The sequence below is a fragment of the Heterocephalus glaber genome, unplaced genomic scaffold, assembly GCF_053883595.1.
Source record: "Heterocephalus glaber isolate CG9 unplaced genomic scaffold, H.glaber_assembly_v1.0 deba00001504, whole genome shotgun sequence".
NCBI classification, from domain to species: domain Eukaryota; kingdom Metazoa; phylum Chordata; class Mammalia; order Rodentia; family Bathyergidae; genus Heterocephalus; species Heterocephalus glaber.
Window position 1 is genome coordinate 94,064 of NW_028258324.1, and position 288,358 is coordinate 382,421.

Genomic DNA, 288,358 nt, shown 5'->3' on the forward strand with positions numbered 1-288,358 from the left:
GCCTAACTCAAAAAGAAATTCATATGCTGAAAGTAAAAGGATGGAAAACAGTTCTCCATGAGACAGGAACCCAGAAAAAATTAAGGGTAGCTATCTTAATTGCAAAGTAGATTTTAAACCAAAACTAATTATGATGGCCACTACATCCTTGTGAAGGGAAAAATCAAGAGGAAGAGATGACAATCATAAATATATATGCACCAAATAAGAATACCCTGAGCTATACAAAATAAATGTTAATGGAACCTCAAGCTCCTAGAAAAAGAAGAGCATGACAAACCCAAAGTTCATACAAGGGAGGAAATTATAAAGATCAGAGCAGAAATCAGTGCAATGGAGACTGAGAATGATACAAAAAAAAAATCAATGAATCAAAGTTTGTTTTTTGAAAGAATAAATAAAATTGATAAACCTTTAGCCAACCTTATCAAAAAAAGGAAAGAAAAGGCTCAAATCCATGCAATTAAGAACAAAAAAGTTGAAATCACAACACATCCAGTAGAAATCCAGAGGATAATCAATACCTACTTCAAGAACCTGTACTCTAACAAAATGTAAAACACAGAAGAAATTGACAGATTATTAGATACATACAATTTCCAAAGTTATTTGAAGATAAAAAATTCTAAACACCCCAATTACAATAAGTGAAATAAAAAACATAATTAAAACTTTACCAACAAAGAAATGCCCAGGTCCTGATGGCTTCACTGCTGAATTCTACAAGATATTTAGAGAAGAACTATTCCCACTACTCATTAAACTTTTTGATGAAATTGAAAGGGAAGCAATACTTCCAAATTTATTCCTGGAAGCAACTGTTACTTTGACTCGAAAACCAGGGAAAGACCCAACCAAAAAAGAGAACTACAGGCCAATCTCCCTAATGAACATAGATGCAAAAATCCTCAACAAGATACTGGCAAACAGAATACAAAGGGTCATCAAGAAGATCATACACCCTGACCAAGTCAGATTTATCCCAGCGATGCAAGGATGGTTCAATATACATAAATCAATAAATGTAATACACTATATTAACAGAGTCAAGGACAAAAGCCATATGATCATCTCAATAGATGCAGAAAAAGCATTCACAATTCAACACCTATTCATGATAAAAAAAAAAAAAAAACCTACAGAAAATTGGCATAGAAGGTCTTTATCTCAACCTTGACTAAGGCTATCTATGAACACCCAACAGCCAACATCATACTAAATGGTCAAAAACTGAAAACTTTCATGCTAAATTCAGGAAGAAGACAAGGATGCCCACTATCATTGCTTCTATTCAATATAGTTCTGGAAACATTAGCCACACCAATTAGACAAGAGAAAGAACTAAAAGGAATAAAGATAGCAAAGGAAGAAGTTAAACTGTCATTATTTGCTAATGATATGATACTTTACATAGAAGACATAAAAAACTCTGCCAAAAGACTTCTAGACTTAATTGACAGATTCGGTAGAGTAGCTGGATACAAGGTCAACACTCAAAAAACAGTAGCCTTCTTGTACACAAATAACAAACTCACTGAGAGAGAAATTAGGGAAATAATGCCTTTCACAATAGCATCCAAAAAAATGAAGTATCTAGGAATCAGTATAACAAAGGAAGCAAAAGACCTCTACACTGAAAATTACAGCACACTGAAAAAAGAGATTGAAGAAGATATAAGAAAATGGAAAGACATCCCTTGTTCCTGGATAGGAAGAACCAATATAGTGAAAATGGCCATACTTCCAAAACCACTATATAGATTTAATGCAATGCCAATTGAAATTCCAACAATATATTTCACAGAACTAGAGAAAACAATCCAAAAATTCATTTGGAACCAGAAGAGACCTAGAATAGCAAAAGCAATTCTAGACAACAGAGACATGGCAGTGGGTATCACAATCCCCAACTTGAAACTATACTACAAAGCTACTGTGATAAAAATAGCATGGTACTGGCAAAGAAACAGACCTGAGGACCAGTGGAACAGATTAGAAGACGCAGAAACAACTCCAGAAATACTCAGCCACCTCATCTTTGACAAAGAAGCCAACCACCTTCAGTGGAGGAAAGACAGTCTATTTAATAAATTGTGTTGGAAAAACTGGATTTCAACCTAACAAAGATTAAAACTAGACCCACGCACTAAACTAAGATCAAAGTGGATTAAAGATCTAAATATTAAAACAGAAACACTAAACTTGCTGGAAGATAAGTTAGGTAGAACTCTTGAAGACATTGGCATAGGAAAATACTGAGTGGTTCCTCCCACAGACGAACACCCCCTCCCTTTGTCTGTCGCCACATTGTCCAAGAGTGCACCACATAAACACTAAGGCTTTTCTCTATTTCCAGACATCTTCTCCTTTTATTTGTTCTTGCTGCTCCTATTCTTGGGCATCTCCTGCCTGCCCTAAGTCTCTCTACCATGGGGTCATCATCTTCACAACCTGTTACACCCCTGGTCTTCATGCTTAGAAATTTTTCCTCAGGATTTTCTGATGATGATGAAGTGAAATAGTCAAAGGACAATCTCCACACATTTTGTGAGCTTGAGTGGCCCTCTTTTGGTGTGAGCTGGCCCTCTGAGGGCTCCCTGGACCCTGTCTTGGTTCAGGTGGTTTGAAAGATTGTTACTGAGTCACCAGGACTCCCTGATCAGTTGCCTTACATTGATTCCTAGTTTACTCTAGTTCAGGACCCTCCTCCATGGTTAAAGGCTTGTGCTGCAAAAGCCTATTCAAAGCTGCTTGTTTTGAAAAGCTGTTCTCCTCCTCCTAAGTGAACTCTGGAGAGACAGAAACCAGTTCTGCAGCAGTCAGATGCTGAGGAAGTCCTCCCCCCATTGGCCTCCATATAATCCTGTTCACCCCTCTCCTGTCCGTCCTGACCCATCTGCCCCCGACTCCATTTCTTCCTCTACTTCCCCTGCTACCTCTCCCCCTATATGAGAGTGTCTCCGATCCTGGCAGGAGGTCACCATCTTGGGAACATGCAGTCCAGAGATTCTTTTGCCTTTGAGGGAGGCCCCTTCTCCTGAAGGAGCAGGACTGGGAACCCACCTATTCCTGGTATATGTTACCTTTTCCACTTCTGACCTCTACAACTGGAAAACTCAGAATCCACCATTCTCTGAGAAACCCCAAGTTTTGATTTCCCTGATAGAGTCTATCTATAGGACTCATCTACCGACCTGGAATGATTGTCAGCAATTGTTATTGACCCTGCTCACTGCTAAGGGAAAGATTAGGTTTGAAGCTAGAACACTCTTGTGTGTGGGGTGGGATGCTCAGAAGAGGAGTCCCACAAATTGCTGAAGCAAGGGTTCTCCTGGGAGCGGCCTGAATGGGATTCAAATTCCTCAAGGGGGGAGGCAGGCTTTACTCACCTTTCACCAAAACTTATTAAACAGGATTCAAGAAGCAGCTCAGAAACCCAGAAATCTGTCAAAACCCCCTAAAGTGATACAGGAACCAGAGGGGTCACCCAATGCATTCCTGGAGATACTCAGAGAGACCTTCTGGATTTATACCCCATTCAACCCCTGTACTCCAGAGAACAACAGAGACATAAATTTGGCTTATGTTACTCAGTCTGTACTTGATATTAGGAGAAAATTACAAAAATTGGAGGGATTCCCAGGAATGAATGCATCTCAGCTGTTAAAAGTGGCTTAAAAGGTGTTTGACAATAGGCATTCAGAAAGACAAAAATTGTACACAGCCATGGCTGAGCAGTCAGCAAAGAAACAAGCAAAGATCTTGGCAGCAGCCATCAGAGAGGATTCCATGGGACCCATCCCTGGGAAGCCCAAAGGGCAGATGCCTAGAAAGCCAGGAGGATACCCGCCATTGGGCAGAAATCAGTGTGCTTTTTGCAAGGAGGAAGAGCCCTGGAAAAATGAATGCCCTCACAGGCCCTCTGCCAAGGTACTCTCTCTCCCCACATCCAGGGGAAAGGAAGATTCAGACTGAGGAGGCCAGGGCTCCTTCTCTCTTGCTCCCCAGGAGCTCATGGTAAATGTTGAAGTAGGGGGCCAAAGAGTCTATTTCCTGGTGGACACTGGCTCCAAGAGATCAGTATTAAAAAATCCCATGGGAAAGCTTTCATCACAAACTGTTCCCATCCAGGGGGCCACAGGAGCAGTCCAAAACTGCCCACTCATGAGTGAGCAACTGGTGGGCCTGGGATCAAAACAAGTTACTCACTCTTTTCTGGTGATACAAGGCTCCCCCTTCCCCTTGCTGGGGTGAGACCTCCTTCAGAAGCTAAAGACCACCATTTCCTTTACTCCAACCAAGGCTCAGATGTCACTCCCTTCATACCAACTGTCTTTGACCACTACCCTGTCTGAGGAGTATCTCCTCTCTGGGGAAGACAACCCAGAAGACATAAGCCCTGGGGGCTTATTGGACAGACTCCAGGTGGAGTTCCCAAAGGTGTGGGTGGAAACTAACCCTCCAGGCTTGGCTGCCCACCACGCTTCAGTGACAGTTGAGCTATTGTTGACAGCCATGCCTGTGCGAGTTCAACAATACCCCATCTCCCAAAAGGCCAGACAGGGAATAGCCCCTCACATCAAGAGATTAATGAACTTTGGGATATTAACTCCCTCAAGTCTCCATGGAACACCCTGTTCCTGCCAGTACAGAAACCGGGGACATCAGATTACAGGCCAGTTCAGGACTTGAGAGAAGTTAACAGGCAAATGGTAACTCTGCATCCTACTGTCCCTACCCCATATACCCTCCTGAGTTTGCTGTCTCCTGAGCACCAAGTGTATACTGTGCTAGATTTAAAGGATGCTTTTTTCAGTGTGCCCCTTGCCCCAGCCAGCCAGCCTATCTTCACTTTTGAGTGAACTGATCCAGTTTCCAGTGACTTCTGCCAGCTCACCTGGACCCAGCTGCCTCAAGGATTCAAAAGTGCACCCACCCTGTTCAGTGAAGCCCTCCAGAAGGGCTTTGTGCATTTTCAATCCCACCACCCTAACCTCACCCTGCTTCAATATGTGCATGATTTCATACTAGCTATTCAGAATGCCTGCAGGGGATGTGAGAGCTTCTTCAGCTACTAGAGGAGTTGGGCTACTGCATCTCAGCCAAGAAGGTACAGCTCTGTACCCCTAAAGTATTGTACCTGGGGTATGAAATCTCAGAAGGAAGAAGACCCTTGTCCCAGGCCAGGAAAAGGGCCATCCTCCAGATACCCACACCAACTACCAAGAAACAGGTATGAGAATTCCTAGGTTCAGCTGAATACTGTTGCCTATGGATACCTGGGTCTGCTGAGATAGCGTGGCCCCTCCATTCTGCCATGGGGGGAAATCAACCCCTAGACTAGGGAATAGATGAAGAAGGTTTCCAGAATCTGAAAAGAGCTCTAGTGTCAGCTCTGGCTCTGGCACTACCTGATGTTACTAAGCCTTTTCATCTCTTCATCCATGAGGTAAGAGGGATTGATAAGGGAATTCTAACCCAGTCCTTTGGACCCTCCAAGCACCCTGTGGCCTATGTCTCTAAAACATTAGATCCTGTGGCCTTAGGATGGCCTTCATGTCTTTGGGTGGTAGCTGCCACAGCTTTATTGGTCAAGGAGGCTGATAAGTTGACCCTCACACAGGACCTAGTTCTAACTGCCCCTCATTCAGTAGAGACTCTGTTCAGGGGGGCTACTAACAAATGGATGTCAAATGCCCACCTCACTCAGTATCAAAGTCTCTTGCTCGACCAGCGCAGTCTTCAGCAGAACAAGTTCTCAATCCAGCTACACTGATGCCAGATGATGATCCAGACATCCCAATTCACAACTGTGAGGAGGTGCTGGACCAGACTCAGGGAGGCCAATAGCACTTAACAAACACCCTTTGGCTGAGGCAGATGCCACCCTCTTCATAGATGGAAGCAGCATCGTGGTAAGTACAGGTGTGGAGCACTGGGCTGCAGTAACTACAGTTGATCAAGTCATTTGGGCCCAGCCTCTGCCTGAGGGGACCTCAGCCCAAAAGGCAGAACTGATTGCCTTGGCCAAGCCCTTGAGATGGGGAAAGGAAAAGAAGATAAATGTGTACACTGACAGTAGGTATGCCTTTGCTACTCTACATGTCCATGCGAGCATCTACAAGGACAGAGGGCTTCTGACAGCCACAGGAAAGACTGTCAAAAACAAAGAAGAAATATTGTTTCTACTAAAGGTGGTATGGCTTCCCAAGAATGTGGCCATCATTCATGTTTGGGGTCACCAAAAGGACAATACACCCAAGGCTAAGGGAAATCAACTTGCAGACCATGCAGCCAGAGAGGCAGCCCTGAGCCAAATGAACCGTTAGTCATCCTGCCTACCATGAGTCCTCCTCCTCCTTTGCTCCCAACTAGCCCTACTTACAATGAAGAAGAAGATAAAAAAGCAAGCCAACTGCAAACAAAAGAAAGATCCCCGAGGCTGGTGGAAATGTCCAGAGCATCTACCTCCCCTGGGCATTAGGATGACAGCTCATCCAGCAGTTGCATTCAGTCATGCACCTGGGGGGCTCCAAGATGGCCAAGCTTCTAGCTCCAAGATACTGCCTTTCAAAGCTGCAGGAGCTGGCCCACCAGGCCTCTCTTAGGCACCCAAGCTGTGTGCAAGTAAATCCTCTCCAGGACCCATCTGCACCCCTCGGGGTCAGATTCTGGGGTAGAAGTCCTGGAGAACACTGGGAAGTGGATTTCACAGAGATCAAACCACCAGTGGGTGGCTATTGCTACCTCCTGGTTTTCATATATACTTTCTTAGGACGGGCAGAGGTCTATGCTACTCAGTGGGAGACTGCCACTGTGGTGGCAAACTTCTTCAGGAATTCACAGATTGGGACTACCGGTGTCCATTGGATCTGACAGTGAGCCCCATCTTTGTAGCTTCTATAGCTCAGTTAGTCAGTAGGGCACTGGGTATAAATTGGAAACTCCACTGTGCCTACCAAGCCCAAAGCTTGGGGACAAGTGGAATGGATGAATTGGATCCTAAAATCTACTCTGACTAAATTGATGTTGGAGAAGGGTGGGTCAGCCTGCTGCCTTTGGCTATCCTTAGAATTAGATGCACCCCTTATAAAACAGGTTTTACTCCTTATGAAATTGTTTGGAACACCCCCTCCCCTGCTCCCCAAGGTTAAAACTGAGATACTAGAAGAATTTTCTAACCAGTCCCTGTTAAAGTATCTCCAGTCTCTCCAACAAGTACAGAAAACTGTTTACTCCCAAGTGCAAGCTCCACTCAGCCCCTGCCCAGCTCTACACTGTGCCACCCATTCCAGCCCAGGGATACTGTCTTCATCAAGGCCTTTCAGAATGAAGGACTGACTCCAGCCTGGAATGGACCCTACATGGTCATCCTCATGATGCCCTTGGCTTTCAAGGTTGACAGGATCTTGACATGGGTTCACCATTTGTGCATCAAGCAGGCAAAACAGTGGACTGCTGAGCTGGGACCTTATCCTTTAAAGCTCAGGCTAGTCTGATCATGACTTTGACACTTGTCCTTATTGTCCTTGGGCTGACGAGGCTGAACTCTGGAGAGATGCAACAAGGAGAGTTGTATTCATTTCTGCTCACCTCCTTTAGCTCAGGTGAAATTCTAGGTAATGTCACTTTTGGTGACATCCCCCCCGGCAACCTCTCAGGTTACCTGAGGTCAGTCTCTGTAAATTAGCCAGAAGAGATTGGGGAAGCCACTACTATCAGTTCATAAACCTGGGAAAACATGACTTTTATGCATGTCCAGGTTTCAGTCCATTTGGACAGAGAAGTGTTGTGGGTCCCCTCCTGATTTCTACTGCCCTAACTGGGGCTGTGTAAAGATTGCCTCCTATAGTGGGGAACCAAATGTCACTAATATCATAGTTTGGAAACATGGGTGCTGAGTCACAGTTCTGATACAAAGGTCCCAGAACTCTAAATGGGCCACAGGATGGAATTGGGGCTTCCACTTCTGGCTCCCTTGAGGACTAATTCCTGACCCAGGGGAATCATTACCTTTCAAACCTGGTTGATAAGCCAAGCACTGAGACAGCCAATAGGACCCTTAATGAAGGTAAAGGACCACTTACCTTAGCCTCACCCTGTTGTCCCTCCTTCAAAGTGTCCACTCTTAGTTACCAATAGAGCAGAGCTCCCACATGTACTGCCCCTCCCTCCCTTTTCTCTAGGATGGGAGCCATCTACACTATATTAAACCTGACCCAACCAGACCTGGCTCAGGATTGTTGGCTCTGTCTAAAAGCAAAACCTCCTTATTATGTGGGTGTGGGAGCCGTAGGCCCAATCAAAGCCTCAAGTACTGCCTTAGCATGCACTTCTGCAAAACCCCCTTGACAACTGGTGAAGTTTATGGAACTGAAACCTGTCTGACAACTTCTTCTTGTGATATGAGTAACTCTCCTTTCCATGCTGTGTAGCCAAACTGTGACTCTGGAGACCTTTCAGGCTTATCTTCCCCCTAACAGCACTTGGCTAGCTTGTACCTCGGGACTCACTAGGTGTGCCAAAACTCCCAAGGGAAATACTAGACCTGAAGTCTTGTGCATCCTGGTCTGAGTTCTCCCTCAAGTTTATGTGTAAGGAGGACTGCAAGGATGGGATTTTGTAGCACCTCCAGGACTACCATGCAGACAGAAGTGAGCAGCCCCCATAGTCATTCCAATTTTGTTGGAATTCAGGGTAGCTGGCTCAGTGGCACTTGGAACTGCCATGTTGGCTAGAGGAGAACTTGGACTCTCAGCTTTGGCAGAACAGACAGACACTGACCTAGGAAGCCTGCAATATGCCATTGAGACTCTTCACTCCCAAGTAGAGTCACTAGTTGAGATGGTCCTCCAGAATCAAAGGGGGCTTGATTTAGTGCCCTTGTCACAAGGAGATTATGTGCTGCTCTAGGGGAGGCATGTTGTTTCTATGCCAATAAGTCTGGTGTAATCCACAGTACCCTTCAAAAGGTCAAGGAAGATCTAGATAGACGCCAGAAGGAGAAGGAAAGTAAAAACTCATGGTATCATAACCTGTTCTATTGGAGCCCTTGGGTAACTACCCTTATCACTGGACTGGCTGGTCCCCTCATCCTGCTTTTTGTCAGGCTCTTGATTGGCCCTTGTATTCTTAATTGGATAATCAACTTTGTGAAACAGTGCATAGCCTCTGTTAGACTAATGTATATGAGATACTACTACAATCCCTTGTATAATCCCCTGCCCAATCAAGAGGCTTTCATTGAGTCAACACTTTGACATCATGTTTAGAGGAGTTGAGAATGTGATAGCCAACCCGACTCCATCTTGTGCCTCAATGTCACTTTGTACCTGTGCTTGAACAAAGTGCTTGCATGTGAACAAAGGACCCAAAACCCCCACATCCTGCTTGGCTGTAAACTTGCTGCAGGTGGATGTTTTGTAGCTCACCTACTGTGTGAAACTTCCTTGTACCCCCACTAACCTGGCATGATTCTGCTTCTGTAAGATTCCACTTGCTCTCCCCTGGGCCCTCCCCAACTGAAAGCATAATTTAAAAGGAGAAATCAAACTGCTTCCTATTGCTGAGGAACCTTTCTAGGGTGCTAGCCCCCCTCAGTCTCTGGCTATAATAAATGGGCATGAATCTGGCATGGAGTGTGGTGCATCTCTATTGTCCAAACTCACTTGTCCACAACAAAATCCGGCTTCTAATGGAGTGAAAAACCTTCCGCAGAAGCAGAAGAAGGGCCAAAAGACCCACAGTGGCTGGAGCCTCCATGGCCAAGGCCGCTTGGGCAGTTGTCTCCACCACAGAGTACTGGTCAGAAGGTTGGGTGTTTGGTCCAGAACCTGGCAATGGGAGTGGACCACTTCTGAGCCAGCTTGGAGGGGAAGCTGTTGAGTACGTTGAGTACATTGAGTACATTGGGGCATCCAGGCTCAGCTCCCCAGTGCTGGGGTATCCTCGGGGTCCTTCATCATGCTTTCTATCCTGGTCACACACCTTCCCCATGAGCCTTTGATGAGCCCTCTCCAAGTAACCCCTCCCCTCCCTTTGGTTCTGGCTCACCTGGGAGGGGAGGGGCAAAATTATTTTTCAGAGTTGGGGAAGCAAAGTATCAAAAAAATAAATCTTTCAGAGACACATAGCATGCACTACTATGAGAACAACTATCTCTCTATAGGTCAATGAAATCATCATGACGAAGAAAAGTTGTTTGCTTACAAAATTATTATGTGGTTACTTCTCCCAAAATTAGTGTTTTCATCTGAAAGCTGTAAATATTTATGGCTCTGACTGTCCACGGATCTCTCTAATTTTACTTATACCTTTCAGAATGATTTGTGCCAAAACATGCTCTGGAAAATTGGTAACCCCTGGTTTATCTTACAGTTACTTTGAAACATTTGATGAAATATACTTCAGCTGCATGCCATTAGAAACTATTTGGATAACTGAAAAATAAAACAAGTAAAAGCCATATATCTGTGATAGAAAAATATCAATATTTTTCTATTATATATATAATATATATGATAAAAATATATATGTGATAGAAATTTTAAGGAGAACAGAGGAAAGAATTTTTTATCAGCTGCACCCACCATGCACTCCATCTTCAGACACTGCCAGATGTCAGGAAAGGAGCACCCCAAGTCAAGACCCACCATTTTAACTGCTTTTTCTTTTTTTGAGAATTTTTTTTTTTGGTACCGGGGATCGAACTCAGGTCCTTGCACTTTTGAGACAGGCAGTGTAACCACTGAGCTAAATCCTCAGCCCTTAACTGCTTTCCTTTATTTTATCTAGGGGTCAGGGGAAAGAAACATTGGAAAGGTAACATGAATAGAAACTTCTGATCAGTGACCCTTTTTCACTGAATCCTGCTGCTCCCTCCTGTTTGGTGGCCCTGAGTCTACCCTTGTCCTGCTTTGCCCTTCACCTGACAGACGTCTGTCTTCTGCCAGGAGAGAAGGAATGGTAGCCTGGTGAATAAACTTGGACCAGGGAGCTGATGGTCTGCGGCTTTTAGCCCCATGTTTACCTTTTCTTCTGGAGGTACTCAGTGCTAGTTCCCAGACCTTTGAGTCATTTATAGAGCAGGTACTGGTTTGAAAGTTGTGTAAGGAAAAGGCAATTTGAAGGAAACTTCTGCTGGATAATTAATGCTCTGTTGTAAGTCCACAGAAAACCATGCAAGTACATGACTTTCCTTTGCTTAGGGCTCACACCCAAGGAAGCATCGTCCCTGGGCATAGTGACTGTCGAGGACATCCATGTTGTTAGTTATTAGCTACTAGCAGGGATGCGCCAGGTGAAGTCCATACACTGAACACAGGCATTTATTATCTTCAAAATCTTGGCCTTTAAAGCTAATCTAGTTCTGAAATAACAGGATAGATACTCACAGATTTCTTACTTGTTTTGGAGGGGTCCAGAATACACAACTCCAAAGCACAGATGCTTAACAGACTGGGTATTTTAAGCTGAAGATAAGAACAACAGGAGGCATACATAGACCTGGTGCCAACCTCCCTTGATGTGGTCAGAGTCCTATGGCAGAGGTGCCTGCTGAGGGCTGGAGTCAGGGCCATCCTCACCTCTGATGATGATGGGTACTGAGGAAATCTTGATGAACAGGCCTTGCTGGTGCCTGAGCTCCCTGATCTCAACTCAGCCCTGTCAGTCCCTCATTTTCGCATGGCTGTCTACTCTTATCAAACCTGGTACAACAAAGCCAGAGTTACCCACTGCTCGGGTCTTCATTTCCTTATGGAGGCACCCAAGTCATGACAAATGTATACTAAATAAATCTGCATCCTTTTCTCTTGTCGATCTTTCATCAGTCTCATTTGTTAGGGCACCAGCCATTGAGCTTCTGGTGGGTAGAAAGTAAAGACTGCTTTTTCTCCTCTGCAATTATCAACAAGTGAATGGGTTTTTTTTTTTTAACAGGATCTTGCTTTGTAGGACAGGCTGGCCTTGAACTTGAGCTGATTCCCTTTTCTCTGCTTCCTGAGTGCTGGGATTACAGGTGTGTGCCACCACACCCAGCTTGGAATTCGCTTTTCCAGCCAGTATTTACAGAGTGTTGCCTATATATCAAGCATATATCTAGGATTGGGAATTCAGTGGTGAGCAAGATAATTTTCCTCTCATCCACCAAACTGTGACTGAAGAAATTTTTAGGAAAGGAAAGATAGAATTATGAAGAGAGAGGAAGTCAGAATTCAAAAGAACAGAATTCCAAATTTAAAAACCAAACAAATACAGAATGGAAAGGAACCTCGCAGTTACGATGGTCATTCTGACGGCCATGTTGCTGTGGTGAAGTAGTCCTGATAGGTTCCTAAATTCTTATGAGTGACAAAGAAAGAATTGTACTTCACACGCTGATAAGGGAACAGCAGCAAAGTTAACCAGGTGATGAAACACTCAGAGAGCAGGCTCATGCTGGCAGAAAGGAAAATGGCACAAGCCCTAAAGGCATTGGGTTTAGGGATGTATAATGTTGCAGTGGGTCTAGGGCACCTCCCTTTGCATCTTCCAGTGCATGACTGACCTGTTTGACAGGGTGCTGGATTGCGTCAGCTGTGTGTACTGCGCATGTCTTTCCCCAAAATTCACTCTGTTACAATTGGATACATGAGAGGCAGTCCATATATATGAGCCTTGGGAGAGCTCCAGGTGAAGAGGTTATTGTAGGTCATGCTGGCAGGTCTGGAATGCATTTGACCTGGTTTGGGATTTCAGAGTTTTCCAAGCCCAAGACTGTTTTTCTTACCTTTGTCTCTGGGTAGTGGGTCTTAGGATAGGAGAAAGGGGCTTGGACCTGGGGTGTTGGCCAAGTTCAGAGGAGTGGAGGGGAGTGGCCTGGGCCCCAGCTGTACTGACTTATTAGCCACCTTAGTCTGCTCTCAGTAGGAAATAGCACCTTCCCTGCACAATTATCTTTCTCACAAAGGCACTGGCCCATCTCCAGACACCAGCCTAGCAAAGTCTGGGATAAAGGCCTCTGGATTTACAGGCAACAGTCCAGGTTTCATTTTTGGGGGAGATGTGGTGACTCCCTTCTTCTTGGTTTTATCTGAGGGTCCACCCACAGGTTGTGTGTTCTGAACCTGGTATGGAAAGTGCTCAGTCATCTTGGAAGTAGGATGGCACATCAGCTTTTACATCTAAAGCCATGAGGGACACATATGGCAGCCAAGGCCCATGCCCATGCTGGCAGGCAAGTGAGAGGTCCACCAAAACAATTTCCTGATGCTCCACAGGCTGAGGCTGGATGAACCAGACACACAGCCATAGAAGTCTACCCTGCAGATCCCAAGCCTGCACATTTGACCAGTTCTTTATATGAAGCACTTTCATGCCAATTCTTAAGTCAGTCTAATACAGAAATTTTAAACTTTTAGGCCTTCAAGCCTTAAAATTCCCACAGGCGGGCCGGGGATTTAGCTCAGTGGTTCCACCGCCTGCCTCGCAAGCACAAGGACCCAAGTTTAATCCCCAGTACAAAAAAAAAAATTCCCACAGGCTCTTATTTTGTTCCTATTTACCCAGAAACAAGCAGACCTACAACCCCTCCCAATAGGTGATACTTTATATTTAAATATAATCTCAGTGTAAACCACCACAAAAAAATATATATCCTGTTAGCCTTCGTGTTCACAATATGTATCCTGTTATGTTCTCTGTAAGCCCTGAACATCCCATTATGCTATGTGAATATCTTGTTCCTAATGAAAGCTCCTAACCTCAAGACATTTACATTGTAAAACTGTTTTGCTCAAGCCCACCCCAATTTAAACTACTATATAAAACTCTCCCCATTTCTCACATTCAGGGCCCAGGTCTTTTCAGAGTGTTTAGCTCCTCTGGGCTGGCCAGTCAAATAAAGCCTTGGCTCTCCTCCACCTCTTCGAGTGGCTTTTGGTCTTTCCACAGCTCAGATTTTCTACAAATCCTCAAAATCCTGAGAGCAGGGTGTGGTGGCACACACCTGTAATCCCTGCTCATCAGGAAGCTGAGGTGGGAAGATGGCAAGTTCAAGGCCAGCCGGGGCAGCTTAGTAAAGGCCTGTCTCAAAGTAAAATTAAAAGGTTTGGGAATGTAACTCAGTGGTGGAGTACCCCTGGGTTCAATCCTCAGTACCACAAAAAACAAAACAAGACAATGATTTGTTAGAAACTAACACTCACTACAGTTGTTGCAGTTACTGATTCCAAAACACTTCACCTGCCTGTTATGGACCCTCCACTAAACAGCGGCACTGTTCTGACAGATTTGCACGCATTATTCTTTTACTCCCTAACACTGTGAGTACAGGTTGTGAGCACAGGAGTGTGAGCACAGGATGGTACAAGTAGCCATCTTACAGCTAATGATATTGAGGCACAGGGGGCTTCAGTAATTTGCCAAAGACTCAGCCTCAGAGCATGCAGGGTAGGGTCTGGTCCCCATGGGGCAATGCCTTAGATGATGACTTACTCACTGCCCAGTGTGTCTCTTTCAGAAATGAGCATTCTTCCTACTTTACAGATCAAGATTAAGCTCACTACTGCAATAACAATGCTAGGATTTTGAATTGGGTTTTGTGGCTCCAAACCAAGTTTGCTTCGATGACAGCAAAGCAGCAGTTAACCCTGTAAAGCTGGCTTTGACCCCTGCACTGCCCTAAACACGAGTTATACATGAATTCCTCCAATCTGCAGCTCCAAGGCATAGGAATATGGTGATTCCTGTTTTATAGATAAAGAAATTGGGGCACCGAGAGGTCAAACAGCTTGCCCAGGGCCACATAGCTGGAAGATGGCACTCAGGCTTCAAACTCAGGAAGTGTTCATGGAGTCTACTCTGATCACCCTGACATGGCACTGCCTCTGCCCCGCACAGCCTTTCTCAGCATGACCAGCAGGAAGAGGAGAGGGAGGACACTGATGTGTGCTGGTCATGCCTTTATAGGCTGTGGTAGACTCGGGACTGTCCCAGTGCTCACTGCTCCCCTCTACAGCCTGTCCCTACCCAATCATCACTTACACGGATGTTCATTTGGCCATGACTTTGCCCGTGACTTGAATGGAGGGGACACTGACCCAAGCAGTTCTGATGCTCCCATGAGAGCCTGGCACCTGTACTCTGCAGTGGCCCTGCTTGACCCTGTAGAAGCGACCTCTCTCACTGACCTTGGAGTGAGATTTGCAGCAGAGCCGAAACTGACAGCCAGGCTGGGAAAGTAACCAGGAAGGACCTCTGGTGTTAGAAGCCACTGAGCCATAAGGCTTGTTTTTCCCAGAGCCTGGCAGCCTCCACAGACTGTTATGTCCACATTAGAAATTCAGCTGTTTGTCTTCACAGCAGCCGTTTGAGGTAGAGCTACGCAGATCTGGGGAGAAACTCTGAGTCAGGATTTAGTAATGTGTTCAGGGATGTGAGGTCTGCCACACAGCCCCCGCTGTCTGCCACCTCAAGTGCCATGTGCCACAGTGACAAGCTGGGAATGAACAAAGTTGCCAAGGTGGAAGTGTGCAGGGGGATGGCTCACCAAAAACCAGAGGCAGTGGATAAAAAGTGACTGTGTAGAGAGACATCGATGAAATGGAATTCTCCACTCATCTTCAGACATCTGTCATTTCACATGCTTTATACAAGGTAGACAATCACACAAAAAAAGGTCAGACGAAAAATATTTCATCGATTTGGCATTCAAAAAATCTTAATACCAAAAATGAATTTCACATAAAATTATATTAGAAGATGGGGAGGGCTGGTCTCTTGGGTGCTTGAGTTACGCATCTGGTCTGTGATACATAATTCTTCTCTAAAATACAAGTGCAGCACTCTATGGCACCAGTTCCTGAGTCTCAGCAGAGAAACTTCCAACCTGTAGGTGTCTCTGTGCTGTCCTGCATAGGCCTCCTGCACAGATAGCAGGGATCCTGACTGCCAGCCCAGCCCCTCTCCTCGGGATCTTCCCTTTGTCCCTTCACTGATCGCCCACCCCTTGCAGGGTGAACTGTGGTCACCCAGGTGTCAGGAGCCTGGTTTCCCTGACAGTGGCTACTCCACCAGAAAGTGGCTTTGTGGCTGATTGTGGACACAAGACAGGAAGACAGAAGACAGGAGACAGGAGGACTGAGGCTTCCAGTGCCAACCCTGCTTCCAACATGAACCTGTCCCCTACAGCATGGTCACAGGTTGGGTTAGGAGAGCCAGCCCGAGGCCAGCTCTACCCACAGGGGGATTGTTTGCCGGCCTCAAGGAGAGTTCCAGGCTCTTAATGGGAGATCTAGGGCCCTGTGGGTATAGCTGAGAGACACAGAGACAGAGACAGAGAAGGAGGGAGAGAGAGAAGTCTCAATCTTCTGCAGGTCATTTTTGTGTCTGGAGTTGATGCTTGGAACTATATTTTGGGTCCATTCAACTCCCCATACTCCCCTCCCAGATGTCTATTTTTATGATTTCTCCTTTTCCTCAAACCTCTCCTTCAGTTTTTATTTTCAATTGATACCTTGCTTTTTTAAACTGAAAATAGAAGTAATAGGGAGTAAATTGGACACAAACCAAACAGCAGAGTCCTTTCCATGCCCTTGGCCTGTCCCGTTACCGTGGCCATCTTGCCACGTGCTTTAGATCTCTCAGCACTCACCTATGGAAGGGCATCACTCCAGGGCCACCAGCCCTCCTCTTTCCTGGTCAGTCATTTCCCCAATATAGATCCTACTCTGTCTTTACCCCACCCTGAACCCCAGCTGCAGGGCCAATTCTCTGCTTCCCTTTATGGCAAAATATCTCAAAGGAGTTTTCCGTGCTTTCGTCTCTAGCTCCTTGGAGTCAGGTTTTCTGTCACTTGTAAACCCAAGTGCTCTAGAATATCATAATTGCATCAACTCAAATACTGATTCCATTGCATACTGGTTATTACTATTCAAGATTATTAAATTGAGAGAGAATGTACTTCAGTAAGAGAAGCTCCCACAATGAAAGTAATCATTATGTACTCCAAACATGTACTAATAAAAATTTTAAAAAGGAGAAACCCATCACTGAAACAGCATGCTGAAGACCTTTCAAATGAGACTGAACAGAACAAGGAAATGCTCAGGTCTAAACCTTTACAAGGAAGTTATTGTGACTCTAATAATCTACCTAGTTTTTAAATGATTGATTTACTTAATATTTATTTTCTTTCAATTTTTATTAGTACAAATTGGCACTACATAATGATCACATTCCTCATGGGAATGGATACATATACATAACACAACTTAATTTTTTCATCCCCTCCTCAACCCCCCTCCCCTCCCTGCATCTATCTTTCTACTTCCTATCATCGTTTAGTTTGCTCTTTATTTATAATTTCAGTTTCACGTTTAAGAGAAAGCATGAGATGTTTAAGCTTGTGTGTCTGATTTATTTCATTATGGTCTCAAAGTGCATTCATTTTTCTCCAGATGACTCAAGTTTATCTCTCTTGGTGGCAGGAGTAGTACTACTGCACATAGCTAAATTAGAAATAATTCTAAGGCAATTGGACAAGGCTGGGCCCTCAACATAGAAAACAACTGAATTCCTGGCTCAGCATAGAAAACAATTGAGGCACATTCACTGGTTAGCATTATACAAACAAGCTGGGGATTTAAAACAGTGGTTCTGCTGCTTGCCTCGAAAGTGCAAGGACGCGAGTTTGATCCCTGGTCCTACCTCATGCTCACCTTGTGATCTTATTATACTTTTGTCCCATTTTGTACCTGCCTCGCCTTGTGGCTTTGCCCTATAAAACACCTTTGAAAAGCAGGGTGGGTGGGCAACCCACTTTACGGGAGTCCCCTCCTGTCCCTCTCAGGCAGGAGCTGTCTTTCCATCCATAAATATTCCTTACTCTTAACCTCTATTATTCCAAGAATTTCTTCGATTTTAGAGAACACGAACTCTTGTGTAAATTGTGTATCTTGTATAATTGCATATCTTGTATAATTATATATCACATTTCAGATATCTAGCAGGTTGGGAGTTATACTTCCCTTGTTTAGATTATTTTTGCTTATTTGGATTACTTGCTGCCCTATGTCAGTACTCCATGGTATATAATAATACACATTTTCTTTATGATATTTTGTTTCCAAGATTTAGCTATTATGATTTGTGCAGCTATCAATATGGGTATGCATATATCACTGTAATATGATGTCTTTAACTTTCTCAGGAAGATACCAAAGAGGAATACCTGGGTCGGATGGAATTTCTCATTTTTTGAGGAATCTCCATACTGATTTTCATAGTAGTTGTCCCTTTTCCGCACTGCCTCACCCGCATTTGTTATTTGATTTCTTGATGATTGCCTTATTTTTTTGGTACTGGGGATTGAACTCGGGACCGTGCACTTTCGAGGCAAGCGGCAGAACCTCTGGAGCTAAATCCCTGGCCCTTTACAGGCTTTATTTATGCAACTTCATTGTGGGTCAGGAGAACAAGGGTAAAAAAGAAACAGAAGATCCACCTCCCCCACTGCAGAAACTACCTTCATCTTATCTTTCCTGTAAGGAGGCACGTGCTGTCCCAAAGGGTGTTTGCTAGAGGTGCAGAACATCAGACAGGTGAAAGCGTTTTGCTAAGTGAAATGAGCCATAAGAGTTCAACAAAATGAACCACATGGTTGGTGTGTGCTGCTAATCCTAGCATTCTGGAAGGCTGAGGCAGGAAGATTGCAAGTGTCAGCCCAGCCTGAGCAATTAGCAAGACCTTCTCTTCTCAAATAAAAGCGGATGTAGCTCTGCCGAATGCCTTGGGTTCAGTCCCCAGTTTCTGCCTCTCGCACATAAAGCTTTAGCCGGGCATGGTTGTGCACACCTGTAATCCCAGCACCCGGGAGGCTGAGGCAGGAGGATCACTGGGAGTTCGAGGCCAAACTGGGCTACATAGTGAGTTTAAGGCCATCCTGGACTGCATAGGGAGACCGTCTCAAAAAACCAGCCCCCCGCCCCAAAGCTTTACCACTATACATCTCCTACTAGATGTAAAAATAACAAATTAAACAAAATTTAATAAATTAAATAAATTTAAATAAATTAAGAACCAGAGCTGGAAAAGGACTAGCAAACCAGGTATTAAAAATTTGTTTACATTCTCATAGGTGGAAAAATGTTAATTACAAAGTGGTCTTATGTTTTTGTAATCAATAAAACCAAAAGTAATATATAATTGTAGGAAAGCCAGTATGTAAAATTTTAGTGTTCAAACTAAAATAACTAGTCACAAGTGCTTCATATAGAAATGGAAAAAAACCTATGTCTAGACATACATTTACCTTGCCAGGGAGAGAAACCACATTTTAAGGTACATAATGGTATATGTCACACCTAATATTTCCCCTCTGGCTTAATTTTTGAGAAAGTTATAGAAAAATCCAAGTTTCTGGGTGCAGATACCAAGTAACTGTTAAGAATAACTTCTTTTTAGAGATGTTAGCAGAGGGCCGGGGATTTAGCTCACTGGTTCCACCACCTGCCTCACAAGCGCAAGGACCAGAGTTCGATCCAGGGTACCAAAAAAAAAAAAAAAACCAAACAAACATAAGAGGCCCTTGATGAATGCTTGCTCAATAAATGTAATTCAGTAGAGATGTTAGCAGAGAAGTCACTAATCCATAAGGGGTAAACTGATACAATAATTCATTAAAAAACAAGTGATATCATGTAATTCCAAAAATATTGTCATTTATTTCTTTTATTTGGTTACCAGAATAATTTCTCAAGTGTCTTTAATTAGAATCACTAGTAAATAAATAGTCTGCATCAATAAAAGAATGTTTCTTTACATTAATTTCAGAATGGGTTTCATTTCCCAAAGCTGCAGTAGGAAATCTGTTCAAAGCCAGGTGTTCTGTTTTCTCCCAACTCGTCTTGGATTTACTCGGGAGTAAAATGGCATGCTTGTTCATTTCATATTCTTAAGGATCTCTTTCCACTCTCTAGAGACCGACTGGTGGAGAAGCTTCCTTTTTGGCTGCTTTTTCTCCTCACTCAGTCCCTAAAGGAGAAAACCCCACTGCAGTGATGAATCACCACCTACTCTCTCTTCCCAGGAGCTCCACATGTCCATCTCTGGCTCCTTTCTACACAGGCTGACTGCACGGGTGCCTCCTTGGATCTCAGACCTCCTGGGCCTACAAATACAACCCAAGACTGCACCCACCCTGCTGCTGCTCCTCTGCAACCCAGCACACTGCATCCTGTCCCTGACAGGGGCAACATCAGGTCCTCCAGCTCTGGCTGTAGAACCTATCTTTAATCCCACCTTCAGACATCCCCTCCCCCTCCATGCTGTTGGAACCATGCTTTGCTTGTGCTTCAGCAGTGGCTTCTGACCTCACATTTCTGGAGGCTGGGGAGGCCCAGGTGAAGGCACCACCAGCTGTGAGGTCTGGTGAGGGCTGTGTCCATCACTGGATGCTCTGACAGGAGGGGGTTTCCCTTGGACCTCTTCTCTAGGGCACCGACTCCATTCATGATCCACCCTCGACCTGTCACCTCCCACTGTGACCTGGGGCCGCTGGTTTCTACATCCAGGTGCCCTGGTTCCAGTTCTCACACCAGGCACTGGGAGGGCAGCGGGGCACAGGTGTCTTTGGTCTTGCTGAGGATGCAGACCCATAGGCATAGCAGGGTCTTCTGTGCACATCTGCACTGAGAAAGCCACTGTGCGCAGGTGGAGAATGGGCACATAGAAGCCTCGAGAGGCCTCAGGAGCAACCCAGGCCAAATCCCGGGGTAGCAGGACACCCCTGGGTCCAGGCTGGCTGTGCCCCCCTGGCCTCCTGTGTCTCCTCGGGTGGCCTGAGTGGATGAGATGCTTCTGAGGATCTCCAGTCCTCTGCACTAACAGATTGTCATTTCTAATCCACTCACCCTTGGGGCATCAGCCTGGAACCGGGCATCACCATGGAGGTCAGGATGTGGTCAGCTTTAGGAAGACATCTGGGAAGCCCCACTGGTCCTGTGACCCCAGGCAGCTGGTGGTGATGACAGTGGGGTGCTGGAGGAGGCATGGTGCAGCATTCCTCTCCCTTTTTCAGACAGGTGAAGAACACTTGTCTTCCCAAAGCTGTGCCCCTTCGTGGACCAGGGGCAGATGATATAAACATCTCCCGAGTCTCAGCCACCTTCCCACTAAGTACACATTACAGCCTCCTCCACCCTTGCAGCTGCTGCAAGCAGCTCCTTCCAATCTTAGGGAATCCTGCTTCTCAGCGTAAGTGCTGAGATTGCTTTTACTGTCCAGTTTCAGTAATGTGCTGCTTGTAAGCAGCCTCCTCGCCATTTCCACTTGCTTCATCCTTTATTAATATTCTCAAGCCAAGTGTGGTGGCTTGTAATTCCAGCACTCTGGGAGGCTGAGGCAGAAGGATCACAGTTTGGGTCCAGCTTAGGAAAGTAAGCAAGACTCTGTACCAAAATAAAGAATACAAAAAAAAAGGCTGGGGATATAGCTCAGTGTGAAAGCCTTGGGTTTAAACCAAATACCACAAAAAGAGAAATAACCTTAAAATCTAAAACAAGGGAAACATGACCCAAGATTAAGTGAACATAATCTCTATTTTTATTATGAAAACATTAAATTTTGACACATTGCTTTATTTGCTTTTTAAAAATCTATTATCTGACTTAAACCTATTCAGCAAAAATGCCAATAAATTATATAAATCATAGACTGGGCCTCTTTAAGAACATATGTTTTCTGATAATCTAACAACAATACTAAATCAGAGTTGAATTTGTAATATTTTCCATGTTTAGCTTAAAAAACAAACCAGCCACGCATACATACTGCAGCAAGTCCCTCAGCTGGCCCTCCACATCTCAATGCTGCCGAGGCACAGGCGACAGTTCTCAACCACAATGCCCGGTGTCCTGCTGGCGTGGGTGTCACAGCCCGGAAGGCAGATGATGAACACTATCCCTGACCAACTCAGGACATCCTGCCTGAAGTGACCTCCTTTCTTTAAAAGGAAATCATCACCTAAGAACGCAAATGCTGAATTTGGAAACAGTAATTCCAATCCAATACACATTAAATCAAATGTGTTAGTACTCGAGAGTCACAAAATGTCAAAAGTAAACCACCAGTGAACTAGTAAGGTGAACTGCCACCACATGCCTTAAAATCCTATAGTTTTTGGTGTGTTGGGTTCTTCAAATTATATTTTGGGATAGTTCAGACAAAATTACATAAAATGTGTGTTCCGTATAAAGTTACGAGTTTTAAGGTTTTTAACAAGGGTGGTGATATTTTTAAAAATATATCAACAGTTTTATTAGTGAATGTGTTCCACTTGCTTTCTAAATCTTTATTTTCTGTGGAGGCAAACCGAACACTGGCTGAAAATTCCATCTCCAAAGTCACAACATAAATGTCTGCCATTCCTGAAGACTTTAAAGCTAAATACTGAGGCCGTGGTCTTTGCCATCTTCACTTTCATCATCCTCATCGTCTTGGTCTCCAGACTCAAGTTCATCTTCCTCAACAATCTAAAAGGAAAACAAATTTAACCATAGGAAAATCTGCTCAGTTTTATATCCACATATAATATACGTGGGAAATGTTTACATATAATATGCATGTTGATAAACTGTGTTGTACCTTCTCTCCCTGAAAATAAGACCTAGCTGGATAGTAATTGGCCTTGAAAACTAGAGATCAAAAATACCAGCCCCGATCAGCCTACCCCTGCCTTACCCGCCATCACTATTCTGTTGCCCAGTGGCTAGTCCGTAAGGCAGGTAAGGCATGGGTAGGTTGACTGGGGCTGGCAGTTTTGGTCTCTAGTTTTCAAGGCTATTTACCAGCTAGGTCTTATTTTCAGGGAAATACAGTGGTAATTATAGTTAAATACTGTATAAGCCATCTGATTTCCTCAATATAATGCTCAAGGCTTCCTGACATTTTTCTTTTTTTTGGTACAGGGGATCGAACTCAGGACCTTGCACTTGGCAAGGCAGGTGTGGTGCCACTGAGCTAAATTCCCTGCCCTAACATTTTTAATATAAATGAGATAAATCAGTTTTCCAATGGTTATGCTCTCCATACACAAATCTGAACCAAATATGGCAGACAATGGGCCACTTGGGTGGTGACAGTTGTTTATCACAGAAGCAATCAATTCACTTTCTAGGCTCAAGGTCCAAAAGCAGTTTACAAGTGTTGGAGACAATTTACTCTGTATCTTGAATCAAGTCACTCATCAGTGAAAGAAATGTAGATGTCATATTAACAAACCCAATAACTACACCTGTAATATAGGTTCAACTTTTCCATGGTACATTAACATTTTTAAAAATGCCTTACAAACAAACAGAACATACATTACTTCTGAAAACATTTCAAGCTTACTGGATGACCAAGATCCTTGAGCTTTTTCTTCAGTGACAGTATTTTCTGGTCTTGATCAGCCAACAGCACCAGGAGATCATCTTGCTCTTTTTTAGAATCTGTAATTTCCAACTCCAGCTTGTCTTTTTCATTTTGTAAAATGGCAATGGTGCTGTTAGAGGAATCCAGCTGCTCCTTAAGGGCAGTTCTTTCCTCAGACAAAATTTTAATTTCATTCTAGAAAAAGAAAAGTCAATATGTGACATTAGCCCTCACTTTTTCTAAAGTTTTTAACAAGCTTTTCTTCCATGACAAATGACTGCACTTGTCCGAATCTGAGGTGCTCAGGCACAGGAGCTGCAGGGAGATGAAGCTTACTATGCCAATACACCCAAGAACGAGAGATTTCAGCACACTCTTCCAAGGGTGGTTATGTCAAAAGTTGAGCTCATTCAAAAATCAGTTTCAGCCAAAAAAATCCCAAGAGGTAAAAAAGCAATGCCAATTCAGATTAACAGAGGAATACAAAATTTGGCCAATACATAGGTCACATGTAGGATTCCCACAGTACGTGTCACAGATGGAGCCTGTTTAGCATCAGAATTAGAACTCAAAGCTCAAATTTAAACAAAAAAGTCCCAACTTCATCCATATAATTAAGTGGGAAAAGAATAAATTCAAGGGCTGTAGGAACAGCTTAGTTGTACAGTGAATGCCCAGCATGTTTGAGGCCCTGGGTTTGATCCCCAGCATTGTTGGGGGAAAAGAAAATTTCAAATAAAAATTCACAGTTTAGTAATAAAATAATCTCTAGTTGAGCATGGTGGCACAGCCTATAATCCCAATACTCTGGGAGCTGAAGCAAGAGGATTACAAATCTGAGCCCAGACTAGGCAATTTGGAGAAAATGAAAAATAAAAAAGGGGTTGGGGATGTGGTTCAGTGCAAAAGCCCTGGATTCAATCCCCAGTAGCACAAACAAGCTCACCATGACCCCGAAACATCCTCACATGTTATCTTCCTTTCTCCATTTTTTCTTCATCCCTTTTATTTTTTATTATGTTACCATATTCCGTTCTTCATATTATTTATTCTGAAGTCTCCGTTCCACAAAAGACCAGCAGACTTTAATGTCCCTGTATTATTCAGCCTTATGGAAAACCTACCAAGGTTCATATATTTGGCAAAACTGTATCCCTTGTTTTGTTATTGGGATTAGATATTGATGTTGATAAGAAAAGTTTAAATTTCAATACATTTTACTTTCACAGTATGTAACTATAAGTTCTTATTTTATATATTCAATTCCATTTGAAATACCATAGCATTTTAAAACTTCCTTTGTAAACCAGGTGGGGCAGTGCATATTTAACAATTGTAGCACTTACTTAAGGAGGTTGAGGCAGGATGATAGCTGAGAGTTCAAGGCCAGCCTGAACTACATAGAGACCCTGTCTCAAAAAAACAAAAAAAAAAACTTCCTTTGTGCCATCTTTAAATATCAAAATATAAATCGAAATGCTATAGGATAAAATGACACCCCATCAGAATTCTTCATAAACCTACGATCTAGGAGATGAAATGCAACACAATCAGATTTTCTGGAGCTCATCTCCTGTTATATCTAACAAGTAAAGTTTCGTAGAGAGCCAACCTGCAGCTCCTTCGTCTCCTGCAGTAAGGCTGACAGTCTCCCTTCCACATCAGCAGCACTAGCGGCCCTTAAGCTCTCACTTTCTCCTTGGACAGGAAACGATTTTGCCTGAAAGTAGAAATTGGGAAAAAAAAATGTTAAGTTATAGACAACAGAACTCTCAGAGTGGTGATTTAATCTTCTTGCTGTTTTGAAATTCTATTCCAATAAGAGAAAAGAAAACTCCTGTATCCATGCACAACAAAGTTGCAGCTGGCGGGCGGGGGTCAGGCACGTCAGTGAGGAAGGATGGAACCCTAATCGCAGGCAAGGCAGCCCTGCTGGGCTGGTGACACAGCACCAGGGGGCATGGATACGCTCCCAAAGACTTTCCTCCTCAGGTACCTTTAAGTCCATGATACCACCTCAGACAGCCAGCTAAAGAAATTGAGTCACATGCCACTAACAGGTGCAATGCAAGTGTTTTCTCACGTGCTGCAGAGGTAGGGTGGAAGGGAGGTTTTCAGACTTCCTCAGCCCTCCTCTACACACCACAAAGTGCTGTCAGGGCAGCACAGACCTGCACATGGGGAAGTGGCTCAGAATGGGCAATGAGTAGCAGGCAAAAGAGTCTGAGGAGCATGTGAGAGAAAGCCTAAATCACCTCAAAGAGACTGGGGGCGAGGGGGTGGTGGGATACGGACACCAAAGTGATTCTGGTGAGGACTCAGAAAGAAGGGAGCTGTTGCCAGGCATGGCAGCACACCACACACTTTTAATCCCAGCACTGGGAAGGCTGAGGCCAGAATGAACTACATAGGGAGATCTTGTCTCAAAACACCAAGAAGAAAAAAGAGAGCTACAGAAAGCTTCTGTGGTTCTGGACATCTACACATACCTTCATGAACAAAATATGGGTTCAAGGTGGTTCTGATGAAGTCTCAGAGGGAAATGAGTCATGTCACTGGAAACCAGAGGAGAGACAATCCTCGGTATAAAGTGTCAAGGAGCTTTGCCAATTCCTTTCTAGTGTTTTGTAAAAAGTGAGACTTCTGAGTGATAAACCTGGATAACTAGCTGAGACTGCTAAGCAAAGCACTGAGGTACAGCCTTTCTCACTGCTTATTATAAAATGTAAGGAGAGATAAACTGACCAAGGAATATTTAAACAAAAGTAATTCCAACACAAAGATGTGGAAAATTCCCAATCTCAATATCCTCCAACATGAGAAAACATGTCATGGAGAAAACATGAAGGGTCTGGAGAGCCATTTATAAAGCAATCACATGTGGTTCATGGAACCCATCAACCATCCCAGCAGATGTCAGAAACAGAGGTGAGGTTTTCCAGGAACAGTTGGTGGGGGGCCTTCCTATCTGATGGCTAGTACTACTATGAATTGCATGGCAGGCCAACAAGATCCTTAGAAAAGCTGCCAGCTTAGACTAAGAAAGGGGACAGAGATGGGATGTACTACCAGCAGAGTAGGTGAGCTGACCACCTGGGACCATCTGACTCAAGACGGGTGTCCCACAGCCAGGAGTGTGACTACCGCTGGATGGTGACCGATCTATAGAGGATGTGCTGCCCACTGGGTCTGCCTCTCGTTCACTGCACTGATGGATAATAATCTGCGTTACATTCACTGCCTTCAGAAGGGGCCAAAGTAACAAATGCTTCTATTTTCTGTACTTGCTCATGCTTCCCTGTCTGTAGTCTGGTGATCTCTGCAGACTGGGAGCTTAAATGAGACTAATGTTGCCACTTCCTAAGGGACAAAAAGATTTGAGCTGTAACACTGAATAGTACTGATTTCATCAAGGAAATGTCTGTTTTCAGGAAAATATTTTTAGAACTCTTTTCCTCTTTACATTATATCCTTTTAAAAGCTAACTCTAAAGAATGATTCTTGAACTTTGGGTCCAAGATGGAAAGCTAAACACACTCATTTACCTTTACCCCTTCCTAAGATCCCATGCAAAACAATCCGAAGAGGGGAAGGGAAGAAAGGCAGACAGGCAGGTGAGCAGGTACAAGGGCAGAGAGAGTAAGAGGAAAGATAGTAAAGAGCAGTATAACTCACAGCGTACCCGGAAAAGCTGAAACTTAGGCTGACTACCTAGGAAGCTGAGCAGGGACATGATTTACAACAAGTCCATACTGACCCAAAGGCCTGGGAACTAGCACTGAGTACCTCCAGAAGAGATAAATATGAGGCTAAAAGCCGCAGACCGTCGGCTCCCTGTCCAAGCTTATTCACCAGCTCCTTCTCTCCTGGCAGAAGACAGACGTCTGTCAGGTGGAGGGCGAAGCAGGACATGGGTAGACTCAGGGCCACCAAACAGGAGGGAGCAGCAGGACTGCAGTGGAAGTGGGGTCACTGAGCAGAAGTTTCTATTCATGTTGACCTTTCTAATGTTCTTATAACCCCTACCCCTTACAATAAAGAAAAGGGTGGATCTGGACCAGGGCTGCTTCTTCCCTGACATCTAGTAATGTCTGGAGACTGAGTGGGTGGCAGGGTGCAGTTGATAAAAAGTCCTGTCTTCTGTTCTCTTTAAAATTTCTATCTCATACATATGGCTTTTCTTTGTTTTATTTTTCAGTCATCAAAATGAGTTATATGGACAGTGTTATTGTGGACTGTGATGATTGTGGTTTTCTTTATACAGTATTTTATGATATGCAGTATATTAAAAACAAAAGTCTTACGTTACTAGGGGCTGGGGATTTAGCTCAGTGGTTCTGGCAACTGCCTGGCAAGCGCAAGGTTCCAAGTTCAATCCCCGGTACCAAAAAAAAAAAAAAAAGTCTATGTTACTAAATAAAAACCATCATACACACACACACACAGACACACGTTTTTTCCCCCATACTTGGTACTGGGGATCAAACTCAGGACCTTGGTGCCACTGAGCTAAATCCCTGGACCATAAAATATACTTTTAACAATCTAAAATTTGTAAAAGAAAACTGGAAAATGAAAAACTAGGAGGTAATTTTCTTCTATAAAAATATCACATCAAAAAAATCACAAAACATAATAGTAATCCTTTTTAACTTCAGATTTACAAAGTTTATATATTAATAACTTAATTCCTGTGGTTGTAATAACAGTTCTCGTGTAAGTAGATATAAATACAACCAATATGCAATGGTACCTCGGTTCACAAACTTAATTCTTTCCATGAGTCTAGTGACAAACCAAACCGGATGAGAACCAAATCAAAATGAATGGTTAGGTTCAATGCTGACCTTATGGGGAAATTTGATTCAGTTCTCATTCAATTTGGTTTGCAACCAGAATTGTGGAAAGAATTAAGTTTGTGAACTGAGAGGTGCCACTGTAGCGTATTATCTTCTCCATGCTAATAAAACACTTCAGTCATACTGTAAACCTGAAAATCCTTAATGACAAGTGATCTGAGGGTGGAGGAAGGTCCAACATTAGGATCTAAATGTGGCTTTCCTCAGGATGGCCCACCTTGTGTCCCTCAGGGTATACTTTTATCTTGCTTTTTCCTCTTTTACTTGGCCCAAGTTCACTCTGCACAGCCAGTTTCTCCCTCATTGTTCACTTTTACTTTTTCAAATAAACTTTGCTACCATTTTTTGCTCATTTGATTCAATTATTTGTTTGAGACAACAAGGACCTGGAAACCAAGTCCAGAGATGTGAGCACCACAAAACCTAGTATCATTTAACTGGAGAGTCACCTTTAGAAGAAGCAACCCAGTAACATCATTTGGCGTAGTCAGCCAGGAAGAGACCAGGTAAGACCTAATGGGTGCACTTTTTGTTTGTCTCTAAAATGTTACAAAGGATTTTTTTCTTCTTTCCCCCACTCTCTCCTATGTCAGGAATTCAGGGGTGCATAGAGAGCTGTTGGCTGCTTTTCTAGCTGTCAGGGGTTGGGGTAAAAGAATGTACAGCTTTTTTCTTCCAGCCACTTTGTTTTTGCTTTTTTTCCTTCTTTCTTGTGAGATGTCTTGTTGGCTGCATGTTTGTTTGCAACTCCTTTTTGGAAATTAACCTGGTCTCCTCTTACTCTAGTTTTGTAAATGGCTTTTTTCTTGGTTTGTGTTTTGGTGCAATGCTAGGATTAAGAGTGAGACGCTAGGATTAAGGGTGCCTCATCCTGGGTATGGGTGGCACTGATAAAAAAACTTAGAGCCTGCATGGAATCATGTGGCTAGATGTGGGCTTATGTCAACTGCTGCCATCTTTTTTTTTTTTTTGGTACCGGGGATTGAACTCGGGTCCTTGTGCTTGTGCAGCAGGCGGCGAAACCACTGAGTTAAATCCCTGGCCCGCACCATGTTTTTTTTCCCTTTCCCTCCCTTCCCTTTTTTTTTTTTTAACTAACTGGCCTTATGAGCTAAGCCTCTGATTCTGGAGAACAAGAGGGAGGTACTTTAAACTATGAGACTATTCTCCAGATTTAGCATTTCTGATTAAAACACACTAAGGTGGAATGAAAGGCATTATGTTCAGGCTTTTGGGACTCTATCAAAGGGAATGCTCAGCAACTATGGTGTTTAGAGTGGCCCCTGAGGAGAAAGACATTCTGGATGGCCCTGTCCTAAGACCTCCACTTGACTCTCAGAGGTATGTAGGTCTCTCTGACCTGTTTGATGAAATTGAGGGGTCTCCTCCACCTCTTCCTTACAATCCGCAGGCCAATAAATCAGGCTCCTCTTTCAGTTACAGATGTATAACAGGCAGGAACTATGCAAATGAACAATGTGCTTTAAAAGAGGAAGGAAACCACCATGGAAAGGGTATCCTCCCTTCAACAGAACCAAACTGGGACTGTAATATTAGTGGGGGACCAAGAATGATGTTCAACATGCAAGCTGCTCTTACCAGGGAAATGAAGAGGACTATTGTGTCTTTCGTAAATATACTAATACAGATCCATCTTCCTAGGAGGGAGAAGCACTAGTGGGATGTCATTTCATCTGTCAATCACCCCCAGATATTCAGTGTAAGCCACAAAAACTTCAGATGGACCCACAGACACCTAAGGCCCAATTGCAGGACACAGCCTTTTCTGTGTTCAACAATCGAGACCCAGAGGAAAGACGAAAGAAAAAGACTAAGATTATAGCAGTTGCAGTTGGCAATGGTTTTAGTCCACCCAGGTCATCTTGGAAAAACCCAAGGAAAACTGAGGCTTCTGTTTCAAGTAGAAGACTGCAAACTAGGCACATGACTTCACTAAACCACTGCCTGGGCCCAAACATGGGCAGCTAATGTGCCTGACTCGTGGCACAGGAGGGTGGACTTTCCTCACTCCCAAGAGGGAGGGGCTAGGCCAGCCAGAAGCCTCATTTCCTGCTTTGGCAAATGAAGCAGCCCAGTGAAACCCAATGTCCCTTGTCCATAGACATCACCAACTCCTTTGAGGAACTCTGGATACTTAAACATCATGTGTAAGCCAATTCAATTACTTTATTCTGTTCTGACTTAGTTCTTTAGAAAACCCTCCTCTGGATCTATAGCTATAGTTGGGGTCAAGGAGTTCCCTAATCAGAGATTCTCTGCAGCTGTACTAACAGGAGAAGCTGCAAAGTTAACTTTGGGTCAGAGACTAGAAGTCCTGACTCCCAACGTGTCTGAGCTATTCTGGAGACAAAAGGTTACTTGTGGTTAACAGGGAATGGCTCTTGCTCATGCTCTTAGACACCTCTGAGGTTATTATAAAAACTTGCACTACTATTAACTCTGCTTCTTTGATGGCTACAGGCCCAGAAGTTAGCCACTCTTGTGAACAAGTGATGCAAGCAGACAAGACATCAGTGACCTGCTCTTCCAAAACCCTGAGGTGTGATGGTTCACTGATGTATTAGTTTTGTCAAACAACTCCTAGAAGCAGTCCATCTTCTCTATCAGATCAGTTATACACTGTAAAGGGCACCAAAAAGACATGCCTGTAGTCTCCTTGGGAAAACAAAAGGCTGACAGGGAAGTATAAAGGACAGCCTTATAGCCCCTTAAGACTCTAGCCTTATTCCCAGTCTATACTCCCCAGGAAGACAAATAGGCCTCAGGATAAGGAGGAATTAAAAAAGGACTCGGGTATTTAGAAAACAAATCTGGTCCTTTCTCAAAGGACACAGTGGAAGGCTATACAAACACTTCATGATTCCTTCTGTATGGAAAAAGATGCCACGCTGGAAATGGTCACTCAAGTTTTCACAGGACTAGGACTAGCAACAACCACTCAATAGGCCTGCAAAGCTTGCCCACTCTGTGCCTACAAAAACACAGGCAAGCCCAAACCATCTCCTTTATTAAGACCTGTACAGTGGGGAGGAACATACCCTGAGGAAGACTGGCAATTAGACTTTATCCATATGCCCCTATGTGGAGCATTTAAAAGATGTTGGTTCTGATGAACACCTTTATAGACTGAATTGAAGCCTTTCCTACCCACTCAGAAAAGGCTATGAGGGTAATCAAGGTGCGTCTTAAAAGAAATTATCCCCAAGGGCTGGGGATTTAGCTCAGTGGTTTCGCTGCCTGCTGCGCAAGCCCAAGGACCCGAGTTCGATCTCCCGTACCCAAAAATAAAAACAAAAAAAGAAATTATCCCCAGATTTGGATGACCCTAATCTCTCCAGAATAACAATGGACCTTCTTTTACCTCTCAACTAACTCAAGGTGGCAAATGCTTTAGGAATAACGTACCACCTCCAGCCCTCCTGGAGGCCTCAAGCTTCTGGAAAGGTAGAGAAAGCCAACCAGACCCTAAAGTGGGCTATGGCAAAAGTCTGCCAAGAGACATCTGAGTCCTGGCTCCAAGTGATATAAATAGAACTCATGAGGGTTTGTAACATCCCCCAAACTGGGCTTTGAGCCCATTTAAGATGTTATGTGGGAGGTCATTCTGTCCTCTGATATGACAGTAGGACTCAGAGACCATGAGGATCTTACAGTATCTCTTTAACCTGGGCCAAGAACACCATGCTGTCCAAATGCACGGGGACAGAGTCCTGTCAGCTCCTGGCCTAGGGGGACCACCTACTCTTCATCCTGAAGATCAAGTGCTCGTAAAAACTTGGAGAGGAGATACTCACTGACCAATTAAAGCCAAAAAGGAAAGGCCTCTTTTCAGTGACCCTTGCCACATATACTGCAGTAAAGATGACAGGGATAGATAATTGGATTCATTTTTCTAGAATACAGCCAGTTCCACCTGACCTGTCTGAAGAACAAGATCATCCAAAAGGGAAAAGCAACTTCTGTGGTCTTCTGTGATCCTCTAGAAGACTTGAGATTTCTTTTCAAAAAGCAAAACTCCAGTGCCGCTATAGGAAGCATGGAAATCTGACCTGCTTCTCATATTTGGGCTAATAGGGAAGCTCCTTTCTCCAATCAAATAGGCAGTTCAATGGTCATTAGCTTTTTTCTCATTATTTTTTGACAGATTTTCCTTTGTTCAACACAGCAAGTGAACCACAACACCCCAAGGTGGTTGGAGAACACATAATCCCCTGTAGGTAGGGTCTACAACCCCTTCTAGTTTGAAGAAGCTATAGAAGACAGAAACTTTTACTCCCTCAGCACCTCATCAATAATTGTGTGGATTTATGGGGTACTTTTCGGGGGGAGGGATGAGATAGGAGATTAGGGCATGGTAAAACTGGCTGGGGAAGTAGGCATGACCTATTAATTACAAGATCCCAGAACACATGTATTGAACAGTCCCCAAAGCCCTGCACATGGACTTCTTGCAAGAACTCAAGCAGGTTTTCAATAGGATGGCCTAGTCCTGAATTCACCCTGAGGCATGGGATCCAAGCACTGCCTCTCAGGACCTGTATGTGGAAGTTCTCACAGGTTTCCTTGAGATGGCATAAAAGGACACAGATGCCAGGCAGAGCTTGCTATCATGGCTTTCCTCACAATATCCTGCCCTGTGTCCAGGGTATACTTTTATCTTGCTTTTTCATCTTTTCCTTGGCCCAAGCTTACTCTGCAGAGCCAGTTTCTCTCTCATGCTTCACTTTTACTTTTTCAAATAAATTTTGCTACTATTAAAAAATGAATGAATGAATCAGCAAGGCACAATTTCTCTTCCCAGCCCTGGCATCTCACTGGGGCAGCCAACAAGGAAAGGAAGAAGGAAGTCAGTCCTGGGTGGGTTGCATTCATACTGTTTGGAAAAACTTTTCCCTTTAAATAAATATGCACTGCTTTTATAATAAGGAAATGGGAAGACAGAACAACAAAAAAAGAGAAATTTCAAAAACATAAAATTAGGGATAACATATGTTAAACAACTGGGTACTTTTCTAGGTTTTACTTCCAATTAGTACATTATTTAATTCTACATCAAAACAGTTTCTTTTCTGGTTCTGTTTTTGAATGAATACACTTAATTTTCTTAAGAATAGAGATAAATTTGTACTATCTAGTTTAACAGAAATTTATCAGTATTATAAATAAATTGAGCAGAAAAAGTTTATTTTGCTTTTCAGCTACAGTCATCCAACTGAGACTACTCGTACAAGTTTACCCTTTTCCAATTCTAAAATTTAACAATTTTCTGGATAGAAAAGTTTAAGTATATTTGGTCAAGCAATTATCTTAGTCAAAAGTATATAAAAATTAGGCACAAGATGTTTATCTTCGTATTTGGAGTTTATAAATACAGTAAGTCCCTGACGTATGAATATTTGAGTAGTGAACTTTCACAGATACAAACAGACCTTGCATTACAAACATTCAAAGATGTGAACAAATCATGGAAGTAGCTCACATGTCTGCTGGACACTGTCACAGCTGTGCTGCTGTGGGGTTACTGTACAGTGCAACAATGTACAGCAGTACAGTGCTCAGTCAGACCCCAGGATGTACAGAAGCAGGAGGAAAAGCAGTGGTGATATGGAGGGGACTTCGAGGAAGAGCAAAGCAATATACATTGTATATTTGTGTCAAAGGTAAGATTCACTGTGTCAGACTTACGAATGAATCCAACTTATGACTGTTCTCCTGGAATGGAACTTGTTCATAAGATGGGAACTTACTGTATACAGTATTTAAAATTCTCCTTGATTTTCACAGTAATCTATAATCTCAGTGAGATGCTGGCCAGTTACAAAGAACAGCAATGGTCGGGCACAGTAACACATGCCTGTCATCCCACTACTCAAGAGAGTGAGGGAAGGAGGATCGAAAGTTCAAACCCAGGCTGGGCTGCATAGAGAAACCCTATTTCAAAAGGAAGCAAGCAAGCAAGCAAACAAAAAGAACACCAAAGAAAAAAAAAGGCAAAATATCATCACTCTATAATTAAAAACAGCCTCTGGATTTCCAAATGGCTGTCTTTTTTTTTTGGTACTGGGGATCAAACTTGGGACCTTGCGCTTGCGAGGCAGGCAGCGGCACCACTGAGCTAAATCCCCGGCCCTAAATGCTGTCTTAACTATTAAATTTAGCTCACCCCTGACAAAGCAGTTCCAGATTAATGCAACTGTGGGGCAGCTGCTCTACTGTAATTAATACAAGACTAAACAGAATGCAGATCAAGCTGGAAAATTACCTGCTTTAATTCTGGAACCTGCTCAGGATCTCTAGCTGAAGCTGCTGTTGCAGATGGGTCATGTAAACCAGAAGCTGCCTGGGATGACTTCTTGGAGGTAAGACAGAAATAAACTATGAAATAAGTTCAGTCTACAGAGAAGGAGAGAACACTAAAACATAACTGAACACACGTAATCTGTATTTTAACATCATCATTTTAATTTTTTTTTTTTGGTACCGGGGATCAAACTTGGGACCTTGCACTTATGAGGCAGGTGGCAGCAACACTGAGCTAAATCCCTGGCCCAACTTTTTAATTTTTATATGCAAGATTTCAACATGGCATGTATTATCTATCACTTTTCCAGACTTAATTAATTTACACTTATTCTAAGTAATTTATTAAACTTAAGCAGAAAGTAGGTATTTACTGAGCCATTTCCATGTATGAAAGAGCATCTCAGCTAAGTCTCATGACAATAGGACAGAAATTACCACCAACTCCCAGTACAAGAACAGAGTTTACAGAGGTCTGCTAAGGTGTTTGAATTCAGTTAGCTAGGATGCATTAATGTGTAGGCTAACTCCAAAGCTCCTACTTGAAGATTTAATCTGTGCTTTTCTGGCCTGCATCACCAGCACAACAAATAGAGCTGGAATGTAGCCCAGAGGTGGAGAGCTCACTCAGCATGCACAGGACCCTGGGCTTCATCATCAGCACCCCCAGAACAACAATCCAACAAAAATACAACAGAAAAACAAGACAATGAGAAATACTCTTGATCTCTTATTTTAATTTTTTTTGCATTTACTTACCAAATTTTCAATCAAAGAGTCCTTTTCAGCCAGCTGGCTTTGTAAAAGTTGCTGATTACTTTTTAATTCATCTATCTCTTCTCTCAATCTACTAATTTCTTCTGGCTGAACACCATTCACCTGAACTCCATCACTGGAAGAACCTTGAAGCTGATTGTCTTTTCCTATTAAAGATGCAGAAAATTTGGAAAGCCAGCATCAAATTTAAATTTTTAATTTTTGAACTAGAACACCTGAATATAATATTAATATAAATATAATATTCAAATATATACTTGCTAGCTCAATTACTTTTGTGGCATTTTTGCAATCATGTTTCATCTTTGCAGAACACTGTTTCAATAAAACAGTGAAATGATGCAGTTTCCAGAGTTTCTGAGAGGAAAATCAGCATGGTCTTAGCTAAGTTGGGTGGCTGGTGTTCTACAATTAATTACAGTAGTTTCAATTCCAGTCAACGATTGTAAGAGAAAGTAAAATTCCTTTTATAAAGGAGTAGGCTTGTGCTGAAGTAATTGATAAATTATTGCCATAAAGGAAGAAAGAGAATCTTGTCATGCTCATATAAATAAAACAAACGTAGGACTGGGGATTTAGCTCAGTGGTGCCACTGCCTGCCTTGCAAGCACAAGGTCCTGAGTTCAATGCCTGGTACCAAAAAAACCCCCAACAAAACAAACATACTTCTAAGTTAACCAATATTCCAGTCTTTATTAGCTCTACAAGATGATAGCTTATAAGTATGTGATCTCTTACTATTTGCCAGGGATGGCACTAGAATTTATATATATTACTTCATTTAATTTTTAGATGACACAGATGATACTATCTCCATTGTGCAGATGAGGAAATCGAAAGACTAGATCACTGTCTACTAGTTATATAATATAATCACCAGGAGAGGCTGTAATAGTTATCAGTGCCCACACCAACCCCAGACTAATTAAATCAGGTGGGGTCTTGGCCAGGGCCAACAATCAGTGGATCAGATAATCACACGGGAAACAAGGTACTTCGATTCAAATTTAAAGATCATTAAAATTTTTATTTGTGTTAGTATTGTGTGCAGTGCTAATTCATTGCGGGGAGTTGGTTTGTGTATAGATGAACTGCTTTGGTTTAAACTCTGATTTACGTTTGTTACAATTAGTCCACAAAGACAATCTGTTTGACTTGTCCCAGGAGAGTGACTGGGCACCACAACGCTGGTGACTAGTGAAACTTACCCCGCTGGACTTTCAGAAGATTGTACTGATCCTTCTGCTGCTGAATCTGAGATGCTTGCTGTGTGACTGCTGTCTGCAACTGTTCGTTTTGACATTTTAATGTAGAAATCTGATGCTTTAATTCCTCTAGTTGTAGATCCTGTGAAACAAAACATCATTCAGATATTTTAAGTTCACAGTAATTGGCATTAAATAGCTAAACAATTAAGAATGTCAAAGTTATCAGGGGTCAGTGTGCAGAAGTACTCAAGACTTCCAAACTCATTCAATAATTAGGCAGGAATACATTCATATATGCACCAAAACCAACTGACATGCAGAACTGTGAGATTTCAAGCAGGGCCCCGTTAATAATACCATGGGATATAGCCTATGGCCTCACTGCAGTCACAGGGGAGATCAGAGAAAATCTCCATTTTATGGCCATCAACCATTTAAGAAATTCATACCCAGCTACTTAAGAAACTTAGTGTGGGACCGGGAATTTAGCTCAGTGGTTTCATCGCCTGCTGCACAAGCTCAAGGACCCGAGTTCAATCCCCGGTACCAAAAAAAAAAAAAAGAAACTTAGGGTGCGTGTGTGTGTGTATGTGTGTGTGTGTACATATACATATATATTTTATATATATACATAAAAAATATATAAAAGAACCTTAGTATATGCATCTATATCTATATACTTTTTTTTTTTGGTACCGGGGATCGAACTTGGGACCTCACACTTCCCAAGCATCAATATTATTTTCAACACTAAAAGACAATCACAGGACATTTAAAAGCCTGAAGAAAATGCTTCCAATTTTCACCACTGTGATACAACAATTAAAATTTGATGTCCTTCATTTCCTTCTAATTTTTCCAATCCATGTTTTTTAAACTTGCCATAATCAGTCCATAGATAATTTTGCTCATATTTAATTTAGTTACTATTCTGGCCATACATTTTCCACACTACCAAACAGTAGTTTTTATGATCATGACTTTTAATGCTCACTTACATCTGATCAAGTAGATCGATGTCAACTACGTTAAATGTTTTTAACCTTGAAGTTACTTTCTATTTTTCAAAATGATAAGTATCATTACAATAAATATGCTTTCCTGAATTTTGGAGAGTTTCATTAGGATGAATTCTCAAATGTCATTCAAAGTATACAAACAGTTTATAGCTCTAAATGCTTGTAGCCTAATACCAAGTAGCATTTTAAGTGGTAAGAATATATAAACTCAACATTTTTAAAGATAAGTCATTATAGTAATTATGTCAAATCAAATCACTCTTTTCTCTTAAATCAACTGTACTCATTACACCCTAATGTATGCTACAAATCACATCTCATGTAGTATTTACTTTCCATGGCTCCAAACATATTGCATTTATCCACTGGAAATGACTCCATATTTGTACCAAGATATAAACCAACCAACATGGGTAGTTGGATAATTCAAATTTTGGTGAGTCAAAGATGATTCAAGCTTATTGTTTATAAACTGAAAAGCTAAGACTGAATGCTATATGTACAATGTTTCTATTCTTTCTTCAAATTTAATCTCAATAACACAGATTGCAGGGAAGGAAAAGACACACAGGAATGGGGTGCACCTGCTCCATGTGGATTTGCCACTTGTGCTTTATGATATGGGAATTTTAATGATATCAACAATCTCATTTTCCAGATAATATTATATTTTCTAGAATTCTAATTAAGATATATACCATAAGAAATTAGCCAAGTGTGATGGTGCACACCTGTAATCCCCATCACTCTGGGGCCCCAAGATAGGAGGATCTCAAGTTTGAGCCCAACCAGGGCAACTCAGTGATCTAGTGAAACGATCTCAAAATTTTAAAAAATAAATAGAAGAGCTCTAGGAAAAATAAAAAGAAGTGCAATGTGAAGGCTGTGAGAGTATCAGGAAAAAGAAAAAAATTAAATGAGAGCAAAACCCAAGCAGCACAATTTAGAGGAATGTAATGGAGGGTTTTAAGAGGCTCAATACATTGCCAGTAAGGGAAGTTCACAGGTACTCTGGAAATAATGGTATCAGCTGAGGATTTTGAGCACGTAATTTCAACTTAACTTATTACTCCTCCTAATCAATTCCCTCTCTTGTACAATCTAACTGAATATTATCTATTCAGTCACCCAAGGTGAAAATCTAAGGGTCAGACCTGGCCCTTTCTGCACCTTTACACCTGCATCCCAACATGACCAAGTCCTCCAAGTTTTCTGGGCCTTAGCCTCCACATTTCTCAAGTATGGCCCCTGCACACCACCTGGTGTGGGCTTTCAGCCTCCCCAGCACACAAGGATATGAAATCTGCTTCAATTTCTGAGAGACCCAAGCAAGCTTAAGTTCTAAGTCTCATGTTCCCCATTTATCCTAAACTGAAGGTATTAACTATATTGTAAGGGGTAAAATTAAATGACATAGTGATTAAAATGTGCTGAATAAGCTTTCAGAACACAATGAACTAAAGTGGGGAGCCACAATCATCACCATCCTTGTTCCCATCAGTGCCAAATTTCTGCCTCCTCCCCATCACAATGCCTTGGTGGGGGTTCCATGTTCTAGCCTTGCCCCTCAGGTCCCTCCCTTACCCAGGCAGCAGAGCGTCCCATGTACCTGCCAACAACACCACCGCTGGACTCGCGCTGTTTGCCCTCTTGGCCTCTCGTCCTTAGCACTCTTTTGCATAGCTTATCCCCACTCATCCTTTCAGGACTCAATTTGTATTTTCTATAAGCCCCTGCTCCTAAACAAAGTATCTTCCTCTCAGTGCTGCCACACCTTTGGGTATCACCATCACTAAACCTACTCTGTTATAATATGTACGAGGTGATTGAAATGAATGGTGAGTGCTTAAATTTTTTAAAAATTACAGTAAAAGCCATGCTGCCATTCATCCCCCTCCAAAATCCTGCCCCTTACTTTAAACACACTTATCCCATCATTCCTGCCGCTTTCTGAAGCAATCCTGGAATTCCTCTTTTGTATCTTTACAAGGTTTGATCAAAACTACATACAGTGACTGCTGCTGCTAAATATTATCCAATAGAAAGCCAGGCTCATGAAAACATGACAGTATGTCCTCATCTATCTTATTTACTGGGTCTGATACTATGCAACTTCTGGCTCTTCCTCAAAGTTAAAATGACCAAGAAAGGGAAATGTTTTGAATTGATTCAGGACACTGAAGCAGCTATGACAGCACGACTAAAGACATTAAAGAGGATTTTCAGAACTGCTTCAGAATGTGGCAAGAGTGATGGGATAAGTGTGTTTGAAGTGAGGGGCAGGACTTTGAGATTAATGAAAATGTATCTTTTACTGTAACACACTGTAAAACAAGCATTCACCATCTTTTTCAATCATACCTATTATGCTACAATCATTTATTTATAGGGCTGTCTCTCCTGGGATTGATATGGGAACATGGCTGGTTCATGTTCTTGTCGATGACATCCTGCATGGCACTTGCACATATTATGCACTCAATCTGTTGGATATTCAGATGCTTTTGAAAACAGTTTTACTTTCTGCACCCTCTTTCATTTGAAATGGAAGGAAAAGTTTTTCCTTAAAGTAAAAAGTACCTATCAGTAAGAGTATAATTCATTAGTACTTACTTGCTCTCGAATCATATTTTTGTAGTGAGTCACGATATTATCATGCTGTTCTAATGTTTTCTTGACCTCTTCCTCTTTTTTATCTTCCTCACTGGACTTATAAATAGCCTTAGTTATAACACCTGTAAAAGAAAGCTTATTCAAAATTTGTTTTAAACTTCTGCTTGTTTTTGTGGTGCTGAGGTCGAACCCAATGCACTGAGCCTGCTAAGCACATGCTCTGCCACTGAGCTATCTCCAAGCTGTGTTTGAAACATTTTAAATTCTATCTTATTATTAAGAGTTAATCAGTAAAAACAGCTAGCCTAACTCCATGACAGGTAAGCAATACTCTTTGTAACCTTACAGAAATCCAAAGGTTTTCACTTGGCTACAGATTGAGGGCTAGAGAGGAAAAAAAAAAATCTAAGATTAGGCTTATGAGAGAATCTCTGTGTACCCAGAGCCACAGTTACTTTCTAGTGAGCATCAGCATGAACCTTTTTGCCTTACCTTCAAGTTCTTTCACCAGCTTTGTGAATTCATGATCAAATATCATATATTCTGGACTGGGAAAGTTTGGCTGGGGTTTCTGTGATGCTCGGGAATATAACTCATGTTTGCTAATAAATCCTAGTTTCTCTATGAAATTTTCTTTGCCAATCCTCTTCTCTATTAGTTGCTTTAGTTTCTCTCTAGAGATAAACATATTGAGATGGTTAAAAAGACACCACCACAAAATCCTCATTGTACTGCAGCAGAGAACATGTGCCACCTCCAGATGCCACTAGTCATTCTGCCTTTACTTACTTCAGGTAAGTCTCAAGTGAGTTATCATTGAAGTATATTGAAATGCCCAGCAGAAGGGCACATAAGCCTTGCACCAAATGCTCTTCTTCCCCAAGATTTTCTGCAATCTGTCCCGTAAGCTGAAATCTTTGTTAAGGAAGCAAATGATTCCAAACATCTGGAATACTCCATTTTGCAATTTGAATGTAACATATATTTCGTGTTAAGATTTCCTACAATAAATTCTGTATGAATTCTCTCCCACATGGGGCTTAAGTGAATACCACGATAACTGCAACAGTATAAAAAGCTGCAACACAGAGAAGATGGTAGAGAATTCAAACATTTTGGGCCTAGAAGTACTTCTACTTGAGAAGAAACAGAAAAGGTATAAGACAACACTTACATGTGTGTTACTAAAAGACAAAGGATACAAATGGGACATTGGCTGTATTGTGAAGGAAATGTGTCACTGCAATGGGACAGTTGCTTAACCAGGTACAAAGCAACATTAACAATCCAACTCTTGTCTGTATTTTGCTTCCCTGCAATAGATAAGTTGGCAGAAATTTCCTTCTATTCATTTTATTTTTTTAAAAGTTAAAGTTGCCCTGAGATCCCTTCCCATTTACATGAAAAGAATGTTAACATCATGTAAGAGATGTGTCAAGAAGCCCGATTTTAAAAGTGGAACAAGAGAATACATTCTTATGTCTGCCCCAGGCCACACTTCCCAAAATCAAACACAGTGCAGAGATGAGAACTGATTCATGTTCATTTCATTTGCATAGACATTAGTAGAAACACTATTAGTAGAAAAAGGTTAAAGACTTAATTAGAAATTTTTAATTAGAAAAACATCATGATATGAAGGCTTCAAAAACATCTAGTCCCAAGATACGTTACATAAACTTGTACATCAGAATGTTTAAAGCAAGTTCTTGATAAAAGAAAAAAATGTAAACTTCATAAAAAAAAAATCTCCTGAACCATTTAGTCAAATTCCATGAGAATATATTCTCAAACAAGAAAATTTAAAAAAACATGGTACAAACTCAGTGACAAGCCAGATAATGAGAAGTCACAAACGTAATCAAGGGAAAAAAGATTTATTTAAATTACTAAGTTTCTTGAATCATACTAACTATACTGCTGCCCAGTACAATTAAAAATATTAAAAATTAGCATGTCTAGCAAAATTGCAGTTTTCTAAATTTTCATATAACATATTTATGCCCCCTATTGGAATATTCTCTTAACTCATAACATTGTCACTGCCCACATTTATATTTTTTGTTTTAGAAAAAACATTGTTTGAAATAATACAGTATAATGAAAATCAGCATAGTAATGTGTCTCCTTGGGACAACTTTTCAGGAAATATCTAAAAGATTATTATTTAAAGATCTAGACAACAATGAATTTACAGTTATCGTCACATTTTAAAAGAATTTTACCAGACAAATTTCATGAAACTTGATGTCAGTATCTCGTTCTTTCCATAATCTATTTTCAGGTATATTTAATACTGATTTGAATAAATTCACACTGCATTTCTTCAAATGATTTGCTAAGTAAACTTTAATATGAATTGAATTTTTACATGATACTTTCAATTCTTTTTCTCTGCCTCTATGTTGCTAATATGCTAACAATATGTCTTCATGTTATTTATGCAAATTGCAAAGTAAAAATATTCAGTCATTCTTGTTTGTTTTTTTGCTTTTTTTTGAGACAGGGTCTTGTTATGCAGTTCAGACTGGCCTTGAACTTGCTATGTAGCCCAGGCTGGCCTTAACTCTCGGTAATCCTCCTGCCTCAGCCTCTCAAGTGCCGGAATTATAAGCATGCACCACCATGCCCCGCTATACAGTCATTCTTGACTATGTGCTGTAGAAAACTTACAAATATTCAAATTAAAAACTAATGTTTTATTGATCTCCTACTGATGTAAAAATAGCTCATTGCTTAGAATAACCATTAGTAGTTACCAAATGTATCTACATTGCATAGAGACCCATTTTGTATACACAAAAGTAATCCAGATGAAAATTCCAAAAGTTTTTGTTTGCTTTTTGGGGGGTTTAAACCCAGGGCATTAAACTCAGGGCCTTGAACCTATGAAGCATGCACTTTACCACTAAGGTATACCCTCAACCCCAGAATATTTTTCCTTTTTCCTGGAACCAAATAATATGACTCTCAAAATCAAACAGAAAACCAGAAAATAATTAGGGATACTGTGAAAAAATGGACAGGAGAAAAGAAAGTTCAGAAATGTGACTCATTTATAGAAAAAGAATTTAGTGTGTGAAAAAGATATCATATAAACATCAGACTGTTACAGATAAATGATACTACATAAACATCAGTGTGTTACAGATGGACTTAAAATCAGCTGGGGGGGTGGGGGGGGCAGGCATGGTGTGCATGCCTACAGTCCCAGCTATTCCGGGACTGAGGTAGGAGGACTGCTTACACGCATGAGTTCCAGGCCTGCCTGGGCAATATAGTGAGACCCATTTCAAAAATAAGCAATGAATAAAACTGAAAAATAATAAAACCTTGGATCAACTAGACAGCTACCTAGAAAAGCAATCAGTGGATCCATTATCTGACATGGTGTATTGAAAAAAATGAACAGTTAAACAACAACAAAAACCCAAAAGTCATGGGATAAAAATATCACATATTTCTTAAAATCTTAAAAGTAGGAAAGCCTTTCTAAGTGTGACTTAAAATGCAGAAGCCATAAAAGAAAAAGTCTCACCCATGTTCATAACAGCACTTTCTAACAGCTCAATCTTGGAAATAGTCAAGTGCCCATCAACCACTGAATGGATAATGAAGATGTGGGGTTTTTTTTGTTTTTCTGGTACTGGGGATCAAACTCAGGACCTTGTGCTTTGGAGGCAGGCACGGTGCCACTGAGCTAAATTCCCAGCCCAGATGTGTTTTTTTTCTACAATGGAGTACTACTCAGCCATAAAGAAAGATAAACTTGAGAAACATTTCTTGGTAAAGAATGCACCTTGAGGGCTGGAGATTTAGCTCAATGGTTCTGCTGCCTGCCTTGCAAGTGCAAGGAGCCGAGTTCAATCCCCAGTACCAAAAAACAAAAACAAAAAGAATGCACCTTGAGACTATACTCTTTTTTTTTTTTTTTTAGTACCGGAGATCGAACTCAGGTCCTTGCACTTGCGCAGCAGGTGTCGAAACCACTGAGCTAAATCCCCAGCCGAGACTATACTCTTAAGTGAAATAAATGGACACATATGTGTAAATACCAAATTGTTTCTCTTGTGTGAGAAACTGAAAGTGTAAATAAGGACCAAAATGTATAATAGATATTGTGAAATAGGAAGAAAATGTTCAAATGGAAAGGGAAACTAGGGAGGTTTAAGGGGGAAAGGAAGGAAGGGAAAAGAAAAAAATGAGAAAAGAAAGAAAAATGGAAATAAAGCTTTTCTAAATAGGGAGGGGAAGAGGATTTGAAGGTAAGGGAGGGGAGGGGAATGGGAAAAAAAGAAAAATCAAGATTTATCATGTACAGGTATAAATTCCCTATGATAAATGTGATCATTATGTATATCTAAAATATACCAATAAACTTAATTAATTTTTAAAAAGTCTGAGGGAACTCTCAGCTCAGAAGAAAATAACATACCAGGAAACTCTATCAGTAACTCATCAAAAACAAAGTTTAAAACTCACAACCAGGGCCAGGGATTTAGCTTAGTGGTGCCACACTTGCCTTGCAAGCTCAAGGTCCTGAGTTCAATCCTGGTACCAAACAAACAAACAAAAACCCCCCAAAACTCACAACTATAAAGTTGGCAGAGAACAGGAAGTATACCCCAACTGTGTCTCCAAGGTGTGTAAACCATGAAGATTTGAAAAAAGGGGGAGGTTGAAACTATATTTGAGAGCATTTAAGTTTTACTTATTAGAAACCATAGATTTTATAGGATGAAAGAAAACTACAAATAAAATATTTGAGGTTGAATCATCGAATCTTCAATATAAGCTCTTGTTTCACCCATCATATTTACCTTTTTTTTTTTTTTTTTTTGTTCTGGGGATCGAACTCGGGTCCTTGTGCTTGTGAGGCAAGCGGTGGAACCACTGAGCTAAATCCCCAGCCCACCCATTATATTTTCTAAATAAAATCCCTCTCATTCCTGTCAGGTACATATCAAGTTTAATATTTTGTACTGTTTATAAAAATATAAAAAGCTGACATTTTAAACTTCTAGGGTTTCAAGCATTAAAATGAGATTCTAGCATACTATGATCAGATTCCTTTCCTAATGGTGGCCTCTGGGGATGGAGACTTCCTAAGAAAGGGGGTGGTTAAGTTTTCTTGGTTGATGAAATGTGTGCTCACACATGAAGATACAGGACCTCAGGTACCTCTCCACTAAACAATGAAACATACCTCAACACAATATGGGAATTAGCTCATTTTTGCCAAGCACTTCAAAAAACAACACAACACAAAACAAAACAACAGAAAAACCAAACCAAACACAAATGATACTCTTCCCTAACACATTAAAAATCAAACCCCCACAGGTAACTGTAGCATATGGATTACATCAAGCATAATCCATAATATTTAATTTAAAATTTTTTAAATTACAACACTTATACTTACTAAGGTACATTTAAAATACTTTAATAGAAAAGTCACAGAATCCTTTCTAGACTCATTAACTACAGATAAAATTCTTAATCCTAAATTTTACTTCCTTTGAAATGGTTTCAGGGAAATCAAGAAGCAAGCTGAGGGGAAAACCCACAAAAAACCAAAACCAAGGAATCCAGAGAGTATAAGCAACCCAGGAAGAAGCATAAGTTTATAGGTTCAGATTCTTGTTCCCAAATGCTTAGTTACACCACTGCAAATCCCACGGGAAGACCAGACAGCCACTTAGGACAGAGATACCCTTGCACATGAAAATGTGAGTAGAATATAACTTCAAACAAGCAGTTAAAAAAAACCAATCAGCAAAACCCAAGACAAAGAAAAGGCCTTGCTGTGAGGGAAAAAGGCCTAGGCTTGGTCAAGTGATACATACCCGTCTGTCGATCTTATCACCCTGCAAATTATACATCAACAATTATTCGTAAGTACTACTTAGAAAAATCTAACTTTAGAAAATCCCTCAAACACTTTTTCACAGTCCCACTCTCTACAAATCCAAGCCAGTAAATTTGGGACAGGGCAGTACCAGATCTGATCTTTTATTGTATAAAGACGTGCATCTTAGAGGATACAGGTTAATTCTGCAGCACCATGACTACTAAAAGTGGGGAAGACACCACCATCCCTAAGACTCTGCTAGTGCATCCACTGTCACTATGATATTAAAGCATGTCTGTGTCCATGGTAATGGTGCTCAGAGAGTTAATTACTGTTTGGCTCTAAGAAAGTTGTTTTCAACAGGCCAACATGAGAATGTGGAGAATTAAATAAGTAAAGTATGAAAATTTTGGTGTAGCTTTTTAAATTACTAAGGTAAGTTTTCAGCTGAAGTAAACCAACTTAAGAAATATTCAACTCTCTTTTCAAGGTGCTTAACTTTTAAGCTTTCATCTGTAACTTCTATGGATGGCACTGATGTTTCTTTAAAAGCTCAAAATAAGGACCAGGGGCTAGAGGTGCATTCTTGGTGTACATGAAGGGCTCAGTTCTCAGCACCATAAAAAAAAAGAAGAAGAAAAAAAAAAAAGGCTCAAAATAGGGAAAAATTCAACACATGGCAAAATTACAAACCAAAGAAGGAGACAGTATATTACCATGGGGTAGTGGGTCGGATAATTTCACAGCTAGATCACACAGACATGACTATATTAGACTAACCCACATCTTAACCTCCCAAGTGACTGTGAATGTCTGTGACTTTATAGTTTTGCCAAAGCAGGCACCTGAACTGTTCCATAGTAAGGGTGGTGCATGGGCCACATCACGTAGTAACATTCCCAAATGCCCCAGCAGCCACACCTCAATGACACTTTGTTGTTTTCATTAAAAGGCTAAAGGGGGGCCGGGGATTTAGCTCAGTGGTGCCACTGCCTGCCTCGCAGGCACATGGTCCCGAGTTCAATCCCTGGTACCAAAAAAAAAATGTCTAAAGGAATGCAAAGATGTTTAGTTGTGCTTTTCTACATTTTACCAGGTAAGTTAAACACACTTGGGATTTGGGGACTGAGAATTCACAAAGACAGAACTGTGTAACTACATCTGCAGGGTACTACTGCTCCAGTTTTGCTCCTGGACAATCACCTGCTTGGGGAAGACAGAGGAAGTAGATACAAACAACCTGCATTTTTTTTCCCTTACAAACTGACCTGAGTTTAGTTACTAAGACATGCAAGAAAACCGTAAGTGATTGTTTTGTGTGTGATTTTTAAAAAACCAAAAACTAAAATATAACTTTCTGCTTAGAAGTTTCATCATGTAGCTATCTGTAAAAACTACAGCTATAAAAATATTTATTGCTACCACTCCACAAAAATGGTTGCTAGTTATAATTAAATAACATGCAAAGAAGAGCTTTCTCTTTTGTCTGCACGTTCCTTGTATCCCCGATGCGGAGACCTACAGCTGGAACACCTGCCCTCAGGAAGCTTGGTGCAATACTTACCTGGGAGAGGATGTTGGTGCACTGCTGCAAGAGGGAGACGGGCGGGTTGCCAATGCTCGTCGCAAGTTGAACCCTGAGCAACTGTTCTTTCTGAGTAGCATTTTCTTGCAGAGCATGGGCGAGGGCCACCGCAGCACACCAATTTGAGAGGGAATCAGTAGAAAACAAACCTCCACACAACAACTGACCCGCTGAGACTGAGTTCCCCGTTGCTGCAAAGATGACAGGTAGGTGATAATATGATAGTAATGTTAGGTTTTGACTATGGATATCAGCCAAGATATAACACAAAAAAATTTCAGATTGTTTTCTACACACATACACACAAATATCTTAGTAAATACTACATAAGTATTTGTTTATTAGTATTAAGTAACATTTCAAAACAAAGTCTGCTTTACAAAATGAAATGATGGGAGAGCTGTCTTGGAATTAAAGTAGAAAAGAAGTTTAACACCTTATGTATCAAATTGATGATGGTAATAATAAAAAAATCATCTTAATTGAAAACATTTCTAAAACAAATTCTAAATAAATGCCACATTTTAAAATTTTACTACATCCAGGGTCTTACTTCCATTTATAGAAAATAATCTTTAAGGTAATAATTTTTAAACAATCCATTTAGCTATAAATGCCTGAAGCTCGTCCTTCTTTATGGCAGAGTAGTACTCCATTGTATAAAAAACCACAGTCTTTATCTATTCCTCGGTTGATGGGCATTTGGGCTGTTTCCAAGATTTAGCTATTATAAACTGTGCTGCTATGAACATGGGTGCACATATATCACTGTGGTATGATTCTTTTAATTCTTTGGGAAAGATAAGAGGAGGAGGTGGATCAAATGGAACCTCTAGTTTTAGTTTTTTGAGAAATCTCCACACTGATTTCCACAGTGGATGCACCAGTCTACTTTCCTACCAACAGTGGAGAAGGGTTCCTTTTTCCCCACAGCCCCTCCAGCATTTGTTATTGGTTGATTTCTTGATAGCAGTCATTCTTTCTGGAGGTGGAATCTCAGCATTGTTTTAATTTGCATTTCACGAATGACCAGTGATGTTGAACATTTTTTCATGTATTTATACGCTGTGTCTAATTTTTCATCTGAGAAGTATCTTTTCACTTCTGATGCCCACTTTTGGATTGGGTCTTTAAATTCTGAGGGTCTGATTTTTTTTTAGTTCTTTATGTATTCTAGATAACCATCCTTTGTCTGATGAATAGCTGGTAAAAAATTTTTCCTGTGCTGTGGGTTGTCTCTTTATTCTGCTGGTAGTTTCTCTTGCTGTGCAAAAGCTTTTTAATAAGATGACACCTCATATAATTCTTACACATAAAATAGGTTAAAGAACCTATAAAAAGGACAGTGGCTCTAATCTATAGTAGAGGAACAGACTAAGATATCAAGTCTGATTCCACAAGGTTTGTCTTTAGCATGGTAACTACTACAACTGCAGCTTCTGTCATGTGCATCTATCCTTTACGTGGTACTAAGGCAGGGCTTACATACATTAATTGCTTAATCTTCAAAATATTTCTAGTGACATGAGTATTATCTCTTCATACAGATGAGTCATCGCTTGACAAAGCAAGAACAATGAAATTCCACAAGAAGAACTCTGGTCTGACTCCAAAGCCTGTTCTCTGACTTTATCTTTGTGCCTTGGAATTGAGATTTTTTTTTTTTTCAGTACCAGGGATTGAACTCAAGACAGTGTGCTTGTGAGGTAGGTGCAGCACCACTGAGCTAAATCCCCAGCCCTGAGAGTTTTAAATAAGCATACAAAGTATAAAATTTGGAGAATAGAGACAAATATTTGATTAAAAGCTTGAAAGACGATAATTTACTTTTTAAAATAGAAACCAGAATAAATGACTTACCATCAATAGTGGAAGGTAGAAGCGTTGACACAATTTCTCCCTGTCCTTTTTGATTTTTGTATAAGAAGCACTGGAAACAATAGAGAACAGCGCAGCGCAGCACAAATGGCTGCCTTTCATTCACCATGGACATCAGAAGCACCACGATGGCCGGTCTGCAGCATTCAAAGACAAAGGAGGAAAATGAAGCATCTCGATCCACGGAATCAAACCAATGATTCCCATTACCAGAACACCAGCAGGTCAAGGACTTTGCTCTCCACTGAGAATGCTGTTCACTTAGGGCCCAGGTGGGAAAGTGAAGAGGCCACAACCTGCCTAGCAGGGTCAGTGCAGTGAGAGGTGACATCTGAATCCATGTTTAAACATCAAAGACCACACCCTTCAAATACCAGTATCTTTATCTTGTCAGAAAATTCTCAGCTTCAAATATAAAACTGAAACCAGAGCAAGCTGTGTGCGTATACACAACCCAAACTAAGCTTTCCCCAAGAGGAGTCCCTTGTTCCCTTTTATACCTTGGTGGGTTCGAAGGTGCATTCACCGAGGCAAAGTAGTCTTGGTTTACTTGGCAGCCTCGAATGACTTCTGAGACAGTGTTTATGGTCTGTTAATTAAGGGGAAAGAAAAGAACATTCATTTAGAGAAAGTAAGTCAAGGAAGAAAACCTGTTTTCAAAAGAATATGTTGCATTCTTTTTGTTTTTAAATGTCAAAATTCAGACACCCCCCCAAAAGTTACAACATTATGATCTTACAATATTTTCTCACAAGATAAAGTTTTAAGGTTTAGGATGCAGCTCAGTGATAGAGTGCATGCTTAGCATGTACAAGGCTCAGGGTTCATTTTGCAGTGTTTAAAAAAAAAAAGGGCCAGGGATTTAGCTCAGTGGCACAGTGCTTGCCTGACAAGTGCAAGGTCCCAAGTTTGATACCTCGTACCAAAAATAAATCACGTTTTTGTAAACATTCAGCATGGGTCTCTAATTTAAAAAAAAAAAACTGACAACATGTATTTATAACCTTAAAAAAACCCTAACATTAATAATATCCTCTAAGAGCTGAGAATCTAAGTCTACCAAACTAGAAAAAAATGCTTTAAAATAAAATCATTTAATTTTGTTACATTTAAAATGTAACAAATAAAGCTGGATGTGGTGGTAAATGCCTGTAATCCCTGCACTTTGGAGGCTGAGGCAGATCACCAAAAGTTTGAGGCCAACCTGGGTTACAGAGGGAGTTCAAAGCCAGCCTGGAATACACAGCAAGACTCGGTCTCAAAAACTAAACCAAAAAACCCCCCAAAATAATACTAATAAAATGTAATAAAAATTGAATGTAAGGATGAAGGTGGGAAAAAATCTTCGTGAAAATAGAATAGAAAGACAAAATTTTATTTCAAAACAACACACTATATGGTATATACTATTTTTGTCAACTAAAAATAAATTTTTAAAAAATAGATAAACTAGGTCCAGAAAGCCTAACAATCTATTATTAGAATTATAGAAAGAGAACAGAAAGAGGAAACTGTCAAGAATACCAGAACTAAAAAACATATCTCTAGCTTAAGGGGTCAAGTGAGTGACAAAAATAATTCAGGAACGAGAAAAAGATCCGTAGAAAGTACATCATCAGTAAATTTTAGAAAATCAGAAATAAAAACATATGAGAAGCTTCTAAAGAGAAAAGATTACATTAAAAAAAAAATTAGGGCTGGGGATTTAGCTCAGTGGTTCCACTGCCTGCCTTGCAAGTACGATGTCCCGAGTTCGATCCCCCGTATCAAAAAACAAAACAAACAAACAATAAAAAGAATTAGAAGTCAGAAAATACTTCAATAAGACAAGGAAGGAAGTTGTGTGTGTATGTGTGTGTAGGGGGGTGATACAAGATCCAGATAACCAAGGAGGCCACACTGAGAGAGACAGAAAAGGAACTGAGGATAAAGCTCAGCCTGGGGCAGGAGCACAGGGTTTCCAGAGGTGAGCGGGAAAGGACGTGTAAGGAGACAATTATATCTACAGATACACAAAAGGCTGGCAGAATGAAAGAATACAAGTATAATACATAGAAGAGAAAGAAATACCCACTCCACCCCCATAGACACAGGGCTCTACTTAGCTCAGCAGAAACAGTGTTAGCATGGTGTTAACACAACACACTGTGACTATAACTTAAGTGTAAGTTCTAGCTCGTGATGGGAGTGACAGGAGTGAGGAGAGTGAGACTGTCCTGCACAGGGAGCAGTGTGGCCCAAGACAGCTGTTTTGGCTACAAAACTTTATTATTTGCACTTTTAATGTGCATATGTTGAGACAAAAATGTAAATAAACTTTCCCTCTAACTATGAAAACCTAAGTCATACTGAGCACACCTAGGACATATATACAACAGAATCAACAAGAAATCTTTCTACACGGATCTACTAGCTAGGCTCTGACACTGGCTATTGTACTCTAAAGCCCACAGGAGGACACCTCTTGGAAGCAATACTGTCTCCGTTACATTCAGGGAGATGAGCACATAACCTAACACACAAAATGGCTAGCCATTGTTGCTGTTCCTCACCTCAGTCAGAATGTCAGCAGGAACACCAGTGGCCATCAGAATGGTACACAGCTGCTGCAGCAAGCCACACTGGAACATGGCCTTCTGGCAGCTGCTGGTGGCCCCGGGGGGGTTGGTGGGAGACACCAGAACTCGCACAAGCTGCAAAAGAGAGAAAATACAATTTGTCTTTTAAAGATCCAGAGACAGTGGAGACAAATCTGGTACGGGTGAACAACAGAATCTGTAGGATGCATTCCCCACCTGCTCAGCCAGACCTAGGTGCACTCCCTTCATGCTGCCATGGCAACCATGCTGGACCAGTACACACCACATCAAGCTATTCTCTCCTACAGCACCAACTGCCCTAGTCAGGCTTGCATCCCAACCCACAAGTACAGTATTTATGACACAGCATACATTCAATAATGAAAAATGATTCCTTATAGGGTGGCAGACTTACTGAAGCAAGGATGAACTACCTAATTAGTACAGCAAGTCTAAGAATAGTACAATAAACCTCCCTTAAGCTTGAAATATCCACAGAGACAAAAACTCACATCTGGAGACACAGTAGAAGACTTGTGCATTAGGTGAGGGGCTGGCCTCGTTAATTGCTAGTGCTCATTAAATTCCTAGAATTCTACAATTCCTCTGAACCTCAGCATTAAATTTCAGAAACATAAAAAAGTCAGACCAAGCAATTATTTAGGCAGTTACATATCCAAAATAATTTTCTATGTATTTTGCACTTTAAAATTAGAACTATGAGAGCTGGGGATTTAGCTCAGTGGTTCCGCCGCCTGCCTCACAAGCGCATGGTCCCGAGTTCGATCCCTGGTACCAAAAAAAAAAAAAAAAATTTGAACTCTGTGTATACACATAACAAAATCTTTTATATCAAGACCAAATGAGAGATTTCTGATAATACTGTTACCCGGCATTTTACAGGAGAGATGTCAAAATGAGCAGATTACAACCACTACATTACTACAGAGGGTGCATGCCACAGGGACCAAGTCTTCACTAAGAAGACTTTTTACGGGGGAGGTAAACATTAAAAAATAAAATGGGATGGAATTAATATGAGAAAATGAAAAAATGGAAACAAAGTCTTTGTAAATAGGGAGGGATGGAGGGGTTGAAGGGAGGGCAGGGGAAGGGGGAAAAATAAGAACCAAGGGAGATTATGTAAAGGTGTAAATTTCCAATGATAAATGTCATTATATTGTATGCCTAAAATGTACCAATAAAATTAATTTTAAAAAATAAAATAAAATGGGCCTGAAAAGATTTTAATGTAGGAGAATAAAAGGAGTCAAGGAATTGACAGAATTTGGGAACAACCTCAAACACTGGTTAAATCAGTGAGTAATGAAGAAAGAGATTAGATGTTTATATGCCTGGCTTAACAAATATTCTCAAAGAGAATATTTTGATTAGTTAGACTTTGTTTCTTTTTTTAATTTCCCTCTTCTTAGTAAGCAAATACCAGAGTTGGGTATGGTGGCATATGCCTATAATCCTAGCTAACTGGGAGGCTGAGCCAGGAGGATTTCAAGTTTGAGCCCAGACTGGGCAACTTGGTGACTTAGTGAGATCCTGTCTCAAAATAAAAAAGAAGAAAACCAAAACAAACCAAACCTTAGATCAATTTTCAATGGCTTGGAATTCAGCTGGGATTATAATTAGGACGATGCATAATTCCAAACAGGATGCATGTGACCAGCAGGAAAATGCTGATGCATTTCCTTCAGTGTATCAGAGGCCCTGGAGTTCCAGCCACCCAAACAGAGCCACAAAGACAGAACATTCAAATGGTGTGTTCACAGGACAACCTGGGCCTCTGAAGTCATGAACACATCAGCTACTCAGACTGAGTCCATCTCCACTCCCTGGCTTTGAGGGCTATGATCTCTACTAGTGTAAGAGGAAAGTGGTTTATTGTTGCAGTACTGGGGATTGAACCCAGGGTTTCTGCACTAAGCTACATCCTCTGCTCTTTTTATTTTTTAATTTGAGACAGGACCTTGCTAAGGTGCTCAGGCTGGACTGCAACTTGCTATCCTCCTGCTTGAGCCTCCCAAGTAGTGTGCCACAAAGAGAGGGAAGCTTTAAAACCTTGGCAAAGTTAATGTTATGGTTTATATCTAGATGTCCCCTCAAAAGCCTCATGTACTCATGGGTGGGGCTTTTGGGAGGTGCCTGAATCACAGGTATGTGATATGGCATTCGTCCACTGATGGCTTTATAGCTGGGTATGATGCTGGAAGGTGAGCCTGGTGGGAAGAGGTGGGTCACATGGCCTGCAGGTGTGTGCATGTGTGCGTGTGTGTGTGTGTGTGTGTGTGTGTGTGTGATATCCTTCCTGCTCCCTTGATCCCACTGCTTCCTGCCTGCCATGCCATGAGCTGTCTCTCCTCCACCAGGTCCCTCTCCCATGCCACCCTACCTTGGAGCCAGTCTACTATTAACTGAAATCTCTACAAACTGTGAGCTAGATAGACCTTTCCTCCTCTAAGTTGTGGGTGTTAGGCATTGTGTCTCAGCAGCACTATAGTAACTAAGACAGGTAGTGTGTACACTTTTTTTTGAGACCAGGTCTTACAGTGTTGCCCACGTAGGTCTGGACTCCTAGCTGACGGGCACCTCCATCACTTGGCCTCCTTAATGTAGGCTGGGGTTTCTGGTGGCTACCACCATGGGAAGCACAGGTTATTCACTTTTTCAAAGTAAAAAATAAGGAACCAACTCATTATATAAATAACTGGAATACTGTATTTTCCGGTATATGCTATACTCTATTAATTTTTTTGTAAAATATCTAAGCATTTACCTTTTAAACAATGACACTTTCTTCAAAATACTTCTTTACATCGCACTGCAAACCACAAAACAGGACCAAGTTCCTAATATAGGGAGAATTTAAATTCTCACTGTCTGGCAAGAACCAGACAAATCCTTTTACTCTAAACACATTTTAAAAATTACTTTTCTAGAGAAATGTCCTTTACTAAGAAAGTAGTGTTGAACAGAGATTATCATATTTATCATCTGGTGACACTGGTTCTAAAACAAAAACAATAAATTCTTGAAATGTGTGATACTGAGGTAGAAACAGAAAGGATGAAGTTGGGAGTATAAACAGAACTGACTTTGTGACTCTCTCTGCTAAAATACTTCTACAATAGCCTGCAGGCATATTCCAAATGGAGTAATGACAGGATTCCTAAACCAAGCCAGGAAGCTCTGGAAGGGAAAGAGGACTCCATCTGTTCTCCTGAGAGCAACATGGATACCCTCCTAGCAGCAAGCCCTGTGGGGCAGCTGCAAGACATGGACAACAGCTGTTTGGTACTATTGAGCTCACCATCTAGCCTGAGGGACACAATCCAGAGACACTCGAGATTCAAGAAGTACTAGGGGTTCACATATGAGGAGGCTGGCAGAAATTTAAGGATTTAGAAAAGGAGGTTCACTAAATGAGCCAGTAAAGTAAGTCTAAGAACTTCAAACTTTTCTTATTTGGGCTCCTCTTGCCCTCACTTCCACTATCTATCCTCACCAAGCTTTCTTGTGGAGCTTAAATAAAAGCACAGCTAACTTACTGGTTTAATTTGGATTACTCTTAAAGTTTAGACTATTAATCTTTAGAAAGCAGATTTTAAAAACTCAAACAAACTTGAACTTTTTCTCTAATGTAAAACCCATGAGGAATCTATGTATCTGGATTTGATTTAAAATAACACAGGAGGAGGAGACAGAGGAATAAAAAATGAAACAAAATTGTGAGATATTAATACCAAAGCTGGGGTTGAAGGCAGGGGATCTCTCTCTCTGTGAATATAACTGTAAATTTCCGTACTGATAGGTTTTTTTGTTTCTTTGGTTTTGGTACCAGGGATCAAACTTGGCACATTCCACTTGCGAGGCAGGTGGCAAACCACTGAGCTAAATCTCCAGCCCTATTGATAGGTTTTTTTAAAGCCCGCCTGAAACAGAGTATCTAAGATTTGTCAGTTGCAACCAATTTTCTGTTTGAAAGAATCATCATGGGAAGATTCTTACCATGTTTATGTCTAAGGAGAGTACACGACTTACCTGCAACATTAGATGTAGACTGGTCACTTTCTGCGCAGACCAGCCAGAATTCTCATCTCTAACTTCAAACCAAGGCTTCATGCGTTGAATATATGAGCCTTCTTTAAAAAAATTTTGATTGGAATTGTTGTTTTTTAACAAGTTTTGGAGTAAAATCAAACAATCTTCGACTACTATGCCTGGGGAAGAGAATATAAAATGCAGTGTTAAGTCTGATAAAAGCTGAAGGAAAATTCAACCCCAAACTCTGGAAGAAAACTGTACTGCATTTCCACACTTAGCACCTATTGGGGGACAGGGCAAATGCCAGATCAGACTCCCAAGCATGAAGGCCACCACCTGTCTGCTCTATCTTGACTTCTTAGTATAACCACCCACTCACCACAGCAACTCACATCTTTCATTCAAATGCAAGATTAAAGATCATTTTTCAGGAATAATTATCATGACCCACGATTAAGTTAGGGTCCCCTACTCCATGCTTGTCCTGAAGTTGTTCTTTTCATTAACAGGTAGCGTGTGTCTGCAAAGACTGTAACTCATGAGCATAGGATAATGTGGACACCTACTTCCTCTATCTTATTGGCATAGACAGAATGTCAGATTCATTCACTGAATGAATCTCTCCTATCTTACATGATTTCTAAGAAGCACCAGCCACTGTTGTCTATCTCTTGAGACCTCCTTCCCTTTGTTTCTAAAGCATGGCTCTCTCCTCATTTTTCTTCTATCTCTGGGCTCCTTTTCATGGTTCCCATCCTCCACTGTTGAACCCTTTCTGCTTCTCTGCTGACAACGCTCCTGACTTAAGGGCAGCTCCACCCACACTGCACACTTTCCAGCTGAGCGCTGGACACACCAGGGATTTCCCCTTTCTTCACATAGCAAGCTGAACTGCTAAGCCCCTCCTGTACCCACACTCTGGTCCCTTCTGGTTGGCATGCCTGTCTATAGCAATCAATTACTTTAAAAAATAAACTATTTTTTAGTTGCAGAGAACTGAGTATAAATAAAGTTTCTATATATTCTCCCCCTCCTATTTTCCCTTTTATGAACAGCTTACACTATTAGTGTGGTACATTTGTTTCAACTGGTGAACAAATATCAATACTCTGACTCAAGTCCATAGTTTGCATTAAGGTTTGCCCTTGTGAATCCTCTGCAGTTCTAGTAAGTTCTATGGGTTTTAACAAATATATAATCTTCAGCATCTGTCATTGCAGAATCATACAGAATAGTTTCTCTGCTTTAAAATGTCCTATGTTTCACCTACTCATTCCTCCTCTCCCTACCCCTGAATCCCTGGTCACCAACAATCCTACTGTGTCTATAGTTTTGCCTTTTCCAGAATGTTATATAGTTGGAATTACTTAGTAATATGTGTTAAAGTTTCCTTTATATCTTTTTGTGGTTTGTAACATTTTTTTTTTGGTACCGGGGATCGAACTTAGGACCTTGCACTTGTGAGGCATGTGCAATGCCACTGAGCTAAATCCCCAGCCTCTGTAGCTCTTCTTTTTATTGTGAATATCCCACTGTAAGGATTACTATAGTTTATCCATTCAAATACTGAAGGACATCTTGGTTGCTTCCCAGTTTGGGCAATTAATAAACATTCATGTGCAGGTTTTTGTGTGGATGTAAGTTTTAAACTAATTTGGGTAAATATCAAGGACTACTGGATCAAATGGTAATGGCACATTTAGCTTTGTAAGAAATTGCCATGCTGTGTTCCAAAGTGGGTTTCTTACCATTTCACACCCCACTAGCAATGACTTGAGTTTCTGTTCATCCATATCCTCACCAGCACTTGGTGGCAGCACCTGTATTCTTGATTTTCACCATTATAACAGATAAGTGGTGATGTCTTACTGTTTTAATGAGTTCCCTAAGACATATGGTCTCAAGTGTGTACTTGCCTTCTGTATATCTTCTTTGGTGTGGAATGTGTTCAGACTTTTTGCGTATTTTTAATTGGCTTGTTTTTTTATTGTTAAATTTTAAGAGTTCTTGGTATATTTGATTTAAAGTCTTTTTTCAGACATATGTTTTTGCAAATATTTTCTCCCAGTCTGTGGTCTGTCTTTGTTTTCTTAATAAAGTCTTTGGCAGAGCAAAAGTTTTCAATTTTTATGAATTTTAAGTTTTAATTTAAAGATTTAAAAATTTACCAATTTTTTTTCAAGGATCATGCCTTGGCATTGTATCTGAGTTAGTTGTTTTTGTTCACAAATTCACTGTGCTAGTTCACTGGTTACCAATGAAATGTTACATAAACTGGCGATGTGTAAATGTGAAAACAGAGGTTATTTTCATGAAAACTAAATATAAATCCTTGGCAAAACTCAAGGAAGTAAATCATTAAAAACAAGTGTCTAGTGAAGTACAGATAATACAAGTCTGAAAGACAGGGAAGAATTATAAAAGAGCCCAAAATGAAAATCTTACAGGATAAATACAGGGGTAATGAGTATAGAGAAGATGAGGTCTTGAAGCAGCAGACTTATATACTCAGAAAAAGTCTGGACCCTGACTCAAAATTAGTACATAAAATGCACACTTTTATTTTATTAATTTAACTTAATGTTTAAGGTGCACATTTTCATACTTTTTAGGAGTCTCTGATTTGGCCATTTCTGGTCTCCGGATGAGAGGTCTCATCCAAGACTCTTCACCTCATAGGAGGAGCCACTGTATTTGCCTTGTCTTCATGACATGTGCTCTGCACTAAAGCCCACCCTCCAACTGCAGGCCTTTCCTCCAGTGTACCCAGAGCAATTTCCAAAGCCTTGAAGGTCACCGTCAGTTACAAAGAACCATTGCTATCTGTCATAACTATCCTGAATTCAGCTAATTCCACACTGCTGAAAAACCCATTTTCCTCAATCACCTCCCAAAATGTTCACCCCTCTTACCATCCATGTTTTCCCATTTTCACTGTGTCTGGTCTCCTCCATTTAATCACCTTTCAAAATCTTTCAGGATGCTGCCTGAAAACCTCAAATGCTGGTTAAGAAAATCTGCTGTGCCTTCAATGACTTCCTTTTCTTTATCCACCTGCATCATCCTGTGAGGGTCTCACATAAGGACAGCTCACTCTCAGCTGCTTGAGCCTCAGAGCTGGGATACAGTCTCTGATCTTCCAGCCAGGTGCTTTCCTCTACCTGCTTCTAACAAACTCATTTCCTGGAGGCTCAGAGTTCCTGGCTTTTGTAACCATTGCGGTCACATAACAAATCTGTGGTTACCACCCTGCGTTCACTGAAAACATCATTGCCATCTTGCTCAAAGTCTCCTTTCTCTAAGTTCTGCTATTACTTTTAATGATTTTAATGTCAACTACAACCCAAATGACACCTGGACCTCCTAGTTCTATGGCCTCCCTTCAAGTGACAATTCTGGTCCTTTTACCAAAGCCTCCTATCTTTCTGGCTAAAGCACTCAGCTTATTTGTTCTAAAGCTTACCTGAGACTTTCAACCCATCAAATGCCTTTTTCTCTTTTAAAACAACTCCTTTCTATCTTTACTTCCTTCCCTGCCTAGCTTAGATTATACATTATCTTCATTTCTCCCACTCTACAGACAATCTGCTAAGTTCCTCTGTTTCACTGTCATTTCATAAAACCTTCCTGGAAAAGTGTGAGCCCTGTAAAACACTGACTTTCTCTGCTATCTCTACCGAGGCAGCTAGGGTGCACTGTCCCAGTTGTCCTGACCAGGCAGGAGCACTGCTGTGAATCCTGGTGGACGAGCTCTACAGACTCCCCCTCACTGAAGTCTTCCTCAGTAAGCAGGGAACTCACGTCCATGTTCTCCAAAAGGCAACATCCAACCTTCTCCATTAGTGCTAAGCTGTGTCCTCCTCCATCACACTCACCACATGACTCATCAACTCAACCTCTACCACCAATCTGGAAAGGGACCTGTGCCTTCTCCCACACTTTAGACAGAGAGAAAACGTGGCACAGCAGGACTTGAAGAGGTAGACATAGGGTTTTCCAGAAATGATGAAAGACGCCAACCTACACTACAGAAGCCTAAGGAACATCAAATGGAAGGAGAAAGGAAGATGAAATCCACCGTTAACACACCACAGTGAGACATGGTTTCACCCTTCATGTGTTTGCCCCAGATTCCATAAGCACAAAAGCAGTCTCTTCCCACACTACCTCCATCACTGCTCCCCTCCTCTGTGATAATGTCCAGAAGTCTCTCAAAAGCATTTTCAAAGGCAACAATTTTCTGAATTGCACCATTGCTTCTTGTTAGTGCCTGAAGTAGTAAGACGCCCTAAGGGAGAAGAAAGCCAATGTTCAATGGGGTAAAAAATTTATAAGAGGGCTGGGGATTTAGCTCAGTGGTTTCGCTGCCTGCTGCGCAAGCGCAAGGACCCGAGTTCGATCCCCGGTACCAAAAAAAAAAAAAAAAAATTATAAGACATCTTAAATTAATATAAAAATCACAGAAGTTTAAAACTGGCAGAAATTTCATTAAGTTCAACAAGGAAAACAAGGACAGAGAAGTTAAGCACTTTACCTCCCCAAGGTTATAAATCTCAAAGGCACAGTGCTTTGCCAGTATGTAAACACCCAATTCTCCCATATTCCTCCATCACCACACAGCACTCACTGTGCTGTGAGTGGAGTTGGATTAGATCTTTCCGAGGAATGGTACTGTACATGCTGCTCAACATTAAGAACATGGCCACATTCTGGCAGAAAAAGTCAGGAATTCTTGTAAACATTTGGCCCCCAATTGCAAAACTTGCTTCTAAGTCAAAAGATGAAAGATGGAAATTCACACTTGTTGAATGTGATGTCCAGCACAGAACAGTTCCCAGCAGTCACTACTTCTGACTTTTAAGTTTTCTCAACTTTGGTTAAGCTGAGTTTAGTTTATTCTGTTACTTCTTTATCATTCTAGAAAAATCACTTTTCTGCTTATTACTCATTTCTGCTTATTTCAGTAAAAACAACAGGTACTGATGAGCCATAAGTATCCATAATGGTCAAAGAGACAGCAAGCACTTTATGAAAATAAGCACAAATATTACTTTAGAAGAAGAAGAATGGTGAACAGTCAGTTCAAAGGTCCCATGGAGCAAACCACTGCCAGTGGCTGTACTGAAAGAAGGGGCATTCACATGGGGTACAGATGGCCCAGCCTCGAGGCTGCTCTGCTCACCTTTCTGCCCGTCAGGTCTGCACACTGAGACCAGGGGCAAAGGCAAGTGGGGACCTGCAGAGCCAGACTCCTGCCCTATGCTGCCAGCCTGAGTTAAACTGCTGACAAAGGCAGGCGGAGACAGTGGAGAACAGTGGTGGGGCTCTGAGGTTGGTGAAATGGGTCTGAAGGCTCACTGCCCTTCTTATTTGTTGTGTAACTTCAAGCAAATTGCAGAAATACTGACTCTCAGTACACTTGTGTGTAAAACAGGCAATGACAGTAATTCACGGGGTTCTTAAAGACTAAGAGGTAAAATGAATTCCACAGAACCTACTACATTCTGGATTCTAAATACATGTTAGTTTCTTTCCCCTTTATCCTCTGGAAAGGATTTATTGAAACCATAGAAAGTACGGCTATAAAACATGAAAAACAAAAATCTAGACATTAACAAAACAAAACTCAACTCCTAATTATAAAACTAATGGGAGTCAACATGTATAAACAATCATTTTATTTGTCCCAAAAACTGAGGAAAAAGGGTTATGAACACAAAGAAAAGAGAGGAAAGTCAAATGAAAATAGTAGATAATGCAGTTTTTATACATATATAAGTATATAAATAAGAGGATGGGATTAGAGATGGAACTCAGTGCTAGCAGGCTTGCCTTGCATGTAAGACCCTGAATTTGGCTCCCATCACCATCAAAAAAAAAAAAAAATCTGAAAAGTAAAATAAACAGTAATACTATTAATTAAAGCATGATACTGCAAATTCCTAACAGATGGATGTTCATAATAAGATAATTCTTTCCAAGTGTGGTGGTGCATGCTTATAATCCCAGCACTTAAGAGGCTGACGCAGAAAAACTGCAAATTCAAGGCCAGCCTGGGCTATAGAGCAAGTTCAAGCCCAGCCTGGATTACAAAGTGAGACCCTGTCTCAACATCCTCCCACAAAGGCAATTCTTATAACATTTAAATATGAAAGAATAAAAAATGCCCAGGCTTGGTGGTGCATACAGAGTACTGTATTCCTAGTACTCTGAGAGGCTGAAGTAGAAGGAACACAAGTTTGAGTCTAGCCTGGGCACCTAAGTGAATTAGTGAGAGTGTTATGGTTTGGGTCTGAATGTCTCCCCAAAGCCTCATTAGGTGAGAGGTAGCTGAATCTGGATTGTGTGATGCTAGGATTAAGGGTGTGATTACTAAACCACTACACATGAGTGAGTGATTTAGCACTGCCCTAATTCCAGTTGCAATAAAAAAGGCAGAAAGACTCGGTGAAGGCCCCTTCTTGCCTTTGCTACCTTGTGCACACCATGTTGTCTCTCCTCTGTGATGCCTGTTTGTCATCCCTGCCTTGGAGTTGGCTGATTATGGACTGAAACCTCTACGAACTGTAAGCCAAATAAACCCCTTCCCCTCTAACTTTGGATGTTGGGTATTTTGTCTCAGCAATGCGAGAAAAGTAACTAACACAGAGACCATGTCTCAAAATAAAATATAAAAATGGACTGGGGATACAGATCAGCATGAAGGCCCTGGGCTCAATTCCCAGTATCACCACCACCAAAAGCAAAGTCTTTCTCATGAGCTATATTTACTATATAACCTGAGCATCTATAATATTACATTGATACATACATCATAAAATTTTATATGTTAAAAAATTCTCCACATGAAGCAGAAGTTAATACTTTTGTTTTGCTTTGTTACTAACCAGTTATAAGGCTAAAAGCAACGAAATGACTTTCAATACAACTGCAGAGTGGGGCAGGGCCTGGAAGCACAAGTACATGAAGCACAAGTACAAGAACAAGTCATTCAGGTTCAGTGGCCCTGGGGTTTCACTGTAGACATGGAGACTGAATTGGCTTCACATGACTTTAGCTCAGTGGTGACGAACCTATGGCACATGTGCCACACAGGCTATTTGTATCACTGAAAGCTCTAAAAGGTTCGCCATCACTGCTTTAGCTCCAGCATCAATTGTAAGAAGATTTTCCCACCTGCTATCTAAAGAATACAGAGAGTTTTTGGTTTTTCTCTGGTCCTGGGGATTGAACCCAGGGCTCTGTTCATGCTAGGTCAGGCTGAGCCACACTCTCAGCCTCAGTATGACTGAGTTTTGACCAACTGTAGATAACAACAGAGAAAGCAGGTCAAGCAACAAAGTACGGCATACGACATCAACATGAACTACTCAAACTTCGGGCCAGGTGTTTAGTTCAGTGGTGGAGCACTTGCCTTGCATGTACAAGGACATGGGTTGGATACTCAGCAACCAAAATAGTAATAATAAAAAATATTCAAACCTATATGCAAATACTAAAATACATAAGAATGGAAAATAACTCCAGAGCACATCATGCTCTGTAGTCAAACAGAGATTACTAAAGAAAATTCTTGGAAATCTTTTGTGGCACTGCTTTGTGAAGTTACACAAACATTCAGGGTCTGGGAAGGTATCCTCTGCTCTCTAGAAAGAAAAGGGAATTCTGGAGGTAGAGGTCTGTGTTAATACAACCTTTCAGAAGAGGGGTAAGAAAGCCTAAACTTGCAGGAGGAAGAGTTCTTCTTTATGGTACTGAGGATTGACTCCAGGGCCTTTTCACTGAACTATATCCCTGGCATGTTTTTATATTCTGAGACAGGGTCTTGCTAAATCATTACATTTCCAGGCTGGGCCTGAACTTGTGATGCTCAGAGTACTGAGATTACATGCATGTGTCACTCACCTGACTATGGGTAATAAATTTCAATAGCAAAATGATTTGTCTAACCTAAAATACTGGGTAGACAGAAAACAAAGAAATAGTGTGGCCTTGTATATAACCTAACAAGGTCTAAAAGACTGAGCATTACTCAACTTTCCAAATCTAACTTCTTCTGAGTCATGATAAGGGTCAACAATAATTCTATCTACAAAGAGAGAGAGAAAAAAAAGCTGCATATTTTTGGAGCTTCTAATGTAACTTACATCATTGCGTATAACTTCCCTGGAATCTGCTAGTACGTCCATCAATCTTGAAACACCTAGAATAGACAACCATGAGAAAAATACTGGCAGATCAAAAAATACAGTGATTCAAATTACAGCTTATTAGAACACAAATTCAGTCACTTTTTCTAGCAAACAGCTCTTATTTTTAAATCAAGATTACAAAATGGAGATAAATCACTTACCCATGGGACTGACTAAAATAATCTGTTGCACTTGAGGACCTAGCTGTTTTAAGAGAGAAGTCAGAAGCTTCACACCAGGCCAGCGAACATGGAAATCAAACTCCTACAATATAAGAATTTAAAATATTTAACATTTATAATGCACATTTTCAAGAAAAACATTCTTTCAACTAATAGTGGTACCAGAAAGTAGAAGTAAAAAATGGAAGTTTAGCAAGCTTTTAAAAAGTAATTTAAGAAATAAAAAGCAGTAAAAATAGTAAAATTAAACTAAAATATTAATGATAGGATAAAATAGTATTTTGCAAAATAGAAATAAGATAGCTAATTTTAACAGATTATTTCTTGAAACATGCATATGAGCCTCTTGTGTGTACTTGTAGAAGTTATGATACCACAAATTTCACTACTTCTAAAGGCATATTTAAGTGATAGAAATATACCATATAGTTTTAAATAAAAAATTTATCACAGTAAAAGACAATTGTCATTCATTGTCTCAAAATTCCCCCCTTGCTTTAAAAACACCTCATCATTCTTGCCACTGTCTGAAACAGCTGTAGAAGTCCTCTTTCATGTCTTTGTGATAAAAAATATGGTGAATGCTGCTGCTGGGTGCCATCCAATGGAAAGGAAAGCTCATAAAAACAAGACAGTGTCCTCATTCATCTTATATGCCAGATCAGGTGCCATTTAATTTCTGGCTCTTCCCCCAAATCAAAATGACCATGAAAGGCAAACATTTTGAATCAATTCAGGACATCAAGAGGGCAACCAGGACAGCACAACTAAAGACACAGAAGAGGACTTCCAGAACTGCTTCAGAAAGTGGCAAGATTGATGGAATAAGTGTGCTTGAAGCAAGGGGGAGTATTTAGAGGCAGATTAATTGCAATTTGCTTTTTACTGTAATAAATTTAGAAATTTAAACATTCACCATATTTTTGATCATACCACATATGTGTTGCTCCCCCAAGAACATCCCAGAAGACAACAAAAGAAGCTCATTAAGATAACAAAAATATCAAGCTTCCCTATTTACCTCCAATAAAGACAACAGGAGAGTGACATTTTCTTGCTGCTTAATGAAAATTTCTGTAAACTGGCTTCCCAAATCCTCATTCTGTCTTGTGGAATTTTCTTCTGTAATATTCAAAAATAAAATATTTCAACATGATGCTGTGTTATTTTAAAGTACCCTTTTATTGGAGAGTTAAGCAGAAATGATAATTTTCCTGATATCTGAACAATTCCACACTGGGATAGTGTAGCTGGTAGCACTCTCATAATTATGAATGTTATATTCTTCAAATAACCTTCAAAGCCATTTCAATTATGTTTTTATTCTTTGAATGTTTAAATATGATTTCCAAGGACATGTAAATATTCACATTTTCTTAACAATGCTAGGCTAAGCTTCTATGGGGGAAAGAGAACCATCTGGGTGATAGAAACATTCTACCTTGAAGGTGGCCATGGTTACACCAAACACATCTTTTGTCCAAACTCAGAAGATACACAACTTCAAAGTGCAGAGTTTATTGTACATAAATCACATCTCACACCTTCTGCCCCCTAAACACTGTTAAACATATATAGTTGTTGCTGTTACTGTCAAATAATTTAATTATGAAATTAAACCAATTATTTGAAGATTCTCCAGTATCTCTTCACATATACCCTATAAAACTGGCCACAAAATCATAATCTAACTTTCAATTTCTCATTTATCCTTTAAGATTTTATATATGTGCTTAATCCTTAAAAGTCTTTATTTATTGTTTCAATATAGTTTGTCAAAAACATGAAGGATCACTAAAAATGGAAGAAACAATGACCAGAGTAAATGCTCCCTTAAGACCTGCGCACATTATAGAAGCTGCTCAAAGATGGCAGAGACACACCAGGGGCAGCTGACTGAACCCAGGGCTTCTGGGCCCCAGAACCTAGCATACCCTGCTCTCAGGTGACTGAGCCAGGGACCCAGCAGGGAAGGTCAGACCAGGTCATAGTGCTTCAGATAGCTCTGTTTAAATATGAGGATTTAATATTAAAATAATGTAAAACTGGAGGAAAACCCAGCAGACTCCTGAAAAAGCACATCAATCAACCATGACAGTGATAATCTCATCTAATCACTGGTGGTAGAAAAAGAAAAAAGAAGACATCAAAAACTAAGCACCAAGCACCAGATATGGAAGGTTGATCTTTCAAAAACACTAAGTAATATTTCTCTGAAACATCTCTTGTACCAGTAAATAATTCAGTTTTCAAGCCTTAAACTATACTAACATGTACAAATAAAATTTTTTAAATTAATTTAAAAACTATCCTCATAGGCAGAAAATCGTTTTAAAGAATGATGCTACTTGCTGTGCTAAGCGTGGATTGTCAGAGCAGGGATAGAAACTGGGAGGTGGGTCAGCAGGCAACAAGCAAGGCAAGGTGAAGGTGGCTTAATGGGGTCATGGTTTTTATGAAAACAGTGAGAAAAGGATTTGCTGACATGCTGCACAGTGAGGTGTGGTAAGAAAAGGAACAGTGAGTCCAAGGTTTCAGCTGAATAACTAGAAAGATGGGGTCGCCACTGATGGAGATGGAATACGCTGTCCACCAAACGAGTGGGAAGCTGGGCGCATGGGAAGAACCTCAGGTTTAGTTTTGAACATGTTAAGTCTGTGACATCTCACACAATTCCAAGTGTTGTGCAAGCAGTTGGGTAAATACAGGAATAGACGCCAGTGGAGAAGACTAGATGGGTCAAAAACAGTAGAGTGGTCACCATAGAAAGGATAAAGTCACAGGACATGGTGACAAAGGCCAACTACAAAAGACTCAAAGCTAGCTTTATAATTAATAGTGAAAGACTCAATGTTTTCCCCTTAAGCTGAGGAAGAAGGCAGTTTTAGTCATCAATGTCCTGAAGATCGAAATCAGTGACATAAGGCAGGGAAAATATAGAAAAGTCATGGAGAACAATGAAAAAGAAGTGCAACTGTCTTATCTACATGGGACATATCTGTATATGTGGAATATCTTCCAGCATCTATAGAAAACGACATTAGAATTAATAAGTGAACTAAGGATAAGGGGTAATATACAGAATTAATTATATTTCTATATAAGTTATTAGAACAGCTAAAATTTTAAAAATAAAACTGATCACACCAATCACTGGGAAGTATTTGGAAGAACTGGAACTCACACATTACTGGTGGGAATGAAAATATTACAACTGCTTTAAAAATGGGTTAGCAATTATGATAAACACAAATTTTCTGTATTACTGTATCATCCTATCCCCAGGAATTTACTCAAGAGAAATGAAAGCATATTTTCACACATGAACTGTACACCAATGTCTAACAGGATACCAAAAGCCTAAATTATAAAAAAGAAAATTGATAAAATGAACCTAATCAAAATCTAGTAGCCAAAAACTAGAAATAACTGAAATCCCTACCAATTGAATGGATTTGAAACTTGTTACATATCTACACAAAAGAATACAAAGAGGAATGAACCACTGATAGACAACATGGATAAAACTCAGAGAAATTACAGAGTCAAAGATAGGCCCACCTCCAGAGCACATATATATGATCTCATTTATATAAAATCCTACAAGAATATAAACTAATTCACAGTGACAGAAAGTAAATCTGTGACTGAATGGGACCAAGAAAGAAGAAGAACAGGGACACCTGGATGAGTTCACTGTTGTGGTAGTGGTGGGGATGGCTGCACATGTTTATACACACACCGAAGTTAATCAAATTGTGTATATATGCAGGTTTTCTATATCAATTATACTTCAACAAAGCTGTACATGTGGAGGAAATTATCAAGTAAGATGTGAATATGTGAATATATAAATGTGTACCTCAGTGTAAAGCTCTGGGTTGGCAACATGTGAGAGTGCAGGCAAAGAAATGGTGTTTGAGGTCACCAGCGTGCACAAGATTACTAAAGGAGAGAAGACAGAAGGAAAAACTGTGCTCTGGGCCATGTTTTCTCACGTGTGAAACGCTTTTCTATAGGTAACTGCAAATGGACTAACTTACAGGCATAAGCCTCAGTTAGGACTTTCAAATGAAGGGTGCTGAGGCCTATCTCTGACATCTGGCGAGAGCGAGAGCGAGCCCACAGACACACACCAGATCAAACAGAGCTGGTGTTCACCATCCTCAGGTCAATGCTGTGGGACCCCATGGCAACACTGGTGTTCTGTTCTCTGACTATGGGTCCCTGTGTGCTGCATTTGAAGGGATGCAATTTAATGAAACGTTCTCACTGAACACAAGCTAACCACACAGCAAGCAGTGGAATAGTTTGACTTTGTCGCTATATCGTGTAAAGTACTGTAGCTTACCATGTACAGTTTAGATCTCGGTTTTGAACTGAACTAGGTAGGGAACTACTCCAATGACCAATGGCTCCTTCCGCTTTAATACTGTCAATTTAAAAATAGTGCTAGCGAGACATACTCTAGAGCCATAAAAGTCTGTTACAGCTGGTAGACAGACTTCCAGAAAGCTCCAAAAGTTAGTTAAGCAACTAAGGTAACCAAAGCTTTTGGTGCAGTAGTAAATTAAACCAGAACTTCACAAACTACCATATTAATTATATCTAAAACTTACAAACTAAAACTACATCAACAAGTTTTCACATACGAGCAAAGGTATAAGTTAAACCATTCTTTCTTCCAGAACATTTATTTATATTACAACCCCTAGGGCTAAGTTCATTTTTACATCCTAGAGCTTATATATTATATACTGTACTTATTATAAACTGCAAAAGTAAATGATGCTTTATCATAAGATAAATGAAAAAATAAAAACAAAATGGCCCTTTGTTACCATAGTAAACATAAACCCGAGGTAGAGACGTAAAATGAACAACCACTTATTTTCAAGTCCTTATGTACATCTGGACCCTTTCAGTCCTGTTTCTATTACTGGCTTTTAACTAAAAGACATATAGATTCAGTTATTACAATACATTTATAGTTTTACTTTTCCCAGAGGTGTAAACAATATTTTTAAAGATCTCTGAACTTTTCTTCAGAACTCCATACCAAATTCACAATCCACATTTCAGAGAAAAAAAAAATTGTTTAAAAGAGGATATATTCTAAAAGGAAGTACATGTACCAACTCTTCACATTGAAAGTAATCACTATGTACTGCAACCATGTACTAGTAAACTTTTTTAAAAAATAAAAAGGACATATTCTAATAAAAGTAGTCCTAACTCAGAGGGAATATCCTATAATCTTTTACACTGTGGTCAACTAAACAGATAGATTTTTTTCTTTTTTTTGGGGGGGGTGACAGGGTCCCACTATGTAGTTCAGGCTGGCCTTGAACTCACTATATAGTCCACGCTGGCCTTGCACTCATGGCAATCCTCCTGCCTCAGCCTCCCAAGTACTGAGATTACAGGTGGTACACCTGTATTTTTATTTTTATTTTTATTTTTTGGTACCAGAGATCGAACTCGGGTCCTTGAGCTTGCGTAGCAGGCCGCGAAACCACTGAGCTAAATCCCCGGCCCACACATGTATTTTTCAAATGTTCATCTGTATCTTTTAGAATCCAGTTATGTGACTTACATAACTTAATAAAGAATCAAATTGGGAAAACAAAAATAATGTAAAAGTTAAAAAAAAATAATGTAAAATTGGCCACAATTTATTTACTCAGATATCTATGGAATCCTCAGAAGGTCTTCTGTTACCTGAATAAGCTCTGGGACTTTAAAAGAAAAAAGTAACACCTACCTCCCAGGCTGCTGTCAGGATTAAGTAAGATAACAGACATGAAAGGACCCTACAAATTTTAAATCTCTGCTGAAATATGACAAAGTAGTAATAGAAACAACTATAAATCAGTACTACCCAGAGAAAAAGGGCATGACAAGAGTCAAGGCGCGATGCTCTGGTGTTTTCTGACTTCAAATGAGATCAAAATGCCACAAATGGTAAATCTTTGTTACCTTCTATATTGGTTTTTTTGTTAGGTATAAGCAACTTTGTTACATATAATTTTAAATCTACTTTAGATAACAATATTTACTTCCCCCCCCCCCCCTTTTTTTGAGACAGGGTCCAGGCTGGCCTCAAACATGGGATCCACCCCTACCTCAACACAAATACAACCATGGATACAAACATGTTTAACAAGTTGTGGGTTTTTTTGCATTACTGGGGATTGAACCTAACACCTTCACACTAAGCTATATCCCCAACCCTTTTTAATTTGAGACAGTCTCACTAAACTGCTAGGTCACTCAGGCTGGGCTTGAACTTATGATCCTCTTGCCTCAGACTCCCAGAGTGCTGGGATTACAGGACATGCACCACCAGACCTGGCTCCTTTCTCATTTTAAAGTTAAGTATCTCAAGAAAATTTAGTAAAACAAAATAAAATAAAATATGGTTACTTTAATTAAGAGGAAAAGAAATACTGTTAAAAGGAAACAACTTGACACAGATCACCAGAGAAAAGAAAAAAGTATTAATGAGTTTTATGAATTAATGTAAAAATGTTAGTAACCAGATTATGGTGCATGCATTATTTTAAAGGGACAACATCAATTTACAAGTATTTTCTGAACTGAAATACCTTCCAGTTCTTCTATGCAGGTATATATGGGTACATGCATAGGTATACATATTCAAATATTAATTAAAAATTTAAGTAATAAACTGTATAAAATTTTTTCCAGGAAGTACAAAGTAATTTTGAATAAATTGTCCTACCAGAGAAAAAGCTTTAATTTTATTAAAAGCTACTCTAGAATATTTTTTATGTTCTTGAGAGTAGATTTAGTAACCATAAAAAATAACAACACCGGGGATTTAGCTCAGTGGTTCTGCCGCCTGCCTCGAAAGCGCAAGGACCCAAGTTCAATCCCTGGTACAAAAAGACCCCCCAAAAACCAGCAATAAAATTGTCAAATATTCCTCTTTAAGAAATTTTGATGCAATGAACCAAATCTCAAGAGTTTTTAGCACCCAGAAGAAACATGACTTGACAGTGTCCTTTTATGTTACCAGAAATTATGCCTAAAAGCATCATCCACATGTACACACAATCTTTTACCTTCAACATCACCTGAAAAAGTAGACAAAAATGAATAAATGAGAAGGGATGAAGTAAACAGTTTTATGTTCAAGTAACTGTACACACATAAAAGCTTAAAAAGTCAAATGAGCAATATAATCTTTTAGAAGACATTTATTTTAGTCAAATTGCTGAGATTCTAAAAGAGACATGGATATGCTGTAATTCTGAGACGATGAGACAAACTTATCTCTAAATTAAAGGGCTCCAAATCTTCTGGAGGTAAAGAATTCTAAGAGTGTATGACACATCAGCTAAGAATCACCTTTGATGATAGATACAGTGAAGAGAACCCATCAGTAATGAAACTGAAGGACACATTTCTCAACACCTTTTTAAAAAGTGGACCCAGAATGTATAAATTTTCAGAAGAAAAAGTGATCCTATTACTGTTTACCTAATAATTGTTTTTCCTGTTTTATCCAAAGGACTTCTGGATGCTCACTTCAAAATAGCCAAAAGCCAGGTGTGTGGTGCACGCCTGAATCCTAGCACGGGAGGCTGAGGCAGAAGGATCACCAGTTCAAACACAACTTGGGGCAATTTAGCAACTTAGCAAGACCCTGTCTCAAAATAATTTTTTTTTTTTTAAAGGACCAGAGATATAACTCAGTGGGGACCTGGGTTCAATCCCTAGGAAAAAAAAAATTTTTTTTAATGGAGCTAAGGTCAGAAATGAGTAAAAGAACACAGTCTTTGTATCCATTAGCGGAAGCCCCTCAATCTGAGTCAATGGAGGACTTAGGGGATTTTGCTTACTTGATTATCACAGATGCAAACACTTGCTTAAATAGGAGCAGAAAAAAGCAGGGGTCATTTACCACTTCCACAGTGGGTGTTCGAGATACAATAGGATGTGACTGCTTTGTTGTTCTCTTTACTCTGTCCTTGTAGAGGTGTGAAAAGCTATATTGCTACAGACAATTTATTTAATAATTGGAAGCCACATTGATAATGGATGTGGTAATATTTTTAAAGTTTAATCTACTTTAAGCGGCAGTAACTAATGGATTTTTTTTCCTTGATCGCATATGTAGCACTTTCGTTACTTTTTAAAGATATTTATATTTGAAAAGAAAATTTTTTTTAAAAAAGGCATATTTAAGTTTAAGTAACTGTGACCATTCAACCCAACCTCATTTCAAATGTTTCTGTTAATAGTATTTTGGAGTTAATATCTGCTCATAATAAAATATGTGCCACGTCAATATGCATTTACATCTATGTTTTGTCTATTGTGAATTTCAAAAGAACACAGTATGTAGTCTACATTAGGTTTATGAAATAGATGACTACATCCATTCTTCTTTCTAGAATAATGGAAAAGGCACTGCACTCTACTCGAACAGCCAGTCTTAGTCTAGTACAAGGGATGCACTCTTCAGCAGCACTGTCACATTACTAACCGCACACATTATTAACTGAACTCTTTTTAAAAATATACAGAACAGAACACTGACTTTAACCAAACATTTCACACTAATGACCATAAAATAAATGACATGCTATCCTACTTGAAATAGGCAAGTATTTTCAAACAAAAAGATGACATACAAAAGAAACGTGTGGATTTTAAACTAATTCATATTATTTCACACCAAAGACATTAAATGTACATGGAAAAAATTTATAAATGTAATAAATTGTGTTTACAATTGTCAACCCAACTGTTATATAAAAAGTTGAAATATTTATTAGGAAAAATAATCCTCTACCTCCCATACTACTCACTGGGTAATAACATAAATATATCATCGTTTGATTTCCATCAACAGACAGAAGGGATTCTCAACTCAGAACTAGCTACTGTTCCTGGAGCCTAGTTAAAACCAAGTACAGGGTCTAGGATGTGGCTCAGTGGTACAGTGCTTGCTCGGCACGCATAATGCCCTGGGTTCAATCCCCACCAGCACCAGAAAGACCAAAAAAACCAGCAAAACTAAATACTGTACAACAAGGGAAAAAATGTCATTTAAAAAGGAAGGATCAGCCAGGTATAGTGGCACACACCTTTAATCCCAGCACTCAGGAGGGTGAAGCAGGAGGATCACTGCTACAACTGGGCTACATAGTAAGTTCAAGACCAGCATGAACTACATAGCAAGACCCTATTTAAAAAAATTTTTTTTTAATAAATAAAAGGATCTTATTCTCATCAGAATTTTCCAAATCACAAACAAAGCAATGTTCTAAAGATAATATTCTAGGTCTAGGCCTAAATCTTTATTGATTTAAAACAATAAAAAGAAAAAACCCTAAATTTATAAAACAAACCCAACTTTAAAATCACCAAAATTGGCACGACCTACTTTTTACATATAAAACACAATAAAATAACTGGAAACTTACCAACTTCTTCTTCTTCATCATTAGATATTATATTATACAGTGTGTCCAAAGCATAACCTATTATTTCAGAATCCGAACTGGAAAAAAGAAATTATTATACTTATACACTGCTAGTTAGAGTGTGAACTATTATGACCATTATAGAGTTACTTAGCAGACCATATGAAACATTAATTCCATTTCTAAAAACTTTCTCTAAGACAATATCAGTGTGCAAACTACAAAGAATCTCTAACAATTCATAATTGTAAAACTTTAGAAGTGACCTAAATGTACAATAATAAAAAACAGTAGGGCAAAATTAAAAACTTTATTTTCAAGGAATGTTTAATGGCATGGCAATTAAAAACCTTAGATACAGGCTGGGTGTGGGGGCACAAACCTTTAATGCCTGTGTTACATAGTGAATTCAAGGCCAGTTTGAACTACATAGTGAGATCCTGTCTCAAAAACAAAAAGCCTTGATGTACTGCCAAGAGGGAAAAAAAAATACAATTCAAATATTAATGGACCAAATAATTCCATTTAACAAGATACATGTGTATATATCTGTATCTATGTGTATTTTTAAAAGTATTATAAATTTATAAAATAAACCCAACTTTAAAACCAGAAAAACACACATAACATTAACCAGATTAATATGTGTGTGATACACACACACACACACACACACACACACACAAGTATTATTTATAGTTGGAGTACCCTTTTTTATACGTTGTTTTCTTAAAAAAAAAAAAAAACTTTGAGTAAATATGTACAGTTTATACATCAGGAAATGAAACCTTCTGTAGCTGCTGCAAAACTGACAAATTTTGAAATATATAGGATGATGGTGCCGTTTAGAATGGCAAGAGTAAAACACAGGTCCCAAAGAGTCAATGACCATGAAGAAGTGATCTGCAGCGGTTGCTGATAACAAAGCAGACAGACCAAGGAGGGTTAGAACTACAGGATTAAACATCAAATGAAGTGGGTTTTTACAAAGATTAGTATTATTTGGTTCAAGAAGTTTTGAAAGAAACAACTGAGAAACTAGAAACAGAAGAGTACACCCTTAATACCTATGAAAATGTCACCTTTCAAGGGTGGGATGTAGCTCAGTAGAGAGTGGATGCTTGGTATGTGTGAGGCCCTGGGTCAGATCCCCAGCATCCCCATGCACATGTGCACACACACACAAGATCCCACCATTACACAGCCATACTGAATGACCTCCCTCAAAGGTCAGAATTATGTAGCTATGCCTTCTCTTGCCACCTCTATCCAACACTGAAATGGAAGGTCTAGGCCAAACACATATGAACTAGAAGGCATATACACTGGAAAAGAAAAAGTAAACTACACATATTTACAGATAACATCTTATACACAAAGAATCTTGAAGATCCACTAAACTATTAGACTCAATAATTTCAGGATATAAAAAAATGACTGAGCCAAACACAACCTTCCAGGACCTGGAACTGAGATACCTGAAAAACAACACCTTAATGAAGAAAAAAAGAAGCAAATCTCCAGAAATCAGGAGGGAGCTGACTGAAAAACCAGAAACTACAAAGGAGGTGGAGAAACAGAGCACAGTAGAGCCTGGAACGTGCACCCCAGATCCTGGGAGAGGGACCTGTTTTACTAACACAAGGTGAGCCTGGAGAGGGCCAGCAATGGGAGCCCCAAGAAAAGCCCAGTTATGGGAAACTGTAAAGGCAGCACAGGACTTTACTCTGAAAGTGACTCCTGCTTGGCAGGCTAGAGCTAGAGAAAAACTTCACAGCAGCACCAGCTATATTTAAGAAGTTTTAATAAGGAGCCACTTGGGGAAGGGTCAATTATTTAAGAATGAGCTGCATAACTACAGAATGATGTCGCCTCAGGGTTTCCAGGGTCCCTAACACACACACAGTGACTAGATGGAAGATGGCTAGAAGACACAGTTGCAGACAGAGTATGGGCCAGGTACAGACCTTCTGAGAAGTTTAACCTCAGGAAGGACAAGGGCCCCACTCTCCAGAGTGAGAAGGCAGGTCTAGCACATGTAGCTTTCAGAGGGGCTGGGTCTGAAAGCGCTGGTGTTAAGTCCAGCAGATAGCTTTACTACCTTGTCCCGCTGCCCATGTCCAGCACAGAGCTCAGTGATTTGCTCTCCCCGTGTGCCAATGTGATCATGGATACTGCTTGGCATGGACAGCTGCCACAACCTGGGGTACTTAGAAAGAGGGGCCTCCAAAGCAAGGGACACAGCTCACAAACCCACAGGCCAAAAAGCTAGGCGGAAAAAGCTATGATTTGGGGCGCACAAAAGGACACAGAAAGTGGGAGCAGCTGCAGCGAATAACGCCCAAGAGTGGATACCATTGGGTGACCACGTACAGTGGGAAAGGGGAGCTGGGACCCCGCATTCACACACAAAAGGCGCAAGTGGAAATAAAACAGATCTTAGTAGTGATTCACTATCCCTCCCCCATATCTGGTAGATTCCAATACTGCAGACTGTGGAAAGAAACCACTCATTCAAAACACAAAGGAATTTTTTTGACTCACTTCTTTTTTTCTTCATTGTTTTTTGGGAGGTTGGGGTTTTTTTCCTTCTTTTTATCTTTTTTATGTTTGTTCCTATTATTTTTATCTACTTTTTTTACTCCTTAATAGGACCCTTTATCTCACTTTTCTCTCCTTATCTTCCTTTTCTTTATTTTTCAAATTTTACTTCCTTCAGTTTCCCCTTTCCCACTCCCTCCATCTTTACCAGTATAACCATTAAGCTGTATTAATCTTTAGATATTTAGCTGACTCTATGCTATTATTGTAGAATTCCTAATGGTTTTGTTTGGTTTGGTTTTTTGAGACAGTTTCTTCTCACTGTGGCCTTGAACTCACTATGTAGCCAAGTCTGACCTCACTTGCAGCTATCCTCCTGCCTCAGCCTCCCAAGTACTGGGATTACAGGTGTCTGACACCATTCCTGGCTGTCTTTTCTATCATTAATGGTGGTATAGCTGTTTCATTTAGTATACACTTATTGCACGTCAATATTTGGCTTTTGTGTCTATATTGTAATTACAGATTTCTATTGTAAAGGATAGCACTGTGGTAGCTTTTATTGGTTCTTATGGTATGACACTATCCAATTCATCTTTGACTCTATTACCGTTGCTGATTTTGTTGCTATTATCAGGGTGGGACAGGTGTTGCTATTGGTATGTTCATGACAGGCCATAATTTGTATATTGCTGCCAGGTGGCTCTGATTTGAATTCCACCATCTGATGTTAAATAGTTAACCACCAGTGGCCCAAGATGCCCAATGTGACTGACAGTCATGCATGTATCACAAGTGGGTCAAGCCAGTGAGAAGGTGTTAACTGCTTTCCACTGTATGCCAGTATCTGGTTTGTCTTTGTGTCATCAACAAAACCATGTTTTATTTCTGGAGAACTGGGCCAACTACACTGCACTTTTCCCTCCTGAAACTAATGAAGGAGGTCAGGTACTAAGAGTAAGGCAAACCTGTAGTTAGCTATGCCCAGAGTGCAGACACTAATTAAAGATATTTCCATACTAGCAACACAATCTTTCCACCCTAATCAACCCTCACCACACACACACACACACACAAAAACACAAAACACAATAGAAACACAAGAAAACAAGGCAACAAAATGCTTACAAAAACTCCCAACTCCCCCAAAGATGATCAATGGAGAGAAAATCAAAAGGCAAAAGGCTAAACTGTACAAAGTGATAAAAGAGGAGATAAAAACTGATCCATAATGTGCTTGGCAAGCTCAAAGATGATATAACTAACAAATAATGGACTTAATAAAAAAAGATTGGTGAGCTTACAGAAGACATTAATAAGCCAGGTGAACTTAAAAAAAATGACACAAAGCATGACTGACCAGTTTAGGAAATAATTAAGAGTCTGCAAAAGGGTACCAAACAGAAATTGAGGAAATAAAAAAAAATTCTATTCAAAGTATGGAAGTGATCGATGTGAGGACAGAGTGTCAGAAAGAAGGCAGGGGTGATGCAGGTGACCATATACTCAGAGATACCTTAAAAACAACAAGAGGGCATAGAAAATGGGCTCAAGGTCTGTTAGATGATGCAAAGACTAAAATTAACTGAAATTAGTGAAAAATCAGAAGATATTTGTGAATTGCATTAAAAAAACCTATTTACAGAAATAATAGCAGAAGACTTTCCAAATATAGGAAAATAAATGTGTAGATTAGTCAGGCATATTGAACCCCAAGCACCCATAACCAAAAAAGAACTTCTCAGGGATTTAGCTCAGTGGTGCTGCCACCAGCCTTGCAAGCGCAAGGTCTTGAGTTCGATCCCTGGTACCAAAATAAAAGAAAAGAACTTCTCCACAACACACCATAGGCAAAATCCCAGAAGTCCAACACAAGGACAGAATCTTAAAGCCATAATCATAAATCACAAAGCCCTAATCGAAAATAACTTCCAGGGCCAGGGATTTAGCTCAGTGGTTCCACTGCCTGTCTTGCAAGCACAAGGACCTGGGTTCAATCCTCAGTACCACCAAAAAAAACCCAAAACATATATATATATATGCACTGCTGAAGCGAGCACCAACTCAGACTAATGTATTCTGCAAAACTACCTTTTAAAACACTACTGGACATAAAAGACAAGATAAATATCAACACAATTAGAGTGGGAAACCTCAATACTCCACTGTCATAAACAGATCAACTAGACAAAAAAAAATCAACAAGAAATATCAGGGTTGGGCCACACCTTCAAACAAAAATGGACTTTATAGCTATCTACAACATTCCACCCAACAATCACAGAATACACATTCTTCTCAGCAGCACATGGAATTTTCTCCAAAATAAACCACATGCTAACCCATAAAGCCTGTTTAAATAAAAAGGACTGAAATTATCTCATGAATATTATCAGCTCACACTGCAGTGAAACTGGAAATTAATGGCAAAGAAACCACAGAAATAATGCAAACACAAGAGATTAAACAATAGACTCTTGAATAATCAATGGGAAAGAATTAGCTCCTAGAATCAAACAAAATGTCAGTAAAACATACAAGCTATGGGACACAATGAAAGCAATTCTAAGAGAGAAGTTTACTGCTGTGAATCCTCATATCTGGAAAACAGAGCGAGCCCAAATAACCCAATGATGCGCCTCAAGGTCCTAGAAAAATAAGAACAGTCCAAATCTAAAGCTAGTACAAAGAAGGAAATTATAAAGATCAGAGCAGAAATCAATAAAATTAAAACCAAAAAAGTACAAAGAATCAATGAATTAAAGAGCTAGTTCTTTGAAAGAATAAGGAAAAATGCTTAACCAATCTTATCAAAAAAGGAAAGAAAAGCCCCTTTTTCAGTGCAATTAGAAAGGAAAAAAGTTCAGGAGGCTGAGGCAGGAGGATCTCTGAGGCCAGCCTGGGCTACATAATGAGTTCAAGAACAGCCTGAACTACAAGACCCTGCCTGTCTCTAAAAAAAAAAAAAAAAAAAAGGAGGGCCGGGGATTTAGCTCAGTGGCACTGTGCCTGCCTTGCAAGTGCAAGGTCCTGAGTTGATCCCTGTTACCACACACACACAAAAAAAGGTGAAATTACAATGGACACCTATGAAATCTAGAAGATTATAAGTAACTACTTCAAAAACTTGTACTCCAATAAACTGGAAAATCCAGAAGTGGATAGATTCCTAGATACTTATATATTACCAAATGTGAACCAAGATACAAAAACCCTGAATAATCCAAGAATAGGCAATGAAATTGAGGCAGTAACTTTAAAAAATCTACCAACTAAGAAAAGCCCAGAATCCAATGAATTCACTGCTGAATTTGCTAAACTTCAGGGAAGATGTAAGGTCAATACTCCTCAAACTCTTTAATGAAACTGAAAAGGAAGGAGTACTGTCACACTCATTCCTATAAGATAGCATTACCCTGATTCCAAAACAACACAAAGACTCAATTGAAAAAGAAAATATGGGCCATTCTCTTTAGGGAACACAGATGCAAAGATGCTCAACAAGATACTAGCAAACACAATGCAACAAATCCTAAAAAAACCATACATTATGACCAATTAGGCTTTATCCCAGGGATGTAAGGATTGCTCAACATACACAAATCAATAAATGTAATACATTACAAACAGAATCACAAAAATCACATGATCATCTCAAAAGATGCAGAAAAGCCTTTGGCAAAAACGCAATATCCATGCATGATAAAAACCCTGAGGAAAATAGGTACAGACAGAACTTACCTCAATCTAATAAAAGCCATCTATGACAAACCTACTGCCAATGTCATATTAAACAGGGGAAAATGAAAGCTTCTCCTCTAAAATCAAGAGCAAACCATTCCTATTCAATATAGTACTTGAACCTTACAGCAATCAGACGAGAAAGAAATGAAAGGGAAATGTGTAGGACAAAAAGAAGTCAAACTGTCCTTATTTGCAGATGATATGATTCTTTTCACAAGAGACCCAAAAAATTCCACTAAGACTCCTAGGCAGTCCGGCACGGTGGCACATGCCTATAATCTCAGCACTTAGGAGGCTGAGCCAGGAGTATTACTACAAGTTCAAGCCCACCCTGGGCTACACAGTGAATTCCAGGGCAGCCTGAATTAATAATCAAATTCAGCAATGTAGCAGATACAAAATCAAAACACAAAAATCAGTAGTGTTCCTGTATACCAAATTAAAACAATACTGAGATTCCACCTTACTCCAGAAAGAATGGCTGCGTTGAGAAATCAAGTAATAATAAATGCTGGTGAGGCTTTGGGGGAAAGGGTATCTTCTACGTTGTTGGTAAGAATGTAAACTAGTACAACCACTATGGAAACCAGTATGAAGATTGCTCAAAAACTTAAAAAATTCCATTCAACCCAGCTATTCTCCTTCTATGTATCTTCTTGAAAGAGTTAAAGACATCATATAACACAGCAATACGTGCACACCCATGTGTATAGCAGCACAACTCCATAGTAGCTAAATTTTGGAAGCAACCTTTATGTTCATCAACAGATAAATGCATTTAAAAATGTATTTATACACTGTGGAGTACTACTCTGCTATAAAGAAGGATAAATTTGAGTAATCTGCAGGAAAATGGATATACTTTGAGACTATAATGTTAAGTGAAATAAATCAGATATACAAGTTTAAGTACTCCATGGTTTCTCTTTATGAGAAATCAACGGCATAAATTAATTACAGTAGAATAAAAAATAATAGGAAACAAGGACAGATCTTTGCAAATGGAAGGAGACCAAGAGATGGAGGGAAGGAGGAGAGAAGAAGGGGATATAAAAAATAATTAAGATGTGTTATGTATGTGTACCAAATCCCCACAATGAATATAATTATATAAAGCAAAACTGTACTATATAAAAATACAAATTAAAACAAAAAATATCAAGTGTTGTGGTTTGTATCTAGACATTCTCCCAAAGCCTCATGCGCTCAGGGCTTTGGGAAGGCGATCCGATCATCTGGGTGTGATGCTCATCCGAGGATGAGTCCACTGATGAATTTACAGCTAAATGTGATATTGGGAGGTGAAGCCTGTTTGGAAGAGGTGGGTCACTAGGTCATGGCCTGAAGGGGTGTATGTTCCTCCTTCCTTCTTGACCACTCTGCTTCCTGTCTGCCATGCCACAAGGGAGCTGTCTCTCTTTTGTGATGCCCCTCTGCCACAATATCCTGCCTTGGAGTCAGCCAACTACAGACTGAAACCTCTACAAACTGTGAGCCAAAATAAAGCTCTCCTCCTTTATTTATTTTTCAATAAATTTTATTTTATTTTATCCCATTCCCCCCTCTCAAGCCTCCTCCCCTCCCTATTTGCAGGCATTAGGTATTGTGTCTCACCAATGAGGAAGTAACTAAGACAATATACTTAATCTTATATGACAAACTCAAAGTATAAATAAAGAGCAAAAGCCAGGGATTTAGCTCAGTGGTTCCACTGCCTGCCTCTCGCAAGTGCAAGGTCCCAAGTTCGCTCCCCGGCACCAAAAACAACCAAAACCAAAACCAAAAAAAACAAATGGTAGAGAGATGACTGGCAATTTAAGCAATAAAGAGCAAAATAAAAGACAGATAATAGGAAAGAGGGAGATAAATCTTTTGCAAATGGTAAAAGGACCAAGAGATAGAGGGATAGGGGACAGAGCAGAGAGGGGGACATACTAAGAAATGAGGTGTGTTATGTACATGCACCAACTCCCCACAATGAATGTAATCACTATATACTGCAAACATGTACTAATAAAAATAAAAATTAAGAATAACATTTATCAGTCACAGAATATAAACTCAATTTTAAAAAATCGATTGAGCTATCAGAAAATGAAATAAAGAAAACAATTTCTTTTAAATAACATCAAAAACATTAGAACAAATGAAATACTTTGAAATTTATCTTACTAAAATAAGTTAGACTTCTCCACTGAAAAATACAAACACTGCTGAAAAAAACTAAGACCCAAATACATGGAAAGATGCCCTGTGTTCATGATTGTAACAAGACAATACTGTTAAGACACCCATATCCCCTGACATGATTTACAAATTCAGCACAATCCTTAATAAAATCCTGGATGCTGTTTTGCAGACACTGACAAGATGATCATAAAAAGTCATACAGAAAAAAAAAAGTCATATGGAAAGGCAAGGGATTCAGAATAGGCAAAACCATCTCGGAAAAGAACAATAAAGTTGAAGATCTCACATTTCCTGATTTGAAAACTTGCTACCAAGTGACAGCAATCAAGATTGGGTGGACACGCCGAATCAGCCCACTGCAGACAGGCAGGTCTGCCCACGCCCTACCGAGGTCCTGAGTCCCACAAAACACGCCAAATCAGCCCCCTGCACACATGAAGGTCAGTGCACGCCCTACCGAGGTCCTGAGTCTCCCGGAAGACACCGAATCACCCCGCTGCAGACAGGCAGCCACCTGGTTCCACACTACAAAGACGCAGAGGACACCAGACCACCAGAACAAAGTACTGAGTCCTGTTGTTTCCGGCCCAGAGGTAGGGGCTTCTGAACCATCATCCCACTGCTCCTGGTCCAGAGGAAGGGGCTTTCCGGTCACCATCCCTCCCGCTGCTCCCAGCCCAGAGGAAAGGGCTTTTGGGCCACCTTCTGTCCCACTGCTCCTGGCCCAGTGGAAGAGGCTTCCAGGCCACCATCCCTCCCACCACTCCCAGCCCAGACGGAGGGGCTTCTGAGCCACCATCCCACTGCTCCTGGTCCAGAGGAAGGGGCTTCCCAGCCACCATCCCTCCTGCTGCTCCCAGCCCACAGGAAAGGGCTTTTGGGTCACCATCCCTACTGCTGCTCCAGGCCCCTGTCCCACCTCACCCAGCTCAGAGGAGGTAATCCGTGCAGGCGCTAACAGCCACCCGCCCCCGTTGAAATGAGAAAACACGTCAATAAGTCTCAAAACCAGACTTCCAGATCACCTACAACAATCCCAAAGGGAAATGAGATGGAACACTCTGATACTCAACCACCTGGACCCACTGAACTGGCAACAAAAGGGGATCTGGAAAAAATAAAATCAGAAATAATTTCTCAGATAGCAGGAGAAATTGTGCCCCTAGTGCAAGATATGATTAATAAATCTAGAGAGGAGCTGAGGAACATGATGGAATCCCAACATAAGAAACAAATGGAATTCATAAAACAGATGCAAATAGATTTCCAGGACATGAAAAACTCCACTGAAAGTCTACACAGCAGAATGAGCCAATGTGAGGACAGAATTTCAGATATAGAAGATAAGATTGCAATTAGTGACCAGGAAAAGAAAAATAGCTTCAAAATTATAAGGGAACATGAGAAATCAATCCAGCAGCTGCTAGATGATGCAAAGAAGAATAACATAAGACTGATTGGGCTCAATGAAGAAACAGGAAAGAGTGCAGATGACATAAAAAATCTCTTCACAGAAATAATGGCAGAAAACTTCCCAAGCAGGGGAAAAGAGCTTGACATACAGATAAGTGAGGCATATAGGACTCCAAATAGCCTTGATCAAAAAAAATCTACACATAGGCATATAATTGTGAAGATTCCAGAAACACAACAGAAGAACAAAGTTCTCCAAGCAGTCAGAGAAAAGAAACAAATCACATATAAAGGAAAGCCCATCAGAATCACAGCAGACTTCTCAACACAAACCATCAAGGCAAGAAGAGCTTGCAGTGACATATTCCAAGCCCCAAAAGAAAACAGCCTCCAACCCAGACTGATGTACCCTGCAAAACTACCTTTCAAAATGGATGGAGAAATAAGATACTTTCATGACAAAGAGCACCTTAGGAACTTCATGAATACCAAACCAGCACTCCAAAGAATTTTACACAATAGCCTAGGAACAGACATTGAGGATCACAACCCCAGGAAGCAAAGCAGAATGAACCCATATGGCATGACAAGCAATTAAAGGTAAAGGGGGAGAATCCAACAAAAAGAAAAGGTCATGGCAATGACAAGTCAATATGTTTCAGTTATAACCATCAATGTTAATGGTCTCAATTCACCAATCAAAAGAAATAGACTGGCAGAACGGGTCAAGAAGCAAAATCCAACAACATGCTGCATACAAGAAACACACTTAATTCAAAAGGAAACCCATAGACTGAAAGTTAAAGGGTAGAAAACAATACTCCATGAGACAGGAACCCAAAAAAAAGAAGGAGTAGCTATACTCTTTGCAGATCAAGTAGATTTCAAACCAACACTGATTAAGACAGATGAAGAAGGACACTACATCCTTGTAAAGGGAACAATCCAAGAGGAAGAGATGACAATCATAAATATCTATGCACCAAACACTAGTGCACCCAACCATATAAAACAAATAATAATGGACATGAAAAGTCAAATATGCACTAATATAATTGTAGTGGGGGACCTCAACACTCCACTGTCACAAATAGATAGATCAACTAGACTAAAAATGAGTAATGAACTACTAGAACTCAATTGAACTCTTGAACAAATGAACTTAACAGATGTTTACAGAGTCTTCCACCCCACAGAATCAGAATACACATTCTTCTCAGCTGCACATGGGTCATTCTCAAAAATAGACCACATGCTCACACATAGAACATGTTTAAGTAAGTGCAAAGGAATTGAAGTTATCCCCTGTATATTATCAGACCATAGTGAGATGAAATTGGAGATCCATAGCAAAAGAAACTCAAAAAATTTCATAAACACATGGAAATTGAACAACACACTTCTGAATAACCAATGGGTCACAGGGAAAATTAAAGAAGAAATCAGACATTTCTGTCAATTAAATGACAATGACAATACAGCATATCGGAATCTACGGGACACAATGAAAGCAGTCTTATGAGGGAAATTCATAGCAGTGAATATGCATATTAGGAAAACAGAATGAGCCCAATTAAACAACCTGATGTTGAACCTCAAGCTACTAGAAAAAGAAGAGCAGGACAACCCCAAAGCTCATACAAGGGAGGAAATTATAAAGATCAGAGGAGAAATCAATGCAATGGAGACTAAGAGAATGATACAAAAAATCAATGAAGCCAAGAGTTGGTTCTTCGAAAGAATCAACAAAATTGACAAAACTTTAGCCAACCTTGTCAGAAAAAGGAAAGAAAAAGCCCAAATCCATGCAGTTAGGAATGAAAAGGGTGAAACTACAACAGACCCAGCAGGATTCCAGAGGATCATCAATACCTACTTCCAGAACCTATACTCCAATAAGATGGACAACACAGAAGAAATGGACAGATTCCTAGATACATGTGAATTACCAAAGTTGAACGAAGAAGACCCAAAAACTCTGAACAATCCAATATCAACCAATGAAATTGAAAATGTAATGAAAAACTTATCAACTAAGAAAAGCCCAGGCCCTGATGGCTTCACTGCTGAATTCTACAAGACATTTAGAGAGGAACTACTGCCACTACTGTTTAAACTCTTCAATGAAATTGAAAGGGAAGCAATACTCCCAAAATCATTCCTGGAAGCAAGCATCACCTTGATCCCCAAAGCAGAGAAAGGCCCAACTGAAAAAGAGAACTATAGGCCAATCTCACTAATGAACATAGATGCAAAAATCCTTAATAAGATACTGGCAAATAGAATGCAGAAGATCATCAAGAAGATCATACTCCCTGATCAAGTGGGATTCATCCCAGGGATGCAGGGATGGTTCAATATATGCAAATCAATCAATGTAATACACTATATCAATAGAACCAGGGACAAAAACCATATGATTATTTCCATAGATGGAGAAAAAGCATTTGACAAAATCCAACACGCATTTATGATAAAAACCCTACAAAAAATTGGAATAGATGGTCTCTACCTCAAACTGATAGAAGCCATCTATGAAAAACCAACAGCCAATATCATACTAAATGGTCAAAAACTGAAATCCTTCACACTCAAATCAGGAACAAGACAAGGATGTCCACTATCACCACTCTTGTTCAATATAGTTCTGGAAACATTAGCCACAGCAATTAAACAAGAGAAAGAAATAAAAGGAATAAAGATAGGTAATGAAGAAGTCAAATTGTCATTCTTTGCAGATGACATGATACTCTATATAGAAGACCCCAAGAACTCCACCAAAAGTCTTCTAGACTTAATCACCAAATTCAGTCAAGGAGCTGGTTACAAGGTCAACACACAAAAATCAATAGCTTTCCTCTACACCAATGACAGACTCACTGAGAGAGAAATAGGGCAAAGAATTCCTTTCACAATAGCATCCAAAAAACGGAAATACCTAGGAAGCATCCTAATGAAACAAATCAAAGGCCTCTTCTCTGAAAACTATGGCACTCTGAAAAGAGAGATTGAAGATGATATCAGAAAATGGACAGACATCCCCTGCTCCTGGGTAGGAAGGATTAATAGAGTGAAAATGGCCATACTTCCAAAACTGCTATATAGATTTAATGCAATTCCAATTGAGATCCCAGCAGCATACTTCATAGACCTCAAGAAAACAATCCAAAAATTCATTTGGAACAAGAAGAGACCCAGAATAGCAAAAGCAATTCTAGGTAACAGAGACATGGCAGGGAGTATCACAATCCCCAACCTGCAACTATACTACAAAGCTATTGTGATAAAAACAGCAAGGTACTGGCAAAGAAACAGACTTGAGGACCAGTGGAACAGATTACAAGATGCAGAAACAACGCGAGACACACTCAGCCATCTCATCTTCGACAAAGGAGCCAAACACCCTCACTGGAGGAAAGATAGCCTCTTTAATAAGTGGTGCTGGAAAAATTGGGCTTCAACTTGACAAAGATTAAAACTAGACCTATATCTCTCACCATGCACTAAACTAAAATCAAAATGGATTAAAGATCTAAATATTAAAATAGAAACTCTGAACCAGTTGGCACAGAGGTTACATAGAACCCTTGAAGACATCGGTGTAGGAAAAGATTTTACGAACAAAACCTCAGTTGCCCGTGAACTAGCAGAAACAATCAACAAATGGGATCTCTTCTTATTAAAAAGCTTCTGCACAGCAAGAGAAACCACGAGCAGTGTGAAGAGACAACCCACAATGTGGGGAAAAATCTTCCCCTGCTCTTCCTCAGACAAAGGTCTACTATCTCGAATCTATAAAGAACTTAAAAAGATCAGACCTCCCAAATTTAAAGACCCAACCCAAAAATGGGCATCTGAAATGAACAGACATTTCTCAGACAAAGAAGTAGAAATAGCAAATAAATACATGAAAAAATGTTCAACATCACTGGTCATTTGAGAGATGCAAATGAAACCAATGCTGAGATTCCACTTCACTCCAGAAAGAATGGCTGCTATCATGAAATCAACCAATAACAAATGCTGGCAGGGCTGTGGGGAAAGAGGAACCCTGCTCCACTGCTGGTGGGAGTGTAGACTGGTGCAACCACTGTGGAAATCAGTATGGAGATACCTCCAAGAACTAGGACTGGAAGTCCCATTTGACCCTGCTATTCCACTGCTCGGGATCTTCCCCAAAGAATTAAAAGAATCATACCACAGTAATATATGTGCGCCCATGTTCACAGCAGCACAGTTTGTAATAGCTAAAACTTGGAAACACCCCAACATCAACTGGAGACTGGATAAAGAAAATGTGGTTTTTTAATAAAATGGAGTACTACTCAGCCATAAAAAATGAGAAATTAGAGACATTTATAGCTAAGTGGATGCACACTGAGGCCATACTCTTAAATGAAATAAATAGGACACACGTGTAAATACTGAATAGTTTCTCTGGTGTGAGAAACTGAAAGTGTAAATGAGGACTAAATGTATAATAGGTAATGTGAAATTGGAAGAAAAGGGGCAAAGGGGAAGGAAGTGGGAGGGATAGGGGAAAGGATAGAAGGGAATAGGATTAATATTAGCAAATGGAAAAATAGGAACAAAATCTTTGTAAATAGGGAGGACTGGAGGGGTTGAAGGGAGGGCTGGGCAAGGGTGAAAAATAAGAACCAAGAGATATTATGTAAAGGTGCAAATTTCCACTGATGAATGTCATTATATTGTATACCTAAAATGTCCCAATGATTAGAATGAGTAATCGATAATGTAAAATAGGAAGAAAAGGTCCAAAGGGGTAGGGGCAGTGGGCGGGGCAGGGGAAAGGAAAGAAGGGAAAGGAAAAATGCTGAGAAATGGAAAAAATGGAAATAAAGTCTTTGTAAATAGGGAAGGGTGGAGGGGGTGAAGGGAGGGCTAGGAATGGGGAAAAAATAAGAACCAAGATGCATTATGTAAAGGTACAATTCCCAATGAGAAATGTAATTGTGTTGTATACCTACAATGTACCAATAAAAGAATTTAATACAAAAAAAAATGATTGGGTGGCATTAGAACAAGAACAAACAGATCAACAAACTAGAACTGAAAACCCAAAAACAGTAACATTTCTATCAAACCGCTTATGAAAAAAAAGTCTCTTTAACAGTACAGGGTTAACTAGATATCCACATGCAAAAGAATGAAGCTTGATCCCTACTCACACCTTATATACAAATTAACATGGATAAAAGAGCCAACTGTAAGAGTTAAAGCTATCAAACTATTAGAAGAAAATATAAGCATACCTTTTCAAAATCTGAGATTACACAATGGTTTTTTAGATATGATATCAAAACCACAAGTAACAAAAGATAAAACAGGTAAATTGGATTTTATCAAAATTAAAAATTTTTGTGCTTCAAAAAGCTATCAAAAAAGTAAAAAGATGGCCCACAGAATTAAAGTAAATATTTGCAAATTATATATTTGAAAAGGGTCTTGTATCCCGAATATGTAAAGAAGCACTATAACTCAACAATAAAAGACGAATAAAGTGATTTTTAAAACGGGCAAAGAATTTGAACAGATATTTCAAAAAAAAATATACACAAAGCCATGTGTGGTGGTACACACTGTGATCCTAGTACTCTGAGAAACTAAGGCAGTAGGATCATTAAGTTGAAGCCCAGTTTGGGCAACTTAGTGAGACTTTGTCTCAAAAATAAAGTAAGATAAAGTAAAATAAAATTAAAAAGTAAAAGACTGAGGGTGTAGCTTAGTACAAAGGTCCAGAGTTTTATTCCCAGTTCCAGATTTTCAAAATACACACATACACACACACACACACTCACACACACACACAATGGGCAATATACATATGAAGAGATGTTCAACATCATTAGTGGTTAGGAAAATGCAACTCAAAATCACAGCCAGAAAATGAAATTTTAAAATACTATTTTACACCCACTAGGCTGGCCGTAAAAAGAAAACAAGAAGCATTGGCACAGATGCAGGAAAATTGGACTTTCGTATATTGCTGGTGACAATGTAAAATGCTAAAGACCCTGTGAAAGAGTTTGGTAATTTCTCAAAAAGTTAAAATGCAGTTATATGCACATGATCTAAAAACTCAACTCCCAACTACATACCTAAGAGAACTGAAAATGTGTGTTTTTACAAAAATCAGTGTGCAAATGTTTATAAAAGCATTATTCATAATAGCTCCCAAATGGAAATATTAAAAGCATCATTCGTGCTTTCCATTACATGAGGACACAGTGTCCTCTGTTCCGCTATGAGCAACAGCCTTACTGGACATCAAACTTGCTGTTATCTTGATATTGAACTCCCCAGCCTCCAGAACTATATACAAAACTAGGATATGCTGGAAATACAGAACCACAGTTTATCATCCCTTCCTGAATTGCTATTAAGGAGTCGGTAAAAGTAGATGACCAAGCTCAGAGGAGGGTGATGAAAGGTGTTGATGATCTAGACTTCTTCAATGGCAATGAAGCCATAGAAAAACCTACACATGTTACAAAGTGGCCAATCCACCATGGTATAGTTGAAGATTGGGACTTAATGGAAAGGTTTATGGAACAAGTGATCTTTAAATATTTAAGAGCAGAACCTGAAGACCATTATTTTCTTTTGACCAAACCTCCACTGAATACTCCAGAAAACAGGGAATATACCGCTGAAATAATGTCTGAGTCCTTCAACGTTCCAGGCTTGCACATTGCTATGCAAGCTTTTCTTGCCTTAGCTGCATTCTGGATCTCAAGACAAGTAGGAGAAAGGACACTGACTGGTACAGGAATAGACAGTGGAGATGGTGTTACTCATGTCATTCCTGAGGCTGAAGGATGTGTGATTGGCAGCTGTATTAAACATATTCCAATTGCAGAACAAGATATAACATATTTTATTCAGCAACTGCTGAGAGATGGAGAAGTAGGAATCCCTCCAGAACAATTCCTGGAAACTGCTAAGGCAGTAAAGGAGTGCTATAGTTATGTATGCCCAGATTTGGTGAAAGAATTTACTAAGTACGACACAGATGGATCAAAGTGGATTAAACAGTATACTGGAATCAGTGCCATCTCAAAGAAAGAATTTTCCATTGATGCTGGTTATGAGAGATTCTTGGGACCTGAAATCTTTTTGCACCCAGAGTTTGCTAATCCAGACTTTACACAACCTATTTCAGAAGTTGTAGATGAAGTAATTCAGAATTGTCCTATTGATGTCAGACGTCCTCTCTACAAGAATATTGTCCTCTCTGGAGGTTCAACCGTGTTCAGGGACTTTGGACATCACTTGCAAAGAGATCTGAAAAGAACTGTAGATGCCAGGCTCAAATTAAGTGAGGAATTGAGTGGTGGTAGATTGAAGCCAAAACCAATTATGTACAAGTTATCACACACCATATGCAGCGATATGCAGTTTGGTTTGGAGGATCAATGCTGACTTCCACACCTGAGTTCTAACAAGTATGCCACACCAAAAAAGATTATGAGAAATTGGACCTAGCATTTGTCGTCACAATCCAGTGTCTGGAGTCATGTCGTAAAATTGGGGTTATTGGGGTTAGGGAGGTGGAGAAGAGATAATCTTTCAGATATCCTGTTTTGTCTGGATGGCTGGTTTTGAGGTTTTAAACCTGACTTGAAACAGTAAGACCAAACATGATTATACAGGAATATATATATATATATTTTTTTTTGTTGTTGTTAAATTCTTTTATTGGTACATTTTAGGTATACAACACAATTACATTTCTCATTGGGAATTGGACCTTTACATAATGCATCTTGGTTCTTATTTTCTCCCCATTCCTAGCCCACCCTTCCCTATTTACAAAGACTTTATTTCCATTTCTCAGCATTTTTCCTTTCCCTTCTTTCCTTTCCCCTGCCCCTCCCACTACCCCTACCCCTCTGGACCTTTTCTTCCTATTTTACATTATCGATTATTCATTCTAATCATTGGTACATTTTAGGTATACAATATAATGACATTCATCAGTGGAAATTTGCACCTTTACATAATATCTCTTGGTTCTTATTTTGCACCCTTGCCCAGCCCTCCCTTCAACCCCTCCAGTCCTCCCTATTTACAAAGATTTTGTTCCTATTTTTCCATTTGCTCATATTAATCCCATTCCCTTCTATCCTTTCCCCATCTCTCCCACTTCCTTTCCCTTTGCCCCTTTTCTTCCAATTTCACATTACCTATTATACATTTTAGTCCTTATTTACACTTTAAGCTTCTCACACCAGAGAAACTATTTGGTATTTATACATGTGTACAGGAATATTTTAATAAGCACATCAACATGGAGATGTAAAAGAGAGCCAAAATGATTTTTTTCTTTAGATTGAATATTTGAATCTTACAGTAACAAAAAGTGGGTTTTAGTTCTTTCTGTGCCCTGATATTTTGTATATTATTGAATTATCCAAGATTTGATGGGATTTATCAGTATGTAGATAGCTCTATAATACTTGAATTGTACACTTCTAAGTGTGCAATGCAAGAGCTTGTCTATATTTCATACTTTTATACTTTAAGGAAAAAAGCTAAAGAAAAACTGTAGTATTTGAGGAAAAAAAAAAAGTGACCAAGTAAAGGATAAATTTAAAAAACAGCCTCATCAGACTTGGCGTCCACACTTATGAGATTCCAGTTATTAGGATATGAATTGCTTCCATTTTCCTCTCTTCCTTGTCCCCCACCAATGGTTTTCTTTGCAAGTGCTTCTGGAACTAAGAAGTGAGTATCTTGGATTAACTGGTGGCTGCTAGTGCTTTCTGATTACTCACACCTGTTTCTTGCTTTAAAAGGAAAGTAAAGATAAGACTGTTGGAACAGTATTGCAGTTCTGTAGTGTCATTTCTTATTTAAAAAAAAAATAATTTGATTACCAAAATTGGTATACATAAAGCCTAACACCATTCTAATAAAGGCACCAATTTCTTTAAAAAAAAAAAAGAAAAGCATTATTTGTAATAGCTCCCAAATGGAAATATTAAATGTCTATCAATTAATAAATGGATAAACAAAACCGTATACCCACAGAATCAAGTGTCATTCAGCCAAAAGAACAGAGGGCTGATACATGCTACAACATGGACAAATCTTAAAATAGTATGCTAAGAGAAAGAAACCAGACACAAAGGCTGCATGAGGTGTAATTCCATTGAGCAGCCAAGATAGTCAAATGCACAGAGAGCGAGAGAGCAAAGTGCAGGGCCAGTCCTGGAGAAGAGAAGAGAATGACAACCACTGGAGATGGGTTTCTCTTTGCTCTGATGTGAATGTTCTTTAGACAGTAGCAGAGTGGTGATGGCTATGCAAGTCTGTGAATATACTGAAACTCTTAAAAAGTACATTTTAAAAGGTTGAACATTTTGGTATATAAATATCTCAATTAAAAAGCAAGATCATTGAGGTGTCATGGTTTGGAAACATCAGTGGGCACTGGGTGTGGGAGTCAGGAGAATGAGGGGTTACTCCTCTGGTCTCATCAAGAAAGTGAACAAAATCCAACTTTCTGGGCCACAGCTAAGGATAAAGGGAGCCAAGGAAGAGTTCTGAGTGTGAGTTATATAGGCCAGGAGAAGCAGCAGGATACAGTAGTGAAGATGAGAGTAAGTGGAAAGAGAGATGGCTGCAGAATATAGACCTCTGCATTCAATGGAGTTTTCTTTTTTTGAGAGAGGGTCTTGCTAAGTTGCCCAAGCTGAACTTGAATGTGTGATCCCTACTGCCTCGGCCTCCCAGAGTGCTTGGATTATAGGCATGTGCCACAATGCCCAACTTCAATGAAGTTTAAAAAACCTTCAGTGAGAGCTAGCTAAGAAACAGAGGCAAATGGAAAGGGGAATTTAGCACGACCAAGGGAATGCTCAGAGGAGCTTAGCCTTTTTTACAGTCTAAGAGTCACAATGAAACTCTGAGCAGTACCTAACACGATGTTCACACATTCACAAGACTGTGATCTGCCCTACTTCTAAGTATAGCACCCGGCCCTAAGTATGCAGTAAACAGGTCTTTAAAAAATCTATTACTTAACCTTTATCAGTAACTATACATTTATTCTCTGTTGTGCACTAAAAATAACAGTAACAATCACTTTAAGTGGCAGAGTTTTATTCTCCATGTTGAGATGTCAATAATTTCATCATTAATTTTATAAGACTCACTGAAATACACATATGATTTAACAAACATGGTATAAGAAATATCCTAGTGTGTAGAACTGCAACTCGAATCTGCTTGTCTTTTCCCAGCTCTTCCACAGTGCCCCACCTTCCCTGGCACATGGGCCCCTTCCCACATTTTCAAAGCCAGCAACAGCCGGTCAAGTTGTCCTGTGTTACCGTAATCTGACATCTTGTTTTGTGATTTCAGGAGGTCTGCCTGGGTAACCCACGATAGTCTTCCCCATCTCAAAGTCTTCAACTTCACTATGTCTGCAAAGTCCCATCTGCCATCTAAGGTAGCAGTCACACACCTGGGGAGTAGGATGTGGACATCTCATCGAATCTTCTTGGGCTTCACAAGTGCTGGATGTTGACCTCTGGGGAGTGGGGGGTGGGGCACTATTCCACCTACCACAGTTACTCACTATGATGTTAAGGACACAGCCAGTGCATGTATTCAGATGCATGAGCCTAGGCTACCAGTGAAAAGGCCATCAAGTCTGGGAAGGCAGAAGGTCCCAACTGGTCTGAACACACAGCTGGGCACTGATGAGCTTTAACTGGAAAAGAGACTATGAGGTGAGAAAGAGAGGCAGTACCCAGACCTTTTAAAAGCTTATATTCTTTGCCTCAAGAAACACGGATTTCACCCAACATGGAGCCAGTAAAATGGATTAAGTGATGGAGGATAAAGACAAAAGGTATAGTATAGAGGCTGTGGAAGTTTTAAGCTGTGTCTAAACTCTTCTCTATAGCTCCCTGCAAAGGGCAGAACCTGGTTCTCCCCTGTGAGTACAGGCTGTGTTTAATAACTTCCTTCCAGCAACCAAAGCATGGAGCAAATGGGGGTGTGGAACTCCTGACACCAAACCATGACAGGTACATAGTCTTTCTCTCCAGGATCACTGGCTGTGGAGCAAGTGGTCCCACCCCAGGGCACCCACACAAACTACAGAGGGAGCAACATGCTGAGGACTGCAGCCTCTGCCAACAGCAGCATGAGGGAGCCTCAGCTCAGCTCGGCTTTCAGATCCCAGCAGTCCTGCTAGTGTCTCCCCTGTGACCTAACAATCCCTGAGCCCACGTGGCCATGCCAGTCCTCCTTACCAACAGGCACTGTGAGCCACTACACTTTGAAGCAATGTGTTAACAGCCAGACTGTGGAAAGGATTTAAGTGATGGGTACTAAAAACCAAAACTAAGGCCAGTAAAGTGAAGAGAGAGAACACCAGGATGCCGGTTGCTTTTGGTCTCGATAGCACAGTGGGTTAAAGAGAAGTATGAGCTTAGGATGGATTTTCTAGGTACTACTGCTTGGGCTGAACTCAGGGCAAAGGCAGTGAAAGTGGACAAAGAGGGTTATAAACAGGAGGACCAGGCACAAATTAACTGTGACTATTTTGAATCTGAAGCCATATGGGAGATCTTGGTATGGCAGAAATGTGTGGTAAGCAAAAAAAAAAAAAAAAAAAAAGTGGTCAAAAAAAATTTCGGCTGGGGATTTAGCTCAGTGGTTCCGCCATCTGCCTCACAAGCGCAGGGTCCCAAGTTTGATCCCCGTACCAAAAAAAAAAAAAAAAAGTCAGAAATGTGTGATGAGCAACTAAAGCCTCAACCAGAGGTTAAGAGTTGAAAGTTATCATGCACACTGATTAAAACCAAAGATGCAGATAAAATTCCTTTAGAATGTGGAAGAGCTAAAAGTAGCCTGAGGGATCTTTCTGTGAAGATGCACCAGATTCAACACTTCACTCATTTATTTCTCTAAAAAGGTAAGTCTATAAATAACTGACACACCATAAATATGATACTATAGTATATCTAAGTGAAGTTCAAAACCTCCACTTGCTCAATTCAAACCCAAGCCTTCAGCCTTGAGCATTACTTCACTGCATTTGCAGGTCTCACTGCTTAGAAAACAGTACTTTGCACCTAGTGTCCAACAAATATTTATTGAAATGACAACTGAGAGTAAAAACTTAGTAAATTTAATATGTCAATAACTTCAAGACTGATGATGCTAACTCTAAAACAAATTAATTAAAAGTTCAAAAAATTCAGGGAGGAAAAATCATTAGACTTACCGATCTGTTTGCAGAACACGGATAAGATGTTCCATAGCTTGGATACCCACTTCCAAACGGTATTTCTGCACATTAAAAAAAGTGTTATTAAAGTAACTAACATCCAATGTAAGAAATCTTTTTGTTTTGGTTTGGTTTTTTTATTCTTAAGTTCTTTTATTGGTACATTTTAGGTATACAATATGTTTACATTTATCATTGGGTGCTTGTACCTGTTCATGATGTATCTTGGTTCTTACTTTTTCCCCATTACCTGTGCGCCCTTCACTTTCTCCACCCTTCCTATTTACACAGACTTCATTTCCATTTTTTTTCTTTTCTCATAATTTTTCCTTTCCCTTCTTTCCTTTCCCCTTCCCCTCCCATCACCCCTACCCTTTTGGACTTTTCTTCCTATTTCAAATTATCAATTATTCATTTTAATCATTTTAACCCTTATTTACATTTTCAGTTTCTCATATTAGAGAAACTATTCGGTATTTACACACGTGTGTACTATTTATTTCACTTAAAGAGTACGGCCTCAATATGCATCCATTTAGCTATAAATGACACTAGTTTCTCGATCTTTATGGCTGAGTAGTACTCCATTTTATAAAAAAACCACATCTTCTTTATCTAGTTTCCAGTTGATGGGCACTTGGCTGTTTCCAAGCTTTAGCAATTACACACTGTGCCGCATAAACGTGAGTGCACATATATCGCTGTGGTATGATTCTTTTAATTCTTTTGGGAAGATACCCAGCAGGGAAACCACCAACAGAGCTAAGAGACAACCTACAATGTGGGAAAAAATTTTTAACAGCTGTACCTCAGACAAAGGACTACTATCTAGGATAAATAAAGAACTGAAAAAAATCAGACCCCCCCCAAATTCAAAGACCCAATTCAAAAATGGGCATCTGAAATGAACAGACATTTCTAAGAAAAAGAAGTAAACGCAGGGCCAGGGATTTAGCTCAGTGGTTTCACCGCCTGCTGTGCAAGTGCAAGGACCTGAGTACGATCCCCGGTACCAAAAAAAACAAAAAAAAAGAAGTAAAAGCAGTAAATAAACATATGAAAAAATGTGCAACACCACTGGTCATTCGAGATGCAGATGAAAACAACACTGAGATTCCACCTCACCCCACAAAGAATGGCTGCTATCAAGAAATCAACCAATAACATGCTGGCGGGGGTGTGGAGAGAAAGGAACCTTTTTCCATTGCTGGTGGGAGTGCAGACTGGTGCAACCACTGTGGAAATCAGTATGGAGATACCTCAAAGAACTAGGACTACAGGTCCCATGTGACCCAGCTATTTGTTTTGTTGTTTTGTTTTGCTTTAGACAGTCCTGCTCTGTGGCCCAGGCTGGCCTTGAATTTGCCATCCTCCTGACTCAGCTTCCTGAGTGCTGAGATTATAAGCATGTAGCACTATATCCAGCCAACTTAAGAAACTGAATAATTTATAAAGTAAAAGGAAAAAGATTTATGCAATCTGAGGAGAAACCAGGGTATGAATAATAAAATTTACAAACCTTAGATAATGATTTGAGGGCACGAACAGCATTTCTTCGATCATCTAGTAAAGTAGATGAAGCTACTCGGTCACAAAGCTTTTGAATCTGTCACAGAAAAATAAAATACCATTAAGAGAAGAAAAAGAAGAAAAAAATGAAGCTTTTCCCCCCCAAACTTAAACCATCTAATTTTGTTTTAAAAATCACCAAATGGGACACTGTTGAAGTAGTCTTTCAGAAATCTAAATATCTCAGGGAGGCTGAAGAAGGAGGATCGCAAGTGTGGGAGAGCTTAGCCAAAGGAAATGAGCGAGGCCCTGTCACAAAATTTAAAAAGGGCTGGGGATGGAGCTCAGTCAGAAGAGCCTGAGTTCAACCCCAGTACCCTGAAAACAAAAATTTTTCCTCTACAGACCTGACAAGTGGGCAGGGATGAGGGATAAGTCAAATAAAATAAGTCATACAAATTGAGGAATTAAGAAGATCATTAGAATTAGAGCTTTCTAAACATGTCTATTATAATTGTCTGAACCAAGAAAAGAGAAAATCCAAAAGGGTTGTGCAGGAGATAGTAGTAGGTTATTTAAATTTTTTAAAATAACAATTGTTTATATCATAATTTCCCCTGAACACTACCACTACATATTTGAACAAGAAAAGGGAGAAATGTATATTAAAACTTTAAGTATATCTCAAAATCTACAATGATGAAATAGTTCTATTCTAAAATAATATGTAGGAATTAAAATTCAAACTGAATTTCAAAATAAATCCTGAAAATTATTTACAATAGAGAAAAGTTGAAAACTGTCCATTCAGAAAGAAAAGCTAAATATATTGATACACTCTTCGACGGAATACTATGCAGCTATTCAAAGGAATTACTGTACTGATATAAAAATACCATGATAAACAGTAAGGAGAAAAGGTGTAAAACTCTATATAAATTACGAGCCCAATGAAGCAAAAGTACCAGTCTGTACAGACATATAATACTGCATTAAAAAATATGGAAACCTGGAACTAGAAGAAAGCATAGGAGAAAATCCATGACCTTTGATCCAGCAAAGAATCTACACATGCCCCCAAGAGCACTGCCACCCCCTGTGATGGTGAAAGACACTGGGAAGAGAGGGAAAGGAGAAGCCCCAAGTGAGGCAGACCACAGAGGAACAGCGGTGCAGAGTGCAGCTTACAGCGCTGTGACACTCAGGTCCTCTAGACTCAGGTAGAATTTTATTCTACACCATTATCCACTCCTTAACAACAGCTTTCACAAAGAGTCTGTCAAGCAGTTCTGGCCTGTCACTCAGATGTCAGTGCCCTAGGAATCTATGGTACAGAAATAGATAGTGTCCTCCAACCTCCCGTGTCCTACAGGACATTCACAGCTCACTGCTGATCACAGAACAAGGGGGAAATGTGGATATCTGCACTGAAGCACCGTCAAGAGCATTTTCTAAGCTGATCTATATTTCCTCTATTGCACATACAGTGTGATCACCAAGCCCACCCTTGGCTCCACTCACCTAAGTGCTCACATTTAGAAATCATTTCCATGTTGAACTGCATTTACTTTCTCAATAATTATAGTTTTAAAAATTGAAATAATTTAATAGTCATTTGATACTTTTTTCTACTATAACTTTTGGGGGGGGGTGGTACCAGGGATAGAACTTGGGTCCTTGTGCTTGGGCAGCAGGCAGCGAAACCACTGAGCTAAATCCCCGGCCCTTTTATCTTTTTTTTTTAACTATAACTTTTTTTAACCCTTAGAAAAACTACTTATTTTTCTTTTTTTTTGGTACCAGGGATTGAACTCAGGACCTTGCACTTGCAAGGCAGGCACGGTGCCTGCTGAGCTAAATCCCTGGCTACTTATTTTTCTTTTGAAGACATATACTTACTTCATTGCTCTCAGTTTAAAGAATTTCTTAAGCCAAAAATAGTTTTCCTCAATAGCATTGCAGTGCTTGGGTCCTGTACAGATTTGGTCAGTTTTTAAGGTAGCTTAGAGTTAATTATGAGTGGGACATTTTTTCCTAGGCATTTTCTGCTGCTTCTTGGCCCAAGACCTCAAGCACAGACTTTAGATGTGGGGTTGCTTTTTTGGGGTACCTGATCTACATCCCCAGCCTTTTTATTTTTTATTCTGAGACAGGGTGTCACTAAGTTGCTAAGATGCCCAGACTAGGCTTAAACTTGCAATCCTCCTGCCTCTACCTCCCAGAGTGCTGGGATTATAGGCGTATGCCACTATGCCCAGCTAGATATGGGATTTTTAATGTCTTTTGCAGTACTTGGTCCCAGTACTATGTAGGGCTTTAACACCAGCCTGAGCATCACCTTTGATTGGTGTATAGCGGGACTCGAATTAACATACGGATCTCCGTGCCTAGAAGCTCTTCAACCATTATGTGCTAAGCTTAGAAATATATTACTTAATGTTAATAGAGAAGCTTGGCTTTAGGAATACTGGAGGGCAGGGATCATAATCCTAACTGATCAGGCTGGGGTCAAACTTGAGATCTTTCTGTTTTAGCCTTCCAGAGTGCTGGGATTATAGGCATGAGATTACGTCTGTCCATCAGACTCACAGAAATTAAAAATAACAGTGCCACATATTACGTGATCCCATTTTTATAAAACACAGCAACAGGCAATGGCCTGGGATTCAGGTCAGTGGTGGAGTACTCTCCTAGCCCTATGGAGGCGTGGGTTCAGTCCCTAGCACCACACATGCAGTCTGAAACCTTTTAGCCAGGATTTAAACTTTGGAAACCTATCTTTTTTTCTTTTTGGTATCAGGGATGGAACGTGGGACCTTGCACTCGTGTGGCAGGTGGTGGCACCACTGGGCTAAATCCCTGGCCCAATGGAACCTATCTTTTAATAACACACCCACAACTACATATGATATATACTAAAATGCTCTTTGCAGCAATATTTCTAATAGTTAAAACAGAAACCTAAATGCTCACCCATCAATCAGAACTAAAGAATACACATGCATTATGCAGATGATGAAAGAAGCAGAACTATATGCACAGCCATGAAAAGATATCCAAGATATAAGTAAAAAACTGTAAATGGTATGCTTAGCAGGAGATCATTCTGGATTAAAAGCACACCATTAACACACAGTATAAATCTGTACTGGAAACGTGACTATGTTCTGTACTCTACATTACTTCTCACATGTCTGAATCTGGCTAAGATCAAACATTATTTTTGCTTTTGATGTTGGGGATCCAACCCTCCATATGCTACAGGTTTTTCCATGGAGCTAAACCCCAGCCCCAGGGACTACTTGTGAGAACAGAAAAGATATGTAATGAAATAAAAGAGAAGTGGGTTCTGTTTTCTGGGAGTCTCATGACCGATTTAACTCATTTCTTTAAGGTGCTGTCTTCATTGTCTTACTCAAAATAAAATGAAAGCAGATACTGATAAAAACAAATGGCCACAACAAAAATGTTCAATTAGTTCTCATTGCCTAAAGGATAAAGTCCAAAACTTTTAGACAAGAGAACCAGGGCTTTAGCTCAGTGGTTCCACTGCCTGCCTTGCAAGCGCAAAGTCCCGAGTTTAACCCCTGGTACCAAAAAAACAAAAAAAAATTTTTTTAGACAAGAAAGCAGAGCCATTTATTCAGCTAGTAAACACATACTGTGTATATAGGTATTTCTTGTGCTAACCAAAAAGTATTGTGATATTCCTGCCCCAGCTTCCCCAATTTTTAATATATATATATATATTAAAATATATATATATATTCACAGACATATACATATGCCTGTTCTAGTAACATAACACACTAGAACTGGCCATGGTAGTGCAACCTATAATACAAGCACTGGTGAGGCTGAGGCAGGAGGACTGTAAGAGGCCCATCTGGGCTACATGGGAAGTTCAAGACCAGCCTAGGCTACACGATGAGACCCTGTCTCAACAAAACAAAACAAAAACCTAACACCAAAACCACAAAGGAGTCCTTCTGAAATATGAACTCTGCCTGTTACAAGAATTTTAAATGCCTATTATCTCTGGCAATTATAACTGACCTAACATAATGTGGAAAAATTTATACCCTAGATAAAACTTGAAATAAACACAACATTTGAACGTTGAACTAAAACAACATTTATTTCCTAGTGAATTCAGAGTACCTGCTTCAACAGGCTTTTGTTAATAAGGAAGTCACCAGTATTTTTAGAAAGTTGCAAACTGTTCCTTAAAAGTATAAAATTAATCACTATTTTAAAGTATAGTTTCTCAGTGGTGTTTTAATTTGCATCTCTCCAATGATCAGTCATGTTGAACATTTTTTCATATATCTATTTGCTGTTTCTACTTCTTAATCTGAGAAGTACCTATTCATTTCAGATGCCCATTTTTGGATTGGGTCTTTAAATTTGGGAGATCTGATTTTTTTTGAGTTCTTTATATATTCTAGATATTAGTTCTTCGAGGAACAGCTGGCAAAAAAATTTTTTCTCACATCTTTTTTCAATCTGTTGGCAGTTTTTCTTGCTGTACAAAAGCTTTTTTTTTTTTTCAGTACTAGGGATCAAACTCAGGACCTTGCATTTGCCTGGCAGTCGTGTCACCACTGAGCTACATCCCTGAGCTGCAAAAGCTTTTTAATAAGATGAGATCCCAGTTGTTGATTCTTCGTGATAGTTCCTGTGCAACTGAGTTTTTGTTCATAAAGTCTTTGCCTATTCCAATGTCTTTGAGAGTTCTACCTGCTCTATCTTCCACCAGATTAAGTGTTTCTGTTTTACTATTTAGATCTTTGATCCACTTTGAGTTTAGTTTATTGCATGGTGAAAGATATGGGTCTAGTTTTAATCTTTGGCAAGTCGAAAGCCAGTTTTTCCAGCACCATTTATTAATTAAAGAGGCTAGCTTTCTTCCAGTGAAAGTGTTTGGCTCTTTTGTCAAAGATAAGGTGGCTGAGTACATCCAGAGTTGTTTCTGCATTTTCTAGTCTGTTCCATTGATCTTCAGGTCTGTTTTTCTGCCAGTACCATGCTGTTTTTAATCACAGTCGTTTTGTAGTATAATTTCAAGTCAGGAATTGTAATGCCCCCTGCCTTGCCTTTGTTGCCTTTGTTGTTCCAAACGAATTTTAGGATTGTTTTTTCTAATTCTGTGAGATATGCTACTGGAATTTTGATTGGGATAGCATTAAATCGGTATAACAATTTTGGAAGTATGGCCATTTTCACTATATTAGTTCTTCCTACCCAAGAACAAGGGATTTATCTCACTCCAGAAAGAATGGTTGCTATCAAGAAATAAACCCAGCTAGGGATTTAGCTCAATAGTTCCGCCGCCTGCCTTGAAAGCACAAGGTCCCAAGTTCAGTCCCTGGTACAAAAAAAAAAAGAAAGAAAGAAAGAAATCAACCAATAACAAATGCTGGCAAGGATGTGGGGAAAAGGGAATCCTTGGTGGGAGTGTAGACTGGTACAACCACTGTGGAAATCAGTGCAGAGATTTCTCAAAAAAACTAAAACTAGAGGTTCCATTTGACCAGCTATTCCCCTTCTTGGTATCTTCCTGAAAAAATTAAAAGCATCATACCACAGTGATATATGCACAGCCATGTTTATAGCAGCACAATTCATAATAGCTAAATCCTGGAAACAGCCCAAATGCCCATCAACTAACAAATAAATGGGTAAAGAAGATGTGGGTTTTTATAAAATGGAGTACTACTCAGCCATAAAGGATGAGCTTGAGACATTTATAGCTAAATGGATGGACCTTGAAATCATACTCTTAAGTGAAATAAATCAAACATACATGTTTAAATATCACATTGTTTCTCTGGTGTGAAAAACCAAAAGTGGAAATAAGGACTAAGATGTACAATAGACTTTGGGAAATGGGAAGAAAATGTTCAAATGAGAAAGGGAATAAGGCAGGGGGAAGGGGGAAAGAAAAGAAGGGATAAGAAAAAAAGAAAATTGAAGGAAAAAATAGAAACAAAGCTTTTGTATATAGGGGAAGGATGGGGAAAAAAAGATTTAAGTTCATTATAATGTTCAAATCTTCTCTGAATGTACCAATTTTTGTCTGCTTAACTAGCAATAATCAAGAAAGCTGAGGTAATTGCCCAATACATTTTTATGAAGTAATTGACAAAAAAATAAAGTACACTGTTTATGTATATAAAAACAAAATCTATTCACTCCTGGGTTGAAATATTTATCAATCAAGACTATTTTTAAGAAAATAAAGATGCTTTTTATCTATTAAACTTTTGGAGTGTTTTGTTTTGTTTTGTTTTGTTACCGGGGGTCGAACTCAGGACCTTGCACTTGTGAGGCCTGGTGCCACTGAGCTAAATCCCCAGCTTTTTGTTTTGTTTTTGAGAAGAGTCTGCCATGTTGCCCAGGCTGTCTCAAAGTCTTGAGCTTACATGTTCCTCCTGTCTCAGCCTCCCGAGTAGCTAAGCCTGTAAGCATGCACCTATGAACACGGTGGACGAGTTTTTTCTCAGCATAAAATACACTGGTGTTAGTGGCAAGCACACACTATTACAGTAGAGATCTTAACTAGAGTATTCTTACCAGTGAGTTAAAACTAACCTCAATTCATGAACCATACTCCAAACCAGAGTCAGAAGTAAATGAAGAGCAGCCTACTAGTTCTGCTCAGTGACAAAGACCTTGCCTAGCAGGCATGTGATCCTGGCTACAACTCCCAGCACCGCCAAAAAACCCCAAACAATTTATTTGCACAGCACCATCAGGCAAAGCTATTTCTGATACTTTCAGTATGGCACCAAGATAGCCTTTTCATCTTACTGATGTTTTTGTTTTTTGGTGTATGATACAGGGTCTTGTTATGCAGCCCAGGGTGGCCTTGAACTCATGATCCTCCTGCCTCAGCCTCCTGAGTCCTGGGATTACAGAAGTGCACCATCATCATTCTAGCTCCACTTGAGTGACAACTGTTACTGTACCTCTATCTTCCTAAACAAGGAACATAACTGTAAGCTTTCTTAGTGTAAAAACCTAGTCTATTGTCCATCTAGGAGTGTCTTAAAATGTTAAATGAAGGAATAAATACTAAAGGCTGCAGGGCGTGGTGGCACATGCATGTAATGTCAGCATTCCAGAGGTTAAGCAGGAGGATCACTATGAATTTGAGGCCAGCCTGGGCTACATAGTGAGTTCAAGGCCAGCCTGAACAACACAGTGAGACCTCCTCTGAAAAAACCAGGGAAGTGGGAGGGGTAGGGGAAATGAAAGAAGGGAATGGAATTAATATGAGAAAATGAAAAAATGGAAACAAAGTCTTTGTAAATAGGGAGGTGTGGAGGGGTTGAAGGGAGGTCAGGGAAATGGGGAAAAAAATAAGAACCAAGATTACATAAAGGTACAAACTTCCAGTGATGAATATCATTATATTGTATACCTAAAATGTACCAATAAAATTAATAATAAAAAAACCAAAAGTATACATACATACATACATACCAAAGGCTTCATATAATACCTGACACCTATGAATCCTCAAAAAATGTTAGCAAATTTTACTCTCAAGCTTCTTATGACTTCTTTGCATTATTCTTCTAGCCTATTAGGCTTCCGGCTATCATTTCACTCATCTACCTGGTGTGATCAAAATATAAAGTGAATGCTAAAAATTTTTTTTTTTAATTTGTTACAATAAGACTCACCACCATTAAAGAATACTCCTCAGAATACTCTCCTCCCTTCAAATACACTGATACCATTGTTCTTGCCACCTCCTGAAGCAGTTCTGGAAGTCCTCTTTCATTTAAAAGGTGTGATAAAAAAATTCAGAAAGGCAGATTTATGAAAATATGATGCTGTGTTCTCATCCATCTTATTCACCGGATCAGATACCATGTGACTTCTGGCTCTTTCCCAAGGTCAAAATGACCATGAAAGATAAATGGATTCAGGACATGGAGGCAGCCAGGACAGCACAACTAAAGACATGAAAGAGGACTTCCAGAGCTGCTTCAGAAAGTGGCAAGAACAATGGGATGAATGTGTTTTAAAGAATGGGGAGTATTTTGAGTGGATTAATGGCAATGTCTTTTACTGCAATACATTTTTAAAATTTATGCATTTGCTATATTTTTCAACAAGACATCATATGTCTCTTATTCAAATACTGCAAATTTAATTTGCTCCTGAGTTATTCACTTATGAAATCAGAATGCAGTGTGCCCAATATTCAACACTAACAGGTGGCAGACAGACTGTGCAAGGACAATGGGACTTCAGTTCTGCAGTTTGAAGGCCTCATCACCTCCTACTCATGTTTCAGATGGGCTAACTTCTGAATAAGGATTGCCCCACAAGAAGTGCTATGTGGATACTCTACATAGTATCCAAGTGAGAGACAAGCACAATGAGTATGTCCCAAGCCCTAAGGCTTGGCCATGTTTCAGCAAGCACAGGTCTAATTCTTCAGTTCATTTACCAACCAAAATTTCTATATCACAAGTATGCTTAATTTCTATTCAAAAAATCATCACTCTCAAAGTCTCCATTTACTCCTCACTTAGAATAGCCAACTCAATGTTGTGCAACCATGCTCCATAGTCCCTCCCCTTCATCCTTGTCATTGGGAGCCTCTAAGGTTTGGCTGGCATGTGGCTGTCCACCCAAGCTACTTTCTAAGTCTTCCTGCAGCGTGGCTGCAAGAGTGAGTACATCAGCCAGGAAGCAATACCTTCAAGTCAGGCTCTTAAACTGAAGCTGTCTGTTCTTCATTCCTTTCTTCTCCCCCCACCCTGTAACTTGAACCTGGTGACACAGAGGAATCTTTAATTCAAACAACTGCAGCATCCAAGGGGACAGCAGAGTAGGATTAAGAATGCCCCACTGCATGGACCTCAGGTAAGGCTGGCGGAGAAGACAAACTTCCATCTCAGCTAAACCTGCTTTCTGCCAGTTATAGCAGTGGCACCAATGTCCAAATAAACTCATTTTATGCAAGGAGAAACTGAGCTCAAACTGGGGATGCAGCTCAGTGATAAAGCACAGGCCTGGCATGCATGAAGTCCTGGATTTAAAAAAGAGGGCTGGGATGTAGCTCAATGTTAAAGTGTGTGCCTAACATCCATAACCCTGGGTTTGGTCCCCAGTACTGAAAAAAAAAGCAACAGATACTTGAGGTATTCAGCCTACTTTCATGAAACAGAAATTTATAATTTTTTTTTTTTGCCATGTTTTTTTGAGACAGGGTCTCAATATGTTGCTGGGACTAACCTCAAACTTACAATCCACCTGCCTCAGCCTTCCCAATGCTGGGATTCCAGGCATGCACCTTTATGCCCAGCTATAAATATTTGGTAAAATTCTTGGGGAAAACTACTATGTTCACTGGTAAATAGAAAATTCTCCAACATCTACTGTTAAATTATAAAATATATATATTCCACTCAAAATCTCTTTGTGTAAATATATATATTGGTAAATACAAAAACAAAAAACCCAGCAAAGTAAAACAATCTGTAAGGTTGCATACCAAACTTTATTAGTTTATTTATTATTAGATTACAGCTGGTGATAGGAAATGAGACAGGAAGGAAGAGGCAACTGTAGACTATATACTCATTTGAACTATTTACAGTAAGCGTGTTTTCATTCTCACTTCAATAACCAAAAAAGAAAAAAAAGAAATTTGCAGAATATATCACATCTTGCTCTTGTTTTAATACCTGCTTGACACACTACCTGACTGACTCACTGATTATGTGCTATGTAAATAAAGCCGGTCCTCACTATTTGTGGCAGATATGTCCTACAATGTCACCACAAACACTCATCAATGGACAGCATGTGGGGGCTCCTAGGGGAATATAGGGCTGGTTTCATGGGAGCCTCTCTCTGGTTACATACTCACTGGACCAATCAATACAAATGCTTGTTCTAAGTGTGTTTCTCTTTAAAGACAAGGTATTTAATATTTATCCCTAATCATTAATACTGAACTCAAGGCCAGCAGTCCTGTAATTCAGGCTGGATGAACCCTGGCTGACATATCTCTGGAAGGCACACCACACCTTCTTGTGCTTTTGAGTACTAACTAGTCAGCAGGGCACATGAGGATCACATTAACAAGGAACTCCCCAACCAAAAGTATGAATGTGCAAAACCTGTAAGACCATGAGAAGGACACTGTTTAACAGTGTAAGAGATGAAGCCACAAGGAAGGAGTGGCCCTGTCTGTCCTCTGCTGGGCATGTGCACCCTGGATGACACACTTCTCACTGTTCTGCCCCTGTAAAGTGAGTTGTCAAGTGCTGATTCTGGGAATGCAAACACCCTTCAGTGAGCAGATGAATTTGTAAGGAAGAAACTGATGAACAGCAAGGATGAACTGTAACTTTCATCTTTCATCATCTACAAAATGGGCAGAAACTAGCCTAACTCAAGTTACTTCACACTCAAAATTCAGGATAATCAATATTCAATTTTAATCTAATAAGCAATATTGTATTAACTACCTAAAAAACCTATTTTTCCTTCAGTGTTTAAAACAATTTTTAAACTAACTTTTAAAAATCAAAATACTTCATACAAAAATCCAGATTCTATCTTTTCTTAAAAAGCACTGGCCTGAGCCAGGCATGGGGGCACACACCTGTAATCCCAGCATTTGGGAGGCTGAGGCAGGAGGATCACTGCAAATTTAAGGTCAGTCTGGGGTACAGAGTAAGTTCAAGGCCAGTCTGAACTACAGAGTGAGATCATGTCTCAAAAACAATAAAACAAAGAAACAAAAAAAGACTGGCCTGATAGTTAATATCTGTTAACAATGAATATCATGCAATTTAAAAAGCAACCAGGAGCCACTACTTTTTGATAAATACCAAGAAATTATACCAATTAAAATTATAAGATGTATACTGGCTTCAGAGATGTTTAGATACTAACACGTATCTCAAAATTGGTAAAACGTGGCATATATAGCACTTACTTTGTGCTCACTCTATTTTAAAGTGCTTTTATGTTTTAAAAGTCATTTCCTCTGGGCTGGGCTGGTAGCTCAGAGGTGGAGTACTTGCCTCCCATGCAGGCAGCCTTGGGTTCCATACCCAGTACAAGGATATTTCATTTTATCTTCACAAGAACCACAGAACACAGGCTCTATATGCATCACATTTACACATGAGGAACAGAGGCACAGTGCCAGGCTGGGAGGCAAGACCAGGCTGCTGAGGCCACATTAAGTGTATCCAGGCCTGCGTCACATCAGGATGTGTGGGCTGGGCTGCAGCTCAGACCCTGCTGCCTTTAACTGGAATCTAACAACAAAATCCTGTATTTGAAAATAGTTCTAAAAAGAAAAAGTTACCTATTTGAGTAAAATATAATGCAGAATTACTTTTATTTAGGAGAACCGGGAGATGATGACAATAGGAAAAATGTAAGATATTTACCAATTAATATGCTAACAGGGTGTGACATACTGAGGGAATCGGGATGACACAGACAGGCATTCTATTTAGCACAAAGCTTGCAAGGTCTTTCAGGAGAGTTTGGTGTAATTAAGAAAACTAATGGAAAACCTGCCATTTTTAACAATTTCTAATAAAGTAGCAAGACAGGAGATTAGACTGTGGCAAAGCTGGTGGGGAAATAGTCCTGACCTGTGAAATACAAATCCCAGGACACATGTGCAAAACAGTTCCCAAATCCCTGCACATCGACTTCTCAAAAGAACTTAAGTAGGTTTTCCATAGGACGGCCTGGACCTGACGTCAGCCTGAGGACTGGAGCGTACAAAGAGGATGGTCACCATTGAGTTTTTGCCGCTGTTTTCTCTCCCATGTGGCCTACCCTCACACTCCAAGGTGTATTTCTTTTCATACTTTTATTTTGCCCAAACTCACTCTGTAGAGTCTGTTTCTTTTCCTATCTTTGATAAAACTTTGTTGCTGTTTGGGCTTGTCTTGACCAATTCTTTGCTCAGGACAGAAAGAACCTATAAACCACCTCCAGAAGGAGACTCAAGCACTCCAAAAGCTGGTAAGGTCAGCTGTATATGTTTTAACATAAAACGACCTCCATGCTGGGTGGCAGCACATGCCTATAAGCCCAGCATTCAGGAGGCTGAGACAGGAGGATCATGAGTTTGAGGCAAGCCCAGTCTACACTGCAAGTTCAAGACCAGCCTCAACTACACAGCAAGACCCCACTTGAAAACGAAAACGAAAACAAAAAAGGTCTCCAAGGCATTTTAATTAACAAAATAGTCAGCTGTGGAGCAGTGTTATCATTTAAGTAAAAAAGGATAAATATATAATTCCACATTTGGAAGGATTTATCCCAAATTAATAATACTGTTATCACTGAAAAGAACTAAAACTGGAGATGGTGGTAAAAAATGACTTAAACTTTACTGGTTTCACCTGTCATTTGTATAACAAAACAAGGAAAAGTCTAATGAAATATGTGTACCACCATAGAGCACATGCACAAGATTGTGTGCCAGAATTTCTTGCTTCCAACATAGTAACCCCCAACTTACAAGCATTTCAGTTATGAACTTTCACAGATCTACAGTATAAGACTCACTTTGCCAGACACTAATGAATCCCACTTATGAACGCATCTCCCAGAATAGAACTTATTCATCAGTTGGAGATGTACTGTAATCACTACTTGAGATTCAACTCCACTTGCCAATTACAACACTAAAAAGATAAATAATCCCACTAAGAACTGGGAAATTGGGTAAAATCAGAATAATAATCTAATAACCTATTAATTAAAATTTAAAAATGTTTTGCTCACTAATAATCCTTTATTTATACTCATTGACACACAATGGAGACCAAAGGGAAACAGAGGGAGTAACTAGCAAAGGAAAATATGGATATTATGGCTTGTGTCTAGATATGCCCCCAAAGCCTCAGGCAGTCACAGGTGCGAGTTTTCCAGAAATAGCTGGATCTAGGGTGTATGATGCTGGATTAAGTGTGTAATGCTGGGATTAAGTGTGTAACACTGGAATTAAGGGTGTAACACTGGGATTAAGGGTGTGTGATTACTAAATTAGTCCACTGATTGGTTTGGCACAGTTCTGGGTGTGGATAATGGGAAGGTCCAACATGGGTGTGGGGTGCACCACTGAAGACAGCTTGGAAAGGATAAAAGGGAGAAGCAGCCAAGCATGGTGGCACACTTATAATACCAGCACACAGGAGGATCGCCATGAGTTTGAGGACAACCTGGGCTACACAGTGAGTTCAAAGCCAGGCTGACTTACAGAGTGAGACTGTCTCAAAAAAAAGGAAAAAAGGAGAGGAAGGCTGCTTGCTGCTTCTTTGCTACTTTGCTGCCTTCTGTTCATCATGAACTGTTTCTCCTCTGTGACAGCCCTCTGTCATGCCACCCTCCCTTGGAGCCAACCAACTACGAACTGAAACCTCTGTAACTATGAACTACAATAAACCTTTCCTCCTTTAACTTTGGGTATCGGATATTTTGTCTCAGCAATGAGAAAAGTAACCAAGACAGCAGATGAGAGATATGAGATGAAAAATCACTGAAAGGTAAACGGTGAAATAAGACTGCAGCATAAAAGCAGGGTGGTAAAGGTACATGTAAAACTTCAAGGAGAGCCAGGCGTGGTGGGGCACACATGGAATCCCAGTACCTAGGAGGCTGAGGAAGGAGGATAACTGTGACTTTGAGGCCAGCATGGGCTAGTCAGTTCAAGGTCAGCCCGAATTACATAGCAAGACCCTATTTCAAAAAAACAAGCAAACGAACAAAAAATTCAAGGACACTAGCATAAAACAGCTTGCACTATTTTCTCGCAATTCCTAGTTAAGTCTTTTTTTCTTTAGTGTTTAGTGCTAAACTGGCATGAAAAAAATGAAAGACAAGATCAGCAATCAACTCTAACTATTCAATCATTTATTCAACAAATACTTGCCAAACACCAATTATCAACTTAATTTTATGATATAACATTGCTTTCCATAAGTTTAAAACAACTGTACCTTTCTAGAACAGAACTTTCCCAAGGATGGCTGTTTGCTGTAGGATTAAAATAATTCATGTTAACCAACATTCAACTCATTCATATTTTAATGGAATAAAAAATGATTTTAGAATACAAAAAAGGACCCGAACTCTATGAACTTTATTAAAAAAGCAAAAAAAAAATCAATCTTATCTTCAGATTATCTAAAGTATTATAATAAAAAAAAGACATGAGAACAGTACAAAGTCAAACACAAGTACATTCATAGACTGAGACAATGAATTCAACACAATCTACTTCCACTACAATCGCCTATAAGTTGGCTGAGATAACACACTGCTTCATTTGTTCTCTGTGCTTTCTTCTAGAAATGAACTAGGCTTTCCACAAGAATATCCTCTGGAGCACCGAACCATAATGAACAGCAAATCCCAGGGCTGTGCAGAGGGCTGTCAACATGCGCAGGACCCTGGGCTCCAGCCCACATACTGCCAGAAAAAGAAAAAAAGTACAAATAGCCTATCACAAATGTTAGCATCTCAAAACATAACACTACAAAAGTTTTCAAATTAATGCTGAATTAACTTTCTTATACAAAGAATGTTCACAGCATCTCTGCCTGAGATATAAATATAATAGGTCCACAACAGACAAAAAGCAGAGTACAAAGGATTATAAAAGAAAAAGTAAAGGCCAAAGATTTAGCCCGGGGAATTAGCTCAGTGGCACCACACCTGCCATGCAAGCAAAAGGTTCTGAGTTCAATACCCGGTACCAGAGGAAAAAAAAAAGAAAAAGGAAGTACATACAAATGTACTTACCATCAATAAATGTACGTATGTAAAGAATTTGAATATTCTTCACTAAAAGATAACTCAGGTCAAGAAGGATTATAATTACTTCTCAAATCCAAAGACATCAGGACTTTATCTTTTAGGTATTCAAATGGTTAACACTTTGACCTCTTAAAATTGTAGCATTCCTGGGCTGGGACTTGGCTTAGTGGTCGAAGTTGCCTAGCCTGCACAAGGCCCTTGTTTGATCCTGAGGAGAGCAGGGAGAGGGGCGGGGAGGGGGCGGAGCAGTTCTGAAAAGACATTGATGAATTTGAAAAACAAGTAGAATTCAGACAAAGAGGTTTCCATTGGAAAAGATAAGAAAAGCAAGAAATATGTAAAACCACAATAAAAAAAAATCATTTTACTTTACAGAAAAGGGAGGAAGCCACATAATATTAAATAACCATATAGAAGACAGAGGTTCCAAGCTCTGGTAGGTCAAGTGTCTTGGGTAGATCAAGTCATCAATTAAAACATTTAATCTAATATTATATACTCCACTGATGCACTGTAAATACTTCTAAATTAGTAACCTAGGACTCCTAATTGTACTTCCTAATAAATTGAGACAGCAAAACAAGTTTTCTTCACACTGTGGCTCAGAGCCTTCAGTAGATAAAATTACCTTTCAAGTTTGAGTATACACACTCAAAGGCAGATTAAGCACACAGATCATCACTTTCCTTTCAATTAATATATACACAACTTACACAAGTAATACTCAGGCACCATTCTGAAATCATGATGTAAACATTTTTGTTCCATTCACAGTCAAATGAACAAAGTGTTCTGGTGCCAACTCAGCAATACTATACAAGCTGCTTTACTGATCTGTTCCTATAAAATAAGGAGGCTCAACTTGAGTGACAGCACAGGAGTCTTCCAGCTTCAAAAACCCTATCTATGAATTAATCCTATCTATGAATTGTTTTGTTTTGGAACAAGGTCTTGCTATGTAACCCAGGCTGGCCTGGAACTCACCATCCTCCTGCCTCTGTCTCCAGTGTTGGGATTACAGGCTTGCACCACCACACCCAGCTATACTCTACAAAAGTCTCTTCAACAAAGCCAACTATAAAAAGAGTATTTCTCCTAACCTACCTGTAAAAACTATCCCGTATGAACATTTACCAAGTGACAGGTTCTATTTCTCATTTCTCTTAGTCCTTATTGCACTCTCAAAAGCAAGTGCTTTCTTCATTCTAAGCAGGGTATTATCCATCTCTTACCTGTCCCATTCAAAGTGAAAGGCTGGGATTCAAATCAGAGTCTAACTCCAAAGCAAGCTCTACTAAGGTACACTTCAAAACTTGGTGTCTTGAACCAGGAACACACAAAAGAAACACGATTCTAAACTTGTCTCAAACAAATACTAGAGAAAACAGAAATGGAGGGCCGGGGATTTAGCTAAGTGGCGCTGCGCCTGCCTCACAAGTGCAAGGTCCTGAGTTCAGTCCCCAGTACCAGAAAAAAAAAAAAACCCACACAAACAATAGAAAATAGAGAAAATTGAGAACAAGAGCTGAAGAGGTGAGCTGTGGAGTAGCTTTAGTAGTTTCCTAAGGGAGTAGCTGGCTGTCTTACTGCCACGGCGGAATGAAGAAATGCAGTCACATACCTTGTACCTATATGCCTTTATGTGTGTAGGTGCCTTTGCGCGCGCGTGTGTGTGTGTGTGTGTGTGTGTCTGGGGAGGGGATATCTCCCAGCTGTCAAAGGAAGGACAGAGTCACCAGCTTTCAACTTCTGCTGTAAACAGTTTTAACTTGAGGCTGGAAGTCTAGCTCAATGCCATAGGCCTTTCCTGGTATAAGTTTTAACCCAGACTTGTGCAGTTAATTTTAGTATTATTACATAGATTCCCAGATAAGAACCAAAATATGAGCATCAGCAATTTTTTTTGGCCTTTAAGTCTCCACCTCAGTGGAAAACCAGCTCTAAGACCTTGATCTCACATGGTAGTCACCTCTACACGCCTCATTTCATCTGTCAATATAGGGGATAAACAGATCAGCACAAACTCTTAACAAGAGGTAAGGGCCTGACAAAAGCTCCTACTACTATCCTTCAGGATCTCAGGAACAAAACTATGACCACTATCTAGAGTTTATCTTTTAAATGTCAGTCACTGTTCAGCAGATCTTAAATTATTCTCAACAGAAAGTTTCCTTTAAAAAAATAGTCATACACACTCAGTTCCAACATACACTAACCAAACTTCAAAATAAGTTTGTCTTCAGCTTAAAACCTAAGCAACCGTCAGATACTGTTTTTGTGGCTAACATTTTTTTTAATGACATGTCGTCCCCCCATCCCGTGTAGAGCGTCCGCGCGGGCGGGGGTGACACGGATCGGGGGCACCCGACTGCGGAGTTTGCACTAACAGCACCGGGCGGGGCGACAGTCCCTGCGGTGACGGGACGAGAGCAGGTGGCTCCGGGCCCCACGAAGATGGTTTTATTCTTGGCCACACGCTGTCGCCAACAGCTGGGCTTTAAACCTCCTACACTCTCTCCACGCCCCTACTCCAACCGAGAGGGGGGCGCGGGCCGCAGGCTGTGAGACGCGCGCAGAGAACACGGGCGGCCACGGGCGGTGAGTCGTGTGCTGCCCTCCCGACCCTCCCCATGCCGGGCCGACACTGCCAGCGCCCGCCACTCCCCTCACCGTCTCGGCTTCTGTGTGCTGGGGTCCGGCGTTCTGACCGCCCATGACTCCGCGGAGGAAGTTCATCTTGGTCGTTCAGCTCCCGGCTTCACCGGCCCCTCCGAAAAAGAAAAGACTACGCCCCCCACCGCCCCCCGCCCCCCGCCGTCCGCAGGGCCTGCTCCCCACGCTCGCGCGCAGCGCTCGGCGGCCGCAAGCCCAACCAGCGGCCCCGCTCTCCCCGGAAATAGCCGCTGCCGCTGGCCGCGCTACGCATGCGCGGGGACGTGGCGTTACGTGGCGGCTCGAAAGGGCGAAGGCGAAAGGGGAGTGTCGGGCCCCGCCCCCAGCTCAGGTCCCGCCTCGGATCCGCCCCGCCTCGACCCACCCCTCGCGCGTAACTCCCGCGGGACGCCTGCCGCCCACGTGGTCGAATCCCAGCCCCGAGGGCCGAGCGGATCCTTTCAGACGACACGCTGTGGTTCTCGCGGAGTGTGACTGCCGCCGAGCGGGACCTGCTGCTGGCTGTCGAGTCTGGAGTCTTGAGTGGAGACGGAAGTGACATTCCCTTCGGCCAGCGTGACAGGTAAAGGGCTCTGGCCCTCAGAGGCTCGCGAGCCTTTCCCGGGTTGCAGTTAGAGTGCGGTGGTGTTCGGGTCCGGCGAACCGCTTTCCTTTGCGGGGCTTTGTTCGGTCGCCAGGAGGGCTGGAGACCTTCGCCCCACTACCGCGGGGCGGCGCCAGCCCAGCTCTTCTGTCCACCCGCCAAGAGATCCTTAGACGCCAGCCCCAGTGCGCCCTGCCTTCCCACGGGCTAGCAGGAGCCCGCGAGGTCTGCTTCGGCCAGCTCTGTGAGGCTGGGAGGCCACTTGTTCCGAAGTGTCCGTCAGGCAGCCGGTAGCATCATGTTTTGCTATTAACTCCCAATTCTGTTTTCCAGATTCTCTTTTATGAACGTACAAAATGACATTTTTCCAGATCGGTGCCCCTGTCCGTTTTGCAGTGAGGTTGCCAGGCACACGCTTCTGGAATAGTCCCGAGAATTTCCTAGACTCCACCGTGCAGTCTAGTTAGCCGCCTGACGCCTGCACCTCACCACTCAGATTTCCTGGAGCTCTCAAATGCAGCATTTCAAATTGAACCCATCAACCTTCCTGGCCTCCCTTAAAGACAAATCAGTCAGTACACTTACCGCGTGCCCTGCTGTGCTCGGTAGAGCCCTGTCCAATGACTAGAGCAAATACAGGAAGCCGGGAAGAAAGACTGACTTTCCACTTCCATACGCTAATCAATCAACAGTCCAGTGTATATTTCTATTTATAGAATAATTCTCAAATAAGTCCTCTGTTCTTTCTCCTTTCTCCTGCTGTGGTTTAGATTCTTCTCATCATTTCTCCCTGAGATTAGGGCAGTAGTCTCCAACTAGTTTGTCTGCATTCAGCCCTGGCTTCTCTCCCAGTGCAGTCCCCGGTGCACCCATGGGTGAGCATGCCTCTGTGTCTTTCCTTAAATTCTTCCGGTGGGCCCCTTCTCCACAATAAAACGCAAACTCCTTTGTGGCCTGCAGGTGTGTTGTGTGTTTCCAGCTCCTGCCTCCTCTTCATCTGCAAGCTGGGCCATGCTGTCCTAAAAGCTTACCTTGACCTCCGATGCACAGCTCCATGCTGGCGCTGGCAGCTGCTGACATACAGCACACACTCACTAAAAGCTTCTGATCTGCGCTGTTAATGGTAGGACCGTGCTGCCCACTTTTGTATCTCTTGCTTACCAGTCTCATAAAAGGAGAGACTGATGAATAAATGAATAAATCATTGAAAGAGCAGATGAATCCTATGCTGGGGAGGAAAAGAGCCCTTTTTTCACTCTGGAGGGGAATTATAGAAAACACCTATCATAAGAGCTATTGTGAAAGTTCGATTTTTCAGTGCTGAGGTCTTAAGCCTGGGACACTTGGGGAATGCACAGCCAAAAATACTGTACACTAAGCATTGTGCTCTGCTTTAAAACTAGACACTTGACATTTTCCCTCAGACGCTCTCCATGGGGGTATTTGTGGCAGCCTAAAAAAAGAAACCAATAAGTGCTTAGCATTTTTAATACCAAGTAATGTGTGTGGATAACCTCACTCCACCCTGGAGCCTCACCACTCCCAGAGTTTCACCTCACCTCATGTCACCTCGCCCTATTATCAGGGATGGTGCTCCAAGATGGAAGGGGCACAGGGATGTCAGCTCCTCCCAGTCTTTGGTAGCAAAGCGTAGCACCTTGACATTTTAGCAGAGATGCCCTAAGGCACCAGCCTTGTGAAATATCCTGTTTTGGTTTAAACTTTGGTGAGCAGGTAAGTTGCTATACTTTGGTGACTAGTAACTGCATGTTCTGAATTTCCCTTCATCTGGCCCATTTCTTTGGTAAAAGCATCCAGGCAAGCAGGACTGTGGGTACAGAAGGGGTGCCTCCTGAGCTCCCTCCCTGGTCTCACAGTCTGGCCTCTGTCTTCAAGGCTAGCCTGAGCAACTTAGCAAGACTGTTGCAAATAAAAAGGTCTGGGAATGTAGCTTAGTGCTAGAATACCCCTGGGTTCAGTCTCCAGTACCACAGAAAAAAAATTTTTTTTGGAGACAGGGTCTTACTAAAGTTGCCCAGGCTGACCTCAAACTGTAGATCCTTCTGCCTCATCCTCCCAAGTGGCTGGGATTACAGATACTTGACACTATGCCTGGCTTACATTATTATACTTCTGACTTTCACAAGTCTGAGCATTCAGGATAAAGATACTGTGTGTGATTCATTAAAATACTGTAATTCAAAGTTTTGAGTTTTCCCAAACAAAACCCAACAATGGAGCACCTAAGACAATTCATTGGTTTAAAATCCATTTTTAAATTGCTTCTCGGCCTTTTGGCTAAGATCAGGTATAGTAAAATCCATTTTTTAAAATTGCTTCCTTTAGTGGCTCACTTTCCTCATCATTTTTACTTTCCAGTGGAAACCTTGGCAAAAGCAATGAACTATCACTGCACAAGATTGTTTCTCAGTTCGGAGACGTGGGGTAGAGCATTGTATATCCTTATACTTGCTTAAGAGGATGGGTAGAAAAGACAATTTGTATTTGAAACACATCACACACAGGTTAAGGACTAGTTACACCAGGTGTAATCCCAGCACTGAGGGAAGCTGAGGCAGGAGGGTCTTGCAAGTTCGCACCCAGCCTAGACAACTTCAAGAGATCCTGTCTCAAAATTAAAAATAAAAAAGAGCTGGGCTGTTATCTCAGTGGTAAAGTACCCATGATAAAGACTGGTTACTGGAAAATCAGTGTCTGAAACCAGTGTTGGTGCGAGCATGCATTATTGTCCACCAGTCCAACAGCATCCAACAACATGGTAATAGTGAAGCAGCAGTAGGACTTGATGGGGAATCAGTAACAGCAGTGTCAGCCACACAGGGCTCTTCCTTGGCAGGCTGTTCAAACCACTTTCCATTTAACATTTTCCTTAATCTTCTCAGCCACCCTATGAGATGGGTCATGTCAGGAGCCCCATCTTATAGGTAGGAAACAGGTCAGGAGTCTAATTCAACCCACTCCGTGCCCTGGGGCTGGCAGAATGGGGTGTGGATTGCAGTTGGTCTCCAAGCCTGTGCACCATGAACCATGTCATCCCATTTTTTCCAACTCCAGACGGGCCAGACACTAAGTGAAAAGGTGGCCTGCTGTCCCTATGTGACCTCAGATCCCTCTGCCCTTGAGTGCTTGTTTTTCCTGTGTTTAGGTGCTTGCTGCTCCCCACATTGACACACATAGTGTACTTCTGTGCCTTCTGAAGTCTGCCCCGCAAGTGTATAAGATTGTCCTGACTCTACTCAGTGGTAGCCTTCTGCTGCTGCCTCCACTGTAGCGCTGACTGCCCTGATCCATCTGTCTACACTACTCCTTGTTCCATCAGATCTATGATACCAGCAAGTGTCCCTTAGAGAAAGAAGGGGGGGAAGCCCTGCCCATTCAAAGGTGCAATCTTCCAAAAAATACATTCCAGTTTTGTGTTTTATAAAATGGGGTAAAGGTGCAGTGTAGTATATTTTACATATGTATCATGTTCATTGTCTCTTGCTTTCTACCAGGATTCTGAACCCATTGGAGCAAAGATTTGAGGCATTTTGTAAACACTTTGTCTCCAGTGGTTAGCACAGGGCCTGACACAGGGTTTCATTTGGTCTCTGTGATGGGTGGTGGTGTCCCTGAGGAGGAAATTCCTGATGTGGACTTGTGTGCTGCAGAGCAGACCTCCTCTGTGGAGTCCCAGATGGATAATGGTGTTAACATGCTTATCTTGATTGATGGATATTTTGATGGCCTTTAATGACTGACAACTTTTATCAAATGTGAAGATGAATGTCTGTGGGCTAAAGGACTTTACGCATTTAGGATTAGATCTCAGCCCATTGAAAAAAAATCAAATTCTCCCTGTGGACATAGTCTTGCTTTGAGGTGCACTCCAACAATGCAATGGTTTCCTTCTTATTTTGATAATAAATACATTCATGTAGCTAAACTAAAAAGCGCAAAAAGGTACGTATTCAAACCTCTTTGTATCACTTCTTGGCTAGCAGTGCAACTCATGTAAATTTTGTATATCCTTCCAGATACACAAATATGTATATATAACCCCTCTCTCTTTTTTTAAAATAAGACCAATAAATGTAGCACATTGTATGCAGTGTTCTATACTTGCTTTTTTTTTTTTTGGTACCAGGGCTCGAACTCGGGACCTTGCACTTGTGAGGCAGGTGGCAGAACCACTGAGCCACTGAGCTAAATCCCCGGCCCTGCTTTTTTTTTTTTTCTGGTGCTAGGGATTAAACCCAGGGTCTGGCTGCTTATGGCCCTGTGCTCTATAACCAAGCTGTGCCAAAAAGTGGGCTGTTTTTCTATCTAATGTTTTTGGAGATTGTTCCATATCAACAAATAGAAAGGCCGGGTGTAGTGGTAGATTCCTATAATCCCAGCACTTAGATGGCTGAGGCAGGATGATCTCCACAAGTTTAAGGCCAGCTTGAACTACATAGTGAGACCTTGTCTAAAAAAAACAAACAAAAAGAGCCAGGGATTTAGCTCAGTGGCACCGCACCTGCCTGCCTCCTAAAGCGCAAGGTCCAGAATTCAATCCCTGGGACCAAAACAACAACAACAACAAAATAGAAGGCTTTCTTACCCTTCCTTAATGTGCTCTGTGATGAAGCACTTTGGAAAATATTTTTAAAGCCCCAGGGCAGTGGTGGCAAACCTAGGGCACATGTGCCCCAGTGGGCTGTATCATTGAAAGCTCACTGCCCTAGGGATTTCTTAGGGTTACAGGATATAGTAAAGGAGGTTCTGGGCCCCCATGCTACTACACAGGTCAGGAATCTAACCCGACTTGATCAGTTTCATTTGAACAAAAAGATTCAGAGGGGAAAATGTTGAAAGAGCTGCCCCCTCAGGAGACCTGGAATATGACCATGGCAAGAGCACTGGCTACTTGCTGTACCTGTTCCAAAGGAACAGTAATCATTACTGCTTCATGTAGTTGTTCTTAGACTTTTATTAGGTAATATTGGTACTTGGAACATAGTACTCAGTCAAGACCAGAGTGAAGACTTAGATTGTCTTATGTATGCATTAACTTAACAACTGAGCATTTACAGATACTGTCCTGATAGTACTCAACTGTATTGGAGATGTTACTGAAAAGTCTGCTTCAGCTATGCTCTACTCTGGAATGTCAACATGTGCCTTTCACTCTTTCTGGATTGTCCTCTCCTTGTTGGTTCCCTTCTCTGATTTCACAGTAGGTCATAGTCCTGTCAGGACTGCAGTCTTGCCATCTCCCAGGTCCAGGTTTATCAAGGAAGACTCCAGCTCTTCTCCCAGTCATCACAGTGAAAATCTCCCTGGGTCATGGAGTCTGTAGAGTAGCATGCCCACGTGTTGAGCCAGCTTCTGAAGTCCAGAGTTGGAGGTGTTCTTAGTGGCACTGAGTCAGATGTTTACCACTAAAGCAAGGAGTGGGAACCCTTAGCTTATCGCACAGAATCCAGAAAAAGAACTGGGGAGCAGGGTTGTTCCTCAAAAGAAAGCTGCAGTACTGTGCCAGGATATAGTTTATCAAGATAGGAAAAATCGTAGATATTCACTGTATCCCTAAAAGCTTCCAGCAGTGCCACTAGCATATTGTTAGTGATAATTCTCTTGTTCTGTAAAAGGTTCAAAAAGTCATGTTATATTATTTAATCAAAGTGACATATTGAATTGAATTTATATTTGCAAGCAAATCTATATATTTTTTTTAAAGTATGTGGGGTGGGGATTAAGCTCAGTGGTTCTGCTGCCTGCTTCGAAAGCACAAGGTCCTGAGTTTGATCCCCGGTACCAAAAAAGTATAGTCCAGCTATGGGTAGAGTCTAGTTAATATAATCCAGTTAGGGTGGAGGGTCAGCTTAGTTGGCTTTGAGATCCTCACAGGGGATTGGTGAGCACATTTCTGGGTGTGTCAGTGGGTCATGGAGGTGTGGTCTTGGGTCTGTATCTGGTCCCTGACCCCTTCCTCTCTGGCCCTGGTCCCCTGCCCTGCTTCCTGGCTACCATGAGCTGAGCACCCTTCCTCCCCCATACCCTTCTGCCATGATATTTTGTGTTGGAGCCAGCCAAACATGGACTGAATCCCCTCAAAACATAAGCCACATTACATCTCACCTTTAAGTTGTGGATGTCCAGGACTGGCCTAACAACAGGAAGGTGGACTAATAGAAGGTGTGTTTCCACTTTTATGAAAATATAGCAAATGTATAGCCTTGCCTGTGAAACTCCTAAATCAGAAAGTTTCATTTGCAGTTCCAAAAGACTTATGAAACTGTAGAGGGATGAATTTTATCAGATGTAGGCTGTGACAGTCTTGCTTCCTTCAAAGAACTTGATTGTCATCGCCACCACTGCACCCCCTCCAACTCAACACACACACACACACACACACACAGACTTCTCACATCCTCTCCAGCTCACTGAACAGGCAGGTCCTGAATAGTGGAGACAGGATTGGCATTTTACTGTCCCAGGCCACAGCTAGACCAAGGCTTTAAAGTTCGTGTTACTGGCCGATGCCAGGATTCCACACAGTTTAGGATGATTTATTATGGACTTGTTTGCCTGAGTCTGTGGCCTGAGTGAAGATATGGGGCAGGGACAACCTAGCAGGAGTGTCTGTCTCTTAAAATCAGAAAAGTGTCTGTCGAGGTAGACTGGGACTCTGGGCCCACAGATGGTAGCTGACCCAGACCACAGTCCAGAGCCTTTCAAAGCTCTGTTCCCCTCTCCCCAGTTCGTTTGTTTTGTTTTGGTGGCACTAGGCTAAGCATGTGCTCTCCTGCTGAGCTGAGCTCCCAGCCCCCAACTCCAGCTATTTCTTGGGATGGATTACAAGGTACAAACAGCCTGGGATCAGCATATATGTACAGTACCACAAGGCTGGAGGCAGAGGGTCTAGGCCAGGTGTGGGGAGGTGGCTTAGGAAAGAAGAAGGAATTGGCTGTGGACATTGTTCTCTTCCAGGCACTTAGGAATCCGTGGGCAGTTGGATGGAAGATCATTGGCATAGGCAAAGGAAAGGTCCCATCTTACCTTGGATCTCACAAGTGCTACACTAGCTGTGGTACATAGCTTCCTCCCACACACCTGTGTCCACCCTCAGGGCCTTTCCAGGGCAAGGCCACAAAGCCTGGGAGACCCCAGGCCGGCCGGCCCCGAGTGCTAGAGGTGCTCTCTCTCCCAAGTTTGTGACACCACGGCCTAACTGATGCAGCATCCACAATTTCTCTAGTTTCTGGGTCAGAGCAAAATGATTGTACTGGTGTCACAGTATTTATTTGATGGCCTGATAAATATCAGGACCTTGTTTTTAAGAAGTTCAGAATTCAACTGGGTATGGTGGTGCGAATCTATAATCCCAGCCTGAAGCAGGAGGATCACAAATTCAAGGCCAGCCTAGGCAACTTAATGAGACCCTGTCCCCCACACCACCACCACCCCCAAAAAGAAGAAAAGAAAATCATACTACTTAAAATGAATCTGTGCAATGACTTATTTAATGCACTTTCTTTGAGTGTATATTAGCCATTCCTGTGAACTTCAGAACCACCATAGGCGTGTCTGTTGGGTTGATCTGGCCTGGATTCAGGGCCCTTCTGCAGTCTTAGCTCTTCTGCCCCTGGTGGCTGACCCTGGCCCAGGCTCCTTGCTGCAGTGATTTGGGGTTTTTTCTGCCAGTCTGGAAAGGCTGGTCCTGGTCTCAGCAGGAGCTACTCTACTCTGAGAGTTTCCCAGGGTTCTTCCTCAGTCCCTTCCTCTTTGGGGCACATGGAGCTGTAGGAGCTGATGGATGAAGAGAGGGCAGAGGGCTTCGAAGAAGGAGAGAAGAAGGAGGGACGAAGCGGTAGAGTGACGAGAGCAAGCCAGGAAACTGAATGAAACTGCTGGCTAATATCTACAGCCACAGTGTTACACCCACGAAAATACAGTGAGTTTTTTTTTCAGCTCTGAAAATAGCTCCGGATACCAGAATCCTGAGAGAAGACAGACTTGGTTTCTTCCGTTACTGATTCAGCAAGCATTCAAGGTGCCGTCTCTATGCCAGTCTCTGCCACAGTCCTCTCCCTTGGGTGTACCTCATTCTGGACTCTAGATATTCTCATTCCTATTTTAGGAAGAGAAGGAGGGAGAGAGAGAAAGAGAAATGGTGAGAGAGACAGATTTCCCTTGCAAACCTAGACAGGTGTAGGTTTTAGTTCTATTACTGCCACTTTTGGACATGTGGTCTTGAGCAAATTCCTTTATTTCTGTCTCAGGTGGGACCACTGTGCACTGCCACAGAAGACAGAACTCAGGTTTCTTCCATCAGTTAGGAGGTGGACATGCAGGACCACAGAGGCTCCAGGTCACCATCCAGGCCCAAGTTGGCTCCCTTCTTCCCTGTCAGACTTGGCCTGAGGCTTTCTTTGTGGTCGCAAGCTGGCTGCCCTGTCTCCAGCATTGCATCCTGATTCTGAGCAGGAAGAAGGATTAAGGCGAAGGTCAAAAAGTCTCCACCAACTAAAGGGGTCCTCTCCATTCTTTCATCCTTTTAAACTTTTCTTGTGAACTAATTTCAAGCTATAATACTTGGAATTAAACAAATTATAAATATCAGTACTGTGTTATATCGGGACCGTATTATATGCAGAGAGTTATAAGAATTGGAATTGAACTAATTTCAGGGTTGCAGAGGTTGTAGAAAGTGTGTAAAGCTTCCATGTACCCTTCATCCAGATTGTGAAGGGTTAACAATTTATCAATTACTTTATCATTTCTTTCTCTGTAAACATATTCATTACTCCCTAAATCTAGGAGGAATTTATAGACAGGACCCTCCTCTGTACTTCTTTTCTTAAGCAAGACAGCAAATTGATCAATGTGAGAAAATTAACACTGATACATTATCTAATCTACAGACTTTTAAAAAATTTTGCCAAGAGTCCCCACTATTTTTTTTTTTTTTTTAGGGAAAAATTGTTTTTTATTTTAGTCCATTTTGGGGGGAATTTTTTTTTTTTTTTTTTTGTCCAGGATCTAATTCTGATATCATGTGCATTTAGTCACCCTGTCTCTTTGGTTACCATTTTTTTGTTTTTGTTTTTGTTTTCAGAATAGAGGATTGACCCTGGACCTTCACCCTGAGCCACATCTCCACCCCTTTTTATTTTCTAATTTAATTTTATCTTTTTATTCTTACATGTTTGCAGTACATAATAATTACATTCCTCATTAGAAGTTGGTCAGTGTACATTCACATTTCCATTCTTTTTGCACACACCCGCCCCATTTCTTGGCCCCTTTGCCTTTTGCAGAAGACCAGTCTCCCTAATTCCTGTCTTTTATTTTGCTCTTTATTTATAGTTTAGGTTTCTCACATTTAAGCTTGTGTATCTGACATTTCAATTAATGTTACAGTCTCAAGATATAGCCATTGCCTACAAATGATTCAAGCTTATCTTTTTTATGGCAGAATAGTACTCTATTGTATATAAATGCCATATTTTCTTTTTCCATTCATCTGTTGATGGACATATAGGCTGCTTCCAAGATTTAGTTATGAATTATGCTGCTATAAACATGGGTATGCATGTATCACTGTAAAGATGTCTTTAACTCTTTCAGGAAGATACCTAGAAGGGGAAGAGCTGGGTCAAATGGAATTTCTAGTTTTAGTTTTTTGAGAAATCTCCATACTGATTTCCATAGTGGCTGTACTAATTTACATTCCCACCAATAATGTAGATGGGTTCCTTCCCACCCCCACCCCACCCCAACCTCTCTAGGATTTCTTTTTGATTTGGTTTGGTTTTGGTTTTGGTTTTATGAGACAGGGTCTCGCTTTCAGTGCAGGCTGCTCTTGGACTCACTGTGTAGCCCAGGATGGCCTCAAACTCCAGCGATCCTCCTGCCTCAGCCTGTCAAGTGCTAAGATTACTGGCATGCATCACCACATCTGGCTTCTGTAGCATTTGTTATCTGATGTCTTGATGATGATAGCCATTCTTTCTGGGGTAAGATGGAATCTCAGTGTAGTTTTAATTTGCATTTCTCTAATGGCCAGAGATATTGAAATTTTTTTCATGTATTTATTGGCCATCTGTACTTCTTCTGAGAAGTGTCTATTCATTTTGGTTCCCCATTTTTTATTGAATCTTCTATTTGATGAGAATCTAATTTTTTTTGAGTTCTTTATATATTCTAGATGTTAGTCCTCTGTCTGAAGAGTATCTGGCAAAATATTTTTCCCATTCCATAGATGTCTCTTTACTCTGTGGTTGGTTTCCTTTGCTGTGTAGAAGCTTTTCAGTTTGTTGTAATCCCATTTGTTGATTCTTGCTGTTATTTCTTGTATGATTGGGGTTCTATTCAATGGCTTCAAGAGTTGTACCTATTTTATCTTCCAGTAGATTGTTTCTGTTTTAACATTTGAATCTTTGATCTGTTTTGATTGATTTTAGTTCATTGCACGGTGAGACTATGGATCTAGACTTGGTCTTCTGCATGTTCCCAGCATCTTTTGTTAAAGGGGCTGCCTTTCATCCAGCTACTTGCCTTTAATCTAGTGTGATGCCTCCATCCTCTCTGTCTTCCATGGTCTTGGCATTTGTGAGGGCATGGTGTTACTGGTCAGTCACTGTGTAGGGTGCCTCTCTGTCTAGGTTTCTGCTCTTGTTCCAAGATTATGCTCACGTTGTTCATCTTTGGCAGGAGCAGCCCAGTGTTGCTGTCCCCACAGTACATCTTTTTCAAAGTCATGTGACATCTATTTGTTTCATTATTGATGATATTACTTTAGATCTGTTGTTTAAAGATGCTACCAGTCATCTCCATGTCTTTCTCTTTATGACTGATAAGACTCGCTTGCAGAACATTCTCCAGCACAATAGAAACAATGTGTTCTGTTTGAGACTTGGGTGTAGTTTAGGGTAGAGCACTTGCCCAGCATGCACAAGGCCCTGAGTGGGATCCTCAGTACCAGGAAAGAAATCTTGTTTCTCATCAAATTTTCACCTCTAGTTCTTGCTTCCATCCCTATTCTTTCCTAAATCCAGTTGCCAGTCTGCCTTCTGTGTGAAAAACTCCAGGAAGCTCAATCTTTTTTGTTGAGAATTGTGTCTACCCTTAGCTGTGAGAAACCTGAGAGTCCCATGATTCTGTTGTTTCATTTTGATATGGCCATATTCCCAGGGGAATAAAAACCAAGCAAGCTATGTGCTACCTACCTCCCTAATAGCATTGGTGTAGGGGTTAAATATAGGTTCATATTTAAAATATCTGTCTCCACTCTGTGGAAAGAAGGATTTATTTGTTTTTGGGGGGTGGGTATTATCAGGTAGTTCCTTTCAGAAATGGCTCACCAATTAAATGTATTCCTAGTCCTTCTCACCTCTAATAAAGAATTGAATGAGACAAGCCAAAAATAGTGGCAGGGTTTATTTGAAAAGCGAGGGGTGAGGGAGAAACTGGCTCTGCAGGGCAAACTTGGGCCGAACAAGAGAGGAAAAGAGGACAAAAATAAAAGCACACCCTGGTCTGGAAGACAGAGGGCAGGCTTCCATGAAGAGTCAGGATAGCAGGTTCCTCATGGTGTCCTGTCTCTGTTAGGCCATCCACATCTCAAGGGAACCCTGGAGAAGTTCCACATACGGGGTCCTGAGAAGTGGAGTTGAGTAGATTCTGGAATTCCGCCACTCTCTTCCCAGCCAGCCTGAGCCACCCATTATCACCTATTCAGGGTCACTTGTGGCCACACAGCCAGTAGATGGCAGAACAGGTCTGCACACTTTAGCTGCGGCACTGTAGTTGCCTGTCGCTGGTTTGGGAATTCTGTAGGCTCTAAATTGACTGGGACCCTTCCCACTGTGTAGCTAAAACTGCTTCTGTACTCTGTTAATCTATGGAGCTATTCATAGAATGGTCCTATTTCTTGAAGACAGCATCATATGGATATTAAATAAGAGCCTACCTCAAAGTTCCTTAGATTTGGTTATTTTCACCTCCCTTGCTGTTCATGACAGTTGTTCTCTTTTGGGTCAGGAGTCTTTCCCCAGTGATTATAACCAGGAAAGACCTTGTGGGGAAAACGGAGAATAATGGCATTTGCTCAGCCTTATAAATAAATACCATGTTTATTAATTCTTTGCAGTTTTAAAAATATTTAGCAGAGAGAGGGAACTGTAAAAACCTTTCCTCTTTTGCCAGTTATAAGAATTGAAATTTTAAAATTCCCTTGTCACAGAGTCAGTATAAAAGAGCATGAAAATTTAATACCAACTGGCAGCAAAATGTCCACTTTATTTCACAGAGAATTTTACATCATGAAATAATATCGGTACATGGCAGAAGTAAAGAATGATGCTAGAACAGGCTAGATCAGGACACAGAATTCTGTGTACTAAAAGATTACAGCCCAGTTTAAAATATAGGGAAAAGCTGGGGAGGAAATCCCATAAGATGTGAATTAAGAGCAGTTCTGGAGCTGGGGATTTAGCTCAGTGGTTCTGGCGCCTGCCTTATAAATGCAAAGTCCCAAGTTCAATCCCCAATACCAAAAAAAAAAAAAAAAAAAAGAGCAGTTCTGTTTTGATGGAAGGATCCTGGGTGATATGTATTTTCTTCAAGTTATTCCATAATTTCCAGCTTTTTTAAAAAAATCACAAATAACAAAAGACTTAGAAAACATTGAAATATGAACAGCTGTGGAAGAGAAAATCATCTAGGCCCTTGACGGAGCTCTTAGTTTGTTTGGAAGGAAAAGCCAAGGGGCCTCCACTGCAGGTGTTGCCTCCGCTAGGGTTTCTTCCCATCCACTTGGGTACTGTTCATCTCTCTGACCCATTCCTCCTTTCTCTTCTTTTCTCTTTCTTTTAATATAAGGGAAGTGATGAAATTAATTTTAAAAGAGTTTGAAATAGAATATTACATTTTTTCATATATTTGTTTGCTGCTTTTACTTCCTTGTCTGAGAAATGTCTGTTCATTTCAGATGCCCATTTTTGAACTGGGTCTTTGAATTTGGGGGGGGCTCTGATTTTTTTCAATTTTTTAATATATTCTAGATAGTAGTCCTTTGTCTGAATAAAAATTTTTTCCCTTATTGTAGGCTGTCTGTTAGCTCTGTTGGTGTTTTCTTTAGCAGTGCAGAAGCTTTTTAATAAGATGAGATCCCAGTTGTTGATTCTTTGTGCTAGTTTTTGTGCTACTGAGGTTTTGTTCATAAAGTCTTTTCCTATGCCAATGTCTTCAAGAGTTCTACCTAACTTATCTTCCAGCAAGTTTAGTGTTTCTGTTTTGATATTTAGATCTTTCATCCACTTCGATCTTAGTTTAGTGCATGGTGATAGATATGGGTCTACTTTTAATCTTTGTCAGGTTGAAATCCAGTTTTTCCAACACCATTTATTAAATAGGCTGTCTTTCTTCCAATGAGGGTGATTGGCTCCTTTGTCAAAGATGAGGTGGCTGAGTATGTCTGGAGTTGTTTCTGCATCTTCTAATCTATTCCACTGATCCTGGGGTCTGTTTCTTTGCCAATACCATGCTGTTTTTATCACAATAGCTTTGTAGTATAGTTTCAAGTTGGGGATTGTGATACCCACTGCCATGTCTCTGTTGTCTAGAATTGCTTTTGCTATTCTAGGTCTCTTCTGATTCCAAATGAATTTTTGGATTGTTTTCTCTAGTTCTCTGAAATATATTGTTGGAATTTCAATTGACATTGCATTAAATCTATATAGTGGTTTTGGAAGTATGGCCATTTTCACTATATTGGTTCTTCCTACCCAGGAGCAAGGGATGTCTTTCCATTTTCTTATATCTTCTTCAATCTCTTTTTTCAGAGTGCTGTAGTTTTCAGTGTAGAGGTCTTTTGCGTCCTTTGTTAGATTGATTCCTAGATATTTCATTTTTTAGGATGCTATTGAAAAAGGAATTGTTTCCCTAATTTCTCTCTCAGTGAGTCTGTTATTTGTGTACAAGAAGGCTACTGTTTTTTGAGTGTTGACCTTGTATCCAGCTACTCTACTGAATCTGTCAATTAAGTGTAGAAGTCTTTTGGTGGAGTTTTTTGGGTCTTCTATGTAAAGTATCATATCATCAGCAAATAATGACAATTTAACTTCTTCCTTTCCTATCTTTAGACCTTTTATTGTTAGTGTGATTTTTGATTAATCTTTTCCTCCCTGTTTTTAAGGATCACATTGATAAATCCTAATAATAGATTTTTAACACCATTTTCTTTTTCTCTATTGGTGGCACCAGGGGTTGAAGCAGGGCCTCATGCATGCTAATTCTACTGCTGAGTCACATCTTCAGTCCTTCTTTTTTTTAACAATAAAAATAAATTAATATCATTCAACAAGTATTTATACCAAGTATTTAGTCTATTTGGAAGTTTATTTTAACTTGACTTTGTGATAGGCAAAAGATGGGCAGGAAACTAAGTTTGTGTAAGTTTAGAAGGGCCGGGATCTTGCTACTTAGTTCCCCAAGGGAGAACTGAACAAAAACTAGTGCAATTCCCATCAAAAGAGAAAGAAAAAAAAATAAAACAGAAACATGGGCAGAGCAGCTCTAAATCTTGAAAGAAGAGAACTAGTAAATTACAAGTGAAAAGGAAATGATTTGGGTTCCTGCAAAATGATCTGGCACCAGTCATGTTTGTGGGGGTCACCGAGAGGACTATGTTTCCTCAATGTGTGCTGGTTGACAGAATAACCTCATCTCAGTAGAATGTAGAAACTGAAAGAGAAGGAGACTTCTAGAATAATGCTGCCAGGTTAGAGAGCTTGGAGCTGAGCAGGGTGGGCTGGATTAGAAACTGAAGGATAGAGGTTACTTGCTGGGATTGCTTACACAGTCGTTGGCTGCTTTTGAGGCCAGATGGTGGTCCCCAGGCATCATGTATTTTAATTCTCATAATGATCCAATGAAGTAATAGTGCTGTCTCTACCTTACATAAGAGGAGACAGTGTATAACTCCATTTACTTATTGTTACTGAGTTTTTTTTTAAGATGAGTTTTTGCTGTATGGCCCAGGCTGACCTCCAGGTAGAGTTCCTCCTGGCTCAGCCTCCCAAAAGCTCAGATTACAGGCATGAGGTACCACACCAGGCTATTCCTTCTTTTATTGATGAGCATGTATTTCCTGTTTTTTCCTATACTAAATTAAATATTCTATCATATGTTTGAATATTGGTGCTTTTTTGTATGTTAATTTTTTGCATATTTAGTAGGTAAATGCAAGATTATTTTTCATATTTGATATGATTAGAACTAGAGAAAACACACTATGAAAAACCAGAAGAAATAAAGGGCCGGGGATTTAGCTCAGTGGTTTCACCGCCTGCTGCGCAAGCACAAGGACCCGAGTTCGATCCCCGGTACCAGAAAAAAAAAGTGAGTAGCTAGAAGAAATAAAAGTCCCAGCAGTATTTATATTCAATAGTATAATGATATAATTATGGTAAACATCTTTGTTTTCCATATTGCACATTTTTGTATTGAGCATTTATTACTTAGAATGAAAATAAGAAATTTGTGAGTGAGTAATATGGCACAGATTACAATAACACATCCCCATAGCTAAGGGAGATCCTTAGGATCCCTTCCTAAAAGCAGTAACTATGAGAAAACAGAACCTTGCAAAGCATGACACAGCCCAGGAGGATCTGAAACGTGGTAGGCTCCACATATGTGACACCGTGGTTTATAAGCTGGTGGAGTCCCATTTGCCAGCACTCTGTAGGAAGTGTAAGCAAGGCTGGTGTCACAGGAAGCCGACTGGGCAGTGCATTTGCCAGTGAGGGGCAGCAAGCTCATTTTTGGGCCCAGGCTCCAGAGTCAGTGTGTACTTGTGTGTGGGTTTGAACAAGCTGCCCAGACCTCTGAGACTGTTTCCTCTTTGTACAGTGGAAATAATGATTCTCCTGTGCAGAACTGCTGGAGACAGAAAAACAGCCAGTTGGTATGGGCTCAAGGGTATCAGAGAGCCAGGCACAATGGCACATGCCTATGATCCCAGCACTTTGGGAAGCTGAGACAGGAGGATTACAAGTTCAAGCCCACTGTGGGCAACTTAGTGAGACCGTGTCTCAAATTAAAAAATAAAAAGGACTGTGAATGGAGCTCAGTGCAGAGGCTCTGGATTCAGTCCCCAGTCCTGCCAAAAAAGAAAAAAAAGCATGGGGTAGAAGAGGAATTAGAGACTTCAGGTGTAGATAACTCCTAAGGAGTTTGCTCTGAGGAGAAGCAGAAAAAAGAAGTGGTAGCTAGGGGAGACATTAGGGGAAGTCTTCCTTTGAAGCTGGCCTATTCTGAAGCATGTTGAGGTGATGGTACAGTGGAGTGAAGGCTGACGATGAAGGAGAACTGCAGGAGGATGCTGCCCAGGGGCTCTGCTGTGAGGCAGGGAGGCTGGTGAGTGTCCCCTCCCTCCAGCAAATGGTAGACCCCAAAGGAGACCTCGTGAGGGCCTGGAGAACTGAGGAACTGGGGTACTTCAAGTAGGGGAAAGAATGGGGAGCACTGCACAGTGGGTACTCGGGAGCGTGACCAGGCAGGCAGTGGGCAGGCAGGCATTTACAATGAAGTCGCAATGCTGTCTCCTGCAGCACAGATGCTGGGCCGAGCGAGGGGTAGGTGGGCTGCTTCCTCCAGAAGCCCTAGGGGATTGGTTTCTGCACCTGGCCGGCTTCTGGGGCCACTTGCACTTCTAAGATGAAGCCCCATTCTTGCTTCTTCAGAATCAGGAGCTGAGGTCTCACATCTCCTTTGTCACCCAGTCCCCCATCTCAGGTTCCTGCATTCAGTCCCATCTGCAGTTCCTTCTGCCTGCAGACTGGGACTCAGATGTCTTTGGAGGGGGCTGCTCTTCTGCTTTCCATAATTAGGGAAGTTGAGGGTCTTTTCATGTAACTGATTTTCCTTATCTCCTCCATTGTGAATGACCCATTCCTGACATTTCCTTTTGGCATATTGCATATTTCTTCAGTTTATTGCTTCCCTTTCAGTTGTTTACAAAATGCTAACTCACTTAAGTACGTTCATTTTTTAAATCTTTATATTATAGAAAATGTCAGACAAACATACAGAGAATAATGTACTAAATCTCCATCTGTTCATCCCCAAGCTGAAATAATTACCAACTCCAGGCTACTCTTACTTTGTCCATACCCTCACCCATTCTTCCTTGTATTATTTATTATTTTAAAACAAATCTAGATACATTTTCCCATAAATATTTCAACAAAATACATTAATTTTATGATTTATGTTTTCACAAATAATTTTCTCTAAGGCTGTTTTTTTGTGCAGTGTACCCAGGAAAGGCTGATCCACTTGTCTTTTTTTATCCACTTTTTAAAGGGATAAGAATCAAGTCTGAACAGTTTTGGTGGTTGTGCTGGGTATTGGACCCAGAGCTTCACATGTGCTCCACAGGTGCTCCACAGGTGAGCTAAACCCCAGCCCCTGTACCTTTTTCTGTACTTTTCAAGGAAGCTGTTTCTCTTTCCTTCATCTTGTCTTTATTAGAACAACCATTTTGTAGCTGCTTAAATGAGTGTATTTGAGAACCCACATGTGGAGAGCACTCTGAGTCGCATTGCACATTGCCTGCCCTTCCATGGACATGAACAGGGTCCTGTAAGTGAGGACTGCATCCATAGTCAGCGGGCTGCGCACTGCCATTCATGAGCCAAATTAGTCCTCTGTAGTGACAACACTGCCGCCTGGCACAATGCCTGCTATGTCTGCTTCATTTATCAACTGAAGATTTTCTGCCAAGGCCAGTGGGCATTGGAAGGTGCAGACAGATACAAAGAGGAAGGGAGTGGCCAGCCCTTCTTTTCAGCAGCCTGCTGCTCAGTGCCCTTCCTCGTTCCCAAGCCTGTGGGCTCCATGATCTTTGCTAACCTTAGTGTGGCAGCCCCCAGAGGGGACAAAGCTGCCTGGCTTCCACCTCGGACAGAAGGCCCAGGGCAAGGGCAGTTTGGCTTGGGCCTAGGTCTGAACAGGTGATCCATGATTTCTCTGAGTGCAGACATGAAAGTGGCCAGGGAGCCGTGTCCAGCTTGTGCTGACCAGAGCCTAGCAACGTCCCAGCCAACACAAACACAGCCCCAGGCTCAGGGCCTGAACTCTACTCTCTGACTTCCTTGCCAGCCCCTCAGGTAACCCCTTGATATCCACTGGCCATCGAGTTCTGGGAAGCTCTTCATTTGCAGGTCACCAGCCAGATCCTGGATACTGTTCTTCTGTGTCTCTAGGGGGTAACTGCTAGCCACCCCTTCTTTACCCAGGAGGGCTTTCTTCTTCTTTTTTTTTTTTTTTTTTTGTTTGTTTGTTTTTTGGTACCAGGGATTGAACTCGAGTCCCTGTACTTTCAAGACAGGTGGCTTAACCACTGAGCTAAATCCCCAGTCCAGGAGGGCTTTCTTGGGTTCTCAATGCTAAATGACTATTCTACTCAGATATTTCTCCTGCAGCTTTGTCTTTTTTTTTATTTTTATTTTTGTTAGTAGGTTTGTAGTACCTAATGATCATATTCTTCACAGGGAGTTGGTACAAGTACATGACACATCTTGATTCCTTTTTCCATCCCCTACTTCCCATCCATGCCCCTTCCCTCCATCTCGTGGTCCCCTACTCTTTTGATCTATCTTCTTATTTCCTATTATCTGTCTTTTTTTTTTTTTGGTACCAGGGATCGAACTCAGGGCCTTGCACTTTCGAGGCAGGCGGTGGAACCACTGAGCTAAATCCCCAGCCCTCCTATTATCTGTCTTTTATTTTGCTCTATATTTATTCTTTGAATAACCATGTGCTATTTAAACTTATATGTCTGATTTACTTCACTTAATATTTTAATCTTTGAAAAACCATGTGATATCTAAGCTTATATGTCTGCTTTACTTCACTTAATATTATAACCTTAAGGTATATCCATTTCCTAAAAATGACTTATTTTTCTTTATAGCAGAATAGTACTCCATTGTATGTAAAAATACCACATTCATCCATTAGTGGATATACAGGCCACTTCCAAGATTTACTAAGACAAGTTGTGCTGCTGTAAACGTGAATATGGATGTATCACTGTAATATGATGTCTTTAACTCTTATGAGAAGATAGCTAAAAGGGAAATAGCTAGGTCAAATGGAATTTCTATTTTTAGTATTTTGAAGAATCTCTGTAATGATTTCCATAATAGTTGTACTAGTTCACATTCTCACCACCAATGTAGACTGGTTCCTTCCATGCCCTGCAGCCTCACCAGCATTGGTTGTTATTTGATTTCTTGATGATAGCCATTCTTTCTGGAGTAAGATAGATCTCAGTGTTGTTTTAGTTTGCATTTCTCTAACAGCCAGTGTCGTTGAACACTGCTTCATGTATTTCTTGGTCATTTGCACTTCTTCTGAGAAATGTTTATTCATTTCACTTGCCCACTTTGTGATTTCTCCTGCATCTTTGACTGCATAGTGCTCCCTTCCTCTGTCCATGGGGCTCCTCAGTTGTCCATGCCCCTAGTTCTCTTTCCTCAGCTTCCCTCTCCGCTCCCGGTGTCCATATCCAGCCTGACATTTTTCCTGAGTGCCACACGCACCTGTCTGGCTAATTTGGGAACCATCCCTGCAAGCTGTGCTCACCCAGACTATTTGGCTCAGGGCCGCTGCTTCTCTGTGGCTTCTCTTGGCCCTGTTCCCTTCAGGCTCAGAGCCACAGGTAGGGCTCAGTGACAGCACAATCAGCAGCTGTGGGAAAGACCCCAGTGTGTACATGGAGAATTCACTGCTGGCCATGAAGCACGCAGCCTGAGCTTCCCTTGAGGACCCATTGCTTCTATTTGTCTTCCCAACAGCTCTCTCTCTGGGTCCAATGCCTCTGTGCCCAGGGCCCTGAGGTGCTGATCAGTTCTGCCGCATCCTTTCCCAGTTTGTTTCCTCTCAGCCCAGCTCCCTTGAGCTATGTCCCAGCTGTCCAGTGTCCTGTGGCTAGGCCTGGAACTGAGGCCATTCCCAGGATAGGCACTGGGTCTTGGCCATCATACCATCTCCAGGTTTTGCCCTTCTGTGTCCTATGTACTTAACTTGCTTCATCCCTTAGTTGTGATAAAACTGCTGAAAAGCCTGCAGCTGGTATTTCTAGATGTCATATTTTACCTTCAGCCCATCTGCCTTCTAGTCCCCCACCTCTCACCCCGTAGTACTGGGAATTGAATCTACTGGGCCTTCCCACTGAGCTACATCCCCAGCCCTTTTTTTATTTTGAGACAGTCTTAAGTCACCCAGACTGGGGTCAAACTCTCAATCTTGCTGCATCATTGTCCTAAAATGTTAACAGGCATGTGTTACCATGTGTGGTCCCCTCCCCTTTTCTTTTTAAGAAAGATCTGAGTAGCTGGGATCATAGGCATGTGCTCTTGTGCCTGGCTCCTTCCATTCATTTACTAATTGCTAAACACCTAATACAGGGAGGGCTGGTCCTGTGGCAAGGATCAAACGCTCAGCTGCCTGGGGAGGCTAGGCAGTAAAGAAAGGGCAGCAATGGGGGCTGCAGAACCAGAGCGGGTGCCTCCTCCCTATATTCCCAATTGGAAATGGTTCTGTTATCACCAGGTCAATCTCTCCAGGAGAGGCTGGAGGTTCAGGTCTGGATGTGTAATGTCTAACTTTGGAATGTCCTGTTCTGGAACAGTTTGTTTGTTTGTTGCTTTTGTGCTTGGATCGGAATCAGGATCTTGCACAGCCAGGCAAATGCTGTCCCCCCGAGCTTCACCCCAGCCCCATGCCTTGGAAACAGGCACAGGCTGGGCCACAGACTGCAGCCCCCATGCTCACCTTCAGCTCTGCCTGCTCTCTGAGTCCCATCTTCCACCATTCAGATCCTACCTCCTGCAGGCTGCGTGGTATGCAGGCTCTCAGCAGCCACACAGACAGAGAAGGGAGCGCCAGAGTCCCAAGCCAGGTTTCAGGTGGTGGAGACCCAGATCCTGGGAGGTTAGCCAAGGCCGGGCTCCAATTGCTCGGGTGGTCAGGGTTCAGCAGCTTGAGTGAGGGAGTGAGCAAGGCTGAGCACAGGACAACAGAAAATAGAATGGACTGGAGAGTGGCACAAAGGACTTTTTAAAAAATACAGTTGTCCATGGTAGCACACACCTACAATCCCAGCACTTAGGAGGAGACATAGTGAGTTCAAGACCAGCCTGGACTACATAGTGAGACTCTGCCTCAAAAAACAAAAACAAAACAAAAAACTCTAAATAAATACAATTGTCCAGTTTTTGAAAGGAAAGCAAAAAGGCAGCTAACAGTTTTTTAGTTATTTGCTACACATAGTGCTACTTAAAGCCCAGAGATAATCCAGTAGCTTGCTTAGGGCACACAGCTGATAAATGGCAGAGGAGAATTTAGTTTTCCAGATCTTTGTGGAAGGCACTGCATCAGTGATCCTCAGCCGTCACTGACCTTAGAGTCACTCAGGGACTGTGTGTGTTTAGGTGACATATCAATATGCAAACTGTCTTGGAGTTTGGTTTAAACATTCAGATGCTAGGGTCTGTGACAGAGCGAGTGCTCAGAGTGTGGAAAGCCCTGGGTTCCATCTCTGTCACCATCAAAAGGAAAAGTTGGGCTACCTCAGTTCCAGCACATGGCAGCTGGTGAGACCTGTGGGGTGGCACCCAGGCAGGGGGCAGGAAGCTCCAGAGTCCTCGGGACCTCAGTGTGCAGCCCGTCGGGGGACCCTCTGCAAGGAACATTTGTCCCTCGAACTGATGCCCATAGAATAGTGCTGAGGACAGAGGGAAGCCAGGATCACATCATTGCATTAGCACTTCTACAGCAAGTGTAGCACACCTGTGCTCACTCCACACACAGATACGCAGTTCAGGAATTGGAGGATAGGAAAAAAGAGGAACCAATTGCAGAGACTGAGCAGTTGAGATCAGAAAATAATCATTTTCCACCTGGTAGTATTGGCTTTATTTAGTCTGTTTTGTTTGGCAGTGTGGAGATTGTATTCGGGGCCTTCACTCTGAACTACATCCCTATCCCTTTTTTTATTTTTTGTTTTGAGACAAGGTCTCACTAAATTGCCCATGCTAGGCTCTAACTTGCAGTCCTCCTGCCACAGCCTGCCAGGGCACTGGGATCAGAGACATGTGCCTTTAAGTGCCCAATTCAGTGATTCTATAATATTCACAGAGTTCTACTATTATCAGCAGAGTGCTGCTATTACCAGTGAATTTTAGAACAGTTTATCACCCTAGAAAGATGCTCTATTTCCTGAAGCCATGCCCCTGCTGTCCTTTCCTTCCACCCTAAGCGACTACTAATCTGCTTTTTATCCTATTGATTTCCCTCTTCTCAACCTGAGTGTTGTTTTTATCCTTTTTTGTGGTGCTGAGGATGGAACCCAGGGCCTTGAATATGGTGGCTCACACTGTCCCTGAGCCACACCCCTGCCCTGTGGTGTGGTTTGTAACCTGGACACTTAGTTATTGATACAGGACCCACCTGTCTGAACTCACCTATGTAGTCAGCACTGAGATCAAGAAACCACACCAGATCACAGCCTGCTCCTTCCAGGTGACTGTTTGTGACTTCTGATACACAGCTTAGTTTTGCTCTTTTTGAACCTTGTAACCAGTGGGATTATAGAATATGTCTTCTTCCCAACATCATATCTGTGATGTTCATCCACATCACTGCCTGTGGCCAAGATGATCTTAAGTCCCCTTCAGAACAGATTATTTGAAAAGGTTCATTGAAACTAAAATTCTTCACATGACTTATTGAATAAGCTTCCTCCATTGTCAGTATGAAAACAGTCTGTCCCTGAAGGATTTGCTTGGGAATTGAAATTCTGAAGATGAACAAGGATAGATATAGTGTCTTGGTCTTGCATGGCTGGTTATACAGGTCATTAAACATGAACTTCTCAAAAGGGAATAGGAGTATTAAACTCATCATGATTTACTAAGAATCACAAGTTAGTTTTAAACACTTCCAAATCCAAGCACCAGAAATTCCTCCTGGGTTGTTTTGGCATGCTAGAAAAAAAATTTTTTTGGTGAGACCCTCAAGGTCCTGCATTTTATAAGAAAGGTCATCAGACACCTGCCAGTCCTGCATTTCAGTACCTAAAAACTGTATATTTTCTCACTTTACAAAAAAAAAGTGAGGAAACAAATGTACTTTATTTTTGGAAATTCAGCCTTGCCTTAAAGGACTTATGTCTTATCTTTGCCTACCACAGAAATAGATGTTTTATAATGAAGATGCTTGTTTGCAAAAATTTTTTCTAGATTTGTAGACAGTATGCTTGAAGACAACTTTTCCTTAAATGTCCTTTCCCTCCTTTCTGAACCGCCTGCTGTGAAGATCTCCCCTGCAGCAGTGCTTGAGGCTGCAGCACCCTGTGGTCAGAAAACTGTGCACCTGTGCTCCAGCTCATCTTCTTCCCCTTCAAGATGCAGCTCAGGGGTCCTTGCCAGGAATCCTCCTTTCTGTGACCTCAGTGCATCCTGAGCAGGTCTCTGTCTCACACCTCATTGTGCTATAACTATGTGTACATGTGTGTGCATGCTTCCTGCCCCTTTCCTTCATCTCTCTCCCCTTTATCAACTCCTTTCTGCTCTCTAATTTTTGTTCCTTTTCTTTTTTTTTTGCAATGATCTCCCTATACAATCCAGGCTGGCCTTGAACTTGTGGTGATCCTCCTGCCTCAGTCTCTTGAGAGTGCTGGGAATGACAGGTGTGCACCAGGCTTGTTCTCTCCTTTTCAAAGGCCATGTTTATAATTCCGTTGTTACTTTGTAGATCTAGGTTTCCAGGGCTACCCCAAGGAGACAGTTTACTTCCCCCTAGAAACCACATCTGTCACCCAATGCAGACTGATGTCTGGGTGGTGACCAAGGGGCCTAAAAATAATGTGGTTCACATTTCATGGTGCTTTGTGTGTTAGGCCTGTACTGGGCATTGGGAATAGTACTAGGAGGCAGACTTGAAGAACTTAATAATATACAAATTGTAAATACAGAGCTAAAATTAAGAGCCAAATTTCACCAGATTCCATATCCTATTAATTTTTTGAACTTTTAAAAACTGTTTACTTTGAATCTGAGTGTGGTAGCACACACACTTGTAATCTCAGCACTTGGGAAGCTGAGGTAGGATCATGAGTTTGAGGCCATAGTAAGATCTCATCTCAAAAAAGTTTATTTTGAAATAAATTAAGTATAGATTAATAGGAACTTGGGAAGAATTGCACAGGGGGTGCTCTACAACCTTCTTTTCCTCCCCTGACACAGATATCCTCTGTAACTGTAATGGAAGATCAAAACCAGGAAAGGGGGGCACATTCCATAGTTACGGTCACCTGAGGTCATTGATTAATAAAGCATTTTAGTTAAATATTACTTCTAATGAAAACAGTATTCTTTGTATTATAAAGCTTACATCTCAAGCAGTAACTGGATATATATTGAAAAAGAACATGATTTAGATCATTGGTTCTTAACCTTTTGAGACATAGACTCATTTTAGAAGAGAATGAAATACGGGTATTTTTAGCAAAACAAAGACACACACACTTGTACAGAATGTTCATGGTTCCACACATTATCCCCACCACGGCCAAAATGTGTCGAGACTTCAGGTTGAACCGGCAGCTTAGGGATGGAGCGTGGTGGAGTGGTGGAGTCCTGGTCAGCATTCTGAGGCCCTGGGTTTGATCCTCAGCACTCCGCCCCCATCCTGGTTTAGAGCAACATTTAAAGAAACACATTTTCTAAATAAATCTGGAAATCTTTAAGCATCCCTATTAGTGTTTTGACCTTTTCCTAATTCTGTTTCTAGAAAAGTCCCCTCTCACTCCCCAGGCTTCTTGTTACTTTTTTTTTTTTTTCCTTCCAAGGGAGATTTTATTGACTCCTCACAACAGCATAGTGAGCAGATACTGTTACTTTCCCTATTTTCTACTGCACAAATTTGAGGCTTAGAAGGGTTAGTAGTCTGCCTGCAATCACATAGGTAGGAAGCGGCAGAGCCTCATTTGAGAACAAGTTTGTCTGACTCCTGAACCCATGTTGTCCACTGCCCATTTGGACAAGGGCTGGCATTGACCAAAACTGGGTGAGAGAATTTTACCTACCGACAGAAATGGCACAGATCACTTCATCTGCATGCAGATGCACACACACAAACCTTTAGGTATCTAAAGCAAACAAAACTAGCCAAAAGGAAACTAATTATTGAATGTGATAAAATGCTGAAAGACATTATTTGATAAATAAGATTTGTTTTGATAAGTTGGTGATTTGTCTTCTGGTTTTTGAGGATGATTTGTCACCATTTGCAAATGAGACCAGTTTATCTTAAAATACATGTAATAAGCCGGATGTGGTGGCACGTGCCTGAAATCCCAGCATTCTGGAGGTTTGAGGCAGGAGGGTCACATTTTTGAGCCCAACCTGGGCAACTTAGCAAGACCCTGACTAAAAAAAAAAAAAAAAAGGCCGGGGATCTAGCTCAGTGGTGCTGCCACCTGCCTCACAAGCGCAAAGTCCCAAGTTTGATGCCCAGTACCAAAAAAAAAAAAATAGGCTCTGGGTTCAATTTCCAGTACCTCCCCCCAAGATACATATAATATTTTATTTTCTTTCTTTTTTTTCCCCCATTAAGTTTATTGGTACATTTTCGGTATGCAATACAGTTATATTCATCATTGTGATCTTGTACCATTACATGAGTCTCTTGGTTCTTATTTTTTTTTCCCCTTCCCTTGCCCTCCCTTCACCACCTCCACCCTTCCCTATTTGCAAAGACCTTGTTTCCATTTTTTTCTTCTCATATTTTTTCCTTTCTCTTTTTTCCCTTCCCCTACCTCTCCCAATTCCCCTGCTCTTTTAGACCTTTTCTTCCTGTTACACAATATCAGTTATACATTTTTAAAATTACAATATCAAGATCTAGGAGACATTACCACAGATTTTACAGAATTTAAAAGGATATAGAAAGCATATTACAAAAATCTGTTTTGAAATAAATTTGACAACTTCTAAGAAGTACTTTGGAAGACAAATTAATGAAACTAACTCTGGAGGAAATATAAAATTTGAATAGCACCTATTAAAGAAAGTATATTCCTAGCTTGAAAACCTACCTATATGACAACAGGAGGCTCATAAACATTTTAACTGATAAATTATATCAAACAATTAAAGCAGAAAAAAGAAGGACCACTTCTCCCTTCATTTTAGGAACTCAACATTGTGCTAATCCTAAAACTGGATAAAGATAATAGAAGAAAAATGTATGAACATAGATAGAAATTTGTTTAACAACAAAAACTATTGGAAGTCAGATCTGGTAGGATGTAGAAAGTTTTTTTGTTATAGGGATGGCAGTGTTGGTTCAGCATTGGAAGATCCACCCCCAAAAGTCAGCATTTTAACAGAGGAAAGGAAAAAGCCATATGATCCTGTCACTAGTTGGAGAAAAAGTATCGGACTAAATTCTACAGCTGTTCATGGTAAAAGCTATCAGGAGACTAGAAGTAGAACAGAAACTTCTCAACAGATTAAAGATGTACTCCATACTTCCAGTGAGAATGCCTTATATAAATGGAGAATATACAATGCTTTCTCCTTAAGGTGGGGAACAATGGCAGATTTGCTTACTCTTTATCTGTCCATTATACTTTGAAACCTAGTCCCCACCAAAATAGTCTGGCAATAAAATGACACAACTAGGATAGGATTGGCATGGCAGAAGCAAAATCTTTACATGTAGATGAAATGATCATCTACAGAGAAAATACTAAGAAATCTCTAGGAGCCCCTAGAACTTGTACTTGAATTTAGCAGGATTAGAAAACACAAGGTATATATAAAAATTCAGGCCTGTATATATTTGCTATAAGTAAAGAATTGTATATTGAAATTTAAAAGTTATGTAGGAGTACAAAGGACCTAGAAAAGTTTTTTTTTAAAAAAAAAAAAACAGTGTTGGAAGACATTTAGTACCTAATTTTAAAACTTCTTCTAAAGCTACAGTAATCAAGGCAGTGTTGGTGTAAGGAAAGACATATAAATCATTTGAATAAAACAGAGAATCTAGAAATAGAACCACACATATATGATCCACTGAGTTTTGAAAGATTATTTAACATTAGCATTTTATAGAATATAAACTCAATTCAAGAGCCAAGGAAGAGATAGTGTTTTCCGCAAATGGCACTAGAACACCTGGTATCCGTATATAAAAAATTAACCTCAACTCTTTTTCCATACATGAAAATAACTTGAAGGGATTGATGAACCTAAATAAGAAAGCCTAAAAGTATAAAACTTTAAGAAGAAATTATAAGGGAAAATGTTTATGAATTCAGGGTAGGCAAGAACTACCTAGGATACAAAAGACATGATGTATAAAAGAAAAAAATTGATAAATGAGATTCCATCAAAACTTAGAACTTTAAATGACATCATTAAAATGAAAAGTAGTCCTTAAAGAGACCATATTTACAATGCATATAACCTATGACCAGAATATATAAAGAATTCTTAGAGCTCATTAATAGACAACCCAATTAAAATGTAGACATAAGAAGATGATAAATAGTATAGCACGAGGAATGGTGTGCAACTCTAGAATCAGAAAAATACTAATCAGTACAATAATAAGATTGAATTATACACTCATTAGGGAGATGAAGTCAAAAGTTTTAAAAGCCTTGTCATGACTTTTTTTTTGTTGGATTCTCCCGCTTTGCGTTTAATTTGTCACACCCAATGGATTCATTCTGCTGGGTTTCCTGGGGTTGTGATCCTCATTGTCTTTTCCTAGGGTATTGCCTAAAATTTTTTGGAGTGCCAGTTTGGTATTCATGAAGTTCCTCAGGTGCTCTTTATCATGAAAGTATCTTATTTCTCCATCAATTTTGAAAGATAGTTTTGCAGGGTATATCAATCTGGGTTGGAGGCTGTTTTCCTTTAGAGCTTGAAATACATCACTCCAAGCTCTTCTTACCTTGAGGGTTTGCATTGAGAAGTCTGCTGTGATTCTGATGGGCTTTCCTTTGTATGTGATTTGTTTCTTTTCTCTCACTGCTTGTAGAATTTTGTTCTCCTGTTGGATTTCTGGAATCCTAACTATTATATGCCTATGTATAAATTTTTTTGATCAAGGCTAGCTGGAGTCCTATATGCCTCACTTATCTTTATGTCAAGTTCTTTTCCCCTCCTTGGGAAGTTTTCTGCCATCACTTCTGTGAACAGATTTTTTATGTCATCTGCACTCTCTTTCTTCATTGACTCCAATCAGTCTTATGTTATTCTTCTTAACATCATCTAGCAGCTGCTGGATTGATTTCTCATGTTCCCTTACAATTTTAAAGCAATTTTTCTTTTCCTCCTCACTAATTGCAATCTTATCTTCTGTATGTGAAATTCTATCCTCACATTGGTTCATTCTGCTGCACAGACTTTCGATGCAGTTTTTAATCTCTTGGAAATCTGTTTTATGGATTCCATTTGTTTCCTATGTTGGGATTCCATCATGTTCCTCAGAGCCTCTATTTTTTTTCTGTCCTCTCTAGATTTATTAATCATGTCTTGCACCATGAGCAAAATCTTTGCTGTTATCTGAGTAATTATTTCTGATTTCATTTTTCCCAGATCCTCTTTTGTTGCCAGTTCAGAGAGTCCAGGTGGTTGAGTATCAGATTGTTCCATCTTGTTTCCCTTTGGGGTTGCTGTAGGTGATCTGGAACTCTGTTTTTCAGGCTTCCTTAAGTGTTTTCTCATTTCCATGGGGGGGGGGTGCTTCTGGCGCCCACGTGGCTCACCTTCCCTAGGGAGCTTCCTTCCGGGTTCTGGGACCAGCTGAGCTTCTCTGCCCTCTGGGCCGGGAGCGGCGGGACTCAGTACAGTGGTCTGGTGGTCCACTGTCCTCTGCGTCTTTGTAATGTGGAACCAGGTGGCTGTACAGCAGAGCGGGGGGGGGGGGGGGGGGTTAGTGCATTGTTATGGGCTGATTCAGCGTGTTCCCCGCTACTCGTGACCTCCATACTGCGTGCGCAGACCTGCCTGTCTGCAATGGGCTGATTCAGCATGTTCCCTGCGACTCGCGACCTGGGTAGGGCGTGGGCAGACCTGCCTGTCTGCAGTGGGCTTGTTACTCCTTTACTACAAGGATTGAAAGTCTCTTGGATGCCCTAGAGCTCTTGGTGGCTTAGAGGAGGGGACAAAAAGAAGCAAACAAAATAAAACCTGTGCTCTGATATGGCTGCTTTATGCCCGTCTCTTCCCTGGCCTGCTTTCCTGTGCAGACATTGCCTCTGAACAGGGACTCTCAGCTCCATTCCCTTCACAAGGAACCTCCAAGACCCGGGGCAGTTTAGCATCATGCTCTAGGGTCTGGACCGCATCTTGTTCCCAAGGAGGTTCCCACATCATGCTGACCCTTCAGTATCTGTGGTCACCCAGAAGCAGCCCTGGAACTGTGAGACTGGACACAGGGCTGATGCTGACAGAAATGAGGAGGTTGGCTATACCCTGAAGGGAGAACAAAACCAAAGCTCTCACTGTGCCTGTCAGCTGCCTAATTTCTTTTTTTTTTCTTTTTTTGTCCTGCTGGATGTACTGTGGATTGAACCCAGGATTGCTGTACTACTGAGCCACATCCCCAGCACAGACACACTCCTTTTTGCAGTACTGGGCATTGAACCTAGGGTCTCCACATTGAGCCACACCCCCAGCCAGCCCTTTTTATTTATTTTGAGACTAAAGGCCCAAGTTGGACTGGAATTTGCTATCCTCCGTCCTCAGCCTCCCAGAGTGCTGGAAATACAGGTATGCAGCACCACATTCAGCTTTCAGCTGTGTAATTTCTTAGGGAAATTTCTTTCCAGTCAGAAGTTTCACAATGATTCTCCATCTTTTCTGTCTCCTGATGAGTATCCTTTAGTTGCATAGTTGGTCTTCAACTACTTTAAGTAGTGTTATAATGTGGTTGCTGAAAAAATTAAGGAAACAAATTTGTTTCCAAAGGCACTGTATCCTTTCCCCTCCTTCAGAAGGTGACTGTGATTAAGACAAAGACACAGGCCATGGCTTCTCTACTCTGCCAGACAACCAGTGTTGAATTTGGAAGAGTGACGAGTGGGTGGAGGTAGGCAACTTGGCCAGCTGTCAGTGACTTTGACTTTACTGGGTAGTTGGTCACTCAGTTACAGTCTATGCAAGAGTCATGCTCGTGGGACCTGGGCCAGAAACTATGCTGATGCTGGTCATCTCCCAAGCCACCCTGGGGTGGACTTCTTCCAGGAGAAGATGAGGGTCAGAGAAATGAATGAACCCGACCAGCATCACTGAAGCACTTAGTGAAGGAAGTGGTAATTGGCGCCCTGTTTCATGCTGGGACTTTCCAATGTACTCCCAGCCCAGGGACCCCAACACTGCCTCATCTGTAGGGGAAAAATTGACAGCATCCCATTTCACAGAGACATAGGCCTTCCCAAGAAACAAAATAACCTGCTGCCTGGCTTCTCCATGCTACTGAGGGGAGTCAGGGAGGAGAGGCCTAGATACCCGGACACTTTCCTGTCCTGGCTGAAAATGGAGACTGCTCACCTGCAGCTTAGCAGTGGCCTACAAGGCCTGTCTGCATACACAGTTCACCCTGGGCAGGGTGAGATAACTCTCTACATTGTCTTTTCAGAGTCACTGTCTGGACCCCAGGCAACTCCTCTTTTTGCCTTTAGCTCTTCTACCTCCCTGAGATCATTCAGCCTGACGTGATATTAGCAGCCACAGCTCCATGAGTATCAGGTAGGCCCACCCAATTCATGAGGCCACAGAAGCTGCCCTTGTAACCCTTCAGGCACTTGCAGTGTATGTTGATTTCTGGATGTGATTTTCTCTGAATTCTGAAGAAACAGTGAAATGGGCAGGCGGTGCAGGTAATCTCTGTACTTTTATGGTGCGTAGCACATTCCCAGACTCCCAATTATGAAACAGGGAGGAAAACACTCTTCCAGCCCTCACCTGCTCCACCTCACACAGACAGAAGGAGAAAAGATCAGGGAGAAAACATTCATTCTTTCTCCAGGCATCTCAAGCCCCCTCCTCTAGGCTCTGAAAGGACGTATTATGGCTTATGTCTAGTTGTTCCCCCAAAGCCTCATGCAGTTATAGATGGGGCTTTTCAGAGGTGGCTGGATTTAGAGTGTGTGATGCTAGGATCAAGGGTGTGTGATTACTAAATTAGTTCACTGATTGGTTTGGAGTGGTTCTGGTTAGGACTGAGGGTGCCCCACCCTAAGGATGAGTAACTTGGATGGAATATAAAGGACAGAGAGAAAGTTATTGTTTGCCACTTGTCACTTGCTGCTTGCTGCCTTGCTGCCTGCCATGAATTGTTTCTCCTCTGCCTTGGAGCCAGCCAACTATGAACTGAAATCTCTACAAACTGTGAGCCAAATAAATTTTTCCTCCTTTAACTTTGAGTGTCAAGTATTTTGTCTCAGTAACAAGAAAAGTAACTAAGACAGGACAGATTCATCCTGCTCAGGGACTGGGTTCTCTGTTCACTGACAGGCTTCGTAAGGAGGCCACTGCATCCCAAGGGAGCCCCACCATTCTCCAAGAATGTGTCTTCACCAGGATGTCTGCATAGTTGGGCATGGCACAGTGATGTGAGTCGGGGACCCTGAGCTACTTTCTATATTGGCCACTTTTAGCCTTGTGAAGCTTGCCTATTTTGTCAATTACTTATAAAACAGAAATAAGATAATGTGTTTGAAACTATTCTGAAATTTATAAAGAGCCATCCATGGTGACACTCACATGTCATTCCCACATTCTAGAAGGCTGAGGCAGGAGGATCACAAGTTCATGCCAACCATGGGCAATGTAGCTAGACCTTATCTCAAAAAAAAATAAAAAGGGCTGGAGATGTAGCCCAATGGTAAAGCAAGTTACCTAGTATCTGTAGGACCCTGAGTTCAACCCCCAGTACTGCAAATAAATAAATCTAAAACTCTGTGGTGACTAATGAAATTTTAAAAAGTAAAACATCCTAGCTGAGCATGGTAGTATACATCTGTAATCCCAGCACTCAGAAGACTAGGATTGCCTCGAGTTCAAGCCAGCCTGTACTATGTAGAAAGACCCTGGCTAAAAAGCCTCAGATGTTTTAAAAATTAAAAAATGAATATCCTTTAAGGACTTGGAGTTGCCTATCTTTCCACGGCTAGTCTTCATAAACTTCCTTATCTGAGGAGGTCAACCACTGAACATGCATGTAGTCACGTCTTATCGACTCCATCAGTGTGACCTTGATTCATCCTTTAACTTTCAGTACAGTTGAAAATGGTCCAGTGAGAGGGTATAGAGGAAAAACTTTGTAAATTAAAATGTCAGGTAAGTACTTTATGCTGAAATTTATCATAAAAACCAGCAATCAGATAATTCTAGTAATTTTACTCCTTTACTATTGGTGATTGAATCTGTTTTTCTTTTGTTTGTTTTGTTTTGTTGAGAAAAATGTCATCACTGATCTGTGCTGGGGCCAGATCCCAGGACCTACCTGTATTGTGCCATGGGAGGCCAGGTTCCATGTGAGTAATCATCAGAGGGGGCAGTCCTGAAAAAGAAGGCATTTAGCCTCATGGTATGTTTGCCAACACCCAGCAGAAATCAGTACTGTGAATTGCTGTAGGTCAATATAAGAGGAGTCTAATTGTCTTCTAAAATCAGAGTCCTCTTTGTTTTGGTGAAGGGCTGTTCATGAGTGGATCCTAGGGTTTGTCAGTATCCAACTGACATTTGATGCCACTGTTGTTGCTGAATTTACTACCATAGAAAAGGTCCCACAGTAGTAGTGGGCAGTTGGTTTTCTCTCTATGCCAAAACATGAATTTTCAGCAGCGGGGGTGGGGTCATAAATAACACTGTGGCTCCCTCCCAAAGAACAGGGCACTAGGCCACACACAAAAAAAATCAGAAACATGAAAAAATAAGGCAACGACATGCCTCCCAAAACTCCCAACTCCTTGGGCCAGGGATTCAGCTCAATGGTTCCGCCTTGCAAGCGGAAGGACCCAAGTTCGATCCCCAGTACCAAAAAAAAAAAACAAAACTCCCAACTCCTCCAGAATTGGTACAGGGTGTAGTGAAGGACAGTAAATCATAAACTACATAGCAGATAGGTCTGAAAGGATACTAATGAAGGTAAAACAGTTCTACAAGGTGCTTAGAGAGTTTAAAGAAAATATAACTAATCACATAATTACTGTAGTGAAACAAATGATCCGTAAGTCTAGAAAAGACATTAATAAACAGCTAGTGGAGCTAAAGAAAGATGCAGAACATGAATGCTCAGTATAGAAAAGAATGGAATCCATAAGAAAGTTCCAAATAGAAATCCAAGAGATTAAAAACATGATGGAAAGTAGAGTAGCAGAAGCAACCAATGCATAGACATGTCAGAACTAGAGAACAGGGCTGTGGTCAATGATCAATTAATGAGAGATACCCTAAGAACATCAAGGGAACAGAAAAAAATGGATCCAACAGCTCCTAGATGACTCAAAGAGGACTAATCTATGAGTAACTGGAATTAAGGAAAAATCATTAGACAGCACAAAGGGCATAAAAAACTTCATACAAGTAATAAAAAACTTTCCAGACATGGAAAAGGAATTTAACATACAAATAAATGAAACAGATAGAACCCCAAATAACTATGATCAGAAAACACACACGTTCCACACTACATGATAATTAAAAAGCCAGAAGTATAATACAGAAACAGACTCTTAAAGGCTACTAGAGAAAAGCAGTGAATCACTGACAGAGGAGAAAACATATCAGAGTTATCATAACAGATTTCTCAACACAACCTTAAAGGCAAGGAGAGCCTGGAATGATATGTTTCTAGCTCTTAAAGAAAACAATTTACAACCCAGACTGTTATATCCTGCAAAATTATCTTTCAAAATTGATGGAGAAATAAGATACTACCGTGATAAAGAAAAACCTAAAGAAATTCATGACCACCAACCAACACTCCAAATAATTCTCAGGGATATTCTGGAAGGAGACAGTGAAGCTAACAATACCAGAAGTTTCAATGAAATGAATACATCAGGAAGGAACAATAATTAAATACAAGGGAAAGAAGGCAAACAAAGTTTGGGGATTTAGCTCAGTGGTGTCATGCCTGCCTCGTAAGCACAAGGCCCTAAGTTTGATCCCCGGTACTGCAAAAAAGAAAAGAAAAGAAAGAAAGCAAAACAACAATAGGAAATTAATACAATGACAGGAATAAGTCAGTATCTATCAATTATAACTATTAATGTAAATGAACAACTCACAAATCAAAAGACACAGATTAGAATGGATCAAGAAATAAAATCCAACAATATGTTGTATACAAGAAAAACATTTAACACAAAAAGAAATTTGTAGACTAAAAATTAAAGGATAGAAAATAATATTCCATGTAACAGGAACCTGAAAACAAACAGGAGTATCTATCCTACTTTCAGACAAAGTGAATTTCAAGCCAGAGCTGATCAAAAAAGAAATTCAGGAAGAAATAGGACAGTTCCTAGAATTAAATGATAATGCCAGTACAACATACCAGAATTATGGGACATAATGAAAGCAGTCCTACAGGAGAAATTTATAAGAATGAATGCCCACATCAGAAAAACAAAATGTGCCCCAGTAACCTAATGATACATCTCAAGATCTTAGAAAAACAAGAACAGTCAAAACCCAGAGCTTCTATAAGGAAGGAAATTACAAAGATCAAAGAAAAAATTAATGAAATGGTGACTAAAAAAACAAAGAATCAATGAATGGAAGAACTGATTCTTTGAAAGAATAAATAAAACAGACAAACCCTTAACCAATCTTGCCCAAAAAGGGCAAGATACAAATTAATGCAATTAGAAATGAAAAAGGTGAAATCACGACACTGCTGAAATTCAGAAAACTATTAGCAACTGCTTCACAAACATATATGCCAAACATTTGGAGAAGTCAGAAAAAATGGAGAGATTCTTAGATACACATGTATTGCCAAAACTGAACCAAGATTACTTAAAATTTTTGAACAATCCAATAACAGGCAATGAAATTGAAGCAGTAATAATAATAGAAAAAAAAAAAGCCTACCAACTAGGATGAGCCCAGGACCTGATGGATTCATGGCCAAATTCTATAGGAACTTCAGAGAAAATCTTACCACCAACACTCCTCAGACTTTTTAATGAAATTGAGAGGAAAAGAGTACTTCCAAATCAGTCTCAGAGCTAACATCCTGGTCCCCCAAACAGACAAAGAGCCAACCAAAAAAGAACTGTAGGCCAATTTCTCTAATGAACATAGATGCAAAAATCCTTAAGATACTGAAAACAGAATGCAACAAATCAAAAAGATCATATACTGGGAGGGGATTTAGCTCAGTGGTTCCACTGCCTGCCTCACAAGCGCAAGGACCTGAGTTCTATCCTTGGTACCAAAAAGAAAAGATCATATACTATGACCCAAGTAGGCTTCATCCCAGGGATGCAAGGATGGTTTAACACGTGCAATTTTTTTTTTTTTTTTTTGGTATTGGGGATCGAACTTGGGACCTTGCATTTGCAAGGCAGGTGCCGGAACCACTGAGCTAAATCCCCAGCTAACACATGCAAATCAGTAAATGTAATCCATCACATAAGCAGAAGCAAAGACAAAAATCACATGATCATCTCGATAGATACAGAAAAAGCCTTTGACAAAAATTGAAAAACCCTGAAGAAAATAGGTATAGAATGTCTGTACCTCAACATGATGAAAGTCATTTATGACCAGCCTACTGCCACCATCATATTAATGGGGAAAAGCTGAAAGCCATCCCACTAAAAGCAGGAACAAGACAAGGATGTCCATTATTACCACTCCTGTTCAACATTGTTCTCTAAACCCTAACCAGAGCAATCAGGCCAAATAAAGAAATAAAAGAGATACATATAGGAAAGGACAAAGTCTAAATATCATCATTTGCAAACAACATGATCCTTTACTTAGAAGACTCAACCCCATCGAAAGATTGCTAGAATTGGTAATCAAATTCAGCAGTGTAGTAGGATACAAAATAAGCACACAAAAATCAGTAGCATTCCTATACACTAACAATGAGCTCACTGAAAAAAGAAATTAAGAAAACAGTACCATTCACAATAGCTACAGAAAAAAATCCTAAAATTTATATGGAATCAGAAGAGACCCAGAATAGCAGAAGCATTCCTAGGTAACAAAAGCAAAACAGGTGATATAATACCAGACTTGAAGTAATACTATAAAGCTACAGTGATTAAAACAGCATGGTGGGCTGGGGATTTAGCTCAGTGGTTCCGCTGCCTGCCTCGAAATCTCAAGGTCCTGAGTTCGATCCCTGGTACCAAAAAACAGCATGGTACTGGCACTAAAACAGGTGTGAGGATCAATGGAACAGAATAAAAGGATTTGAAACAACCCTAGGCAAATGTAGCCACAGGTCAGCAAGCAACTGAGATGCACGCTATCAGGTGTGTGATGGTGGGAGACAGAGCTGTGAATAAAACTTGCCTACTGATGAGTTACACAACCAATGCATTTCCCAGAGAATATATCCCCAGTGTCTTTGACAACTATTCTGCTGATGTTATGGTAGATGGAAAAACCAGTGAATCTGGGCTTATGGGATACAGCTGGACAAGAAGATTATGACAGATTACGTCCCCTCTCCTATCTGCAAACAGATGTCTTCTTAATTTGCTCTTCCCTTGTGAGTCCTGCATCATCTGAAAATGTACTTACAAAGTGGTATCCAGAAGTGTGACACCATTGTCTTAACACGCCCATCATCCTATTGGGAACAAAACTTGATTTTAGGGATTATAAAGACACGATCGAGAAACTGAAGGAGACGAAGCTGACTCCCATCACCTATCTGTAGGGCTTGGCCATGGCTAAGGAGATTGGTGCTGTAAAATACCTGGAGTGGGACTGGGGATTTAGCTCAGTGGTTCTGGCGCCTGCCTTGCAAACAGATGGACCCGTGTTCAATCCCCGGTACCAAAAAATAAAATAAAATAAAAATAAAAAATACCTGGAGTGCTCAGCTCTCACCCAATGAGGTCTGAAGACAGTGTGTGATGAAGCTATCCAAGCAGTTCTCTGCCCACCTGCTGTCAAGAAGAGAAAGAGAAAATGCCTGCTGTTGTAAATGTCTGAGTCTTTTTAGTTCTTGGTCCTATCCTTTGGAACCTTTGTACGCTTTGCCAAAAAAGTGGTGGAGCCTTCTCACTCGGTGCCAAGTTTTTGTTACAGGTGAATTTTTCCATAAAACCATTTTGAACCAATCAGTAAATTTAAGGTTTTGTTTTAAATGTAAGAGTTCAAACTCACATCGTATTAAAATTTAGCCCTAAAATGGCAAGTCTTCTTAAAGCCTTATTTTTCAAAAGCCCCTATCCTTGCTCAGATTAAAAGTTGCCAAAATACCTTCCGAACTAAGTTGTGGTGTTGTGCTAAGAACACTAAGCACTAAACTGTTGAAAGACCTTGTAAGAAGACTGCAGCTTCTGAAATCAGGAGGTGCAGACACTATCCAAGTAGCTTTCAGATTGAGTGAAGCAGAACACCTCCTTAAGGACATGTTGCTATGTAACTCATCAGTAACTTCTCAGCCCATGTTCATTCCCTACCTCCGTACTGTATGTCATAATGGGATGGGTGTAACAGCTCACTCTTTGGATCAGTCTTTTTGATTTTATAGGTTTTTAAAAATCAGTTTTACTAGCTTTTGCTGAGACTTGGAACAGAACTCTCATTCCAGTGTTTGCCCTAATGAAGTATTCTGCTCCTAGTCCATGTGCTGGGTAGAGTGTGTGAAACGTGACGAGGTCAAAGGATGAAGACAGTTTTGACAAAACATGAACCAGAGATTAATTTACGCTACATTGTACACGGAATAACTCAACTGAATAAAAACTGTCACAGTTGAAAATTGTAAGGTTAATTTCTGTCAAGTGCAGTAGATGATGAAGAAAGGTTGGTATTATCTGTGTCTTGAGCTTTTTCTTTTTACTACACTTGCCATCCTTCCCAAAATTGAGCATTTAATTCATCTTTGAGCTGGTCATTCCCACAGCTGCTAACTTAGTAAGTGCTTTTTTTTTGGTACCGGGGATCAAACTTAGGACTTTGCACTTGCAAGGCAGGTACCAGAACCACTGAGCTAAATCCCCAGCCCCTAGTGCTTTTTTAATAGAACCCCTTCTTAATGACCAGTATGCCTATTTGTACTATAAAATCTTATAATGCATTAGAAGTTTTTTGTAGATTAGTAAAAGTCCATTCCTGTTTTCATGTTACTTTATTCAAAGCTAATTAAGTGCTTTCCTTAGTCTTCTAGTAACTAGGTGTAAAAATCATGCGTTGCTGCCTTACAAGTTTTAAAATAGTTTAGATATTCTTAAAACTATGAACCGTAACATCACTGTCTTGCCAGATTATCAACAGTTACGTGACTAACACTGATTTGACCGTCTTTACCTCACCCACACCGACACATGCTTCCTGTTGTGGCTTTGCCTAACGATGCTCCTTTAGGTCTGTGAGGTTCTGTAAACTGTGCTAGTGCTAACGATGGTCTGTACAACTTAACTCACTGGTGGGGACACAATGTCAGACCTCTCAACCACTAGAACAAAAATTTTTTAATTGGCAGTTGCAGAATTGTGGAGTATTTTTACATTGATCTTTTGCTAATGCAATTAGTAGTATGTTTTGCATGATGACTTAATAAATCCTTGAATCATAAAAACAAAACAAAAAATATATGAAGATGGCCGTCTTACCCAAGAAAGAATGCCTGTCATGAGAAAATCTAATAATAACAGATGCTGCCAAGGTTGTGGGGAAAAGGGGTCTCTACTATTTTGTTGGTGGGAATGTAAACTAGTACAACCACTATGGAAATCAGTGTAGAGATTCCTTAAAAAACATTTATTATTTTGAAACAGGGTCTCACTAAGTTGCTGAGTTGCCCAGGCTGGTATTATTATTTGTGATCTTCCTTCCTCAGCCTCAGAATGCTGGGATTACAGGTGTGCACCACCATGCCCAGCTATAATATATATATATAATATATATTACATATACATTATATATATATAGTTTTTTAATTGATACATAACAATTACACATTTTTATAATGCACACTATTGTCTGATGCTTTTTTATGGGTAGAAGTCACATGGTAATGCACCAGCTGTCTGGCAGAGTACCTGCTATATTGGTTTCTTTGAAATGTCATGATTCACTGAATCAGTAGTTACAGCACTGTATAGACATCGAATGAGGTCAAAACAGTTGAAACATAGAGTCCTCGGAGCATTTTCATGGTGGGGAGGGATTATTGAGACTGGTAAAGCACACTAGTGAATATTAACATTTGAGGGATGATGGCGAGCAGCATATGAGATTTTAAAAATTATTTTTGCAGGGCCAGGGATTTAGCTCAGTGGTTTCGCCGCCTGCTGCACCAGTGCAAGGAAAAGTTCAATCCCTGGTACCAAAAAAAAAAAAATTATTTTTGCCACTTCAGAATCTGTGAAAGTATTTCCGAAAAAATGTTCAAATGTGTAGTGCAAAAATTAATAGGAATAAAATTAAAAGGTGATTTAATAGACTAAAGTTTTATAGGTACCTTATAAAAGTTGTACCTTTATTGGGCCACAAAGGAAAAATGTAAATAAATTCCCAAAAGCACAAAATTTAGGCTGCATTCACAGGCTATAATGCATCAAAATTAACAAACAAACATGAAAATTTAAATTTAAAAATCAAAACTATTTAGATATTCCCCATCAACTCTCTTTTTTGTTGTTGTTTGTTGAGACAGGGTCTCACTATGTAGTTCAGGCAGACCTTGAACTCACTATGTAGCCCAGGCTGGCCTTCAACTCATGGCAGTCCTCCTGCCTTAGGGTCCCAAGTGCTGGGATTACACCCATGCCCCACCAAACCCAGCTCCCATCAACTCTCTTTAAAGAATAACTGAATGAAAGAAGTCTAAACTATATTTCTAATTTATTTAGAAAATAATGAATAGGGGCTGGAAATTAGTTCAGTGCCACCTGTGCCTGCCTCGCAACCACATGGCCCTGAGTTCGATACCCGGTACTGCCCCCCCCAAAAAAGAAAAGAATGAATAAAACCTATGGTGTATTGCCTAAACTATTAACAATGGAAAACCCACTGCCTAAAAAATATTAAGAATAACAATACTTAACCATACACTGTTCTAGGGATTAAGATTCAAAATAAGGAAATAGTAGGACCCAGGAAAAAGAAATTTGCCTCTGAGCTCCCACAATGGTTGGCCAGCGGAGGGTTGCTCATGGGGCAGAACCGGGTGCTGCATCTGAGAGGCGCTGTGTGTGTGTGTGTGTGTGTGTGTGTGTGGCAAGAAAGGTATGAGATTGACTTCTACCTGTAATCCCAGAACTTGGAAGGCTGAAGCAGGATTGCTGCCAGTTTGAGGCCAGCCTCGGCTACATAGAGTAAGCCCAGCCTACACTACAGAGTGAGACCCTATCTCAAAAAATTAAATTCAGTGTTTCTAGTACCACTGAAAGTGTATTCTTTTCTTTTTTTTTTTTTTTTTTTGGTACCGGGGATCAAACTCAGACCTTGCACTTTCGAGGCAGGTGGCGGAACCACTGAGCTAAATCCTTGGCCCAAATTATGACTTTTTTTTCTTGGTTCTGGGAATTGAACTCAGGTCCTTGAGCAGAACCACTGAGCTAAATCCCCTGCCCACTGAAAGTGTATTCTAATTGTTGCCTTTTTGCCTTTCTCTGACTCTACCTTTTTCTCTCTCATTTCTTTCTGTCCTCCCACACTCCTCTCTCTTCCAATCCTCTGAAGACTATATATTCGTTTTTATTAGTACATGTTTACAATACATAATGAATACATTTTTTGTGGAGAGGTGATTCAAGCACATAACACATCGTAATTTTTGATGTCCCCTTCCTCTCATCCCTCTCCCTTCCCTCCATCTCCTGGTCCCCTTCCCAGTTGTAAAAGATCTCTGTATCCTATCATCCATTCTCTACTTTGCTCCCTAATTTATTCTTTGGGTTTCTCATATAAGAGAAATCATATGATATTTAAGCTTGTATGTCTGATTTCACTTAGTATTGTGGATTTGAGTTATATTCATTTTCTCACAAATGACTCATTTATCTTTCTTTATGATAGATTAATACTCCATTGAATGTAAACACCACATTTTCTTTATCCACTCATCTCCTGATGGACATATAGGCTGCTTCTAATATTTAGTTATTATGAGTTGTGCTGCTATAAACATGGGTATGCATGTATCACTGTAACATGATGTCTTTACCTCTTTGGAGAAGATACCTAGAAGGAGAATAGCTGGGTCGAATGGAATTTCTATTTTTAGTTTTTTGAGCAATCTGTGTACTGATTTCCATAGTGGTTGTACTAGTTTATATTCCCACCAACAATGAAGGAGGGTTCTGCCACGCCCCCCACACCCCCCACCAGCCTCACCAGCATGTTATTTGATCTCTTGATGATAACCATCCTCTCTCAGGTAAGATGGAGTCTCTAGGTTGTTTTAACTTGCATTTCTCTAATGGCCAATGATGTTGAACATTTTTTTCATGTACTTATTGGCCATTTGCACTCACTCCTGAGAAGTGTCTGTTTGTTGCCCTTTTTTTTTTTCTTTGAGGGGGGTCTTTTATTTTGGAGGTCTAATTTTTTTTTTTTTTTAGTTTCTTATGCTTATATATTATGTTAATTCTCTGTCCATGGAATAGCTGGCAAAAATTTTTTTCCAATTTTGTAGGTTGTTTCTTCAGTTTTTTTCCCCATTCTGAGCATTGCACTCTGATTGATAAGGTGTATTTAGTGGTGCCTACTGCATGAATGAATCCAAGAGTTGTAAGGCCTTCTTAAGTTGTTACTAAGTAGATACTGAACCGAGACAGACAACTGGTACACTGCCAATTAACTTTGTATATAAAAAAGGGAACATAGGAACTGTAAGATATAGGGAGAATACAAAATAGCCACAGAGTACAGTTTAGACAAGTTCATAAGGTCAAATCAGTAGACAAGTTAGGTTAAATGAAATTGTAAGACAAATGGTTTGAGTAAGGGGAAAGCATATCTGACTCAGCTTTGGAAAGCATTTAGTATAGGTAAGACAGATATCAGTAGATGGAATTTACTTTTTTGTTTGTTTGATTTTACAGACTTTTGATAAAGGTTCACATCTGAAGCCTTGGTATCCATTCAGTGCCTGGGCCCAAAAAACCTTTGAGTCACCTTTGATCCTTTTTTTGGTAACAGGGATCGAACTTGGGACCTTGTGCTTTTGAGCTGGGTGACGGAACCACTGAGCCAAATCCCTGGCACCTTTGATCCTCTTCAGCCCCACAGCACTGAACGAATACCATCCCTGCTAGCTCTTGTCTGAGGGCAGGAGTTGCTTCTTAGAGGTTATTTTGAGGAAGGGAGATTAGCTAGGAATTGCAGTCATCCTGTAAAGATGTAGGGAGAGACACACTCAGAGGGCAGAGACGTGGAAGACATTTAGGGGACAGAAGTTGCCGCTTAAGAAAACAGGTTAGTTATTTACTAAGATTGGAGATAGCTCCATCTTTCCCCCAGTTACTCCACATGTTGGTATAAATCCTAGAACAGGAGCTGCCTGTACCCTGATTCCGTTTTGGTTTTTTGTTTGTTTCAGACAGACTATGTTGTCTAGGCTGGCCTTGAACTCAGGGTTCTTCTGCCTCCATTTGCAAGCTGGGATTACAGGTGTGTGCCACTGTGTCCTGTTCTTTTTAGTTTTGTTTTTCTCCTAGAACTAAAAATGTTTCTTACATCTTTTAAAGGATTATAAGGAGGGAGTCAGGAATATGAATTAGAGACCATACATGGCCCTCAAAACCTAAAATTTTTACTACCAGGTCCTTTACACACTGTAAAGTTCACCAACCTTTAGAGCAGCAGTGGCAACATGGGAGAACTTGTGAGAAATACCAGTTCTCAGGACCCAGCACAGACCTGCTGAAGCCAACCCAGCTTTGGGAGGCTCCTTTTACTATGCTCTCCAGACAACTCTTGAGGCACAGGAGGTGTGAGAGCCACTGCTCTCCAGAACCGTTCCATCCCAGTGCACCAGGATACCAAGTGATAAATGTTTACAACAGCATTGCACAAGAGAGATTATGTAAATTGTGATTAACACAGTGGGATATTCTAGATACTTGGAGGTAAGGACATGTTTGAAATTTGTAGTCACAGAGTAAGACTTGACCTCTGCCTGTTTCCTAATGTGTAACTCAAACATAAAAACTGCATAGTTTATCAGGTTATTGTGAGGCATAAATAATCGTAAGAATGCCTGGTACATGAGTTTTATATTTAAAAGGCACTCTGCCTGTAACATCGCTTTAAGGAAAACCATCTCGGGTTCATTTAATAAAACTGATGGTTTACAAAATTATTAAGCAATCTATAAAGTGTAGATTTTGGTAGCCCAAATGTTGGCCTTGTCTTTGTAAACCTGTTTTTACATCTTTAAAACCTGTTAAATCGCCCCAATAGGTCTATAAAGAAAACTGATGAAATGTGCCCACATCATGTTGGTACATACAGTTAATAAACCTGTTCACTTTTCTTCTCCACACAATCTTCCATTTATTTCACCATTTCTTCAACCCTTCATTCCAAAATTCTTATGCTATTTTGATACTCCCTGAAAACACTTCTAGGCCTAAAGGACAAAGTGGTATCTTTGCCAAATTGGCTTTTCTCACAAATCAAGGTCAGGAGCTGTTGTTGTCATAGGTGAGTCTTGGACATGGGACAAGGCTATATCCCTGGTATGCAGGGCGCTCAGTGTCTAGCTGGCCAGACGAGATACCTAGGGTTACACGAAGCATCACCAGTCCTCTGTCAGTGGAGCCGTGTCGTAGCTTTCCTGCAGCCCCAGGGCTTAGCTACGGCATCCCCAGGATACACAGTGCTGTGAGCGATTCGCGTGACCTGACCCTCCGTTCCCCAGAATGGATTACTAGCGAGCATAGGTGAGGGCCCGGCTGCCAAAGCGGGGCTGGGCACCTTCATACATCTCGCAGAGCCTTCACAGACCCCGTGCGTACTCACTGAGGCTCGGGAACGCCGCTGCGCAGAGGTGCGGCACCACGCGGGTGGGGCGGGAGCGGCCGCCCCTGTGACGTCAGATCAGCGCACCCGCCAGCTGCAGTCCGGTTGTGGTGCCCGGCTTTCCGGCGCGAGTATCCGCGAGCGCAGTGGTGCACTGCGCATGCTCCGCGCAGCGACGCGAGGAGGTTGGGTCCGGAGCTCAAAGGAGATACGTGATTGGCTGGCGTTGTGCTGGGGGGTTCCCTGGCCCTTTCGGCAGGGGTAAAACAATAAGAGGGGGCGGTGGCCAAGGGGGCGGGACGTCCGTGTTCCTGTTCGGTGGCCGCAGCGCCAGGCGCCTGCGAAGGGTTGTTGTGCGCGAAAGGACCTTACGGCTGTGCTGCTTCCGAGGCTTTCGGCTTGTTCAGAGGAAGAGGGCGAACGAAGAGAATCCGCGGCGGCTGGTCCTTGGCGACTCTCCCGCTGCGTCCCGCACGACGCACCCGCCGCGGTTGTTGGCTGGAGGTGTGTACGGGGGCGGAGGGGAGGCCGATGTGGTGGCCGGGAGGGGACATTTCGTGCGCGCCCGCAGCAACCGTCCGGCGCGCGAGCGCGGAGTCAGAGGGGCTGCGGCGGGAGACATTGTTCTCGCCGGCTGCGTACGCCAGGTGTGCGTGGAAAAGCCGAGCCTGTCCTCCAAGGTGAGGGGCGGGAGGCGGCGGGCGCGTGCGGGGCGAGTAAAGGGCTCAGGGCTCTGGTGGCCCCGGGGCGGAGGGGACGATCGGCCGGAGGAGCGCTCCGAGAAGGCTCTGTGAGGGTCAGGCTTTCCGGGTGCCGGCGCGTTTGCCGCGCGGCTTCCACGGGGACGCGGTCGCCGCCCCGCCCGTGGGGGAGGGGAGCGACGCAGATGCTAAAGTCGCTGCCTCCGGGCACCATTTCTGCGCCGGAAACCAGATCCGGCGTGGAGGCCACGGCGTCCCTGGACGGCGCTCAGGTCCCGGCGTCTTCCTATCTCATCCCCGGCGCAGCGATTCGAGTTAAACGTGTGCCTCCTTAACCTCTTAGGGTAGCGGGTCCCCTGTTGATCCAGGAATGAGGTTTAGGAGCTGTGAGGAATGGTTTCTCTTCCGCTGCTTTCTTGTAGGAGAGGAAAACGAAGAGGAACGTAACCTCACCTGGATTGTATGCATTTTGATAGTCGGATCTGATCGGATTTTCCGAGTTTTTAAAAGCAGATTTCTTAAAGTGGCCCTGTGCTACTTTGGGGCGAATGTAGATTTGCGCCTACCCTTTTCCACGTGGACCCCCTGCCACCGCCCCGGTGTACCTTTGCCCTATTAAAAAACAAAAATAAAACATGCGCACCTGAATTAGAATAGGAAAGTTGTTCCCTTCTTTCTTTCTTTAGGGTTGTCGTGTTACTAATGGGTCAAGGTAGGGTTAATGAATCTTGTGCTATCTTTTAAACGTTAGCATTGCAGATACCTGGATCTAGGAACCATTAACCAGCTGGAGTGGAAGATGATGGTGATTCCTTGTCACCTCCGTATTTGGCAGTTAATATAGCTTCGGGCATGTGGACAAAGTTTGAGTAAATACTTGGTCCCACCAAATCTTATGGTCCTTTGTGATTCTAAACTTGTGTTCTTTAAAAGGGTTTGCTCTAAAAAAAAAAAAAAAAAGGTTTGCTCCGAACCTTAGGGTTGAATTGGGTGTTGTTTCTTTGGTGCTGATACCTCTTTTTTTCAGATTTTTAGGATTAGTCCTGTGTGTTTTTCCTTTATGATTTAATCTCTACACGTTCTTTAGTGCTGAAAAATTAATAATGACCTCACGGGGATTGCTTCCTGTCTTAGAGCTGCTGTAGTTCAGGTTGTTGGATATTCAGGCTTGACGTAGTCAACATGAACAAGCATCAGCAATGGAGTGAATCAGAATGTGTGCGGCATTTGGGATCAGAAGTGGCAAGTGAAAAAGAGTCAGTGGTAACTTAATTGACAACTAGACCTACTGTTCTGAGTGTTCACTTAAGTGCTCAGCAGTTGAATTGTCAGTAGGCAACTCCTGGCTTGAACAAAGTAAGATAGGAGAGACTAAAAGTTTCAGTATTAGTTACTGGAAATTCATATACTCAGTGTTTTTAGACCTTAACAGCTTCTTTATCATGTATTGCTGGTTATCTACCATCAAGTTTGAGAATTATTTCCCAAGTTGCTTCAAAAAGACTTTTTTCCACCTATTTTATGTTGAGTGGGTATGAAGACAGTGAATCACCTCTTTTCAGTGGCACAAACTTAAGGATTGCTTCTGGATTTAAGTAGAATTTAATTGACGAACGTGCTACTTTTTATTGGAATACACTTATTTAATAGCTAATAAATAGATTCTTCCAGAACTCCTGGCAATAGAATCAGTTTTCGTGCTTCAGTTTATTTTTATCTTTAGTAGGTATATTGAGAATGATGTTTATACTTCTGTTGTGTTACTACCCTATTATATTCCTTTGCCTTTTACTACTCCCAATTGTTTCAAATAAGCTAGAAGTTGGATTTTTTAAATTAATTTTTTGTAATCTTCATTCTTTGGCTTTTCTTCTAAAGAGATTCTTAACTAGACATCACTAGAGGCAGGAGGCCCAATTTAAAATTTTTTCTTAAAACTACAACCGAGGGACCTTGATCTCCTTTTCTTTAAGCTCTAAATATTTTTTGTGTAATGATGCTAATACCAAGCTTCAAGGAGATAAAGGAAACATAGGTTATTTGTTAGACATTAAAGCATAATATGAATACATGCTTTTCATTTTCGTGGAGGAGCCCTTCTTTATCTCTCTTTTGAGAGAGAGACTAGGTCTTGCTGTTGTGTTGTCCAGGCTGGTTTCCACCTCCTGGGCTCAAGTAATGCTACTAACAGTCTCCTGAGTAGCTATAGGCACAGGATTTCATTTGTTTATGTTAATGATTGGGCACTTTAATAGTGTCTGAACTCAAACTTGCCCCCTTACCTTTGTGCCCTGAGAAAAGGGCTTAAGTCCTCTTTTATCTATTTCTGTCACCATTGTTCTTCAGTCTTTTTCAACACTTTCACTCAACACATTGGGTGTCACTGCTCCATAATGGTATAGAGAGTACTGTTGTGATTGTTTTTTTGTTTTTGTTTTTTAATTAATTCTTTTATTGATACATTTTAGGTATACAGTACATTTACATTTCTCACTGGGAACTTGTACCTTTACATGATGTGTTGTGATTGTTAAAGGCACTTTAGACAAAGACTATCAGGAGTTTGGGAAAGTTCCAGATTGATGGGGTACTGGCAGTTAAGAATGAATGTGGTCTTTGGCTCAATGAGAATGAGCCTTGGGCTGACTAATGGGAGCCCAGCTGTGAGGAGGGGATCTCCAGAAGGAATGGGAGGAAGCATCCCTAGTGGAAAGAAGCTGGGACCTAGCACAAAGTGTGTTCTTTGATACCATGTTTTCTGGTAAAGAGAACTGCAACCTGTTAAGTGTGGAAATACTAGACATAAGATCTAGAAGTCACTTTGTTTTGGGAGGGGGAACGGTGGTAAGAAAATATGATTTTTTTAATCAATCTTCAACTGTTTTCTTCAAGCATTGAAATAGCCACCAATGAATGACTTATGATGAGTGAATTTCTTACTGTTTGTTTTTATGCCATAAATTTGAATGTCCCTTCTCCAAAGTGCTTGGGACAGAAGTGTTGGGATTTCAGGATTTTTAGATTTTGGACCATTTGCATAGGCTTTACCAGCCAAACATCTTTATTCTGAAAGTTGATATGCTCAGAAATCTGAAACTTGGGTTGTGGTGCTTGTGGCTAGGTATTTGAAGTTACTAGTTAGAATTGAATTTCCTGGGCTGGGGATTTAGTTCAGTGGTTCCGCCATCCACTTTGCAAGCGCAAGGTCCCAAGTTCAACCCACCCCCCCACCCCACCCCCGTACCAAAAAAAATAATTGAATTTCCTGAACACCTAATCATTTTATCATTATATGGTAATGGACAAGTCTTTAATAAGAACATGGAGGTGTTGCTATTTCAGAGATCTCTGAAATTAATGAGAATTGACAGAATCCAAAATTATTTTGTTTGGGTCATTTGTCTTTTCTAAGTAAAATGTTCTGATAGGTATTGTGCTGTGTGTAGAGGATTTAAATTAGTTTTTTTCTTTTACCTACATTGTGTAAATTCCTTTATGTTAGTGAAATCATTTTAATTGTAAACATTACACTTTTTTGGTGTTTTTTTGTATGGTTCTGTAGTCTTTGATAATATTCCAATGACTGTATGAACAATCAAAAATATGTCCCACTTTATTTGGAAACATTGAAGTTGGAGAGTGCTTAGGATTTAGGCAGTTTTTCTTTTATTACTCTTTTTCTACATAGCTGACTTTTGGTTGAGACAGGCTCTTGCTATGCTATTTAGGCTGGTTTTGAACTCATAGCCCAGGCTGTCCTTGCACTCTATAATCCTTCTGCCTCAGCCTCTGAAGTGCTGGGATTATAAGCATGTGCCACCATACTAAGCCCATAGCTATTTCTAATTCCACCACGATTTTAACCAGGGTGTCCCATTTCAGCTTTCTCTATTTTATCTTCATTTGATGCTTTTATTGCACATGCATATTTTAGCCATTAATATTTTGTCAGCACTATGTCATTAATGTAGACATAATGTCAGAGACTTATTTTAGCTGTGCTACCATACTGTAGTGCTAAGTAAATTTGCACAAATTTCTCCCCTAATCAGGATGGAAGCCAGGGCTTCTTGCATGTGCTCTCCCACTGGGTTACATCCAAAGCCCAGACCCTTTATTCTAGAACTATATTTGCTAACCACTAACATGAATCTGGTAATTACCAGAAACTAAATGAAAATTGAAAAATACCTTAAAATGTACAAAGTTAATACATGTTTTTTGTCACGTTCAGACAATACACTAAGAATTTGTGTAGACTCTTACTACTACCTGTAACTCAAATTTTATTTCTGTAACATACCTTTTTTCAAAAGATGAGATTTGTAGCATGGTTCTACAGTTTGTAATTGCTTAACTTTTGTGAATATTCTTGTTGGCATTTATAATTCCAAACTTCTATATTTTTAAGGAATGTGGGTACAATCATGAACAGTAAAAACCACTCTTGTGCCTGGTTGTATTACTTTGGGTAGATGTGTAGTCATGAACACCACCAAAATCAAGCTTGAAGATACTCCCATCACCACCACCCCCAAGTTTCCTCAGGCTCCAGTCCTTAACTTCCCTACCATCTCCAGCTCCTCTTCTGAGTCACCGCTTACACAATGTCTTTATCAGTAGAATTCTATTGGGTTAGCCTTCTGTGTCTGATTTCTTCAGCTTACAATAATGCTTTTGAAGTTAATTCATGTTGTTGCAAGTATCAGGGGTTCCATTGTTTCATAGTGCTCGATTTTACGGATTTACTATAAATTGCTTATTCACCTGATTAATGGACATTTGGATTATTTCCAGTTTGAGAGTGTATACAATGCTTTCATTTTGGGTAAATACATTGGTGTGGGATTACTAGGTATTGTGGGATGTGGTTAATTTTATAAGAGACTACCATACTGTTTTTCAAAGTTTTTTGGTTTTTTGTTTTTTGAGGTTTTTTTTTTTCTTTATAGCAGCTATTCTCTGCCCTTGGCAGTTACGAGTGTTTTTAGATTTGTAAAATTAACCATTATTACAGGTGGTTGTATTATGTCATTGTGGTTTTACTGCCTTTTTTCTAATGATTAGTGAATGTATTCATCTTTTCATGTGTTTATTATCTTGCTGAAGGGTATGAGGTATGATCAAAAAGTACAGTGACCATTTCATTTTTTTAAGTTCATTACAATAAAAGACACATTGCCATTAATCCCTTTCAGAATACTCCCCCTGGCGTTGAACATGCTTATCTCATTTTTGCTACTTTCTGAAGCAGTTCTGGAAGTCCTCTTTCTTGAGTGTCTTTAGTTGCTCTGTCATAGCTGCCTTGATGTCCTGAACGGGTTTCAGAATGTTTACTTTTTACAGTCGTTTTGACTTTGGCATAGAGCCCATCCAGTGAATGAAGCAGATGAGGACACACAATAATGTTTTTACAACCCTGTCTTTTCTGTTGGATGGCACTGGGCAGCACCATTCACCATATGTTTGAGCATACCTCTTAAACACACTCACAAAAGAACAAAAGAGAACTTCTAGAACTGCTTCAGAAAGTGGCAAGAATGATGGGATAAGTGTGTTTCTGTAATACATTTATATTTTCTTGATGAGTTATGAGAGTCCTTTATATATTCTGGGTACAAATTCTTTGAGATCTCTGTTATATTGCACAAATATTTATTTTCAGGTAATACCTTTAAATGAGCAGAAGTTTTAAATTTCGATGAGATCTAAGTCATCAGGATTTTTTTTTCTTTTTTGTATGTGTGCTTTTGTGTCTTGCCTAAAATCTTCACATACAGTCAAAAAGATTTTCTCCTTTGTTTCCTCTACAAGCCTGGAGTTTTGGGTTTTATGACGAAGTCTTGTGGTTCATTTCCAGTTAATTTTGGTACATGGTAGGTCAAACTTCTTTAGTTTTTTGAGGCAGGGTCTCCCTTTGTAGTTCAGGCTGGCCCTAAACTCACTATGTAGCCCAGGCTGGCCTTGAACTCACTGTGATCCTCCTGCCTCAGCCTCCCAAGAGCTGGTATTACAGGCTTGCATTACCACACCCAGCTCTCAAACTTATTTACCTGCTTTTAACTGTGACTGTCATGTGTTCTAGAATGACTTTGTTGATAAAACACTGAATTATTTGGGTATCTTTGGGGACAAATTAACTCTGTGTTCGTGCCTATGTTAATGCCAGATTTCTGAAAATTTGTTATTTCAAAAATCCTTTAAAATTATTTGTACTAACCTGTACTTAGTTTGGACTTGTAGTTAATCTCAAGATTTCAATTCTGACTTAATATTATAGTAATAAAGTTTCTTGTAAATGTGTGCATCTACGTATATTTTACATATAGTTAAGCACAGGAGCATAAGATAAGATGGACTTTAAAAGCATTTTGAAATTGCATGATTAAATTATTTAATCATCACCATTCCTCATGACAACTTTTATTATTTACTCTGGTGTTTTAGGTAGGTTATTTCTGTTTTCAGGGTTGGGGGAGGTCTCGGTTGGTTGATTTTGGTTTTATGATGCTAGTGATCAAACCCAGAGCCTCGCTCACATGCACTAGGAAAGTGCTGCACCAATGCACTACATCCTCAGCCTTATTTCTGTCTTCTGAAGATGTCTTTAGTACTATATTCATAAAATTTTGTCTAATCCCTTTACATGCAAAGTAGTGTAGAAAATGCAAGATAAATGTCTTTTGAGCATCTCCTAGGAGTGTAAGAGTGTATTTGTGTAGGGGGAATGGTCAGACTGGACATTCAGAAGGAGCTAGAGAAGAGGTATAACATCTGTGATACTTGAGAAAAGGAAGGAATGATTGAATCTTACTTTGAGGAGCTAACTAGGAAAGCCAGTAGACTTAGAGTTAGACTCAGAGTAGGTTTTTTAAATGTTCTGAGACAGCTATTTTATAAAAATTATTTTTCTTATTTAGGTATGATTTAGAAGGTTCAGTTCTCATTTCCTACATGTCAGATTTTTATTTCTCTTCCGATTTGAATACTACATTCTTCATGGTGTTCTTATAATAGCTATACCATCAGTAAGATCACCATATTTAGGAATCCTGTCTCATTGGACTTTTACTTTCTTTAGGCAGAGAGCATGTCCTGTTCACCCTTTTTTTTTTTTTTTTTTGGTACCAGGGATCAAACTTGGGGCCTTGCAGTCCATAATTTTTTTCTTGCAGTTTCTGACACATACTTAGTAGGCACTGGAAAATGGAATGAATTTTTGTCTCATTCATTCAGCTTTCGACTTTCTAAATTCTGAGTCATTTAAATTATGGTAAAAGATAAGTGATCTGTAATTACTGTGTAATTAATTAAAGCACCTTTTTCATAGTAACATTTTCATTTGGTTTTATCATCCCCTGTGGGAGTCTCTTCTATGCCTTAAAAAAGTGGACTCTGCATAGCTCATTATATACTTTGTCATTCCTCATGTTTCCTCTGTTGAATGAGTTATGCTAAGTAATACCTTACAAAATAAGGATAAATCAAGTGTTAGTTATCCCTGTACCCTTTCTTTCTTCAGTTGCAATCAGTGCTATCATGACCTATGTGCTTTAGTGATTGTGAATGGCTAGCATTTTGAAGACTCAAACTTTGTTATAATGAATCTTTAATGTATCCAATATTTTTAACTTTTCTTTGGAACAATTTGTGTATTCACTTTTTTATTTTTAGTAGATGAGTGTACTTTACGAATGTGATGGGAAGTTTGGGATAAGTTACAACAGTATTACTGTACAAAAACTGGAAATACAGCTAGGGATTTAGCTCAGTGGTTCCATCACCTACCTTGCAAGCGCAAGGTCCCAAGTTCCATCCTTGGTACCAAAAAAAAAATTGGAAATACAGAGATGAAAAGAAAAAAGTAATCTTAAAATCAGAAATAGTCTCTAATAGCATTTGTCACTGACAGCTTGAGAAAAAGTATTTTGTAGATAATTGTTTTATGCAGAGGATAATTTATATAATCTCATTTCTCAGTACTTTGTTACAGTATTGAAATATGAGTAAAAATTTACTAGGTAAGTCTTCTTCATTTTCTCCCATATTTGAAATGAAAACATTGTTACTTAGCTTTCATACTTTATTTGGTCTTATTTTTGTGGTGCTGGGGGTGAAACCTGGCACATGCTAGGCAAGCCTTTACCACTCAGAGTCCTCTAATGCATTAGGGTTGTTACCTTTATTGGGAGTTTTAGGTTTGGGGAAACCAGAAGGACTCCAAATAGCAGTATCTGGATTTGTTCTGTGTATTAACTATTTTTTTAAAGAAGTTAGGCATTATATAAGTGCATAAGCAGATTGGGAGATGTGTATAGTTTGATTTTGAGTTTTAGGAGAAGGTAAGAGAATCAAGGAACATAATAGACCATGATTTCCAGTTGAATTAGAAGTGACTGGAAGGGTATGGAGCTATGTAGTTTTCTCTGTATGTGTTAATCATAGGTGATACCTGGTGTTTATGAAAACAGCATCATACTGTAATGACTATTGTAGGCTGTGTTTGCCTTTGAAATTTGTTTTTTAAAAGAAATCTACATTGGAATTTGTTAAATAGAAATTTAGCTGCATTCTGATTTGCCCAATAGATATACACTCAGATTTGTGGTAAAATTTCAGTGCTTCTAAATGTAAAACGAAAGGATGCTTGATGTTATGAGAGACAGATGCTTTGTGAGTGCACGCTTATATAGGTGTTGTGGAGGATCCAGGGCCTGTGCCTGCAAAGTACTCATTCTACCTCTGCACTGTGCCCTCGCCCAATTATGTCTGTCTGGGTTTTTGGTATTTTTTTGTATGGGTTTTTTTTTTTTTCCCACTAAAAAACAAGTCATTTAAATTTTCACATTTTTTCCTTCTTTTATCCCAATTCCGACATTATTCTAATTTTGACTGTTCCGAAGGCTATAAACATAAAGTAAGTGATAAGAAGTTTTGTTTATACTTTACTAATTTTTCTTGGGACAAAGGGAGTTGCAAACGTAGGCTGGGAACTTAACTATTCTGCTGTTATTACTTTTTAATAAATGATGTTAATTCTCTTTATATTCTCATTTGTTTGTCTAGGAAAAGTAAAGTTTATATCATGTAGTTAATAAAGATGACTTTTAATAGTTGTTACTCTTGTGCTTCTCCCCCAGCGTTTGACCCTGGGCAGCAAAGAAATGGTTATGGAGAAGCCCAGCCCGCTGCTGGTGGGGCGGGAGTTCGTGAGGCAGTATTATACTTTGCTGAATAAAGCACCAGAATACTTACACAGGTGAGCTTGATGCAAATCATTGAGCATTTTTATTTAGCTTTACTTGATATAACTGGATATTTTACCTTTGCTGTCTCATAACTTGACAGTATGTTTGCAAACATCTCTAAACCATATCTAATATTTTAATCATATTATGGCTAAACCAGTATTTTTTCTGTTTTTTGACTGCTGAGCACAGTAAGAAAAACATCATGTCCCAGTATATAACACATTCATATCTATACACACACATTTTTTATATACACTGATATTTTATGTTTTATTTGAAAAAATAAGCTGGGCATGGTGGTGCATGCATAATTCTAGGATACTGAGGCAGGAGGATTGTAAATTCAAGCTCAGCCTGGAACCTTAGTGAGACCTTGTCTGAAAATAAAGGGTGGGTGCTGGGAATGCAATTCAGGGCAAAAACCCTGGGTTCAGTCTCCAGTACCACAAAAAAAAAGGTTGATAGGTTCCCAATATGCAGTTAGAAACCAGTGGCTTAGAGGCAGGAGTGGTGGAACATGCTTGTAGTCCTAGCTACTTGGGAGGCTAGACTAGGAGAATCACAAGTTCAAGGCTAGCCTGGGCAGGTTAGTAAGACCCTGCATCAAAATTTGAAGGAAAAGAAAAAAGGCTGAGGAAGTAGCTTCACATGTCCCTGGGCTTAATCCCCAGTACCAGGGCAGTGAAAGTAATGGTTCAGATCATCTTCTTAAGTTCTCACAGTGTGGCGCTCACTTTGGCAGTGCATATCCTAAAAGTTCTCACAGTGTTGGAAAGTGAAAGTTATGTATGCTTGTGAAAATTTTTATTTCTTTTAATCTGCAGATACTAACAGAAACAATAGCATTGTTCACTACTTTGGCAAGACTTGTATACCTGTAACCTGTTAAGGTTCCCACACACAAACAAATGCAGAGATTGAAATTAGATTATGTTGTCAGTAGTTCTTGTTAATTTTGTTCTTCTGGGTGTGTCTTAACAAGTAGAAGAAAAATGTGAGTCTTGTAATAAGACTTTTTTTGTTGTTGAACACACTAGCTGTTTGAGTTAAGGAAACTGTATATCATTGCAGCTTTCTCTGGGAAAGGTGGTTTAAAAGACTTCCATTCCTGGGCTGGGGATTTAGCTCAGTGGCATCACACCTGCCTCACAAGCACAAGGTCCTGAGTTCAATCCCCAGTACCAGAAAAAATAAAAAGACATTCCTATGTCTGTTGGTCTTCTAAAAGTTGGGCATTCTGAAAGATTTTGCAGTTTTGTCCTATACTCTTGAACATGTTCTCTACTTTAATCCAGGAAGCATTTTTTTATATTTACAATTTGCTTGGCTCTGTTCATGAATACTCTGCGTACCCATATTATCTCATGAAATTGTTAGGGCAATCTTATAAAGTGTAGATAGTGTAATTATCTCACTTTACCTATTAAACAGCTGCAGCAGGTAACTCAGGAAGATTACAAGATCACTCAGTAAATGAGCTGTTTGTAGCCAGTATACAGGCCTAATTTTGGCTATAGAGCCCAACTGTTCTTGAGTGTAGTGTATCTAAAAAGTATAAGTAACACCCTCTCCTGAAAAATATCTCACAATGAAAAGCTATGTTTTTCTAATTTTAAAAACAGATGTACTTGTTGATATCATATGTGAAAGAGTTGGAAGTGGAATTAATTCAGTGTCTCAGATTAGGTCTTCTTACAATATGAGTACAGTATTAGCATTTTTAAAGTATTGTGATGACAAAAGCTTAAAAGTCTATACAGTACTCTCTTCAGCAACACATATGCTAAAAAAAAACTACACTCTCATATTAAGTGACAGCACAGACTTCTATTTTATACCTAGCTTATTTAACCACTTTCCATCTTAATGAAAATTTAGTTTGTTAGAATCTTCACTAGTATAAACACTATAATGACTTTCCTTAGATAGGCATTTTTGTTTACCTTACTGATCGATTATATTTTTAAGTTCTTGGAAGAATTGATTGTATCAAAGATAGGATCATTTCTAAGGCTTTTCCTATACACACAGTTACTCTGCTAAATTGTCTTTTGGAAAAGTAATGCCAGTTTACAGCCTGCCAGTAGTATAGGAGAGGAAATAAGTACATATAAAAAAAGAGGGCCGGGGATTTAGCTCAGCGGCACCGCACCTGCCTGGAAAGCACAAGGTCCTGAGTTCGATCCCCAGTACCAAAAAAAAAAAATTAGAAGAGAGTGGTTAAAAGCATGGACTCTGGAGCCAAACTGACTGGCATTTTGTCTTAGCTCCCCTCCTTGATAGGTATATGACTATAGAGGAGTTCATTTAACCTCTTCTGTTAACATTTAAAAAATTTTTTTTAGGGCCCAGGGATTTAGCTCTGGCGCCGTGCCTGCCTCGCAAGCACAAGGTCCTGAGTTCGATCCCCAGTACTGGGGAAAAAAAAAAAATTTTAAACAGGGTCTCACCAGGTAGTTTAGGCACCCTTGAATTCACTGTGTAGCCCAGCCTGGCCTTAAACTTGTAATGGTCTTCCTGCCTCAGCTTCCCAAGTGCTGGGATTATAGGCATGCACCATCACATCGTTTGAAAAAGTTTACATTTTTATCTTTGATAACCTTAATTTGGAAAGATATTAATTATTACTGCTTTACATCTTGCCAGAGAAAAGTCTAATTTGTCATGTACTTCAGAGCAGCATAAAAATATTTAACTTGTCTGGATTATTTCAGTTATTTTAGATCTAAACTGTCTTGTTATAAGCCTTTAGAATTAGTAATCTAATTACAGGTGGTGCACACCTGTAATCCCAGCACTCCAGAGACTGAGCGAGGAGGATTACTGTGAGTTCAAGGCCAACCTGGGCTTCATAGTTCAAGATAAGCCTGAACTACATAGCAAGACCCTGTCTCAAAAAAAAAAAAAAAAAAAAAAAAGAATTAGTAAATTGGAACTCTGAGTATTAAACAGAGCATTAGATCCTGAGAGAAATCTAGGTCAGTGAGTTTTTCTATCTAAAGAAAAATATGGTTCAAGTATTACAGCATCTGTTTTTAGAGTGTACTTTATCTCATTCTTCCATTTCACAAAATAAAGATGTGATGTGAATTAGATGAGAGTAGCTAATGATCATCTACTTACTGTGCCAGTCAGACTAAGCATTCTATGTGGTACTCATTGAATCCTTATGAAAACCTATAGAGATAGTTTTATAACCAAGGGAAGTGAATTTACAGGTGACAGTTAAGTAATGTCTAATTAGTGGCAGAGCTATACCTTGACCCTAGTTTCATTTTCAACGGTAGAACTCTATTGCTCCTTAGACTTACTCCTCTTGATAATGCATTGAAAATGTATAGTTATGAATGATTTTGCAGGTTTTATGGCAGGAATTCTTCCTATGTTCATGGAGGAGTGGATGCCAGTGGAAAGCCCCAGGAAGCTGTTTATGGCCAAAATGTAAGTCATTCCATATATTTTAAATGTCTTTTTGTGTTGATAGAAATTTCTTTTTTTTATGAAAAAAAACCATACGAATAACAAGTAAGTAAAACTGTATCCTTTCCAAAGTAGTTATTCAGTATAAGACATAGACAAGAAAGATTCTCACTTACAAGGAAACAAATAATAGCACTGAAGGAGATAGTTCAAAAATAGCCTTCTTGTGCTCATGAATTTCTTCAGTATGATCATTAGAAACTCACCAGAAAGAGTTTCCGTAATTGTTAAATGTGTTTTAAATTCTTAAACATTGATTTTCTATGAAAAATGGTATTATATTGGAGTGGATGGACACAGGAGAAAATGAAATGTTGCATGTCCTTGGTATGAAATCTAGTGTATGAAATTTCTACAAATTTGGACCAAACCTTGTGTCTCAGGAATGCACAGAAATATGTACTCTTTACAACTTCACAGAGAAGGAAGACTTTGTAGAGAATGTGGAACTTCAGGTAGAATCCAGGATTTGGCCTTAGCAAAGAAGTCAGAAGCAGAAAAATGACATCAGCAATCATCACAGTAAAATAAAATTAGGTGTAAAGTCAAGGAGCAGTCAGTATAGTGTATAGTTCATGAGAATGATTCACTTATTACCAAACTATAGGAGAAAGCAGTGTAAAGCCAGATGACTGCACAGTGTCAGAGGTCTATTTCTTGCATAGAATGGACATGCTCAACATAGTTAGGAGCAGCAGTCTACAGAGAGGCACGTGCCATGGTGGAATGGGTCAGATGAAGCAGGAAAATGAAGATGTTAGCATTCCATTGAGGAAGTTGGCAAGGGAGGTAACAGTACTGTGCAGGTAATGCAGAATCACAAGACTTTGCATTTCCTCCTCACCTTTCCAATATAGGACATACACCACAAAGTGTTATCTCTGAACTTCAGTGAATGCCATACAAAGATCCGCCATGTGGATGCACATGCCACCTTGAGTGACGGAGTTGTTGTCCAAGTCATGGGCCTGCTGTCTAATAGTGGGCAGCCAGAAAGGAAATTCATGCAGACTTTTGTTTTGGCTCCAGAAGTAAGTTTACATTTCACTTACCTGATTAAATTTGGTTGCTATTACTGTGTTGAACTAAGAGTTCTTTTAATAGGTTTATATTTGCATACTACTATTTTTGAACCATTTTATTGGACCTATTGATATAACTTATATGAACTTGTGTGCACTGCTTTAACTATTTGGAATTAAAATTTAGATGCTGATAATGTGTGAATAGATTATTAAGATTATAGAAATAATACAAAAATTTCTTTGGTATATTTAAAAGATAATATTTTGAAAAAAAGGTAAAGGTCTGTTTATGAATTGGTCTTGATTCTTTTCTATTGGAAAAGTTTCTTGGGCTCTGATCCTTGTGTGTGTGTGTGTGTGTGTGTGTGTGTGTGTGTGTGTTCCAGTACAAGGGATCGAACTCAGGACCTCGCATTTGCTAGGCAGGCGCAGTGCCTCTGAACTACATCCCCAGCCCTCGGTGATCCTTTTTTTAGTTTTGTTTATATTAACAGCATGTTTAGCTTTGGAAAATTAGGTTTATCCAGATTATTTCTGTGGTATTAAAATTGAAATTGTGTATGCCATATAATTTGTTCTTTTAACATAATACCAATTTTATGGATATTCATGAAATATTTGCATGTTGCTTTCCTGTAGGGGTCTGTTCCAAATAAATTTTATGTTCACAATGATATGTTTCGTTATGAAGATGAAGTATTTGGTGATTCTGAACCAGAACTTGATGAAGGTGAGGTCACTCTGAAGATAGAAGGGTTCTGTCAGTGCTCTTTTAAGGACTATAGTTTTTATAAATATGGAACTTATAGACATTATTTCCTACTTTTTCCTTTATTGCTAATAGATTTTGTTAAAGTAAAGTGGAGTAAAAAAATCAAACTTCATTCTGCTTGTTCTCAGTTTTTTGAGAGAACAGGAAATATTGCAGTTGGATGACTTTGTAAAGAGTTTCCAATTTTTTATATTACCATACCATTTCCTTAAACATACTAAAAATATGTGTTAGAAATTATGGAGACTGTTTTTTAAATAGATGTCATGCACTGTGTATTGTCAGAATCAGAAGATGAAGTGGAAGAGGAGCAAGAAGAAAGACAACCATCTCCTGAACCTGTGCAAGAAAATGCTAATAGTGGTTACTATGAAGCTCACCCTGTGACGTAAGAACAAGACTTCCGGTCACATTCAGTCTGGTCACATACAGTCTACTGTAGCTGAAGGGTCAAATCAGGGTTTCTTATGGGTGCACTGTACTGCTGAGCTCCACCCTTAGCCTCTGGAAGCAAATTTTCTATAAAACTATTTATATGTATATAATCAGTAAATGTGGAAAGAATTGTTTTACTTAATTCAAAATTTAAACATAATTTTCACCAAAGCAGTGGTCACTTACTGATAATGTAGAGTGTATAGGACAACACAAAGTGAGCATTTTATATTTACAAAATTTTACTGTTGAAAAATTCAGGGTTTATAGTGAGCATTAAACATTCCTGGTAATGCAGAGTCCTTGCCTAGCATATGCAAACTTGTCCTGGGTTCCATCCCAGTACCACAAAACACCGATGTAGAACAAGCTATTGGCATATGGCTGCTTGTGCCCATTAGATTGGAGAGAAAGTGAATTTTATCTTATTTGAACTGATCATTTGTAGTAACGGCATAGAAGAGCCTTTGGAAGAATCCTCTCATGAACCTGAACCTGAGCCCGAATCTGAAACAAAGACTGAAGAGTTGAAACCACAAGTGGAGGAGAAGAATTTAGAAGAACTGGAGGAGAAGTCTACTACTCCTCCCCCTGCAGAGCCTGTTTCTCTGCCCCAAGAACCACCAAAGGTTAGATCAGTGGAACTCTTCAGATCTTTGACCTCACACTTTCATATTTGGTTCATATTTGATATTTCATATCAATGCAGTGTGACTTTTGTTCTATTTTGTTAAATTGAGTAATATAGCAAACTATGCTTTTTGATGTATATGAAAGAAGCTGTGGTGTTGTTACCCTGAGGAATGTTTCAGTGGCATTTCAAAAAAAAGCTCCTAAAAGTGGGATTTATAAAAGATTAGCCTTGATCTGATGCAGTTTAGTGACATAGATGAAATCACCCCCACCCCACCTCTCAATCCATCTAAGGTTGTCAGCTGCTCTTCCCTTCTGGGTGAAATCCTCTAAGCCCAGCTGTACCAGTAATCATGCAGTTTCCCTGCTTATGTTGGTCTTTAATTGAGATACTCTGAGATAGGATCAGTTTTCTTATTACTTCACCAATTAAACCATCCTGTAAAGGTGAGTGACACCCACAGTGTTCTATGCAAAACTTCTTTTATCTCTCTGTAAAGTAGGGTAAAGAGTATTTGGATAGCAAGAGGAGAAGATTCCTTGTTCAATTTGTGGATGTCTGTTAGTTTCCAGCTAGTATTCTGTTCTTTCCTATCCTTCCCCCTTCCCTTTAACACCACCACACACCCTATCTTCCTCCAAAAAAGGAGAAAGAACTTGGTTCTATCAGGTTCAGAGTTCTCTAGCATGTTTAGTTGTTAGTGGTTGTATTCACCACTTACTCATCTACCTAGAATATGTAGGAACTTGTTTGTGGTTCTATTTAGTAGCTGAGACAACAATTATAAATAATCTTGCGTAATGAGATTTTGAAAGCTGGCACATAGACTGGCATGTGTGTGTGTGCCTGTTAGGAATCCTCCAATATAGAGCCATAGTTTAGAAATGAAAAGAAAATATGTATTTGGGAGTTTCCCTATAGGAATGTTGGTGGTTTTCCATGATTAGTAGTCTAGGTTTGTTGCATTTCCTGCAGGCTTTCTCCTGGGCTTCAGTGACCAGTAAAAACCTGCCTCCTAGTGGTACTGTTTCTTCCTCTGGAATTCCACCCCATGTTAAAGCACCAGTCTCACAGGTAACCCATCTGTGAACACATTGGATTGTATCCTTGTTACATTGCCAATTGCTTATTATTTTTATTACATTTTTAAATGAGTCAGAAATTATGGATTAAACATACAAAAAAGTGTATGAAATGTCAGTGCACACACTTTAAATGCCAAATCTCCATTCATCTGCATAGGTGGTATTTAGGGTTTGGGTGTATGAAGTATATATTAAGTTGGTTTTACCAGTATGTAGTATTGTCATTTAAAAGGCTTCTTAAAATAACAACAAAAAAAGTTCCTTTTAAAAATTATAAATTTAGTGAAAATATTTTAGGTAAGAAATTTGGAAAGACACAAAATAGTGTGGCATATAAAGAATCACTTTTTTTTTGTTTTGTTTTTTTTAATAGAAAACTTTTTAAAATATATACTGCCTAGGGCCTGGGATTTAACTCAGTGGTTCCACTGCCTGGCTGTCAAGCACAAGGACCCGAGTTCAATCCCCGGTACAAAAAAAAAAAATATATATATATATATATATATATATATACTGCCTAAGCTCTCCGTCTAAAGTGGTTCACACCATTTATTTGAAGCCTGTACCAACTTATGACTGTAGTGTTCATCTTAACGAATCATTCTGGTATTCTGCTTTTTGTTTGTTTGTCATCTTACCCATTTCAGAGCTTTCCAAAAATGTAAAAATAAGACACTGACTACTTACAATGTTTGTTAGATATAGTCTAGATTTAACTAAATTTTTTAGTTCATTGGCATATCTAAAGGCATATTCTTTTTCCCCACATTTTTACTTCAACTTCATTCTGCTAGAAATTTTACATTTAAATGATTACATTTTAAAATGATTAGTGGATTTTTTACATGGTCCAGACAGTAAAGGATGAGGTGTCAAAAGCTGGATGTGATGGTGCTTGCCAGCATTTGCATTGTTCAGAAAAAAGATCTTTGGAGTCCAAGAGTTCAGGATCAGCCTGGGCCACAAAGCAAGTCCCCTGTCACAGAACAAAGCAGCTCTAGTGACTATTACAGACTTTCTGGTGTTGGTGCACATTGCGGTTAGTTACATAGTAGTAGAATACTCTGTTCTGTTCCTGTTTTTCTGCAAGTAGACATCCAGGAAATGAGTGGTTATCTTACATCATAAACCAGAGTTCCATCTTAATGAAAAAAATTAGTCTGCTCAGTATTTGTGCTTTTCATCCCATCCAGGGACTTGATAAGTGACTTGTGGCTTTTCTTTTGAAATCTTGGATTTGGATTTGAAACCTTTGGATTATTATCTAAGAGAGTTGGCTGTGTTTACTTTACATAATTAAAAGTGAAATACTAATGTCTTTCATACTTGCTGACATTGTTGAGTATACTTTGTTTGTTCTCCCTGAACCCTGTGAGTAGTAGATGTGATGAATACTCCCTTCTTAGATCTAGGAGAATACAGGGCTGGAGTTTGCATTCATGCAGCTGGACAGACGGCCTCTGTGTATAACAGGCAGACCTGCACACTCCTTAAGTGGCTCACCTCAGGGACAGGCTGTATCTGTCTGCACTCGCGTCACTACATGCCTCAGCTACATCACATTCTAGCACAGGAAAATAACTTTTCATGTATCTCAAGTAATTTGTCTTAAGGTTTAAGTATTTTTTTTAAGTTATATTTCAAATTCAAGGAAACTTAAGTTATATTTCCCACTCATTTCTCTTAGCAAGTCAAATGTTTAAGTGTTGAGAATATAAATTTTAGAAGAACTTTCTTTGTATTTAACTATATTTAAAGAACTGCAAATTCATGATATTTCACCTGGTTTAATAACCCTTCAGTTTTGTTACTTTTGTAGCATTCATTTCCTTATTCTTTAATATAGATATTGGTGAGAGGAAATTAAGTATAATTCTAGGGCTTTGGTAGGCATTAATTTAGAAGTAGGTAAGTTAATTTCTTGGTAAAATGGTTTTGTCTAGAAAGTGATCAGTTCACCTAAATAGTTTATAATTGAAGGACTTATTTTTTAGTTGTGGTTATAGTGTCTGCTTTTACTGAATTGATTTGATAGTTCCATTTTTATTTCATATGCTGTCTGACATTTACTTGTGGAGTTCATCATGTGATACTTATGTCTACATGAAATTAATTTTAAGACCCTAATAATGGTTTGTGTGGTATCTGTTTGGAATAACTAGTTTTAATCATTGGGCCTGAAGAATTTAAGTGCATGCCTGGCTTAGTGGACATTTGTTCATCTGGTATGGAAGGGAATCTTGTGTGCTTTTTAGTCTCATTTTTCATGCACTGACCTCACCAAATACCACCTCACAAAGTCAGGTTGCTCAGTCATTGCCACAGGTTACTTGGAAGATGTTGGAAAGTATTATATTTATCTGATTTTAATTTTAGAATCTTAACAGAGCTTTCTTTGCTGTTTATAGTTACTTTCTGTTAGGAATCTGTTTTGAAAAGAATTTAAATCTTAAATTCAGGGCCTTGAGGTTTTTTTATAATGTTTGAATGACTCTAAGGCTTTTCCTTAAGTATAGGTATATTTGCCATTTTTTCAGTAACACACTGGCTTCGTTAAACTTTGAGCAGAGTACATCTGTTTCACATTCAAACTGAGATAACGTGTGCTTTTCATAGTCCCTTAGTTGACATTTCCAAATAACTGCCTTTTTCAGGCTTCCCATTTTAGATCAGTTATGTAGAATTAAAGACCAAAAACAGACAACGGGTTTAGCTCTGGTCTTGGGGGATAATCATTAGGTCATCTTGGCAGACATAGACTATTCCTCTACATGTTTAAACTTTAATTTTAAGTGAACCAGTAATTACTGAACATCCATGTCTGACAGCGCTATGCTTGGTTCTTTGGGTGATGTAAAAATAAAGTGTAGTTTTGTAAAAGTAAAGACATATAAATTACAGGGAATTGAAGAGGCTTAAAATTGATTTTTAAGTTAGCAACATTCTAGAACCAGGTGTCGATTTCATCTTGAGCAGTTTAAGACATCTACATGGAGGAAAACAGAATTTGGAAGGAGCAGACAAATCTTAAATACTGCTAGCCTGACAGTTAATGTATCTTTGGGATATAGTGGCTGAAATCACTGACAATAAAATGGTCGTTTTTGAAAGAAGTATATTTTATATCCAGATTTATTTTTATAATGTCTTGGATGATCACCTATATAGACGAGATTGAAATTACCAGCTCTGGTTTTGAGGACATGTCCTCTATATCCTGCTGGGCGGTTTCAGTATCCTTTGAAGATTCTATATATTTTGCTGTTTCCTTGAACCATAAATATTTGGACAATAGAAAGCGTGAAAAGGTTGGGAATGCAGAAAATGCTATTATTATATTGAGAAAAAGATAATAGGTACATATGATAATTTATTAAAAATAGATACTCTAGGGCTGGGGTTTTAACTCAGTGGTGCGGCTGCCTGCCTCGCAAGCGCAAGGTCCCGAGTTCAGTCCCCGGTACCAAAAAAAAAATATGTGCTTTATGAGTGTGATTCAGCAGTTGGCAGAAAATTGTTGGGGTCAATAACTTCAAATAAATGTATACCTTTCTCATCTGCAAAAATAGGGAGAAGGACTTCTCTCACTATTTGAGATGCTACATAGAAACACCCCACACACAACACACACACACACACACACAAACACGCACGTGCTTTTATATGCATTTAAAGCTAGAACTAGTAGTTTTAAGTGCTAGAGTAAGCTAAATTGTATATTTTGAAGTGTTGAAGATGTTGGTTTTAAGAATATGGATTGGGGGTTAGGAGATGTATCTGAGCATTATTAAATCTGGAGGGCAGTAAGTAGATATTTAGAAATATATGTCTTGTGTTCTTGTTTAAGATTAAGATGGCTTTCAATTTTGTTTATGTATTTACATGGAGTGTCTCATCTTGCATTTTTGTGATTTTTTTTTTTTTTTGGTAGCAGTACCTTTTATGCTGTTTCAATGTGGCTATAACTTTAGTGGAAAAAATACAACTGTAAAAAGAACTTTATTGTGAGTTATATAGCCTGAGTCGGAAAACACAACCTACCCTACAGTCGTAGATTGGTACAGAATATCCTTAAAGAATTTGTTTCACGTACATGGGGTGTTAGATTTCAAGCACTGTAAATGTAAAAGTACCATTATTCCTGCTAGTATCTTGCTGATAGTTGCTTTAGTTGGCTTTTCTCCTGTACAGTATGTTTCTTTAAAACATGTCTTTTTTCCTTACATTTTAGCCAAGAGTTGAAGCTAAGCCAGAAGTTCAGTCTCAGCCACCACGTGTGCGTGAACAACGCCCTAGAGAGCGACCTGGTTTCCCTCCTAGAGGACCAAGACCAGGTGAGTCTGCTCCTTTCTAGCCTTTAGTATTTAGCATTTGGAAAACTAGAGAAGACTGAACTGGTAGAAAACCATAGTGGGTTTTATACACCAATCTTTGTAGTATCCAGTTGCTTAAGAGATGTGAGCAGCCTGCTGGAGGAAACTCTGGGGCAGGATTGCACCTTCAGGGGAGGATTGGTTGTCCTGCTGTAGAGACTTGGAAGGTGTAAAAAGCTTGAAACACGTGTTATTTGGTTATTGTCACTGGTTTTAAGAATTCAAAACCGAGCTGCCAATAACCTACTCTTACTTAGCGCTCTTATCTCTTCACAGATAAACACTAAGCACACCCTGATTCTTCTTATTTTGATTGTCTTAGGTATTAAGTAAGTTGCCATGATTTTTGACTTGTTTACATGTTAGCTAATATATGTATTACCTTTATTTGAATTCTATAAGAATGTTTAGATTACTTTTGGGAGGAGGTGGGAGATATTATATATCAAATTTTGAATGTTATTTTTAAAACTTGTGTGTTAACTAAACTAGGAGTCAAAAGAGCAGGGCAGGGGTGGTTGCTGGCTTTGCTGCCAGCTGTATTTATGATCTTGAGTGGGGACTTTAAATGCTGAGCTTTTCTTACACCAATTCTGTTATTACAAAAACTTTTCTTGTGGGGCCTGTCTTATATGACTCACTGTGCTTCCTATGGGAAAGTCAAATAGGATTATATGTGAGAGCACCCTAATATATAGACTATGTAAAATGAGAGATTGGTACTATTAAAATTTACTGATTTGGCTATAATGTCATATAATCAAAGATTGAGGCTGGGCATGGTGGTGTATTCCTGTAATCCTAACTATGTCAGAAGCTGGGTAGGGAGATTTAAAAGTTCCAGAGCCTGGGTAACTTAGTGAAACCCTCTCTCAAAATAAAATATAAAAAGGACCGGTACTGGGGGAAAAAATTCAGAAGACTAAACAAATATTTGGTCGAAATAGACATCTTTGAAGTTGGCTTGGTTCCTGGGTGATGGCAACAGTTTCGATGGTTAAGGAGGAATACATGTACTTCTAGTATCTGACTTATAATCAGACCAGTAGTCTAGAAGATAGAAGGAACTATCCCTCTATCCTCACTTTACAGTTTAATGTCCTGTTGTTTTCTGACTAACCTACTAATATCTAGATACTTCCACCTCTTCAAGGCACTCATAATTTTATTAAACTAAAACAGGAGTCTTAGTATTAAGTGATTTTTCTTTTTACATTCATTGCTTTGAACTGTTTTATATGATGTTGTAAACTTTGTGTCTGTTCTATTCCTGTTCTCAGGCAGGGGAGATATGGAACAGAATGACTCTGACAACCGTAGAATAATTCGCTACCCAGACAGTCATCAGCTTTTTGTTGGTAACTTGCCACATGATATTGATGAAAATGAACTGAAAGAGTTCTTTATGAGTAAGTGGTTTATTCTGCTTTTTTAAATTAAAATTTAAGAATTATGTTACATTAAGCGAGAGGTAGATAGACTTTTTCATAATGTAGCCAGTGTGTCCCTCGATGTAGTGTCCCACTACCAGACTCATCTTGACTGGTCAGAAGGGAATGAAGGTAGTGATGGCTTAGCTTTCACTTGTTCTCATTCAGTAGTGATCAGAAGAAAAGGCTGGACAAATTAGTGTGAAAATGGGAAATACATGTCAAAATGAGAAGATAACATGGTCTTTCCAGAACTTCATAGGTAGCTTTTCTTATGAAAGAACTAGTGAAGGTGATGAAAGATAGCAGAACAAGCAGCCAGGCCAGCTCTGATATTTTGTTTGATGGCCTGCATGAGTACCTTATTGTCATGGGATACAGTGCAACTTTTATTTCCAAGTGGGTCAGGAATGTTAAGGTTATTCATCCTGAATAATTTAAGCCATTAGACTATTGTTAAAGTATTTAATTCTTGGTGTAATGTATATTTTCACAGGTTTTGGAAACGTTGTGGAACTTCGCATCAATACCAAGGGTGTTGGGGGAAAGCTTCCAAATTTTGGTTTTGTGGTTTTTGATGACTCTGAACCAGTTCAGAGAATCTTAATTGCAAAAGTAAGTGATTTAAAGGGCATAATTCAAGACATTTTTATCTTTGTTGTATATAATATGATTAACTTGGTGCTTTTTTTAAAAACCATAGAAAATCATTTTTAATGGTAAAGCTAAAAATAGTTCATTGTGAAATGGTATTTATGCAAAGGTTAAAGATTTCTTTATGGCATTAAAATCTGAGGTGTGGCTCATTTTAAGTTTCATTATTTAATAAGGTTGGAAAGATTGTATAGTAAGATTTTCATGAAAGTTGTCTCTTTTTTTGGTACCGGGGATGAAACTCGAGATCTTGTGCTTGCGAGGCAGGCAGCAGCACCACTGAGCTAAATCCCCAGCCCTCATGAAAATTTTGTTCTGAGGATTTTCTAATTTCTCTGAGCCAAGGTAGTGCATTTCGATTACTATCTAACCCACCTGTGTTGATATTTTTCTCCTCTTTTTAAAGCCAATTATGTTCCGAGGAGAAGTGCGTTTAAATGTAGAAGAGAAAAAAACGAGAGCTGCAAGAGAGCGAGAAACCAGAGGTGGTGGTGATGATCGCAGAGATATCAGGCGCAACGACCGGGGTCCTGGTGGCCCACGTGGCCTCGTGGGCGGTGGGATGATGCGTGACCGAGATGGAAGAGGGCCTCCTCCAAGAGGTGGCATGGCACAGAAACTGGGCTCCGGAAGAGGCGCTGGGCAGATGGAAGGCCGCTTCACAGGACAGCGGCGCTGAAGTCACTGCAGGCCAAGTCTCTGCAGTGGTGCATTCTTCATCGTGTTTGCATTCTGTTAATTTTTTTTTGGCTTTGGAATGTGACACAGCCTTTTTGATCATTTCTTTGATGTGAAAAGCATCTTTGGTTATCAGTTAAATTGAGGTGGACATGATTTCCCCAATTTCACAACAGGAATCACATTGTTAATTTATAAATCTAGACTTGGTGAATTAAGGACTGAGAGATGACCATACCTTAATCTACAACAAAATGAACTTAAAAGGACATGTCCTCTGAATTCAGGTCCTTTGAGTAAAAAAAAAAAAAAAAAAATCCTCTGCTGCACATTTTGTTTTAAGTGTTACTGTTTCTGCCTGTTAATGTTGGAAACACAAATAGTGCAATTTGTGCAATTGGAGAATCTTGCCTTTTTTCTTGGCTCCCCCCAAAAATACAAACCAACCGAAACTTGTGCACTCATCAAAATGCACTATTGGGTACTCTGAACTCATTAACATTGACATCTGCAACAGGAGGCAACAGGGAAAAAAATCTTTTCATCTTTTTTTCCAGTAGAGAATAGCTTGTGAAATGATGAGGGCATTTTATCTGCTTGCTGTGACCAGCGTGTGTACACATAAACCTTAACAAGACTACAGATATATTCCAGAAGGAAATAATTTAGTTATGAACTAAATAACAAAAATCAGAACTTCAAATCTTACGGTCTTAAATATTAGACCAGATTTAGTAGCTTCATATCATAAGAGTTTTCTACCTGCCCCTCTTGAGTACAGGGATGGCTGGCTGCTCAACACACTCCTCCCCTTTTCCTTTCTTTAAGCTGTGTACAGTGGAAATTGTCTTTCCTGTATTTTTGTTCTCTGGTAATGTAATAAGCATGATGGTGCCTTCTCTTAATACATCATTCCAGTCTTGCTGGTAATTTTGTACAGTACAGTTTATGAATTGCCGTGCTGCAAAGCCAAACAGCTGCAAAATGTTGAGGAAATCATTGAAGTGTATAAAAATTGCAGTATCTTTAAAATCAGTAAAACGGACACTTATTTATCTTGTTCTTCAGTTAACAGCTTTTGTATTCTGTGGGAGGGGGTCTTGTGTTCAGAAGGGAGCGGGAAGGAGGAAGGTCGGTTCTTTGAGTCTCTAGTTGACTTTTCTCGGCTTGAATGCTTGGAAAAGTCACTCAACTTGATGTACATTTTTAGTAACATTTCAAAAGCAGTCAGATTCCATAAATGGCAAGTAAACCTAGAGTGAGGATACTGCAATTTTCAGAGGAAAGAACAGCAGCTCTATTAAGTGTTTGCATTTTCTATTTGGGGGGCAGGGAACTGTCATTCATTTTGCACAATTCTTGAACCGATGTTAGCACCTGAGTGAGTGGCTCCTGAATTTAAGTCTGGGATGACATCTTTTTATTTTTACATGGATCTCTGAATAATTCTGTGAGCAGAGTTTGTAGCTGCTGGGTTATTGTATTGTCTTTTTAGCAAGCTCAGTAAAACCCAAGTATGGCAGAGATGATCCAGTTCTGTGCTTGGAGCAATCAGTACCTAGGCAGTTTCTGATGTTTCAGGCAAGAGGTGAGGAGAATAAGTGTGACCACTGAAAGCTGCTTGTTAGCATGGAAGACTTCTCCATTCTGAGTAAAAACAAACAAAACGTGCCCTTGACGTAGTAGCAGATTGGTTCTGAATTATGCAACTATTTGCTGTTTAGTGAACTAGCAAATGATTGCATGTGCTTTGCTTTTTACAAACTGGGCAATAAAAGTAAAGTCAAATCTGTTGTCTTTTTTTCACCCCTTTGAATGCGGTCTTCCATGTTTGAGGAAAAGTTTTGCACTATTGCATATATTTGGGGGACACTGATTTTCAGTTTCCATTTTTTGGGAGCTTAAGGATTTGTATTTGTTTGAGACAGTTTTATGCTTTCTGATGTATAGTACTTGAAGTTCTTACCAGAAAATTACTTTGGAATCTTGAAGCCTTTATCCAAACTACTTTTAAATGAGTGGTTTTATGTCAGTGTTTTTTCCTCCCAAGTGTATTTTTCCTTTATTCCTCTTTTTCCTTTATATATACATAAGTAAATGTATGTGTGTATATACACACACATATACATGTTTCTAATCCAGGATATTGTGCTGTAACCCATGAAAACTATTCTGGCACCAAAAGAAATGACAAGTGTTAAGTGTAACAGAAAATGAGAGCAAAAAGCCGTTCAGCTTCAGTCTCTACATATCGCAAAGGAAACATGGAAACACCGTATGGAGAAATTTACACGGTGGTTGTTCATCTGCAGTACTGTGGACTTTTAACACTTTGTCCCCTCTTCAGTGAAGCAGTAAAAATATTCATCCACCATTACTGTTATTTGCTAATTTTGTTTTATTTTTCGATGGTAATGTTCTATCCTTATGACACTATTGCAACCAAATTGGCTTTACCATCTTGGCTTTAGTAGGTATAGAAGACAATGGATTACCATCTCTGTTGCTGTAATGTGTTAAGCATTATATGCTAGTAGAATCTAGTTTAATTGTTTCAGGTGGAAAGCATTCTTTTGAGTTTCCATTTTTGAATGTGTTTGGACTAAACAATAAACTACTGATGTCTGCAGCATTTATCTGTCTGTAATTTAATCGGTAGTTTGATGTTTGCAACTATTTTCTCCCAGTTCATTTCATACAATAAGTAAAAATAAGTTCTAAAAACAGTTGTTTATTACTTGTGAATAAACTATTTGATGTATAAACTATTGAAACATGTAGGCAACACTTGCATGTTGTTAAGAGTTCTCTACCCAGTTAGGTTGCTGACATACACGTGCAAGAGTGTCAAGCTCAGTAGTAGTAAGGAAGGTTAAAATGATCCATAGCAGACCACTAAATAGTTGTATGGGGGCACCTTGGAGTTCCTAAATGATGGCTGTCTTGGAAAAAACAGGAGGAGAAGTTTGCCTAAAATTATGGGGCCGATACCAGATGAGAATCAGAGCAGGTTTATTGAGTTCTATAAGAATATTAAAGAAGAAATTATCATTTGGTCATATTTAGCCATCCCTCAAATGAAAAATGAGGTTCCAAGGCAAATGTTGCTTCAAAACTCGAAACTTCCTTTGAGGGCATGATACAGATTATTTTTTCTGCTGGTACATTCATGTATCACTGCTAATATATCACTGTTTAAGAGTCCTGCATTGATCTTCGCTAGTTTGTCCTGGAGAGGAACCAGAATAACCAATACTTAAATAATCTGAAAGAATTAAGGTTTTTGGAAACTATAATGGAAAAGCTTATCTAGAAAAGCATTTTTGGGGAGGGAATAAAATGTATATCCCACACTGTACTGTAAATAGACCAAATTTGAAGGAGCAATTCAGGAAATTTTAGTTTTACTTTTTAAGTGACCTATTTATTTTAGGTGAAATCTCACTATATTGCCCAGGTTGGTCTTGAACTGGGCTTGAGGGACCTGCCTCAGCCTCTCAAGTGCTAGAATTACAGGCATGCACCACTACACTCAGCTTGCTCATTTATTTTTTTGGTGCTGGGGATTGAACCAAGGACCTTAAACGTTAGGCAGTGTTTTACCACTGACATACCCCAAACCTAGTCCAGGAAATCTATATGGAGCAAAATATTTGAAAATTTTAGTCATTCAAGATGCTTCATTTCAGGCCAAGTATGTAGCTCAGTGGCACTGCACCTGCCCAGCAAGCACGAAGTCCTGAGTTCGATCTCCAATATTGAAAAAAAAATGTTAATTTTAATTATGTATATAATTTCATCTTTTTTTAATGATATAGTCTGTAGAACATAAATGGAAAATTAGTGGACTAGGTTCATATATTTGAGAGGGGGTATATATTTTAAATTCAAGTTGCTCATTATTTTGTTTTGGTTTTGGTTTTTTTGGTGCCGGGGATCAAACTCGATCTTGTATTTGCAAGGTAGGCACCAAAACCACTGAGCTAAATCCCCTGCCCTCATTTATGTTTTAACAGCAGATGAAGGAAGACCTTTGATTTTTTAAATTTAGTCTCAGAGTGGTAGGTTTTAGTAAGTTAACATAGTTACTTATTAAATAATGAAGTCACTGGCTACTTTAGACAAATAGGGGCTAAAATCTTAAGATCTCTGTAATGTATGTACACTGTTTAACATTTCAGAATTGTAAGTCTGTATTTGGCATTACCAAATACTGGGGGGAAAATGCTATAAATGCAGGTGCAGAGTTATTTACAAAGATTACTAGCCACCTATGAATTACTGCATGAATTGATCCCTTTGTCCTTGATTCTTTACTTTGGGGTGGTTTTTTTTGTTTGTTTGTTTGTTTTGGTACAGGGGATCGAACTCGGGACCTTGCGCTTGCGAGGCAGGCACTGGAACCACTGAGCTAAATCCCTAGCCCTATTCTTACGATTTTGATAAAGTTGGCTGCTTCCTTGACATGCTTTCATTTTTTTGTGACATGAATACTCTGCCCCCTAAAGGGGATTGAACCCACGACATCCGCACTGAGCTATATCCTGCATACACACACACGCCCATTTTTTTATTTTGAGACAAGATCTCGCTAAATTATTCAGACTGGGGCTAAATTATTCAGACTGGGCTTAAATTTGTGATCCTGTTGGGATTGGTGTTTTTTGTTTTTTACACTCGTCTAGCACCCTAACTTCCAGTCCCTTCTCTCCCAATCTATTCCTTTCCCATAGGCCCAGTGGTTTCCTAGGCCAGGGACCACCTTAGCGTCAGTGTAGCACTCATGCAGTGAATGATTCCGTATGGTTTCTCATGGTCAAGAGCAGGGCTTTGGAGACATCTTGGGCTGAAGTAGCAGCTCCACAATTCTGGTGAGGCTTTTCTGTGCCCTTTCCTCCCTTGTAAAAAGAAGACACCTGAAACAGCATGTATGCCCTGGGTATTAGCTGTTACAGTGCTGTTGCAGTTCTGTCTGGTGGTACAAATGTGTCTCTTTAAATACATTTGGCCACATTCCCTTGGAAGCATTACCAGACAGAATTAGGAATCCCAAACTAATATATTTTCCTAAGTAACTTGCCTGTATGTGCCTAGGTCTTTAATAAAAAACATGTTTCTTTTTCTAATCTGTTTACAAACAGCCTAGCAATGTTTGAACTATCTTCAAATGAGTCAAGGACATTGTTTCCTGTCTCCTTGGATTTTGGGGTTTGTATTGTTTTGTGTTTTGTTTTGTTTGAGACAGGGTCTCACTATGATGTCCAGGCTGACCTCGAACTCAAAGTGATTCTTTGCCTTACCCTCCCAAATGGTGGGATTACAGGTGTGCACCACCATACCTGGCTTGTCTCCTTGTTTTGTCTTTCAAATTGCAAGAAGACCTGCTCAGCTGTGCTGATGAACTCCCAGGGACTTGGTCATTTTTGAGCTTCAAAGTTCCAGGCGGTCTAATAGGCACTGTTAATAAAGGGTGACTTGACATGGCTTCATGCTCTTCAACAAGTTGAAAGGACAGAAGTCCCACCCGGAGATGGAGTGGGTACACATTGAAGAAGGCAGGGACAGACCAGTGAGGGTCTTGTTGGCCTCAGGGAGTTTGCTCTATATAGAGAGCAATGGGAAGTGGTGGTTTGGCTCAGTGGGAAATGTGGTAACAAGTGACAATATTTCCGTTTTGAATGAAGCTAGCTGTAGAGTGAACAATTGGAGTCCAGTAGTGCATTGAAGCAAGTAAGAGGATGACAGCAGCATGTCAGGAGGTATACTTTAGTGCCCTAGAAGTCCAAAGAATTTGTCCACTTGAAAAGATTTGAAGGTAAAATGGTAAGGATGTGGTGAGAGAACAGATGATACTAAAGAAAAATCTGAAGTTTTTCACCTGTATGTTAAGTAAAATGTTTTGAGCAATAGGAACACAGAAGAGGAAGGCATTTGAGGAAGAAATCCATGTGGTGTGTGTGTGAGCAATGCATGTTATGCAACACAGAGGGTCCCTATAAATATCTTGGCATATGTGTTTAGTTGTTGCTTAAAATTGCTTTTTCACATTCATTTTAATGAAGACAAGTCACTGAACAATTTCCTCAGGTGTTTATTAAACACTGTTTGGGGTTCTCTTGGACACATGCATGAATTCACAAGGCCTGTGGTCTTGCATTTATTTGCTTGGTCATGGAGAAGTAACCATAAATGCCATGCAAAGAATAAAGATCAAGTAAGTAGCTGCTGTGTGACCATGTGAGGCAGTTGTTCTGTTCACCATCCCAGAGCTGACAGCGATTGCAGGAGGAACCAGCCAGGGCAAACTCTGTACAATTAGAAAAGCTTGGGGGTGGCTGGCAGAGGCCAGGGTAGGTAGAGGAGCTGGGGAACAGCAAACAGTTTAGGATATGAAGTAAAAGAAATGGACTGGATCCTACACCAGTGTGAGCTAGGGTAAGGCATTGATGGGGATTTTTTACTAAGTGCATAAGAAGCCATTAAAGAGAACTGAGCAGGGAGTGATATAATGCAGGGCTAATGCCATGTGAGAGTCGGGGGTTAGAACAGAAGCAGGATCCATAGGCTGTTGTAGAGAAGTAACATCTGATTGCCAAGGCAAGCTTCAAAGCTAACTACAGAGTATTATGTAGCCGGAGGCACAACAGCCGAGCTGCTCATCCACCAATATGAGTAGGACCCGTGGAGGATGTGACAGTGACAGGAGGTGGGACCTTCCCACCCAAGGTAGAAAGGAGGTCTCTTCATGGAAGAACTGCAGAGCCCCCTGGTTCATCAAAAGGCAGCACAAATGCAGCTGACATCAAGAGGTAGATAGAACTGAGCCAACATGGCCTTGTAGCTTGGGTTTTGCTCCTGGTGGGACTGTAGGGATCTGAATTAGGAAGCAACACCAAATGACAGGTCAGGGAGCTCAGATAAACTTCACAGTGAGGACATTGATCAGTAGTCAGCTCCTAAGAGATGTTGGAGACAGAACCCACCACAGCTGCTCGTGGACTAGACTATGGATGTGGGAGAGAGGCAGAGCTCGAGGAGGACTCCTGGGTTTTGATGCAACTTGAGTGGAAGGTAATGTTCTACAAGAAGGAGAAGGAGCAGAAGTGGACATGGAGGGGAAATCAACAATGATGCATTAAGTTTCACTTTCCGGTTGGATACCCATGAAGCAGCCTCAAGAATAAAGAGTAACTGGTGTTCTAAGATGTAGTAGACATCCCTGCCCAGTACCAGTAGGCTATCAGTGGCACCTGCTTCTTACTTTCCACAATTCGGCTATATTGTTTTATTTCAGGAGTCAGACTGAAGCTCCACATGACTCAAATAGGCATGTCAGGTGGACTGGGTGAGTATAGTCCCTCCCCCAATGGCTGCCACAGAAACCTAGTCCCTGGTCTGTGAAGTGGCAGGGCTCTGCTGAGTTACATGCAGCAGAGGTCAGTGTGACCCCAATTAAAATCCTTTCCTCTGAATTATGGCTTCTCACTGCCTCAATGGGTTGATCGCTAATTGCACTCAGTACCAGTACCAGTTTGTTCTACCCAAGCAAGATAAGCAATGCTTACTCCCTAACAGCCCTGCCTGGCCCCATCATGCCAGGTGTTCAGCAGTATTTCACTGGATGCCTTCAAAGCATACCGTGCTCCCTCTTCCTTCCCATGATTGTATTCAATAAATTCTGGATGTGCTTGCAGGCTTTCTTCTTTGTTACCCAGAGCAGCATTGATCAGGTCCTAAGACCCAGCATATTCTCTCTAAGTCTTATTTCCTGTCTTTATTCTTTCACCTTGTACTGTAGTGGCTCACAGGAGGCCAGGACCCACTGCAGGGGTTCTGGCAACATCCCCTTCCCCTTTACCTATACTGAGGTGAGCTGTGCGCTGAGTGGCACATGCAGATTTGTGCAGCCTTTGTAGAGGACAAGCTCACTTAGGGCGAGTGTCCTAAAGAGAAGAGGCTGACCACAGCTCTCAGATACCCCTCAGATTAGGATTATGGCAAGGAGGAGCATGCAAAGAATATAGGGAAGCAAACAGTGGTGTCATGGAAAGCTTTAGGATTATCAGGAGGAAAGAAGAGACTGTTGTGCTAAATGCTACCAAGACAAAACACAGTGAATAAATTAGAGAAGGCTGACTGCTGTGAAAATGGACTCTAAAATGTCTAGATGGTTGAGACACTGGAGACTTTCCCCATCTCCTGTTGTAAAAAGCATTCAGAGGTAGTGAAGAGTCAGTGGTCTTCTCTGACCCCACATCATCACTTAGATCACAGATGAGTAAGGCTCCCCCAGCAGCTTCCAGACTGCTGGAGCCCTCTCCATCACAGCCACATAAGGGACAGGATGAAGAGGATCCTGGTGGGAAGATTCTTGTGAGCCATGATGGAAATGATGCACATCTCCTTTTCCATTGTGAGGAGTCAGTCACATGGCTCCCCTCAGCCTCACTGGAGGCCGAAACCAGCCATGTAGGGCAGGAAAAAGAGGAACAAGCTTGTTGAGAGGAGCAAGCAGTCTTGGTTACAGACAGCTCTGGCAGGACGCAGGTCAGAGTGACTTTGGGTAGGAATCGTCCTGTTGAAGCAACAAGGATACAGCCCAGAGGAAGATGGGAAAGGAAACAAAGCTAATGCATGTGGATGAGAAAGGAGTAGAGGCTAAGGGGAGGTTAGAACAGGAACAGGAGACATGTTCCCCATGCAGACAAACTGAACACACACTATTTTACTATTCCAAGGAATGGGTTTCCATGTACACACCATTATGGATGAGCTGGGAAGTGATGAGTCAAGTGCCTGTTGGACTTGGTATGTGTTAGGCTTCAAAATCTAGTCATCTTCCTAATCACTATACTGAGGTAACACAGTAGTAACATCACTAGAATGAGAACAGAATAAACTTTCATAGCAAGTGTATTCAGAACTTCAGAATGAGTCAGTCTCCTTTCTTTTCTTTTTTCTTTTCCCCTTTCCCCCCTCCCCTCCCACTCCTCCCCACCCCCCACCCCGCCTTCCTTTTTTTTTCATGCTTGGGTCAACCCAGGGCCTTGGGCATGCTAAACAGAGCCCTGTGACTGAGCCACACCCCAACCCCCATTTTTTTGACAGGCGGTGCAATGTCTTCAGAACTTTGTGTTCTGCATTATACTGACAATGAAGAACCCTGCTTGTCTCAAGATTTTGTGACCTTTCCATTCACTTGGTGACTTGAGCAGATGGCCAGGCTTATGATGTCAGGACTTCATAGAACCTAAAAGTGGAGCTTCTTGAGGGAGCAGAGTAGGGAGGCCAGAGAAGAGCCCATCCTGCTGGTTCTGAATATACAGAAAAGGACTGGATCTGTGAAGATGTGTAGGCACGGATACATGAAGTCATTTAGCAGATGGCTGTTGATATGAGGAAAAGGATGGGTCCACTATAAGCCAAAATACCTAAATTTATTGAAAAAGACATTTCTAGAGAAGCTGCAGATTTCTTCCCTCCCTGTGATTTATTACATAATATTCATCATTTTAAAAATAAACAATTCAGTGGTTTTTAGTGTATCTCACAAGGTTGTGTAACCATCATCACTATCTAATTTCAGAACATTTTCATCACTCCCAACAGAAACCCCATACCCATGAGTAATCAATCCCCATCCCTATCTAGCCCCCCAACCCATAGTAAGCACCAGTTTACTGTTTCTCTGGATTTTCTTGGGCAGGACATTGTATAGACACGGAATCATATTATGGGTGATATTTTGTGTCTGGCTTCTTTGACTTAGCATAATGTGTTCAAGAGTCACTCGTGCTGAAGCATTTCTTTTTAATGGTTGAGTAATATTTCATTGAATGAACTTACCAGACTTGTGTGGGGACTGACCCTAGGACTTAGTGCGTGCTAAGCACACATTCTACCATGGAACTAGACCCCCAGCCCTACCCAACTTTATTCCTCTGTGGATGGGTGCTTGGATTGTTTCCACTTTTACTTTTTTTTTTTTTTTGAGACAGGGTCCAGGCTGGCCTTGAACTCACTATGTAGCCCAGGCTGGTCTTGAACTCATGGCAGTCCTCCTGCCTCAGCCTCCAAATGTAAGCCCACACGTGGGATTACAGGTGTGCACCACCACACTCAGCTTCCAATTCACTATTTAGAGAAACACTGAGATACATATTTCTTTTTTTTTTTTGAGATACTTATTTCTGTCTAAGCTTTCATGTGAATATGTGTTTTCGTTTCTCTTAGGTGTCCATCTCCATCTTCACTTCCTTGCCAACTCTGAAGTGTCCTTTCACGATTTCCATCTCATGTCCTCCCACTCTGTTGTCTTCAGATTTTTAGAATTTTTTTGACATTCTCCTGTAATGAAAATGTCTCTCTCCCCCTTCTCCTGTAGTCCCAGCTGATAGCTCATGTCAACAACTTTCATGCTCTGAATCAAGTTTCTTTGATCTTAACTCAGTGACATTTTCTGAGCAACGTCATCTACCAAAGGCAGGACCAAACATTTTACCCAGTATTATTGTCAGTGTTTTGTGGTGTCACAGATAGAATCCTGGGCCTTGTGTGTGCTGGGCAGGTGTTCTACTACTCACCTAGTTATATCCCGGGCCCAATGGTTCAGCCTTTAGCTCTATCATTTTGTGCCATTCCCATTGTTTTCTCTGATACATTTTTCCTCCTCTTTTGCTATTAAACTCATGTTTTAGCCATTCTGTTTAATCTCCTTGCACTACCAATTCTCTAGTAGAAGGAGTTTACACACCATCTATTCTCCCCACTCTTGCCCTGAGGTTACCAAAGTCTTATGGAACAGGCTAGCTGGTATCACTGTAAATGCATGGCTCAGGTGGGCACACATTTGTGCTCCTTTCATATAAAAATGACTTCCTATCCTAACTACCTTTTTGAGGAACTTCTGCTGAAAAATCCTTAAGCCTCAATCTCACTGGTACCTTTTATGCAGAAATAAAGTTCTTTTACTGAGGTTTAGACCAATTTATCATCATACTTTTTTCAACTTTCCCTCTTTTTCTCTAAACGTTTTCTTGTCCAGCCTAAGTTGTTATACTTTAGAACCTTGTCTTCATTATCTCTCCTTGGTTTTTAAAATTACTCATTTTTGGGCTGGGGATTTAGCTCAGTGGTTCTACAACCTGCCTTGAATGCACAAGGTCCTGAATTTGATCCCTGGTACCAAAAAAAAAAAAAAAATCACTCATATTGTTGCCTCTTTAAAGTTTCTCTCTACTCATTTTCTCTACAAATATTTCTCTGCCTAAAAAGAAAACAATCTTGCATCTGAATACTACCTCTTCTTCAACAATCCTGTAGATAACTTTTCCTAGGATGTGTAATTCTTGAATAACACCCCCCTCCCCGACAACATTGCACTGTTCTGGGCTGCTGTCAAACTCTCTGAAGCCCAGACATTACTTAAAACTTGTAACCCTCCTGCCTCAGCCTCCCAGAGTTCTGGGATAACAGGTGTGCACCACCATGCCCCGCTCACAATTTCCCTTTTGTCCTTTAGCTTCATGCCTAACAAACCTGGATCTGTCCCTCATACAAAAGAAGCTCATCAGATTCTGTTGTATCCTAAGAAATAACAAAATGGAGCCCAAGATGGCTCCTACAACTTGGTTACAACTAAGGATAAAGCAAATTGCATTGTTGAGACTCTTCTCTTGGGTTGACCAAAGAGAGTATTTCCATAGTTCCTAGGTCTGGTCCTCATTATAGGTTCAAGAACTAGATTTGAAGCAGTTTGACCAATGTAATTAAGCACTGGAAGAGTACTGCATGTTAACCAAACTCATTAAATATAAACAGAATGCTTATTTCTTAGTGTACAGGAAGGAATCAATGCTTTACTTATTAATATCTTCTTCTTTTTGGTACCGGGGATCGAACTCAGGACCTTGTGCTTGCAAGGCAGGCGCAGTGCTGCTGAGCTAAATCCCCGGGCCTCTTATTAATATCTTATATTAACCAAAGTAAAAGTCTGCTACCCACGCAGGACACTCTCCCAGAATTTTTTGTTTGTTTTTCCTTTCTTCATTGCTTTGGATTGAACCCAGGGCCCTGCATGTGCCAGGTGGACCAGGATTTTTATTTATTTGCAGTACTGAGGTTTGAATTTAGGGCCTTTGCACTAAGCAAGACAAAATACCCTTTTTTCTTTTTGAGACAGGGTTGCCCTAAATCACTACATTGCTTGGGCTGAGCTAAAATTTGCAATCTGCCTTCTGCCTGGGCCTCCCAGAGTGCTGCCATGATAGTCGTGCACCATCAAGTCAGGCTTGGACATTTTATATGCAAGAAAAATTATAGTGTGAGACTGAACAACAGTTACTCCATTTTGTAATAGGGCCCCAACTTGTCTGCTTCTGTTATGGATCACCAGGTAGACATTGAGTTCCAGGGATGTGCTTGTTGTTGTGCCTGGAAGGTCTGTAATGTGCATAGTGTTCCATCATGCTTGCCCAACTCCATATCTGAATATGTTATCTTAAGAACAATCTGTAAAAGTTCCTTCTGCGTTTTGCTTCTGTATTTCTGCTTGCCAACTTCCCTCTAGTGTCTCCTATAAAAGGACCTCAGGCTCTGAGCTTCTTGCCTCTCTAAGCTTGGTGCTTGAAGAGTGCTGTCTGGCCAGACTAATAAAGATCTGTTTTACAACTTGTCCGGTGTGTTCCCTCCTGGGTGATCAGGTGATCTTCATTGTAGTCAGCTCCTCGGAGCATTTGGTGAGACACATGGTCTTACATTCTGGAGGCCCCAGCGAGATCCCTGGGTAGGAACCTCAGTTTGGCTGAGACTCCGTGGCGGGATCCAGCAAGAGACTCTCAGGCACAGACCTCAGAAAACCTCCAGAGGTAAGCTTTCGGCTGGTTGCAACCATTTGTTAAGTCAGGAGTGAGGTGGCTGACAAGCTGGGAAGTCTCCCCTGACCCTGAGGTTCCTGACGAGGAACAAGGGAAGATTTAGTTTCATTTTGTCATGGCACCCATTTGTCTTGTCTTTTGTACATTAGTGTTGTGTCTGTTGTGTGTTTGATTTTACTTTTTTTTTTTTCCAATCCTTATCAGGAGCAGAGTAATGGGAGGAACCTGTTCTACCGGGTCTACTCTGCTTGACTGCTTTCTCACTAATTTTAAATTGGCTTTTTTCTCCAGAACAAGAAGATGAATACAGGATAAAAGTTTCTCACAGAAAACTCTGCTCCCTGTGCCAACTGGAATGGCCAGCTTTCAGGTTGGGATGGCCAGCCGAAGGGACTTTTGACCCCAGTATTTGCCGGAAGGTGTGGGACAAAGTCACTGGTAGCCCTGGCCACCCAGACCAATTTCCCTACATAGACATCTGGGTTCAGGCTTGTGAGAAACCTCCAGCTTGGCTGCAGTGCTGTTCCCTCTGAACAGACACTTGCATTTTAATCACTGCCCCAAAAGGGCCCCAGGAACTTAAGCCCCGGGCTCCTAAGCCAGTTCTCTCACAGGAACCTGACCCCCTTGATCCCTTAGGAGGGCCTCCACCCTATGTGGATTCCTCCACCCCCTCAGATGGCTCCCGCTCTAGACCCCACAATCCTTCCCTTCCTCCATCTGTTCAACCTTCGGCTCCTACTCCTCTCTATCCTCCTCTCCCTGAGGGGCCCCAGTCCCTGGACTCTGTGACTTCTCCCCCACACATGTGAGCTGGGGCTGCGTATGCGCCTTGCAAGGTCCCCACTGGGGAAACTAGTTCGGCCCCTCTCTTGCCCCTTTGGGAGACAGAACAAGGTCACTATGTTTATATCCCTTTCACTACCAGTGACTTATATAATTGGAAACATCAAAATCCTCCCTTCTCAGAGATCTCTCCTAGAGTCTATCTTCCATACCCATGATCCTACTTGGGATGATTGCCAACAACTCCTCCAGGCCCTTTTTACCTCAGAGGAGAGGGAAAGGATCTGGGGCCAAGCTGTAAGGTCGGTACTAGGTGGAGCAGAGGGCCCCCTAGATGAGCAACAGCAGGCCCATATTGAAGCACAACTCCCGTCCACCTGACCCCACTGGCAAACTAAAACCTCGGGTGGGAGAGAAGCTCTCCAGAACTATCATCAGCATCTCCTGGCTGGGCTGAGGGGAGCCGCTTGGAAGCCTACCAATTTGAGCAAGATAAGCGAGGTCCTTCAAGGACCAGAGGAATCCCCTTCTGCCTTTTTGGAGTGTCTGTTGGAAGCATACTGTACTTATACTTCAATTGATCCAGACGCCCCTGCAAATCGGCAGGCAATAAATTTGACATTTGTTACCCAGTCAGCCCCAGACATTAGAAAGAAGCTGCAAAGACTAGAGGGATTTGAGGGAGAAAATAAAAAACAACAGAGATCCCCCGGAAGAGAGGATGGCCAAGAGGCTGGGACCATAGCCGCCTTGGCCTATGGAGGATTTGTCCAGAAAGAAAGACTTGAAAATAAGGGAGGGAACAAGGGAAGGATTCGACCCCTATTAGAAAAAGATCAATGTGCCTATTGTAAGGAAAAGGGCCATTTTAAAAAGGACTGTGTAAAGCTAAAAAGAAAAAAATAAAGAGGAGGCCCAAAAGGAAAAAGGTGGAATCCTCTTAGTAGATAAAAAAGATTGACAGGGGCAAGGCTCATGGCCCCTCAACCCTAGTGAGCCTATGGTGACTTTAGAGATGGGGGAACAGATGTTCAGTTCCTTGTGGACACTGGTACAGCCCATTCTGTCTTGAAGACCCACCTTGGACCCCTCACTTCCTCAAAAACCTCCATTACTGGAGCCACTGGGAAAGTGGCCTCCTACCCTTGGACCACTAGATGGACTGTGAATCTAGGAAAAGGCACTGTCTCCCATTCCTTCTTAGTTATCCCTGAGTGCTTGTACCTGTTTCTGGGAAGAGACTTGCTATGAAAGTTGGGGGCTATTATTTCCTTTGAGCCTGAAAGAAGGACCTTCGAGCTTAAGCCACCCTCCACCATTATGGTGATGGTTCCCCTAGAAGATGAATTTAGATTGCTAAAGGAGGGCGCAGAGCCCCCTGAACAAAAATGGGACTACCTTCAGAAAAAGTTTCCCAGGGTATGGACTGAAACCAATCCATCTGGGCTGGCCAACCACCATGGCCTGGTGGTGGTCCAGTTGCTGGCCTCTGCTGACCCCATCCATGTATGACAATACCCCCTGTGGCTGGAGGCCAAGGTGGGAATCTCTAAGCACATCCACCGACTCCAAGAGGCCAGCATCTTGGTCCCTTGCCAGTCAGCCTGGAATACACCCCTGCTTCCTGTGAGGAAGCCTGGCACCTCAGACTTCAGACTGGTACAGGATTTGTGGGAGGTGAACAGCTGGGTGGAGATCATCCACCCAATGGTACCAAACCCCTATACTCTGCTGAGTCTCATCACTCCTGCCCATGTGTGGTATTCAGTACTAGACCTCAAAGATGCATTTTTCAGCATACCTCTGGCACCAGTGAGCCAACCCCTCTTTGTCTTCAAATGGACTGACCCAGACACTGGGACTACTGGACAGCTGACATGGACCTGGCTGCCACAGGGATTCAAGAACTCTCCCACTCTGTTTGGGGAAGCTCTCAGCAAAGATTTACAAGAGGTAAGGAGAGCTTTTCCCCATGCAACTATTCTTCAATATGTAGATGACCTCCTAGTGGCAACTTCAACCAATGAAGAATGTCTTGCAGCCATTGAGGGCCTCCTGAAAGTTCTCCAAGACCTGGTATATTGGGTGTCCTGGAAAAAAGCTCAGCTTTGCCAGACCAAGGTAACCTACTTGGGCTATATTCTTGAGGAAGGGAAGAGGAGGCTGACAGAATCACAGGTATCAGGAATTCTCCAGATTCCAGAGCCAAGCTCAAAGAAACAGGTGTGTGAATTCCTAGGGGCGACTGGGTATTACAGAATTTGGATCCCTGGCTTTGCTGAAATTGCCAAACCCCTGCACAAAACTACCACGGGGGGAGATACACCCCTTGAATGGTCAGTCTGTGTATAACCCAAGGGGCTGACAAGCTCAGCCTTTGGGACCATGGAAACAGCTCCCCTAGCAAGTGGTTATCTAATGCCAGATTGTTGCAATACCAAGGACTCCTATTGGAGCAGCTGCACATCAAGTTTGCCACCACTGCTAGCCTCAACCCAGCTACTTTACTCCCAGAGTCCAACTAACAGATGCCCATAAAAATAAAACTGAGATATTGACATTGTTACAAGCCATTTGGCTGCCCGAGAGGTTGCTATCATCCATGTCCGTGGGCATCAAAAGGGGGCTAGCCCGGAGGTGATTGGTAATAATGCAGCTGATCTGGCAGTGAAACAGGCTGCCCAAAAATCAGTGGAGAAACAGATGGTTCTGCTCCCCACACCAGTGCTGCCAGAGAAACCAGAGTACACAGATGAAGAAACGGTGGAAATGGCCAAAAAGCGGTGGACCCAAGGTAAACATGGATGGTGGACGACCAAGGATGAAAAAGTGGTGCTCCCAGTCACTGTAGCAGACACACTGCTACAAGAACTGCATGGGTCCACCCACCTTGGTGAGAAAAAAATGATGGCCGCTCTGTGACCCCATTTCATCAGCAAGGGAATGGCACAAAAGGCTGAAGACCTAGTGAGATGATGCCCCACCTGTATCAAGGTAAATGCAAACCAGGTGACCAGATCCCCCAGGGTCAGACATAGAGGATTAACTCCAGGAGAACATTGGGAATTGGATTTTACCAAAATGAAACCCAGCACGTATGGATACAAGTACTTACTAGTCTTTGTAGATACTTTTTCAAGATGGATAGAAGCCTTTCCTACTAAGAGAGAGACAGCTGAGGTAACTGTCAAAAGCCTCTTGACAGAAATAATTCCTCGTTTTGGCTTGCCCTTAGCCCTGGGGTCTGACAATGGCCCAGCCTTTATGGCTAAATTATCTCAATTCATCAGTAAAGCTTTAGGGATAAAATGGAATTTGCATTGTGCTCATAGGCCTCAGAGTTCAGGACAAGTAAAAAGAGCAAATCAAACCTTAAAAGAGGTTCTAACTAAATTATGCCTGGAGACTGAACAAGGTTGGGTAGAACTTCTCCCCTTTGCCCTCCTTTGTACCCAGTGTACCCCTAAGCTGCCCCTAAATCTGTCACCCTTCCAGATCATTTATGGCTGATCTCCCCTGATCATCCCTCTGGTTGATTTGGAGTTGAAGGAAAAACTTTCCAACCTCCAATTCCTTAAGTCCCTAAAAGCAGTCCATCAGCTTCAATCAGAGCTACATGATAAGCTGAGAAAAACTATGCCTGGTCCCAGTGAAAAACCTTTGCAACCCTTACCCTATAAGCTGGGAGATTTGGTTTTCATTTGCAGGTTTGACTCCAAGACCCTAGAACCACTCTGGAAGGGACCATTTCCCATCACCCTGGTGACTCCCTCAGCCGTGAAGGTAGCTGGACACTCTGCCTGGATCCACTGCAGCCATTTAAAGGCGGCACCCTAGTAGGAAATGACGTTAACATGGCAGATCTACCGGAACACAAAGGACCCCCTCAAGATAAGATTGATCAAAAACTAGTTCGGACAATATGGGGGTTCTTGGGGTTACTGTTCTTACCAGCCCTAATGGAAGGGGGATCTGGATGCCAGCTGGTGTTGTCCACCCACACTCCCCAGAACTGGACTTGGTCCTTGAAAAATGCCTTAATGGGAGCTCACATTGCCACCATTACTACTGATAGACAGCCCCATTTTATTATAGACCTGTGTGCTCTGGGGCTTCCAATCATTAGTGGTGGAGGGGCTGGATCAAAGGGTAAAGTTTCATCTGGAAAGATGGCTAAAGGGGACCATGGAGGGAGGTGTTGAACAGATGATAAGTTAAAAAAAACCCTCCAAGATATAGATATTTATGCCTGCCCCATAGAAAAAAATAAAAGGTGCGATGGGGGACCAGGAAACCACTGTCATCATTGGGGTTGCATATTTGGCCTTAGAACGACAAACACCAAGTGGTTCATGTTCCAAAGGAAAATGTAATCCCATCAAGCTAACCTTAAAACAATGGCAAAATCCATATAAAGATTGGGAAAAAGGCAAATCCTGGACGGTGGCACTCTATGTGGGAGGAAAGGACCCTATGACTGACCTCCTCATCCAGCGTAGCCCAGTAATAGTACCACCTAAACCAGTAGGCAACATCTATAGGGGCTCCAGGCCCCAAGAAAAAGAAAAGGCAAAAGGAACCTATAATGTGTCATTAGTTGCTCCTGAATCTCCGATCCAACCATACCTAAAAACCCTGGATGTCATGTATACCCTGTTAAATAAGTCTAGCTCCAATCTTACCCAAGAATGTTGGCTGTGATTGAGTCCACATCCCCTGTATTATGTAGGGTTGGCAGTAAACGGCACCTTCTCAGAAGCTGACCAGAATGAGTGTGTTTGGAAACAATCGAGGTTGTCAATTGGGGATATAAAAGAAAAGGGTTATGTGTTAAAAATCCAAGTGTTACACCTTCTTATCTGGACAGTATATGCTCTTATCAGACACCCACCGCCAGTAATGAAAAATATCTAAAAGCTGGAAACAATGCATAGTGGGCATGTACAAATGATATAACTCCCTGTTTATCCATGACAGTCCTCAATCAGAAACTTGAGGTATGTGTAATGGTCCACATTTTACCCCAAGTCACTATATATGGAGAAGACCAGAGTTGAAAATACCTAGCTAAGAGAACACACACCCGAAAAAAGCGCCACCCAGCATTGATTCCTGTGTTAACTGCAGCGGGCATTGCAGGATCAGCGGCTCTGGGTGCAACAGCAATAGGACTGCAAGACTCCAATTTCAAGACCCTTGCCCAACAGGTAAAAATAGACTTAGGCCTACTTACCGAGTCAGTGTCTCATTTGGAAAAATAGGTTGATTCTCTGGCTGAGATGGTCCTTCAAAACCGCTGAGGACTTGACCTCGGGTTTATGAAAGAGGGAGGGCTATGTGCAGCCCTAGGAGAGCAATGTTGCTATTATGCTAATAAATCTGGAATAATAAGAGAAACCCTAGCCACTGTAAATAAACACCTACAAGAAAATTATAATAGATTGATAAAACAGAAGGGATGGTTCCAGTCAATATTTAACTGGTCTCCCTGGATGATTACCCTTGTTTCTGCCCTTGCTGGGCCCCTGTTAATCTTGTTACTAGATTTGACTTTCGGCCCATACATTATTAATAAGCTTATGGCCTATGTAAGGGCCCAGGTAGGATCTGTTCGCTTAATGATTTTAAATCAACGGGCCAAATATCATCCTTTAAGTGAGCTAGATGAAAAAGAGCAAAGATAGAGACAAAAATATCAAGATAATTCTGTATAAGATTACACAGCCACAGGAAAAATCAGTGGGGAATGTGAGACTGAACAATAGTTACTCCATTTTGTAATAGGGCCCCAACTTGCCTGCTTCTGTTATGGATCACCAGGTAGACATTGAGTTCCAGGGATGTGCTTGTTGTTGTGCCTGGAAGGTCTGTTGTGTGCATAGTGTTCCATCATGCTTGCCCAACTCCATATCTGAATATGTTATCTTAAGAACAATCTGTAAAAGTTCCTTCTGGGTTTCGCTTCTGTATTTCTGCTTGCCAACTTCCCCCTAGCATCTCCTATAAAAGGACCTCAGGCTCTGAGCTTCTTGCCTCTCTAAGCTTGGTGCTTGAAGAGTGCTGTCTGGCCAGACTAATAAAGATCTGTTTTACAACTTGTCCGGTGTGTTCCCTCCCGGGTGATCAGGTGATCTTCGCTGTAGTCAGCTCCTCGGGCGTTTGGTGAGACACACGGTCTTACAATAGAAAGTACAGTTTTCACGAAGGTGTAAATAGCTGGCCTTAGGGGCTCCAATTCCGTGAAAGTGAAGGAAGCCCTGTTTCTTGGACTTAAGCACAGGCGGGACCCTGGCCTGGTAGAAGACACAGGCGAGTTCTCACCATCGCAGCCCCAATTCCTCCATCCCTGGGCGGCCCTCCCGTCCTGATCTCCACCCGGAGGTCCCTCGATCACTCCCGCTGCTCAGGTGCTGCCACCCCGTCTGCACTCCGTCGGGCCTGTACTTGCCTATGGAGGCCACGCCCCCTGGCCCACCGCGCCCTGCCCCTGAGGGCGTTCCGTGGCCACGCCCCTAGCCCCGGCGCTCGGAGCCCCCCAGCCACCAAGGAGGTCGCAGGTGTGCAGAGACTGCGCCTGCGCGCCCGCCGAGCCCCAGGTGAGAGGCGGGAGGTCTTGGGGTCGAGCCAATCCGCCAGCCTGGCAACAGAGCGCAACCAATCAAGAAGAGGGGTGTGGCCGGCGGGAACCCACCCTGAGGCTGGCCACGCCCGGGCGAGTGGGGGTGGCTTCTGGCACTAAGTGGGCGTCAAGCTCCGGGTCTCTTAATCACGCCCGGTCCCCTAATTCCGCCGCGTCCTCACTGGCGTCCCCGCCGGCGGCACCGCGCACGCTCTTGCCTTGGGACCGCCGCTCAGGACTGCGCCCGTGCGGGGACGGGCGGGGCGTTGCTGTGGCGACGGCAGGATGTGGCCCGCGGTCCCCAGAGAGTGTGTTGCAGCGGGCGGGACCCTCTGCGCCTTGGCCCAGTCCCGCACTGCGTCCGCGGGGGTCACAGCCCGGCCGCCACGGGGCCCATAGGCGGCGTCTGCCGAGCCCCTGCGACATGCGTGGCCGCGCCCCGCGACTGCTGCCGAGTCAGGAACTGTCGGATCGCTCCTCGCCGGGTGACTGAGGAAACCGTAAGTGACAGTCGGGCTTTGCCTCAGTGTCCCTCTGAAGAGGTCTCGGTCCCCCTCACAGACAGCATCTCAGCCTCTCATGCGTGTCACCCCGGGAGCAGGGGCAGTTCCAGGACCAGGCTCTGCGGGCCGCCACCAGGAGGAGGCGTGACGGGGCCGCGGGAAGCGGTGTACACCAGGGCACAGGTAGGAATAGACTCGGAGCGCTGGGCTTGGGTCAGGTCCGCTGTGATCTGCGCTGAGTGCCCTTGGCACGCTGAAGGTCGTTGTTACTCTTCTCACTTTACGTTTTTTACAGGCTGAGGACACCAGTTAAACCCCCTCCCAGCCCCACCCCCAGAATTGGGGCTGGGACCCGGGGCCTTCACCCCGACCTACATCCTCAACCCTTTTTTAAGTTTTGATTTTGAGGCAGGGTCTCGCTAAATTGCCCTGCTGGTCTCCAACTTGTGATCCTGCTTCAGCCTCCCAGAGTGCTGAGATTACAGGCCTGTCACCACACATGGTTTCTGAAACTTAATTTTAAAATCAGAATTCTAAAAATAAATTTAACTTTGAAGTTGTAGCTTATAGCTTTTATGTATCATGGCAACCAAACATGAAAAAACCTATCTGTATTTGGACTGAAATATTTTTTGTGCTTGTTGGTGGGATTGAGCTTCAGGGTTTCACACATGCTAAGCATACACTCTACCACTGAGCTACATCCCCATCCTAGCTTTGGAATAATTTTTCTGTACCTAAACATGCTTAAATGTATACTTAAAAATATGATTAAATGTAGTGCATGATATGGTAGCTGGACCTTCACCAATCACTGGTAAAACAGGAAAGAGTCCATTATGATGGACTTTATTCAGAAAATGGCATATAAAAGAATGAATGTCATATAAAAGATATAAAAGAATTCTCACCACAAAATTCAAATTATTAGACTTATGGTGAGTAATCAGCAGGATTTTTGAAATATTGTATTGGTGGTACTTATATTTAGTTTCCTTAAAAATTCTGCTTATATACTGTGATCTTACTGTTTTTTGGTTTTTTTCCTCAACATTTTTATTGGTACGTTTTAGGTATACAACACAATTACATTTCTCATTGGGAATTGTACCTTTACATAATGCATCTTGGTTCTTATTTTTTCCCCATTCCTAGCCCTCCCTTCACGCCCTCCACCCTTCCCTATTTACAAAGACTTTATTTCCATTTTTTCCATTTCTCAGCATTTTTCCTTTCCCTGACCCTCCCACTACCCCTACCCCTACCCCTTTGGAACTTTTCTTCCCATTTTGCATTGTCAATTATTCATTCTAATCATTGGTACATTTTAGGTATACAATATAATGACATTCATCATTGGAAATTTGCACCTTTACATAGTCTCTCTTGGTTCTTGTTTTTCACCCTTGCCCAGCCCTCCCTTCAACCCCTCCAGTCCTCCCTATTTACAAAGATTTTGTTCCTATTTTTCCATTTTCTCATATTAATCCCATTCCCTTCTATCCTTTCCCCTAGCCCTCCCACTTCCTTCCCCTTTGCCCCTTTTCTTCCAATTTCACATTACCTATTAATCATTTTAGTTATTATTTACACTTTCAGTTTCTCACACCAGAGAAACTATTTGGTATTTATACATGTGTATCCTATTTATTTCCCTTAAGAGTATTGCCTCAATGTGCATCCACTTAGCTATAAATGTCTCTAATTTCTCATTTTTTATGGCTGAGTAGTACTCCATTTTATTAAAAAAAACACATTTTCTTTATCCAGTCTCCAGTTGATGGGCATTTGGGCTGTTTCCAAGTTTTAGCTGTCACAAACTGTGCTGCTATGAACATGGGTGCACATATATCACTGTGGTATGATTCTTTTAATTCTTTGGGGAAGATCCCCAGCAGTGGAATAGTGGGGTCAAATGAGACTTCCAGTCCTAGTTCTTTGAGGTATCTCCATACTGATTTCCACAGTGGTTGCACCAGTCTACACTCCCACCAGCAGTGGAGCAGGGTTCCTCTTTCCCCACAGCCCCGCCAGCATTTGTTATTGGTTGATTTCATGATAGCAGCCATTCTTTCTGGAGTGAAGTGGAATCTCAGCATTGTTTTCATTTGCATCTCTCGAATGACCCTTACTGGCTTTATTTTGTAACTACAAGTGGTAACTACTATTGTAAGAAAGTTAAAGAAAAATGTATGAAAGATTCAGTATTAGTTTGGTAAATGATTATTTTGTGATCATATTTTTTTCTGGTTAATTAGGTAGTACATAAAGATTCTCAACTGTGATTTTTAAAATCTGATTAAAAAAAAAGTTTTGGCCTTCATTAAAATGAAATTCCATTGTGCCTTTTCACCTTTGAGTGGAAAAGAATTGTACTTTTTTAGAGAGAGTAAGCTGAACTAGTATTGCTTTATCTAAACTAAATTGAATTTTGTTAATGTAGTTTAAATTTAATGAGTTCAGTTCCTTTTCCTTGTCTTTCAAGAGATGTTTGTGATTATTTTGCAAGCATAGCTTAGTTGTAAAGAATTGTGAGTTGGTACTGATAGCCACCAACATTCACTGCTCTAAGATGGAACAAGAGGAAGAACTGATTTGCTGGGAGAATGGAGGAAACAAACTCAACATTGGTGACTGTATTTTGATTTTCACAGCAACAAAAATTCCTACTGCTTTTAAATTAAAATGGAAAAATATGAGAACCTAGGATTGGTTGGAGAAGGAAGCTACGGAATGGTGATGAAGTGTAGGGATAAAGAGAGTGGAAGGATTGTGGCCATCAAGAAGTTCTTAGAAAGTGACAATGACAAAATGGTTAAAAAAATTGCCATGCGAGAGATCAAGTTACTGAAGGTGAGTAAATGAGCTGTTTCTCGATCAAGATTAGCTTTACAGTTGTAGAAAAAAATTATCATGTCTTTGTATTTGTTTTTCCTTATAATTAAATTTTAAGATATGAATTTCTTTTCTGGAAAGAAAAATTTCTTGAATTTAAAAATTTCATGGATGTAAAAGTTATTTTTAAAGTATTTGTTGTTTTGTTGTTTTTTCTGTCTGCCTGCCCATCAGTCATCTATCTCTTATCTGTATTGGGGGCCCAAGGACACCAGGGTCACTTAACCTCGGGTCGCTCAGTCCTCAGTGCACAGCTGGCGCATAGCTGCATCTGCATCCATGGCTGTGACTCCTCCCAGGGAGAGGTGTGAAACAGTCCGCCCAGGGAAGAGGTACAGGGTCAATGGCTTCCTGGCTGTGCGTCCAGTGGGGCCACTCAGGGTGCACTGTTTTCTCCAGCAAGCAGTGTGATGAGGCGTGTGGAGATTGTCTCAGGAAACCTGTCAGAGACTCAACCTGGAACTTTCCATGGTTCCTTACCCCTAGAGGGCAAGCAGGTGCTTCTTGCACCATAAACCTTCACACCAGTCCTGGAAATGAAATAAAGGCTCCCCAGAGCCAGCCAAGGGCCACTTTGTTATCTTCTCTATTGTGTGATTTTTGTTTTTTATTTCATTTCTCCTGCTTATTCTGGTTTATTTTGCCGCTCTTTTTCCTAACTTGTTGAGCTAGATGCTCCCTTCTTCCATTTGCATCGCCCCTTTTCTAATACATGCACTTAAAGATATACATTCTCTCTAGAAACAGTTTGGTATGTATCTCAGAAATTTGATTATTAGTTCAAAATATTTTCTCATTTTCATGATAGTTTCCTTGATCTGAGTTATTTAAAAGTTTCTTTTGAAAAAAGTGTATTTCTTAATTTTCAAAAGTTGAAAATTTCTGGGCTTTCTTCCCCTGGTTATTTATGACACAGCTGCCTTGTGATCTGAATAAATACTATATAAGAATGTATTTCTTTGAAATTTCTTGATGTTTGGTAGAGAATATTGTCAACTAAAAAAATTCCTTGTGAATTAGCTCAGAGGCACTGCGCCTGTCTTGCAAGTGCAAGGTCCTGAGTTCAATCCCTGGTACCAAAAACAAAAAAATTCCTTGTATTCCTCAGAAATATTCTATGGATGGCCCTTAGGTCATGTTTGTTAATTGTGTGGTTCAAATTTTCTAAATTCTTTTTTTGCGGGGAGGGTTTAAGATAAGGCCTTGCTATGTAGTTCAGGCTGGCACTGAGCTCATTATGTAGCCCAGGCTGACCTTGAAATTGTGATGATCCTCTTGCCTCAGCCTCCCAAGTACTGGGATTACAGGCATGCACCACCACACCTGGCTGGAATTGATCTTAATTATGGTGTATGGCACAGTCAAATCTTATGGGGTTGTTTTCCTTATGGATGTCTAGTTGTCTAAGAAATTTTTATTAAAAATAACATCTTTCCTCCATTGTTCTGAATGGCCCTTTTGCTAAATGTTCTTATAGGGAGGTATAGTTTTTCTACTCTATATTCTGTTCTATTGCTGTATTTGTCTAAATTCATGGCACTATCCCATAGTTATATTTATTCTACTTCATAAGTTTTTATATCTGATAGTATGAATCCTCTCGTTTTGTCTTTCTTCTGCAAAATTGTCTTGGTAATTTTTGTTCCTTTGCATTTCCATATGCATTTTAGAGTCAGTTTATTAATTTCCACAAAAACTGTAGAAATTTTTTGAATATGTAGATCAGCATGGGGAGAACCGATTTCTTTACACTATTGTATCTTCTCCACAAACATTATATCACCTCTTGGTTTTTCGGTCTTCTTCTCTTAAGATACACATTGACCCTTTTCTCCTGTTAGGCCTTTGTGTTCTTAGACGTGAAATGCATCTCTGTGAGCAGACACAGCTGGCTCTTCGGTTCTGTCCAGTCTGGCAGCCTCTGTGTTTCAGCTGGAGTTTTTTTTTACTTACAGTTAATATACAGGACTTATTCATATATTTGGATTTATGTTTATCATCTTCCTGGTTCCTTTCTATATTTTATGATTTTTTAAAAAACTCTGTATTCTTTTAGCAGTCTTTCAGAGATTATATGAGATTTCATAGTGTTCCTTTAGTTCCCAAATGGGCCCTTCTACAATGTAAGAGTCCTAGAAATGCTAACACCATTTACTCTGTCCTCTTGTCTCTTAGTCCCACTGTGGATTTCTGTTTCATTGCTGGCATGTATTTTAACTCTTTATATAGTTAAATCTCTCCCCAAATTATTCACAGTATTTATTAGGATATATCTTTTCCATTTGCTCTTCAGTCTTCTCTCCATGTCTTAGCTTCTATCTATGGGTTTAATGTATATCTTTTTTTTTTTTTTTTTAAGCAAGTCTGCTGGTAAGGAATGCTGTTTCTGTAAATGAGAATTTTTATTCTGCTTTGTGTTTAAAATACTGTGTCCACAGGATGTAGAACTCTTGAGTTGGGGATTCAGTATATTCATGAGTCCACTGGCTCCATTGCTTGTGTTGAAGAGTCAGCTATCAGTCTTACATTTTTTGTTGTGGGTCTGTTCATTTTATTTTTTGAGACAAGGTCTTGCAATGTAGTCTAATCTGGCCTTGAACTTGCTGTGTAGCCCAGACTGGCCTAGAACTTGAGATCCTCCTGTCTCAGCCTCCAAAGTCCTGGTTGCAGGTGTGTACCACCATGCCCATTTTGTTTTAATATGTTGTCCAGACTAGCCTCAAACTCCAGACCTCAAGTGATCTTCCAGTCTAAGCCTCTGGAACAGCTGAAACTAGAGGTGTGTAGCAACATGGCCAGCTTACTGTGCTTCTTAACATGTTCACAGTGGACTGGAATTCGTATGTCTTGCTGCTGGGCAGCTTGGACCACTGGTGGTACATGCATGATTGTCCCATTGGGTGGATTGTACCACTGGTGGTTCAAACAGATCTAATCACTTTTATTTTTTTGGTACCGGGGATTGAACTCAGAGCCTTGTGCTTGCGAGGCAGGTGGCAGAGCCACTGAGATAAATCCCCGGCCCTGATCTAATCACTTTTATCAGTCATTTTATTAATAAAATCAATACAAAACCACCTGATGGGACAGTCATGCACGTACTACTGGTGGGAACATGTTAATATCCTTTTTTATTCTGGGTGTTTTTAAGGTTTTCTCTTTGGCTGATTTTTAGCAGTTTTCTAATACTGCATGCAGTTTTGAAGTCATTGTGTTTACTTTGCTTTGGTTTTGTGGCTCTTGCATCTGTAAGACAATGTCTGTTGCCATTCTTAAGAAATGCGTAGCTGTTTTGCTTCACAGTCCCAACTGTCCCCTTTCTCTCCTCTCCCTTGGAGAATGTACTTTCATGTGTGGATCTTACTAGAAGCCTCTTGATCTCTTCTGGGTTTTTCCTCTTTTCATTTGCATATGCTGTTCTAGATTTTTTTCTGACTTGTCCTCCACTTTAGTACTGTTTCAACCAACCCTAATCTACTGGTAACTTCAAGCACTGATTCACTGATTGATTTTTTTTGAGGGAGAGGGACTGGGGATCAAAGCCAGGGCCTTGCTCATGGTAAGCTCATTTCTACCCAGCCCAAGCACTGAGTTCAGTCTTTTGTCCTTTCTCCCTTCCTTCTTTCCTTCCTTCTGTCCTTTCTTCCTTTGTTCCTTTGTCCTTCCTTCCTTTGTTCCTTCCTTTCTTGCAGGGTTTCACTAGTCTAGGTTGGCCTGGAACTTGATACGTAGCTCAGGCTGGCTTTGAACTCATGAGATCCTCCTGCCTCAGCCTCCCATGTGCTAGGCTCAGAAGTGTGCTCCCCTATGCCTGGCTCCAACCATTGCTTTATAGTTAAATATATTGTATTTATTTATTTTATTTTTTGAGACAGCTCTTGCTATGTAGTTTAGGCTGGCCTTGAACTTACTATGTAGCCCAGGGCAGCCTCAAACTTGGGGCAGTCCTCCTGCCTCACAGCCTGTCTCATGCTGGGATCACAGGCATGCTTCCCTGTGCCTGGCTTCAATTGCTGATTTCTGACTAAAGATACTGTATTTTTCAACTCTAGATTTTCCATTTGATTCTTTTTTTTTTTTTTTTTTTTTGTACCTGAGATTGAACTTGGGTCCTTGTGCTTGCGAGGCAGGCAGAGGAACCACTTTGCTAAATCCCTGGCCCCATTTGATTCTTATATTTTCCAATTTTCTACCCAAATTCTCCATTTTACTATTTACATAATTTACTTATATATCCAATGACTGTGTAATCTGTATCTCCTATGTATTTAAAAACTTTTTCTATTGTTTTTATCAAATCTTAATATGCTTTCATTAATTTTCCAGAATTGTAAATATAGTCTGAATCTCTAGACACTGCTTCCGCCTCAACAGTACTCCTATGAAGCTTTTTTTTTTTTTTTTGAGAAAGGGTCTTATTTTGTAGCCCAGTCTGGCCTCAAACTCCAGCTTTTTCTGCCTCAGCCTCCTGAGTGCTGGGATTACAGGCATGCATCTCATGACTGAGGACTTTTAGGCCGATCCCTAAGGGAATGTCATCATTACTTTCCTCCATCTTCCTGCCTCGATGGCCCTTGGACACCATAAGACCATCAAGAGCTGTGTGGCCTTGTGGTCCCTTTCTGATTTGGCATTTCCTGGACTGAAGTGAAGATGGCCTTAGCTGTCTGGCTCCTTCCTTGGGTTTGTCTTTCCCAGATCATAGTCTGTTCTTCTCTCTCCGGTCCCTGAAGGTAGTTGTTTTGCATATTGTTCAGGTTTTCTGCCTGTACTCTGTGGAAGATTCCTTTAAATTCTCATCTGCTGTTACTATAAATGGAAATTACTGTACTTCTCCATTCTAGAATTTTTATTTGGGTCCAGAAGCTGTTGTGTTACCTTTTCTTTTTTCGGTACCAAGGATCGAACTCAGGACCTTGTGCTTGCCAGGCAGGTGTGGTGGCACTGAGCTATGTCCCAGGCCCCGCTGTGTTACTTTTTATGATAATATTTCCTAGACTTTTTGAGGTTGGCTTTTTCTTAAAAGTACAGTAATCTATGTCTGATAATTCTAACATATGAAGTCATTCATTGTTTTGATTGTCTGCAGTTTCTGATGTTTCTTATACTGTTTTATTTCTTTGTATGCTTGCTTTGCTGGACGCTATGTTTGAAAGATTTGTTTAGTAATCATTTAACAATAACTTCCTCCAGAGAGGTTTCTATTTTCTTTTTTTGTGTTCCAGGGCACTGTGCCAGTAATTAATTTATTGTGACCACCATCCCCTTCCCAGTGAAAGCCAAATGGTGGCTGGGGATGCTTCTAAGTTATTATTTCCTTCTTGTGCACTTCACTTCACCAGTAAAAATACTGATAGTAGCTGCTCTGTATTTGCTGTTTTTGCATTTCCCATAGCCAGGTGTGGTGGTGCATGCCTGTCATTTCAGCTACTCAGGTGGCTGGGGCAGGAGGATTAGAAGTTCAAGGCTAACCTGGGGAACTTAATGAGAAATTATCTCAAAATTAAAAATTTACAAAGGACCAGGGGTGTAATTCAGTAATGGAGCACCCCTGGGTTCAATCTTCAATACCACTAAAAAAAAAAAAATCCCTGAGTCATCTTTTACACCTTTTAGTAATTAACTACCTTTGTTAGTTAACACTTAATTATATTAAAATTTACACCATTCTAGTTTCTCTCTGATGCAAACACTCTGCCAGTCCAGGACTTACCAGGTTCACAGTTCTTGAGTTCTTGCTTATGATGTCTTGTTCTTTTATGTTTCTCACTATCCTTTTGTTTTGTATGTCACCTTTGAAGATTTCTTTGTGGAAACCTTTTGAGGTGCAGGTAAAGCTGTCTGCCTCCAGAGATGATACTGCTTCGGCCAGGTGCCCAGAGCTCCCAGTCTACATGTTAACCCGCATCCGAGATTGGAACCCTGAGCCACTACAAGGGTGCCATCTGGCCATGCCGGGTTCATTTTTGCCCAGATATACTTAAGTGTCACTTTTAGGGTCCAGCTTCACTGGAGGTGGTTTTCCCAAGGTCTCCTCTTAGTGACTTTTGGAGATAACTTTTGCCTTTTAACCCCACAGGGTCACAAAGCTCAGTTCCACATCTATTGCTTCCTGGCAAAATCAGCTTTGAGCCCTGAGACTGACACTCTGGACTTTCTGTTCTTGACTTTGGCCCAGGAATCTTCACTCTCTTCTGAGCTTTTTTTTAGTTTTTTTATTGTTTGGTACCGGGGATTGAACTCGGTTCCTTGCATTCTCAGGGCGGGTGGCAGAACCACTGAGCTAAATTCCCGGCCCCCTTCTGAGCTTTTTATATGTTTCAGTAGATTTTTAAAAAATTCCTTCCACTTAATAAGAATTCCCTGTTGGAGTAGTTTAGTCTGTCAACACCAGAGGAGGTGGGCTGCTTTAAAAACTATAGATAAAGGGCCAGGGATTTAGCTCAGTGGTTTCCCTGCTTGCTACGCAAGCACAAGGACCCGAGTTCGATCCCCAGTTCCAAAAAAATATATAGATACAGTACAAAGACAGGGCCTGCTGAACTGAGAGTCTGTTTTAATGATTGCAGGACAGAGCAGCAAGGAGGACTTTATGTGTGGTAGGGAAAGGGACATTTTCTGATACAGTAGTCTGGATTTTTTTATGAAGAATAAAAGGTTTTCTACTCTGGGAGGCTGACACAGGAAGATCACAAGTTTGAGCCTAACCCAGGCAACATAGTGATGTAGCAAGATATTGTCTCAAAAAGTTGAAAAAGGACTGGGGACATAGCTCAGTGCAAAGGTCATGGTTCAATTCTCAAATTGAATACTCAAAATACTCAAAAAAAATACTCAATACTCAAAAAATACTCAATACTCAAAAAAAGAGAGAAAGGAATGTTTTATCCTATTAGAAATGCACTTAGTATTAATCAAACAATTGACATAATGTCATTTTCTTCATTTGCTAAAACAATTTATTAGAGATTTGTTCCATCAGGATATAAGACTTGTGAAATGAAAAAGTGTTTGTTTTATTAATGAACTGTGATTATTAGTAGCTTTTCCTATGATCTTGTATTTCAAATTAGGTTTTAAATCTTGAACTTTTGGGGGAGTTTTTTGAGACAGGGTCTTGCTGTACAGTTCAGGCTGGCCTTGAACCCCCTATGGGCTGACTTTGAACTGAGAGCGATCCTCCCATCTCAGCCTCCCGAGTCCTGGGATTACAGGTATGCGCCACCATGCCTGGCTAAATCTTTGAACTTTTGGAATGGAAAACTATATTTTTTACATCTCTTTAAGAAAAAGGATATATTTTCTTCTTTTCTCTAAAAATAAGGCAGCTCGCCAGGGATTTAGCTCAGTGGTTTTGCCGCCTGCTGCTCAAGCCCAAGGACCCGAGTTCGATCCCTGGTACCAAAAAATAAAAAAATAAAAATAAGGCAGCTCCAAAACCTTCCTCGGGCCTCCACCCTGAGAGCTATAGTGCAGTCAGTCTGAGTTTTGATGTGGATCTGGCACACACTCCGGCACCTTCTTGTGGGTGAGAAAAGGCCACACAGCTGCTTGCTGGTCATAAGTTAATGTCTGTATTTAGCTCCTTCTCTTAGCTGTGTCAGGGGATGTATTGCTATCATCAGACAGTAGCAGGTGGGTTTGTGACAATAACATTGAAATCAGAAGTGCTAATTCTGGCAAAAGCATGCTTCTTTAATGCTGACAACCATTTATACTTGTTACCCCCTTTTTAGTGATAAATGTTTGTCTGAGTTAGAAAAGTCAGAGCTCTCAGGCGGGATGTGTTAGTGTGCGGCACCGTGCTGCTGTGATGCCGCACTGGCCGGGTCACTGCTTAGAACAATGCCTGGGGCAGAGTCTGCACTGTGTCAGTGTTGGTACAGATAATGTCACATTGTTTTGTGCCTTTAAAATATTTTTTATGACCTTTGAATTCCTTATTTTATATTGTGTTTCCTCTGGTCATTTGAAAAGGTTTTATTTTTATAGTTGGTTACCTTTATACTGTTAGCAGTATGCAGTTCCTCCTCTCTCCAGTACATCTTAATCTGATACTAGAATATATCTTATGTTAGTGTTTATCAATAAACTTATGAATATAATCGGACCTTGTAATCCAAATTTTCAGATCAAACATTATCATTCAGAAACATTGACAAGGAAATCAGAGTACATATACTTTTTTTTGAGACAGGGTCTTACTGTGTAGTTCAGGCAGCCTTGAACTCACTATATAGCCCAGGCTGGCCTCAAACTCACCGAAACCCTCTGCCTCAGCCTCCACGTGGTGGCATTATAGGTGTGTACCACCCTGCCTAGCTCTTGTTTGTATCTCTCTTCATTTTCTACATTTTTAGTAATGTCCTTTGTGTATTGTTGAGCTTGTAACATTCATTTTCTATTTTATGATCATGCTGCCCACATTTGCATAAGATTCAGTCCTGTATTAAATGGATTCACTGCTCACATTCAGAATTTTTTCTGTTATCTTTTACTTAAATGACAGTTGGGTTGGCTATCTTGTCTATGGGTCACCACATCTATATTCCTTTCAAAAGTGGCAACATGTTTTCTGTCTTTTCTTTTCTGTGAATGTTGATCTCTATTTGTGTTCCTTCTTGTTTCTTACAGTACCTTTGAGTGGATCTGGACTGGTTCTGTATTGCTTCTTGTCTTATACTACAGTGGTCCTTCTGGGGCCAGCTGATGGGGGGAGGGTCACCTGGGTGGAGACCACGATTTTGTCCCAAGCTAGCAGGCTCACTGTGATGTCCCTCAGGATGCTGGTGGGTGGGGCTGAATTCTCTGAGACTGTAGTTGCGGGTTTGTTTCTGTTTCTGATGATCTGTTTGTATGTGCTCCAATGGTGATTTCGGCCAGGGGTCTCTGTGTGGCTGCTTGTTTAGCCCCCTCCCCGCTGTCCCTCAGGGCCCTCAGCTCCAGAAATCTTTCCACGTGGTGTCTGTGAGCACTACGCCCGTGACAGCATGCCCTGTGTGTCCCTTCCAGGCGGGGCCACATCTGCAGGCCTGCAAGCTCATGTGCCCGGCTGCATGGGCTTCCACCCCATTTGCTGTCGGGAGGGGCTCAGGTCCCTGCCATTTCATCAAGGATAGAGGTGGGCTTCTCTTCCTCATTGGCTTTATTGCATTCTCTGAGAGGAGAAAGGAGCAGTTTGGCCTTTTTTTTTTTCTTTTTTCTGGCCTTTTGATTGTATTTAAAAACCAGAATATACTTTAAAAATATACAGTTTATGCATTTTATCTATACATTTGACTTATGCTACAATCTATTTTAGATTGTAATTGTTTTTTGTTTGTTTGTTTTTGGTACGGGGGATCGAACTTGGGTATTTGTGCTTGTGAGGCAGGCCACAGAACCACTGAGCTCAGTCCCCCGCCCTTAGATTGTAATTGTTAATAATTTATTCTTATAAAAACTTGTTTTGCATTTTTTTATAACAGCAACTGAGGCATGAGAATTTGGTGAATCTGTTGGAAGTGTGTAAGAAGAAAAAAAGATGGTACCTGGTCTTTGAATTTGTTGACCACACAATTCTTGATGACTTGGAACTCTTTCCAAATGGACTAGACTACCAAGTAGTCCAAAAATATTTATTTCAGATTATTAATGGAATTGGCTTTTGTCACAGTCATAATGTAAGTATTAGGTTTAAGTAATTATTTTGTTACTCCTTGACTATCCAGACATTTAACTTAGTAAGACATTTGTTTAGACTAAAGTTTGAATCAGTAAAACAATTGTAATGAACCACATTACTTTGTATTATCAATTTTCATATGTCATAATACCTGTATTCTTTCCTCTCAACACTTTATTTTTAAAATTTTCCATCAGCTTTGTGGCTCATGCCTATAATTCCCTACTTGGGAGGCTGAGGTAGGAGGATTGCTGTGAGTTTGAGGCCAGCCTGGGCCACATAGTGCGTTCAGAGCCAGCTTGAACTACATAATGAGATCTTGTCTCCATAAAAGAAGAAAAAAAAAGTTGGGGCCATACTGAAAAGTTGAGAGGGTGCAAGATGAATACCCATATTTCCATTATCTAAATTCTAAACTCATTAACATTTTGCTGTGTTTGCTTCATTGCATATTTATTCATCTGTTAATCTGAATTATTTATGCATGTGGAAGTTGCACACAGCAGTACACTTTTCAACACTAAGCATTTCATCTGTGTGTATAAAAAATAAGCCTTAAGTATTTGTTTCCTTTTTTTTTTTAAGATAACATTTACCAAGCAAAACTGCACAGATTTTCAGCGTTAGGTTTTGACATATACGTACTCCAGGGATCTGTGTATTTATTAGTTCAGGTTCTCTTGCCTGGTTATGAAGTGTGAAAGCATGAAGAGTCTTTCCTCTTGTAGTTTACTGCAATAATTTAATGTCTCTCCAATGTCATGGAAAAAGGACCTCCAGGAAAAATGACACCTATCAGGTAAAAATGAATCACACACCACTTATTCTACCAGTTTTACAAGATCTTAACACATTTTGTGTGATTGTGGAAGTAATAAATGCTAGTGCTAGGAAATTTGAGCCCTACAGAGGCTCATAAAGGGTGTCTTCCCAGAGGGCTCGTGATCCCCAAAAGCAGGTGGCTACAGCCTGTGCACCTCTGCACTGGTCCCAATTTCCACGAAGCAGCACCGCCTTGCTCTTAAGGAGCATTGGACTGCATTCTGCCTGCATCCACCCCGTGTCCTTTATTTGTTACACTCTTGAGGCTGATCAGCCCACATTTAATGACATATTCTGCCTTTCTATGGATGATATGAATCAGCAGCATCGAGGGAAGGTTGTTAGCATGCATGCTGTTCTGTCTTTAAGGCAGGAGATGTTACTATCCGGTGGCTCCCTGTGTATACTCCAGATCATGCGTGTACCTGTTTAAACTATGTGCAGTGCGGATTGTTATGGGGAGAGGACTGAGCTCTCTCTAATTTATGACCACTTACACTGAGGGAGCTTTAGTGCATTGCCGGGCAGCTACTTAGTCCATCCACTTTCAAATGCTTCTACATTGCCATCTCATAGCCCTTCTCCCCACACCTCTAGCTCCTCTTCTCCATCCTCGCTCCCAGTCCTCTGTGCAGTAGAAATAATAATAGCATCTGTGGTTATTGTGTGGACAAAACAAAATATGTAAAATACGTAGAATAGTATCTGAGACAGAGACATAAATGGCCAAGTGTTATGTATCATTACTGCTATTAAAAGCATATCCTAAGATCTTGCTTTCTTGGCAGTTAACGAAATTATGGTGAGAGAGGGAATAAATAAGCATGCAAGCCACACACATGGACACATACACCCAAGGTTGAAATATCTGAATTTAAGAAAAGAAAAACATTTATTCTTTTTTTTTGGTACCGGGGATTGAACTTGGGACCTTGCGCTTGCGAGGCAGGTGGTGGAACCACTGAGCTAAATCCTGGCCCGAAAACATTTATTCTTAAACATGCTATCTATTGATGCATGTATCTACATGTGTGAACACTTTAATATAAAAAAAATTAAAACTCTTATTTAATCCTTTGTGAGCCAGGCTGAGTAAACATACTTAAAAAAAAATTAAGGCTGTTAATTCAAGTTTGACTTAAATAGTCTAGGAATTAAGAAGTATCTGTAGAACCCTAAAGTTTTTTGCTGGAGTTACTGGGTATAATTAATTTACTGAGGTCATAACTGGTGTTGAAGACCCATGTCAGGCCCCGTCCTTCTTATAAAAGTTCTCTGGCCACTCGAGTGTGTAAAGAGAACCATGGTAAAGTTCTGCTCATTCTGTCTTGGTCCAGCATAGGTTTCATTGTGGTTGAGATCGAACACAACAGTCCTGTACTTCGGGCTCCTTGTTTGGGGAGTGAGGGGACAGATCCAGAAAGACTTTCTGTGGCTGTACTGAAAGTCCAAGACAAGCACCACTTCCCCGCCTCTGAGTCTGCTGGTGTTTCTGTTGCACGGTTGGCCTGGCCTAGACCTGTGTCCCCACCACTGACGCCTAAGGGAACAAATGTTGCTCTGCAGTGACAGCTGGCCATTTGCCATGCTGGCCTTTTAAAAGGGTTGAAAACAAATGGTTAAAATTCTCAAAATACATTTATATCACAGGATTAGGCCTAATAATTTGATTTTCCTGGTATAGAATTTGATCCTGTCTCCACCTCCGCATCTTGCCTCTGCTCCCAGAGTTCTTCCTGAAGCAATCCTGACCACTTGTCCCTTCAAATGGACTTTTAGTGGTTAGCTGCAGTTGGGTCATAGAACCAGCACATTGGTCTTGCACATCCATGTCCCCTCTCTCAGCTTCCAGTTAGGAGATACAGCCCCAGTCCTCGACCCAATCCCGTCTGTGTCCTCTTCTCCTTGCTAGTCCACCTGGCTCCTCCTCGGTCTCCATCTGTCCAGGTCACACTTAGCATTAAGTACTGCGGAGAGCCCATGCCATTCTTACATCATGTCCTTGACCGCCCTGTCTTTAGGGAGAGCCTGACAGTAGTCATTAACTGGACAGTTGATTAGTTAATTAATGTGCATTTGATTCCTACCTCTAAGTGGTTTCTTGCCCAGCTGGGCCCCAGGTTATTTAAAGCCAGCGCCGTTTATGTGTTTCTTTGTATTCTTTAGAAGGTCAGAAATGACATCCCTCTCATTGCAGTGCCCCAGATCCTCTCTGTCTAACCTTGCTGTCCTCTTTTTGTCTTAGATCATACACAGGGACATAAAGCCAGAGAACATTTTGGTGTCCCAGGCTGGTGTGGTGAAGCTGTGTGACTTTGGGTTTGCGCGAACATTGGCTGCTCCCGGGGAGGCCTACACTGACTATGTGGCCACCCGGTGGTACAGGGCACCTGAGCTGCTGGTCGGAGATGTCAAGTATGGCAAGTAAGGCACCTGCATGCAGGAGCAGAACCATCCGCTGATGCTGAGAGGAGGTCTGGAATGTGTGTGTGCGTGTGGGGTAATAAAATGAGAAGAGGGCTGTCACTCACCTCCCTCACTGTAGAGAGCTAGCCTGGCATGTACAAGGGAAAGGGGTGAAAGATAATTGAGGGAAATATTTTTTAAACCTAAATTGTCAAGCCAGGCATAGTGGCACACACTTGTAATCCCAGCAGTTGAGAGGCTGAGGCAGGGAGGATCATGAATGTGAGGTCGATCTGGAATGCATAGCAAGACCCTGTCTCAAAAAAGAAGTCTTCAGAAGTGAATTCTCTTCTCTCTTCTCCACCCCAAACCCACCCCCTTCCTCTTGTGGTTGTGAGGATGGCATGTAAAGCCCTAACACAGCCTGGGCCAGTCTGCTACTTAGCACACCCCCAATTCTTCAAAGAAGACTAACCTTTACTGCTTTGTTTTTTATGTTTTGTTTGTTCGTTTTTGGCTTCTTGAGACAGGATCTCACTATGTACTCCGGGCTAGCCTTAAACTCACTATGTAGCCCAGACTGGCCTTGAACTGGCTATGATCTTCCTGCCTCTGCCTCCAGAGTGCTGGGATTACAGGCATGGGCCACCATGCCTGAGTATTTTTCTTTTTCTTTTTCTTTTTTTTGTTAAGACAGGTTCTCACTATGTAGGCTGACCTTGAACTTGCAGTGCTGCTTCTGCCTCAGCCTTTATTGCTTTTGTTAGAAATCTTTTTAAAATATTTTTTACAACTTCTGTTTTCTGAGTACATTAAACATCCTTTAATATTTTCTTAAATACTTTGAGTTCTCTATTTACTGCTTTGCTATAATTTTTGTGCTATTTTATAATTCAGAAATGACCTCATGCTACTTCAAGGTTGTTGTTCTTATGCTAAATGATGCTAGCATATTCTTTGGTTCTTGTAAGTGATTTTTTTTTTTTTTTTTTCAGTGCTGGGATTGGACCCAAGACCTTGCACATGCTAAACAAGCGCTCTGTGACTGAGCAATATCTCTAGCCCTTGTGATTGATTTTTAAGATTAAAAAAATGTTCTCCCTATTAGCTTTCAGTTCCTGTTTCTGTCTTTGTGTCAGCAGCCACCTCCTGTCTTCTGGTGTTCATTTTCAACATACCTATATTAGTCTGTCAGCTTTGGTAGAATCATGTGGACGTAGGGCCTAGGCTCTGAATGGAAGTCTGAGTCTTATTTCCAGGACGAAGTATGCACAAAATCGATTTTGTCTTTTCAGAAACCTTTGCCTCATATGTCACATGATTGCAGTTTCTGGAATCCCCACTTGTTAAGACGGAGAGTTAGAACTCTTACAGAACAGTGTCCTTCTGGGGGGGGGGTAATTGTTGGTGCACTGATCCTCTTAGTAGGAACAGCATCAAGCAGTGATACATAGGACAGAGCCTGTGTAGCCATCCAGTTGTATGTGGATCCAGAGGTCTAACCAGGTGGCTTCTCTCCAGGGCTGTTGATGTCTGGGCCATCGGTTGTTTGGTAACCGAGATGCTCACAGGGGAGCCACTGTTTCCGGGAGATTCTGACATTGACCAGCTCTACCATATTATGATGTGTTTAGGTAAGATTATAATTGAGTCTTAAATTGTTCAGGGTTTTTTTTTTCTTTATGCTGATTTCTTAAAAGCCATTGGTACAGTATATTAAATATGACATATATAAGTGAAGGAAGAGAACAATTAAAACAACACACACACACACACACAGCATTGGGTGAAATATAGCTGTTAGCCTCATTCTCACCATCAGGAGGGGAGATTGGGAGACTTCCAGTGGGTTAATCTTGCCCCAGACTTGACTTCCTAGTGCTTTGGGCAGAAGTTCACAGCTAGAATATCAGTCTCACGTATGTTGTGTTGAAACACCAACTTCATGGTCAGAGATAAGAGCTTGGAAGATGAAAATAGGGAGTACATGGGTAATTTCACTGATTGATTTTTAAGTTTCCAAGCTAGAAATTCAATAAGCTATAAGTGATTTCTTACACACATATATTTTCATATATATTTCTTAATACATTACATATTAAAATTGAGAAAAAAGATCTGGTGCTCAAATCTGACCTTAGACAAAGACACAAAATCAGTTGACCAAAAATTAAGTTCTTAGAGGGAGGAGCTGATGGCCTAGACTCTGTCCCCATGACTATATTGTCATCGTTTTGATCAACTCATCATAGTTTGTAGTTAGACATGAAATGCGGGTGCTTAGATCCATAAGGTTGTAAGATGCTCTTTTCCTATGTTCTCTATAAATTCTACTTTTCTAAGTGAGATAGCAATGTTAAGTTCCTTGAGTCAGCTTACCGCAAAACCACCGTACCGACTGCCATGGCCCATTGTAGTGTCTTTGGTGCAGGTCCCACACTCCATTCACCGTGTCCACCATTCCCTTCCCTCCCCACCACCTTGCTCCTCTCATGTACAACAGTAGAGATGTGTGCTGCTTTCACTTCTAGGTAATTTAATTCCAAGACACCAGGAGCTGTTTTATAAAAATCCTGTGTTTGCTGGAGTACAATTGCCTGAAATCCAGGAAAAAGAGCCTCTTGAAAGACGCTACCCTAAGCTCTCTGAAGTTGTGACAGATTTAACAAAGGTAATCATCCTTTTCTTTTCACTTTCTGGTAGGGAATTTATGAATTGTGGAGACTTGAGTTTCTCTATCTCTTTCTAGTTGATTTTTAGGTCAACAGTTTCCTCTGATCACCTTAGTTCTCATACATTGAGGAAGAGTTTAAATAACTTGGTGTGTATAGGAACTTCAGAAATGAAAGCCTTAAAATTGTATCTGTTTTAAAACTCATTAAGAAAACATTTACAGTTATCTAGCTTTTTTTTTTTTTCATACCGGGGATCGAACTTGGGACCTTGAACTTGCAAGGCAGGCACCGGAACCACTGAGCTAAATCCCCGGCCTCTATCTAGCATATTTTAAGTGTGAAAACATCTTCTTCTACAAAAATCGAAAAATGTAAAACTGTATGTTTTAAACGTTTACATGGAGGTGAGAAGAAAAGTTAGAAAAGTTACTACTAGAAAAGTAGTAAGTCAGGGGTGGTGATGCACACCTATAATCCCAGCACTTGGGAGGCTGAGGCAGGAGGATTGCTGTGAGTTCGAGGCCAGCCTGGACTACATAGTGAGTTCGGGGCCAGCCTGAACTACAGAGGGAGACCCTGCCTCAAAAAAACCAAAAGAAAAGAAAAGTAGTAAATATATGACATAGGGTCATGACCCATATTGCAATATCCAAGTCTTGTGTAGACACTGGCTTTGCTGAAGCTTGTTTGCAAATGACTGTTACTTTCGCCTGTGTTTGAGGAAGATGTTAGGGAGATTTTTCACTGCCTCGAGTTGTCTCTGAAAGTTGGGCCTTTAAGATTCCCAGCTGGGAAGTTCTCATCAGCCAGGACTGCGTTGAATATACTGACACACGGGGTCACATGGCTTTTACCCAAGACTTTTCTTTTTTGTTTGAGCTCTTTTTAAAAGTTGAGTAGGCATGTAACTAATTGTGTGTTTAGAACAGTATATTTTTGCTTTTCTATATAATCTTCTAGTAGATGAAATAGTTTTTATTGGGACCAGACTTATGATATGTCTGTAAAAAGATTTAAAGGAAATAAAGGTTAAAACTCTAGTCTAATATATGTCCCTAAGTAGAATCATATGATGTTTTAAACATTTTATTATAAAACATTTCAGTCATAGAAAAGAAAGTACAAAGACTAGAAGCAAAGTAAACTCTCATATCCTTGTCACCTGGCTTCAGCAATCACCAGCCTGTGATTATCTTATCAATCTATTCATGATTCCTGCAATTTTGGTTTTTTTGGCATATTTTTTGCTTTGTTTTGTTCTTTTTTTTTTTTTTTTTTTTGGTTTGTTTTTTGAGACAGTCTCACTATGTAGTTTAGGCTGGGCTCAAACTGGCAGCAATCCAACCTCAGCCTACTGAGTGCTGGGATTACAAGTGTGTACCACCATACCTGGCTTTTTGGGATATTTTGAAGCAAGTCTCAGACATTATATTATTTTACATTTATTCATGGAGCTTTTCTTGTTCATTTAAAACTACTGGCCAAGTTCCTTTTCTTTCTACAGTGTCTTGGTTACTTTCCTTATTGCTGAGACAAAATACCTGACACCCAAAGTTAAGAGGAAAGATTTATTGTAGGTCACAGTTTTTTGGGGGGCGGGGAGGGTACCGGGGATTGAATTCAGTGTAGGTCACAGTTTATAGAGGTTTCAGTTCATAGTTGACTGGCTTCAAGGCAGGTTGGCATGACAGGGGGATCACAGAGGAGAAACAGACCATTATAAAGCAGGGCAGGCAGAAGGCAGAAGGCAGAAGGCACCAAGCGACAAGCAGCAATAGCAGCCCTCTTCATGTCCCTTATATTCTATCCAGGCTTTATACCCTTAGGGCAGGTCGCACTCACACCCAGGGTGGGCCTTCCCATGATCCACACCCAGAACTATCCCAGACCAATCAGTAAACTAATTTAGTGATCACACACCTTTGATCCCAGCATCACACACTGGGATCCAGCCACCTCTGAAAAGGCCCACCTGTGACCACTGAGGCTTTGGGAACTTCTAGACACAAGCCACAACACATAGGTATTGAGGGTCTCTATCAAGATCTTTCATAAAGCACAGTAGCAGGCTACAGGAGATCTTTTCCCTCCATTGCACAGAGCTTTAAGTTTTAAAACTTCACAGTTATTTCTTCATCTCAAACTATGCAATCATTGTCCAAACTTTTGATCGATTTTCACATGATTTCTTTTTATAGTTTGAATTAGGATTTCAATATAGATTGCAATTGGTTGGTTGTCTTAAGGCTTTTTTTTTCCTGGTACCAAGAATTAAACTCAGGACCTTGCACTTGTCAGGCAAGTGTGGTGGTGCTGAGCTACATCCCTGGCCCTATTTTAAGACTTAACTAAATGTGAGCCTTTTTTTTTAAAGACCTGGCTTGGGGTAATTCACCTGTCTACTTTTCTGTACTGTATTATTATTATTTATTTATACATGTTTGTAGTACGTAATGTTTACATTCATCTTAGAAAGTAGGTACATGTGCTTAACTTATTGAGATTCTTCTTATTCCCCTTTCTCTCTCCTTCCTCCAGGTTCTTCTGTCTCTAGATACCTTCTTCATTTGCAAAAAATCTATCTTCCTGTTTTCTGTTTTTCATTTTGTTTTTAAAATTATATATACTTTGGGTTTCTCATATAAGAGAAGTTATGTGATATTTAAGCTATGTCTGATTTATTTCACCTTACAGTATTGTCTCAAAGCGCATCCATTTTCCTACAAATGATTCAAGTTTATCCTTCTTTATGGCAGAGTAATGCTCCATTTTGTGTAAATACCACATTTTCTTCCCCCCGCCCCCATTAACTTTATTGGTACATTTTAGGTATAAAATACAGTTACATTGATCATTGGGATCTTTTTTTTTTTTTTTTTTTGGTACCGGGGATCAAACTAGGGTCCTTGCTCTTGCAAGGCAGGCGGCAGAACCACTGAGCTAAATCCCTGGCCCATCATTGGGATCTTGTACCATTACATGAGTCTCTTGGTTCTTATTTTTTTCCTCTTCCCTTGCCCTCCCTCCACCCCCTCCACCCTTCCCTATTTGCAAAGACTTTGTTTCCATTTTTTTCTTTTCTCATATTTTTTCCCTTCCCCTACCCCTCCCAATTCCCCTGCTCTTTTTAGACCTTTTCTTCTTGTTACACAATATCAGTTATACATTTTTTAAATTACAATATTAAGATCTAGGAGACATTACCACAGATTTTGCAGAATTTAAAAGGATATAGAAAGCATATTACAAAAATCTGTTTTGAAATAAATTTGACAACTTCTAAGAAGTAACTTGGAAGACAAATTAATGAAACTAACTCTGGAGGAAATATAAAATTTGAATAGCACCTATTAAAGAAAGTATATTCCTAGCTTGAAAACCTACCTATATGACAACAGCAGGCTCATATACATTTTAACTGATAAATTATATCAAACAAAGCAGAAAAAAGAAGGAGCACTTCTCCCCTCATTTTAGGAACTCAACGTTGAATACTACATTTTCTTTATTCATCTGTTGATGGACATATAGGCTGCTTCCAAGGTTTAGCAATTATGAGTGGTGCTGCTATAGTATAAGGTTCTTTTAATCTTTCTTTTCTCTTTAAACCTTGCAAAGTACTTAAGCAGCTAGGCTTTGTGCCCCATTCCACCATCCCCATAGTGTAGTGGAACCTGCAGGAGAGCTAGACCGTGGTCAGAATCAGGTTTGGTTTGCACAGGATTACTTCCTGGGAGTTTGTTTATTCCCTCTTAGAGACACTGGGTGGTGATTTTTCTTTCTGTGATATTAGCAGCCATTGATAGTCATTTTCTGGAGTTGTACTTTATTCTTGAATATAGATGTTTAAAATTCATTGGCTGTAATGGGGAACTTTCTATTTTCCTATACAGTATCTAGAAATTTAAATTTAGGCAGTTTTTTTGGTTAAGAATTGTGTTTTTAATTTTTTCAGAAATGCTTACATGTTGACCCCGACAAAAGGCCACTGTGTGCCGAGCTCCTGCACCACGCCTTCTTCCAAATGGACGGGTTTGCTGAGAGGTACGGTGTTGACCGCTTGGCTAGGCCAGGGGGCTGAGTGGTGTGTCTGGAGGATGAGGCTTCCACAGCCATCTTGCTTGGTCACTGCCTGTGTCTACACACTGTCCCCTCTTCTGTGCACCCATCCACCTTAGCAGCAGTGTAGAGCCTGGGGTGATTTCCTGTGTTGGTGTCATGAAGCAGTCACTTCCACTTGCTCTCCTGTCTCCTGGTGTGGTATCTGCATCAGGTCCCCAATTCGTAGGCTGCTGCCTGCCGTACGATGCTGTCACCTTGGTGTTGTGTGTCTGCAAAGGTGTTGTGTCCCCTCGTACCAGTCACACTCCAGTGCTACTGGAGACCTTTGGTGTTGCCTGGGCTGTGGGTGCCAGAGCTGCTGTCTCCATCTCTGCTAGTCCAGGTGTTGCCTCAGTGCAGCTTGACAGAACAGAAAACAGTGAGATCAGGGGCTGCGACATTGCTTTATAGTTACAAATTTCATTAACATTTAGCTTAATAGGAAAGATAATGGGTTCTTTTTTTTTGTAATTCAAGCTGCTCTTGAACTCTTTTTTTTTTTTTTTCGTACCGGGGATCGAACTCCTTGCACTTGCGCAGCAGGCAGCAAAACCACTGAGCTAAATCCCCGGCCCCAAAGTCTAGTAATTATTATTTTTTTTGGTACCAGGGATCGAATTCGAGACCTTGCACTTGCAAGGCAAGCACCGGAACCACTGAGCTAATCCCCAGCCCCTGCTCTTGAACTCTTGAAATATGTGAAGAAACACTGGCCTCACACAAATGTGTATTTGGGATAAAGGAAGAGTATTTTAATAGCCTTTTTAAGTGGTTGTGGGTATTCTTTGATTCTGTGTCTAATTCTGATGCTACATTAGAACTTGGCCTGGTTCCTCTGTAAATATGTTACACTGGAATCTGAAACTGCATCAGTGCACTTCACCTATTGCATTAAAACCCATTTCTGTTTTGTTTTCTGAACAGTTCTTTTACTAATACATGCTTTATTAATACCATTCGTTAGTCTTTGGAAAAATTCTAATTTGACTAAATTGTGCAGATTTTAAAAATGTTGATATATTTCATTATATAATTTTTAAAAGTTCACATTCCATCTCATCAGAAAACATTTTAACTATTGAGAAATTTCTAAGATCACAAGTTTCACAGAATTCTTTTTTGGTTTTTGTTTGCTACCGGGGATTGAACTCTGGACCTTGTGCTTGCGAGGCAGGCGGCAGCACCACTGAGCTAAATCCCCAACCCTGCACAGAATTCTAATTTTGTCATAAAATTTTAAATTTTATCATTGACAAGTATTATCAGTTGTGTTTCTTTTTCTTTTTTTTGTATCAGGACTCAAATTTGGGGCCTCGGGCTTGCCAGGCAAGCACTGTGCCGCTGAGCTACATTCCCAGCCCCTCAGCTGTGTTTCTTTTTAGTTCAGGATGGCCCTGAACTCACTATGTAGCTCAGGCTGGCCTTGAATTCATGGGGATCCTCCTGCCTCTGCCTCCCAAGTGCTGGAATTACAAGCATGCACCACCATCAGTTGTGTTTCTTGAAGTGACAAATTCACTTTTCCGTTTTTGAAGGAAAATGTCTACCACATCCATCAAGACTGAATAACCAGGGTTTTCTGGCAGTCTTCCTTTCTAGTAAAAATAATATTTTATGAAAGGCAAGTCTAGTTGTGTTTGTGTCCCGGTCAGACCAATGCTTGTCAAAGCAGTGGTCCCAGGTGCACAGTGTGTACGTGTTTGTCAGAGTGTTGAAGAAAAGTGCATTCCAAGGCTTAGGGTTAATAAAATCATGCTGTTTACCACCTCTCCAGGACTGTCTTGGGTGCAGCTGCTTTCTTCTCTATGAGAATGTGGGGCAATGGAGGGAGGTGATAGGGCTCTGGGGTGGTACCAGCAGTTGTCTCTGCATCACCATCAGGGCTGGCACTGACTGAGCAACAAGACAGCATTTTCACATTAAGGGGAGACCAGTGTGGGCTTTGTGCACCTCCTGAAACAGCCCCAGGAGTCCACAAAGGTTACAGAGCGCCTTTTCCTTTCCAAACTGTTGATCTGGGGCATGACTTTTCTCATTTTAATACTCTAGTTCAGTGGTGGTGAACCCATAGGTTTGTTATCATTAAAAGCTCTAAAACGTTCACCATCACGCCTGTAGTTCAACGCTCAGTTATTTTGTTTTGTTTTCAGTTTTTTGAGACAGGATCTCTCTGTTCAGGCTGGCCTTGGACTCACTATGTAGCCCAAGCTGGCCTCGAACTCACAGTGATGCTCCTGCCTCAGCCTCCTGTGTGTTGGGATTACAGGCATGCACCACCATAACTAGCTCAACACTCAATTTTTAAAAATTTATCTTGAAAAGTCAGTATTTTCCTACGTGTATATGTCTCCTACAACTTTATTTTATTGGAAAATGTTATTTTTGTATAGATTCTCCAGGGAACTACAGCTAAAAATACAGAAAGATGCCAGGAATATTTCTTTGCCTAAAAAATCCCAAAGCAGAAAGAAGGAAAAGGAAAAAGATGAATCTTTAGGTGAAGAAAGAAAAACACTTGTGGTACAGGTAAATGTTCATGTTTTAAATTTTAAATTTGAAGAGGAGGAAATGACATTTTTAAAAAAGATTTTTGAGTGGTGAGCAAGCTGTTAATTTTTGGTATTGTTGTAAGTGTATCTTCCCTGTTGATATTACCTATTTAAAAATTGTATTATGTTCCGAGTCCCTACCATGTACCTGACTATGCAGTAGTGCTTGTTTAACTTGTTGGTGTAAAATAACAACTCTCCTTTAAAGGAAGTCAGAAAACAGTTCATTCCAAGCCAACAGGAGAGGCTGTGGCCTGGGAACACAAGTTCAGGGTACCCTCAGTGACATTTTCTACTGTGAAAGAGGTGACACGAGTTTTTATAGTAACAAAGTAAAGAAGGTCATGAATCGAGTGAGTATATGTACTCAATCGCGGGGCCCCAGGTCGTGGGCTGCAGCCAAGCCGGGATCTCTTCTGTAGCTTTCAGGGTAGTAGAGGCTGAGAGCCGCTAAACGAGCACTACCACCCTGCCTTTGCCTCATGGTCACTAGGGTGTTAGCTCAGGTACTAAGGTTGAGGTGAAGGCCTAAGATGACCTGAGATACGTTTAGCTCTCCGCCTACAGCATTTGTGGTGATAGAGCCAGCCAAGGTCAGACAATCTGCAGGGCCTGTTTTACAGACGTGGCTTCCTCAGAGAGCCTCAGCTCCACACTCACCCAGAGAATGTCTAAACACGCGCATGCATGTGCATACGCACAGGGGACGCACACATGCGCATGCACACTGGTCCTACTTCTTTTCCTAAAATGGTGTGAGGACAATTGCTTTTAGAATTTTCTATAGAGTGAAGCATTTAAAAATTGCTATTTCCTGGGATCTGTTCTTGATAAGGTAACCCATTACCATGAAGTGTACCAAAAGAAGAAAGTGTTCACAATTTTGTGTTCCTAACCCTGAATATATCAGAACAAAGTGACACTCTTGATTGCTCGTCCATGTTTTTTGCCACTGAAATTTACATATACACACACAAATATGTATGTCAGAGTTAGTGTGAATTGTGTTCCTATTCTTTTTGTATTTTCACAATAACTATCTGAATATGAATCTGGATTTAATTTTAATTCCATAGACAGAATAAAGATGCCAGGAGAATGGACAGATTCTGCTCTAGGTAAAAGTATAGGAAGAGGTCATTTTTCACTTTTTTAGATCATTAACCTTAACATTTTTATTAATGGTCAGGATACCAATGCTGATACCAAAATTAAGGATTCCAAAGTATTTAAAACAAAAGCATCAAAAGTTGATGGAGAGAAAACTGAAAAGGGCACTAGAGCTTCCAATGCCAGCTGTCTTCGTACCAGTGGGACAAGACACATCCCGGCAGTGCCCTCAGGCTGCCTTGGGGACCACGGCAGCCAGGCCACCAGGGTCCCTGGGGTGGCCATCCCCCCGCTGGTGCACACTCCCTCTGCAGCAGCTCCTGGCAGTAACCCTGGAGTCCAGAGTTACAGGTATGGATTTGGAAAACAAGGACAAAGTGTGTAAGGGTATGTTTGCAAATTATAAGTGCTTGCTGATTCACCTACACCACATTGTTTTACACTCAATTCTGGAGTTCCTCTTGTCAGCTAGTAGTTGCAAAACTTTTTAACCTGTGTGATGGAAATTATTAGGATTTGATTTTTAAAAATTCCCTAAGAACATGGGCTGTGTGGTTTAACCCAGTTAGCCTAGTAACTGAAAGTGGGTTGTCACGATAGAGGGAGAGCTGATCTGGGCTCTGCCGCTGCCTGGTGTGAGACTTTAGTTATCAAGGAGCCCTTTGGGGACTTTGCAAAAAGGAAGTTAGCTGATTGGAGGAGTGGGCATGACATGGGCTGTGTGAATGCAGAGGCAAAGACCAAGCCCCCAGCGGTATCACTTGTGTATTTGAACACAGGCTCTGTCTGAAGCCACGTGTGGCTTGATGATATGTCATTTGGGCTTGCACTTGAAAAAATAATTATCGCTGCTTCTAACTTAAACGTGTTTTTGTTACAGAGTGGATGAGAAAACTAAGAAGTATTGCATTCCATTTGTTAAACCAAATAAACACTCTCCATCAGGAATTTATAATAATGTGCCCACATTGGTAAGTGAAGTGTTCTCAGGAGCAGGAGAGCAAGCATGCGTCAGCTCCGGACTTGTATGAGTATTAACTGGGATAGTGAAGAACTGGGAGTTTCATCTGGACGCATAAAGTGAAGCCTTAATTGTACAGTTGTTCTATTAAAAGAGTAAGCAGAAACTTCCAAAAGGAACCACACTCTGCAGAACCTGTGAGGCCAGCAGTGTTGTACTCAAGGTGTCAGGGACCCCAGGGCTTGGCATGGGCCTTGCATTTGTGCTTGCTGTGTGTTCATTATATAGACATGTGTATACAGACACATATATGATTTCATCATTTTTTTTTTTTAGAAAATCACTTATTTGGAAAATGTGGAAAAGAATGTAGAGTTTCTGCAGTTCTTAAATGAAAAAGATTGGAAAAGTATCAAATTTATAAAGTTGCAGAATTCAAGTGCTTCTATTCCTCGCTTTATGATTTTTTCTGATTTTATCAATTATGAAGTGATAAGAAAGATTAGGAAAATAATTGAAGTTGTGTTTTACTTAACTTAAATCCTGGGGAGTTAGTCTCGTGTGCTAACAAAGGCATACATAGGAAATGAGCAACAAGATCTTCCTGGGAGAGTAAGAAACAGGCTCAGAGGAGAAGTGACAGGACATGTATGGGAAACCACTCAAATCGAGGCAGTGACAGTCAGGCTCAAGGGAAGCCAGGAGGTGCAGGTAGACCAAGGACCAGCACACCCTGCTGTCTTTAAACCATTCGCTGCTCCTGGGGTGCTGAGCACTGGTGGAGGGAGGGGGAGAAACAGAGCGATTCGCGTAGCCACCTGTCATCAAGTTTAGTGAGGAAGAGGTATAAAATTGTTTTTTGTGTTGTTACTATCCTTCAATTTTTTTTTTTTAATCATTCCAGCCCTTCAAATCCACACCTTTTAGGATACATATATAGTAGTTATAAAGGAAGGAAACTCTAGCATACCTTGAGCTGGTTTATCTGTGTTAACCATTCTGACATTAGCAGGTCTCCAGTGAGAAGAACCTCCTTCAGGCAAATAAGAAGCGAGGGGAACATGCCAAGACAGAGGTGCGGTTGCCTGAACTGAGCTACCGTCATCTCCCTGAACTGAAAGCCCTGGAAGGCATGGGTACGGTTGTGGTGCTTCAATTCTATCAGCCCTTTTGTTTACATTATTTAAAATTATATTAAACTGACAGAATAGCAGCAATAAAAATTTATGTAACTTTACATATTTAAATACGTAAATATATACATCTGTGTAATAAGTCATACTGAGGGACAGATAGAGAATATGAAAAACTAGCAGAATGTCTAATGTTTTCATTGTATTTATGGTTATTTTTATATAGCTCGAAATTCTAGACTAATAAAGAAAGAGAACAAAATTCTTCCCGAATCACGAATACCTTCTCTGGCTGCTATTGACCTTCACGCCTCCAGCATGGTGTTGAACCAGGTACAGAAGTTCTCTTCATAGGTAGATGGGGCTGGGGCAGCACTCAGGTTCACTCAGACATGTTTTAGGGACAACTTGCTAAGAATTGGGCGGGTTCCCTTCAACCCCTCATTCCCTTTACAAAAGCTTTGTTTTCATTTTTCCTTCTGTTCTCTTTTTTCTTTTCCCTTCCTTTCCTCCTCCTTCTCCCTTCTTCTTCCCATTTGAACATTTTCTTCCTATTTCCCAATATCTGTTATTCATTTTGGTGCTTATTTATCCTTTCAGATTCTGACACCAGAGAAACAATGTGACATTTAAAGATGTGTTTCTGATTTTTTTCACTTAAGAGTATGGTCTCAGGGTACATCTATTTACCTAAAAATGTCTCAGGTTTATCCTTCTTTATGGCAGAGTAGTACTCCATTGTGTAAAAAAACCACATCTTTACCCATTCATCAGTTGATGGACATTGGGCTGTTTCCAAGATTTAGATATTACAAACTGTGCCTCTATAGACATGGATGTGCATATATTGCTGTGATGTGATGCTTTTAATTCTTTCAGGAAGATACCAAGAAGGAGACTAGCTGGGTCATTAGTTTTCTGAGGAATCTCCTTACTTATTTCCACAGTGGATGCATCAGTCTACATTCCCACCAACAGTGGAGAAAGGTTCCTTTTTCCACACAACCCTGCCAGCATTTGTTATTGGCTGATTTCTTGATAACAGCCATTCTTTCTGGAGTGAGATGGAATCTCAGTGTTGTTTTAATTTGCATCTTGAAAAATATTGCACATTTTTTTCATATTTTTATTTGCCACTTCTACTTCTTCATCTAAGAAGTGCCTATTCATTTCAGATGCCCATTTTTGGATTGGCTCTTTAAATTTGGGGAATCTGATTTTTTTTTTTTAGTTCTTTGTATACTCTAGATATTACTCATTTGTCTGAGGAACAGCTGGAAAAAATTTTTTTCCCCACTCTTTGGGTTTTCTCTTCACTCTGTTGATAGTTTCTTTTGCTGTGCGAAAGATTTTTAATAAGATGAGATCCCAGTTGTTGATTCTTTGTAATATTTCCTGTACAATCAGTGTTTTGTGCATTAAGTCTTTGCCTATAACTTTGTCTTCAAAAGTTCTATTCTGTCTTCCAGCAGATTTAGTGTTTCTGTTTTAATATTTAGATCTTTGATCCATGTTGATTTTAGGTTAGTGCGTGGTGAAAGATATGGGTCTAGTTTTAATTTTCAGCATATAGAAAGCCAGTTTTTTCAGCACCATTTTTTAAAGAGGCTACCTTTCTTCCAGTGAAGGTGTTTGGCTCCTTTGTAAAAGATCAGGAGACTAAGTGTGTTTGGAGTTGTTTCTGTGTCCTGTGATCTGTTCCATTAATCCTTGGACCTACTTTTTGGCCAGTACCATGCTGTTTTTGTCACAGTGGCTTTGTAATATAATTTCAAATCAGGGATTGTGATGCCCCCTGCCTTGCCTTTGTTGCCCAGAATTGCTTTTGCTATTCTAGGTTACTTCGGGTTCCAAATGGATTTTCAAATTGTTTTCTCTAATTTTGCAAACTATGCTATTGATATTTTGATTGGGATTGCATTAAATCTGTATACCAATTTTAGAAATATGACAGTTTTCACTGTATTGGATCTTCCTACCCAAGAACAAAGGATATCTTTCCATTTTCTGATATTTTCTTTGATCTCCTTTTTCAGAGGACTGTAGTTTTCAATATAAAGGTCTTTTACTTCCTTCATTAGATTGATTCCTAAGTATTTCATTTCTCTGGATGCTGTTGTGAAAAGTATAGTTTCCCTAATTTCTTTCTCAGTGAGTTTGTTATTTGTGTACAGGAATGGTTGATTATTAATGTATTGATTTTTGGGTGTTGACTTTGTATTCGACTATGCTACTAAATTTGGTTATTAAATCTAGAAGTCTTTTGGTGGAGTTTTTGGGAATTTCTATGTAGAGTATCATGTCATTCTCAAATTAAGATAATAATTTAACTTCTTCCTTTCTGATTCTTAATCCTTTTATTTCTCTTGTTTAATTGCTCTGGCTAATGTTTCCAGAACTATATTGAATAAGAATGGTGATAGTGGACATTCTTGTTTTGATCCTGATTTTAGAGTGAAAGCTTTCAGTTTTTGATCATTTAGTATGATGTTGGCAGGTGTTTTTTTTAATATATGTATTAATTGGTACATTTTAGGGATACAGTACATTTACATTTATCATTGGATGTTTGTACCTGTACATGATGTACTTAGTTCTTATTTTTTCCCCCATTACCTGTGCACCCTTCCCTATTTACATAGACTTTGTTTCCATTTTTTTTTTCTTTCTCATAATTTTTCCTTTCCTTTCTTCCCTTTCTCTTTCCCCTCCCACCACCCCTCCACCTTTGGACCTTTTCCTATTTCAAATTATCAATTACTAGTTTTAATCATTTTCATCCTTATTTACACTTTCAGTTTCTCACACTAGAGATACTATTCGGTATTTACTCATGTCCTATTTATTTCACTTAAGAGTATGGCCTCAATATGCATCCATTTAGCCAAAAATGACTCTAGTCTCTCGTTCTTTATGGCTGAGTAGTACTCCATTTTATATAAAAACCACATCTTCTTTATCCAGTTTCCAGTTGATGGGCACTTGGGCTGTTTCTAAACCTTAGCTATTACAAACTGTGCTGCTGTACACATAGGTGCACATACATCGCTGTGGTATGATTCTTTTAATTCTTTGGGGAAGATACCCAGTAGGGGAATAGCTGGGTCAAATGGGACCTCTAGTCCTAGTTCTTTGAGGTATCTCCATACTGATTTCCACAGTGGTTCCACCAGTCTGCACTCCCACCAACAATGGAGAAGGGTTCCTTTCTCTCCACACCCCTGCCAGCATTTGTTATTGGTTGATTTCTTGATAGCAGCCATTCTTTGTGGGGTGAGGTGGAATCTCAGTGTTGTTTTCATCTGCATCTCTCGAATGACCAGTGATGTTGAACATTTTTTCATATATTTATTTGCTGTTTTGACTTCTTTGTCTGAGAAATGTCTGTTCATTTCAGATGCCCATTTTTGAATTGGATCTTTGAATTTGGGGGTCTGATTTTTTTTCAATTCTTTATATATTCTAGATAGTAGACCTTTGTCTGAGGTACAGCTGCTAAAAATTTCTTCCCACATTGTAGGTTGTCTCTTAGCTCTGTTGGTAGTTTCTCTTGCAGCGCAGAAGCTTTTTAATAAGATGAGATCCCAGTTGTTGATTCTTTGTGCTAGCTCCCGTGCTACTGAAGTTTTGTTCATAAAGTCTTTTCCTATGCCAATGTCATTGAGAGTTCTACCTAACTTATTTTCCAGCAAGTTTACTGTTTCTTTCTTGATATTTAGCTCTTTAATCCACTTTGATCTTAGTTTAGTGCACGATGATAGGTATGGGTCTAATTTTAATCTTTGGCAGATTGAAATCCAGTTTTTCCAATACCATTTATTGAACAGGCTATCTTTTCTCTAATGAGGGTGGTTGGCTCCTTTGTCAAAGATGAGGTGGCTGAGTATGTTGGGAGTTGTTTCTGCATCTTCTAGTCTATTCCACTGATCCTGGGGTCTGTTTCTTTGCCAATACCATGCTGTTTTTATCACAGTAGCTTTGTAGTAGTTTCAAGTTGGGGATTATGATACCCGCAGCCATGTCTCTGTTGCCCAGAATTGCTTTTGCTAGTCTAGGTTTCTTCTGCTTCCAAATGAATTTTTGGATTGTTTTCTCTAGTTCTGTGAAGTATATTATTGGAATTTCAATTGGCATTGCATTAAATCTATATAGTAGTTTTGGAAGTATGGCCATTTTCACTATATTGATTCTTCCTATCCAGGAACAAGGGATATCTTTCCATTTTCTTATATCCTCTTCGATCTCCTTCAGAGTGCTGTAGTTTTCAGTGTAGAGGTCTTTTGCTTCCTTTGTTAGATTGATTCCTAGATATTTCATTTTTTTAGATGCTATTGTAAAAAATTATTTCCCAAATTTCTCTCTCAATGGGTCTGCTATTTGCATATAAGAAGGGTATTGTTTTTTGAGTGTTGACCTTATATCCACCTACTCTACTGAATCTGTCAATTAGGTCTAGAAGGCTTTTGACTGAGTTTTTTTGGGTCTTCTATGTAAAGTATCATATCATCAGCAAATAATGACAGTTTCACTTCTTCCTTTCCTATCTTTATTCCTTTTATTTCTTTCTCTTGTGTAATTACTATGGCTAATGTTTTGAGAACAATATTGAACAGGAGTGGTGATAGTGGGCATCCTTGTCTTGTTCCTGATTTTAGCATGAAAGTTTTCAGTTTTTGACCATTTAGTATGATGTTGGCTGTTGTTTTTTCATAGATAGCCTTAATCAGGTTGAGATAAAGACCTTCCATTCCAATTTTCTGTAGCGTTTTTATCATGAATGGGTGCTGGATTTTGTCAAATGCCTTTTCTGCATCTATTGAGATGATCATGTGGTTTTTGTCCTTGACTCTGTTAATATGGTGTATTACATTTATTGATTTACGAATGTTGAACCATCCTTGCATCCCTGGGATAAATCCGACTTGGTCAGGGTGTATGATCATCTTGATGACTCTGTATTCTGTTTGCCAGTATCTTGTTGAAGATTTTTGCATCTATGTTCATTAGGGAGATTGGTCTGTAGTTCTCTTTTTGGGTTGGGTCTTTCCTTGGTTTTGGAATCAAAGTAACAATTGCTTGCAGGAAAGAATTTGGAAGCCTTGCTTCCCTTTCAATTTCCTTGATGAGTTTAAAGAGTAATGGTGATAGTTCTTCTTTAAACGTCTTGTCGAATTCAGCAGTGAAGCCATCAGGACCTGGGCTTTTCTTTGTTGGTAAATTTTTTAATTACATTTTCAGTTTCACTCATTGTTATTGGGGTGTTTAGAATTTCTATGTCTTCTTCGTTTAACTTTGGGAATTTGTATGTATCTAGGAATCTGTCCATTTTCTTCTGTGTTTTCCATTTTATTGGAGCACAGATTCTCAAAGTAGGTATTGATGATCCTCTGAATTTCTTTTTTTTTTTTTGGTACTGGGGATTGAACTCGGGACCTTGTGCTTGTGAGGCAGGCGCCGGAACCACTGAGTTAAATCCTGAGCCCCTTTTTTTGAATTATTTTGAAGAATTTTTTTTATTGAGACAGAGTCTCACTGTATAGTTCAGCTGGCCATGAACTCACTGGGTTAGTGGCATGTGCCACTATGCCTGGTTATTTTGAAGAATATTTGGTACCGGGGATCGAACTCAGGACCTTGTGCTTGCACAGCAGGCACCAGAACCACTGAGCTAAATCCCTGGCCCTGATCCTCTGAATTTCTGCTGGATCTGTTGTGGCTTCACCTTTTTCATTCTTAATTGCATGGATTTGAGCCTTTTCTTTCCTTTTTTTGATATGGTTGGCTAAAGGTTTATTGATTTTATTTATTCTTTCAAAAAACCAGCTCTTCAATTCATTGATTTTTTTGTATTGTTCTCTTAGTCTCCATTGCATTGATTTCTGCTCGGATCTTTATAATTTCCTTTCTTGTACAAGCTTTGGGTTTGTTATGTTCTTCTTTTTCTAGGAGCTTGAGGTTCTGCATTACGTTATTTAACTGAGTTCTCTCTGTTGTCCTAATATGGGCATTCACTGCTATGAATTTCCCGCATAGAACTGCTTTCATTGTGTCCCACAGATTCCTGTATGTTGTACTGGCATTATCATTTACTTGTAGAAACTGTCCAATTTCTTCTTTAATTTCCTCTATGACCCATTGGTTGTTCAGGAGCGTATTATTCAATTTCCATGTGTTTGTGGGTGTTTTGCAGTTTCTTATGTTATTGATCTCCAATTGTATTGGACTATGGTCTGATAATATACAGGGGATAACTTGAATTCTTTTACATTTACTTAGATTTGCCCTATGAGCTAGCATGTGATTTATTTTGGAGAATGACCCGTGTGCACCTGAAAAGAATGTGTATTCTGATTTTGTGGGGTGGAACACTCTGTAAACATTTATTAAGTCCATTTGTTCAATAGCTTGGTTCAGTTCTAGAATTTCATTGTTAATTTTTTTCCTAGATGATCTGTCTATTTGTGATAGAGGGGTATTGAGGTCCCCCACTACAATTGTGTTATTGTTTATTTGGTTTTTCATGTCCATTAATATTTGTTTTGTATAGTTGGGGGCATTCGTATTTGGTGCATAAATATTTAGGATTGTCATCTCTTCCTCTTGGATTGTTCCCTTCACAAGGATGTAGTGACCATCTTTGTCTCTCTTAATTAGTTTTGGTGTGAAATCTACTTTGTCTGCAAATAAAGATTGCTACCCCTGCTTTTTTCTGGGATCCTGTTGTGTGGAGAGCTGTTTTCCATCCTTTTACTTTCAGTCTATGAATTTCCTTTTGAGTTAGGTGTGTTTCTTGTATACAGCATATTGCTGGGTTTTGCTTCTTAATCCATTCTGTCAGTCTATTTCTTTTGATTGGTGAATTGAGGCCATTAACATTGATAGTTATAATTGAGAGATATTGACTCATTCTTGCCATATTTTATTGTTGTTGGCTCTTTTCTTATTTTTCCCCCTTTCCCTTTAGTGCCTTACCTTGCATGGTGTCTTCTCTCTGTTGGCCCTCATAGAGTTGTGACCTTCATTGTCTTTTTCTAGGATATTGCATAAAATTGTTTGGAGTGCTGGTTTGGTGTTCATGAAATTTCTCAGGTGTTCTTTGTCATGAAAGTGTCTAATTTCCCTATCGATTTTGAAAGATAATTTTGCTGGATACAACAGTCTAGGTTGGAAGTTATTTTCTTTTAGGGCTTGAAATACTTCACTCCAGGCTCTCCTTGATTTGAGGGTTTGTGTTGAGAAATCTGCCATGATTCTGATGGGCTTTCCTTTGTAGGTGATTTGTTTCTTTTCTCTAACTGCCTGTAGAATTTTGTTCTTCTGTTCGGTTTCTGGGAGTTTGACTATTATATGTCTAGGTGTAGATTTTTTTTGATCATGGCTGGGTGGAGTTCTATGTGCCTCACTTATCCGTGTGTCCAGTTCTCCACCTCTGTCTGGGAAGTTTTCTACTATTACTTCTGTGAACAGTATTTTTATGTCAATTGTACTTTCTCCTGTTTTTTCGTGGACTCCTATCAGTCTTATGTTATTCTTCTTTGCATCATCTAGCAGCTGTTGGATTGATTTCTCATAGTCCCTTACTATCTTTAAAAAATCTCTGTTTTCATGGTCTTGCAATCTTGTCTTCTGTATCTGATATTCTGTCTTCAGATTCTCTTAGTCTGCTCTGCATGCTTTCAATGGAGTTTTTAATCTCCTGAATATCTGTTTGAATCTCTTTCATGGATTCCATTTCTTTCTTATGTTGGGCGATCATGTTTTCCATTTCTTTCTTATGCTAGTCATTCATGGCTTCCAGCATGTTTCTGATCTCATCTATTTTCTTGTGTCTTTCTACTCTAGAGCCTCTAATTCACTCTACTCTCCATCTCTGTATTTATCTGGGAGATTATTTCTGCTTTGAATTTTTCTAGAGCCTCATGTATCTGCTTTGTTACTTACTGTACTATCAGTTCAGGATGTCCAGGTGGTTGATTATCTGAGTTTTCCACCTCATTTCCCCCAGAATTTCCTTTTTGTGGTGGGGAAGCCTGCATTTGTGCCTTGCTTAAATGTCTTCTCATTTTTGTTTTTTGTACTGTCCTTGGTTTAATTCCTGGGTTGATATTTCAAAATTGCTTAATGCAGGTATCTTTGTTGCTTGTGTTTAAAACCCTTGTGGAATGATTGCTTTTCAGAGGTGTCTTCCAGATATGGCTTGTGTTTAGGTTTTGAGGCTCTAATGACTCTGAGGCTATTTTATTTTCCTTATACCAGGAAGGAAAACTGATTAGATCAATCACAACATGTTAGGCCAAATGTTACAATCAGCAATACCATAGCATCATGCACAGCTTAGAAAATGACAATTTGTGGTAGTTATTAATCTATCACATTTAACTATGAAGTTTAATCCCCTGTGCCTCTGTAGTGTGGGACCAGGTAGCAGAAGAGTCAGAAGGTGGCGGGGATGGAATTGGGCCTTGCAGGTGCCCATGCGGCTAAGCGCAGCACCAGATGAAGGTGGGGGCTCCAAGCTGCTCCCAGGACCTCACTGTGCCGTGGGCAGGAACTGGAACACAGCCAAGGAGCCTCAGGCTGCTTGGCCGACCCACGGAGAGAAGCCTGCAGGTGGTTTTTGATCAGATTGGCTTTTATCAGATTGAGATGAAGACTATTCCAGTTTTCTGTGGGTTTTTTTTTTTATACTGGCGATTGAACTCAGGACCTCACTCTTGCCATCCAGGCGCTGTGCTGCTGATCTAAATCCCTGGCCCTGTAAAGGTCCCCCCTGGCCCTGGTACTGAGGATTGAACTTAGGACTTTGCACTTTGAAGGAAGGCTCGGTGCCACTGAGCTAAATCCCCGGCCTTCTTGCAGGGTTTGTTTGTTTTTTTTTAACATGAATGGGTGTTGGACTTTGTCAAATGCTTTTTCTGTGTCTATCGAAATGGTTTTCATCCTTGATTCTGTTAATATGGTATATTGCATTTATTGACTTGTGTATGTTGAACCATCCCTGCATCCCTGGGAGGAATCCCATGTGGTCAGAGTGTATGATCTTCTTGATGACTTGCTGCATTCTGTTTGCCAGTATCTTATTGAGGATTTTTTGATCTGCGTTCATTAGGGAGATTGGCGTATAGTTCTTTTTTTCAGTTGGATGCATCTCTGGTTTTTGTATAAGGGTAATGCTTGCTTCAAAGGATGAGTTTGGGAGTATTGCTTCCCTTTCAATTTCATTAAAGAGTTTGAGGAGTAGTGGCATTAGATCTCTAAATTTCTTGTAGAATTTAGCAGTGAATCTATGAATGGCCTTTTCTTTGTTGGTAGGTTTTTAATTGCATTCAATTTCATTGACTGATACTGGTTTATTTAGCATTTAAAAATGTTCTTGTTTCGGCTTTGGTAATTCACATGTATCTAGGAACTGTCCATTTCTTCTGTATTCTAGAATACACGTTCTCAAAGTAGGTATTGATGATCTTCTGGATTTCTGCAGGGTTTATTATGGTTGGACCCTTTTCATTCCTAATTGCATGGATTTGAGTCTTTCCTTTTTTTGATAAGGTTGGCCAGGGGTTTGTCAATTTTATTTAATCTTTCAAAGAACCAACTCTTTGATTCATTGATTCTTTTGTATTTTTTTAAAGTCTCCATTGCATTAATTTCTGCTCTGATCTTTATAATTTCCTCCCTCATACGAGCTTTGGGCTTGACTTGCTCCTCTTTTTATAGAAGCTTGAGTTTCAACATTAGGTTGTTTATTTGAGCTCACTCTGCTTTTCTGTTATGAGAATTCACTGCTATAAATTTCCCTCTTAACTACTGCTTGCATTATGTCCCATATGTTCCAGTATGTTGTAGTGGCATTATTGTTTACTTGTAGAAACTATTTAATTCCCTCTTTAATTTCATCTGTCACCCACTGGTTAAGAAAGTATTATTTAATTTCCAGTTTTTTGCAGTTTTATGATTTCTTTTGGCATTAATTTCTTTTTTGAAAATTTTATTTTATTGGTACATTTTAGGTATACAGTATAATGACATTCATCATTGGAAATTTGCACCTTTACATAATCTCTCTTGGTTCTTCTTTTTCCCCCTTCCCCTTCCCTCCCTTCAACCCCTCCATCCCTCCCTATTTACAAAGACTTTGTTTCCATTTTTTCATTTTCTCATATTACTTCCATTCCCTTCTTTTTTTCCCCTACCCCTCCCAATTCCCCTTCCCCTTTGCCCCTTAACTTCCTATTACACATTATTATACCTTTTAGTCCTTCTTTACACTTTCAGTTTCTCACACTAGAGAAATTATTCAGTATTTACACATGTGTCTCCTATTTATTTCACTTAAGACTATTGCCTCGGGGTCTTCTATATAGAGTATCATGTCATCTGCAAATAATGACAATTTGACTTCTTCATTTCCTATTTGTATTCCTTTTATTTCTTTCTCTTGTCTAATTGCCATGGCTAATGTTTCCAAAACTATATTGAACAAGAGTGGTGATAGTGAACATCCTTGTCTAGTTCCTGATTTTCATGTGAAGGATTTCAGTTTTTGACCATTTAGTATGATACTGACTATTGGTTTTTCATAGATGGCTTTTATCAGATTGAGGTAGAGACCATCTATTCCAATTTTTTGTAGGGTTTTTATCATAAATGCATGTGGGATTTTGTCAAATGCTTTTTCTTTTTTTTTTTGTATTAAAGTCTTTTATTGGTACAGTGTAGGTATACAACACAATTACATTTCTCATTGGGAATTGTACCTTTACATAATGCATCTTGGTTCTTATTTTTTCCCCATTCCTAGCCCTCCCTTCACGCCCTCCACCCTTCCCTATTTACAAAGACTTTATTTCCATTTTTTCCATTTCTCAGCATTTTTCCTTTCCCTTCTTTCCTTTCCCCTGCCCCTCCCACTACCCCTACCCCTTTGGACCTTTTCTTCCTATTTTTACATTATCGATTATTCATTCTAATCATTGGTACATTTTAGGTATACAATATAATGACATTCATCATTGGAAATTTGCACCTTTACATAGTCTCTCTTGGTTCTTATTTTTCACCCTTGCCCAGCCCTCCCTTCAACCCCTCCAGTCCTCCCTGTTTACAAAGATTTTGTTCCTAGTTTTCCATTTTCTCATATTAATCCCATTCCCTTCTAACCTTTCCCCTAGCCCTCCCACTTCCTTCCCCTTTGCCCCTTTTCTTGCTATTTCACATTACCTATTATACATTTAGTCCTCATTTACACTTTCAGTTTCTCACACCAGAGAAACTATTCGGTATTTACACGTGTGTCCTATTTATTTCATTTAAGAGTATGGCCTCAATATGCATCCACTTAGCTATAAATGTCTCTAATTTCTCATTTTTTATGGGTGAGTAGTACTCCATTTTATAAAAAAACCACATTTTCTTTATCCAGTCTCCAGTTGATGGGCATTTGGCCTGTTTCCAAGTTTTAGCTATTACAAACTGTGCTGCTGTGAACATGGGTGCACATATATCACTGTGGTATGATTCTTTTAATTCTTTGGGGAAGATCCCGAGCAGTGGAATAGCGGGGTCAAATGGGACTTCCAGTCCTAGTTCTTTAAAATATCTCCATACTGATTTCCACAGTGGTTGCACCAGTCTACACTCCCACCAGCAGTGGAGCAGGGTTCCTCTTTCCCCACAGCCCCGCCAGCATTTGTTATTGGTTGATTTCATGATAGCAGCCATTCTTTCTGGAGTGAAGTGGAATCTCAGCATTGTTTTCATTTGCATCTCTCGAATGACCAGTGATGTTGAACATCTTTTCATGTATTTATTTGCTATTTCTACTTCTTTGTCTGAAGAATGTCTGTTCATTTCAGATGCCCATTTTCGAATTGGGTCTTTAAATTTGGGAGGTCTGATCTTTTTAAGTTCTTTATAGATTCAAGATAGTAGACCTTTGTCTGAGGAAGAGCAGGGGAAGATTTTTTCCCACATTGTGGGTTGTCTCTTCACACTGCTGGTGGTTTCTCTTGCTGTGCAGAAGCTTTTTAATAAGAGATCCCATTTGTTGATTGTTGGTGCTAGTTCACGGGCAACTGAGGTTTTGTTCGTAAAACCTTTTCCTACACCGATGTCTTCAAGGGTTCTATGTAACCTCTGTGCCAACTGGTTCAGAGTTTCTATTTTAATATTTAGATCTTTAATCCATTTTGATTTTAGTTTAGTGCATGGTGAGAGATACAGGTCTAGTTTTAATCTTTGTCAAGTTGAAGCCCAATTTTTCCAGCACCACTTATTAAAGAGGCTATCTTTCCTCCAGTGAGGGTGTTTGGCTCCTTTGTCGAAGATGAGATGGCTGAGTGTGTCTCGCGTTGTTTCTGCATCTTGTAATCTGTTCCACTGGTCCTCAAGTCTGTTTCTTTGCCAGTACCTTGCTGTTTTTATCACAGTAGCTTTGTAGTATAGTTGCAGGTTGGGGATTGTGATACTCCCTGCCATGTCTCTGTTACCTAGAATTGCTTTTGCTATTCTGGGTCTCTTCTTGTTCCAAATGAATTTTTGGATTGTTTTCTTGAGGTCTATGAAGTATGCTGCTGGGTTCTCAATTGGAATTGCATTAAATCTATATAGCAGTTTTGGAAGTATGGCCATTTTCACTCTATTAATCCTTCCTACCCAGGAGCAGGGGATGTCTATCCATTTTCTGATATCGTCTTCAATCTCTCTTTTCAGAGTGCCATAGTTTTCAGAGAAGAGGCCTTTGATTTGTTTCATTAGGATGCTTCCTAGGTATTTCCGTTTTTTGGATGCTATTGTGAAAGGAATTCTTTGCCCTATTTCTCTCTCAGTGAGTCTGTCATTGGTGTAGAGGAAAGCTATTGATTTTTGTGTGTTGACCTTGTAACCAGCTCCTTGACTGACTTGGTTATTAAGTCTAGAAGACTTTTGGTGGAGTTCTTGGGGTCTTCTATATAGAGTATCATGTCATCTGCAAATAATGACAATTTGACTTCTTCATTACCTATATTTATTCCTTTTATTTCTTTCTCTTGTCTAATTGCTGTGGCTAATGTTTCCAGAACTATATTGAACAAGAGTGGTGATAGTGGACATTCTTGTCTTGTTCCTGATTTGAGTGTGAAGGATTTCAGTTTTTGACCATTTAGTATGATATTGGCTGTTGGTTTTTCATAGATGGCTTCTATCAGTTTGAGGTAGAGACCATCTATTCCAATTTTTTGTAGGGTTTTTATCATAAATGCATGTGGGATTTTGTCAAATGCTTTTTCTGCGTTTATGGAGATAATCATATGTTTTTTGTCATTGACTCTATTGATATAGTGTATTACATTAATTGATTTTCATATATTGAACCATCCCTGCATCCCTGGGATGAATCCCACTTGATCAGGGAGTATGATCTTCTTGATGATCTTCTGCATTCTATTTGCCAGTATCTTATTAAGGATTTTTGCATCTATGTTCATTAGTGAGATTGGCCTATAGTTCTCTTTTTCAGTTGGGTCTTTCTCTGCTTTGGGGATCAAGGTGATGCTTGCTTCCAGGAATGAATTTGGGAGTATTGCTTCCCTTTCAATTTCATTGAAGAGTTTAAACAGTAGTGGCAGTAGTTCCTCTCTAAATGTCTTGTAGAATTCAGCAGTGAAGCCATCAGGGCCTGGGCTTTTCTTAGTTGATAAGTTTTTCATTACATTTTCAATTTCATTGGTTGATATTGGGTTGTTCAGAATTTTTGGGTCTTCTTCGTTCAACTTTGGTAATTCATATGTATCTAGAAATCTGTCCATTTCTTCTGTGTTGTCCATCTTATTGGCATATAGGTTCTGGAAGTAGTTATTGATGATCCTCTGGATTTCTGCTGGGTCTGTTGTAATTTCACCCTTTTCATTCCTAATTGCATGGATTTGGGCCTTTTCTTTCCTTTTTCTGACAAGGTTGGCTAAAGGTTTGTCAATTTTGTTTATTCTTTTGAAGAACCAACTCTTGGGTTCATTGATTTTTTTGTATCATTCTCTTAGTCTCTATTGCATTGATTTCTCCTCTGATCTTTATAATTTCCTCCCTTGTATGAGCTTTGGGGTTGTCCTGCTCTTCTTTTTCTAGAAGCTTGAGGTTCAGCATCAGGTTGTTTAATTGGGCTCATTCTGTTTTCCTAATATGCATATTCACTGCTATGAATTTCCCTCGTAAGACTGCTTTCATTGTGTCCCATAGATTCTGATATGTTGTATTGTCATTGTCATTTAATTGAAGGAACTGTCTGATTTCTTCTTTAATATCCTCTGTGACCCATTGGTTATTCAGAAGTGTGTTGTTCAATTTCCACATGTTTATGAAATTTTTTGAGTTTCTTTTGCTATGGATCTCCAATTTCATCACACTATGGTCTGATAATATACAGGGGATAACTTCAGTTCCTTTGCACTTACTTAAACATGTTCTGTGTGTGAGCATGTGGTCTATTTTTGAGAATGACCCATGTGCAGCTGAGAAGAATGTGTATTCTGATTCTGTGGGGTGGAAGACTCTGTAAACATCTGTTAAGTTCATTTGTTCAAGAGTTCAATTGAGTTCTAGTAGTTCATTACTTATTTTTTGTCTAGTTGATCTATCCATTTGTGACAGTGGGGTGTTGAGGTCCCCCACTACAATTGTATTAGTGCATATATGACTTTTCATGTCCATTATTATTTGTTTTATATAGTTGGGTGCACTAGTGTTTGGTGCATAGATATTTATGATCATCATCTCTTCCTGTTGGATTGTTTCCTTTACAAGGATGTAGTGTCCTTCTTCATCTCTCTTAATCAGTGTTGGTTTGAAATCTACTTGATCTGCCAAGAGAATAGCTACTCCTGCTTTTTTTCGGGTTCCTGTCACATGCAGTATTGTTTTCTACCCTTTAACTTTCAGTCTATGAGTTTCCTTTTGAATTAAGTGTGTTTCCTGTATGCAGCATATTGTTGGATTTTACTTCTTGACCCATTCTGCCAGTCTATTTCTTTTGATTGGTGAATTGAGACCATTAACGTTGATGGTTATAACTGAAACGTATTGACTTGTCATTGCCATGACTTTTTCTTTTGTTGGGTTCTCCCCCTTTACATTTAATTTCTTCTCATGCCAGATGGGTTCATTCTGCTTTGCTTCCCGGGGTTGTGATCCTCAATGTCTGTTCCTAGGATATTGTGTAAAATTCTTCGGAGTGCTGGTTTGGTATTTATGAAGTTCCTAAGGTGCTCTTTGTCATGAAAGTATCTTATTTCTCCATCCATTTTGAAAGGTAGTTTTGCAGGGTACATCAATCTGGGTTGGAGGCTGTTTTCTTTTAGGGCTTGGAATATGTCACTCCAAGCTCTTCTTGCCTTGATGGTTTGTGTTGAGAAGTCTGCTGTGATTCTGATGGGCTTTCCTTTATATGTGATTTGTTTCTTTTCTCTGACTGCTTGGAGAACTTTGTTCTTCTGTTGTGTTTCTGGAATCTTCACAATTATATGCCTATGTGTAGATTTTTTTTGATCAAGGCTATTTGGAGTCCTATATGCCTCACTTATCTGTATGTCAAGCTCTTTTCCCCTGCTTGGGAAGTTTTCTACCATTATTTCTGTGAAGAGATTTTTTTATGTCATCTGCACTCTCTCCTGTTTCTTCATTGAGCCCAGTCAGTCTTATTTTATTCTTTTTTGCATCATCTATCAGCTGCTGGATTGATTTCTCATGTTCCCTTATAATTTTGAAGCCATTTTTCTTTTCCTGGTCACTAATTGCAATCTTATCTTCTATATCTGAAATTCTGTCCTCACATTGGCTCATTCTGCTGTGTAGACTTTCAGTGGAGTTTTTCATGTCCTGGAAATCTATTTGCATCTGTTTTATGGATTCCATTTGTTTCTTATGTTGGGATTCCATCATGTTCCTCACCTCCTCTCTAGATTTATTCATCATGTCTTGTACTAGGGGCACAATTTCTCCTGTTATCTGAGAAATTATTTCTGATTTCATTTTTTCCAGATCCCCTTTTGTTGCCAGTTCAGTGTGTCCAGGTGGTTGAATATCAGAGTGTTCCATCTCATTTCCCTTTGGGGTTGCTGTAGGTGATCTGGAAGTCTGGTTTTGAGACTTATTGATGTGTTTTCTCATTTCGACTGCGGCGGGTGGCTGTTAGTGCCTGCACGGATTACCTCCTCTGAGCTGGGTGAGGTGGGACAGGGGCCGGGAGCAGCGGTAGCAATGGTGACCCAAAAGCCCTTTCCTGTGGGCTGGGAGCAGCCGGAGGCATGGTGGCCGGGAAACCCCTTCTTCTGGACCAGGAGCAGTGGGATGGTGGCTCAGAAGCCCCTCCGTCTGGGCCGGGAGCGGTGGGAGGGATGGTGGCCCAGAAGCCCCTTCCTCTGGGCCAGGAGTAGCAGGACAGGTGGCCCAAAAGCCCTTTCCTCTGGGCTGGGAGCAGCGGGAGGGTTGGTGACTGCGAAGCCCCTTCCTCTGGACCTGGAGCAGTGGAACGACGGCTCAGAAGCCCCTACCTCTGGGCCGGGAACAGTGGGACTCAGTACCTTGGTCTGGTGGTCTGGTGTCCTCTGCATCTTTGTAGTGTGGAATCAGGTGGCTGCCTATCTGCTGCGGGGTGATTCAGTGTCTTCCGCGCGACTCAGGACCTCGGTAGGGCATGCACAGACCTGCCTGTCTGCATCGGGCTGATTCAGTGTGTGTTCCGCATGACTGGGGTCCTTGGTAGGGTGTGGGCAGACCTGCCTGTCTGCCGCGAGGTGATTAGGCATCTTCCATGCAACTCAGGACCTTGGTAGGGCTTGCACAGACCTGCCTGTCTGCAGTGGGCTGAATCGGTGGGTTCTGTGTGACTCAGGACCTAGGTAGGGCATGGGCAGACCTCTGTCAAATGCTTTTTCTGCATCTATTGAGATGATCATGTGGTTTTTGTCCTTGGCTCTATTGATATATAGTGTATTACATTTATTGATTTGTGTGTGTTGAACCATCCCCGCATCCCTGGGATGAATCCCATTTGGTCAGGGTATATGATCTTCTTGATGATCTTCTGCATTCTATTTGCCAGTATCTTATTAAGGATTTTTGCATCTATATGCATTAGTGAGATTGGCCTATAGTTCCCTTTTTCAGTTGGGTCTTTCTCTGCTTTGGGTATCAAGGTGATTCTTGCTTCCAGGAATGAATTCTGGAGTATTGCATCGCTTTCAATTTCATTGAAGAGTTTAAACAGTAGTGGCAGTAGTTCCTCTCTAAATGTCTTGTAGAAATCAGCAGTGAAGCCATCAGGACCCGGGCTTTTCTTAGTTGGTGAGTTTTTAATTACGTTTTCAATTTCATTCGATGATATTGGGTTGTTTAGAACTTTTAGGTCGTCTTCATTCTACTTTGGTAATTCATATATATCTAGGAATCTGTACATTTCCTCTGTGTTTTCCATCTTATTGGCATATAGGTTCTGGAAGTAGTTATTGACGATCCTCTGGATTTCTGCTGGGTCTATTGTAATTTCACCCTTTTCATTCCTAATTGCATGGATTTGGGCCTTTTCTTTCCTTTTTCTGATAAGGTTGGCTAAGGATTTGTCAATTTTGTTTATTCTTTTGAAGAACCAACTCTTGGGTTCATTGATTTTTTTGTATCATTCTCTTAGTCTCTATTGCATTGATTTCTCCTCTGATCTTTATAATTTCCTCCCTTGTATGAGCTTTGGGTTTGTCCTGCTCTTCTTTTTCTAGAAGCTTGAGGTTCAGCATCAAGTTGTTTAATTGGGCTCAGTCTGTTTTCCTAATATGATTATTCACTGCTATGAATTTCCCTCATAAGACTGCTTTCGTTGTGTCCCATAGATTCCGATAATGTTGTATTGTCATTGTCATTTAATTGAAGGAACTGTCTGATTTCTTCTTTAATTTTCCCTGTGACCCATTGGTTATTCAGAAGTGTGTTGTTCAATTTCCATGTGTTTATGATATTTTTGCGATTTCTTTTGCTATGGATATCCAATTTCATCACACTATGGTCTGATAATATACAGGGGATATGGACTGGGGATTTGTTCAGTGGTTCTGGCGTCTGCCTCGCAAGCATAATGTCTCAAGTTCGTTCCCTGGTACCAAAAAAAAAAATATATATATATATATATACATACACAGGGGATAACTTCTATTCCTTTGCACTTACTTAAACATGTTCTATGAGCGAGTATGTGGTCTATTTTGGAGAGCAACTGGTGTGCTGCTGAAAAGAATGTGTATTCTCATTTTGTGGGGTGGAACACTCTGTAAACATCTGTTAAGTTCATTTGTTCAAGAGTTTGATTGAGTTCTAGTATTTCATTACTTATTTTTTGTCTAGTTGATCTATCTATTTGTGACAGTGGGGTATTGAGGTCCCCCACTACTATTGTATTAGTTCATATATGACTTTTCATGTCCATTAGTATTTGTTTTATATAGTTGGGTGCACTAGTGTTTGGTGCATCGATATTTATGATTGTCATCTCTTCCTCTTGGATTGTTCCCTTTACTAGGATGTAGTGTCCTTCTTTGTCTCTCATAATCAGTGTTGGTTTGAAATCCACTTGATCTGCAAAGAGGATAGCTACCCCTGCTTTTTTTCGGGTTCCTATCACATGGAGTATTGTTTTCCACCCTTTAACTTTCAGTCTGTGAGTTTCTTTTTGAATTAAGTGTGTTTCTTGTATGCAGCATATTGTTAGATCTTGCTTCTTGACCCATTCTGCCAGTCTATTTCTTTTGATTGGTGAATTGAGACCATTAACATTGATGGTTATAACTGATACATATCAAGTTATCATTGTCATGACTTTTTCTTTTTGGTGGATTCTCCCCCTTTCTATTTAATTTCTTGTCATGCCCGATGGATTCATTCTGCTGGGTTTCCTGGAGTTGTGATCCTTGTTGTCTTTTCATAGGATATTGTGTGAAATTTTTTGGAGTGCTGGTTTGGTATTCATGAAGTACCTAAGGTGCTCTTTGTCATGAAGGTATGTTATTTCTCCATCAATTTTGAAAGATAGTTTTGCAGGGTACATCAATTGGGTTGGAGTCTGTTTTCCTTTAGGGCTTGAAGTACATCACTCCAAGCACTTCTTGACTTGAGAGTTTGCATTGAGAAGTCTGCTGTGATTCTGATGGGCTTTCCTTTGTATGTGATTTGTTTCTTTTCGCTAACTGCTTGTAGAACTTTGTTCTTCTGTTGTGTTTCTGGAATCTTCACAATTATATGCCTATGTGTAGATTTTTTTTGATCAAGGCTAATTGGAGTCCTATATGCCTCACTTATCTGTATGTCAAGTTCTTTTCCCCTGTGTGGGAAGTTTTCTGCCATCACTTCTTTTTTTTATGTCATCTGCACTCTCTTTTGTTTCTTGATTGACTCCCAGTCAGTCATATGTTATTCTTCTTTGCATTGTCTGGCAGCTGCTGGATTGATTTCTCGTGGTCCCTTACAATTTTAAAGCAATTTTTCTTTTCCTGGTCACTAATTGCAATCTTATCATCTGTATCTGAAATTCTGTCCTCACATTAGTTCATTCTGCTGTGTAGACTTTCAATGGAGTTTTTAATCTCCTGGAAATCTGTTTGCATATGTTTTATTGATTCCATTTGTTTGGTATGTTGAGTTTCCATCATGTTCCTCAGCTCCTCTCTAGATGTATTAATCATGTCTTGCACTATGAGCGCAATCTCTGCTGTTATCTGAGAAATTATTTCTTATTTCATTTTTTCCAGATCCTCTTTTGTTGCCAGTTCAGGGAGTCCAGGTGGTTGAATATTAGAGTGTTCCATCTCATTTCCCTTTGGTGTTTCTGTAGGTGATCTGGAAGTCTGGTTTTGAGACTTGTTTACGTGTCTTCTCATTTCGCCAGGGGGTGGGGGTGGCTGGTGCTGGCAACCCCCCGGCTCACCTCCTCTGCTCTGGGAGCAGTGGTATGGCAGCCCAGAAGCCTCCTCCTCTGCTCTGGGACCGGTGGTATGGCAGCCCGGCCCTTTTGGCATTAATTTCTAATTTCATTGCACTATGGTCTGATAATATGCACTGGATAATTTCATTTCCTTTGCATTTACTGAAGCATGTTCTATGAACTTGTATGTGGACTGTTTTGGAGAACATCCTGTGTGCACCTGAGAAGAATGAGTATTCTGATGTTCTGGGGTGGAACATTCTATAGACATCAATAAATCCATTTGTTCAAAAGTTTGGTTCAGTTCTGATATTTCTCTGTTTAGTTTGTCTCTACTTGATCTATTTGTGACAGTGGGGTATTGAGGTTCCCCATTACAGTTGTATTAGTGCTTATTTGATTTTTCATGCCCATTAATATTTGTTTTAGGGGCCGGGGATTTAGCTCAGTGGTTCAGCACCTGCCTTGCAAGCACAAGGTCCTGAGTTTGATCCCTGGTACAAAAAAAAATTTTGTTTTATATAGTTAAGTGTACTGGTATTTGGTGCATATATATTTATTAGTGTTATTTCTTCCTCTTGGATTTTTCCCTTACAAGTATGTACAGTATTCCCCTGCAAAGGTCAAAGTTTGTGGCCTCACAGTTTGTAATAGCTAAAGCTTGGAAACAGCCCAAGTGCCCATCAACTGGAAACTGGATAAAGAAGATGTGGTTTTTTTAATAAAATGGAATACTACTCAGCCATAAAGAACGAGAAACTAGAGTCATTTATAGCTAAATGGATGCATATTGAGGCCATACTCTTAAGTGAAATAAATAGGACACACATGTGTAAATACCAAATAGTTTCTCTAGTGTGGGAAACTGAGAGTGTAAATAAGGACTAAAAGGATTAATAACTAATAATTGATACTTTGAAATAGGAAAAGGTCCAAAGGTGGAGGGGTGGTGGGAGGGGAAGGGGAAAGGAAAAATTATGAGAAAAGAAAAATAAATGGAAATGAAGTATGTAAATAGGGAAGGGTTTAGGGGTGAAGGGCACACAGGTAATGGGGAAAAAATAAGAAACAAGATACATCATGTACAGGTAGGTACAAGCACCCAAAGATAAATCTAAATGTATTGTATACCTAAAATATACCAATAAAAGAATTTAAGAAAAAAAAACCCACCAAAAAATAAAAAACAAAATTTGTGGCCTCCATCCTTTATAAAATTTTTTCCTTAGAACCTAACTAATAATTGGTCCTGGAAACTCCCACAATGTCAAAGAAACTGCCAATATCCTCTGGAATGTTTTGTTGGCAGGAGGCTTGCAAGTAGCCAGTCCAAGAGCATTACTCAGTTCTCCTTGCTGCTGATTGACTGCTTCCCTATAACCCATCTCCAGCCAATGCACCAGCATTCTTGTATCATAACAGGTTTCTATACCAAGTGTAGATATCTCTGGTGTTCTTGGTTTTGTCCTTTTTAAGCCCTAAGATGTTGCCAAAACACCATGCACCTTCTAAGGCATTATTAATATGATATTTTATTAAATTAAATTATATAACTATGGGAGACATAGCATATTTAGGGTTTAAACTATAAAAACAGGCATTTATAGGTATTTTTCTGACCATATGTGAAATTCACAATTTTTTACAATTTGTTAGTGCTCTAGGAACATAACTGTCAGGTATTTTGGAAATCCATTGTAGTAATGTCTTTGTCTCTCTTGATCAGTCTTGGCTTGAAATCTACTTTATCTCCAAATAGAATAGCTACTACTGCTTTTTTCCAGGTTCATGTTGCATGGAATATTATTTTCCATCCTTTGACTTTCCTTCTGTGAATTTCTTTTTGAGTTAAATATATTTCTTGTATGCAGCATACTGTTGGATGTTGTTTCTTGATCCATTCTGCCAGGCTGTTTCTTTTGATTGGTGAATTGAGAACATTTACATTGATGTTATAACTGTTATATATATTATATATATAATATATTATATATTATATATATTATATATATTGACTTATCCTTGTCATGTTATTTTCCTGTGGTTGGTTCCCTTTTTTTCTCCTCTGTTCACTTGCTTGCCTTGCCTGGTGGATTCATTCTGTTGGGGTTCATGGAGTTGTAGTCTTCATTATCTCTTTCTATAAAGTCTTCAGAACATTTTGAAGTGCTGGTTTGTGGTCATGAATTTCTTCAGGTGTTCTTTGTCATGGAGGTATCTTATTCCTCCATCAATTTTGAAAGATAGTTTTGAGGGACACATCAATGTGGGTTGGAGGTGTTTTCTTTAAGGCCTTGAAATACTTTACTCCATGCTCTCCTTGACTTCAGGATTTGTATTGAGAAGTCTGCTGTGATTCTGATGGGCTTTCCTTTATAGGTGATTTGTTTCTTTTCTCTAACACCTTTTAATATATTAATAATGTTCACATTTATATAAAAACAACAAAAAATCAAGAAAAAGAGAAAAAAAAAAGGAGAAAAGAAAAATTCCACTTTAGGGCATGTCTCTGCTGTCACTGATAGACAAAGATAGCAGACAGAGCCCAGATCTATGTTGGTTGGTCCCAGCAGGCCAGCAGTAGAATTATGGCAGGGCAGTGGATAATCCCAGCAAGCCTGCACCTTCAGCTCACCAAAGTTCAGGCTGATTCTAGTTCCTGGTTGTGAGGCTGGGACCTGAGTTGTTTATCCTGCAACACTTTGGATGCCTCTTTCAGCCTCAACTAGGCTCCCTGACCTACGTGTCTCTCAAGACTGTGTCTGTCTCACCCTGTCATTGGGAGCCACTAGATGGAGCTAACCCACAGGTACTCTGAGTTCTGAGTTCAGCAGGCCCCTTTCCAAAATGGCAACGGGCCAGTCGTCCCACTCCTGTGGATGCCAGAACCATACTGGAAACATTCACTAGTTCCTGCAGACCACAATGCCCACTGCTCCATTCCACTGGTACATTTCTCTGTGGAGGCCTCAGCAGTCACTGATAGACCACCATGCCTCTGCAGTTTGAGCCACCCCTCCTACACCATGAGTCAGGGCTTGTGGGAGGCGCCACTTGGCACCTCCCTCTTCTGCACTGAAGTCCTCTTTGCTCCCTCTGTGGGCTCCAATTTTCACTTCAGATCCTTGTGGGTCCTGAGGACCCACTTCCCTCTTTCTTCTCTTCTTATGTTGCTATATTCCAGCGTCTGAACTCCAAATCTTGGAGAGGCTTTCTGCTGATCACCACTCTGCCATCTTCCTGGAAGCCAGTACCTTCTTACCTATATGTTTTTATAAAACTTCCCAACTTGCAGTAATCTGTGTGTGTGGGTATAGCCTAGCTATGGGCTTCATATAACAGTAGATTGTGGGAATTTTTAGTGTTTCACTGCAGAGTAAATTCTGGAATTGTTTTTATTCTTTGAAAATGAAATGTCAACTTATTTTCTCCCAGAATAATCTATTTTATACATGTTACAGATTTGCTATTTTGTAGAGTTATCCTTCTCTAAATTTCTTTTAGCTCTTCAGAATATGTGTGTCTTTGCTACACTATCCATTTTTTACATTAAGAAAACAGGAAAACTTTAAATCTCCTGAGCAGCCATTGCAGGCTGGAATTCAGGTATGGATTCACTGTGCTGCCCATGTCCTCTCTACTTGAAGCAGGAAACTTTTGTTTTGAGATGAATTCTTCACCTTCATCCTGACAGCATTTCCACCTCAGAAGCCACACCTAGGGGATTAGGGAGGCCTTGCTACCTCACCTCTTGCCTGCAGTTTGTGCTGCAGCAGCACTTCCTTCCTGCATGGTGGAGATCCATTGCTCTCATAGATGGCACATTCAGGAAGTAATCTCCACAAGTTCTTTGTGTGCTTCTGAAATTAAATTTCAGCAGAAATTTTCATTGGCTTTTTGTGAGCTGTTGTTCAAAACACTTCAGAATAGATGACACCAAATCTGGTTCATGAAGGCTCTGGCTGCCTTTGCATTCTTTAACATTTTTATTCGGGGCTCTAATCTTTTTATTTTTATAAACAGTCTATATTGCTGCTCTTAATTTACTTGTTAAAATTCCAGTTGTATTTAAAATACGTAAAAGGAAAAGCATGTAATGAATTACACAAATTAACACTAAAATAACATGAGTTTATAGGTGGAAAATCAGAGTGGAGAGAAATAGGAGACTTAGAGCAAAAGGCCTTTGGCAGAAGCTAGGATTGCTTACTCTCTATGGCTCACTAATACATTGAACTGCATTTTGCTTCTCTGTGTAACACATCTTACAATGATGAAAGTCTATCATGTGCTTCCAGAACCATCTATAAGGTATATCTGTGAAAGTCAGGTTCTGCAGAAACAACCATGGAATTTGTACCCACCCCACCACATACATTCAGACTTAAGGACAGATGTCTAAAGTAGTCACCCCACTAGAGTTGTTTCAGGGCCATACTGATTTATACAGCAAAGGTAGTGTTTTGTTGGAATCAGTGATAGCAGGGTGGAACCAAGTGATTGGAGGGAAGATCAGGAATTCTTTGATTAGAGCGGTGTTACCTTGGGAGAATGTAGTGACCTGTGGAGATCAAAGAGTACTGCTGTGTGGACCCCATGCCTAGGGACTCTGACTTCACTTGTTTGGGGAATAGCCTGGAGATGACAGTGCTTTTCCTTGGAATATACTTTTAAATTTGAAACAAATTGAAACTTCCAAAAATATTACGGTAACATGCCAGGTTTCTTCAACCCACTTAAGAGTACGGTCCCAACCTGATGCCCATCAGCCCTGACTACTTCAGTGTGCGTTTCCTACAGAACCCAGGAGCACACTGACATTAGAAATCAGTGCTGAGAAGACCTCTTCACCAAGTCCACATGCCTCATTCATTCTTCCAGTTGTGCGAGTGATGTCCTTTCTATCAAAAGGATCCAGTTCAGAATCATGCTGCCTTCAGCTATCATGACTTCTTAGTCTCCTTTGTTTCTCCTTATTTCTTTTTTTTTGAAGATTTACATGAAAAATATTTATTACAGTAAAGACACATTGCCATGAATCTCCCTCACATTCCTCCCCCTCACTTCAAACTTGCCACTTTTTGAAGCAGTTCTAGAGTCCTCTTTCGTGTTTCTCCTTATTTCTCATGGCACTGACAAGCCAGTGTTTTCTAGGGCACCCCTTCATGTGAGTGTGTCCAAGTGTGAGCTCTGGACAGCAACACAATCGCCCACATGCCTGTCTCAGTGCCTGAGAGGTGGCCCTGGAGTCCAGATCATCCCCACACTGATGACATTCACACTGAGCACTTGGGCCTGGTGTCTGAATGGCCTCTCGTTTTGAAACTAGTTCTCTTACCTTTGTAATTAAAAAGAATTCCATGTAAAATACTTTGAAGCTGTATAAATATCCCATTTGTCATCAAACACTCTTAATTATTTATGTATATCACTATAGCCTGATAGATTAGTTATAGTCATTTGTTTTTTAAAATTTACCTACAATAAAATTTACTCTCTTTGGTATAAATTTAATAGGTAATCTTCCCTTGCCCCAGTTCTCTCTAGCCCCTTGTAATCAAGCCCTCTGCCCTCCCTTACTTCTGGACAACTACTGATGTGTTCTTCATCCCTATAGGTTACTTTTCCCAAAATACCATGTAAGTAGAATAAAACAGTATGCAAGGTGTAGGTTTGAGCCTGGCTTCTTTTTCAGAAATCCACCCATCTTCTTGTATCTGGTGATAGTATATTCCTATTTATTGGTGAATATTATCCTGTGCATGAATGTATCATCTCTTTATTTATTTTTTGACCAAGGGACATTTGGGATATTGGCAGGTTTGATGATTAAACTATATATATATATATATATATATATATATATATATATATATATATATATATATATGGAGAGAGATTTTTCACATTTAATTAATAAGTACTTGGGTGTGGATTTACTGGTTCATATGGCAAGTTCATGTTTAACTCTGTAAGAAATTATCAAACTTCCAAAGTGGCTGGACTGCCATCCCCGACAGTGACGAGCACATCAGGCGATCTTCATCAGCACTCAGCATTGTCAGCTTGGCTGTTCTACTGGGTGTGTATCCTTCCCTGTGTATCTCTTCACATGAAGAACCTGTGTGTCTTTGATGAAAAGTCTGGTCAAATCTTTTACCCATTTTTAATGGATTGTTTCCATATTTTTCAGTCCTTATTTACCTTGATAACCGAATTCTTACTTTCACAGAGGGCTGCCCTTTCAGATGTCTTCTGTGTCCTTTCACTGTGTCCCCTCATTCTCTGGACATTCCTTCTGTCAGGTGCAGTCAGTGCTTTCCTGTCCCAGCCCTGGAAACAGCCATTCTCCCAGGTTCCTAGTTTTCTTCAGTAGAAAAGATCAGGTGTGTTCATTGCTTTTGGGGAAGTCACTCTGAGGCCTGCTCCACTGGAGAGTAAGGTACATACATTATCCACATGCACATGTTTAGTACGTATTGATTTCTGTATCTGCCTAGGCTATTGAAATCTATACAGAAACATCTAATTCCAGTCCACTGTTACAGAGCTTTTCTAGTTTTTATTTCCTTCTTTGATAGTAGGAAATTTAGCTGCAAGTTATCTAATGGATAGTTTAATATACTTACTTATTTATCAATCCTTTTGTATGTATCCAAACTCCTATTACTGCTTCTATAATGTCCTTTAAAAAAAAAAAGTTGTTTTCATTACGTTGTATTATTAAGGTTTTGTTAACTTCATTAAACAAGTTAAGCAGTGTTGTAGTCAGAAGGTTTTGGTGAGGGAATACATTAAATACAGGACACATAACTTATGAGGTTATTTTATGATAATTACCCAAAGAGTCATGCAAAGGAGTGCAAGAAATTAACCTCACATTAGAAGCCCAAAGGATTCAACTGAGGACCTAGATCCCAGCAGTTTCCCACACAAGTCCAGCTGAAGGCCTAGAGTCCAAGGCAATGTCCTCCTCGAGTCCAGCCAGTGGCCTAGAGCCCATGGCAATGTCTCATGCTTGTCTGTATTGAGGATCTGTACCTGGAAGGCCCAAAGGCCAGTGGTAGAAGCCATTTCTCTACAATGGTGAGATGAAGGATTTCTGCCACCAAGCTGAGGGATCCACATTGGAGCCAGGAAGTGATGCTCATGGTGAAGATCAGAGCTCCCCTGATGAAAACAGCAGCCATTCTGAGCAACAGTGATGCCCCAAGCTTCTTCTCCAATGAGAACATCCTAGTTTGCATCAGGAAAACCATCTGCAGCAAGCTTCTAGCAAATCAACAAGCCAAGATCTTCCCTTCTAGTTCTCTTTTATGGCTATTGGTAACAATCTTCAGGTGGATCTTTCATGCCCAGACCATGCTGATTCAGTTCAGCTGGGAGTTACAAGTTGACCATTAATCAGTCCACCACAAGCAGTGATCTCTTTTCCTTTGTTTCCTGAAAAAGTTTCATAAGTTGCTGTTATTTATATTTGGAATTGTTTGTTTGTTTGTTTTTTGGTACCAGAGATCGAACTCAGAACCTTGTGCTTATGAGGCAAGCGGCGGCACCACTCAGCTAAATCCCAGGGCTCTATATTTTGAATTTTTAATCATCCCAGGAGTTTTTTCGGGAAAGAACTATGGGTGACAACTTCAGTTTCTTCAGTATAGTGCTATTCAGATTCTGTTTTTCCTGTATCATTTGGTAGATTGTGTTTTTAAAGACTTTTATCATGTCACCCAAAGTTTTTAACTTGTAGATTGAAGTTGTTTATGGTATTCACTTTTTGTTCTTTTAATGCCCATAAAGGCTATGATTATACTTTACTTAATTTTTTGTGTTTATTATCTCTTTTCTTTATCAATCTAGCTAGGGAGATTGAAAATTTTGTTGTTTTTTTTTCCCAACAAAATTGAGATGGCATTGTCAACTTCCTCTATTATCTGTTAATTTTCTGTTTTATTTTAGGGTTTTTTTGGTATCAGGGATCGAACTTGGGACCAACGGCGGAACCACTGAGCTAAATCCCCAGCCCTGATTTTCTGTTTTATTGATTTCTCTTTCTGAGTTTTCCCTTTTTACTTACTTTTGGTGTGTTCTGCACTATTTTTCTAGCTTTTTAAGGGAACTCATGTCTTGGTCACTGATTTTAGATCTTTCTTTTGTAAAGGATGTAAAGCTACATTTTTACTCCTAAGAACTGCTTTCGATTCATCTTATAATTTTGCTATATTGTATATTCATTATCACTAATTCTAAACATGTTCATATTCCCCTTGTAGCCTCTTCTTTGATTCATGGATTATTTAGAAATGTTTAGTAGCCAGACATTTGGGGTTTCTCTGGATACCTTACTGTTGGTTGATTTCTAATTTAATGCTATTGCTATCAGAGAGTACTCTGTATGATTTTGATTCTTCTTGAGCCACTGAGACATGTTCTGTGGTACAGCATATAGGCTTGATCCCCTGGCAAATAATCTTGCTTCCTTGAAAGGATATCTGTTCTTCTGTTGTTGGATGAATTATTCTGAAAATGTGAAATTAGATCAAAGTGACTGATAGTATTGAGCTCTTCTATGCCCTGAATGGTGTTGTATTTTAGGTCTGTCATTTTCTGAAAGAGTACTGTGAAAATCTTTCACTGTGCTTGTGGAAATTTCCACTTTTCTCTTGTATCTGTTTAGTTTTGCTTCATACATTTTAAATCTCTCCTGTTGGGTGCAGGCACACTTAGAAGTATTCTGAACACTGTTCCTTTTGTCAGTCTGAAATGCCTTGCTGTCTCTGCTTGTGCTCTCTCTCTCTGCCTTGACATTGATGTTACCTGAGGTTGAAAAGCCATTCCAGCCTTCTGAGACCTATTTGTTTATATGATACATGAATCATTTTTTGTTTTTGATGTGTTTTTTACAGGCAGCATATAAATAGGGCCTTTCCTTTGTATTCATTGTGTCAATCTGCACCCTTTAATCAGAATATATTCTTAGTCATCTGTTGCTGCTAACCAGTTACTACAGACTGAAAGCAGTTTTCCTTTATTACCTCACCATTCCTGGGGTCAGAAGCAAGGCACAGCACCGCACTGCATGGGTCTTGAAGGTTAGAGTCGCGGTGTCAGGGCTGTGGTTCTGGAAGCTTTGAAGATCTGTTCCCTGGTTAGTCCAGGGTGGCAGCAAAATGGAGCACCCTGTGGCTGTGGGGCTGAGGTCCTGTGTCCTTGCTGGCTGGCAGTTAGGTGTAGTTCTTGCTTCTGAGGCTACCCACGTTCCTGGGCTTGTGGCTCACATTGTCTGTCTGAATCTAGTCATGCCTTGCATCTCTCCAGCTCACTCTGCCCTTGTGAAGAGCTCACACACTGCGGTGGCTCCACAACTCTCCAGAGGTCAGCTTGGTGGTAACATGGACTCCCTGGACAAGGCCTTCAGAGTAGCACGAGTCAATGTGGTCACCTCACTAGGGCCAGCAGTCTTAAGGACGCTTCTTTACAATCCACCTGACTCCAAACTATCTAGACCATTCATATTTAACGTGATTACTAGTATGGTGGATCTGGTATTATCTTTTTATTATTTATTTTTTGTCTGTTCCCTTGTTTTTCCTTTCTGATCTTGTTTTGTTTTTTATTATTTTAGTGGGGGTGTTTTTGGGTGATATCTCTGTATTATTTTTTTAAGAGATTGTTCTAGGCATTATAATATATATAACTAATCCTTTATAGTCTACATCATACCAGTTAATATAAAACATAGAAACTTTCCAATCATATTCCCTTTCCTCCAATCTGAACGTCATAAGAGAGCTGTCGTACTTAACTACATTCATGTATGCTGAAGGCTTAAGCCTGCTATACTCTACTTTTTGCTTTAAATTTCCTTTAGCCTTCCATTACAAGTCTGATGGTGACAGACTCAGTTTTCCTTCATTTAAGAATGACTGTGGCCGGTCATGGTGGTGCATGCCTGTACTCCCAGCACTTGGGAGGCTGAGGCAGGAGGATCACTGCACGTGTCAAGCCCTGCCTGAACTACATAGTGAGACCCTGTCTCAAAACCAATAACAGAACAAAAACAGAAACAGCAGCAAAAAAGAGAATTACTTTATTTTGCCTAAATTCACCAGATATATTTTCACTGAATATGGAGTTGGGTCGGCAGGTTCTTGGTGTTTGTTATGTTTTTCTCCCAGCACTTACTCCTTTCTTTTGATCTTTATTGGGTTTTTTTTCTGCAAAATTCTGACATTTGAATTGTTCCCCTGTAGGCAGCATTTCATTTTTCTTTAACTTTCAAGATTTATTTTATCAGTTGCTTGTATATAAAATTTTGAATTTATCCTATTTGAGATTGACCAGGTTTCTCGAATCTAAAAACATCTTTTACCAAGTCTGGGGAATTTTTGGTCATTGTTTCTTCAAATGTTTTTTCTGCTATAATCTCTTCTTTTCCTCCTGAGAATCTAGTAACATATATGTTAGACCTTTTGATATTTTTCTCACAAGTTCCCGGGACTCTTATTTTTTAGTAATCTTTTTTCTTTCTATTCTTCATATTATCCTATTTCTATAGACCTAGATTCATATTTGCTGACATTTCACTTCTCCATCCTATTATTACCATCCAGTTAGATTTTTTATTTCAGATATTGTATTTCTGTAGACTAGGATATCTATTTGGTTCCTTTTTATAGATCAGAATTCCTATCTTTTCATTCATTTCAGGTGTGTTTTCCTTCACTTCATGTAGCATAGTTATAATGGCTACTTCGAAGCCTTAGGTTTTGGTATTGTAGTAAGTAGCAGAGATGGGTTGTGAAGTGGGCCATGTCAGAGCAAAAGGATATTTTAACATATGACTAAACTAAGAGGTAAAATAATAATATCTTCTTACTTTACCTTTTCTGTGAAAGAAACTTGAGCTATGAATAGTTAATTCTAAGCATCTCATATTTAAACAGCAGGATGAGAATTCTGGGGAATGGGACTTCTGTAATGACTGAGAACTGTTGCTGCTTGGTTCTTTCTTCTCAGGTATTAGGATCACCCCTGTCAGATGACACGGAGGCTGATTTCCCCCAGGTGGAGCACCAGCACTGAGGACACAGTAGGTCTGGCTGCTCATATTTAAAGCCATGTAACTGTGCACAAGAGCTGTTTTGTGTCTTGCTGAAGAAATTGGTCAGTGGAAACATTGTCTGCTGATTGGCTCTGTAAACTCCTGACAGAGGAGGCATTGTACCAGAAGTAATGTTTGTGGTACGAAACCTCTTTTCACAGAACTCACACTTCTCTCTTAGATCAGTGTCCTGCATTTAGTGATGACAGATGCTCATGGAGGGAGCCAAGCAGACATACTTACCTCCTCCTCAGGAGGAGCTGTTAAGCCTAGAGAGGTGGCATGGCTGCTGGGCAGTCTCTTTACCAACAAAGTTTTTAAGTATAACTTTTTAGTGGTTAAAAAATAAAAAATTATAAAAATGTAATAGGTAATGAAGGCACCTAAGCATCCATTGTGGAACACATAGGAAGACATACATCCAAGCTTAGTCCTTTAATCTGTTTCGTGGCTGAGCTTCCTGGTGAATATTTCAATAAATCCAAATTTACTTAAAAAAAAATAAAAACAAAAATCAGAACTTTTGGGGCAATACTTTTCTATGTGACCTTAACCAAATCCTTCAATGTTTAATGTCTCATTAGCTCTGTAAAATTGGTTGGTAATGAAATCTCATGTTCTCACAACAGTATTATTGAAATTAGTCTGTTAACCTCCACAGACTACTTTGAAATTCTGGGGCATCAAAGGGAGTTTACTGTGAGGTGAACATAGGTTTTGATCCCCGTTTGCACAAGCCCTTCCAGCTCCAAGGAGGGATCTTGGTACTGCATTCATCTGAGCTAATTCATGTGAACTCTGCACAGCCAGTTCACATAAACCACAGGCCCAAGATTTGGATCTGTTTTACCAAAATCAGACATTCTTTGGATAAAAAGAGGTAGCAGGTTGTACGTGCTGCTCTGGGTTGATAATGATCCTAAAGATTGCTTTTAAATTTTATTTTAATGCATATAATCTAAAGTTTCCTTAGACTATATAACCACCAGTATTATCAGTATACATATATACAAGTACAATGTGAGAAAGCAAGTGAGGTAGAAATCACTTTCCAGAAAGATTTTATGCAAAAACAACAACAAAACCCTTTAGCCCTGTCTCTTTCTGTGCTCTTAGGTGCTGCATCTGAGATAACATCCTTTTGTGACAGGAGTGCTGATATCCTGGGAGGAGAGATGCATGCTTTTCTTTCCTTCTGAATTGCCTGCTTTTTCTGAGAAAGGAGGACAGAAAGGAAAGAAAGAAAAGGAAAGAAAGACAAAGACTTGCAGCCATTTCACAGGAGGACTGAAGGAGTGCCCCTCCTCCCCTCTTCAGTCTGTTGATGCTGTTTCAAGATGTATCTAATAAAGAATAGTGATATGGGTCTTGTTACATGAATGTTTATTTACTGTTAGTAGATTGTTAAAGTTAGCCAAGATTAAAAGTGAGTAAAAAAGAAATATTATAAAAGGTCATGTTATTCATGCATTGAACTTTGTGTGCTATTTGTATAAAAGCTTACTGTTAAAGAAAATGAGAAAGCTAGGATCTGTAAGAAAAAATGTTTCCCTTAACTATAAAGGCACACCTGAAATTCCTGTTTCCTGGCACTGAGGTGCTGTGTAACTGCTGTCCACAGGAGGTGTGGGTCTGTGGTCACGATGACTGTTGATGTTCAGTCCATGTGTGACGGGAATCGAGGAGAAACCATGACGTCTTCTGACAGCACAGCTCTGGCCTCACTATTCTCTGTGTGAGGAGAGTCTGGTGCCAGGGTTCTTTGTAAGGGAGCACAATTGGAGCAGGGGTGGAGAAATGTTAAAGGTGTGCCTTGGAGCTGAGTGAGGGGCTACTCATTAGAAAAAGCAGTGTACGGGCCGGGGATTTAGCTCAGTGGCACTGTGCCTGCCTTGCATGCTCAAGATCCTGAGTTTGATCCCCAGTACCAGAAAAAGCAGTGTATGTACAAAATGAGCTGGAAAGTGGGCAGCCACACTGGGTCAGCTGCTGTTGAAGAACCAGGTGGAAGAGGTTTCTGGAGGGAACCTCTATTACCCGGACTCCACTCTGTCCATGGTAGTTGGAGGGTAGTAATAGAACCCAGAGAAGTTTCAGTTTCCCCGTTACCTCAGACACCTAGGCTTTCCCCAAAGCTTCTCACCAAAGTGCAAAGTCATTTATCCACATTTCTTACACACCTTCTGGTGCGCAGGTCTACAGCTTTGTAGAATGATGTTAGATGAGTTTGGGCCTCAGGTTCCTGGTTTCTGGGGTTCCAGTCATGCTCTGCTTTTATCATGTTTAGAGAACAGTTGTAATGGGGACCAGAATTTGTACAGGGTTTTTGGCCTTAGCCAATTATATTGTGGTGTTTTTTCCAAAAGTTATTGAGTAGGCCTTAGCCCAATGATTTAATTAGAATTCTTCTTTGTTATCCTGAGGAGCTTGATATTGAAATTCTGACATTAGATACTTGGGCCTCAAAAAAACAAGACCTTCCAGAGGAGGCAAAATAAAGGGTTTCAATGTACAAGTCTATAGAAAGTGATTCAGTTAAATTTGGTTTTGGTTTCAAAGCTCTGTCTTCAACCTCTGACAAGGTATTTCACTAGCTTACCACAGCTAGTATGCTGGGGTGGGGGGGACTAGTATTGGTTTTAATAAGCTTCCTATTTAAATATCATTTTATAGGGCCAGGGATTTAGCTCAGTGGCACCGCGCCTGCCTCACAAGAGCAAGGTCCTGAATTCAATCCCCGGTACCAAAAAAAATTTATTTTCACTTTGAAAAGTATTCCCAACAGGCTCTGTGGCATGGAAAGTGACAATATGTAGAACCAAGTGGCACCCCCAGCTTATTTCAGTTATGTTTTTATGTGAAAAATCAGGAGGAAGATATTAGCTTGATATCTGAGTGTAGGATCAGTTGCCTTCTAATTTCTACCTGGCTTTTAGTATCTTAGTCTATTTAAGCATCTTGTGCACTTTCGAATTAAGGGACTAAGAATCATCCCTTAAGTCCATGTTGGCACTTAAGGATCATATCTGGTCAGACCCTTGGCTGAAAGACTAGGGAAAGATTTTGCAATTTGGAGCTATAAGCACTGAATCAAAATAATCTCTTTTTAAAAGGAGTTTGTGGTTATTTAGTCTTTTTATAAGGGTGGGATTTATTCACCTACTAATATAAAATGTGTATTGGTACTAGTGGGGGGGGTCAGTGGGCTTGCTGTGTGTATGAATGTTTGAAAATTAATAAATGTCTTAGTTCCATAGATGAGTTTAATTTAATTTATCTAATGAAGAGCCTATAAATAACATGTACCACTGTATGGTCTCTAATAAATAAATTTTAAATGATCTGCTCTTTTATTTTGAAACTTTGGCTTTAGGGGTGGGAGATAAGGTAATTTTCCATGACAGAAGGAGCATGATGATAAAAACAACATCTTGCAAAGACTGCCTGACAAAAGCTGGGACAGACGTGGGCTTAGAGGCTGATCCTCCTGCTGGAGAACCTCTTGGTGGGAATGTCTGACTTCCAGTTGAAGTGGGAACACAGAAGGAATGTTTTCATACATGACTCTCAACTTTGACTCTTTTATTTTAGTTGTGCTATGATATAAGTCTCCTTTACAGATGAGATGAGGCTGAAGAATGTGGTTGACTTGTGTTTGAACCTCTGGCAAGGAATCCAGAAACCACCAGGCACGCCTGGCTCGATGTGGACTAAAGGGATCGTTCTTGATTGTTTTGGGCTAAGTGTGTTTACATTAGAAAGGAGCCCTGAACTCTCTTCTACCTGTATAAAAAGTTGTCTTCTTGTACTGCTTTTTAAAGGGTCTTTTTTTTCCTCTTGATGGCTTCAAACATGAAATGACTTGAAAATCTAATTAGCACGAAGCATGTTTCCCAGCAGGCCCTCCTGAGGGGCCTCACCACAGGTCTCCACATCAGCCCAGAGACTATGAGCTTTGTGTTGCTAGGTGTTTGTGGCTATCTGATGCCCAGTGTATTACACAAAGCCCATCCAGAAATATAACATTTACCTGTTTTCAGTAAAAAATTATTTCCCCCATAGTATAGCTTTAATACTTTTTATTCTTTACCTTGGCACTCTGGGTAATTTCCTAAAAAAATGAGAAATGTTCCTGTAAAGTTTTGGAAAATGTTTTGTCTGTTAACATGAGTCACCATAAAAAAGGACCAGGGAAATGGAAACATACAATCCAGCATGTTTTCTGTCCCTACATTAGGGTGGAGAATAGAATGTCACTGCCTCACTAAAGCTTTAGTGTCTAATAAAAACAAGTTACCACACCTTATTTACCTATTTCTATACCATATTGTCTAGTATGGTGATATTTATGTGATAATAGCAATAACTATGAAAGTAGGAATGTCATTCACATTTTACAGACAAAGCAATGGGCTTAAAACATTTGAAGAGCCATGCATGGTGGCACATACCTATAATGCCAGCACTTGAGAGTCTGAGGCTGAGGCAGGAGGATCAGGAGTCTAAGGCCAGCCTGGACTATATAACAAGTTTCAGCCTGCCCTGGCCTGGCCTGAACTACATAGCAAGGCCTTGTCAGAAAAAAAGTTTGAAGAATTTCCCCTGTCGTTTAGTAAATGAGAAATCATGAGTGTTGACATAAATATATGGTTATGATTATTAGATGTGGAATTAGTTTTAGAAACAAAACGTGTTTAGGTAATGTAAACTCTGGGAGCAAAGACTCTCGGGAGCCATAGGTGTCCTCACTCACTTCCACAGGAGGAGCTGGGAAGTTTTACATATGGCTTTGCTCTTACAGGACCATGTGGATGCTGCTGATCCCTGAGGTGATGGGTGGCAGGGGAGTGGCTACACTGGCAGGCTGGACCTCTGGGTCTTTCCTGGGCTAAAGGAGTGACAGGAAGTGGGGTTGTGAGGATGGATATGGGCCAATCAAAGCCTGGCCTGGGGCCATTGCTTTCCACAGCCGTGGGACAGAGGACAGTGCAGGAGGAGCCACCTACCAGAGAAGACACTTGGAAGCTGCAGAAGGTACATGCTATCTTGGATTGGGGTTGATTGTGCCAAACTGTCCTCCAGGATGCTGTACCAATTTATATTCTCACCAGTGGTGTAAGTTGACCTTCTTACGTGAGGTATTGATATTTACTTTGGCCAGCCTGATGGGTGATCAGCTTGCTTTGACTTATGTTTTCTTGGCTACTGAAGTTACACATATGTTCAGTTTCTTTTATATATTTATTGACTAGTTGAATTCTTTGTGTGTAAGACCAAGGGTCTTACCAAACACTCCGAGGAGCTGACTGCAGTGAAGCACACCCGGGGATCCCAGCGGTGCCTCCAAAATGTAAGACTGAGGGCCTTACCAAATGCTCCAAGGAGCTGACTGCAGCGAAGAACACCCGGGAAGGAACACACCGGACAAGTTGGAAAGTAAAACAGACCTTAGTCTGGCCAGATGGCACTCCCAAAGCAAAGTAGCTTAGAGGCAACTAGCCCAGAGTCCGAGGCTTTTTTATAGGGGGTTGCAGGGGAAGTTAACAGGTGAAATTTACAGAAGAGGAACAAAGGTTAGTGGTCAGCTGACATGTACTGATGGTCAGCAGATGTTTGTAGATTGTTCTATAGTTAGCGGTGTCCATCAGTTTTCGAACAAAGAGTTGAGTAATTTACTTTGGGACCTTATGGATGATACAGATCTTATCTAGTGTCCTGGAGCTAACAAGCATCTTTATCTATTTACTCACATTCAATCACAGTTGGGGCTAGGGGAGTTTTATGATTACAGAGTTATGCAGTCCCACATTCCCCACTGATTTTACAACTTAAGTAATCTTACGTATAAACGTAGGCATCCATTGTATACAACAGCATGACAATAGTAAGCATATAAACACAACTATAACGATGAGAAAAAGTTGTTTTAACCGTTGTAGGTTGGGCAACCATTTAGTTAGCCGTTGGAACAAGTCCCAGCCATCTTCATAATGTACCCTTTGAGCCAGGTCTTCCAATTGTTTTACCTTTTCTTTGATTTTTGGACTATTGTCAGTAAGATTGAAACAACACACATTTCTTATTTTCTCACAACCTTGGTGGTGGAAGAGCAACAAATAGTCTATCACTGCCCTATTATCTAAGATTGCCTATCTCTGTTCTTGTAACTCCTGGTTAATTAATGCCAAGGCTGATGAGGTAGCATTTAACCCTTTGACCACCTTGCATGCTAATTTCCGTACTGCCTTCTCAGCATGGACTCCTATAGAAGGCAAGGCAACAAAAGATGCTATCGTAGTTATTACTTCAGTATCTGTCAACAGACCTACATCATCATCACATCCTGGTGCAGTATAGGGTGACCAACGTTTAGTTCTGTTTGGCATAATCAAATCAGTTCTATCTGGTAGAACCACAGCTAGATGACTCAAGCAGCAATGGGTCTTGGTTAAATTGGCTGGGATATAATTGAAAGTTATTCCTTCACAGGTATAAAACCATCCTATTGGCAGGGAGATATGGCAATTGTTACACACAATTTTTTGTTTTATATGGCAGGACATCCCTTCCGACCATTTTATCCTCAGACATTTGGTTGTACAATTTTCATACATAGCACATTGGGTATTATTTGACATAATTACCTTGGGTGTATATAATTTGACAGCATTTTTAGGTTTACAACATGAGGCATGTCCCCAATACATGATGGAAATTTACATCAACATTTAGATAGAATTCAGACAAATTAAGTGAATTTGCCAATTGAATCCATACATTTTTTGTGTGATCTAGTCCTCTTGGGGGCAATACCACCAGTGTCCCAGAGAATATTATCATGAAGGCAAAACATCTCCAACCCGCTCCAATCTTAGCTTTTGGTCACCTGGTTGGCTGATAACCTTCCATTTGTCCTTTTTTACATCCGCGGCGGGGTGGGGGTGGTGGTCCTGTTTTCAGATGGTTGCAATGTATCCAGGCAGAATGTCCAGCCACCTTCACCACCAAGGGAGTTGACAGGACAACAGGAACTGGTCCCTTCCAACGAGGTTCCAGGGTCTTGGAATCAAACCTGTGAATAAAAACCAAATCTCCCGGCTTATAGGGTAAAGGTTGTAAAGGTTTTTCTTTGGGACTAGTCATTTCCTTTCGTAATGTCTCATGTAGCTCTGACTGAAGCTGATGAACTGCTTTTAAGGATTTAAGGAGTCGAAGGTGGGAAAACTTTTCCTTTAATTCTACATTTATTAATGGAATGATTGAGGGAGATCGCCCATAAACAATCTGGAAGGGGGACAGATTGAGGGGAGGCTTGGGAGTGCACCTCGTTCAAAGGAGGGCAAAAGGGAGAAGCTCTACCCAACCTAGTTCAGTCTCCAAGCATAATTTAGTCAGAATCTCCTTTAAAGTTCGATTTGTTCTTTCTACCTGTCCTGAACTTTGAGGCCTATAGGCACAGTGTAGATTCCACTTTATTCCGAGGATATTACTAATTAATTTAGATATCTTAGCCATAAAGGCTGGACCATTGTCAGACCCCAGAGCTAAGGGCAAACCAAAACGGGGAACTATTTCTGTCAGGAGCTTTTTAACTGTTACTTCAGCTCTCTCCCTCTTAGTGGGGTATGCTTCTACCCATCCTGAAAACGTATCCACAAAAACTAGCAGGTATTTGTACCCATACATGCCAGGCTTCATTTCATTAAGTCCAATTCCCAATGTTCTCCTGGAGTTAGTCCTCTGTGTTGGACCCCGGGGGGCCCGGTTACCCAATTAGCATTTACCTTGAGGCAGGTCGGGCATTGTCTCACCATGTCCTGGGCCTTTTGGGCTAATCCCTTGCTGACAAAATGAGGTCACAGGGGGACCTTTTCTCGCCGAGGTGGGTGGACTCATATAGTTCTCGCAGCAATGTATCTGCTACAGTGGCTGGGAGCACCACCTTTCCATCCTTAGTCGTCCACCATCCATGTTTTCCTCGAGTCCAGCATCTCCCGTTCATTTCCACTACTTCTTTATCTGTGTATTCAGGTTTTTCTGGGACTACCGGCATGGAAGCAGAACCATTTGCTTCCCCACTGATTTTTAGGCGGCTTGCTTTGCTGCCTGGTCAGCAGCATTATTACCAATCATCTCGGGGCTAAGCCCCTTCTGGTGCCCATGGCAATGGATGATAGCAACCTCTCGGGGCATCCAGATGGCTTGTAACAATGCCAATATCTCAGTCTTATTTTTTATTTCCTTTCCTTCGGAGGTCAACAGCCCTCTATTTTGATAAATCTCCCCATGTACGTGGGTGGTGGCAAAAGCATAACGGCTATCAGTGAATATATTTATCCTTTTTCCTTTTCCCAATTCCAGAGCCTTGGTCAAAGCAATCAGCTCAGCTCTCTGAGCTGATGTCCCTTGAGGTAGCCCCTGGTCCCATTCCACCTGTTGGTCCTGGTTGACCACTGCTGCTCCAGCATACTGTAAACCATCACGAACAAAACTGCACCCATCAGTATAGAAAGTTATCTCTGCGCGGGGGAGGGCCTGGTCCATCAAGTCCGGACGCCCTCCCCTCAAGTTCTCAAGAGTCTCGAGGCAATCATGGATGGGCATTTGTTCATCAGATTCCGGGAGTAGAGTAGCCAGATTGAGGCTAGCGGTGGTGGCAAACTTAATGCGTGGTTGCTCTAATAGGAGTTCTTGATATTGTAACAGTCTGGCATTAGACAGCCACTTGCTAGGTGAGCTATTTAACAAGGGCTCAATGGCATGGGGAGTGATCAAAGTCAAATCCTGTCCAAAGGTCAATTTGTCAGCCTCTTGGGTTAAAGCAGCTGCTGCTGCTACTGTCCTCAAACAAGTAGGCCACCTTCGGGCCACTGGGTTGAGCTTCTTTGAGAGGTATGCCACAGGCCGCTTCCATGGCCCCAAAAGCTGAGTAATCACTCCCTTAGCTACCCTATTTTTCTCTGCCATATACAGGGTAGAGGGCTTAAGTCTGGCAATGCCAGGGCTGGTGCCAATGCAAGTGCAGTCTTAAGCAATTGAAATGCCTGCTGGCAAGCCTCAGTCCATTCGAGGGGTGTATTTCCTCCTGCAGTGGCCTCGTGCAGGGATTTGGCAATCTCAGCAAAGCCAGGAATCCAAATCCTGCAATAGCCAACTGCCCCTAGGAACTCTCACACCTGTTTCTTTGAGCCTGGCTTTGGAATCTGGAGAATTGCAGATACTCTCGATTCTGCCAGCCTCCTCTTTCCCTTTTCAAGAATATAGCCCAAGTAGGTTACCTTGGTCCGGCAGAGCTGAGCTTTCTTCCAAGACACCCGATATCCCAGGTCCTGGAGGGCTTTCAGGAGGCCCTCGATGGCTGCAATGCATTCTTTATTGGTTGAAGTTGCCATCAGGAGGTCATTGACATACAGAAGAATAGTCGCCTGGGGAAACACTTTTCTTACCTCTTGTAAATCTTTGCTGAGAGCTTCCCCAAACAGAGTGGGGGAGTTTTTGAATCCCTACGGCAGCTGGGTCCATGTCAGCTGTCCGGTAGTTCCGGTGTCTGGGTCAGTCCATTCGAAGGCAAAGAGGGGCTGGCTCACAGGTGCTAGAGGCAGGCTGAAAAATGCATCTTTAAGGTCTAATACTGAGTACCACACATGACCAGGAGGGATGAGACTCAACAGAGTATAGGGGTTTGGTACTGTTGGGTGAACGGTCTCCACCCAGCTGTTTACTTCCCACAAATCCTGTACCAGTCTGAAGTCTGAGGTGCCAGGCTTCCTCACAGGAAGCAGGGGTGTATTCCAGGCTGACGGGCAAGGGATCAGGATGCCAGCTTCCTGGAGTCGGTGGATGTGCTTGGATATCCCTACCTTGGCCTCCAGCCAAAGAGGGTACTGCCACACACGGGTGGGGGTGGCAGAGGCCAACAATTGAACCACCACCGGGGCATGGTGTTTGGCCAGTCCGGGTGGATTGGTTTCAGCCCATACTCGGGGAAACCTTTTCTGAAGGTAGTTCCACATTTGTTCAGGAGGTTCTGAGCCCTCCTTTAGCAGCTTAAATTCATCTTCAAGGGGAACTGTTACCATAATGGCAGAGGGTGGCTTGAGTTTGAGAGTCCCTCCTTCAGGCTCAAAGGAAATAACAGCCCCCCAATTTTCGTAGTAAATCTCTTCCCAACAATGGGTATGGGCACTCTGGGATGACTAAGAAGGAATGAGTAACAGTGCCTTTTCCCAGATTTACAGTTCATTTAGTGGTCCAAGGATAAGAGGCCAACTTTCCTGTGGCTCTGGTAATGGAGGACTTTAGGGAAGAAAGGGTTCCAAAGGGGATTTTCAGGACAGAGTGGGCCATGCCAGTGTCCACAAGGAATTGGACATCTGTTCCCCCTATTCCCAAAGTCAGCATAGGCTCATGAGGGTTGAGCGGCCATGAGCCTCGGCCTCGTCAATCTTCTTCAACTACTAGAAGAACCCCATCTCTTTCTCTCCTAGCCTCTTTCTCTCTCTTTCTTTTCAACTTTTCACAATCCCTTTTAAAATGGCCCTTCTCTTTGCAATATGCGCATTGATCCTTTTCTAACAGGGGCCGTACTTTACTTTTATCTTCTTTTCTATTCTCTTTTTGTTCCTTTTGGACGAAACCTCGATCTGCTAAGGCTGCAATAGTTGCTTTTCCTATCTTTTTAGTCATTTTGTCATCTAAAGTATCTCTATTTTTTTTTTTTTTTAGATTTTCAAATGTCCTTGGGTTTATTTTTTTTACTTTTATTTTTTTAAAGGATCTCTGTTATTAAATGCCTTCATAGCTACACTCATCAGTTTTTCCCTATTTTCTCCCTCAAATCCTTCCATCTGCTGCAATTTCTTCCTAATATCTGGGGCCGACTGAGTGACAAAAGCCAAATTAATTGCCTGTCGGTTTGCAGGGGCATCTGGGTCAATTGGAGTATACGTACAGTATGCTTCCAACAGATGCTCCAGAAAGGCAGAAGGGGATTCCTCAGGTCCTTGGAGGACCTTACTTACCTTGCTCAAATCGGTAGGCTTTTGAGAGGCTCCCCTCAAGCCGGCCAGCAGATGCTGACGGTAGTTTTGGAGAGCTTCTCTCCCACCCCAGGAATTAACTTGCCACTGGCAATGGATGGATGCAAGTTGCGCCTCAATACGGGCTCGTTATTGCTCATCGAGTGGGCCCTCTGTTCCTCCCAGTACTGATTTTATGGCTTGCCCTTGAATTCTTTCTCTTTCCTCAGAGGTAAAAAGGGCTTGGAGGAGTTGTTGACAATCATCCCAGGTAGGATCATGGGTATGAAAAACAGATTCTAGGAGGGAGATCAAAGCCTGGGTTTTTTCTGAAAAAGGGGGATTTTGATGTTTCCAATTGTATAAGTCACTGGTAGAAAAAGGGATATGGACATAGTCACCCTGTTCTGTTTCCCGAAGAGGCAAAAGAGGAACTGAACCAGTCCCCTCAGAGGGAGCTTCACTGAGACCATAAGCAGCCCCTGTTCACGTGTGGGAGGGAGAGGTTACAGAATCCAGAGATTTTTCCTCTTCAAGAAGAGGAGGGTAGAAAGGGTTTCGAGATCTGGGGCCGGCTTTATCAGAGGAGGTGGATGGCTCCACATAGGGTGGAAGTCTTATTAAGGGGTCTAAGGGATCAGGATCTTGTGAGAGCACTGGCCTGGGAGCCCGGGTTTTGGACCCTTGGGGTTCCCTTGGAGCCATAACCAGAATGCAAGTGTCTGCTCGCAGGGAACAATGCTGCAGCCATGCCAGAGGCTCTTCACAAGCCTGGACCCAGATATTTATATAAGGAAACTGGTCAGGGTGGCTGCAGAGACTGTTGACTTTTCCCCACACAGCCCGACAGAGGCTCAGCTCAAAAGAGCCCTCAGCTGGCCATCCAACTCCAAAGGCTGGCCATTCCAATTGACACAGGGAGCGAAGTTTTCCAGGAGAGAATTTAACCCCATATTCATCCTCCTGTTCGGGGGAAAAGGCCAATTTAAAATTAGTGAGAAAACAATCCAACAGGGTATTTTTGGACCAGGATCCTCCCATCTCTGCCCTTGATGGTTTGGAAAGAAATATAAAATTAAACACACAACGGACAGGACACTAACGTACGAATGACAAGATGAACGGGTGCCACAACAGAAGTGAAACTAAATCTCCCCTTGTTCCTCATCTGGAACTTTGGGATCAGGGGAGGCTTACCGGCCTGTCAGCCACCCCACTCCTGACTTAACAAACAGTTGCAAACGGCAAAGAGCTTACCTCCGGAGGTTTTCTGAGGTCTGTGCCCAAGAGCCTCCTGCTGGATCCCGCCATGGAGTCTCGGCCGAATCAGGGTTCCTACCTGGGGATCTCGCTGGGGCCTCCAAAATGTAAGACCAAGGGCCTTACCAAACGCTCCGAGGAGCTGACTACAGTGAAGAACACCTGGGAAGGAACACACCAGATAAGTTGGAAAGTAAAACAGACCTTTATTAGTCTGGCCAGGTGGCACTCCCAAAGCCAAGTAGCTTAGAGAGGCAACTGGCTCAGAGTCCGAGGCTGTTTTTATAGGGAGTTGTGGGGAAGTTAGCAAGCAGAACTTACAGAAAAGAGAAAAAAAATGTTGATGGTCAAAAGATGTTTGCAGATTGTCTTATAGATAGCTGCATCGGGAACATCGGTTTTGGACAAACAAGGAGTTGGGTAAATCACTTAGGAACTCTGTATTTGTTACAGATTTTATCTAGTGTCCCAGAACTAACAAGCACATTTTAACCATTAACTCACAATCAGTCACTATGTTGGGGCTGGGGGAGCTTTTATGATTACAGAGTTATGCGGTCCCACAGAGGGACCAGATAGAGACCCCAAGGCCACGCCTCCATGACCCACCGAGATGCACCCAGAGGTACCAATCCCCCGGGTGGCCCCCAAGCCTTGCAAGTTGACACTGTACCCTAACCATCACAGCTACTGTCCTCCAAATATTGGTGATCATCTGAGTCCCAGCTCACACAGTCTAGATCCCCCATGACTCTTAAAACCAATGTGAGTCATTAAAAGGTTGATAGTAGAGGTGTGGGAATGAGACTATTTTTAACTTATCTCCATGGATACATTTAAGATTTAATTATTGTATTGGTTTTAGTAATGATTTTTAAGCCATCATTTTAAAATCATGTCGAACTATAGAAGAGTTACAAGAAAAGAACTCTCAGATCCTTTCTTCAGGAATGTCAAATGTAAAAACATTTTACCACATTGTCTGTCATTGTCGTCCTATACATTTTCCTGAATAATTTGAGACCTAATTGCAGAAATGGTACTCCTTCACCCTCAAATGCCTCAGCACATATTTCCTAAGAGCAGGATGCTCTGTTTAGAATGATCAGATTTGGTTGTTGTCCAGATAACTCCTTTCCACTCATCTCCTCTCCCTTCCCAGCTCCAGGGCCTGAACAAGGCTCTCAAATTACATTTACTTGTCATGCCACTGTCATTTCCTTTAACTTTTGTCTTTCATGGCATTTGATTTTGAAAATGCTCCTCAGGTTGGGTTTATTTGATGAGTGGCCTTAGGGTACATGAGTGGAGTATGATTAGAGCTTTAGACTTCATATCTTAGTCCTGCCTCAGGTCAGTAGATGCTTAGTAACCGCACTTTCCAGCCAGCTCTCTCCATTGCTTCAGAGCAGCTACACATTAAAAGGAACAAGTTTGAGAAATGAATTCACTTTGAGCTATTTATAACTGAAGACCATCCCCCTACTCAGAAAACCCGCTGGGGATCACTGTATTTTAAAAGCAAAATTTATTGACCCAAAGGAATGATATAAGGTACCTTCTTAGTCAAAGAGATTCATACTTTTATTTTATTTTATTATTTTTTGGTGCCAGGGATTGAACTCAGGCTCTTTTGAGGCAGGTCGTGGCACCACTGAGCTAGATCCCTGGCCTTGAGGTTCATACTTTTAATTGCCAGTGTGGGTTGCTCATCATGTAGGGAACCCTGTGCCTGCTGTAGTGTGAGACACGATGTGATTTTCCTGAAAGTCATGGAGAACACACTTTGCTGGTGACCTGGAGAGAGGCCTGCTTTGTAGCTCATTCAGCGGCGGATCATTCACGGGTCCTATCTGCTTGAGGTTTACTCATCACTCAGCATCGCCTCCTAAGGGGCTGGAGTTCAGAATTTCGAAAAATTTATTTGCAAAAGTCCTTGAAGCCAGGTGTCACCTGTAATCCTAGCACTTGGGAGGCTGAGGCAGGAGGACTGCTGTGAGTTCAAGGACAGCCTGGACTACATAGTGAAACCCAGTCTCCAAAAAGACAAAAAAATTGCAAAAATCCTAATGTTTGGGGCAAGAACGCCCAGCTGAACCCAGTTGGTTCTGGGCAGCCAGGGCACTGTGAGGCCCTAGGACATAGATGTGGGCAAATATGACAGGATAAGGAGCAGGGGCAGAGAGAAAAGGGGTTCACAAGCAAACCCTGTTTCCTCACATTTGTGCAAACATGGCTGCCATGGCTTGGACTTGAAGTGTCCCCCAAATCTCATGAGCTAAAGGCTGGATGCTGGCTAATGGGCTTTGGGGGAGCTGATTGTGCCAGGAGGCTCTGACCTCCTCAGGTGGATGGGCTATGATCTGATGGTGGCGTTGGGGGCTGATGTACACAGGAGATGGGGACAGCTGAAGGGAGTGGGTCATGGGGCCGTGGTAGCCTTGAGTGATCCTTTCCTCTAGGGCTCTTTTCCTCTCTTTCCTAGTGAGCAGCTCTCCCCATCCACACCTTCCACCATGATGCTCCAGCTCCCCTCAAGCCACAGCAGTGGAACCAGTGGACCATGGACTGAACCTCAGGAACTGTGAGCCAAAGTCTCACCTCCTTTTGGGTGTTATTCTCAGGGATTTTGTCAAAACAACAAAAAAGGTAACTAACACAATGGCCCATTTTTGGCATGTTCTGAGCAATCAAAGACCAAGTAAGCTTTATTTCAAAATACAGTTTTTTGATGATGATTTCAAATAAATTTTTATGTAAACCTATTAATTTAAAGCAAATATTGGTTCTAATAATGAATAGTGTTAAGTGAGTGAAGAAATGAATTTTTTCCCTTGCTGCATCACTTACTTAATGGAGCAAGGAAGCCCAGCACAACGATCTCATACCTCTCTCCTCCCAGGTGCCCCGCACCATATTTGTATCTTAGTGTTTTTGATTGATTATTGATTGTCTTTGTAGCAGCAGTAACAGCAACCTTTGCACATCATTATTATTATTATTTTTTTGGTACTGGGGATCAAACTGGAATCCTTGTGCTTGCGCAGCAGGCGCTAAAACCACTGAGCTAAATCCCTGGCCCTTGCACATCATTCTTGACAGGACCAAGTGGAAGTCACTGACCACTTGGGTGCAGAAGTAGAGCCCAAGTTCAAGTCCTGAGCTTGGGCAGGAGGAGCACAGGGAACTACCAAGCCATGAGTGCAGCCCGTGGGACCCATTCCTCACACTGTACCCTGAGAACGTACCTCCCCTGTAGTCGAGTGACCTTTATCCATAGAGTCCCAAAGCTCACAGGACACGCGCATAGCTTTTTAGTTAAGCTTGGGTGTGTGGATCTGTGCTGAAAGTTTAGGGGACGTTTTCATTTTAACTCACATCTATATGACCACAATATAGAGGAACTTATCAAGCTGGTCACAACACTTGCTTAAAAAGTTAACATTTAATTTGGTTATTATAGTTAAAAATAATTATTTGTTAGATTATTCAGTTTATAATTATGAAAACAAAAAAGTAAAAATATATCTATAGTCAGATTCCTCACACTTTTTTGCTTTAATGTTTATAATTTCTTTTAAACTTGTAAATTCACTTTGCTCAGTAAGTTTCCTACAGAATATAAAAAGGAGTGTCATTAATGTCTTCATTAATCACAGCGATCTCTCTTTAAATGCTCTCCTCTGTAATGTAGAAGAGAGGGCTGATTCTTCAGGCTCTCAGTGTGGATAGGAATTATTGGAACAGCCCATTTTAGGATTTTATTTGCATTAGTCCTCTGTGGGATAAGAATAACATAGTTACTGCCCTATTTTGCAAACAGAAATCACCTATTATCTGTTGTCTTTGCGGCTGATGTGGAGAATGATCTCTAGCCGTGGCCATTGAGTTGCTTCATGTTCTCGTCCTGCAACTCTAGCTGGGAGGAGGACATGGAATCTTTCTGGGCCTCCTCAGAGGCAAGGTCTCCCCCTGCTCCTCAAGCTCAGGCTTCTCTTCTTCCTGCTCTCCTCCGACGACGAGCTTCCCCCGAGGAGCTCTGTCCCCAGGAAACATCGCCCCGGGGCCAGGCAGCGGTGTGGCCAGAACCACGGCTGCCATGGGAAGCGGCGGCCGCAACCTGGAGGGAAGAAAGGTCTGCCTGGGAATCTGGGGGGGACCCTGGGCCACTGTGGGAAGAAGAGCAAGGGGTGTCTGGGTGTCCTCGTGATGGGCTGGGGCCGGGTCACCGGGCTTCTTGTGGCGGGTGGCGGGGTGAGGGTGAAGATCTGACAGTCCGTAGGGTTGGCATTGTGCTGTGCACGTCCAGGAGGGGTGGCCAACCCTTCCGCTCCTGTGGGGAGGAAAATGCAGTCAGCAAGCAGCCTGGAGAGGAAAGCAGGCAAGCGAGGTCCTTCAGGTGGCAAGGGAGGGAAATGGGAAGAGAGAAGCAGAGACATCAGAAAGCATGTTTGGGAGAGCTGCCAAGGTCTGGTGACAGGAAACACCTTGTGACCCAGGCTTCTGCCCTGGGGAGGGGACCTAGAGAAATGAAAATGTTCACGTGCAGAAAGCCTGCCAGCCCAAGGCATGACAGTCTGAGCCTGGGCGACGAGCAGCAGAATGGGTAAGCAGACTCTGTCTGCCTGTGCATGGAACAGTACCCGTGATGACGAGGAAGAACAGCGCACTCACAGCGTTATGTTGAGCAGAAGTTAGACAGGAAAGGGCACTGACTTTGAGAGTCCACTTACAGGAAGTTCGGGAGAAAGCAAACCAGGCAAAATATTGTTCAGCTCTGAGTTAGGCCGGGTATTAATTAGTGGAAGGAGTAACCACAGAGCTCTTTAGAAATGTTCCATATGTGATCCAGGTGGTTGTTAAATGGATCTTGCTCTCTTTCTGTCTCTCAACCATAGAAGATGATTCAGTCTCACATTACTCATTCTGTTTGATAATTTTTTTTTTTTTTTGGTACTGGGGATCAAACTTAGGTCCTTGTGCTTGCGTAGTAGGCAGGAAAACCACTGAGCTAAATCCCTGGCCCTTTTTGATAATTTTTTTGGCGGGGAGGTACCAGGAATCAAACTCAGGACCTGGTGCTTGTGAGGCAGGCAGCAGACCTTTTTGATAATTTGAACCTTTGCAACATGAAAACTTCTACCCAGAATCCAATCACTAGAGGAGAAGGCAGCCTCCCTATTAAGGTGCATCTTGACATTTTGCTATCGGACAGGGTTTTCTTAGGCCTCTCTTTGCCATTCAGTAAATTGCTGCTAAAAGCAAACGAATGCCTCTGTGCCTCTTGGGGTCATCTTACTTTTTGGATCCTGGGGCCACCTCCCAACCCCAGGTCACTTGGACGTTAGTCTGCCAGGCAGGTTTCCTCCCCAGGGCTCAGGATCGAGGTACACACCGACCCCATTTCACACCCAGGAACATGGGCAGAACCACTTGAAAACACATTCTTCCAGGACACCTAACACACAGTGATTCTGTCAGGTTGCTGCTTGGTAGCATAAGTGCTCTAAAATGTAGGTGCCATAGGATTTAGGGACCTGTCACAACCACGCCTCGGCATGAGTTGATACCATGTACAGTCTTTACCTTTAGCTGACTTAACCCTGTTCACCAGTTCTTTTGTTTGTCCTCATGCCACTCTCCTCTCAGTCTTCGTAATCTTTGCTATCTCTTCAAATCTCCTCCAACACTTTCCTGCATTCATTTGAAGAATCCTTTCCATCTAAGTAGATTACTTAGCTGCACTTTTCAGAGAGAAAACTGAGGTGATTTGCCATGAACTTTGGTTCCTCCTGTCTTTAAAGACAAGTCCATACTATGGAACTATCTAACCCACTTGACTGACTCTGCTCCATTCCATAACATTGGCAAAAGTTATCACTAGCCCTGGGATTCTATGAAGTTGGTACAGATGCCTAGGGCACTATTTTTTGCCCTGTCCGCTAGCTCTCCTGTCCGGATTCCTGTTCAGTCTCATGGGGAGCTCTCCCTCCTGGGAGGCTGGGGAGGTCTCTTGTGGTTGCTCCCATAGCACGCATCAGTCCTGTGACTGCCATGGGGCAGGTGTGTTACTGGCCCACTGAACAGCCCTTGGGACCATCTTGTGGACTGCTGTCTCCTCAACCCTAGCCTAGTGGCTAGTGTAGAATTGAGCTGATTCAGAGAAATCTGTATCTACAATTGCAAAAGTCCCCATCTTCCACTGTCAGTGTAATGGGATGGTTTCCATATTCCATATCAGCAAGCCACTAAAGGCATGGGATGTCAGAGACGAGAGTTCTGCAAGCTGAAGGAGACCAAAGTGGGTCAACATTGAAGATCAAAGACATTTTGAGAGGCTGAGCAGCACCGTTTATCAGCACAGGCTGCAGAGCCAGGCTCCGTGAGCTCAGTGTTTAATATCTGTGACCACAGGCAGCTTCCTTAATCTCTGAGTCTTGCTCCTTATTTGTACAATGGAGAAAACAATGCTACCTATCTCATCCATTTGTTGTGAATTTATCTGACATAAGATGTGTCAAGTGTTGAGAACATTGCCTGATGCAGAGTGTGCAGTTAGGAAGGGTTAGTTGGCTTTTGTTAGCCATGAACACGAGGGAAAGATTTTGCCAGCATGAGCCCTCATCCTTGGGCCCCTCTGTTTACATCGTATGCACAATCATGCATTAGAGATGAGACTGGAGGGTCCGGAGGTCATAAGAATAGGGCCTCCATGGAGATCAGGGGCAGTTGATGCTGTTGGTCACTTCCAGCATCCTCAGAGCTGGGAATCATTCCTGGCTTACAGCAGTGCTCAGTACATATTTGATGAACTCAGTGAAAGTCAGGTAAACATTGACTGTTCCTCTTTGTGTATTGTTGTAGTACTCAAAAAGTATTTTAGTCTCAGAACTATTACAGTAACAACTTATATTTAAAATTAGAGGGCCGAGCATTTAGCTCAATGGTGCTGTGCCTGCCTTGGAAGTGAAAGGTCCTGAGTTCAATCCCTGGGACCAAAAATAAAAATACATAAATAAAATTAGAATATAATACAACAAAACCAAAATATAGCTTGGAATTTGGGTATCAATTTTGAATGGGTTTATTAACAGTCTAGACCTGAAAGTCATAGCATATAAACAACTAGCACTTTTTAAAAAAGTGTAATGATGAGAAGATCTTTTTTATAATTACCTGTACTCTGTGGTTATTTGAGCAGACAATAGCTGGTTTGTAGTGAACTATAGTGATTTTTAGAGAAGTAAGCTGTGTTCTTTTTGGGGGCAAGCTTGTTCTTCATTTTTAAGTCAAGTACCTGACACACAGAGTCTTAGAAAAATTTTCATGTGCTTTCAGAGTTGGACCGGAGAGAAATCTCAGCCCCGTGACCACCTCTGCAATGACTGTGACTCAATTCCCTTGTGCACTCCCAGCATGACCAGTGACGTGGTCAGAGCTCTGCTTTGGAGATCAAGAATTTAGTCTCAGAGGGTGTCCACAGCCTCTTCTCACACTACACTGCAGTTAAGTCTTCTCCATCAGGAGCAGGTTCCCCTATCAGGAGCTGCATCAGATGCAGAGATGCCTGGGGAGTGGGAAGAGGCTGCGACACGGGGACCATAGGAGAGAATGGCATCCTGCTGCCCAGGGGAGGCACACATTTATGTGTGAGCTCAAAGACATCAGAAGGAAAGAGTGCCAATTAGAAATAATGTGTCCAGGCCTGGGCATTTAGTTCAGTGGCACCATGCCTGCCTTGCAAGTGTAAGGTCTTGAGTTTGATACTTGGTCCAAAAAAAATGTAATGTGTCTTTTTTTTTGTAGTCCAAATAGGCAAATGCTTTATTCAATTAAAGTTGGAATAAATCAATATATACATACTACAAATTTAAACTTAGACATTACTAACACGTGTAACTAAACTTGACATGGTTGAGTTTGTTAGAAACTCAAGCCTTACAGAATAATGTACCTCTGGAGGCTGAGACAGGAGGATCTCCATGAGTTCGAGGCCATCCTGGGCTGCATAGTGAGTTCAAGGGCAGCCTCAATTATAGAGTGAGACCCTGTCTCAAAATAAACAAACAAACAAACACAAAATACAAAATAATGTATCTCTAGTAACACTGTGAAAGCAGTTCAGATGTTGCCACTTAAAGCAGAACTGCAATACATAGAGGTCAGAGCAAGAGGAGGGAGCAAGAGTGGAAAAGTCTGAGGCCATTCGTGCCCTATCTGGGGACCTGGACACAGAGAGGAGATATGGGCCCAGGACACGAAGACGCATGGCTAGCGACAGGAACCAGGGCCAGGGGCAGGGCGAGCTGTGGCTGAAGAACTGCCACACTTAGAAACCAGACAGCACGTTCCAGTTGGGGTTTTACATATAAACAACAGAAATCTCTCGAGTCTCTCACATGAGCAGGACTTGTTTAGCTATGGATTTTCCAAGCCTCCCAGCGAGTGGTGCTGGCTCTGTAAGAATGCTTTGCTCCCATGACACAGAGAGGAGGAGGCAGTAGCTAGTTGTTTAAGGTCCTGCGCCTAGATGTCACCTGTTAGCAGGTGACAACTGGGGCTGTCTTGGGCAGGTGTTGGCTGTAACCTGTGCCCCTTGTCCCCTGTTGGCCAGCATTGGTGGGGGGCTCTGGGTGCCCCACAGCCAGCTCTGACATTCCCTGTCCAGCCTGTCCTCAGCTCTGTGGGAGAGGGGAGGGAGTCAGGGCTGAGAAACCCCCAGGGCTGCCCCGCAAGTCTCTACTCCGATAGCATCCAGTTTGGGAACCAAGGTGAACAGTGAGAAATACTAGGCTGAAGCTCCCAGGATCTCCTTGCCTTTCGTTCCCCTTTCCCCATCCTTCTTTATCCTTTTCTTTCCTTTCCTCAAGGCTTCAAAAACCAATTCCAAGGCTCACGCCACAGAGAGATTTGGTGGTGGGGAAGGGAGAGAGAACAGAAACAGTGGAGAAATTAGTCTTCTGTCCTCCTAAAGAGGGAAACCCGTGCTTCCTGGGCAGCACCAAGCACTAGCTCGCTGCTGTGATTAATTAGAGCTCAAGAGCAGTGAGCAAACAGCTGTCGCATGCTGTGGGTGACAGAAGAAGGTGGACTTCAAGGTGGCGGGTGTCAGCCTTGAAACTGTAATATCCAGGATTTGTCAGGCATTCCCAGTGGGGAGAGCTTCCCACGGTTGCTCACTTGGTCCTGACAACCCCAAAGCAGTAAGTACTCTGACAATGTCAGAGAGCTTGTGTGTCTGAGATCAGGACTCCGGTCCTCAGACCACAGAACCCAGAGGCTGCTCGAGGCGAGTGGATAGGTTTCCTGGGATGGGAATATGTAATCACGGAGGCAGCTTGTCTTGCCTGCACCTTGTTAATTAGCAGACCCACACTCGAATGAAAACAAAGCCCTTACCTTGTGCCACGGATGCCGCCAGCCAGTAGAGCAGTGCCCAGCGAGAGCAGCAGAGCCTGCGTGCCATGGCTGCTCTGGTGGCCCCCGCCCCGAGGTGGTGTGGCTTTAAAGGGGTGTGGGTGAGTCACCTAGCCTGGCACAGTGGTTTGCATCTGCAGGTGGGCCTCAGCCGCTGGGCTGCGGTGAGGATGAGAGGTGGCGGGAGATTCCAGACAGTGTTCATCAGCCCAAGCTTCTCCAGATGACGGCAAACCTCACTCATCCTGCCAGACTGGGCAGCCAGCCACGCCCTCCTTGTCCTTTCCGGTCCTCCCGCCCCACCCCCTCAAAGTCTCTGGTGTCTCCAAGCCAGGTCTTCTCCGGTGCAGGGACTCAAGGCCACCACCCTCCCTGCAGCAAGTGACTAGGGGGACCCAAAGCTGCTGGTCAGTCATGGTGCTTGTCCTCCCAGCTAGGTCCTGGAGGCCAGGGAAGCAGTCAGAAGACTGCCTTCCCAGTGGCCCTTGGGGTCACCGTTTAAGCAATATGAGAACTGGGGGTGTAACCATCATCTGCAACCCAGGAAGGACACCCACATCTGAGCCTGCTTCAGGGCCAGTGGCTGTGGACCTGAGGGGCTCAGGGATGGGACCCAGGTCAGGAAGAATCCAGCCTGGACTCCGCTTCTCCCTGGTGGGTAGCCCTGGCGACCTGCTGGACTCACTGAGTCAGGGGTGCGGGCCGTCAAAAGAGTAGGCTGAGGAGGAGGGTGTTCAGCTCAGAGTTTGGAGGCTCCAGGCCAGGGGTGCCGGGATCTGTGGATGGGACCATGGTGAGGGCACTCTTATGGCATGAAAGCAAAGTACACACCTCACAGGGGCTAAGACTGGAAGAGAGGACTGCTGTGTCCGGTCAGTGACATTGGTCCTTCCCTGGCCTCATCTCTCAAGGCTACAACGCTGCCCAAATGCCGAAGGCTGGTGACCAAGCCTTTACCACGGGGGCCTTTGGGGACAACCAAGACCAACTCTTGCATGCACCTCTTGGGATATAAATGGAGGAGATGACTAGCATGGAGCTGCAGCCACACCTGGCCAGGAAGGGGCATTTGTAATCATTAAGTTATAACACCAACAGCCTAAGTCAGAATTTCTCCTCTTTGTACAGTGGACCCTTGCGTTATGATGGGCCTGACATATGAACAACTTGGTTACTACTGAAATTTTAGTTTTAACTTACAAACAAAGTCTTGAGTAACAACCTGAATAGCAGCCACATACTGGTTGCTTGTGCTTCCAGGTGGTCTCAGATAGAGATTTAATCCTTAAATCTGGAGTTCTGGAAGAAACATTACAACATCCTTTCCTTTGTGGGGTTAACTGAGAAATCCAAGGCCTATGTCTCTCCAAGGACACTGAGATCTGTCTGTATATAGGAGACTTTCCAGGCTGTGTAGAGGAGGAACCTGACCAACTTGAGTTAAGACCAGCCCTTGCAAATGAATTGAGTTCGTAAGTCAAGGGTCCACTGTACTTCCTAATCCTTCAGTCAGTCAAATGAGCTCCATTTGGATCTTGCTCAATAGCACAGAAAGAACAAAAGTGAGCCAGGTGTGGTGATACACACCTGGGAACCCAGCACTCAGGAAGCTGAAGCAGGAGGATCATTGTGAGTTTGAGGCCAGCCTGGGCTACATAGTGAGTTCAAGGCCAGCTTGGACTACATAATGAAATGGTGTTTCAGAAAGAAAAAAATAGAGGGAGGAGGAACAAAAGTGAGCCCAGTCCTCACTATGAAGATCTGGAAAGCTGTGTGAAGGTGGAGACAGTGTTCCAGGGCCTGATTCAGTCACGCTGTGGGGAAGGCACACACGCAGAGGGCGCGGGGTTGGTGACATGAAGGTGGAGATCATTGTGTTGCTGTTGTTTTGAGATGGCCCTCACTGTGTGGCCTCCCGAGTGCTGAGACCCAGGCAGGCACCCGCCATCTAGAGCAGGTGACCGAGTGGAGCCCGGGTTGCGAGTGGACATGGGGTCGGGAGCTGGCAGAGTGAGCTCATCCCTCA

At 40.8% G+C, this 288,358-nt stretch overlaps 4 protein-coding genes, 1 long non-coding RNA gene and 2 pseudogenes across 25 annotated transcripts; 4 read left to right on the forward strand and 3 right to left on the reverse strand.

Annotated features, from left to right (window-relative positions):
* Positions 1–21,559: 21,559 nt before the first annotated feature.
* On the reverse strand, positions 21,560–115,407 carry Uso1 (USO1 vesicle transport factor). 7 transcript variants are annotated; one of them, XM_087185993.1, is made up of 24 exons: positions 115,137–115,358; positions 97,651–97,737; positions 96,129–96,193; positions 73,976–74,052; positions 65,539–65,639; positions 64,497–64,599; positions 64,291–64,346; positions 60,311–60,431; positions 56,141–56,319; positions 52,061–52,201; positions 50,009–50,097; positions 49,491–49,645; positions 47,610–47,821; positions 46,041–46,061; positions 41,394–41,504; positions 40,981–41,099; positions 40,684–40,865; positions 40,192–40,313; positions 36,560–36,698; positions 35,334–35,497; positions 34,537–34,623; positions 25,007–25,114; positions 23,374–23,589; positions 21,560–22,511 (listed from the first exon to the last, which is right to left on the reverse strand). In XM_087185993.1, the coding sequence occupies exons 1-24, from the start codon at positions 115,200–115,202 to the stop codon at positions 22,422–22,424; spliced, it is 2,811 nt and encodes a 936-aa protein (XP_087042119.1). In that variant the 5' UTR covers positions 115,203–115,358; the 3' UTR covers positions 21,560–22,421. The 7 variants fall into 7 exon arrangements, with proteins under 7 accessions (XP_087042119.1, XP_012925120.1, XP_012925124.1 ...); XM_013069666.3 differs by having other exon boundaries at positions 34,537–34,626; XM_013069670.3 differs by lacking the exon at positions 46,041–46,061 and having other exon boundaries at positions 34,537–34,626; positions 115,137–115,407.
* Positions 90,205–91,543, forward strand: LOC101696760 (actin-related protein 3 pseudogene; annotated as a pseudogene).
* Positions 115,408–115,414: 7 nt separating the features above from the next.
* On the forward strand, positions 115,415–187,133 carry G3bp2 (G3BP stress granule assembly factor 2). Of its 6 annotated transcripts, none has more exons than XM_004833894.4 (12): positions 115,415–115,701; positions 169,825–169,943; positions 173,295–173,376; positions 174,273–174,446; positions 175,080–175,170; positions 175,498–175,600; positions 176,096–176,276; positions 177,257–177,355; positions 181,598–181,700; positions 183,020–183,148; positions 183,666–183,784; positions 184,230–187,133. In XM_004833894.4, exons 2-12 carry the CDS (start codon positions 169,849–169,851, stop codon positions 184,500–184,502), a joined length of 1,449 nt encoding a protein of 482 aa, XP_004833951.1. In that variant the 5' UTR covers positions 115,415–115,701; positions 169,825–169,848; the 3' UTR covers positions 184,503–187,133. The 6 variants fall into 6 exon arrangements, with proteins under 6 accessions (XP_004833951.1, XP_087042127.1, XP_004833950.1 ...); XM_004833893.4 differs by lacking the exon at positions 115,415–115,701 and adding an exon at positions 160,151–160,487; XM_004833895.4 differs by lacking the exon at positions 115,415–115,701 and adding an exon at positions 160,212–160,663.
* On the reverse strand, positions 121,182–160,128 carry LOC106008819 (uncharacterized). 5 transcript variants are annotated; one of them, XR_015440771.1, is made up of 6 exons: positions 159,984–160,128; positions 152,872–152,950; positions 152,580–152,628; positions 148,315–148,371; positions 123,704–123,841; positions 121,182–121,349 (listed from the first exon to the last, which is right to left on the reverse strand). It is a non-coding gene; the product is annotated as an uncharacterized LOC106008819 (long non-coding RNA). The 5 variants fall into 5 exon arrangements; XR_002393128.2 differs by lacking the exon at positions 121,182–121,349 and having other exon boundaries at positions 123,678–123,841; XR_001183008.3 differs by lacking the exons at positions 121,182–121,349; positions 123,704–123,841 and adding an exon at positions 139,919–140,478.
* LOC110348115 (ras-related C3 botulinum toxin substrate 1-like) lies at positions 152,160–152,918 on the forward strand (annotated as a pseudogene).
* A 17,549-nt stretch (positions 187,134–204,682) lies between the features above and the next one.
* On the forward strand, positions 204,683–267,978 carry Cdkl2 (cyclin dependent kinase like 2). 6 transcript variants are annotated; one of them, XR_002393239.2, is made up of 14 exons: positions 204,683–205,467; positions 207,939–208,137; positions 217,647–217,841; positions 220,911–221,089; positions 222,593–222,705; positions 223,603–223,742; positions 227,702–227,790; positions 230,238–230,373; positions 231,586–231,857; positions 232,387–232,477; positions 233,477–233,603; positions 233,827–233,933; positions 264,553–264,777; positions 265,754–266,003. XR_002393239.2 is itself a non-coding variant. In XM_004833897.4 (14 exons), exons 2-13 carry the CDS (start codon positions 207,970–207,972, stop codon positions 264,616–264,618), a joined length of 1,683 nt encoding a protein of 560 aa, XP_004833954.1. In that variant the 5' UTR covers positions 204,683–205,467; positions 207,939–207,969; the 3' UTR covers positions 264,619–264,625; positions 265,754–267,978. The 6 variants fall into 6 exon arrangements, 5 of the variants coding, with proteins under 5 accessions (XP_004833954.1, XP_087042124.1, XP_004833956.1 ...); XM_004833897.4 differs by having other exon boundaries at positions 264,553–264,625; positions 265,754–267,978; XM_087185998.1 differs by having other exon boundaries at positions 233,480–233,603; positions 264,553–264,629; positions 265,754–267,978.
* A 12,753-nt stretch (positions 267,979–280,731) lies between these two features.
* Odaph (odontogenesis associated phosphoprotein) lies at positions 280,732–286,614 on the reverse strand. Its single transcript, XM_087185959.1, is given in 3 exon segments — positions 280,732–281,280; positions 286,315–286,456; positions 286,459–286,614. Coding segments are annotated over 3 exon segments (672 nt in total). The 5' UTR covers positions 286,577–286,614; the 3' UTR covers positions 280,732–280,868.
* Positions 286,615–288,358: the final 1,744 nt, after the last annotated feature.

Coding starts and splice junctions, on each gene's coding strand:
- Cdkl2 (XM_004833897.4), top strand. CDS start 207,970: ATGGAAAAATATGAGAACCTAGGATTGGTTGGAGAAGGAAGCTACGGA. Junction 221,090..222,592: donor GGAGATGTCAAGTATGGCAA/GTAAGGCACCTG, acceptor GCTTCTCTCCAG/GGCTGTTGATGTCTGGGCCA. Junction 233,604..233,826: donor GAAAGCCCTGGAAGGCATGG/GTACGGTTGTGG, acceptor ATTTTTATATAG/CTCGAAATTCTAGACTAATA.
- G3bp2 (XM_004833894.4), top strand. CDS start 169,849: ATGGTTATGGAGAAGCCCAGCCCGCTGCTGGTGGGGCGGGAGTTCGTG. Junction 173,377..174,272: donor AAGCTGTTTATGGCCAAAAT/GTAAGTCATTCC, acceptor TTTCCAATATAG/GACATACACCACAAAGTGTT. Junction 181,701..183,019: donor TCCTAGAGGACCAAGACCAG/GTGAGTCTGCTC, acceptor TCCTGTTCTCAG/GCAGGGGAGATATGGAACAG.
- Uso1 (XM_013069666.3), bottom strand. CDS start 115,202: ATGAACTTCCTCCGCGGAGTCATGGGCGGTCAGAACGCCGGACCCCAG. Junction 97,738..115,136: donor AGCACACAGAAGCCGAGACG/GTGAGGGGAGTG, acceptor TTTCTGTGACAG/ATTCAAAAGCTTTGTGACCG. Junction 41,505..46,040: donor GTGATAAGATCGACAGACGG/GTATGTATCACT, acceptor TATCTATTGCAG/GGAAGCAAAATACAGACAAG.